Source organism: Lepidochelys olivacea (genome assembly GCF_965140295.1).
Source record: "Lepidochelys olivacea isolate rLepOli2 genome assembly, chromosome: 6".
Lineage (NCBI taxonomy): Eukaryota > Metazoa > Chordata > Testudines > Cheloniidae > Lepidochelys > Lepidochelys olivacea.
The window spans coordinates 101,331,793-101,576,522 of NC_140416.1; the positions used below are offsets into that span (position 1 = coordinate 101,331,793).

Sequence of the window (244,730 nt, forward strand, 5' to 3'; positions counted from 1 at the left end):
ACACACATAAACTCACTCTCCTGCTGGCAATAGCTCCTCCAAACTGACCACTCTCCAAGTTTAAATCCAAGTTTAACCAGAATGTCTGGGGGGGGGTAGGAAAAAGCAAGGGGAAATAGGCTACCTTGCATAATGACTTAGCCACTCCCAGTCTCTATTTAAGCCTAAATTAATAGTATCCAATTTGCAAATGAATTCCAATTCAGCAGTTTCTCACTGGAGTCTGGATTTGAAGTTTTTTTGTTGTAAGATAGTGACCTTCATGTCGGTGATTGCGTGACCAGAGAGATTGAAGTGTTCTCCGACTGGTTTATGAATGTTATAATTCTTGACATCTGATTTGTGTCCATTTATTCTTTTACGTAGAGACTGTCCAGTTTGACCAATGTAAATGGCAGAGGGGCATTGCTGGCACGATGGCATATATCACATTGGTGGATGTGCAGGTGAACGAGCCTCTGATAGTGTGGCTGATGTGATTAGGCCCTGTGATGGTGTCCCCTGAATAGATATGTGGGCACAGTTGGCAACGGGCTTTGTTGCAAGGATAGGTTCCTGGGCTAGTGGTTCTGTTGTGTGGTATGTGGTTGTTGGTGAGTATTTGCTTCAGGTTGCGGGGCTGTCTGTAGGCAAGGACTGGCCTGTCTCCCAAGATTTGTGAGAGTGTTGGGTCATCCTTCAGGATAGGTTGTAGATCCTTAATAATGCATTGGAGGGGTTTTTAGTGAGCTGTAGCTCACGAAAGCTCATGCTCAAATAAATTGGTTAGTCTCTAAGGTGCCACAAGTACTCCTTTTCTTTTTGCAAAGACAGACTAACACGGCTGTTACTCTGAAATCTGAAAATAAGAGACACTGACATTTTTGCCTCCAAAAGGAGATAGGCTTTAAAGGGTCTATCATAGGTGCCAACTCCGGGGCTGGAGCACCCAAGGGAAAAAAATAGTGGGTGTTCTGCACCCACTGGAAGCCCTGCTGATTAGCTCCTCCCCCTCCTCCCTCCCAACACCTCCCACCCGCCACGATCAGCTGTTCAGCGGTGTGCAGGAGGCACTGGGGGGGAAGAGGCGGAGCTAGAGTGGGAAGAGGCAGGGTGGGAATAAAGCAGGGGTGGGAAAAGGCAGGGTGGGGTGGGGCCTTGGGGGAAGCGGTGGAGTTGGGGCGGGACCTGGAGCAGAGCAGGCGTTGAGCACCCTGGGGAGAAGTTAGAAAGTCGGCGCCTTTAATTGAGTTTGTTTTGCATAATCACCCAACCACAGTTTTGATATAAATGCCTGTTTTGATTTCTTGTTCTTTCTTGTGTTTTATCAATAAACTTTTAATTTGAATGAATGCTTTTGGGTGTTTGCCAAGTAACTGAGTAAAACCAAGGCCGCTGTTTAAAATAACCTTGGATCTACCTATCACTGTTTAATGTTGAACAGTGAGAGAGTTTGTAAACACTTTTAACTCTTTAGGCCTTTGAGATCAATATCAATACAACATGTGAAGGACTTCAGACAGCTATTATAGATTATATAGGGGTGATGAAATGCAAAACTTGGAAGACTAGAGAAAGGTCCCACACGGTTCCAGACCCTGCTTTGAGAGACTGGATGGGACATTTCTGGAAGCCTGTGTATTAAGGCTGACAGCATGTCATTCTTATCTTCCTGAGAAGACCTGCCTTATTTGTGAATCCATCACGTCTCAAACCAGATCAGCAGATACTGAAGTTTCCTTTATCTCTCAGATTCCATCTCTCTTCCTTTGAGGAATGAGAAAAGTCTAAGGTGACAGATTTTCAAAATTTAAAAAAACCTGGGATACGTTCTTGGCAATATTTTTTAGGGTCATGAAAAGACAAAAATACCCGTAGTGTGGGCTAGTTCCATGACTGCCAGCTTCTTATCCTACAACAACACATACACATTTCTGGGTGCAGAGGATTTTTCCCAGTAACCCATCCTTGATTGTGCAATGAGAAGGGGTTGAAAAAGCAGCTTCCAACTCAAAACCTCCTGAGGCCTCCCCCACAGTAGTGAAATTGCTAGAGAGGTAAGCTCAGAATCCATCTCTTTTGTGCCACAAAAGCTGACAGAGCAAGGCAGAGAATCTGGCATCATTTCTTCACCACTTTACCTGGTAAAGCATTTGCTCTATTTCCAGAGGGCTAGCGATCCTAGTATTAAACTGATCTTAGCACATTTATGTCGTACCATGGCATTAACAGTGGCTATAATTTTCCTTTAAAACTTCTGAGCAGCAGGAAGGTGGATTTTAGAAAAAGAAATAATTAGAAATTGTACAATAGTCTATGAGACTGCAATTATTTTAAGTATGATTTTGAGCCCCCTTAACTACTTTAAAACAACAGAGAAAGGGTTCATTTACACTTTGATTTGCAGCTGAAGAGTGGAGTCCAGTAGGACTATTTGTCTTTGGATGTGCTAGTAAGATAACAAACCTATATTAATCCAGCGTTTAACATCACTGCCAACGTTTCAACTGTATCTGTCTGGTAACAGTACAGCAAAGCACTCAAAACAGAGCTTGTTTGAAAAAGGAATAAAAAGATGAAGCCACCATAAAGACAGGAGTCAGTTACTCATTTTAATGCTTTTTGCAGCCGTGCTTAGAGTCAGGAGCTGTGGAAGTGGTTGCTTTGCTTTGTCATCGACTGGGTGGACATGCAGTTGATATAGGAGCAGCTATGCCAAAGACTGAATTAATAACTCTTTGTACCTTTGGGAAGAAGAGCAAGGTGTAGATGTATGGTAAAGATGTACAGTAAGTCATTTTTCATTCTTGTTTCCTAGACACGCTGGTACAATGAAGTCACCTACCACATTTTACATTTGACTAATTGGTCATTATACTCCATTACACATTAACAAGTTTTCAATAGGAAAGCAGCTGACCTAAAAGCTGTTCAATGTTTTAATAGTGTCTACATTTAAATTTTACATGGTGGGGAGCCCTCATCATTAGGATGGAAGAGGTTGCGAAAGAAGAATTAACCAATGACAACTTCAGAAATAGAAGATTAGAAGAGAGAGAAGGCAGAATTAACCAACATCAGCAACTTCAGAATTCAACTATATTATATGCAACATATATATTAGGGATGCCAGTTTTGGTTGGACATATTCCTGGAGGTTTCATCACATGACATAATCTTTAATTAAAGATTAATCTTAATTTATGGAGACTCCCGGACAATCCTGGAGGGTTGGCAACCCTATTATGTAGGCATTCCCACAAATGACAGAATTTCTCAGATGGAGTTTCTCTATGAAACTACACCAAATCAGATTACAATGCCAGCAGGCTGAAACAATACTGGTATATTCACACTGCCCAGCACATTACAGAGGCCGATCAGCTGTGCCTGCTACCGAGACGGCTGTAAAACAAACACCCGGGGCCAGATCCTCAGCTGGTGTAAATGAGCATAGCTCCCTGGAGGTCAGTGGCAGTAAACTGATTGACACCAGCAGAAGATCTGACCCTGCCTTGTTCGAGTACTCTCAGAACTTTCCAAAATATTCAGTTTTAATGTTGAAATCCTCCAATTTCGGTCTCTGCACCAAAGTGAAGTGGGTTTTTTTCTTTTTTCAGTTTAAGCAAAATCCTTTGAGCTGAGCTGAGCCTGGGTGAAACAAACAAATAAATGTTACTTCATTTGAAATTGGAACCCATATTTTCCTTTTTTTAGCCAGGGTTACACAAAGCCAAGAATCCGATTTCCTTCCTTTTTCAATATCATGCTCATTCAGCGTTTGCTTGTTTGAAGTGTGATCAGAGATTGCAGGGCTAAGTGCCAGGCCTATCCCAGCTGAATTACACAAAAGTTTATTCTGCAGTGCTGGGGAGACCTGCTCTGTGGCATGCAGGTCCGCAATGCCCCTGCGGATCCACTCCCCCTATAACTTCCATCAGAGTTATTAAATAATAATAGGTATCAGAGTCATGCCCAAAGACCTCAGTCAGTGTTGTGGCCTTGATGTGCTTGGAGCTGCAACACACACGGATGAAAAGACTGTCCCTGCCCTGGAGAACTTACAATACACAAAGCACAAGAACACAGGGCTCAAACATGAGCTGGCCTATGCACTGGTATATCAAAAATTGTGTTAAAATAGCAAGCTATCATTTTAAATTATAAGGGGTTTCCTAGCCCTGCTTGCAGGCTCTGGGGTTCTGAGAGAAGTCATGTGATCTGGGTCCTCTTTGGACACTCTCTAAAGACAAGCCAGCCTAGAGTAAGGTGGGTTGAACTGTGCCTTTGTGCCTTAGGGAGCAGCCTGCTTTGTCTGTCTCTGTTTTTAGTTCTTGCATATTAGGATTCTGGATTCTAAAAAAGAAAGTAGCGTTATGTTGCAACCTTACAGAATATTTTTACCTTACAGTATTTTTGTGTTTTTTCTAACTTGTCTGTTTGCATACCATGAACATAACACCTTCCCAGCCACAATTCAACCCCTGCACTACCCCTTACTTAGGTCAGATTGCAAGGTGCCATGTACCCTATCATGGTTAGTGCATCTTATGCCAGCTGTCTGCACCAGGAATGTTGAGTGATTTTTTTCCCTCAACTTGTTCTGGTTTTTAATGCTCTGTTCAGATTACCAGGTGTCTCAATAGCTGCCTTTACAAAGTCTTCACTGTTTCCTTCACTGTTTCCATTGTTTCCATACAGTATGCAGTATGAGCAAGGGGTTCACAACCTGGCCCTGAAATTACAAACTTCTACATCCTTTGGAAAAACAGGTTTGAGGCCTCAGTTCAGCAAAACACTTAAGCAAGTACTTAACTTTAAGCATATGCTTAAGTTCTGTTGTAGTTAATGAGTCATCGCCATGCACTTAAGTGCTTTGCTGAATGGGGATGGATTTAAGTAAGTGCATAAGTATTTTGCTGAATCAGGGTCTATAAGAGCTCCAGATTTCTGTCATTTTGGTCATTAATTTCCTTGTCAATCCCATGTATTAATAAGCCCACTTTCTCTTTAATACTTGAAGCTTTGAGGAGCACTCAAGGACAATAAGGCCATTGCGAAGAAACTAAATGAATTCTTTGCATCGGTCTTCATGGCTGATGATGTGAGGGAGATTCCCAAACCTGAGCCATTCTTGTTAGGTGACAGATCTGAGGAACTGTCCCAAATGGAGGTATCATTAGAGGAGGTTTTGGAACAAATTGATAAATTAAACAGCAATAAGTCACCAGGACCAGATGGTATTCACCCAAGAGTTCTGAAGGAACTCAAATGTGAAATTACAGAACTACTAACTGTAGTCTGTAACCTATCATTTAAATCAGCTTTTGTACCAGATGACTAGAGGATAGCTAATGTGAAGCCAATTTTTAAAAAGGGCTCCAGAGGTGATCCCGGCAATTACAGGCCTGTAAGCCTGGACTTCAGTACCGGGCAAACTGGTTGAAATGACAATAAAAAACAATATTGTCAGACATATAGAGGAACATAATTTGTTGAGGAAGAGCCAACATGGTTTTAATAAAGGGAAATCATGCCTCACCAATCTACTAGAATTCTTTGAGGGGGTGGACCAAGGAGATCCAGTGGATATAGTGTACTTAGATTTTCAGAAAGCCTTTGACAAGGTCCCTCACCAAAGGCTCTTATACAAAGTAAGCTGCCACGGGATAAGAGGGAAGGTGCTCTCATGGATTGGTAACTGGTTAAAAGATAGGAAACAAAGGGTAAATAGTGGTGTCCCCCAGGGGTCTGTTCTGGGACCAGTCCTATTCAACGTATTCATAAATGATCTGGAAAAAGGGGTAAACATTGAGATGGCAACATTTGCAGATGATACAAAATTACTAAAGATAGTTAAGACCCAGGCAAACTGCGGAGAGCTACAAAAGGATCTCTCAAAACTGGGTGATTGGGCAACAAAATGGCAGATGAAATTTAATGTTGATAAATGAAAAGTAGTACACATTGGAAATTATAATCCCAACTATACATATAAAATGATGGGGACTAAATTAGCTTTACCACTCAAGAAAGAGATCTTGGAGTCATTGTGGATAGTTCTCTGAAAATATCCACTCAATGTGCAGCAGCAGTCAAAAAAGCAAACAGAATGCTGGGAATAATTAAGAAAGGGATAGATAATAGGACAGAAAATATCATGTTGCCTCTCTATAAATCCATGGTATGCCCACATCTTGAATACTGTGTGCAGATGTGGTCACCCCATCTCAAAAAAGATATATTGGACTTGGAAAAGGTTCAGAAAAGGGCAACAAAAATGATTAGGGGTATGGAACGGCTTCCATATGAAGAGAGATTAATAAGACTGGGACTTTTCAGCTTGGAAAAGAGATGGTTAAGGGGAGATATGATTGAGTTCTATAAAATCATGACTGGTGTAGAGAAAGTAGATAAGGAAGTGTTGTTTACTACTTCTCATAACACAAGAACTAGGGATCACCAAATGAAATTAATAGGCAGCAGGTTTAAAACAAATAAAAGGAAGTATTTCTTCACAGAACACACAGTCAACCTGTGGAACTCCTTGCCAGAGGATGTTGTGAAGGCCAAGACCAAAACAGGGTTCAAAAAAGAACTAGATAAATTCATCAAGGATAGGTCCATTAATGGCTATTAGCCAGAATGGGCAGGAATAGTGTCCCTAGCCGCTGTTTGCCAGAAGCTGGGAATGAGCGACAGCGAATGGATCACTTGATGATTACCTGTTCTGTTCATTCCCTCTGGGGCATCTGGCACTGGTCACTGTCGGAAGACAGGATACTGGGCTCAATGAACCTTTGGTCTGACCCAGTAGGGCCATTCTTATGTTCTTATGTATTGATGCCTAAAATAAGAATTTCAATAACAATTGATTACCAGGTAAATTTAATGTCTTGGTTGGTGGCTGCTTATTCTAATGAGTAGAGTATGTGTCTGTATAATACCTAGCACACAGGGATCGTGGCTGGGGCTCCTACGTGCTAGCACAACACAAATAATAAACAAATGAGCCAGAAATTCTTGGGTAAAATCCTGGCTCCATTGAAGTAAATGGGAATTTTGCTATATACATCAATGCAGCCAGGATTTCTCATTTGTATTCCTGGCTTTGCCACTCACTTGCTATGTGACCATGGCAAGTCACTTAATTCTTCCATGCCTCAGTTTCCCCACTGATTACAGGAATAATAATAATACTCAGCAAAGTGTTATGAACTTTAATTAATACTTGCTTGAAAAGTATTTTGAGATTCTCAGACAAAAGAGCACTGTAGGCACAAAGTATGTTTTTTTCAATGCTTTACTAGTTTGCTGAGAGGCTCTTTAATATTATACTTATGCTACTTTTTCTTTCCAAAACTGCTAAAAGGCTTGCTCCACAATGTTAAATGCATCTCTATAAAATGTAGCAACTTGAAAAATAAAACACTGAAGGCTGCTTTTGGTTTGCAGCATTACAAAAAACATCTAAAACTCAAGAACTCGATTCATTCTGAAGCCCTCCAAAACACAAACTTTTTGCACTTTTGCCAATGACTTCGCAATCAGATTTCATCTCAATATGTTTTTAAGAGACTGAGGCAACCCCCCTGAAAATGACTGGAAAAGCTAACAGACCCTTAACAACATTTGTCATAGGTACACAATACAAATATTTTAAAACAAACAAACAAACAGGATGGGAAATACTGTGAATATCAGGCAGGATACAAGCTTTAGAACACATAAAACTTTCCTAAAAGGGCTCGTGTAGAAGTCTCTCTCCTGGACTTTAAAAAAAGTTAAAATGATTTTTCATGGTGTCACATATAATCCAAATGATCTATCTGTAGCCTTTTAAATCTTTATTTTATTCCGAGTAACTGACCATTATTTTCAACTTTTATTAAGTGTAGTAGTTCTTCCCAGCCATTTGAATCTTTACGCTACGATGTATATTTAATTTTTCAGGAGCGTTACATGCTCTGAAAAATGTTTTTTGTAGGGCAGTAAAAAAAATGTTTTAAAGTTTTTTCCTCCAAAAAAAGTTTGCATTTGTCAAATATAATTTATGCCTACACATAATTCATTCCTTAAAATAAATACTGAATCCCAGGAGAAAAGCCTTGTGCAGGATTTGTAAAGAAAAAAGTGCCAAGTAAATGGAAGCGGTGGTTAACTTCAGTTACAGTCCTATTAGTATTCTCTGTGAGTGGTGTAACAGACTGGTTTTTTACTGGCCTCTATTGTGTCTGTTGAACTGTTGCTCTGTCTTTAGTAAAATCTCTAGCAACAGCAATCTTCTATTAAAACCACCTGCAAGCCTTTGTCAGCTGAGCTCCATGCTGTCAAATAACTTAGCTTCTTAAGCCAATACAAGTCATTAAGAAGAAGGTGAATTAGAGATTTAGACATTGCCGATAGTAACTATCTATGATCAATTGATATCTTCCTCTGATAAAGTGGAGTTCCACAGTCAGCCCCCTCCTTTGCATCATCCATATAGGCCTCAACCACTGGATCTAATTATGACTGAAGAATACCAGGCCCAAGTCAGCGCTGAAAGGCCATCAGTAGGCCTATCCATTAATAACTCTCTAGTGCGCTGTACATTGTAATTGTCAGACTGCAATTTACAGTAATCCTCCAATGCAAAAACTTAAATAGCTGCAGCTGATTTGAAATTCATACAACCAGTTGAAAGAGAGAAAAACAAGATGCATGGGTTAAAAGGCCAAACTGTGCAAGTGTGTGCACTGAGTGACAGACATTTTAGTACTAGCCTGGGACCATATTTTAAAAGGTCACTGAAAACTTTTGGCTTGGGCCCTCTGACAAACAATGAACTTTCCATATATTTATTTGCCATCTCTTTGTTTTTACAGCAAGCAGAATAAATGAGTTAAATGACGTTGTGCGGGTCTGCACATTGTCAGCACAGGTTATAAGTCATTATTAAACTCCATCAAATCAGCCCAAACCCGGTCTAGGCAATGAGACTAAAAGTTATTTGCATTCCTTCTGTCATAAAAAATCATATCCCCTTACCCAAGACTTTCGTTTCTTTATTAAATGCAGCCACAAGAGTATTTCAGGTCTGGCAATGTGAGCTCAGGAAAACCTACTCTGTATAACTCAGTGTAACGGCTTAGAACCGATTCCACTAAAATGTCCCAGTTGAGTGTATCTGGGCACTCAATCAAGACACACATATTACTTTTAAATAAGATTAGCCTTTATATTTTGCTGCTTAAGTTAAAACTTTTCATGTCATTCTCTCATTTTATGTAAACTCCAGCATAATTCTGTTTCAGAGAATACTTCAGACAAATTAAAAACCTCAAGCTGTATGTGTCTAACAAAACTTGCCTAATGGCCAAGCAAGCTGTTTAGTGACACTAAAACACATTTAAATAAGATGAATTTTCCCTGCAATGCCCTGGCTTTGTAATTACTGCTGCTGAACAGCATACGCCTTTGGCTACAATGGCAAAAGCAGCGGCTTGTGTTCCGAAACCTATTTGACAAATAACTTACAAGTGACCTGCAACATCTGTTTAAAAAATTGTCCTTTGGTATCTGCCCCAAGTCAAGTTCAGCATTAATTATAAAATGCAAACATATCATCTGAGGGCTAAGGGCACATTTTACACATACACAGGCTATTGCGGGATGGAAGGAGAAGAGAACTGCAAACAAGTTTCTCTTGCATGTTAAGTGGAAACAAAATGTTTAAATAAACCTCCATTTGAGCTACCAGGTTGTAATGCTGTACGTTGATGCTGTCTAGGCCTAACTAAGGGCCCTGATCCTGGGAGGTACTAGCGTCCTCAGTCCCCCTCCCCACTGACTTCAGTGGCAGAGGAATGTGCTTAGCACCTTGATGCTTTGAGCCTAAGCTCTGCAGGACAAGGAAAGTTGGGCGATTTTTGTCGAACTCCTAAGCGCTCTCTGGGGCTATTGACTTCAGCTAGAGTTCTGAGTGCTCAGCACCTCTAAAAAAGTCAGGCAATTAGCCTTATTTTGTTGGAAAGTGCCATGGACAGCTATGGTGTGGCGTACAGAACAACACATACCCGGAGCCACCCACTCGCCCTCGCAAGGAGAATAAACAAAGGGCTATGAACCCAAAAGAATTGTAGTAATTGTACATTAATGAAACTAACAAGCGCTGAATTTACCATTCACAGAATCCTAGAATCATTTGGGCTGGAAGAACCCTTCTTGAATAAACAATAAAAATTGTTTATAAACAGTGTATTGCTACCTCATTGCATCTCATTCCAGCTCATGAGAAAATGTGACTAGTGATATAAAATCAGACAGACTACTAAATGTGTCACCTCTTCGTCAGAGATAACGAAGAGTTTTTGTGGTGGAACAAAAACAAAGAATTATGATCCTAGGTTCTGGATTAAACCAATTTGGTATCTTATTTTAAATCAAATTTAAGTCAAATTCTCTGAACTGTAATCAATATCTGCAGTACATTATTTTTATTATTAATAATATTGCCATTGAACACAAACTTTCACAGAACTATTTGATCACTGTAACCTAAATACACTCCTTCTAGTCTGTGTAAAGAAATGTATTAAAATACAGTTTGAAAATACTAAGCTCCTGAGTTCTGCTTCTTTAAAATGTAGGCTTTAAAGAATAAATCTGAAATCCACTACCGCAGACCCCTTCACCCTACACTGCTGTTTCATGACCTCCTGAGGTCCCTTCCAACCCTGATATTCTATGATTCATCTTGTTATATATGAACTTGACCAGCAAACAATTCAGCCATTGACTGAGATTTCAAAAGCTAATTATAGTGCATAGGAGTCCAATATGAAATATTACTAAGCGATCATATAATTCACATTTTGTGTGAAAAATCAAGATACGCTCCATAGCAAATGCCTACAGTAATTCACTGGATTTACACCCACCATACTGTATTAAACATACAGTATCAACATTTATCACCCATTGCATTGATTCCTGCTTCAACATTATCTTGTACAATAGCACCTTCTACCCCAAAGCACTTTAAAAATCATACATGTGGGGATGAGTTCATTCACCACGGAAATACAGTCACCTGGGGGGTGGAATGTGCTTTAACGGCACCTCACCCACCTTGTTGCTCTAGTATCCCAGGACCAACACCGCTGCAACAACACTGCATTAACAGAGCCTAGTCACAGTACACAACAGGTGCACGTGCTGGCAGATTAGACGGATGGTTTAGGACGGGAAGTGAAGAAAATTATGTCCAAGTATCGAGAGCATAACATGACATAAGTAGGCACATGGCAGGCAAGGGAGGCTTGTTGCCAAGTTAGCTGGGACATATGCCAATTCAGTGCCTGGAAAGCCACCATCAGCAAGGTTTCTATAAAGCCCCAACCACGCACCAAAGCTGGGCTCCTGTGGTGTAAACCCTGAGGGAAGGTGGCAGTGCAAACACACATGCCTTACAGCAAAGATGAATCCTGCCAGGAGCACGGCAGTCCCTGCTAGCTCAGGGAGTCGGGGCTGCTGACTACAGATCAGATCCTGTAGTTAGTTAGCTCTGGCTCTCTAGCTCCCAGACAAATCAACAGAGCCTGCAATGCCTACTGTCACCACACGGGGTCTCCCAAAACCCTAAAATGTACTGCTAATTGTAGGGCTGGCGTAGCCGCAGAGACATACTGAACAGAAATCTGGGGAATGGATAGCCGAGTACACAGTTAAATTGTTCAAAATAATCAATGACAGTTTGGTAGGAATTTATGATTTATGATCCGGCCACTGATCCAATCAGAAGTTGGCTATCAAAGGCTGCTGTTCCATACCTTGCTGAAAAGCTTTCACGTTGTCGATTTTGATTTCAGTCACTGTTGCCTCCTTCCAGCTTCTCCATACTTACATTTATGGAACCCAAAATAAGCTCCAATGGCTCCAAGTCAACATGGAATCCTTCAGTCTGGCCTCTCTTCCAGGGTTGCCAACTTTCTACTTGCATAAAACCAAACACCCTCTGCCCCGCCCCTCTTCCGAGGCCCCACCTTTGCCCCACCCCTTCTCTGAGCCTCCCCCCCTGCTCACTCCATCCCCCCTCCCTCTGTCACTTGCTCTCCCCACCCTCACTTGCTCATTTTCACCGGACTGGCTCAGGGGACTGGGATGTAGACTCCGGGGTGGGGCCAGAAATGAGGAGATCAGCATATGGGAGGAGGCTCCAGGCCGAAGCAGGGGGTTGGGATGTGAGAAGGAATGAGGGCTCATCTGGGGTACGGGCTCTGATGTGGGGCCGGAGATGAGGATTTGGGGCATGGCAGGAGCTCCGGGCTGGGACTGAGGGGTTTGGAGGATGGAAGGGGGATCAGGGCTGGGACAGGGGGTTGGGGCACCGGGGGGGTGAGGGCCCTGGCTGGGGGTGCAGGCTCTGGGGTGGGGCTGGGGATGAGGAGCTTGGGGTGCAGTAGGATGCTCTGGGCTGGGATCAAGGGGTTTGGAGGGTGGGAGGGGGATCAGGCCTGGGGCAGGAGGTTGGGGCACAGGTGGGAGGTTCAGGAGTGCAGGCTCCAGGCAGTGCTTACCTCAATCAGCTCCCAGAAGCAGAGGCATCTCCCCCCTGGTTCCTACACGGAGGTGCGGCCAGGTGGCTTTGCGCATTGGCCCATCTGCAGGCGCCTCCCCCGCAGCTCCCATTGGCTGCAGTTCCTGGCCAAGAGGAGCTGCAGGGGCGGTGCTTGGGGCGAGGGCAGCATGCTGAGCCCCCTGGTTGCCCCTACACATGGGAACCGGAGGGAGGACATGCCGCCTGTTTCTTTGCCAGCCCCGTTGCATAGTGCCGCCAACTGGACAGTCAACGGCCCGGTCAGCAGTGCTGACCAGAGCCACCAGGATCCCTTTTCGATCTCGTGTTTTGGTCAAAAACTGGGCACCTGGGCACCCTACTCTCTTCAGAGCTGCTCAGAATCTCTCTGATTTCTGGGAGAAGTCAAGTTCTTCTTTAAGTTAGGATATCCGATTTAGCTCAGCAAGAAGATCGACCACCTGATAGGGAGCCACTCTGTCCAAGAGTTAAATCTCAAATAGATTTGGATCAGCCTATCTTACCTCACCCAGGCAGCTGAAATGACAAGCAGCAGTCGCTTCTCTTTTTTGAGCCAAATAATTTGGCTGGGCCGCAGGTCAGATAGGTTGCTGCAGAGCATGATTTAGGACCCTGCTCACGTGGTAAAGGTGCTGAATCCATGTGCCACTAAACATTAACACTCACAATGAGCATAGTCATCATCTGGGGATTTTAAACTGATTGACGGCAAAAGACCACTGATGCAGTCAGCTGCTGCTGTAAGGTCTGAGCCCTTTCACTTTTTTAAGCAGCAGCAGCCATAAGCTAAGAAGTAGAGAGTCACATCCCCACAATCCATCTAAATTACATCAGAACGATACAATATCAGCCTGTTAAGAAGGCGCTCCTGTCCTAACAGATAAAGAAATAGATCTTAAGATGCTGAAAGAAAATGTTATTTGATGGCATCACTTATCAACAGCTGTGGTTGTGAAATCTATACTTATTATTGTTTTGCCTTTACGGTCCCTAGTTCTCTATTGTTTATCTGTATGGGTTCTGTCTGATTCTTTGACTGTTTCTGTCTGTTACATAACTAACTTTGCAAGATTTAAATCAACTAAGGTTGTGGGGTCTGATTGGTTACAGAATTGTTTCATAACGGGCTGGGATTGGTGAAAAATGCTGTTTTGTAGGACTTTAGTTTAGAATGATTGGTTAAGGTCTAGCTAAGCAGGACTCAAATTTAACTATATAAACTGGGGTCCAAAGGGAAATTCTTTGGACCCTGACTCCAGGACACAGCCCAAAATCAGAACTGCCAGACCTCAGCACCCTACCAACCATATTGTGCTTCAAGAAGCTGGAGGAGCCCCAGACAACCTGATCCTGACTTGCCACCAGGAAAAGTTTGTCTGCCTTATTGGAAGTGGCGAGTATTGTATGCTTAGCATATGCATTCTGTTTTGGTAACTGTTAATAAATAGAGGTTAAGGATATTACTGTGTAAGACTCTTTCACTGGTAAAAGGCCCCACAAACTCACAGAAGATTATGCCCAGAGCCTTAGGAACTGAGTAAGGGTAGGTGCCTTTCACCCAGAGCCCTAGTAACTGTGAAAGTGTGGGGTGCCTAAATTAATTGGGTTATTCCTTGACCTCACGGAGGGGTAAAGGTGGGGTGCTCAAGAGCAGTGGTTCTCAAAGCTGGTCTGCCGCTTGTTCAGGGAAAGCCCCTGGCAGGCTGGACCAGTTTGTTTACCTGCCACGTCCGCAGGTTCAGCTGATCGCAGCTCCCACTGGCCGCGGTTCGCCGCTCCAGGCCAATGGGGGCTGTGGGAAGCAGCGTGGGCCAAGGGACATGCTGGCTGCCCTTCCCGCAGCCCCCATTGGCCTGGAGCGGCGAACCGCGGCCAGTGGGAGCCACGATCGGCCGAACCTGCGGATGCGGCAGGTAAACAAACTGGTCCAGCCCTCCAGGGGCTTTCCCTGAACAAGCAGCGGACCGGTTTTGAGAACCACTGCTCTAGAGCACGTGGCAGTAACACCTGCCTCTCAGACAAGATCCTCACCCCCTCTTACTGTCTCTTCTGCAGTTGGCACCTATCTGATAAGACCCAATTCCTTCTGTGGATTTCAAAACCAAGAGAGAGGTCAGGAACCAGCAGCAGAAGGAAGATGGTCACACCAGGAGTGCAGGCAGGGGGAGTTCCTATCCGGTAGGAGGCAGGGACAGTCAGAACTCACTTCAAGCAAGAGTCCTAGCATGGTGTAAGGAGCATCCTTGAATCCTATCCTGGCTTCATTACACAGAATAAGTATGGGGTGGAGATGAATACCATAAACTTCTAACCCCTAAAGCAGCTGAACTGTGACCTCATTTACCCCTTTAAGCACTAGCATTTTTCTGCAAACTTTCCCACCATTCCACCCCCCTGGTGAGAGCCCTGCTGGAGATGGGTAGCCCGAGTTTTGAATATTATACATATCTGATCTCCTCAAGCCACTGTCCACATGGGTGTGAGCTTGTGCAAACAATCTCACCACAAAATCATGATGGATGGAGACGATGATCAGGCCAACATGTGAGTGGTAAGATTTGCTTCATAAAGGATTCTAGACGCCATAGGCTACACCAAAGCTTCTGGGAATTTTGATATTTACAAAGCGATGGGAGGAGCAAAGACCATCACGTTACTACACTGATAGTTCACTACTACATCTGGCCCCGCTACACAGTCCTGCATCTCAGCTTACCATATCTCCCTGTCTTTTTAAAACTTAAAGATCGAAAGTTCACTTTTGCTGAGTTGTGCCAAAACCTTCTCTACTTCCCCCATTGTCACTCTTGGCAACACCTTCACCCCTTTCTGGGTGTCAGGTTTATGATCTGGGAGACAATTGTGACTCCTCCATCTCACCCCTCCAGGCTGTCTCCAAATCTTCGCGTCTTCCTCCGTAAGATCTCTAAAACCTGACCCTTTGTTTTGGTGCACACAGCTAAAACTTTTATCCAGCACCCCTTCCCCCCTCCTCTACCCATCATCTTCTGTCTTGATTATTGCAATCTCTACCTCTCTGGTCTCCCTGACACAGACATCTCCCCCCCTTCCAATCCATACAAAAGGAAACGTATATTTGATACCTATCCCCGTGCATGCTGCTCATCACCTTAAATTGTAAACACTTCTGGATAGGGACTCTATTTAAACAGCACCTGGCACAACAGGACCAAGTCCTGATCAGGTCCCCTCGGCATTGCCATAATAGAAATCTTAAACAACAATAATTGATTTTAGCTCCTCCTGTTGAAGTGACATAAGCTTAGTTGAGAGAAAGTGTAGTATCCGTTAGCTACACTAAGTAGCTCTGCACCTTAACTACGTTAACACACTGATCCTGGTTCAGAATGTGCCTCCTACCCAGGTCACTGTGCTGCTATTTTCCATTAACATGGTAGCCTGTACCCAACACCCATGCACAATGAGGTATATCATTGCAATGCACATGCATGAAGACTGTGGGCTTGATTCAGCCCCCACAGGTTTCCCCTTCCCCTTCCCCGAAGGGGTCAACTGTGCCCCACTTGGGATTCACACCGAGGAAAGCCAGCAGCAGCACAGCCCCTCTGCCTAATGGGTTCCACTGAGGGAGGGCAGCTTTGAAATCTTGCTGAGGCTCTTACCTGGGACTCACCAACACTCCCCGGGGCTGATTTCAGGGTGCGTGGTGGAGACAAGGTTGTGGGTGATTTTTGCCACCGTCTTTGCTCCAGGCAAACCTTCTGTTGACAGGTATGCTAGATTGTGTGTTAGATTGATCCCATACATCTGTCAGTACATTAACACGAGGTCTCTTTTGCCTGGAGCACATGCAAATGTGTGATACTATGGGTGATGAGTCATAGAATCATGGGACTGGAAGGGACCTTGAGAGGTCATCTAGTCCAGTCCCCTGCACTCATGGCAGGACTAAGTATTAAGACCATCCCTGACAGATGTTTGTCTAACCTGTCCTTAAGAATCTCCAATGATGGAGATTCCGCAATCTCCCTAGGCAATTTATCCCAGTGCTCAACTACCCTGACAGGATGTATTTCCTAATGTCCATTCTAAACCTCCCTTGCTGCAATTTAAGCCCATTGCTTCTTGTCCTATACTCAGTGGTTAAGAAGAACAATTTTTCTTTGTCCTTGTAACAACCTTTTATGTAGTTGAAGTGTTGAGTGTTGCTGGCTGGAACATTATTCCGTACTATTCAAATCATCCTAAAACTAATAGGAATTAAGGCTGTCGATTAATCGCAGTTAACTCACACAATTAACTCAAAAAATTATTTGTGATTAACAAAATTAATCGTGATTAATTATAATTTTAATCACACTGTTAAACAGTTACTAAATATTTTTGGATGTTTTTCTACATTTTCAAATATATTGATTTCAATTACAACATAGAATACAAAGTGTACAGTGCTCACTTTATATTATTATTTTTATTACAAATATTTGCACTGTAATGCAAAATGATAAACAAAAGAAATAGTATTTTTTGATTCACATCATACAAGTACCGTAGTGCAATCTCTTTATCCTGAAAGTGCAACTTACAAATGTAGATTTTTTGTTGTTGCATAACTGCACTCAAAAACAAAACAATGTAGAACTTTAGAGCATACAGGTCCACTCAGTCCTACTTCTTGTTCAGCCATGCTAAGAGAAACAAGTTTGTTTATGTTTATGGGAGATAATGCTGCTTGCTTATTTACAATATTACCTGAAAGTGAGAACAGGCATTCACATGGCACGTTTGTAGCCAGCATTGCAAAGTATTTACGTGCCAGATATGCTAAACATTCAGATGCCCCTTCATGCTCTGGCCACCATTCCAGAGGACATGCTTCCATGCTGATGATGCTCATTAAAAAAATAATGCGTTAATTAAATTAGTGACTGAACTCCTTGGGGGAGAATTGTGTGGCTCCTGTATTGTATTGTTTACCCACATTCTACCATATATTTCATGTTATAGCAGTCTTGGATGATGACCCAGCACATGTTCGTTTTAAGAAAACTTTCACTGCAGATTTCATAAAACGCAAAGAAGGTACCAATGTGAGATTTCTAAAGATAGCTACAGCACTCAAACCAAGTTTTAAGAATCTGAAGTGCCTTCCAAAATCTGAGAGGGATGAGGTGTGGAGCATGCTTTCAGAAGTCTTAAAAGAGCAACGCTCTGATGCAGAAACTACAGAACCCAAACCACCAAAAAAGAAAACCAATCTTCCGCTGGTGGCATTTGACTCAGATGATGAAAATGAACATGTGTAGGTCCGCACTGCTTTGGATTGTTATCAAGCAGAACCCGTCATCAGCTTGGATGCATGTCCTCTGGAATGGTGGTTGAAGCATGAAGGGACATATGAATTTTTAGTGCATCTGGCAATGTAAATACCTTACAACGCTGGCTACAACAGTAGCATGTGAATGCATGTTCTTACTGTCAGTTGACACTGTAAACAAGAAGAGGGCAGCATTATCTCCTGCAAATGTAAACAAACTTGTTTGTCCAAGTGATTGGCTGAACAAGAAGTAGGACTAAGTGGACTTGTAGGCTCTAAAGTTTTAAATTGTTTGGTTTTTGAGTGCAGTTATTTTTTGTACATTATTCTATGTTTGTAAGTTCAACTTTCATGATAAGAGATTGTACTACAGTACTTCTGTTAGGTGAATTGAAAAATACTATTTCTTTTGTTTTTACAGTGCAAATATTTGTAACCAAAAATAAAGTGATCACTGTGCACTTTGTATTCTGTATTGTCACTGAAATCAATATATTTGAAAATGTAGAATACAACCAAAAATATTTAAATAAATGGTATTCTATTATTGTTTAACAGTGCGATTCATTGTGATTAATTTTTTAAATTGCTTGACAGCCATAATAGCAATTTAATTTCTTAATTGAAATTTATTGCAAAATCATTATTAATTTCTAGGGACAGGTGTGAATATTGCTGATTTTAGCAATCAAGGCAGATGGTGAAATTCTTGCTGACGGTGAGTTTTGCAACTGACTGCAATGCAACCAGGATTTCACCCATATAATTTAAGTTACTTAATAATAAATTATATAAGCAAATGGAAGGGTATGATTTTAGGGGGATGCCAAGGGTATAAGAGAATCAAAGCTTGCAGGTTGCTGACTATTGTAATCAGGAGACAGGTGGCCAACTGATCAACCTTTCCCGCTACCTGTCTAACACAGATACGAATTTGTGAACCGAGTGAAATCCTGGCACTACCCAAGTTTTGGCAAAACTCTTATTTGACTTCAATGGGCCTAGGATTTCACTCCTAGAGTATAAGCACTTGTATGAAAGTCATTTTCTTTAAGGAATGCACACAAGCCACTTTGATAATTTTACTTAAATGTTAAGAAACATGGCAGTCTGTGGTGCTCTTGCCTCTTCTTCATATAACTCAGTACTTTAGACTCAGTTAAATGGAATCCAAGAGATTATTACCCAATTAGCTACAAACATGAAGAGCATTTGAAATGGCTTGATGCAAAATGAACCAGGTCAAGTGGAAGTGAACCAAAAGAAGGAATTCTTCTTACCTGGTAATGGATAGCTGTGACCTTGAATTATCTGGTGTCTGAATGGCAGAGTAAGCATTATACAGACCCCATTTCCCTGCTGGAAAGCCTTCTTTCTCCACCCCGCAGTGACTTTCAATCTTTAGCAACAAGCCAGTCTGCTAGGCGTTTAACAAAACCCCAAGGAGTTCTAGGCCAGCAATTCTCAACCAGGGATCTGGGGGCCCCCAGGGGGATGGCGGGGGCACAAGCAGGTTTCAGGGGATCCGCCAAGCAGGGCCAGCATTAGACTCACTGGGGCCCAGGGCAGAAAGCCAAAGCTGCATTGCATGGGACTGAAGCCTGGGGCCCTGAGCCTCGCCGCCCAGGGCTGAAGCCAAAGCCAGAGCAATGTAGCTTCATGGGGGCCCCAGGCAATTGCCCTGCTTGCTAACTGCTAGCTCCGGCCTTGGCTTTTATATGCAGAAAACCAGTTGTCGTGGCACGGGGGGGCCGTGGAGTTTTTATAGCATACTGGGGAGGGCCTTAGCAAGAAAAAGGTTGAGAACCCCTGTTCTAGGCTGTCCCCCCAATGCCCTCCTCACCCAAAAAATCAAAATGGCCCAGGGCACAGATAGTTGTTTACTTAACTATGCTGGTTATTGTCTGGATGGCTAACTTTATACCCATTAATCCACATACCAGGCTAGAGAAGGAAAAGAAAAATAGGAAACTTATACAGCCACAGTTCCAGGGTAACTGCACCCCTGACCCCTTTGTGGCCTCCTGGAGGTCTGTCAAGGTTCCTTTCCCACTCTGAACTCTAGGGTACAGATGTGGGGACCTGCATGAAAAACCTCCTAAGCTTATCTTTACCAGCTTAGGTCAAAACTTCCCCAAGGTACAAAATATTCCACCCGTCGTCCTTGGATTGGCCGCTACCACCACCAAACTAATACTGGTTACTGGGGAAGAGCTGTTTGGACACGTATTTCCCCCCAAAATACTTCCCAAAACCTTGTACCCCACTTCCTGGACAAGGTTTGGTAAAAAGCCTCACCAATTTGCCTAGGTGACTACAGACCCAGACCCTTGGATCTTAAGAACAATGAACAATCCTCCCAACACTTGCACCCCCCCTTTCCTGGGAAATGTTGGATAAAAAGCCTCACCAATTTGCATAGGTGACCACAGACCCAAACCCTTGGATCTGAGAACAATGAAAAAAGCATTCAGTTTCTTACAAGAAGACTTTTAATAAAAAATAGAAGTAAATAGAAATAAAGAAATCCCCCCTGTAAAATCAGGATGGTAGATATCTTATAGGGTAATTAGATTCAAAAACATAGAGAACCCCTCTAGGCAAAACCTTAAGTTACAAAAAAGACAGACATAGTTATTCTATTCAGCACAATTCTTTTCTCAGCCGTTTAGAGAAATCATAATCTAACACATACCTCGCTAGATTACTTACTAAAAGTTCTAAGACTCCATTCCTGGTCTATCCCCTGCAGAAACCAGCATACAGACAGACACACAGACCCTTTGTTTCTCTCCCTCCTCCCAGCTTTTGAAAGTATCTTGTCTCCTCATTGGTCATTTTGGTCAGGTGCCAGCGAGGTTACCTTTAGCTTCTTAACCCTTTACAGGTGAGAGGAGCTTTCCCCTGGCCAGGAGGGATTTCAAAGGGGTTTACCCTTCCCTTTATATTTATGACAGCCTGCTTGGAAACATCTTTCTCCCCAGAATCCTCCCAAACCCTCCACCCCCTTTCCTGGGGAAGGCTTGATAAAAATCCTCACCGATTCGCATAGGTGAACACAGACGCAAACCCTTGGATCTTAAGAACAAGGAAAAAGCAATCAGGTTCTTAAAAGAAGAATTTTAATTGAAGAAAAAGTAAAAGAATCACCTCTGTAAAATCAGGATGGTAAATACCTTACAGGGTAATCAGATTCAAAATATAGAGAATCCCTCTAGGCAAAACCTTAAGTTACAAAGACACAAAAACAGGAATATACATTTCATTCAGCACAGCTTATTTTGTCAGCCATTTAAACAAAACAGAATCTAACGCATATCTAACCAGATTGCTTATTAGCCCTTTACAGGAGTTCTGACCTACATTCCTGCTCTGGTCCCGGCAAAAGCAACACACAGACCGAGAGAACCTTTGTTTCTCCCCCACCCTCCAGCTTTGAAAGTATCTTGTCTCCTCATTGGTCATTTTGGTCAGATGCCAGCACGGTTGTCTTAGCTTCTTAACCTTTTACAGGTGAAAGGGTTTTTCCTCTGGCCAGGAGGGATTTAAAGGTGTTTACCCTTCCCTTTATTTTTATGACAAGGTCCTACTCAGGTCTCAGGCCTCTTGCCATCACCTTTCCCAGGGCAGGAACTTGCTCCTGTTCCTCTCCTTCAGACCAGAGGTCTAGGCTGCAATTCCCTTTTTAATTCATGGTGCTTATCCCAGCCCATCAGACTTTAGTCTGGTGCCTGCCATTCTGCACTCTCCCAGGACCTAGGGCACTGACCAGCCAGCTTTCACAGTACATGTATTCAGGACTAAAGCATTATGGGGAAAGCATATAACAAAACAACAAACATGCTAAGTTTACCAGGTAGCACCCATCTTTCATATGGAGGGAGATCCTGGGTCAGCTTTGAAGTCCTTCAAACCCTTCCAGCAGGACTTTGCCCTCTTGGTTAAACTCTGCTTGCCACTCTGCTGAAATGTGTGCTATTTTAAACAGCAGTGAATTGCCAATAAGTACCCTCAAGGAGGCCACAAAGGGGTCAGAGGTGCACTTACCCCAGAACTCTGACAGAGACCATTTGTCATGTTGTTGAAATGCCCCTCCCGCCCCCCCCAACCCTTTTTTAAAATTTTCAATCTGGAATCTACCTTACTTTTATATGAAGGATTTTTTTAAAAAATTGCATGCAAGTCAAGGGCCCAACTGGGAGTCTCTCCAGTGACTTCAGTGGGAACTGGATTGGGCCCCAAAGCCTCAGGGAGGTACTTTTCGAGTTATCAGAAGGTAATTATCTCAACTGCAGCATTAGTAAAATAGCACAAAGCAAGGTTAAGGGGAAGACAGTAATACTGAGAAGTAAATGATAACCATTTTCAGAATATATGAAGGGTCCTTGGATTTTCTCTCACCAAGATCTCAGTATTGTTTGAATTTCACAGTAAGCAGGGACCCATTTAGCTATGGGTCCATTAAAAATAAATCACATATAGGAATGTTTTGTATCATAAATGACTTCATTTAAAAGGATGAGCGACTTCTATAATGCTTCTGGTGAAGATGCTCTATGTTGATGGGAGAGCACTCTCTCGTTGGCATAATTACTCTGTCTCCACGAGAAGCGGAAACTGTGTCAGCAGGAGAGTGTCTCCCACTGACATAGTGCCTGTGTGGACAGTGCTTAGGTTGCTGTAATTTGCGTCGCATGGGGTGTGTGTGTGTCTTTTTCACAACCTATGAGCGATGTAAGTTAGATTGACTTAAGCGGTATTGTAGACCTGACTTGAGAAGGGTCTTGGCCCTCAATTGCCCAATTCCTCTTCCATTAGGGCTCTTCTGTACTTGACCTTGGCTTTTTTTCCTGACGGCCCTTGAACAGAAGGATCAAGAAGGATGCCCCTGACACAGCTCTAGTGGTGGGCCTCTGCAGCCTGACCACTCGGGCTGGGAGGTACTATTGGAATGGGTCAACAAGTGGGGGACCCTACTTGAGCGAGTGAGAGCAGTTGGAAAGGCTGATGCAAGATGTGCACCATTACCCTACTAAAAGCCGTCCAGAAGACAAGTGAGGAAGATGTGGGAACACGTATGAAAGGCCTATAAACACCATTAAAGAAAAGCACTTACACCCAATTTAGAAGGACTGTTGGCAGCTGACAAAGGCACCCCACAGTCAGCAGCAGAGAGATCTGCACTGGAGGCAGAAGGGCCAATCATTCAAGATTCTGCAAGGGAAGCCCTGCTGGTGTGTCTGTTACAAGAGGAGGCTCGAGCTAGATTACCGAGTCCGTCCACCAATCTAGCACCAGCATTCCCCACTTGCTTCTAATGCTGCTAAAGCAGCCACATTGGGAGGAGGGGCCAAAAGCAGCCTTTTTGTCCTCTAAACGCAATCTGTCCCCCTAGACAAAGGTATCAAAGCTTAGGGAACTTTGCCTACCAGTCAGCGGTGGCAGTTGCTCAGATGGGAAGCTAGAGCAATAAGGCAGAGGCTGCTCCTGAGACCAGAGTGCCAAAACCTTGCTTGGAAGGCTGTAGGGGGGAAGAGCACAGCGAGAACCTCTTAGCTGATGCATCCACTATGCTGAACTTGAGTTGGAGTAGAGGAGAGGCTGCTGCATACTGTGGTGCAAGCCACAGAACAAATCACAGGCAGTTAGGTTTTCTCAGAGGAGGAAGGGGAAAAAATGGTGGTGCCACACTGGCATTTGAGTAGGAGTTTCTTTATGCTTTCTAGTTTAGGGAGGAGGATGAGGGCTGTAAATTGCCTGTTGCTGACGCCAAGAAGCGGATCAAACTGGGGAGTTTTCTAGAAGGGAGAGCAAATCCTTGATTGGTGACTGACAGGTCTATCTTGCCTCCTTAAACTTTGCAGCATGGGACTAGTGCACAAGCTGGACTAGTCTGTTTTCTGTATCCCAGATGAGTGAGATGCCAAAAGAAAAACACCATAAATGGGGACAGGGGGAGAAATTGTTTTACCCTCAATGTATTTTTATTTGCATAGGTTATCACATTTGTTTCTTAAAAATATTGGCCCAAGTTGTGCAATCCCATCTGTGCAGACAGACCTTGATTCATACACGTTCCACTGACTGCAAGGGGATGTTGTGCAAGTGTAAGGGCACACCTACACAGATCCAGTTGGGGCTTCAGGGCCATTATTTCTCACCTGGGTTAAGAGGTGTATATGGGGGGTTTTAAAATAATTCTGAAGAAACCTTGAGAATTTTTTTCTGACTGTCCATCAGTGGAACGGGATGAGCGGAACTGTACACAAACATTATTTCCTAGTCTTGTTTAAATACGTTTTATATTTAAAGACTGTTATTTAGAGTCAAACTGAAAAGTAAGAATTGTGAGCAATAAAAGATTAATATTTCTTGAAAATCTCTAACAGTCTAATTAAACTAAAGAAAGACAACACAAAGTGAACAGACCATAACTTTATTGGAGATATACTCAGCTACAATTGTTACAAAAAACTATTAAAGGTAATTGTGATCCATAAGGTGCAGGCTGCAAATTTCTGCAGCAGGATTACAGTATGAATGAATTACATTTTATGTCCCTTAAAGACAGCTGCAGCATGTGATGGTAAATATTTTATTGTTCATCAAATTTTATTTGTTATTCATTCTACTTGATTTTAACCATCTTTTATGTCAAACTATATACAATAAAAACACCTGCAATTCCCAGTTCTTGTTCACAAACATTTGTTGTTTTTCTACCTAACTTGCGGCTGCAGTGCATTTTGAGTACATCTACAAAGCAATTTAAGTAGTCTGTGGTTGCTATCAAATTAGAAGGGGGAAGAGATCTAAAGGATTTATTGGGTAAAGTGTATATATATTTATAAAGTTACTTTTGAAAGAAGTTAATTTTAACTGCTAGTGGAGTATACAACAATGACCTCTACTAATATTTGCCAACATAATTCTAATGGAGCTACAGTTGATATTTAGATTATATTTCAGGGTTGTAAATTATAGTTTTATGTTCTTAAACTTAATGTGTAAAATAAAGATCAATCCATTTTAACTTCTTGAAAATTTAAGTGGTTGAAAAATACAAATGTGCCAATAATCAAGTACCACAGGTCAAAATCCTTCTCATTGGACTCACAATAGATCCACTGGTTTCAGAGTAACAGCCGTGTTAGTCTGTATTCGCAAAAAGAAAAGGAGTACTTGTGGCACCTTAGAGACAAACCAATTTATTTGAGCATAAGCTTTCGTGAGCGATGAAGTGAGCTGTAGCTCACGAAAGCTTATGCTCAAATAAATTGGTTCGTCTCTAAGGTGCCACAAGTACTCCTTTTCTTTTTGCGAATACAGACTAACACGGCTGTTACTCAGAAAACTCAGAAAACAACAATTAATGGCATATCCTCAGCTGATGTAAACTGAAATTACTCTAAACCTCAATGGTGCCATGCCAATTTACGCCAATTAAGGATCTGTCCATGTGTCTACTAGACTTTGCATTATACTCTGAACTGGTACTCAGATTGGCTTGAATTCTTGTTAAATTCGGTACTCTGTGGTCACAGCACAGCTTCATGTAATGAGACTGAAAAATAGTAGGCCTTTTGATATCAATGTTACCAGCATTAAGCTGAACAAACACTTCAGAAGTCACTACAGATCCCTCCATATCCAGAAAAAGGGGAGATTTAGTTGACCAAATTGCTATGGGCTCTCTTCTTGTAAAAACTACACTATACACACTGCATGTTGGTTTGTTCAGAGATAAATACTGGAGTGTCAGAGGTCATTCTAATTTTAATTACTTCACATAACAGTAAAAATGATGTAATAAAAAACAATAGCTTTAAAATACAATCAAGATTTTCATAACATGTCTTTGTTGTATTTTCATACCCAGTAAAAATGCCACAGACATTAAAAATGACCTATATAAGTTGTACAAGTAAATGACACATTGCAGGCATTATAATTATCTTTTTCAAATTCAGTAAATCAAAACAGCAGCAAGGCCAAACCACATTTTTCCTCTGTTAAGCATATTTTTTCCCTTGAAATGAGGTAAAGCATGGTACCAAGTGCAATGCTTATTTGTGCTACATGAATAGAACAGCGCAAAAAAAAAAGCAATAAAAATAAAAACGCAGCATAGTTAGGAGGACTGTTTAAAGTACAGTATAATAGAACTAAGAAGAACAAAACCAAGGTTCATGCCAACTAACCCCCACACTATTTCTTAGGAGTCTGTGTGGTTGCTTTTGAAGATGGGTTGCAACAGTCCACTTACACTTGTGCTTACACCATTGCCAAGTGATTTCTATCCCAACCTTCAAATTATCAGATTTAGGTCATTAATAGCATACACTATCCAATATCAGAATCATATCAACTGAAGAGTGAAACACATAGTTGTACAGCATGGAAACTAAGATGATTTTTCTATCCCAAAGGATATGAAACATTTCAGTGAGGTCACACTGGAAAAGAGTTACGGCATTTAAAAAACAGCAGCAGCAGAAACTATAGTCAGCCACTGCACATTTCTTTCAGAGTAGCAGCCGTGTTAGTCTGTATTCGCAAAAAGAAAAGGAGGACTTGTGGCACCTTAGAGACTAACCAATTTATTTGAGCATGAGCTTTCGTGAGCTACAACATCCGATGAAGTGAGCTGTAGCTCACGAAAGCTTATGCTCAAATAAATTGGTTAGTCTCTAAGGTGCCACAAGTACTCCTTTTCTTTTTACACATTTCTTATTTCCAATTCATAGGCTTTATCTAGTAACAAGGGGATCATTGACCACTGCTGAAATACAGAGCATAATACCACATTCGGTTTGTTTGTTTTCTTTACATCAAACACTTGGTAGCAAAAGTTTGATTTTTCCATATCATTTTTTTACTGCTAACAGATTTACCTCAAAACTGTAAGAAACGATGACCTTCAGATGTCCAAGAAAGAAACCTATTTCTTAAAGTGTTCGCAGATGACCCCACCATTTTTACTTTATACTATTCATTGTAATATAATTAACTTTTATTCTTTTTAAGCCTTAGGGATGTTATGACTTATCTTAAAAATTGACCCTTGGGCCAGGTGCCATGGAATTTTCACATTAGTGATAATGCACTTTCCGTTGGTGTGCTGTAAAATCCTGACTCCTGGCTGAAAGAAATGGTTATCAATAAATTTTTAATTGTGTGGCGGTTCATACCAATTTACTCATACAAAGTTTTTTTTTTTCTTTTGTATAAAACAAGTTTAATTTAAATATATTTTAAGACTTGCAGGTTTTAAACGTCCCATGATACTCTTTTGCTCTCATAATGATTGAAGAACAAAAATAGTAATGTTATTTTGTTTTAAAAACATAGCACTTGTATTATTATACTATCGATACCAGGAATTTGTTTCCAGATTTTTGTAAGAATTATTATAATTAATATTAAAAAAACTTTAGATAGAAAATCTAATTACAAAATTCTGTATTTCAGAGAAGCTTAATGTCCATCCCCTGCACTAAGACTTTTGTTTTCTATTTTCTAGAAAGCTAGAGCTGACAGGGTATGGTTTTTTGTTGTTGTTTGTTTAGTGAAAGTGTATGGAAGGGAGTGGGGTTTTCAAAGCAGGAAATACAGTATTTATTTGTAATTTTAACACATAAAACAGCACCAAGTTCAGACCAATGTGCTGGAAATCATTAAAACGCCTTGCTCAGCTTTCTCAAACTTCAAGCATAATTAACAGGGCAAAATTGCAGCAAATCTCTGCTGATATTGGTGGGAGTGCAAGACTGACCCACAGCTTTTAAAAAAAAAGTAAATTAAGAGGTATTATAGTTACAGTGCAAAAAATTAAAATTTCAAGCATAATATATAAACATAGCACCAAAACAAAAACAAAACAAAAAAACAATGCATGCAAAAAAGAAAAGAACAGAACAGAACTGAGGTATTTAAGTGAAGAGTGCCTACAAAAATCTAATTAAAGAAACATGTATGATTTAGGCAAAGCCTAAAAATGTATGATTTTTTTCCAATAAACAAACTACAATGAACTAGTTTCTCCAAATTAAGGACCTAAATCACAGATTTATCAAAAGTACGGCAGTTTATCTCAAACATCAGCTTTCATGGCATTTAACAGCACAGCTTTGGTAAGTGAAATATGCATGCAACTCTGTGAAAAGCACAGTAAGAAATTTATGTGGAAATATTTCTAAGTGTAAAGGTGCTCCATTTGTTAAATAAGTAACCAACTGATTATAAAATCTGCAGCATATTTTAGGTGTGATATGTCTAAGGTTATTTTGTTAGCGCAACAGCCTGAACTGTGCAATTCTTCATTACTATTTGTTTCCAAGTCTTGGAACTATCTAGTTTGCAGGTTTGTGTAAAATTGGAATTTTAGCCAAAGACCATTTTTTATTTGTAGTATTTAAAAAAAAAAAAAAAAATCTGTAGACGAACCACCTCCTCTGAATTGTTAAAAATAACCTCATTACACATATATGAATACAATTTCTATTATAATCCTAATAAGTTAAGTCACAGCTACACTAATGTGTTGTACTGTAAATAGAGTTGTATCATCATAAAATGCATAATAAAAATGAAGGGAATGTAAAACAAGTTTGTTCCAAAAAGATCAGAAATTAAAGATTATTAATGAGGGTTTATTTACTTTTAAGGCAAGAACCTTTTTATGCAAGACTATGTGGCATCAGGAAGTTGAAATTTATTTCTGCCAGTATGCCAGCCATTTCAAAGAAAAACCTGTCCCTAACAAATAAGTGCAATAATGACTGAGAATGCCATCTTGATGCAAAGATGACATGGGAGGTGGGGATGGGGGTAGGTGAAGGGACAACAATACTGGCACACCTATTCTCTTATACCAAATCGTCCTCTACAGTTTATAAACTGCTTTATGACTGGCACTAGTGCACAGATTGAGGAGTTTCAAGATTACTATGTATAAATCAAGCATCTGCATTAGGCATAAGATCCCTGTCCTTCTAACACTAAGCAAAGCTGTACTGACAATAAAAATAAACCAAAAAAACCTGACAACAATTCTTTGAACACTAACTTAATGTCATCATTAAAGCACTCTTGTGATTAAACAAAGCGGAAGTGAGGAAAGAAGACAAGATTGTGTTTGCGCAAAAACCTATACCTACAATTAGTTCCAAAATTTTACATGTTAAATGTTTTGTTAGCTATTCTGTTATCAAACAAACGTTAAATTCTGTCTTCAATTTGTTCCTCTCAACATTAACTTTAAAAAAAAAAAATGTGGGATTTTTAATTTTTTTTTTTAATGTTTTTTTTTTTTTTTTTAAGAGGCGTCTCAGCTGTTTGGGACCTGAGGTTGGTTTGCTTTGAGGCTTCGTAGTGCTCTTCTTGCAGCTGCAGATTTGGCAATCCTATAGCTTCTGCCAACACCTTTAAACTTTCCTTTCCCTACAACTTCCACAGTTACTCTGACCTTTCCGTCGTAAGTTCTTTCTGCAGGACTGCAAAAAACAAACACACACATTACCACCAAGATAAGCAAAGGTGAAAAAAGACTCTTCACATGGTCTTCCTATGGGTAACATATGTAATGTGTATAAAATATATAATTAAATAGGCTTTATTTTTATCTTTTACTTAGACAGTTTTCTGAGGGAAAACGTCCTAAAAAAGTAATCAGTAAGTACAAAGACAATCTTTCTTGCTCAGTATAAGACAGATTAAACACAATCAATATCCATTAAAATTTCTCAATATTCTGTGAAGCATGGTTTAAAAAATATTTTACGGCAATGCTTACCAAGCAAATATACTCTTACCTAAACTTGGCTGTCTCTGGTTCCATCTCCAGCAGCTCCCGCACTGGGGAACGAGGCACATTTGCAGAAAACTTTTCTATGGTGTTAAAAAAAAAAGTTAACTTGATTTTTTCCCCCGTTACAAGACAATTAATTACTAAAACTTTCTTCTCTATGAAAGCTAACATTACCTATTAATGGCCTCATCATAGGATAGTACACATGCCAAACCATTTCCAAAGACATCCCACTATCCATATAAATGGCACCAGCCAATGACTCAAATATATCTCCCATGGCCTTTGGTACTTCAATATCTTCTTCCTTCTCTTCATCCTCTTCAGATCTTCTGAGCTGTTTGAAATTATAAGAGACCATTGTTACACTGAACATTTTTTATTTAAAGAATAAATCTTCAGATATGGAAGTACTCTCTTATGCCCTGTCCTATGTGCCTTGTTTGAGTTTTTCAATGACACCTTTCCACAGCTAAATCATTGCTGTATTCCCAAATGAAACCAAGCAGCTGGATTTACTTTTTTCGAACGTGTGAGTGTAAAAAATAAAATAAAGCCACCGCATACACATACCATATATGCTTTTTGAATTCCAATTGTACTAATTCTGCAGAATTTCATCATGGGTCTGTTTTTCCCCAATAAGAAACAGACTTGTCTCTGACAGTTAATGCTAGTAAACCATGCATAACCAAGAGAGTTCATATTTTAAACATCTTCTAGATGCAGGCTTTCAAAGCCTAAGTCTAATTTTTGGTTGCATAGACCACGTTTAAATGGTATGTTTCAGAGTAACAGCCGTGTTAGTCTGTATTCGCAAAAAGAAAAGGAGGACTTGTGGCACCTTAGAGACTAACCAATTTATCTGAGCATAAGCTTTCGTGAGCTACAGCTCACTTCATCGGATGCAGTGAGCTGTAGCTCACGAAAGCTTATGCTCAAATCAATTGGTTCGTCTCTAAGGTGCCACAAGTCCTCCTTTTGTTTAAATGGTATGTAACTCACATACACTCTTGCCATAGGTTCTTAGTTACGGAAGGCAGGTGAAGCATAAGTGTAACTGAAATGAGCCATTAACAACAACAACTCAGTAGTGTCAGACTGAGTTTACACTATTTGTACTATTAGCTACTTGATGCCAGAGAGGCTGCTTTTAACATATATGCAGTGTTTTCTTCTATGGTTTACTATTGCTTTTATGCAGTGCTGTTATTTTTGCACTGTAAAAAGGTGTGCGTATTGTGTTATGTATACATCTTGATTTTAATATAGTCCTTTATAATAATATTTTTTTCAATCATCTGCAGTTTTGTCCATATTTTGCCTTAGTGCAAATAACACAGGAAGCTGAACTGAAAAAAGAAAAACTGTTTTTGACCATCACATCCCCAAATAAATGGAAATGAACATTTTCCTATCTTTTCTCTTCCCCTTCTGGCCGCCTCTTACTCATTTGGTCGTGGTTCAGGAATTTAAAATTCTAAGGCCAATACTCGGTCCACACTCTTAAAAGGTACAGTATTACTCCATATATTAGTCCCACCCAACATTTCTTCCGAAAATAGGTCTAACAGGGAACTAGACTGAATGTGCAAACTCTCCAAACAGCAAACTTATTGTTAAACAAATATGCAACTGTATTTGCACAGTGTATTTCACACCAAATGTACCGCAAAACACTTTAGGAAGTCCTATTCCCCTTATAAATAATAAAAGTAAGGTACAAAGCAAGGGACAAAAGATATTTTAGGAGTGAGATTTGAAAAAATAAGAGATGGTGACATGGAGAGATGCGTGGAAACTAGTCCAACTGGCAGGATCTGGTGAAGCAAAGGTTCTTGCATTAACTGTGATGAAATTAAAGGAAGAGACACAGTAACCCAGTGCCAGACTAGCACAGGGATCAGGTAGAGTAGTAGATAGAAACAAGAACTAAAGAACTTGAGGTATTTTATAACCTGCTGGTGTTTCTGAGGTACCACCTCAACCATATTAAATGATTGGGTCACTTTCACAAAGGCAAAAACCACTGTTGTAAAACTTTAAGGCTAGATTTTACACCACTTACTCACACTGGGTAAACCCACTGTAAAGAATACTATACAATATAGCAGTGGCAGAGTCTGATCCTTTGTGATTAAATCATTTGACACTTGTCCCCTCAGTTGTTTTCCCATCTTGCAATGAAAAATTTAAAGATTTTGGTTTGTAGTAAATGCAAGGGTGATAAAAATGTATATATACCTACATAGATTCAAGTCCTTTGTCTCCTTTAAACTGAGTAATGGAGTGAGCAAACTACTGAAGACATAGATGGCAAGTATTTAGTCACAGATTTAATCAACACTATTCTTTGAAGGTAGGTTCTTGCTCTAAAAGCAATTAAATCACACTTTTTAAGACTTACTATAGAGGACACTTATCAGACAAAGATCAAACCAAAATGTTAAGGAAGACTGGATGGCTCGGGGGCTTGATAATAGAAAGAAGAGTCTCATCTTTCTGTTCTAGGTAATTGGTTTGAATCTGACCCAGATCACCAGAGACAGAAAGCCATTGCCATGATATGGTTGTTTAGTAGCTTATCTGAAATGATTTGGTTTTAGTTCCTTTCCCAGCAAATAAGTGTCCATCAACATGTAATGTACTTAGTTTTCTTGGCTAGTCCAAAGCCTGTGTTTACAAATTTTCAACCAAATTGCTCTTAAAACAGTTCACTTGAAAGATACTAACAGTGTTTCCCTGGCCAGGGCCTCTCAGTCAGTGATGAAGAACACTGTTGAAGTGGTGTGGGGAAAAATTATGGTGTAAGCATGAAGGTGTGATATCACCTACATTGGATATCATAGGAGATCCTGGGGTAAAATCTGGTATCAATCCAATTAAGAAGTTATTTTCTGAGCACTTTCATTTAGTAAAAACTGCTTAATGAATGCATGCAGTTATGCTAAGTAAGTTACTACATTATTGGCATCCATATGCTTCTTTGGCTGCTATACATTCAAAACTAACACATTATATAAATCTGTATTGTGCTAAGAATTCTGATGGCATGCTAAAATCAAACATTGAATGCAAATACTTTCAAATACTACTAACCTCAGAATCCATTCCTTGCATTTCATTCTTTTCCATCTGAAACTGTACAAAGTCATCAATAACATGGAACAGCTCAGGAGAGACAGCTTTGAAGTACTTGTGGTAGTCATACTTTACAGCTAATGATGCAAAGATGGTATTATTGACTAGAGCGGATCGTAGGTCAGTTAGAACTCCTGGAGAGTGCTGCCGTGGGTCTTCATAAAGGTGCTTGGTTATGAGGTAGTCCAAAATTGCATCTCCCAGGAATTCCAAGCGCTGGTAACAATCTTAAAGCATTGGAAATAAAAAAAATGTACAGCAATACAATTAAGTTTAGTTAACTAACACATTCTTGTCTGGCCTTTCTGGATAGAAGATGTGGCTTATTACTATGTAAATACCACAAGTTAAACAATGCTCAAAAAAAAATAAACATCTACCCATGTTTAAACATCGATCTCTTTTTACTGGATTTTGTTTTCAGTGTCATCTTAAAAGGCTGTTCTGCCTGTTTTAATGTATTCCAAAAATAAGAAAAAGCTTCACAAATTATATGTAATAATGAAGCTTCTTCTGAACCAAATACTCACTTAGAGCATGGTGGCAAAAATATGGGCTTATAATGAAGGCTCAAATGCCTTAAATAGAACTGATTAAAAATAACACCAAGTAATAGTACAACTGTGTTCATCTGAATAGACAATGATAATCAAACTTTCAAAAATTCAATAAAGAAATCAATCAATACACTAAAAAAAAAGTGGGGCACTTTCGTATTTAATATTTCTGAGCTAACTTTTTATTCCTTCAGACTTTTTTCAGTTTAAATGTTCAATGGTGTTTCACTTGCAGATGTGCTGTTTTTAATTTTGAATTAGGGTTTTTGTTGTTAATGTATACATAAAACCCAGCACAAATCTAGAAAGGCATGAGAGATGGGTTAAGAAAAAACAAACAAACAGAAAGCTTAAAAATGACTAGAATGAAGCAAAAAGAAAAGGAGTGCTCCTTTTCTTTTTACGGATACAGACTGACACGGCTGCTACTCTGAAACCTAGAATGAAGCAGTTTTCAGTAGATATCATATGGATCCCAACACATTTTAACTTTTACTTTTCATGAAAACATTTAACACTAACATTAATAGTTTCCCCAAAATAGTCTTCCCTGTCAACTAAAGTAGGAGACTGGGAATATAAATTCCTAGATTCCATTCAAGTTTCTGCTACTGACTGTGTAACTTTGGTCAAGATATTATGCTTCAATTTTCTCATTTGTGTAATAGGAATAACTACCTACCACTTACCTCATATGAGTATTGCGAAGCTCAATGTTTGTAGACAAACAGCTCTTTCTCCAGATAAAGCACTTTACAATACTATGTTAATTTTTAATACTATGTATATTCTTGTTAGATCTCTATTGTAGCATATTAACATTTCAATAGGATTTGTGTTAAAAGCTCAGAGTTTTTTGAGAGGATTTTCTCCTGGAAAATCATCACTCCCACTTTCGGAGGCCCCATGATGTTTGTTCAAGACATCACTAGAATGAAAGTGATCCTTTTCTAAGATCTAGATCCCATTAGGTACAACACCCCTCAGCCCCCACTGACCTCAGCGTGAGCTGAGGACACTCAATACATGCACCCCACAGGACTGGGCTCTCTAAAGGTACTCCTGAGCATTTCCAAACTTGGCCACTCCAATGAACAACAGATTAATTCAGCCTACAGAGGAAATCTTGGCTCCAGTGAAGTCAAGGTGATGCTCTTGGGATGAAAATCAGTGAAATAGCTACCGATTTGTTTTGAAACACCGTTTTTTGAAAAAACATTTATTTTTGAAAACCATGGTGGCTAATTCTAGACAGGCACTGCAGTTTTGGAGGTTCTTTGCTAAGTCACCCTGATGAGTGTAGGATTAGTACTGAGCACATAACAGCTGATGAGAGAAGGGACAGAAGTAAAATATGAAAAAACTGCCGTCTAGAACAGGGATTGGCAACCTTTGGCCCGTGGCCGCCCTTCCTGCAGCCCCCATTGGCCTGGAGCGGCGAACCGCGGCCAGTGGGAGCTGCGATCGGCCAAACCTGCGGATGTAGCAGGTAAACAAACCAGCCTGGCCCGCCAGGGCTTTCCCTGATGGGCTGCATGCCAAAAGCTGCCGATCTCTAGTCTAGAAAAAAAAACTGTGTTATGGTGCCCTATACCACGCACTTGGTCTAGGGAATTGAGAGTCACCCACGTGCCCTGGTAGTATTTTAGGGAGGGAGAGGTCACACACAGTTAACTGGAAGACCCCTTAAAAACAGCAGAAAGAAGATCCTTCTTGGTATTCATTTTTGTATTAAGAGATTATTATCATTTTGTATTTTGACATATAAAAAAAGTCAAGATCTGTGCACAAAAAATAACCTGCACTGTACATCCTTTATTTATATCAATCGAATACTGAAATGAAGTAATTTCTTTCAGGCAACTTACCAGTAATGGTATTGTAATGGTAGGAGGCATGAGTAAATGCCTGAAGAAGATAAGCCTTATTCTTAAAACTGTAGTTAATTTTCTTCTCAAAATTTTCAAAACCAGATATCAGGTGATTCAGGGTTTTTTCAGCATCTGGGTGATCAAACATACACCTTGGTGGAATCTTCAAACAGCCATACTCCATTTCTTTACACAGAGAACACTCTGAATTGGCTACAGAGGCAGAAGCACAGTTTGGTGAAAGATTTTTCTGTTGACTGTTAAAATTCTCTCTGCTAGAACACGAAGTGCTGTTCCACTCAGTTTTTTTCATTACTGGGAGCACCTTCAGCCCTAATGAACACAGGAAAAGCTGAGCAGCTCTTTCACCACAGCTGGTCAGATAGCAACCCAGCAAGGCTTCCACACAATCTGCAATGCTTTTGTCGGCAATACACTGCTCCGTATGCAAGTCATACGAGATTGACTGTTTCCCTGTGTCAACACCACAGTTTTCTTCTGACGGATTCCAGAAGCCTACTACAAAATCATCTTCTTCGACAGCCTTGCTAGGATCCAGATAGCACATAGCATCCCAAGAACTGTAGTCAAAATCATCAAAATCTGAAGAAAATTGAATGTTACCCAGGGATGATTTTTTGGGTGCTTTCCATTCATAGCTGGAATCAGTGGTTGAAAAGGGTGAGAGAGAAATTTTCTTCACAAAAGCCCCAGATCCCATTAACATATTATCAATGAATTTGATATGTTCCTGATCATATTCCAAAAAATCATCTTCAAGGTCAGCTTCTTCCTTGGGTAACCTCCACATTAGGTCTTCATCCTCCTCATCATCATAATCGTCATCAAGTTTACCATTAGCTAACAAGCTTTCTTTTGTCTGAAAGAAGAAATAAAATGAGGTACGGGGAAAAAAAGGTATAATTACTTCTTACACAAGTTTCATAACTCTGCCAGCAAGAAATAATCGTTTTCAATTATAACCACTGTCAGCTAGCTTTAACGGTATGACCATTTGTTTTTTGTTAATTGATATCAATTAACTTGTTTAATCAGATGCAAAGAGCAATACCACTTAATATTCTCATTCTAAGACCAAAATAATTGCCTTGGTGTACAATGAAATTTTCTATAAGCAACCTTTATTGCTACAATATATATTAAATATAATTTCTTACAATGAACATCTAAGTTTCATGGGAATACAAAAAAAGCAGAGGATTTTTTTTTGTTTTTACTTGCGTCTAGTACACAAGTGGCTTAAAAAAAATAAAAACCATCCATAACCCACTTATGCTCATAGAAACAGGAGTGAGTGAGTGAGTGAGTGGGGAGAGGGCGTGGGGGGAACCAATTTTAAAATAGTGACATTAGATGCACCAAAATTTGTTTCTCTCTCTCTTGCTGCTAAGTAATACTACTATACGCAATCAAGGAAGATAATAATAAATAGCATTTCTACACAACATAAATTTTATCATAGGGTTTTTGCAAACCTTATTTGAGGTAAATCATAGGTATGATGCCCTGTATTTATGCTTTTGAGATATTCACATCAACATACATGAAAAAAGGTTTTAATATGTTGGCAGAAAAGACAAAAAAAACAGGAGCTCTAATGCCAGTTTGGCAAAAGTTTGACATTTATGTGGGTGATGGCCTGGATAGATTGCATTGGGGATTCAGTAACTTGGTAAGAGATCTAACTTAAAAAAAAATAAAAATAAAAAAAAAGCACAGGCCAATTTTTGATTCTGCAATATGAGCTGTATTTGAAAAAAGTCAGAAAAAAATTAAGACAATGTAAGTTCTAACACACAACCTTCCACACTCTGTTTTGCCAAAAAGATTTTTCCAATTTGTCATGCATTTTTGTAATGTTGCAAATATTTCATAAGATCAGGCCTAAGAATGGGGAAAATACAAACTTAGACAGCATGTTTCTTAAATATTGCATTTTTGGACAAAATATTAATGTGCACATTGAGTGAAACAATACCGTAACTCAAAAATTACTCCAAAGGGGATACATTAAGAGACTTAATTCTCTTAAGAGGTATTCAGTTAAGCAAAATCTCCTGGGTTACATTTTAGTTTAATTAGAAGTGGATATAGTTGTTGTTGTATATTGTTGCTCGATTTTTTTTCTAATCTGTGCATTTGTCATTGAAAGGAGGAAAAATTAGTGATACATATGATTAATGAAAAATAACAGGTATTCAATTTGTATGGCTTGGAGTAAATCATCAAAAACAGGTATGTCAAAATGTTACCTAACTAAGGATTGCACTGGAAGCTTGTTAAGGCCCTGACCCAAGAAAGCACTTAAGCTCAGTGCAGTTGCTTGCGTGCTTGATCCTGCACCACTGAAGTCAACAGAAGTTTTGTCATTTCATGGGAGCAGGATCAGACCCAAAGCACTTTCCTGGATTGGGGCCTACAAGCGTAAGGACCATTCCACTTTGAATAAAATGGAATCATTTATATTTGCCCTCATTTTTAAGTACGGATTTATGGCTTGCAGATACTATGGCCCTAGCATGCAGTGCTCCAAATGATCTGATCAGAAGGGAGTATGTAGTATTTTGGAAAATGAAGTATTAGGAGGCCACATTTCCATATTAGAAAGGAAAATGAACTGTAAAAACTCCATACTCCATATCTAGCCTGAAAGCAGAATTTTGACTACTCCAGTTAAGAATGAGAGCTGCCCAAACAGCAGTTTCAAAATAGACTTAAATGATTATGAATGAGATCAATTTTAAATTTTCTCAAAAGGAAAAAAAAAAAAAACAAAACCCTGAACTCTGAGCAAAAAAAGAGTTTTGATACAGATAAGTGAACTCTGTGAGAAAGAACAAACTAGACCTAATATTTCATTATTTATTGGGTGATTTAAAAAAAATAATTAACACTAAACTATATAGTCATTTGGAAGCCAAAAGGTAATTCTGATCATTTTGTTTTGTGCTAGATAGCACTTTTTCAGAAACTACTGCCCCAGACTTCAAAACCCACACATCTCAAAAAACTTCAATTTATTTTAAATAAATTATAAACATAATTTTTTCCAGTCGCGATTTGTATTTCAAACCAAAGATCAAATATGCTTAAATGTTCCTTTTATGCTTTTTCAAATTTAGTTATTTAATCAGACAACTAAAGTACTTGCATTTTTCTTATATGGTTCGGCCAGGCCAAGAATCCCAGCATTTGTCTACAATGTTTTACAACAGTAATTCAAAGTGTTATCAGAGCTATAGTTAACCCTCTCCCCAAAAAGAATGGAATTTATTCCCTGACAGTGAAATGACTATTTTACCACTTGGCAGCAGTAAACATATCTTGTGAGATCACTGTCCAATATGAGTACTGGACTGAAATATATATATAAAATTTGTGACTGGCAAAGGCATAAGCAGTAAAACGGGTACGAAGAATCATTTTTTGCCCCCTTAGTAATTTATCAGTTGCAGCCTCAAATATGCCGTTTTATTTTTAGAATGGTATAATGATAAATCCTTTTGAAATGAAACTTTGGCAGAATACAGAACTACAATAATCAGGTTTGATTTTTCAATAAAGATTTAGTCATACAGTAAATCTGTTTAACAGTCCTCTTGTGTGCCCTCTGGTGGTTCTATAGTCAGAGTATTGTATTGAGTCAAAACATAACATTCTGAGTATTTACAGATTAAGTCATTAATGCCATATAATTAGTGATTTTTTCTCTCTTTTTTTTTTTTTAAAAGCAAGAGTACCCATTTTTACCCTAACTTTTTGAGTTCATAGGGTGAAACATACAAGTATTACAATTCAATTACAAGATGAAATCTGCGAAGTTTTAAAATTGAGATTTGCCATTCTGAGCCTGCTGGTGGGCACAATCTCACGGAAAAGTGAAATCCATCACCTTGGCAGTATTGGGCCCTAACATTAGGGACCAAAGATCAGTTTACAGTCAGCTGTAATCCTGGTTTAGGATCAGCAGATGAACTGCACAACATGAGTTTAGAACTGCACTGTATGAGAGACAAACAAAACATCTAAAAGTAGTCAAGATCTTTTTGTGTTCACTCTGGATAGGAGCTAAACAGATTCTTCAGCCCTCACCTATTTAGAGTTTAAATTTCAGAAAAGAAAAATGGTTCTGTTTGATTATTCCTTTTCTACTCTGGTCTCAATCTTCAACCATTAAAGATAAAATGCCATCTGGCAATGGTCAGTTACTATTGAGAAACTTCTCAAATCAGCCATCACCTCCACTCAATCACACAACTAAGAAATACTAGTTGTACTAGGTAGCAGTTAGGGGGCACCTGGTAAAGCAGGACAAAAGCTAGCTCACAGAATCTGATGTTGTGCTGCCCATGTTGCCAAAGATGGGCTCATTTTTCAGCAAAATGATGTTTAGCCACCAATAGTGTGCAGAACAGAAATGTTAGTCAAAAACATCATTTATACATATATTTCACAGTTCACACGAAGGGAGAAACACTTCAAATTAGGTGAGCTTCCACAAAAGAGTGCTGAGAATAATGGATGGAAGCTTTATTTTAAAATATTTAAGCTCTTATACCATTAAGATATACACTCATTTCTGAACTATGGTCAGCAATCTGTTCCACAAATTGCCCTTCCTAAGTTCTCCATCAGCATCTCTTTCTCCCACATTTTTCATAAATTAGAGATATTTTAAAGAAAAGTAGGAAATGAAGATGTAGGAAGCTATATTTTGCTGAACCATGATAAAATGAAAGCTCGTTTTCTTGTCCCTCCACCTTGTGATATAATAATATATACAAAAAGTTATTTAAGTCTTAACATATTTCAATGACAGCTTACCATTTCATCTTTCTCCCATTTGTCTGTGTTACTCTTGTCTTGGTTTACTATGTAACCAGGAGGGAGCCAATTGACGGGTGGATCAAAAATAGATACCACCATACGACTAGGCAGCCCTTTCTTCTTCCCAAGACGATACAAGTTACAATTGCTGACCTTTAAGAAAAAAACACTATAAACATCTACGTATACATTCATACAAAAGTATATGAGAATACAAATATAAACAATTTTATGTGCCTAAACAATAAAATAAAATGATAGCATGTTTGTAAAACAGTCATGCATTTCTTATTTAAAATAAAACATGCATATGATAATTTATATACAGATATATTTTCCAGTTCTCAGAGGTTATTATGCAAACTTCCTAACACAGTAACTGTGACTGGCCAAATCCTGGCCTACAAACAGAAGTAACTTTTTAACATTTATGTCTATAGTTTCTTGAAAAGTTAAAGCCTTATTTATAAATAAAAGTATAACTTTCTGAATAATAGTAAAAATTTACACAATAAATATCCCATTATATAGTAGCATTCTTGATTGCCACCTTAACAAGATGTATCACAAGCCCCTTGTTTAAATTAAACCTTGGCATAAAAAAAATCAACAGTTCTGAGGAGAAGTTTGTCCATAAATGTAGCTTTAATTATGATATAATTAATTTATTTTGATGGTATCTCAAATGAATTATTTTAGTCATTTTAAAGGAGAGAGGATTGTATTGTACAATTGTATTCCTAACATGCATGCTAGCAAATTTATAACACAGGTTGTAATTTTATTTTAGACATGAAAATATCTGGTAAATATAAATATGTATTAACATATTACTTATTCAGTGTTCAAATATTTTATCTATAAATCATAGATTGTAGCCATTATTTAACAGAATAGTGATAGATCATTAGCTACTCACTTTTTTACTTCTCATATATGACAGGCGTCCCTCATGAGCATCTGGGTAAGTGCAAAACAAATATGTAGTGATGGCATGCTTTAAAAATGAATCACCAAGCATTTCGAGCCGCTCTAGATTAAATCCATCACTAGCATTTGAAAGCGTCAAAGCCTGAAGAATGAGACCAGGGTTTGGGCCAAGAGTTTTTGAGGAGTATCCACTAGAACAGTTCTTTTCAGAATCCATTCTGTCTTTTGAAAAATTAAGAGCTTCTGAAGTACTGGTGGTCACTGCCATTTTGGGGCTTCCATCTGAGGTAGATCTGTTAACATTTCCATCACGGTATTTATTACTCAGTAGAGTACATTCATTGCTGGGCTTGGGCTGGTTCTCACTGTTGTATAAATTCTGAATGGGATATGAGGTAGTTGGTTGTACAGGTATTTCCTGCCTGCAGTAATTCAGTTGATTTCCTTGGCAAAAGTCTCTGTTAACTAAATCACAATTGCCATTGGCAAGATTTTTATTATAAGAAACACCATTAATTGCTGCAAGTTCTACCGATACATCAATTTGGAGTTTACTGGGTGACTCATTGAGCAATGTTATGTAGTTCACAGACATTTGGTCATGATTTTCTGCAGAGGAGGCTCTTGTAGCACCTTGATGTGCAGCATTTTCAGGGACTACAATTGTGCTGTGCTTACAGTAATTTTCATTCTCTGCTAAAGTGGAGCTAGGAATAGAGATGAAGGATTTGCTGTCAATGGACTTTTTCCACCCGAAGTCCAGGTTAGGATATCTGCAAAATAAATGTTGATTTTTTAATTTAAAAATATCTCAAAGTGAAGGCATAAGAGAACTCCATATGTATGTTCATTTTTACATATTAAGAAAGTAGGGCATTTTTTAAAACAAAGATCATTGTAGTATCCAACTCCACTATTTACAATCAAGTATTTTCTAGCTATATGGCCAACTGAAAAAATTATATGAACCATATAGAGCAGATCAATTTTGCACTGTTCCAGCATTTGCAAATGTTCACTTAGTTGTTCAAGAAGATTTAGAATACATATATGTGTGGCATAGTAAATACCTGAAGTCTGCAGGAAGTGATTTAACCCCTACACCAGCATCAGTGGCTGTTTGGGCTCTCAGTTCCTCAGCTGTCAACAGGCAGTGCAGACGATAAAGTATGCTAGGGAGACAAACTGCTTTTCTCCACAGCGATGCTGGAATAGGATGTATAGCACAGAGTTCCGGAACCAATATCTTTGAAGAAGGGAAAGAGTTTTACTTTTAAAAAGAATCTCAAAAACTCTTAAGTGTGGTTAATGATTTAAGCTGAATTAAACAATTTAGAATGGAAAGCAGTTCATTACCTGCTTATTTTGCAGACTTTCCCACTTAGCTTTCCTCTTCTCAGCACTGCTTAGTGGAAGAGCTTTCCCCTTCTGATTCAAATGGCGAGGAGTCAAAAGATTAAGTCTAAAAATATATTGTGAAAATATTTCCTTTAATGTAAATATACAAAAAAATCTAATTAAACCATGCTGAACTAAGTTTTCAAATGATTTTGACCATCAACACTTTTAAACAAACCTGATTTTCAGAAAGCATTTGCCCTCTGAAAATCAGGCCCTTTAATGATGGCTCAAGTTGACTGCCCAAAAAATTACACCCAAAATTTTGAAAATAAGATTGCCAACTTTATTACACACAGTTTACAAAACGTTTCATTATACATGTTGCAAGACCATAAAATATAAAACCCAAAGAAGAATTAAACTAAGTTTATACTATTCAGAATCTCCTCACCTTGAAGATGTGTGGTCCACATCCAGCAGTGGCTGGTTGAGATTGGTCAGGTCAAGATTATACTTTGTTTTATAATATTCAGCAAAAGTTTCATATTCAGGGGAAGGAAATTTACTCAGTGGAGTAAGATCAGTGTATACATCAGCTACATAGAATCGATGAGGCTGATCAAAATTTCGATACCTAAATAAAATCAGATAGTTTGGAATGAAAAGCATTCTTTGAGCAAATTTTCTACCTAAGGCTCTGATTCTGCATTGGGATCAGATGCTAAGTTAAATAACTCAAGTATTTAGTTCTTTGTGCAGAAACTGAATAGATGTGACAAATCAAAGATTATGGTGATGAGTGCAGTATAAGAACTAATATACAACAGAGTAGAAAAAAATCAATTACCCTTTACAATTACTTTCTGTGAAGAAATAGGAACCCAGAACACCTAATTTTAATAAAATTAAGTATCAATTTTAAAAGGGTTATGTATAATGCAATAAATATATACTTTAGACTATCTGCTTCAATCTGAGCACTTATTTTACAAATGATAAATATTTCTGTTAACCAATATAGAAATTTAGTCCCAACAGTTTTAAATTTTTCAGAAGCTCTTAAATATGTTTAAACTTTTCTATAAAAAGACATTGGTCCTATCACACAATTTTAGAATGCTTAAACAAACAGATTTTTTGTTGTTGTTATTTCAACAAGAATATGTTATTTCAAATAAATAAAAAAATCCCCAAGACAAACCAAAAACACCACAAGGCAAATGCAAAATTAAAAAATCCCTTGAAGAAAGATGGGAGGATGTTTGTCCCATAGAGTAGGTGAATGTTCCACAGAAGCTGGAATGATACAAACTTATACCAATAGTACATTTGGCATTTGATTCTGGTTCTCAACCTATTTATGGCCTCTTCCTTCTTAAAAAGTAGAAAAAGTTTCAAATATTCATTTTCTAGCACTGGAATACTCAAGACGTTTAGTCCTGCCCTTTAAAGCTAGTGTAAATGTGATGTTCACACACCATTTTGCACAAATTGTGATAGCTAGCAAGATATATTCTTAACTATGAAGAGATTTGCATATTTTTTTTTTGGCACTTTGGTCTTAGTTTCTGTTGTGTCTGTCATTTTCAATTCCTATCTAAATATTTACGCATCTGAGTAGACGTCTCTAAATGAGGTAAAATCTCTAATAATTTATTTAATCTTTTCAACCTCATTCTAAAGCGGCAAACAAGGCTGTTACTTTCCAGGACCATCTGATTTTTTTATTTTTTTCAAAATTCTGGAAAAAAGTGGATGCTTAAGTTAAAGCAGCCTTCAGAAAACTCATTTATCTTATCAGCCCTTGCATACTTATTATGTGTACTCTAATGATTCTGGGCATTGTACAAACACATAGTTAAGAGACAATCCCTTGCAGTCAAACAAACAGGGGTATAACAAGGGTGATAAACACATATTTCTATCACAGTTTTATGTAGACTGAATACATGCACTATTTTCAGGTTTTAAGAGGTTTTCTCTTTTAAGATACAAACAAATGAGACAGAATATTCAATTATGTCAGTAGTCCACGTTGTCCACCCCACCTTGCCTAGCTATTATTAGTTGGCAACAAATAATTCTCGCTAGGAGTGTAATTCAAGTCTCCCCCTCCTGAACTTCTAAGTCTCCAATTGTTACTACCACCAATGCAGTTCCACTGGGGGTAGCAACAGAGGGGGTGCTAGTGAAGACCATCCACTGTGTTTTATTGGGCAAATCCCTAGCTGGGATCAAATGTCTTAGTTTCACTGAAGTCAATACAACTATGACATTTATGCCAGTTTAGGATCTACCCCCATGTCATTAAGCCATGCTTAGATGACACGGTGGTTAAAACACTGGTGGCCACAGCTTGTCTCCGCTATCACTCCTATCATTGCTACTGCTGATGGAGCTGCACTGAGGGGGTCATTCTTTTCGGTCTTTGGGACTGCTCTGGCAAGACTTCAGTATCAAGGAGATGTAACTAGAGACAGGATCACCACCAGCCTCCCCAATTTAAAACAGTTCCAGTAAACTAACTGCTGATAGAGTCATAGCTTTTGGCAGAATACTATGAAAGCTGTGTGGTGACTTGCACTGTTCCTTATGGGGATGTAACAGATTTTTTAGTGACAATACATTAAAATCCCAGTATTATATTTCTATATGAATCATACCACAAACTTGTCATCGACTCTATATTATTAAATAATGTAATTTATCATCAAATGTCATCAGGTTTATGGTGTATGCTAAATATGCTTTGATCCAATACATTAGTTACATAACTTATATGGCAAATACTTATACCGATACATTTTCTACACTCCGAATGTCACAGATGATACAATCCTCACCTTGGAATGATAACTGCATCCTGGTAATCTTCTAATTTGAAAATAAATGGAGTTTCTTTTGTGTACTTTGTACTGGGAATGCCTGTACGTGCTTCAGATTTTTCAATATCTTCCATAAACTTAAAGTCAATGTCCAAAGTGCTGGAGTCATCAACTTAAAAAGAAAAGACATATTTAATTTATTTTGTTGGGTTTCCCAAACTGGAAGCAGTATTATTTTTAACTTGTAAAGTCTTACTTTTCGGGTAGACTATTTGCTGTCAACCCACTCTTTGCCTCCCCTCTTCCCTAAAATCTTGAGGTAAACCTTCCACTTATAACAGCACACCTAGATACTTTTAGATCCTTCCTCGTTCACATGAAAACATACTGCTAAGAGATGATTTGTACTCATTTCAAGCACACTTAGAATTGAAAAAGGTGAGGAATGGTAACAGAATCAAACCCGCATATTATTATATTTCTGCTGTTGTTACTATATTAAATTATATATGAAATATGATAACTCTGAAGGATGACAAAATACTAAAGTAACTACTTTGTTGTTATAAAGCAAACTAAAGGGAATATTTAAAGAAACTCAATCCTTACCAACATTAAGAGGTAGAACACAATAGGCTGAATCAGCTTCTGTAGGTCTGAACTCTAGTGCAGGTTTCTCAAGCCGAAGAATGTGTGAGAAAATGTACTGGTGAAGTCTTGTGATCAGCTCAAGCATTTGTAAAGACAACATAAAACCAGACTTCTTTAGCTCAATAGATATAGTAACCTCTCCAGAACGTGTGTACACAGGAAAGTGAGGAATCTAAGTACATAAAGAGAAACCAAAAGAGAACAAAAATTAGATACTGAAACATGTCTTAGAAAATACCATATATACTTCTTCCAGAATAGAATTGTCCCAATAGAACAGTGATTAATGTTTAGTCAGGATTTAGGTATTAATGAACATTAATTTACACATACAGAAACACAAGTGGAAGCCATCATTTTGATACAGGGACAGTTTCACTGTTCAGAAAAGTTTACGTTCTCTCTAACCTAGAAAATGACCCTTTTTTAGAGAGCAGGGGCTACCTGATAAAGTTCCCTTTTAAAATTTTGGCTTCTCTCTAGAGTTTCTTAATTTCCCTGCATTTTCTTATCAATAAGAAGGGTAGTGCTATCCTCATGTTTTCACTGTGGATTTCATTCTCTCCTGTGAAGAGAGACTAGGTGAAGGACATTTTCTTCTGGACTTGATCCTGAACTATTTCTTTCAGAATTGATCGGAATCTGAATCAGAAACAATGCAATCATCTCTTTTCTTGTGCTAATGAGAACTAGCATGAAAGATTTTACTCTTGTTTCTCAACTTGTCAACAAGTTTTATAAGAGGCAGGCATGGAGAGCCATTGCCAGAAATGGGCTCAGTGGTGATGCTGTGCACGAGCTGATGCACAAAGAGCAGACACTAGTGAAACTGGAGTTACGGTTTCCTAGAGTCAGACTGATAAGATTCTGTGCCCAGAAAGGCACAGAATTATAAATGAGTGGCCCAAAGGGTCTGAACGGCAGCGGGGGAGGAGTTTGCTGAGAAAGTGGGTGTGTAATGGGGCTTGTGACCCTATAAAACATAACATCCATGGGATGATTTGTGGGGAGGGAGACGTTATTACCTTTACCAATAGTCAGATGAAGACTTCTGGGAGCGAGGGAGTTGATGAATGTGGGACAGGTACCCCAGGAATACTAGGTGGACATTATAGTGAGGGAGTGGCAGAGCTCTAAAAGTGTCCATAACCCCTGCACTGTGATGTTACAGAGTCCTGCTGCTACAGAGATGCTGAAGGAGCTGCGGAGTGCTGGTGATATTGCTGAGTGCAGGGCCATGGTTGGAATTGCGAGGACAAACCCTCTGAGCAGGTAACAGAACATGATTTGTTCTGAGCACAACAAAAGCACAGATCCCCTCTCAATGGATGGTTGGGAAAAAGCACAGAAAGAGGTGTATTTCCTCAGCCTGTGCTTAGCCTTGTCTCCCATTTTCAGCTCAGACGAGGCTAGTCAGAAATGTCCTACCTCAGAAGAAGAATTTGGTATTCTTAATCAGAGAATATAAAATGACAATGAGGAAAGTTTGATAGGAAGAAGTTAAACTGTGGAAATAACTGTACACAATACTCTATGATAATTGGAGATCCAGTTTTCAAGATTTCTCCAGGAAGGCAGAGTTGACATGTGGTCTGGTCTCTGGCCTGCCTCAGTGCTTTGAGTCATGAACAGTAGAAGAACTGTCAGGCACAGAAGGGGTAAGAGAAAGTCAGATTCATTACCTGAGGTATAGGTTTGGCTGTCAGTATTCCAAAGCATCTTGTTGTATCCTCAGGAGGATACAGCTTTCGCCTCCTAAAGTTGAGCTCGTCAGGCAAAGGGGTAGTTAACACCATTCCTATTACATACAGATAACAGGGATGATCAGGTTTGGGGTAACTATCTCTCAAACATTCTGGAATCTACAATCAAAGAGAGGAAAATACATTAATATGACTATTTCAACAAACTTCACTTAAATTTTCATTCCTAGAACAAATATTTCATAAGATCTGTTGAGACTGGTATGAAACAAAATTATTATACTTTATTAAAACCTTTGGAAATATGTTTCTAAAAGGTAGAACAGGAAAATTCACCCAAACTAACCTGAATCCCCCCCCCCCCCTTTTTTTTTTTTTTTTTTTGAACAGCAAGACCCATTAATACTGGTCTTCAGCCTACTTGTAGGCTGGGGGCAAAACCAGACCTCAGTCATTAGTCAGCAGCAGAATGCCTCATGCCCAGAACTTCCTGCTAGCTGAGACAACTATTACTTTCCTAAATTAAACAATTGTGTTAATTCTACATTGAAAACAAAAGTCTCTCCTACTGCAGAGCACCAGAATAATCTTCCCTATGAATAAAATGAAAGCTTTGAATACCATTTTACATCTCTATCCATCTCTGGATAAGCCCTTGTGTCCAGACTCTATGGTCCTTATTTCTCAAATAAAGGCAGTTTTTATATAAAGGTTGGATAAGTCTTCCCATTCTTAATCTGCTAAGATTCAAAGACCCACTGCACTAGGATTTTCTCAGTAGTATGTCTCCAGAATGAAAAGCAAGTTCAATCTTTACTTTTGTACACCAAAAAATGAGGCAAAACTATATCTACCCCCCATCTTTCCTTGGCTGTGGCATTAGGCCACAGAATTCCTCTGCCTAAAATGACACTGGCTGAAGTTTGGATGACCAATTTGTGGATTTCTGTGAATGTATGTATTTATGGTGATCAGGTGACTGACTTCCAGCTCTCCTTGTAGGAACCATATAACTTCTCTGCTCATGTGCTCATCGTTGCTCTTAAGAAATAGGATTTGATATTTGATAGAAGAGTAAGATCTACTATTTTGCAGGGGTGAAAAATACTCCATCTCGATTAATCAAAAAACTAGATGTTTTAGATATCCCCTGGCTTTTACATAAAAAACCCTGAGTACTTCTTGTAAATCTGAAATGTGCTAAAGCTTCTTTTCCAGATGCAGAGTTGGGACAAAAACACGGGAAAAATTCTTGATTTCTATGAAAAAAACAGTTTTCTTTGTGCCAGTTTGAAAAATCATCTTCTCAGAATGATAGGTATTTTACTGAGCCTTTTGAGCACACTCCATATTGCAAAAGGTCACCTTACTGAGGTAACAGATATTGGGAAGGGCACTCTGATGGAAAGGAAATATGACAATACCTCTTCCAGTGGTTCAAACTGATGAACAGGTTCTTAGTGCTGTAGGAAATAGATTTTCCCCATTTACACTGGACTGTTCAATCTACTGCTTCTGAAGAGGTCCTCTCTTTTGTTGTACTTCTGGGACTTAAAATTTCATGTTATCTATATTTCTTTCTATAATATCTGACTAGGGTCAAGTTTTCCCTAGACTTTTCCGATGACTGTCACTACCTTATCCATTGATTTCCAAAAAGCTTCCCACTGGAGTGTGTGGGAATTGCCAGAAGCTGATTTACCTGACAAATATTCTCTACGATTGAGGATATGTATGCCTACATGATACTATATTGTATCTCACTGCTCTGGATGAGAGCAAGAGAATATCCCTAGATATGACTGAAGGCTGCTGATAAAGAATTTTTCCAGAAAGATGACTCAAAACTTCTCTTGTGGAGTACACAGAGGTTGTGGATGTCCACAGTCACCTTGCAATTCCTTCTGATTAAGGAGTCCACTCTCCCATCCATGGTGTCTTTTTGGTGGAAGAATCTCCCTCAGCTGGGATCACCAAGTCCTTGATGGAGAAGAGTGAGATATGTGTGTGCACCAAGTCTATTTTTGGGACAGACACCAGGTTGGATCTGAGCTGGTGCATATGGTAGAACCTTTGGGTTGCTTTTCCAGTCTCTTGGCTCTGTTTTTAATTGAGGTTGCCATGGCCCTCCTGAGCAGCTACAAAATTCACTGGTTGAAAGGATATACCCTGTACTACTAATTATCAATCCTCTGGAAGGAATTTCAGGGAATGGGGCTTTCTTCTGCTACCAGTGACTGACAGGTCTGTTTCTACATCCATGGAAGCAGGTTGAAGACCCATCATAATGGATCTGTGGAACTTTCCATGATGAAGAATGCAGCTTATAACAAACCTGTTCTGTTAAAGTGAAAGTTCAACTCTGCACTAGTTATCCTATTATATATTATGTTAAATAAATCTAATAAAAGAATATTCCTGTAAAGTGATAAACATGTTTATGAAATAACATGACTTATAACAACACTGTGCCTTAATAAATCTCTATTTGAAAAAAGTGATCTTTACCAACCTACGGTTCAAACCGAAAGAATTTGATGTTCCATGCTCAAATGGTAAACCTTTAAATCAAAATTAAATATCTGAAATTAATAAAAAAGCAGCGAGTTCTGCCTCTGGAAATGTCCAAAAGTCAAAATTACTAACACCACAACAACAGTCTTTGAGTCACATGACTTCATTTCACAGACTTTAGAAAAAGAAATTCTTTACTTTCTATACTTTGACATATTGAACTGGATGCTGAAGTTTTGTTTTGTTTTGTTTTTTTTACACAAACTTCTTCTGACACTTGTTAGTTTCTTTGGGACAAGTTTTCCACTCAATTACATTAGTGAAACTTCACTGACTTCAACAGAATTGCACTGGTATAACAGAGAATTTGGTCCATGATTTTCAAGACTCCATCAGGGACAGAGAGCTATCTTTGTGATGTACAGAAGAAAAACTGTCTGGATATTACAGCTAGACAATTTTTTTTCAAAAGAAAAAAAAAAAACAGGGAAAAGACTTCATCCAAAATGTCACAATTTCTTTTTGTTTCTTTCAACCAGCTTTGAAAGCTATAATATAATAGTAATTATACATGGGATAAAATGCAACTAGGTAATTAAAAAAAAGAGAGTGCTAGCTAGCATGCAAAACATTTTTCATTCCTCTGAACAGATTCACCTTGACAGCTAGTACCTACCCTCTTTTTCTCTAAAAGGGAGACAAACATGCAGCTAGAAGTCTGTACTATATATTTTGTAATGTAAAGACCATCCTGCTAAAAAGTTTGAAACACACCTTGCCATAAATATAAAGGGAAGGGTAAACACCTTTAAAATCCCTCCTGGCCAGAGGAAAAACCCTTTCACCTGTAAAGGGTTAAAAAGCTAGGATATCTTCGCTGGCACCTGACCAAATGACCAATGAGGAGACAAGATACTTTCAAAGCTGGGGGGGGGAGGGGGGAGATAAACAAAGGCTCTCTCTGTCTGTGTGATGCTTTTGCTGGGAGCAGAACATGAATGGAGTCTTAGAACTTAGTAAGTAATCTAGCTAGATATGCGTTAGATTCTGTTTTGTTTAAATGGCTGATAAAATAAGTTGTGATGAACGGAATGTATGTTCAGGTTTTTGTGTCTTTTTGTAACTTAAGGTTTTGCGTAGAGGGATTCTCTATGTTTTGAATCTGATTACCCTGTAAGGTATTTACCATCCTGATTTTACTGAGGTGATTCTTTTACTTTTTTTCTAAGAATTAAAATTTTTCTTTTAAGAACCTGATTGCTTTTTCCTTGTTCTTAAGATCCAAGGGTTTGAGTCTGTGTTCACCTATGCAAATTGGTGAGGATTTTTATCAAGCCTTCCCCAGGAAAGGGGGTGTAGGATTTGGGGAGGATTTTGAGGGGAAAGACATTTCCAAGCGGGCTCTTTCCCTGTTATATATCTGTTAGACGCTCGGTGGTGGCAGCAATAAAGTCCAAGGACAAAAGGCAAAATAGTTTGTACCTTGGGGAAGTTTTAACCTAAGCTGGTAAAAATAAGCTTAGGGGGTTTTCATGCAGGTCCCCACATCTGTACCCTAGAGTTCAGAGTGGGGAAGGAACCTGGACACACCTTAAAATAAAACCTTCATTTGAAAAACACCCCTTTGTCAGTCAAGTTAGAGACTTAAACTTAGAAAGCTTGTCTTATTTCCAGACTATAACAGAATATATTAAATCTTAGATGTGGACAGCAATGAATGATACTAACAGCTTTAGGGTAGCACTGCCTTCGTTTTGTAGATCCTGGTCTTCCTGGAACATTGGTTTCTTCTTCATCATGTAAATCAAGCTCCTCCTCATACTTAACCGTTTCTTTTCCAACCGGCATCAAGTGGTCATCCAGTTCACCTAATTTTATTAATGAGTACAGGTGAGTAGTAGTATTAATAATCACATTTCAATTCTTCAGATATTATGGATTAGCTGTGTTTATTCAATGGAATAACTACCATATAACCTGCAAGATGAATTTGAGGGTATGTCTACACTGCAATTAAAAATCTGCAGCTGGCCCATGCCGGCTCAGGGCTTGGGCTAAGGGCCGTTTAACTGGTGTAGACGTTAGGGTTAGGACTAGAGCCCAGGCTGTAATACCCAGTGAGGTAGGAGGGTCCCAGAGCTCAGGCTGCAGCTCAAGCCTGAACATCTGTACTGCCATTAAACAGCCCAAGCCCCTGAGTCCGAGCCAGCTGGCACGGGCCAGCCATGGGTTTCCAATTGCAGTGTAAACACACCCTTAGAGGCTACACAATATTTAGGTGACCTCACTAAATAGTAGTGAGAACTTGCTAATCGTGATACCATGCACACATTAACCTCTTACCAGTTAAAGCTGCTAATTTGTTCTGAGTAAAAATAATACTGATGGCAGAATTCTAAGATTTCCGAAGTACATTTAAAATAAAAATTTTAAATAAATATTCTCCCTATGCTGAAGTTGTCACGGAAAAATCAACTTCCCACACCAATTAAAGGCAGCCTGGGACTGAATTACTTGATTGGACTAATTTGCACACAGTAATGTCTACCACCCAGGATTTCTTACTCCCTTTTCTTTGGGTATGTACAGACTTTCTGTACTGGTTTAGAGCACATCTAGCAATATTCTATGGGATGTTGGTTTAAAAAACACACTGTAATAAAGAAATGTACTTATGACATATTTACAAGCAGCACTACAGCTAAAGTCAGCATGACATTTTCGTTTTTTTGACTATGTTCTATGGCTCAGAGAAAACCTGCTTTGCCCTCTTTAGAAATGGAGATTACTGACTTTTAACTGGAAGTTCTTCGAGATGTGTGGTCCCTGACTACATTCCAGATGTGGGTACGCATGCACATCATGAGCTTGAGACCAGAAAAATATTGCAAATAGTGTCTATTGTTCCGTGCCTGCGCCCTGGCTCCCCTAGTGCTCTGCACTGGGGATATAAGTGGAAGTGCAAACCAATGCCTCTCCAGTTCTTTCTCTACCACAAATCCAGTTGTAATTCAAAGCTGGGACGGCAGGGAAGGAGGGTATGTAGTGGAATACAGATAGGAACACGTCTTGAAGAACTTCCAGTTACAGGTAATTAATCTCCATTTCTTTTTTGTGCACTAGTCCCTATTGTATTCCACATGATTGCTGACAAATAGTATTCAAAGAGGAGGGGGATACGAGGATTCAGGTGGTCTATATGCTTGCAACACTGCAGCTCCGAAGGCTTTGTCAGCAGAAGAGTCTTGGGCCAATACATAATGCTTTCCGAAAGTGTTGCTGGAACTCCAGGTTGCCACTTTAAATGTCCAGTAGAGGGTTTTCTCTGAGAGAAGCTACTTAGGCTTTCTGTGCTCTCGTGGAATAGATGTGCTAACTGATTAAAAAAATCCATGCAAGGTATGGCTGCACTGCACTTACCCATGGCTGGCCCATGCCAGCTGACTAAGGCTCACAGGGCTGTTTGTGGAATAGACATTTGGGCTCAGGCTGCAGCCCGAACTCTGGGACCCTCCCATCTCAGAGGGTTCTGTAGACCAGGCTCTAGTCTGAGCCTAGAAGTCTACCCCGCAATTAAACAGCCCCTTACCTCGAGGCCCATGAGCCCGAGTCAGCTAGCATGGGCCAGTCACAGGTTTTTAATTTGCAGTGTAGACATTCCATTATAGTCTCTGAGAAGATATAGCAGAACAAGCATGAGGTCAAGCAAAAACAACAAACGGTCCAGGTGATTTCCTAAAAGATTTCATTCTTTGCACGTAGAACACAGTGCTCATCTGAGCTCAAGACAAAGAAGTCTCCTGTCTTTGCTGGAGGCGTGAGGCTTTGGGAAGAATACTGGTAAGTGAATTGATTAGTTTATGTAGAATTTGGAAACTAATTTGAGATGAATTTCAGATGAAGGAGAAAGGATACTATATCTTTGTGAAATGTAGTATAGGGTGGGTCAGCCATAAGAGTCCCCAGCTCACTCACCCTCCTGGCCAGCAGAATGGCAACCAGGAAGGCGACCTTCCTTGATAAGTAGGACATTAAGCACATGGCCAATGGTTCTACAGGTGGCCTGGTAAGTGCTGAAAGTACAAAACTGAGGTCTTGTTGTGGCATTGGCTTCATTACTGGTGGATAGGTCCTGGTCAAACCCCTTAGTAATCTGGTTGATACCGAATGAGTAAAGATAGAGTAGCTATCAATCAGAGGATGGCATGCACTGATGCTGCTAGGTGAGGCCACAGCAAGCTAATATAGAGACTCGATGTCTTAAAATAGCAGGAATATCTGCTGACTCTGACCATACTGAATCTGTTGTGACCAGATATACAAATTCCTCCCTGTGGCTAGGTAACATCTTCTGGTAGAATCTTTCCTGCTATTATTCAGAATAGTTCAACTGCCAAACATGAATGCTTTGGGTTTGAAAACTATCCAAATATCAAGCTGTGAGGTGAAGAGAATCTGGGTTGGGATGCCTGACCCTGCTGCTTTCTTGAGTTAGTAGGTCCTTCCTTATCCAGAAATGTTGGGATTATATAAATGGAAGGAATGCATTGCAGGCCCACCTGACTGCTCTTAGTTCTGGAGGTTGATATGCATACTGGCTTTCCGAGGTGTCCATCCACATGGGATCCCCAGCCCGCAAGGGATGTGACTAAGATTATTCTCATGTTGGGTATGGGAGCTAAGAAAAAGGACTCTAACGTATACATGCCCCAGGTTCGTCCACCAGATGAGTGAAGCTCTGACCATGACAGCAATTGTCACTACAGAGTTCATGGTGTGCCTGACTGATGTATACACTGAGAGGAGCCAGACTTGTAGACAATGGAGATGTAACCTGGTGAAAGGCATTACATAGGTATAATAGCCTACATGGCCTAACACAGAAAGACAGAACCGGACCATTCGACATCTGAGTGTGACTTGGTTTATTAGACTGCTCATGGCATGGAATCTGTCCATGGGAAAGTAGGCCCTTGCTGTAGCTGAGTCCAGGGTCACCCCTATAGAGTTTCTGATTTGCATGGGAATCAGGACAGATTTTTTTTTTATGCAGATCACCAAGGATGCCAAAACCCAGTAATGACGAGGTTGCCATCAGAGCTCCTAGGCATTATCTACTTGTTTAAAGCCAGTCATTCAAGTACAGGAAGATAGTGTAGCTGTTTCATCTCATCTTTGCTCCCACCACTGGAAAGACCTTTGCAAAGACTCGGGGTGCTGTTGCCAAATTGTGCAGGAGTTCCCTGTATTCACAGTGTTCCTGACCTACCAGAAAACTGAGGAACCTTCTGCGGGACAGGTGGATGATCACATGAAAGCAAACATCTTTTATGTGGAGAGCTGTGAACCATGTGTCTTTTTCCAAGGAAGTAGTTATTGATGCCAATGTAACCATGCAGAATTTTAATTCGTAAATGAAGGTATTTAGCTGATGCAGGTCAATAATCCCTCCAGCCTCCCTTTTTATTGGGAAATATGAAACAGTTGGAATAGAACCCTTTCCCTTGATGCTGAGGTGGCACTCACTCTATAGTTTAGCTGGTGGCTGAGGTTGGGTAGCTGTCACTGATATGGATGAGACTGCATATCTTGATTTCTGCACCTTTTGTTGCTTGTCGCGCAGTTTTGTAAGGTCATCGGTGATAGAAAGGCTAAGGAAAGAGGTGTTGGCTTATATGGTCATTTATGGTGCTTCCTCTTCAGGCCCAGAGAATAAATGCCTAGCGGGCAGTGGGCTGACCTGCAGTTTTTTAAGAAGTGCAAAGACTTGTCTGTCTTCTCATTAAAGAGACTAGTTTCATTACAAGGAAACTCCTCAATGGTGTTCTGAATCTCTCTTGGGAACCCTGAAGAGTGGAGCCATGACTCCTGGCACATTACTATTGTGGTTGCCATAGATCTTGATACAGTATCAGCTGCTTCCACTGCAGCTTACAGTGAGGTTTTGCCACAAGTCCACCTTCCTCAAAAAGGGCCTGGAATTGAGCCCTGTCCTCCTTGAGGAGTTTTATCTTTGAACTCCAGTAACATTGCATAGTTCATAAAAGGGCCTGGTAGTTAGAAATTTTCAACTGGAGACTGATGGATGTGAATACCTTCCTCCTCAGGTCAAGGCGTTGAACTACCTTGTACGTATGGGTAGTTCCTGGGTGTCGCTTCCTGGATCTTTTCATGGCTGCTTGCACTATTAGGGAGTTAGGGGTAGGGCCAATGAACAAGAGTTCTTCCCCTTAGGAGTAGGGATACAAGTTGCTGGTGTACGCCATACCACTTTAGCTGGCCTCCATAATGGCCTCATTCACAGGGATGCTACCCAATTGGGTCCGGCGGGCTGTCACATGTTCAAGAGTTTGTGCTGCATATCTTGAACATCCTCTAATGGAATTTGAAGCTCTGCTGCCAATGTCTCCAGTAGTGCTTGGTATTACCTAGGGTCACTGGGTGAGAGCAAAGACAGGGTAACTACCTCATCAGGTGAGGAAGACGATATGCCTGTTGGCACTGCTAGTACCAGAGGATCCAGTTCATCATCTTCCTCTTCCATATACTTCTGCAGAGCTGGCTGCTGTTGTCTAGTAGGAGAAGGATGGGGAGACTCTGGTTGAGTGCATGGATTTGGTAAGGGTCCCATGGATGCCAAGGGGCCAGTATGAAGGGTTGAAGACTGGTTGGGATGGACCTCAGGACAGTGGGTACCAGTGCTCTCTTGGAGGGGAACCATGTTTGTGCAGAGAACAGGTCCAAGACACTCTCAAAGTCCTGTCTGCGATAACCTCCATAGGTTGAGAAGATGATGGTTTGCCTTGGGCATCGCATTTAGTCTATGGCAAATGCAGATCCAGTTCCATCAGCAGTACTGTCAGTACCAGTGGAAGAAAAGACTGGCTTATGGATGGAATAGGGGAGTGACTCCTCCTTCTTGAAGTGGTGTCCCCTTCTGGGGTCAATATGGTCCTCAGAAAGACTAGGCTAAAAAGTAGAGGAAATTGCGAATCCAGGAGGATGAAGATATCCTCTGGTGTAGTGTATGTCTCAGTCCATTCTAGAGTACAAACAGTCCTGGTTGTCAGTTCTGCTGGATCCAATGCCATGACAGACTTAGTTGTTGGTGGGTGCTTTCAGAACCGGGTTGGTACAGCTGGGCAGAGAGGATCCCATCTGGCGCTCCTCAGTACTGGCAGCTGATGGTACTTTGACTCTTTAAGGTTGTGGTCAGCACCGATGTTGGTACCGGTATCATGGAAGCTTTCATTTTGTACGCTTTCCCTTTGTGGTCAAAAGGCTTCGGCAGACTGACAGGCAAAGACTCACCTGATTTGGAAGGACACTGGGAGGATCCCTTCTCTGAGAAGGCTACTTAGACGGGTGATGGTCTGTTCTTATGCTTGAAAGAGTTCCCCTCACTCTTATGAGAGGTCCAAGGCAACAGGTCTTTAGATTTAACTGACCCAGCCTCTGCTCCAGAGCTCATACTCCTAGAAGAACTGCTCAAAGCCTCCAGTCAATGTACTAAGGTGTCTCCCCAGCCTGGATCTAACAGGGCTTTCTCCATGAGATACTTCCTCTCGTCTATCTTTGGTCTGGGGTGGGAAGAAGCAACAAATATTGCACTTGGAGGAGACGTGAACTTCCCCAAGGCAGTAAAGACAGCATGGGTGGTCATCAGTGTTCCCTCTAATTTTTCCTCACCTCCATATTGGTGTACATAGAGTTCACGTGGCAGGGTGGGACTGAGGGGTTTGGTACGTGGGAAGGGGTTCAGAACGTGGGAAGGGGTTCAGGGAGGGGTAGAGGGTTGGGGTGCAGGGGGGAGGACTCTGGCTGGGGGTGCAGGCTCTGGGGTCCAGAAGGGGGCTGGGACAGGGGGTTTGGGTGCAAGAAGGGTGAGGGCTCTAGGATGGGACCCAGGGATGAGGTTTTGGAGTGCAGGCTGCTCTGGAGCTACAGCAGGGAGAGGACTCCTCCCCCCGTCCCCTCTCTCTCCTCACAGCAGCACCTGGGCTGAGGTGCTTTCTCCGCCGCAGCCCTGCGCTGCTCTTAATAAGCTGCTGTGCGGCCACGCAGCCAAGAGGGATCTTAGGTGGTCGTCACTGACCAAGAAAGAGCAAGGGCAGGATAGAGAGTTTTTGAATCCCGAAATTCTGACATAGCCCTACTCCCAAAAGGGGAGACAGAGAGGGTTCCCCACCAGATGAGGAACTAAGCTACACTACCTATACAGAAAACTATAAAAGCACTTAAAATATATACAATTATATTTACAAGATGAAGACAAACTCGATGTGAGGATAGCTCCAGACACTGGAGGATTCTGACTGAGGCCATGTGGTGGTACGAAGGAACTGGAGGAGTCAGTCCACACCTCCCCTTATATCCTTGGTGCAGAGCCCAAAGGGAACCTGGGCTCAGAGGCAGACCAATGGTCACTATTTGCAAGATTTTTCTGGATTCAGGTGTATCGTGCACATGCACACTCACATATCGAACACACATAGGGACCAGCACTTGAAGAATTTAGAGTTCTGATAAATATTTTGTAGTTAACTAGAGAAGCCTCCTCTTAAAGCATTGAATTTTGGATTGTACATAACAAATGCTGTTACAATGAACTTTTAGAAAAATCATATTCTATGGTTATCTCATGGCTGAGAAATATAGCTCTCAAATTACACTAGAACTCTGAAATGTGATTTGCTAGCTGACATTGAAATTTTTTTCCTGTATAAAAACCATATTCCATGTCAAAAGTTATGTTACCGCAACTGATATTGAATTTACCATTTTAAAAACCACAGAAATTCAGTGGTGAGATTCCCTTGACAACTTTAACTCTACACCTCTACATGGATGCATGTTAAATTATTTCATTATATGATCACATCACAGAACATTGTGCAATGGGGGTTAAACCATGAATTCCTCTACCATATTATAGATGACAGAAGTCTTTACCTACAACTTTCCAAATGCCTCAATATAAAGATTTTTTCCCTTAACCAAAGAGATCCTTGTTTTCAAAGACACTTACCAATTTTGTGAAGCTTTTCACAGCAAATAAGAGCTACCACTCTCTCAGCCAGTCTTGCACAACTCATTGGAGGACCCTACAAAATATTTCACAAAATATCTTAAATCTATCTTTAACAGTACATAGTTTACCAATATATTTAAATGGTGAGAACTTAAACATTATAATGGTTTCATAAACTCAGAAAGAACAGACATTAAAACTCATCACAAAGGAGTTACTGTTTTAAAAAACAGTATCAACTCTTATACTGCCTATGCAAAGTGCAGAAATAAATAAATAAATAAATCTGGAGCACATCCCACAACTCAAATAAGCAAATGTGTGGCTTATTTGCTCATGAGGCTGAGGGAAAAGCAGCAAAAGTCTTTGGGATGTACAATGAAAGGAAGTTGCTGAGAAAACAGACTACAAACAAAAGAAGCAGAAGTGGTCTGCAGGTAGTTACAGTGTGTGTTACAGCAAAAGAAAAGAACATATATGCTGGCTACTAATTAATACCAATGGAAAATTCATTCAGGTATATATACATACATAATTCACTTATTTCCATCCCCATACCAAGTACTTACAACAATAGAGGCTCGAAGAGGTGAGTTGATTGGCAGGTAGAGAGTTGAATAAAATGTAGTATCAGGCAGTTCTCGGGTTTTACACTTAGGAGCCAGATGAGTAAATGGATCGCTTGGTAATCTTGCGCAGTACCTAATTTGACAATAGATTTTAAAAAGCCTATCTTTCTAAATCCAAAAGCAAGATCCTATTTACAGCTTACAGGGACTCTCAAATTACTAATGCAGGAAGTATGGAAGATTTTAGTCCTGCCTATCTCTTGAATTTCCCAAAATTAATATTTAGTAAAGTAAAATGATTTAATGTTGTCATCCAATACCCTTTTTAAAATAATACAGCAGATCATAAACACCAGAAATGTGAGTGAGAGGATTTTATGTGGCCCCCCTCAACTATAGCACTTCTTTAAAATTTGGCACTGTCAAAAGCAACTACATCTCTTCCCATTTGATGGCTGAATGGTGAACTTTATTAAATGTGTTGGTGGTCTCTATTTTATAAAAGTTTTTATACAGCCCATATCACCATAGTAACTCAGTACATTCCAGCAGTGCATTAAGCAATGGGAGTACACATCAGTCATGTTATGTTCATATCCCTGGGTAGTTCTTAGTAGAAAGGGAATCCACATCACTAATACCAATCATCAGAACTGGTATCCTTGTTGGCAGTCTCAGACAAGGACTGAATGGATCTGACAACAGGCCTGCCCTCTCTAACTCAGAGGTGATCTCATTCAGAATAGAGTTGAAGCATGTTGGTGAGTGTTATGGGGAAGTTTTCAGTGCCATCCCTTACGCTGCCCTGTTTTGTGAGTCAATGGAGAACTTCAGTATCTGAAGATGTCAAAGTGCAAGGAAAAAAGTGAATTTGCCTCATACCTATTGATGTGTCCAATCGCAGTGTTAATTGTAACTCTTGGACTGCTATCATCTGGCCTCAACACATAGGGTGGAAAGATATCATCATCATCCACGATGGATTCAGTTTCAGTTTCACTAGTATCAACGGACTTTGAGCATTTGTTTCTGAGGATCTTAACATTTTAAGAACAGAATGTGAGAAACAGGCTATTTTTTTTTTTTACTACTATGCTAACCAAGAAGTATGTTCCTTTGGATACATACCTTCTCAATTGCTTTGTAGGTTTTAAGATCTTCTTCAAAACTTTTGATTTTGTCTGTGTCTGCTAACATGATGTAATTTGAGATTGGTGCCCTGGCTCTTCCTTTGGACTGCACATAGGAACGGTATTCTGTGGGCAAATCAAAACGAACCACCAAATTGCATTTTGGTATGTCAACACCCTCTTCAACAATACTAGTAGCAATAAGTAAGTTGGTCTCATGTGCTCGAAATTTTCTAAGTACCTATAAAAGTAATCAAGAAAAAAATGTCTAAGAAATTATTTCTCTACACAACTGTTTGAATTACTTCTAATGTATTTTGAAATGCTATGTAAAAAACACAAAAAAACCCCCCCAAAAGGACGGAATTGGAATTCTAAAAACATGTTTAAAAAGAATCAGAAGGATTACAGTGTTCAGCCAAAACAAACAACAATAATAAAAAAAATTTCAGAGACTCTTAGAGCAACAACATTTAATCAGAAAGACAATATGGCTTCCCAGGAATTACATCTTAAATATCAAATTATGAGGGAAATTAAAAAAATGTGGGAACCTCTAATCATGCGGGTGGGGAAAACCTGCTTAATTTACAATATTACATATCTTTTGGCTATGCTCCAGCAATGTTTGTTCAGAAAAGCATTTCTGAAATCAATAATTTGGGAATAACCAATCAGCATTTCTGATGTTGAAGCATCATTTTTGGAAATGACAATTTCCACAGTTGATGTTTCTGCTAATAACAATTTAAATTCACTAGGATCAAGGAACAATTATGGTAAACCTGCTAAAAGAAAAGTCACAACAGTTATATAAAAACAAACTGAAATAAGAAATCCTGACAAAAATACTTGCAAAAAGAAAAATGTCAAACTATTCTGTAAAATCCAGAAAAGGAATAAAAAGGAAGTAAAAATTAGGTTCACTTAAAAGGAAAAAAAAATAAGAATTTATAGCTCATTATACTATGTGTGGAAGAAACAGCCTCCCTCCCCCCCACAATAAACTACAGTAAACTACTTGTTGCAGTTCATGTGGTTTTAGGCTACTTTTTAAATCAAGTTTCAGAGTAGCAGCTGTGTTAGTCTGTATTCACAAAAAGAAAAGGAGTACTTGTGGCACCTTCTCTAAGGTTCCACAAGTACTCCTTTTTTAAATCAAGTTTGTTACTGAACAATTGCCAACAGTATTTACTAATTTGAAATGTCAATGTAGATAAGATCATAAGAACGGCCATACTGGGTCAGACCAAAGTCCATCTAGCCCAGTATTCTGTCTCCCAGCAGTAGCCAATGCCAGGTGCTTCACAGGAAATGAACACAACAGGTAATCAAGTGATCCATCCCCTATCGCCCATTCCCAGCTTCTGGCAATGTTGGGCATACTAATTTTCAAAAGAGATTCAGTTTTGAAAAAGGATTAACAAAGATTAGCTTTTCAACTGTTTTTAAATTGAAAGTATTTTAAATGATAGATATAGGGTTCTTTCTAAATATTTTCCCTTCAGCTAAAACACTAATACACTCCCTAATTTTGGTCCTCTTTAACTTTTGTTTTAGGATCTTATTAAAATAACCATTGGCTTTTTTAATGAATTGGTTGCTAAATCATTAATGGACTCTACTTAATATCTGTTACACCACGTCACCATTTAACAACAGCCTTAAAAAAGACAGAGCAATATTATAAGTCTTTCATTTGTGAATGCTCCCCCACTCCTTATCATGCATACAGGCCAAACAAACATTCCACACAACGTTTATTGTTAAAAGGATCCTGGCCAATAATACGTTATAACAAACCTTGTAATGCAAAATTACTCAGTCACCCAGCCCAATTAATCAAATACAGATTTCAGAGTGCTAGGACGTTCCATTTTCATAGATTTTATCATCAAGTTGGAAGCTATGTTTGTATTTTTAAAAGTGTTAAATTTTATTTCTTTGAATTTAATAAGCTACTGGTATCAAAGTACGTCAAGCTGTAACAGGGTAGGTGATTTAAATATTTTTAATAAGGCAATTATGGGGGTTCAGGTTATAAATATGGCTTTTATCAAGTTCAAATACAAAACACAGTTAAAGCTAATTTTTTTTTTTAAAAACGTTCCAACATGAAATTCAAGACCATGGGTTTTTATTCGACACTAGACTCAATGTAAATCTGAGCTTTTAATGATCAGCAATTTACTGTTATTACAAAAGGGCTTAATATTCTACACTGCAGTCAGGAAATTCCAAAACACTTTATTTTCTGTGAAACAGTAATGTAGCACTGTTAACCCATTAGAGGAGAAACACATTTTTTGTAAAAACATCTGCACCACAAACAAATGTGCAGATCTGTCAAGTCAGAATACTTCCTGAGATTCCAGAAGTTACTGCACACAGATTTTGCCTGCAAATGAAATGATTCTGAACATAGTAGTATCGTAGAATTCTTTTCAATTAAGTTACCTCTTCTTGTTTTCTGAATTCCACTTCCATCTGTTTGTTACGAGGCTGATTCTTTCCAATGCCATGTCCAGTTATAAAATTGCTACTGATGTAAGCCAGTTCTGGATCCTGTTTTCCAGCTTCCTTTATCAACCTAAGAATATTACACACATTTTGGAGTCAGGCATAGCTGAGAAAATGAAAGTTAATCTTTCGTTTGTAAGACCTATATTAAAAATTGAAGTTTGGTAATCGGGTATTTTGCCAACATATACACAGATGGCCTTAGCATGTTTTTTTTCTGAAACTGAAAGTTTATGGTGAAAACTTCTGTAGGGATAATCAAAGATGGACTGCATACGTACGCACATGCTTTGGGTCTAGTATGGAAAAGTCTATACTTGAAGGCCAAGATTTTCAGAAGGGACCAGTGATTTTGGGATTCCACAGTTTCTGGGTGCCCAAACTGAGACACCTTTAAAGGGACTTACTTTTCAGGAAGTGCCAAGTATCCCCAACAGAACAAAAAGGCCCCTCTTAGAGTATGTCTACATAGGGGTAAAAGACCTGCAACACAGCCCGCATCATCTGACTTGAGCTAGGGCTGTGGGTCTAAAAATCACAGTGTAGACATTCAAGTTTGGACTCCAGCAGGTTTTTTATCCCTGTATAGACATACCCAAAGGGCCTCATGTTGGACACCCTAGAACTCAGGGTCCCACGTCACTAGTCATTTGGTCAAAATCTACAAAGGACAGAACCTAAGAAACCAGCACCAAGTGTTCACATCTCTTCTAAATGTTACAAACCTCTGTACTCAAACATTTGACACCTTTATCTGTTGTGGCATTGTCAACTACACTGAATGTGTATTCTGTATAGGTGTACATATGCAAACATTTATAAACAGAAAAGCAAACTGAAAAGCGCATGTGTGTATATCACACACACATACACACAAATAAAAACATCTTGAACATGAAATGTAAGGTCCCGTATCCTGCAACTATCTCTGTGTGGGTGGATCCCGTGCAGCAAGGGGCTAGCTGTATGATCAAGGCTTAGTTCTGTAAATTAACAAAGCTTCCGAAAGGACACTGACTTCACAATCACAGCACAAAACAGTTCAAGACCCTCTTGATTCTTTGCAGGTTAAGTAAGGTAGTATTAAAAGGTGAGATATACAGAAATTGTTTTACTGTTATGGATAATTCTGTTGGAATGTAAGATTATTAGGTTAATATTAAGGATAAACATCTGCATAATTTAAATTATATTTTCTGTTCATATATGCTAATGACAAAAAGTTTTAAGACTTTGCTGTAATGTTTTGAGAAACTAGATATGTTTAGCACTCTGATTAAAAATATAGACATGTATCTTTCTTATTTAACCTAAATATGTTTGCAATTAATTGGTGAAATTATAAATTCCTCAATAATACTGAGCATGGATTATATGATTATACATATTTATTCATCCTTTTGCATTCATTTTTAAATAGGTCTCTTCTTTTGTATTTCCCCTTCTTCTTATAGGCCTAATAAGCTAAAAGTCTGTCTGTACAACACTGATTTCATGAGTAAGTTAAGCAACTAGCCATCTGTCTGTATAAATACACGTGTGTGTATAATCACAGTAATTGCTTTTGAAATGCAATGCCCAATGGGGAGTCCTCTGCAGGGGGGGATGAACCTGGAATCTCTGGGTCTAAAAATGTTTCTTTACTACCTGTGTTAAAAGACCCAGAGTCTGTTAGTCAAAGGCTGTATGAACATCTCAATCCCACCCTGGTCCAACCATTAGAAAGGGATATTGCAGAAAATTGGGAGGGCAGTTATGTATCTGATTTTTTTTATTTTTATTTTTTTGGAAAGTCAGACCCTGAAAATCTTTACCTTTGTTTCTTCTTCTAGATGACATTCCTATTCTAAAGCTCTTTTATCCCATCAAAGATGATCAAAAGAAATAAATCTCAAATTTGGATTTCTATTAAAGATTGCATTAGGTCTTAATGCACTTCAGTTGTAGAGAAATATACAATTAATGACATCGAGATATAACATTTCATAGTGCACAACTTCACAGGCAATTACTTACAGGAAAATGTATTAAGTTCTTTTCTTCTATTTTTGACCATAAACTAGTAATATACTGTGACAGAATGTATCCATGTATTCACAACCTACACAGTATTGTAATTATCTTTGTACAAATATGCCTTGTAAAGTATCATTTGAAAATCTCAATTTGCTGGTCAGTATCCTCCTGATAAAATGCATGTGATAACACTGTATGTGAAGTTATAAGATTCTACTATACGGTGTTAACTCCATGTGTTCCAAACTGAGGTTGGCAAACAGGTCTCTCTCAAACAAAGGAACGTGTGATCTGCTTAATTTGCATTTAAACAGTAAACAGAGTCATCAAGCAGGAAGGGAAACAACAAAGGAAGCTCAAACTGGTGAGGAACAAGCAGCAGGAATCATCCTTCCCCATAGACTTTTGGTTCCCTGGTACCCAGTTGGAAATGTTTTCAAAGGGGGGGGGACTGAAACTATAAAAAGGAAGGATAAACACCCCAAGGCACCTCCCTTTCTCTCCCTATCTATCCGCACTGATGGTACCTGAAGCAACAAAAAGAAAAGGAGTACTTGTGGCACCTTAGAGACTAACCAATTTATTTGAGCATGAGCTTTCGTGAGCTACAGCTCACTTCATCGATGCATCCGATGAAGTGAGCTGTAGCTCACGAAAGCTCATGCTCAAATAAATTGGTTAGTCTCTAAGGTGCCACAAGTACTCCTTTTCTTTTTGCGAATACAGACTAACACGCCTGTTACTCTGAAACCTGAAGCAACAAAGAAAGCATTCATTGGATTCTGGGAGAAGGGGTCCTGACCTGATCCTAAGAAGGATGTGGAGAGAAAGCTCTGCTTTGAATGTAACCGTGTTAAGTTAAAATGCTACTGGAGTGCTTAACTTATCTTTGTTTTTCTTGTAACCATTTCAGACTTTTATGCCCCATTACTTGTACTCACTTAAAATCTCTCCCTTTTTAGTTAACAAACTTGTTTTATTGTTTTAGCTAAGCAAGTGTGTTTAAATTGAAGTGTCTGGAAAAATCCAGTTGGGATGGCAAGTTGCATGTATATTATTTTTATTAAAGTAATAATGGACTTTATATAAAACTTGTATTATTCAGGAGAGGGCTGGGCAGATTTCTGGGGGGAAATCTAAGACTGAGGGTGTGTTGGGGGCACCCTGCAGTATAATCCAGGCTGGGGAGAGCCAGAGTGTAACCCAAGTGTGGCTGGCAGGCTGTAGTTACACACACACAGGGTGTGGCTTGCATGCTGGAAGGCTGTTTGTGAGTGGCAGAGGTGGGAGCCCCTTCAGCAAGGCATTGTAAGGCACCCAATGGTGCAAGGCAGGGTGACAGAACTTTTCATTAGTCTGGATTGTTCCCAGGAATGTCACACATATACTGTGTTTTTTTAATATGGACAAACAAAAAACAGTAAAAAGTATAACAAAAACCTTCTTAAATAGAATTTCCCCCCCACATTTCCCGAGGTATACAACTGAAATATAAGTTAAAAAATACCTATGGCAATTAATGAACAAATGCTTTTAACACACATCTAATAATTTATGACAACTGATTTTGTTGTGCATTTGTAACTAGTGGGTGAAAATGATACGTGATCATAACTATACACAGATTAGACCAATTTTTGGTTTGACCAGTAATATTTACAATTTAGGCAATAATCCTGTTTCTGAAGAAAGGGCTTAGTAGTTAAGTATCATTTCATATTAAATTCTTACCTGTTTCTGCCACAGGGTATGTGTACACTGTAGTTAGACTCCCAAGGCTGCTCTGTGCTGGCTGACTCAGGCTCGGAGGCCTGGAGCTAACAGGTTGTTTAACTGCAGTATAGACATTCAGGCTCAGGCTGCAGCCTGAGCTCTGGGACTCTCCCACCAGCCCGAGCATCTACACCACAATTAAACATGGTCCAAGTCAGCTGGCACAAGGCAACCGAGGATTTTCAATTGCAGTGTAGACATATCCATGCACCCCTTTTTACCACCAGTATCAGACTCCATTACATAATTCCAGGAGCTGTAGACCAAGTGTAATTATTACTATAACAGCAGCAAAACATGTCAACAGTGCCTGTATATTGATCTGGCCCCACTTCATGATGTGCAGGGCTTGGTTATTGGCTTCTAGGTGAAATTTAAGGTGTTGGTTATGACTTATAAAACCCTAAATGTTTTGGGATCTTCTGATTTGGGAAGAATGCCTCTCTCTGTGTGCCCTATTGCTGCAACTGCAATCAGCGGATGCCTTTGAGCTGAATCCCTCTCAACTGAAAGGGCAAGGAACTGGCAGTAGTGAGGGGTCTTCAGCCTTTGGTCTGAAACACCTTGGATCTGCTGACCTTCCAAGTAATCTGTAAACCCAATCTATTCACAAATGTTTTTGGAACAGCAGGACAATGGAACAGACTGCCTAGGGAGGTTGTGGAAGCTCTTTCACTGGAGGTTTTCAAAAGGAGGCTGGATAGCCATCTGTCTTGGATGGTTTAGAAACAACAAATCCTGCACCTTGGCAGGGGGTTAGACTCGATAACCCTTATGGTACCTTTTAACCATATGATTCTACGCAGAGGGAAGAGTTTGATGCAGGTTAAGTTTGGAACTCGCGTGAGTGTGGGGAGACTTTTTTTGAGAATCTTTGTTCAGTGGTTGACTTTTGGAGTGGGAGTTAGATGCTCAATGCTCATTTTATACTTTGGTCACCATAACTCATGTGAAGGTTGTCCGGAGTCTTAAGGTAAGTGCCTTTTTGTTAATTCTTTATAAATTTAAATAAATAAAATGTACTGTAAGTTTGAAGTGTTGTGGCAGCCAGGGTGTAGTTTGATTTATATATCATGTAAAGTATGCAGATATGTACAGTGCAATGGAAAAAGTACAATAGCATTTGAATCAAATTTATCATTTAGTAGTCTATATGAACTGTGACTTCATAATCTTTTACTCCCTGAAGTATAATGTAATATTTATTTCAGGTTGCCAGGCATATTTATCAGATTTCATTAAATGTAAAGACCTTTTAAAAAGTTATTAAAAACATGTATTCATTTCACTGGAAGACTTGACTTGTATCACATAATACACTTCCATGAACATTTATGGGTGCAAAAAGGCAAAGAAAAAGGATAAAATACACTGAAAGTGTGCATGTGGGGAAATGCACAGTTCAAAGGATAGGTCAAGTGATCAAATAATTAAAGTGTACATTCAATTAAAACACACTTCATAAATGTTCTGATCCAAAACTCGGAAATCAATGGAAGTCTTTCCATTGACTTTAGTGGATTTTGGATCAGGCCCAAATTCCAAATAAATATTAAGTACTGGCAGGTGCAGAACATTACGTTTCTTTCCAAAATAAAATTATTTAGCTATGCAGTTTTTTTAAAAAAAGTATAGCAAGCATTTACTGAAAACTCCACTGAACAAAAATCAATAAGCTCTTGTAACTGCTGCAGGCTTTTCAATAAAATGTGGGCCAAATCTTCAAACAGACATGGCTTAATTCATGCCTCTTCAGAATTCATATGTGCATCCATGGCAGACATTTTCATTTGTGTGTCTATGGATGTAAACAGGTAATTAGATATGAAAACATTTTATGAGTGCAACAAAGTTTTACCAAATCTCGACTTTAGCCAATGTGTCTTACAGTTGGGAAAACTGACCCCACAAAAAGTTATGGAGGTGCCTAGTAGTGACTCCACAGTTGTGTTCCAAAATGGGCTTAACAGTCAGCATAAAATCCTGTTTCTCTCTAAATGGAGGAGACCAGTTGGTGTGAAGTTTCAAACATGGTTAGTTTTTATGTCCTCTGAATTTTCTACAGAATTTATGTAAAAAAAATTGTGAAGAGAAACTAAACAGGAAGTCTTTAAATTTGGGCTCTGAAACTTTTCCTTGTTGACTGATACCTATTAAAAATATTGTCTATCTACACAAAAATTAGTAGAGAGGTGGATCCTGAGTAGCCCCAAAGCAACAGAGTGTGCTTTTGTTTGTTTTTGTTTTTAAAGACAGTTTTGGATTTAGGGTCATTTTTAGCAATTATCCACTATTTTTATAACGGAAAATGTATTTGGAGTGAACACAAACCTGATTGATGGGGCATATAACCTTGCTTGCTGTATGGGTATACAGAAGACTGATTGGAATGGGAGAGAGTGGTTGAAAGATGAGTGCAAGGTGCAGGCTCATACAAATTCCACTGATTGATCTGGTGGGGTGAGGAGAGGGAAAAGAGAATGAGGAGAGGGGGGGTACATGTAAGCCTGATTGATAGGGACTGCTGAATGCAAACTTGATTGATAGGGGTTGGTTGCACATAAGGGTTGCTCCCCCATGGAGGTTTTTCTGCAGATTTTATCCTATAACAAAGAGTTCATGCACAACTATCGAAGGATAACATTCTCTTGGTGTCCTTGCATCCCCACAGGTCTGTTACCCACCCTAATTAAGCTGTAGAAACAACCCAGGAAATTACCACAGGAAAAAAAAAATAATTTGGAAGCAGTTGGGGTTGCTATAGACACTTCCTGACAAATCCACAAAAGCAAGGAAATGTAAAATTGAGCTAAGAATACAGGCCTTCTACTTCACCCACAACCACTGTACACCACAAACCATGAACTGCACTCTTAACTCACCTCCCAGATCACACCGTTGAACCATCCTTCTGCATAAAACCCTTTAGTATCTTCCTACACAACCAACTGCTATTGTTGGGGAAAAAATATTCTGGTAAAATGATGTGAACAGAAGGGTGAAAACAGAACAGTGCTAAGGCTGTGGAGCAAGATCTGTGGTGTATGACAGCTGTGGAAATGGCAAGGTGTATGTTTGTGCATGGAGAAGTAGAGGACATGTACCGTTAGGTGGAATAACTTTTCATTTCCTTCCATGAGAGATCTTGTTTAAACTTCAGAGAGGTAGCCATGTTAGTCTGGATCTGTAAAAGTGGCAAAGAGCATCTGACGAAGTGGGTATTCACCCACGAAAGCTTATGCTCCAATACGTTTGTTAGTCTATAAGGTGCCACAGGATTCTTTGCCGCCTGTTTAAACTTGTAACGTAAGTAAAAATATTTAATGTTAATACATGAACGCACAAAATAAATTGTATGGGGGTATTTTTTCAGCATATTAGCAGTTTAAAAACAGAAAAACGAATTTATTTGCTGAATTACCTCTTTCATTGTTTACTTGGGGCAATCAGCACTTACTAGTAAAGTGGTGTAACTTATGGCTAATGCAGATCACCTTTTCAGGAAAAAAGAAACATACCTTATGCAACTAGAGTATGCACACATCTTCAATATTTTTTGGCAGATGCCCCAGTGGCCACCTTTTTTTGTTGCTGATAAGCAAAAACAAGGGCTTGACATTTTCTGAATAAAGAGTTCTGTAAACTCCAAATGTTCCAATATTGCATGTATAAACTTTTTTTTTTTTTTTTTGAACTTACAATTATCAGCTTGGGCTCCACTAAACTGGAATCAAATTGATATATGGTCACAGGATAAAATTCACAGTGTAAATTTTTAGAAGTGCCTCAGTGATTTTGCAGCCTAAGTCCTATTTTCAAAAGTGACTGAGGTACTTTTGAAAATTTTACTCAAAAGCTCATATCGGTTCTTGGACAAATGTTCTAGGTCTCTTGTTTGACTCTTAAACACAAAATGGAGTGGCTTTTCTGAAATACAACACTTAATTTCCTAGATAACGCTAAAACACCTTTCCTTTTGTCAGTGTTACATTCTTTAAGATTTTCATTTTTAAAAGCTTTACCTGTTTAGGACGACTGCTGTGTATCTCCTTTCCACAAAAATAATTCCACATAAAATATTAGTAAAGGGAGAAGGGAAATTTGTCTCTGGCTTCTCTTTCTCCTCAATTTCTTCATCCTCATCATCATCTTCAGAATCACTCCAAGACACATAATTATCCTGATTCCTATTATTATACCACTCAACACTTTCAAACTGCTGCCGCTCATATGGTTTATATTTGCGCAAGATTTCAAGCAGTTTTATTACTTTCGGGGTTACAAATTTCAGATCAAGTGAGGCAGGTGAGAAGTGCTCTTCACACAGTGCATGTATTTTCCTTAGGAAAGTGTCTGTAAACAATAAAAATTTCCTGTGCAGCTCCTCTTGCTCATGTTTGATGTACTTCTGTAGCTCTCTCACCATCATTCCAGCTACCTTATCTGCACACCAGGGTCCCAGAACAACCAACACAGCTCGACAGTCTGACAGTATCTACAACAAATGAATTCAAACCCCAGTTCAACAGGATATATTAATAATTTACTCATTTTATATTGGGCTTTCATTTCTAATATGAGGATAATCCTCATTGTAGGCACAATAGTGGTTGGTTTCTTTGTAAAATATATTTACAAGTTATTTCATTTAGAAGTCCCCCACAAACTTGATAGGAGAAAACGTAAAAATACTTCACCAGAAACACCAGCCGCTAGAGCTACACTCTATATTTTATCATTTTTGTCCTTGGACAAGAAGGATTTAATTACTATTTTGTAGTCTGATGCCATTGCAATCTGGAAATTTGCCTCAAAATAATTATGCTAAAAAATAATTCATAATGCAGTTATGAGCAACTGGACAGTATTATCCCCACAGTCTAATGGGGAAACAGGTTTATAAACAAGGCAATATTTTCCATAGGCACTTTTGCATCATTATCTGAGACTGATAATTTGCCAAGAAATTCCACAAACAAGGCTCTCAATTCATTATATATTATTCAATGTATTTAACTAGAGCTCATTAAGTCTGTTCTATCAAAGGAAACCATTTTAATTAAACTCAGGAAATGAAAACTACACTTTAAACAGAGAAAAGAGCAGTTTAAAGAAAAAATAAATTTCATTTCAATTAATTTAAATAGGGTTAGTGTAGCAGTACTCAACCTGATGGAAAGGCATCTTTGTCATTGAGTTAAATGGCCAAATGCCACATAAACACTATAGCGTGACATCCTAACATTGTGTTGTGATGTTGCTATATCACTAAAACAATTTCATGACCCATCACATCCTGATATAATATTACAATAGAAGCATCACAATACAGTTAAAATGTTGGACCATGAGGTTTTTTATGGCTCTACAAAACTCCACTTGAAAAAACTATCCTTCTCTCTTCTCCGCCTCTCCATTCCTGGCTGCTCAGAGATATCGGGAAGACTCTTTGCAATCCCTGTGCAATTCTGCACTCCTTTCTCTACAGCTTGTTTGGCAGGTAATGTAGGCAATGCTCCTGTAACTCAAGAGACTCAAAGAACATGGGAACTGAAAGAAGCAGAGAGTTTGAAACAGGGTATCTGGCTGAGAGTTTATTTCGTCTTATGACACCAACTGGGGATACTTTTTCAGAATACTTCCTGAAGCACCATTTTCTTGTTGTTGTTGCACTATTAAAATCTTATTTGGAAAAGTAACTGGGTCTTAACAATAATGGCCAATGTATAAGCAATAAAATAATTATGCAAAATGAAAAAGAAAATATATCTGATCCACAAATCTGACAAAGTTCTAAAGTAACAGAGTTCGGGGGCGAAATCCTGGACTCGTTCACATCAGGGGGAGTTTTGCTATTGACTTCAATAGATTTCACCCACGGTTCAAAGGAAAACAGGAAAAGGAAATCAGTCACAGGAAATTAAGATTAATTTTGTTAATATATTTTAGGTTGGCTGAACTAAAATAAAAGTTTCTGTAATTAACTTGGAAAGCAATGAACAAGCAGCAATAAAAATCTAAGTATGTGTTTTATATCTGACATAACGTCCTTACCTGTTTAGAAATTAACGTAGAGTCTCTTTCTTTTGAATGTACAGATATGTTGCAGTCATTTAAAAAGTTAAGTGCTTCATCCAATTCTTTTAACAATCTTTCATACAGCCCGCTTTTGTCGGTATATGGTCCACAATCTACCACAATCTCACATGGCTGAGAAGTATATCTTCATTGAGAGAAGCAAAAGATTTGGTCAACCACAGCTGTTGAAAGTCAGAGTTGTTTTTAGCTACTAAGGCTATACATTAAACAGGAAGGACAGCCATAACCAATTTGAGAGTTTTTAAAATTTTTTTGGTAGTAAACAGAAAAACAGAAAACAAATGAATACACAATATTATATAGGACATCAAAAACAGCGTACTTATTTTTTAATGCCTTAGTGTTAGTATCTCTCAAAAAAGACTACATAAATATAATTCACACACTATGCAGGAGCCAAACGCATATATTTGAATTTTTCAGGAGTGAGTGTCAAAGTCACGTATGAAATGGATGTTACTTATCTGTAACTGAAGTTCTTTGAAATGTGTGATTCCGATCTATATTCCACACATGGGTACACATGCCTGCCACGTACCTGCATCCGGAGATTCTCAACAAGCAGTGCCCAATTGCTCTCCTCGTGCTCCAGATTGAGGGTATAAGAGGAAGAAGCGGAGAGGCACTGGCCCTCACTGCTTCTTAACTGCAAATCCAATGAGATCCAAAGCAGAGAGGATGGAGAGTGGGTAGTGGACTAAAGCTAGACACCACACATCTTGAAGAACTTCCAGTTACAGGTAAGTAAACCTTCATTTCTTCTTCAAGTGTTAGTACCTATGTGTATTCCACATGTGGGTGACTGACAAGCAGTATTGAGACTGGAGACGGGGTTCGAGAAGGCTGGCAGTAAAGATGCTTGAAGGACTAAAGTCCCCACCGCTGCCACTGAAGCTGAGGTCTGAAGTAGCATGTAATGTTTTGTGAATGTGTGACTGGAACTCCAGATAGCCATTCTGCATACATCCAGTATCAGTACTCCCCACAGAAATGCTACAGAATCAGCTTGCTCTCTCGTTGAGCATTCCCGTACTCCATCCAGGGGATGGATACACTAGTAGTATGTGGTGATGTGACCAGAAATACATTTAGAGCTTCTCTGAGAAGATATTGCTTGTCCTTGCAACCTTTCTGCTATAGAGAGAAACAGTCAGTGATTTTCTCATCGGTTTGGTCCTTTGGAAATAGAATGTCAGGACACATCTGACATCCAGGGAATGAAGGTTTTCTCTTCAATGGAAAAGAAAAAGGTTTTGGGAAGAAAACAGATAAGTGGATTGGTTGGCTGACAAAAAAATTCAGAAATTACCTTAGGGAGGAATTTAGAATGAAGGTGAAGGGAAACCGTCTCCTCGCGAAAAACTGTATATGGTGGGTCTGCCATGAGTGCCCCCATCTTGCTTACTCTTCTGGCTGAAGTAAAAACTAAAAATGCATCTTTCACAGAAAGGTGAGAACATAGAACATATAGCTAAAAGTTCAGATGGTGGTTTGGTGAGTACTGAAAGGACAAGCTTGAGGTCCCATTGAGGTAAGGCTTGACCACTGGCGGAAAGGTCACTTATGAATCTCACTATTGTTGGGTGAGTAAAAATGGAACATCCATTTACTGGAGGAAGGAAAGTACTGATTGCTATGAGATGGACTTTCAGTGAGCTAAGAGAGAGACCCGAGTTCTTCTATGACAGGAGGTAATTTAACATGACTGGAATATTTGCAGAGTCTGAAGAAGGCTGACTGACCTGCACCCAGGTAGAGAAGCATCTCCATTTAGCTAGGTAACAGGTCCTATTTGACTCTTCCATATTTTAAAGAACATAAGAATATAAAAATGGCCATACTGGATCAGACCAATGGTCCATTTAGCCCAGGATCCTGTCTTTCAACAGTGGCCGGTGCTAGATGCTTCAGAGAAAATGAACAGAACAGGGAAATTGAGTGATCCCATCACACAGTCCCAGCTTCCGGCAGTCAAGAGGTTTGAGGACACCTGGAGCATAAGGTGTACCTGACCATCTTGGCTAATGGCATTGATGGCCCTATCCTCCATGAACTTATCTAATTCTTTTTTGAACCTACTACCCCTTTGGCCTTCACAACATCTCCTAGCAATGAGTTCTACAGGCTGACTATGTGCTTCATACGTTTGTTTCAAACATGCTACTTATTAATTTTATTGGGTGACCCCTGTTTCTTGTGTTATGTGAAGGGGTATATAAAACTTTCTTATTCATTTTCTCCACATCATTTATCATAAAGCCCCTTATAGCTGCCTCTTTTCCCAGCTAAACAGTCCCAGTCTTTTTATCTATACTTATACTGAAGCTGTTCCATACCCCTAACAGTTTTTGTTGCACTGCTCTATACTTTTTCCAATTCTAATATATCTCTTCTGAGACGGGGTCATCATACCTGCACACAGTATTCAAGATGCAAGAGTATCATGAATTTATATAGTGCCATTATATTTTCTGTATTATTTTCTAACCCTTTGCTAATGGTTCCTAACATTGTTAGATTTTTTGACTGCTACTGCACGCTTAGCAGATAATTTCAGAGAACTGTCCACGATGATTCCAAAATCCATTTCTTGAGTAATAATAGCTAATTTACAACCCATCACTTTGGAAAACCATCATCTCAGCTAAACATACAATGTGCATTACTTTGCACTTAACAACACTGAATTTCATCTGCCATTTTCTTGCTCAGACACCCAGTTTCGTGAGATACATTTGTAACTCTTCGAAGTCAACTTTGGAAGTGATTGTCTGCAAACTTTGCCACCCCTTTTCCAGATCATTTAGGAATATGATAGAAAGCATTGGCCCCAATACAGTTCCTTGGGGGACCCCACTATTTACCTCTCTCCACTGTGAAAATGGACGAGTTATTCCTACCCTTTGCTTCCTATCTTTTAACTAGTTACCGATCCACGAAAGGACAGTCCCTCTTATCCCATGACTCCCTATTTTGCTTAAGAATCTTTGGTGTGGGACCCTATCAAAGTCTTTCTGAAAATCCAAGTGCACTATATCAACTGAATCACCCTTGTCCACACACTTAACGACATTCTCAAAAAATTATAATACATTGGTGAGGCATGATTTCCCTTTACAAAAGCTGTGTTAACTCTCCCCCAACATATTGTATTAATCTGTGTGTTCTTTACTATAGTTTCAAACAATATGCCTGGTACTGAAGTTATTCTCAGGATTGTCTCTCGAGCCTTTTTATTTTTTTTAAATTGGTGTTGACTGGAGTTTAGCTAATATATCTTGTACAGAGGCTGATTTAAGCAATAGGTTACTTATCACAGTTAGCAGTTCTGCAGTCTTGAATTTGAGTTCCTTCAGTTTTGTCACCTAAAAAGAATGACTCAAGTGTGGGAATCTCCCTCACATCGTTTCCAGTGAAGACCAATGCAAAAAAATCATTTAGCTTCTCAGCAATGGCCTTGTCTTCCTTGAGTGCTCCTTTACCACCTTGATCATCCGGTGGCTACACTGATTGTTTGGTCTGCTTCCTACTTCTGATGTACTTTTAAAAAAAATGTTGCTGTTAGTTGTGTCGTTTGCTAGTTGCTCTTTAAAGTCTTTTTTGTCCTGAAGCAAGAGAGGGACTGCAGACCAAGAGAGCAAGCTGATGGGCTGAGGTAGACTGTTCTCTTTTCTAGCAGGTTAATGTGCAGTCTGGCCTCCTGTGGGGTCCAAGTGTACGGTCTGGTTATTCAGGTGAGCATACCAACCCAGAAGGGATGAGTCTGTTATGATGGTGGCACAAAGAGTGGGAGTGTTGATGTGGACTCTCACTTGCAGTGGTTCCAGATTCGACTATCAGGTAACAGAGGTGATGATCCTTGTGAGAACAGTCACTCTGGTGTTGATGTGGTTCTGGTCTGGTGAGTAGATGGACCAGAGCCAAGCCAGTAGTCAGCATAGCTGAAGTCTGGTGAATCACGTCACATAAATGTAAGAGGCCAAATAGTCTAGTAAAGTTAGGCATACTTTAACCGTAGTATTTGGTCTGCAAGTAATCTGTGATATCAGATTGCTCACTGACTGGAATCTTTCTGTGGGGAGGAAAGCTCTTGCTGAAATTAAGTCATGTCACTCCAATAAACTTTACTGTCTGTGTGGGGATCAAGATGGACTTTTATTTATTCATGCAGACATCCAGCACTGCTAGAAGATAAAGCAGTAACATAGTCACCAACCTGACCTTATTGTTGGAGCAACTTATTGGGAGCCAATCATCCAAATATGGGAAACCTAAGTAACTGTGACGTCTCATTTGGGCTGCCACCCCAGAGAAAATCTTTATGACTATCCTGGGCACTGTTGCTAGTCCAAAGGGAAGGACTCTGAACTACTGATGCGCTTGACCTACCAGGATCTGAAGAAACTTTCTGTGGGATGGACGAATATCTATATGAAAAATAAGCATCCTTCGTGTCAAGGAGTCATGAACCACTCTCCCCACATAGAGGAGGGAGATTATTGATGCTAGTGTAGCCATCCTGCATTTTGACTTTTGAAAAAAGATATTTAATTGTTGAAGGACCAGAATGGGTATCCACTCTCCATCTTTCTGGAGGACTTTAAAAAAAAAAAAAAAAAAAAAAAGTATGTGGAACAGAACCCTCTCTTGATACTGAGATGACAGTCATTCTGTCGCCCCTTGTTGGAGAAGAGAACCCACCTTCTGGAGAAGAATCTGCTTGTGAAAGTGATCTCTGAAGAGGAACCAGGAAGTGGATTTGTGGGAAGAATAGGAGAGAAGTCTGATGGATTAACCATAGTGGATAATTTCTAGACTCCAAATATCTGTTGTGATAGCATTCCAATTGTGGGCAAAAAGTGAGAGCTGGCCCCCAAAGACATAGGGCTAGAAGTTGTTGGCATCAATAACGACAGGAGGTTCTCAACTGAAGAATCAAACGCAGCCCCTTGCAAGTGGGTGGAATGGGTAGAGGCCTCGATTTTCAGCCCATGAGTCCTCTGCTGCTTGCGCAGAGGCTTGGCTGGACACTGGTGATAAAAAGATTGTGGAGGGGGTGGATCTTGGTCTATACACCTGCCTGCAGTGTTTTCTCTTCAGGGCCGGGAGGTAAATTCCCAGAGTGTGGATGGCTGATCTAGACTAGAGTCTTTCAACAAGCATAGAGAATCATCAGTTTTCTCATTAAACTGAATCTGATTTGTTGAATGGTGAGTCCTCTATATGTTCTGATCCTCCCTGGGGAACCCTCAAGAGTGAAGCTAAGACTTACACCTCATAACTATACCAGTGGCTACCACTCTGGCTGCCATGTCAGCTCCATCCACTGCAGCTTGTAGGGATGTTTTTGCCACTAGCCTGCCTTCCTCTATGAAGGACTGAAATTGGACTGTGTCCTCGAGGGGAAGTTTGTCCTTAAAGTCTGCAAGTCTAAAGTAGAAGTTAAAATCTTTTTACAGTAACAAAGCCTCAAATAGTAATATAGAATTGTAGGGTCACAGGAGAATACCTATCTTCCCAAAAGTTCCAACCTCAGAATCCTCCTCATCCAGGGTCGTTTTAGGATGTTGTGACCTTGCTCTCTCTGTGGCTGACTGCACCACCACGAGTTGGGCACTGGATGGATGAAAAGGAATTCATCTCCTTTGCCCAAGACCAAATAAGCATCTTAGTTCTTTTAGGTGTGGGGGTATAGGAGTCTGGGGTATGCCAGACCACTCTGGCGGGCTCCATGATAACTAAGTGGTGCCACCTTGCTTGGACCTGTAGGTTGCAGAACATCAAGCAGTCAGTGCTGGGAATCCTGGATCTCCTCCAGTGGTTCTGAAGGTCATTCACTATTCTCTGTAGTAGCTCCTGGTTTTGCTTCTGGTCGTCCAGTGAAGATAGTGTGATTCCTTCATCCAGAAATGAGGATGTTGCTATAATTGATACCTGGGGATCCAGATCAATTTCCTCCACCTCCTAATTTGACAGATCCAGCAGATGCCAAGTGGGAGAAGTGCCGCAGGACTCATGGATGGATCCTATGAAATACACATAGGAACCAGCACTCAAAGAAGAAAGTGAGTTTTGCAAGAGAATTGTTCAAGTAAGTTAAGATAAGGGCCCCTTTATAAGTGTATGCTAGTGGATAAAGTGATTATACCATCTTTTACTTTGTCTTAACTAAAGCAACTACTTAAGTTTATACCAACCAAACACGGTGGGGGGGCAATTACGATTAACTCACTGACTATGGATGCAGAAGTTGATGAACGTACATATTTTTCTTCTGCTACGTGACAAGCAAGAGCCATAGTATTATTACTATTTATTTGCATGTAGGTAGCACCCACAATGTTCTTGACTCTATACCAGCATACGGAAAACGGTCCTTATCTGCGATAGTATTTCTGAATTGCTTTTGTCATTTTTTCTAACCATAGTAACATTTTAAAATCTGCAAGACTTTGTAGTGGGAGTTGTAAAATCCTGCCAAAACCAGCTCACAGGTTATGACAGCTCCGATAATATGCTAGTTACTTTCCAAAACATAATAAACCGTAGTCCCTGCCCCCAAAAGCTCTCAATCTAAGGAACAGCTGCTTTTCAGAAATCTCTTCTTAGGTAATTCTTCACAGCACCTTTTAAAAATATTTAAAAGCTCTCACTACTCAGAAAGAAACTTAGCATCAATTTTTTTTTATAAAGTGATGGCACTGTATGTATAATTTTATAGATACACACACACACACACATATATATACACACATGAACATTAAAACACATAGCTACTAACAGTGTTCTTTCCTCAGTCTTATTGATATGAAAACACAGATATAAATTTAACACTGACAATCGTGTGTTAAAATGTACCTATCTAAGACCACCAAATCAGTTGCAGTTTCAGCATTGCTCTTTAGGATTTTCTCCAGTTTCTGAATCTTCTCCTCTAACTCAGCAGGATCACATTTCCCATTTAAAATGGAAGCTGTTAATCCCAGGATTCGAGGACAGGATGGACAGTTCTCACAGATCTGTGAAGTAAACCAGAACAGCAGGGTAATAAAACTGTCAATTCCTCCACCAACGCATCCTGAGTGCATCTTTACAGATGTCTGTTAGTCTATAAGGTGCCACAGGACTCTTTGCCGCTTTTACAGATCCAGACTACCACGGCTACCCCTCTGATTCTTTACAGATAGATATCTAGATCGCAGGTTCAACTAGTATTTCAGCACCAGGTGTCAGAAAAAGAACAATGGATATTTTCAATCTAATATAACTAACCAACTAAAGTTAAATTAGAAAATTAAAACATGTTAAATATAAAATTAACTTTTATTGTTTTAGTAAAAGTATATAAAGGCAGAAATTTGCTAAACATTCTATTAAGTAGAGATATTCAAAGCACATAAAAGCAGTGTGAGGTACCTTGTCAACATTTATACCATAAAAATGACCACATTTTAAGTGTTTACATCATGTCAAAGGATTAAAATACCACTATAAAAAAATTAAACCTACTACATGATCCCTGGTTAAGCCTGTCATTCATTGGGGAAGGAGGGGAGGAAGAAGGAAGGATGAAGGCAAAAAAAAAAAAATACAGAAAGAGATGCTCTTTGAGTTGCTTGGTTCACCTCAATTAGGGCAAATAATGCACAGGGCCAAAAATGCCCTCACAACAAAAGAAAGCTTAAAGCTTTAGAAATCAGTACCCACGTATTTTAAAAAATACAAAAACATCCACACTCTCTCAAATGGATATTTTATCAATGGCTTTTTAAAGGTTCAGTAATTTCATTTACTCAGAAAAAGATTCAATTTTAAATTCACAATAAAACTAGCTGCACTACTACATCAATTCCTGACCAATCACCAATGTACGTTATGGTAAATTTACTGGCTTCACCATTCTATGTCATCACTGGTGTCCATTTAATCCAATAACTCTTCAGTAAATTCAGCATCCCAAAATACACTGTACACTTCCCATTGTTTCTCATCCTCAGTTTTGTACTGAAGAGGAGTGACACTTAAACATTTTATTTTAAAAACACGAAACACCTTTTAAGGTACAAATCCATATTTAAGCTGCCGTGCAAAAGTTAGAAATATTTCATGTTGCTAGTCTGAAATTTTACCACAAACAAGTGTTAAGTTCTTGTTTCCAAGCAATTTGCTTAATGAAGGAAGCCCATGTCATCTACACGAAATAAAATAAAGTGCGATTGTCCTTACTGCCCCAATTGTAAGTAAACATATTTTAAATTGGAACACTGTAATAAGAATATAAAATTACTTGAGATAAATACACTAGAATAAATTATCTAATCAAGAAACTCTACAGTATATTTACAATTTGTCTTATCAAAAACCTACACTGCACCAAATAAAACAATTTTATGAAGAGTTATATTTTTGAATAGCGTTAAAGCATTGACTACCAGTCGCTACATCACTCTGTCATAAAATGGTAGCCACAATTCAAATATTTTCCTTCTTGAGAGCAATATACACCAAAATGATTTTAAGTACTAATCTTTACACTAAGTCAAATTAGCCAGTGAGCTTTCACTAACAGATTTGTTATCTGAATCTCAGTGAAATTAGAGACGCTGAAGATAAAAAGGTTAAATAATGGTGACCTACCTTCATAATTTCTTGATACGGATGGTCCTGGATTGCAAGATGGCACTCATCAAACACCAGAAGATTAATGTTTGACAGGGATAAGTATTCATTTTTTAAAACATTCAAAATGACATGACATGTCATAACCAGAACCTAAAAATACAAAGAGAAATGCAACAAATACTAGCTATTAGCATGTTACCACAAACATTACTAGCTTTTTTGACTGCCACTACACACTGAACAGACGTTTTCAGAGAACTATCCAGGATGACTCCAGGATCTCGCTCTTGAGTGATAACAGCTAATTTACAACCCATCATTTTGTATGTTTATCTTGGATTATGTTTTCCTATGTGAATTACTTTGCACTTAACACTGAATTTCTTCTGCCATTTTCTTGCCCAATCATCCAGTTGAGAGAGATCCCTCTGTAACGCTTCACAGTCAGCTTTGGATTTAACTGTCCTGGGTAATTTTGTATCATCTGCAAACTTTGCCACCTCACTATTTACCCCTTTCTCCAGATCATTTATGAATATATTGAGCGATACTGGTCCTAGTGCAGATCCTTGGGGAACCCCCACTGTTTACATCTCTCTATTGTGAAAACGGACCAGTATTCCTACCCTTTGTTTCCTGTCTTTTAACACATTGCTAATTAACTAAAGGACCTTCTCTCTTATCCCATGACTGCTTACTTTGCTTAAGAGCCTTTGGTAAGGGACCTTGTCAAAGGCTTTCTGAAAGTGCAAGTACTGTACTCTATATTGACTGATCACCCTTGCCCATATGCTTGTTGACACCCTCAAAGAATTCTAGTAGATTGGTGAGGCATCATTTCCTTATAAAAAAGCCGTGATGACTCTTCCTCAACCTATTGAGCTAATCTAGGTGTCTGATAATTCTGTTCTTTATTATCGTTTCAACCGATTTGCCTGGTACTGAAGCTAGGCTTACCAGCCTGTAATTATCAGAATTGCTTCACGAGCCTTTAGAAAGAAAAATAAATCAAATGTCACATCAGCTATCTGCCAGTCATCTGGTACAGAGGCTGATTTAAGCAATCAGTGACACATCAGTTAGTAGTTCTGCTAATTTATATTTGAGTTCCTTCAGAACTCTTGGGTGAAGACCATGTGCTCATGGTGATTTATTACTGTTTAATTTAATCAATTTGTTCGAAAAACCTTCTCTATTGACACCTCATTCTGGGACAGTTCCTCAAAAATGTCACCTCAAAAAATGGCTCAGTTATGGGAATCTTACTCACATCTTCTGCAGTGAAGACCAATGCAAAGAATTCATTTAGTTTCTCCCAACAATCTTTTCCCCCTTGAGTGCTCCTTTAACACCTTGATTGCCCAGCAGTCCCACTGATTGTTTGGCAAGCTTCCTGATTTCGATGTATTTTAACTTTTGCTGTTAGTTTGTGTCTTTTGCTAGCTGCTCTGCTAAGTCTTTTTTGGCTTGCCTAATTATACTTTCACATTTGACTTGCTAGTTTATGCTCCTTTCTATTTTCCAGAGTAGAACGTTAGATTTCCAATTTTAAAAGGATTTCTTTTGGTTTCTCACTGCCTCTTGTACTCTGTTTAGCAATACTGGCATTTTTCTGGTCCTCTGTTTTTGTTATTATTTGGGGAATACATATAGTTTGAGCCCCTATTACTGTACCAATGTTAACCAATGGGATAACCAATGGGACACAGTATTATGAAGGTTCAAACTATACAGAAATGACATAGTAGGTTGTGCTGGTGAGGGAGTAGCACTATATGTGAAAGAAACCATAGAGTCAAATATAGTACAAATATTAGAGTAACACTGAATCTCTATGGATAGAAATTCCATGCTTGAATAATAAGAGTATAGCAGTACGAATATAATGCCAACCACCTGACTAGTGTGGTAATGGTGACTGTGAAATGCTCAGGGAGATTAGAGGAGATTACAAAAACAGAAAACGCAATAATAATGGGGGATTTCAACAATACCAATATTGATTGTCATGGAAGATAGGGTGATTGAAAAAAGGAATATTGGAAGCCCAGCTTCTCAAAGACACACAGTGGATACTCTTAGGAATATTGCATCTCTATGTTTGCCTCTAAATACCCCAAGTATGTTGAACTTTGCACTGAGCATGAGAAGGACTTGGTCACATAGCATTTAGTTTGGGTAAAAATTAGTTTCTTCCCCAGATCACCTGAACTGTAAACTTTTCACTTTTTTGGCAGTTTATATTACATATCTTACCTCATGTTTAGCAAATTCTTGATTCCACTTCTCCTTTGTCCATGATTCAATTATTTCTAAAACTGAATACTCCCCCACCTTCAGATCTGAATGGGTCCTGACAGCTGACACTTGCTGAGCAACTTGATTTGCTTTAAAAAAAAAAAAAGTTTTCAGTTACAAAATGGCAAAGAATTTTTAAATACTTTAGTTTTAAGTGTACATGCCATTGTATCCATGAGTTTTATAACACCTTTAAAATTAGTATAAAACTAGATATACACAATTATAAGACAAAAATCAAGCACCATGCGGAGAAGCATAGCGGCTCACAATATACCATTCCATATTTGTCTCTCATCCCCCACCAAGAAAGATCAGAAATTAAACAACATCTCAAAGTAAACTGGCCCTCACCTCACTTCTTGGTCTGGTCTTGGGAACTAGCAAAACAGCAGAAAAAAAAAAAAGTGGAGTTTCTAGTGGACAAAAGTCATGGGGGTAAAGGACATGAAGAAACTTCAAACTATGTCTAACTGAATAAATGTAATTCTATCCTGCAATTTTGTGCAGAATGTCAGAAACAAAACTGGTCACTTTTATCTTACTTTTATTAAGGATTATTCCCGTAATAAACACACACACATACACCAAACAAATAAACCCCATTTTTTTCTTACCTGAGTTGACCAAGAAAACTGTTCTCTTTCCATTTTTGTTGAAGTCTCCCCTGATCTGATAGGACAGCTCTTTAGCAAGTAGTACTGCAATAAAAGTCTTCCCTGAGCCAGTGTTTAAACAGACTATCGTATTATGATCCAAAGCTGCTTCAAGCAGTTCAACCTAGATTTGCAAATGATAAAAGTCACTATTTGCACACGTGGAGTAATTAAAAACAACGAACAAAAGCAAACACTGTCCACAGAAGTTGTACCTGCATGAACTGTGGATGAGCCAATGGGTATTTTTAAAGCTAACTTAGTCCCCAATAACTACCACTGACTTTATAGGACAAGAAATTTATTTACCACAAAGTACATTGTCAGGTTTCACTCAAAACATGGAAACAAGTTATCAGCTCTAGCTTTTAAAATACAACCTGGTTTATACAGTACCTCACTTTGCTAGTGCTGTAAATATCTGATTAAATAAATCTTTACTACATTTAATGATGTCCCTAGTTCGGTGTCCTTGGTTTAATTCCTGCAGATGACTTCTGGATCTAAAAATATGAGTCTCACCAGCTGAGCAAAAGGACCAGATCCATTAGATCAAAGGCAGCAGCAGTCTCTAATCTCTATGGCCACGTCTACACTACCCGCCGGATCGACAGGTAGTGATCCATCTATCGGGGCTTGATTTATCGCGTCTAGTGTAGACAAGACAAGTAGTTTTGTATCATCTGCAAATTTTTCCACCTCACTGTTTACCCCTTTTTCCAGATCATTTATGTATATGTTGAATAGGACTGGTCCCGGTACAGACCCTTGGGGGACACCACTATTTACTTCTCTCCATTCCGAAAACTGACCAGTTATTCCTACCCTTTGTTTCCGATCTTTTAACCAGTTACCAGTCCATGAGAGGACCTTCCCTCTTATCCCATGACAGCTTACTTTGCTTAAGAGCCCTTGGTGAGGGACCTTGTCAAAGGCTTTCTGAAAATCTAAATACACTATATCCATTGGATCCCCCTTGTCCACATGCTTGTTAACCCCCTCAAAGAATTCTAGCAGACTGGTGAGGCATGATTTTCTTTTACAAAAACCACGTTGACTCTTCCCCAGAAAATCATGTTCATCTGTGTGTCTGACAATTCTGTTCTTTCCTATAGTTTCAACCAGTTTGCCTGGTCCTGAAGTCAGTCTTACCGGCCTCTAATTGCCAGGATCACCTCTGGAGCCCTTTTTAAAAAGTGGCGCCACATTAGCTATCCTCCAGTCATTTGGTACAGAAATTGATTTTAATGATAGTTACAAACCACAGCTAGTAGTTCTGCAATTTCACATTGGAATTCCTTCAGAACTCTTGGGTGAATATCATCTGGTCCTGGTGACTTATTACTATTTAATTTATCAATTTGTTTCAAAACCTCCTCTAATGACACCTCAATCTGGGACAGTTCCTCAGATAAGTCACCTAAAAAGAATAGCTCAGGTCTGGGAATTTTCCTCACATTCTCAGCCATGAAGACCGATGCAAAGAATTCATTTAGTTTCTCCGCAATGGCCTTATCGTCCTTGAGTGCTCCTTTACCATCTCGATCCAGTGGTCCCACTGCAGTGGAAAGCTCTTAACACAAATGCACATAAAACAAGAAAACCAGTCTCATGAAGGTAATCTCGAATAACAGATAGAATGAAAATGAAATATTTTTCATATACAATGAAAAATAATATTGTCATTAGTACCTGATATTTTCTTGGCGTGTAAATGTTATCATGAATTGCTTCTTGTTGCCATGGCAGTCCAAAAAAAGGACCCATTGGTGAGGAAGCAGGGGTCATAAGCTGCAGTCCTGCCATACTGAGGGATTGCAAAGCAGGGCTTTTCATTCATTCATTCATCCAGTGTTTCTTTCATTGCATTTTTGTTCCAGCACAGCTTACTATGAAAAAATAAGGCATTAAAATCATGCATTATTAAAAGCACAAAGCAAAAGACAGGCTTTCGGTATGAGTTTATCTGGAAACACCTTTTCTGGAATTTTATTTCTTGGAAGTTCTAGCCTTTTGTTTACTCATATCTATGGAACAACAATAAGAAAGAGGTAAATTAAGAGCTCTAAATAAACAGACATTTTTCAATTTCATATTTATACTGAGGACAGCATATTATTAACCAATGTCACAAACTCAGAGAATCCACATTTTTAAAGGGGCAACCCAGAGTAACGTCAGGTTCACACTCTTGAATTTGCCTTAATTCTGTTAATACAGTCTCTATTGACAAGATCCAGAAATATATTCAATTACAAGAGATGAGAAATAACAGATTTGTGCAATTTCCACTTTAAGTGAAACAGAGTAAGATGATAAAATTCTGAAAAGTTGGTCCAATAAAAGATATTGCCTCACCCACTTGGTCTCTCTAAAATTCTGAAAAGAACAGAGATAAGTGTCTCTCTTTCGCTGGAAAAATTCTGATAAGGAAATAATGTGACACAGGTTTCCCTCTGAATATTCCCCAGGAGAAAAAACAATGCAGAGTATCAGTCAGATTAGGGAAACTAGAAACTCATTGGGTACAATGTTTTTGACAGCAAAAAATGTATTAATTTTTAAGCCAGACACATGTAGAGGTCAAATCAATATTTTAATTTTGTAATGGTGTAATAGATTAAAATTTTAATAATTTAATTTAAATTTTAAAAGTGTGTATCAAGGACCTCAAAAATGTATAGCAAATGATTAAAAAACCATAGCAATCCTGTTTCACCACCTTGTAGAAAATGGTATGTGATAACATAGCTCAACAGGATCATTCATTTGTGCGCCTCACAGTGCTTTGTGGAGTAGCCCCATTTCACAGACAGCACAGGCAAGCATGAAGCTTTGGCCTAATTATTCTGAGAGGCAGTCTGGTTTACTTGATGAGATTTGGCTCTGTAAAAGAGGTTCTACTCTCAGCAGTGTCTCAGGGTCTTCACTTCAGGGGTATGACACCCAAGACCTTTCTCAATAAGTAGTGCTATGAATCACTCATAATTAATACCAGTCAGCGAAAGAGGGAGGACTCTGACTCCTAGCCCAATGCATTTTTCCCTAGGCCAAAATGTATTTTGATGAAGAAGACACATACACTTCATTAGCCAAGGAACTGTATGACAATATTGCTGACATTTGGCAGACTGGATCCAATATTTTAGTTTCAACTAAGTAGAAATTGTCAAGTTCGGAAGAGAACAGCTACAGAATTCCAAAGAAGAAAGTGCAGTTCAAAACAAAGGAGAAGTTGAGAATACTGTGAATTTTGTAGCTGGGGACGCTATGGGTTTTGCTCATACAAGTATAAAATTTGGTGAGACACATCGAAACTAATTTCAGAAAACTTGCATGAACGTTTATTTCTTTTTCCAAGAACATGTTCCAGTGACCAAAATACTTTAAAAATTTTTCAATTTTTGACATAAAGCCAGAAATGGAGCATGTCTTCCTTCTTTCATACCCCTCCATGATAACAGTGACTAACTTCCTGCAATTCCATTTAAGTCAGACATTAAACTCCCATGACATTATGCTATATCAGATGTCATATATCTGATGAGACATCATTTATGGATAAAGTTCATATTCATAAGCAGTTTTGGCTGTGTTTGTAAAAGACTGTGAGCATCACATTTGTTCTAAAACCATAATTTTAATTTTTGCCTATCATCAGGAAAAGTTGCCATTTCTAGGGTTAAAGTACAGCAATCTCTCTCTGCCAGAGCAGTAGTCTTTTTGGAGGCAAATGAAGAATTGTGTGTCCAATTTAAACTCAGGAAAAACCGAAGAAGATAGAATGTAACTACCATAGTTGGATTTTTTTTGGTCATACTACTGAAGCCATCCTACAGTGAAACAAATAGTACCATGGGACCTTTAATGAGCACAAATGGCATGAGTATTACCATACAATGACATACATTGTCTCATCAGGTAAACGGCATCTGAAACAGCATAATGTCATGGGAATTCGGGTTAAGTACCAGTATTGACTTGAGGAAAAAAGGCCTCCTTCTGAACCACCACCATTACCTTCCACAGCAGCAGGCTTTTCCTAATATATCTCACATCCGAGTAAAGGGCAGGGACATGTTTGCTTAGCTTTGAGATTTGACAAGATCACAGTCTAAAATGGGTATGGCTGTAAGCCGGAAAAAATGGTTACAAACCTTCCGTAACTGTTGTTCTTCAAGATGTGTTGCTCACATTCCATGTTAGGGGTGTGCACCGTTGCCGGAGATTTTTTCCCTCAGTGGTATCCGTCAGGCTGGCTCTAGTGCCCTCTGGAGCCGCGTACTCATGTGCTGGTACATGGGGTGCTGCCTGCCACACACCCTCTCCGTTCCTTCTTCTCAGTCAACTGCAACAGAGGAGTAGGAGGTGGGTTGTGGAATGGACAGGAGCAACACATCTCGAAGAACAGCAGCTATGGAAGGTTAGTAACCATTTTTTCTTCGAGTGCTTGCTTCCACATTAGGGGACTCACAACCAGTACCCTCAGTAGGTGGGCTCGGAGTTCATGGACATGCTGACTGTAACACTGGTCTTCCAAACTTGGCGTCATCTCGAGCCTGTCGAGTGATGGCATAATGGGATGCAAAAGTATGCACTGATTAAGTTGCTGCCCTGCAGATGTCTTGGATTGGGACTTGTGCAAGGAACACAGATGAAGAGGCCTGATCTCTCGTGGAGTAAGTGGTTAGGACAGGCTGGACGTGTGACATTCGCCTGCTCATAACAAGCCCGAATACAGGCAGTTATCCAGGAGGAGATCCTCTGGGCTGATACTGGAAGGCCTTTCCTCTTTTCTGCTATTGCTACAAAGAGTTGTGTGGATTTGAAAAAGGATTTAATACACTCAATATAGAAGGCGAGGGCACGTCTAACATCTAACGAATGACGCTGCTGCTCCTCAGAGTTCTTGTGAGGCTTCGGGAAGAAGACTGGCAGGAAGATAGCCTGGTTGCTATGGAACTGAGAGACCACCTTTGGCAGGAAAGACGGGTGGAGGTGCAGTTGGAAGTTGTCCTTGAAGAACACTGTGTATGGTGCTTCTGACATAAGGCCCTGATTTCAGAGACCCTTCTGGATGAGGTGATCACCACCAGAAAGGCGACCTTCCAAGAGAGAAGTAGTAGCGGGCACGATGCTAAAGGGTTGAAAGGAGGGCCCATGAGCCCCAACAGAACCAGGTTTAAATTCCATGGAGGGATTGGTTCACAGACCTGAGAGTAGTGTCTCTCCAATCCCTTGAGAAACTGAACCATCATCTAATTAGAGAACACTGACCTGCCGTTCACCGGCTGGTGGAAGGCCAAGATTGCGGCTAAGTGCACTTTGAGATACACTCGGGCCAGATCTTGCTGTTTTAGATAGAGCAAGTAGTCCAAGATAGCCTGGAGGGAAGAACAAACCTGAGAGAGATCTCACAGAGATGCCCATAGGGAGAAGTGCTTCCATTTGGCAGGTAGGTAGCCCAAGTGGAAGGCTTCCTACTACCTAATAAGACCTTTCAAACTTGCTCTGAACAGGCCTGCTCCTCCGGGTTCAGTCATGTAACATTCATGCAATTAGGTGAAGGGAGGCAAGGTTGGGGAGGAGCAACCAGCGGTGGTCTTCTGAGATGAGGTCCGGACAGAGCAGAAGTGGAAGAGCAGATGCTATTGATAGATCCAGCAATGTGCCAATCCAGATGTGACGTGGCCATGCCAGGGCTATAAGAATAACCATCACCTTGTCCCGCTTGATTTTCAGGAGGACCCTGGGAACCAGAAGGACAGGGGGAAAAGTGTACAGCAGGAGCCCTATCCATGGGAACACAAAGGCGTCAGAGAGGGAGTCTGGACTGTGCCTGCGCAGTGAGCAAAACTGATGGCACTTCCTGTTTTGCTTGGTCGTGAACCCGTCTACCTGGGGAGAACCCCACCTTTGGAAGAAGAACCTGGCAATCTCCGAGTGAAGGGACCACTTGTGGTCAGAGAAAAAGGATCTGCTGAGCTGATCCACCAGTGCATTCTGGGATCCTGGAAAGCGTGACGCCACGATGTGGATGAAGTGCCACACTCAGAAGTCCCACAGATGAATGGCCTCCTGACGGGGCAAAGAATCAAGCACCTCCCTGTTTGCTGATACAGAACATGGCCATGGTATTGTCTGTCAGAACTTGCACCACCTTGCCTGAGATCTGGGGGAAGAACACTTTATAGGCTAAGCATACAGCCCTGAGTTCCCCCCGAAGTTTATGTGCAGGGACAGTTCTTCCTGGGACCATAGGCCCCAAGTCCTGAGGAGGTGGAAGTGGGCTCCCCAACCTAGGTCTGATGTGTCCGACACTAGGGACACTGATGGCTGAAGGGGTTACAAAGGGTACTCCCATCATCACTGACCTTGGGTCTTTCCACCAGTCCAGGGAGGTGAGGATGAGGGGTGGAACAGTGAGCACTGAATCTAAGTGGTGTCTGTTGGGGGAGTAAATTGACACTAACCATGTCTGTAGGGGCCTAGGTCTTGCATGACAAACCACATAAGTGCATGGAGCCATATGCCCCAGTAGCTTGGGGCAAACTTGGGATGTCATAACTGTGTGAACCATGACCTTGGATATCAGGTCTGACAGTTTGGAATCGGGCCTCGGGAAGGAAGGCACTGGCTTGGGTCAAGTCAAGCACTGCCCCCAATAAATTCTAGTCTCTGAACTGGAGCAAGAGTGGACGTTTATCAACAGGTCCAGCACTCAGAAGGTAGCTTGGACCATGCTGATGCTGTTCGCACATAAGCCTCCGACTGACCCTTGATCAACCAGTCATCAAGGTACAGTAGACCTGGACACCTCACCATCTGAGAAAGGCCTCTACTATTGCCATACACTTTGTGAAAACCTGAGAAACTACAGACAGGCCGAAAGGAAGAGTGGTGAATTGGTAGTGGCACTGGTTCACAATAAATCTGAGAAATCTTCTGTGGCCACAGAAGATAAAAATGTGAAAGTATGCATCCTTTAAGTCCAGGGTGGCATACCAATCCCCTAGATACAGGGAGGGAATGATGGAGATCAGGGAGATCAAGAGGAATCTCAATTTCTTGAGATATCTGTTGAGGTGATGCAGGTCCAGAATGATCTGGAGGCCCACCCTGGCCTTTGGGATTAGGAAATATTGGGCGTAACACCCCTCCCCTCTCAAGTCTTTAAAAACTTCCATAATGGCCCCCCATTCACAGGATGGGCTGCACCTCCTAGGTAAGGGCTGCTCATGAGCAGGGTCCCCGAAGAAGGACGTGGGTGGGAGGGAGCAGGGGATGAAAACTGAAAGATAAAGCCAATTGTCTCTGTACTTAGCACCCAGCAGTCTGACATTACGCAGGACCACACTGGGCTGAAGTGCGACAAACGGTCCAAAAATAAAGGGGAAGCAGGATCTGACGAGTGAGATGGTATAGCGTGCTCAGGCACACCTTCTAAAGGCCTGCTTGGGCCCATTGGAGTACCTATGAGACCCTGGCTGGGAGGTTGAGGTGGACAGGAGAGGCTGATGCCTCTTGTAAACGTTCCCTTTCATTTTATAGGGCTCCTGTCTCAGAGATGGCACCAAAAAATGAGGTGGCTGTTGGGGCCTGAAGTGCTTCCTGGAAGCAGCTGGAGCTTAGAGGCCCAAGTACTGGAGGGTGGCCCTTGAGTCCAACCCTTGAGTTGTCTGCTCCGAGAACAGCGAGGAGCCTTCAAAAGAGAGGTCCTGGATAGACTGCTGGGCCTCATGAGGAAGTCCCAAGGACCGGAGCCAAGAGCAACGCCTCATGGTGAAAGCTGAGGCCTTTGTCTTGACTATTGTGTCAGCTATGTCCAGAGCTGCCCGGAGAGAGGTCCTGGCCACGTTCTTACCCTCCTTCAAGAGGGTAGAGAATTCCTGCCTTGAATCTTGAGGCAGAGAGCCTTTAAACTCGGCCAGGGAGTCCCAAAGATTGCAAGTGTATCTCCCTGTGACGGGGTTAGGAATCACCACCGCTGGCGCCTCCCACTGGTTGCTCTGGGAATTAGCTCTGTCCAGTTATGGAGTACCTTTTTCACGTGGTGCCTTGCCCTTCGTCTGCTCTGCTGCTTGGGGACCCTCGTTGCTCCCCGCTAGGCAGCATTCTCTTCGGGGCACTGCCCTCTGGCAGTGCCCACTGCTCCGGTCTCACCCCCTTCCGGGGGTTTGGTGTTATCAGCCGTCCACGAGCTACACCTGTTGTAGTGGCCGGCTGCAGCCTCTAAGTCTAGCCCCTTATCGCAGGGACCAGCCGCAGCCTGGATCAGGCCACGCTCCTCTTCAGCCAGGTGTAGCACAAGGGGAAGAGGGGGACCCAGGCCCACCCGCTACTCTGGGTCCCGACCCAGGGACCCTCTAGCAGCAGCCTCTCTGCCCTCCTTCTCTTCCATTGCCCTGCTATTGTCCCTGGGCCACTTCCCCTTCGGCCCTACGCACCTACCAGGCCTACGCCAGCAGCCTAGGGTTTTCCCTAGCCGGTGCTCCCCAACTCCTTCTGGCCTTCCCCAGCACTGCTCTATCTAGGGTGCTACCTTCCAGCTCAGGAGTCAGTCCTCCTCCCTTAACCCCCAAGGAGAGACTGCCCACTCCCTTCCTGGGGCAGCCTTTATATATGGCTGAGTCTGGCTCTGATTGGCTGTCTCTAACTCAGTCTCTGACTGGCTCACTAGCACGCCTTCTCTGATTGGCTGCCCACGTGCACCGCCTCCCTGGCCTGCTGAAGCCCCATTTAGTAAAGGAGTGGGGCAGCCACCCCGCTACACTCCCTAACAAACCTTGCTGGTTAGAGATATGCAGTTGAAGGCTACCCATCGAATAAACGTCTCTCCCAAACAGGTCCAGTTTGTGTGCGTCTTTTTGTCTGGGGGTAGCGCTCAAATGGGCCTGCCTGTCCCTTTTGTTGGCTGCCGACACAATCAGGGAACCTGGGGGTGGGAGGTGTGTGCGAGTACAGGTACTCAAACCCACTTGCTGGCACGTAGTATTTCTCCTCTGCCCTCCCTGAGGTGAAGGGCAGAGAAGGAGTTTTCCACAGGGCCTTGACCGCACCCATTACAGCCTCATTAATGGGGAAGGCCACTTTGGAGGGAGCTACTGCAGCCAGAATGTCAATAAGGCTGTGGGATTTTTCCTTAAGCTCCTCAGTTTCCGCCCCCAGAAGATCCTGATAGGCCTTGAAGATGTCCTGTGGAAGCGAGCTACTGGGCCCCTATGCAGCCTCGTCTGGGAGGACAAGGAGGCAGCTTGCACCGGAGGAGGGACTCCTTCCTCTTCCTCAGCCTCAACAATGCCCACAGAAGCCAACTCCTGGATGTCTGTACCGGAGTCTAGGTCTGGTGCCAAGCAGGAAGGTGCAGTAGCCCACCTCTATGAAACCACAGAGTATGATTGATGGGAGGGAGGACAAAGTACCAGAGTAATTCCCCAATGGTTCCAGTACGGCCACTGCACAGGCCACAGACCCATGGGCCAGGTGACAGCGAGGGGACCCACACCGCGGTCCGGTGGCGCATAGGCTGAGTAATGGTAGTGATTCTTAGGCTGCACATAGGTTTCCCCTTCAGACTCTGATGAAGAATTCTCCCTTGGTGACCATGGTGGAACAATACCCCTCTCTGCCTCCATATGGTGCCAAGAGTATGGGGACTGGCAGCAGAATGGAGATGGCTGCAACAACTGGATCAGGGCCAGTTTGCCCCTAAAGGGTGCCACAGGGCCCAGTGCCAGGAAGGAGCTTGACACTCCCTGCTCTTTCCTGCTCTCAGTAATCATCGGAGACAGCACTGGAGCCGGGGTGACCAGGAGTGAAAGTAAATCTCTGGCCACTGCAAAAGCCTCCAGGGCTGTTGGGACAGTGAGACCACTAGTGGCGCAGTAGCTTCTGAGTGTCAGCAGAAGGTCCTGCACCAGACTCAATGGTGCCACCATGGGACCGGGGGTGAAGGAGTAGCCTGGTGCAGGTTGTACTGAGCTTCCTTCCCCCATGCTTTTCTTTTTTCTGCACTGGTGAGCACCCTCTGTCGGTGTGCTGCTTTTTGTGTTTCTTTGTAGTTCTGGAGATGGTGAACGGTGCCACGAAGAGCATGGTGCCAGAGGAGGGCTTCATGCTGAAGCCAAAGTGCTTGGTGCAGAATTGGAATAACTTAGCTCTGAGGCTGGTCTGAGATTAGGATAGCCTTCAGTCTTATCATTCTGTCCTTTTTGGTGTGGGGTCTAAAGTCCTGACAAATCTGGCACTTATGCAAGGTTTGAAGCCCGGGACATGCCCAGCCCCTGGGGTGAAGGGAGTCCCTCAATGATAGCGACTATATAGCTACAAGAAAAGGAGTACTTGTGGCACCTTAGAGACTAACCAATTTATTTGAGCATGAGCTTTCGTGAGCTACAGCTCACTTCATCGGATGCATCGAAAGCTCATGCTCAAATAAATTGGTTAGTCTCTAAGGTGCCACAAGTACTCCTTTTCTTTTTGCGAATACAGACTAACACGGCTGTTACTCTGAAACCTGTTATATAGCTACACTAATTATTTACTCTAACTACAAAATCTATGAACATTGAAAACTAGATTTAATTAACAAACTAGGGATTAGAGCCCAAATCCCACTGGGAAGAAGCCTTGCCAAAGAAAGAGGGGTCGTTCCAGCAACTGTCATGAGTGATAAGATGGAACAGAGGGTGTGTGGCCAGCAGCACCCCTTATACAGGCGCATGAGCCTGTAGCTCCAGAGAGTACTAGAGTCAGCCCGATGGACACTGCTGAGGGAAAAATCTCTGGCAACAGTGCATGCTGAGTGCACACACCTAACATGGAATAGACATGAGCAAGCCCTGGAAGAAGAAGAAGAAGAATGAAAGATTTGTACCCTTCAAAGTTTCTATTTCAAAAGCAAGAAAAACAACAAATTCTTTAATAAACCAAAATTGTACAGAAGTATCTAGAAACCAAGAAAAAAATTAATCAGTTTATCTGAAAAAAAATGTAAGGTTTTAATTGGAAACAGTCAACAACTAAGTACTTGTGTTCAGAATCTACTGAGAGGAATTAACTGGATCCTAAAACTAACCAAGAAGAGAAGCAGACAACAGCTGAACAAAGTCAAAATAGTTGTGTAGCAGGGCAGTCACCCCACTTTGGCTCAGAAAGGGTTAAAAGCCAGCCTTTGGGGAGGGATGGGGCTGAGAGCCAATAAGAAAAGGCTGGGAGGCAGCCAATCAGGGCCAGGCTAGGCCCTATAAAAGGGCTGTGAGCCAGTAGGTGAGTCAGTCTCTCTCTAGCTTTGGAGAGAGATAGACCTAGCTACCTGAAGGAGCAAAGGGTACCATGGACAGAGCAGTGCTGGGGAAGGGGCAGGCTGAGCTGGGGAGCTCAGCCTGCTGGGGACCTCCCAGGCTGCAGCCTGACAGGAAGGCTTAGAGAGGTACTGGGCTGCAGGGAAAGGCAGCAGGTCCAAACCCCCCCTGCCAATGATGAGTGGCCATTACACTGAAGTCCGCCCCAGTGAACAGGGGCTAGATGATGACTGGCAGTAACCACTGACGCAAGGTGGGCTCAGAGGGTTGAGGGTTCCCCTGGAAGGGGACACACAGAGAGTGGGGGTCCTGTTGAGGAAGAACGGCAGGGTAAGGGGCACCGGGGTTCAGGAGGGACACAGGGTCTGAGGCAGGTGAGCCGCTGGCCAGCAGTGGGCACTCTGAGCTGGAAGCAAGCTAATCCCCAGGGCAACCAGCAGGAGGCGCCAAACCGGTAAGTCTCACTTCGCTACAAGCTGGCCTGCCAGGTCAGTGTGGGCAATGAACATATTTGCTAATCTTGATCTTCTACATTAACTTTGTAAATTAGTGAATGTGAAAACTCCGATGAAGTGAGCTGTAGGTAACGAAAGCTTATGCTCCAATAAATTTGTTAGTCTCCAAGGTGCCACAAGTCCTCCTCTTCTTTTTGCGGATACAGACTAACACAGCTGCTACTCTGAAACCTGTCAAACTGTTGAACCCAAACTTGGGGAGGGAAAAATACTTCCGAATTATTGTATAAGTTATCTGCTGGCTCATCAGAGCAGAGCAGAGGCAGCACAACATGCTGCGTCAAAACAAAACTGACAGGACCAATTTTAGGCCTACTAGCCTTTATAAGGTAACAGCCATACCACTTTGGGCTGTGACTGTTACGTGAGTGTTTAAATGGGAGACCTCCAAGAAAAACTCAGATGCGGCAAAGAGTGGTAGTGATTCAGTAGGTGCTACTTCCATTCACAGCAATATTGATATTATACCCTTTCTGAGTCTCATGGGGAGAAAACGTGCTGTTGGAGCTGAAATCTTTCAGGTCAAATGTAAAACCAAGGTCCTAACTAGCCCATTCATTAAACTGATTCCAGAATAGATTTGAAAGAGCAAAAGGTATTCACTCCAGAATGCTGCTCACATTACTACTTCAGTAATACTCTGCCTAGTAAATATTTTCTTTGTAATTTCAGTTTGAGTAACTAGTCTCATTAAAAATGACTACATTCTACTCTTGAGGTGGCTGCACTTCAGCAGCGGGTGAGTGTTTTATTTTCTGTATAGATTTTACACAGTGTGCACATGTATGTATAAACATATTACAAACAAACTACGTTAAGAACATATTAAAGTTGCAAAGTAAATCACTTGATTTAGGAAATGTCAAGTTAGAAAGACTGGGAACTGTGCTTTGAACATGTGAAAGTGTTACAAAATGCAAGTACTCTGGAAAAAAATCAGGTCCCAGTCATCTCAAATTAGGCACCCAAAGTTAGTGGAAACTTTTGAGTTTAATCTCTGGGCCTCTGCTCCTCATCTGTAAAATGGGGATACCATCCCCTCACTTCAAAGAAGTATTGTGAAGATAAATTTGTTGATGTTTGTGAAGCCTCTGGATACTATAGTGTTGAGTGCCATAGAAAAACCCAAAGAAAATTAATAATTCTGTGTTCAGAGCAGGATTTGAATAGTATGTAGTAAATAAGGCATCGGATCACAAACAATGAGGAAAACAAAATATTGAGTAGGTGCTCAGTAAATAAGCACCATCTCTCTTGTGAACTAAATGAAGACAGGAGTCCTGTGGAAAAACTAGTATGTGACCATGTAAGCACAAAGGGGCTGAATTAAGGTGGCATATGCAAACATAATCATGGCATTTCCTAACTTTTCAGTGCTTGACTTTGCAACTTAATGATTTTAACATAGTTCTTGTGTGTGTAATATATCATACATGAATCTGTGAAACATTTTAGGATTTTTCTGTTTCATCAACAGACAATAATTGTTTTCACATCCAATAGTTAAGTAATCTGTTCTTTCAGCAGTCACTAACCTTGATCTATGAATTTCTATCTGACATAATCCTAGTGATGCGAAAGTTCAGTACCTAGCTTTTAACTCTACCAACAAACTTCTAGTTTCCCCTCTAAATAACACTCTCAGATGTTGAAGAAAAGTGTTTCCAGGACTGAATCCACAGGACAGGTAGCAAATTTAAAAGAAAGTCACTCATCAACTATAAAAAATTGCATTAAAGTTTCTCTGCTTAACTGCTATCTCTCGCTACAGCACTCAAACACCATGTTATTTTTAGAAAAAAAAGTTCTATATATCAGCCAAATACGTCATTTTAAATAAAACCCAGAAAGATCCAAAAATAATATCCTGTTCCATCTCTTGGGTATCAAAGAAGAAAATGTAATGGAACTTGAGCATCAACAGATGAAAGTAAACATTAAACCATGAAATGGAAAATACTCACTGGAAGCATTCCATGCCCGTTCCTGCAAAATTTGGAGAGATTCTATTCCAATTTTTGTACACTTAATGACTTATTTGCTTTGAAATTTGCTGCTCTCCTGGTGGATAAAGTCTTTGAGGCAGAAATTGTCCTCTTTGCCAAACTTGGGGCACACACACAATACACCTTTCACAATACTAATATTTAACAAAGGTAGCATACGTTTGTAGCTAATTTAAAAAATGGCATTAAAAATTTATTCACTTCCATTTGCTTTATCAAAGATATATTTGACCATAAGAACTGAAAATTAAAACAGAATTGTGATTATTTATCCTTACTAAGATTTCAGCCTACTTTGGCAGTTCAAACTTAGTTTTTCACTTAAGTAGAAGTCTTGCATGAAAGACCCTCTAACCTTGGAGAAAAACCTCAACAATAACCAGATGGAGTGGGAAAAGTTTCACTTTCATTGAAATAGGACTCTCTCCCTTTCCCCAGTAACTAATTTCTTGGATATTTCCAAAATGAAGAGTTCAGAATTCTGGATTGCACTTCAGAGTCCTGTGTAAAGTCAGTTTCTTTCATCTGTAACTGTAATAACCACACTTAGGAACTAGTCAAACAAGTTGACCTTGGGAGATGGACTAGATGACCTAATGGGTCCTTCCCATTTCTATAATCTCTGTAATATGATTGTATGAAACTCTTTTTCTCTGTGTTGGCATTCACTTGAAGCATTCTAGAAAGAGAGCCTGAGTTTTTGTTTTGTCTTCCCAAATTTTTCTAAGAGACTATTGGATCTCAGGTTTGTTTTCTTTAAACTCAAGAAAAGTGCAGAGAGAATGTATTGTAGCTGAAATACTCAAAAGCCCTCTAGGAACAAGTTTCCCTGAGGTATCTTTCAGTGGAAATATGGTGCAATTATTTAACCTCATTTTTAGTTCCCTTCTTGAACCAAAAAACCCTAGAGTTTTTAAGGCCATGTATAATAAGATGTGAACCAAAAAGATCACCTTTATACACACTCTATACAACATGTAAGCAGAATATTGCTTTCTCAACTGAGAGAATAAAAGGCTTTTTTTTGTTGTTACTCAGCAAAGCATATTTAATAATTTTAATAAGACCAGGACTATGACGAGGCTCATGTTAGACTGACCTGCCTCTGAAGAGCTTCCTCTATAACCCATGTAGTATTGTCAACAGCTGGAGTTCCTGACGGATTCTTCCTGACCTGCTGAAATGGTGGACAATTTAGAACTTAAGTCTCAGCAAATTAAGGACCTTTGAAGTCCCTCATCCTAGGTCAGGGGTGGGCAAACTTTTTGGCCTGAGGGCCACATCAGGGAATAGGAAATTGTGTGCCGGGCCATGAATGCTCACAAAATTGGGGTTGGGGTGTGGGAGGGGGAAAGGGCTCTGGGGATGAGGAGTTTGGGGTGTAGGAGGGTACTCTGGGCTGGGACTGAAGGGTTCAGCGGGGGATCAGAGCTGGGGCACGGGTGCAGGAAAGAGTGCAGGTTCTGGCTCGGGGTGCAGGCTCTGGGGTGGGGCTAGGGCTGAGGTTTGGGGTGCAGGAGGGTGCTCTGTGCTAGGATCGAGGAGTTTGGGGAGGGGGATCAGGGCTGAGGCAGGGGGTTGGGGCATGGGGAGAGGCTCAGGGGTGCAGGCTCAGAGCAGTGCTTACCTCAAGTGGCTCCCAGAAGCCGTGGCATGTCCCTTCTCCAGCTCCTAGGCATGGAGCAGCCCCCGACCTTCAGAGCGGGGCCACGGCGCAGCTTCCGGGAGCCGCATGGTGCGGCCCCGTCCCGGCACCCCAGCTGGAGTGCCGAAGCGGGGCTGAGCCGCATATTGTGGCCCCAATCCAGTTCCCTAGCAGGAGCTCGCAGGCTGGCTTGAAACAGGCCTGTGGACCATAGTTTGCCCACCCCTGTCCTAGGTTAAAACTGTGGTATCTCTAATGAGAAAGGAGATTAAAGTACTGACACTACAGTCAGGTCTATACTAAAAAAAGTTTGTTGGTATAGCTATGCCAGCCAAACCTCCACTGTAGATGCAGTTTACACCAGCAAAAAAGTGATTTTGCCAGCATAATTTATACCAATTCTCAGAGTAAAATAAGTGATACCAGCAAAAGGGCTTTTATGCTGGGACAACTGCGTATACTGTGTATACTTTTGCCAGTGCACAAATTGGCACACTCCTAATTGATACTGATATGCCAGCAAACATTTCCAATGCAGACCAGGTCTCAGAAACAACAACACAGTGTCCGTAAGTTTTACAAAGGAAAGTTCCCACTTTAACAGAACAAAAATACATAGAGCCAGATTCTGGTCCCCACTAGCCCTTTTGTACCACTTGGCAAGGGGCGAAGGAGAGGGGCTCTAAAACTGCCCTAAACATACAGCTAAGGATTCTCCTGGAACATGCAGAGCTGGCACTACATAAATTCCCCTTCTATGGCCTCCTTGACACAGAGGACCTACTGGGAGTGCTCAGAGGGTAGGAGGCTGTGATAAATGAAAGGGGGAGGGAAAGTAGCTCCCTTTTATGGACACCCTGCCAGCCAGTAGCTATAAAATCCCTCTTAGTAGCTGTTCTTTAATTGCTCTACCTGTAATGGGTTAAAAAGTCTCACTGCTATGCATCGGTAAAAGGAAGCGAGTGGGCACCTGGCCAAAAGAACCAATGGGAAGACCAGAAATTGTTAAAATTTAGAAAAAACTCCCCTTTTGTCTCTCTGGCTGTTCTCCCGGGGAGAGGCAGACAGGGCAGCAACTATGCTGTAAGAAGCTTGGGCCAGGTATGAAAAAATCATCCGTATCATACTTAGAAACTACTCTTTTAAAGCCCCAGATACGTAAGTAGATCAGGAAATGTCACGGAAGACGCGATTAGGTTTATCCCTTTTATTTCTTTATGGCTTGTGGATTCCTCTGTGCTAACCGCAAGTGCTTTTGTTTTGCTTGTAACCTTTAAGCTGGACCTCAAGAAAGCTATTCTTGGTGCTTAATTCTGGTAGTTGCTCTTTTAAAAATCTAGCAATAGCCTGAGTTCCTAGATGCTTTTTCTTTTCTTTTTTCCAATAAAATTTACCTTTTTTTAAAAAACAGAATTGGATTTTTGTGTCTTAAGAGGTTTGTGCGCATTGTTTAATTAGCTGGTGGCAACAGCTGATTTCCCCCCCTCCCTTTTTTTTCCTCCTCTCTTCTTTCTCAGCCCTTCCCGGGAGGGGTAAAAGGGCTTGAGGGTACCCCAGAGGAAGAAATTCCCAAGTGCACCTTCCTGAGCTCTCAAACGGGTTCTGCACTTGGAGCGGCCAGTATTAATTTTTAGAATCCTTGCGGGCCCCCACCTTCCCCACTCAAAGTGCCAGAGTGGGGAATTAGCCTTGACAGAGACAGTGTAGCCAAAGCACCCAGCTCCAGCGGTCCCAGCCTGGTGTGATTGCTCACTGGGGCCATTTCAAGCTTATGTCAGAGCAGCCCTGGCCCCCAGCAGTCACAAGAACAGAACAGGATACATTCACCCCACCAGCTAAGTGAGCAGAGTTCTAGGTTAGCTAAAAATGTAGCACAGATAGAAGCACACTACTGAAAATTTAAAAAAAAAAAAAATTCTGCATCACTCTTCATTGTGAAACCTCCTAGAGAGCTTTAAAAACAAAAACTCTTCCCCGCTATGAAGATTTACTTGGACAGTGTTTTCTTCTCCTGAAGTTATATATGGAGCTAAAATTAAGAGTCAAGTGCAAATCTTTACCTTTTTTTTTGCCTTATCATTAAAACAATACTTTTTAATCCAATCTGATTTATTTTGTGCTGTTTACTTCCTGCATTTCTTTCAGGTTAGATAAGCACACTGGCTACATGCCACCCCTCCATCCTTTTTTAATAAGCATATATTCATTCTGGGTCTAATTCACTTGCATAATAATGCTTATGTTCACAACACTGTAAATGTTTAAATCCAAAAAATCATTGAAATTTAAAAATAAGTTAAACATTTTTAATCATACTACATTTCATAAAATTTTGAAGGTCTGTAGTTTGACTAATCTAATGGTAAGTATTTATAATTTGTTAGCTACCTACCTCTTACATAGTCAGCACCTATGGAGAAAATAAAGCTACTACTTCGTAAGAAGTGTGTGTGTATAAAATTAAACTACAGATTATTCAATTTTATATTATCCTAGATTGTGAACCTAAAGCCTTTACAGTATTGTTCTAAAGGTTTAGCCATTTAACAAAATTCAATAAAACATGTTAATGCCTAATTTGATGCATATAAATGTTTGTAATCTGTTTCTCTCATATTATAAAGCACAGACTTACCGTTTTAATTTCTGAGATCTGTGTTTGTGTTCTTTGAACTGCATTTTGACATCATGATATCAGTTTGTACATTAATTGCATCATTTGCAAGCTTCTGCTCTAAAATGAAATAAAAACCAACATAAGCGTGGAATTAAAGGATAGCTCAAATTCTGTAAACAGTCCAAAATACAAGGAATTTGTAAAAGAAAGGACAATAATATTTGGGTCATAAATAATAACGTAAAGGTCCCTTATGTAATTTCTCAAAACCATCCAGAGATATCTATATCAGTACACAAGAAAGGTAAGCTCGTGTGTTAAAGGTCTATCGTGAAAGTGACAACATTCTCCAGTATTTTAGTTTAATAGTGAGAATCAGATGTAAAAATTTCGGAATTTGTATTTTTTTAAAATGATTAAAAACTATTTCAAGAAATGAATGTTCAAAAAAGGAAAAGACTCAGCAAGAAATGAAAAGATAAATTACAAGATTTATTTTACCAGGACATTTTAAAATATGATTTTTGTAGTAGTTTTAAATTCAGCAATTGCTGGAAACCAATAGGCTGCCATTAGTCAACAAGAATGAAAATTAGCAGAGAAATGCAGTAGTTCTGTATCCTGTTTAATTATGCTAAATTTTTCACACACATAATAAAGAATTCTAAGTTATAAACAAAAAAGGCAAGAAAGTTCAAATTATGTTTTGTGCAAATTTTAATTTGAGCCTCAACAAACGTCCTCAACGCATGAAAAAGCACTGAGTGTAGTTTACTACCTCCTGAACATGTCAATACATTCAATATCTTATTGATTAGTTAATATCTAGTAAGACGGTGCAATGTACAAAATCAAAGTTCAATTTAAAAAGTGTATATATATATATTTAACTGTCATTTGTATAAATGCAACTAGCGGGATTTAACAAAGAATTTAGTTAAATACAAACATTGTAATTGCTGCTCCACAGACTTGCATCTGAAACACAGAAGTATAGTCTCTAAGCAGCAATTCTACTTTGTGTATCCACAACTATATACATCCCCATAGAGAAAAGGGAGCAACAGAAGTTACTCAATTTATTCATCCAATGTGTAAGCATTCCCAGAATGACTGAACCATTCACTGAAAAGAAAAAAGCTCTACCAAGTCCATTTTTCTAAACACTGTTACTGAAAAGTTAAAATACAAAATGAACCTTGATAAGAATTTCTATCCTAATCAGTTTTAATAAAAAAGGACATTCCTAAAGATTACTTCAGTGTGTTCATTTTTACCTCTAATGCTGCTACAGAGCTTTTCCAGAGTTTCCAAGCCTGTAATTTTGTTTCACCCTAGGTAACCTAAAAGGTAATATAAAAAGAGAACACTTTAACATGAACTCTCATAAAAATCAATCATGCCATGTGGTAGTCTGTTTTCTTGCATTTTAAGATTTAGCTCTGTGGCAAACGCACATGGTCCTTCAAAATCTAATCATCACACATCCTTTCTTGGCTGGGGATACAGACAATGAGTGTCTGAAATATTGGTTCTAAGTGCTCAGGAGATATTTGCATATTTTCTGTTTTATTTGCTAAAGTAATTGCTAGAGACCAATTAGATTTACAGCCCTTAAAAACAAAAAAACTTCAGTGTGTGTTTCATTTATGATCAAAATGGAGTTTTAAAGAAACTTAATATTCACCATACTTTAAAAGGCTTATAGCATGCATTAGTTTTATGGTGAAATAAATGCAAACACAATTATTACTTCATTTTATAAAAGGGTCGTCCATTACATTCAGGAAAATACAGAGTACAGTATGTAAAATCAGATATTTTGCGCTCTTGTGCAAAAGAGAACTGCTTGAACTTTATATCCCAAGATATCATATTAAGCCATGTCTTTCTCATGTAAAGACCCTTTTCTCCAGGATAAATTTATTTTTTCCTTTCTTTTCTCCAGAAAGTACAGACAATCACTTGGTACATTTAGCGATCAGAGCTGAAGTTTAAGGAGTTCCTGTTGTGTCTAATTTGTTAGTTACCATCAAATTACATTCACACTGTCTAAAATGTGCATGATTTCTATTGAACCAGTATATGGTCTAACTGTAAAATCATTTCAGTTGCTGTTAGTATGTTATTAAAGAAATCATTGTTTTCTCTCTAGTAAAATTGCTAAATCTGGTCTAAAAAAAACTTGTTAAAGATAGAAATGGTTCTCTCTACAAGGGGGAGCAGAATGTTTTCTCCGATCCACAGAGGTAGTCAAAATATATTATAATAAACTGAACAGAAAAAAAAATGCCACAATCCTTTGGCATAATATCTAACTTCATACACTACATAGTATTAGTTTTTGATAATTAATGTAGGAGGCAAACATATTAAGGTGACAAAATGGAGACGGACTAAGTATCACTGATTCATTAAAAGTCACTGACAACTTCTGTTAACACTACATAGCCGTAAAACAGGGGATTCAAATTTTAATTGATGGGCATGACACTGACTGCCCTTCAGCATGGTAGGCCCTTTTAAGGCCAAAACTAACATGTATCCCAGATAGGCCACACACCAGAAACTCAGTCAAGTTATAGTACAAAACAGCAAGCTTACAAAACATTAGCATCTAAATGATGTTGGTTGAAACCTTGGACAAAAACCTGTTGCAGCAGACAGCCAACCCTTCCTGTCTGAAGGCCAAGGGAAACAACAACTTGCAAGTGAGCACTGCTGAACGATGGCAATAGCGAGTGGTTACCAAAACAGACTACAAAACCTACTCCCTTTCTTCACTGCAATGTGTTGCAGATACCAGTCAAATTTTACAGTCAAAGGTCTCTTTTACCATACACTGAACAAGCAACCCACCCAATCTACAGTAAGTGGAAAGCATATTAAAAGAACACAGAAGAAAAAGGGGAAACCATGACACTGCTAAATGATAAAACTGGAAAGAGAAGATATTTAATGTACGGTGGCATTACTATGGAGAAACTGTATAGCAGAGGTAGGTTTTTCATTTTTGTAGGATAATAGGACTCTCGTCATTTCTGATTAATAAAGATAAAATGAATGACAAACATTTATTAAGAACACTATAACATGGCAACTTACTATGATTGGTTCATAAGTTTTACAAGCTTAGTTTAGCAGTATGATTAACTAGAATTTTGTTTGAGTTGTTTATGCAATATAAAAAATTCACTTATAATTAAAGCTAAAAGCTGAGATTTCCAAAAGTAAACTATTGATTTGGGAGGCCTAACTATACTAATTTTAAAGGGTGCTTATTTTCAGAAAGTGTTGAGGACCCTCCCTTTAAAAATCAGGCCTCTTTAAGGTGGCTCAAGTTAAGCACTCAAAAATATCATTTCCAAACTCAACAGTCACTTCTGAAAACCTTGGCAAGAATCTTCCAGGCATTTTGGCTAATTGCTACTCAACGGTCAGCCAAATGTCAGTAAACTTAGCCAACACACACCAGGCCAGTAGGAAGGGCAGACACGGATTCATAAGCATTATGGTACCTAAAAAATAATTCAAAGAGCCATGCTGCAAAACGCAAAAAACTTAAGTTTATTTTATCTATAGTTAGCAATTCAAAGATTGCAAGAAAAAAAGCCAAAATAGATTTTCAGAATTAAAAAACTTCCAGAAGTGTGGTAATGACAGTGTTTTCCAACACAAGTTATCAAAGCTGCTGCTTGATTTAAAAATCTTCTATAGTTTGATAGAAAAATTTTCCCCCTCAAATTGCTACACTAATTTTCTAATAAAACCATAGCGAATCATGGAAATGCTAAAAATAATGCACAAAATTCACTCATTAGGCCCCTATCCTGCTGCTGGATCTGCACAACTGATCTGATGACAATGGGTCTCCATGCAGGAGTAAGGGTTGCCAGCATGAGTCCAATTGCAGGATCAGTATTTATATCAACAGTCACCAAGCCATTTCTAAGATTGCCAAAGACCTCATGCAAAAGTTCTGGGATTAAAAAAAAAAAACCTCCATTCTTCCCATTCAATACCAAACAAAGCATTCAGAATGAATAAAACAGCAGTTTGACAACTCAGGGTGATTGGCAGCCCATAGTAATATCAAGTAGCAAATAAACCTTTTCCTAAGGTAAGCAGTGTTTAAATGTGAATTATTCTTTAGAAAACAAAATCCAACAAAACAAAGCCATGACACTGTATTACAGTAACCAAAAAACATCAGTTTTAGACTGGATGCAATTATTAGCATTATAAATAGACATTTTGTACACAAAAAGATATACAGTAAAATAAAATACCATCCTAATTATAAGAGTAGGGCTAAAATTCTGTCAGCAATTACCCGTACTGTCTGGCAGTAACTCCACAGTAAAGACTTAATACCATGGGCCCAAACCTTCTGCCATTGAAGTCAGTAGCAAAACTCATATCAGGCCCCAAGTAGCCTCCTAAGCAAATAGCTTAAGGGCAAACATTGAGAAAAATCTTTCCTCATCACTACTGTGAACCGAACTACTGATCACATAGGAACATTCCTCCCACTAGGATAATACAGAAGAGTGTCGTATATTTTCAGAAGTGACCAGTGATTTGGGGAATTTCATTTCTGGAGTGCCCCCACCTAAGAATTTTTTTCTGATTTTCAGAAATGCTGAGCTTCTACTCTGAAAAGTCAGGTCTCTTTGAGATGTCTATAGTGGGGCACTTAAATTGCACTATCATGACAACTTTGGTAAACTGTTCCAGCAGTTAATTGCTCTCGCTGTTAAAAGTTTATGCTTTATTTTCAGTCTGACTTTGTCTAGCTTCAACTTCCAGCCATTGGATCATGTGATGCTTTTCTCTGTTAGATTAAAAAGCCCATTATTAACTATGTGTTCTGTATATACTGTAATCAAGTCACCCCTTAACCTTCTGTTTGTTAAACCAAACAGATTGAGCTCCTTGAGTCTGTCACGAATAGGCAGATTTTCTAATCCTCATCATTCTCACTGCTCTTCTATGAGCCCTCTCCAATTTATTAACATCCTTCTTGAATTGAGAACACCAGAACTAGACACAGTATTCCAGCAGCAGTTGCACCAGTGCCAAACAGAGGTAGAATAACCTCTCTACTCCTACTTGAGTTTTGAATAGGGCTAGAAAACCCATTAGAGGCAGAGAGTCATAGCAATGTAGGACTGGAAGGGACCTCGGGAAGCCATCAAGTCCAGCCCCCTGTGCTGTGGTAGGACCAAATAAACAGACAGCATTGACATGTATTTGTCCAATGTGTTCTTAAAAACCTTCCATTGATGGGGATTCCACAGTTGCAGAGCTCTGGAAGCGAAGATAGTACAAAATTTTCTAACTAGCCCTAACTTTCTCTATATTCTTACAAACTGCTTTGAGGCTAAGTACACGTAGGGCTGGGAGAGACAGTCAGTTAAAAGGGAACCACAGAGTACTAACCAACACACAACCACGGGCACAGGAAATTACTCCCTTCCCCTTAATTGACTGTATTATAGACAGTTTTTGAGTTGTAAATCCAGCATAGGGAGCATGTGTACACAGCTCTGAAGTACACTGCAGGGAGCATTTCTGAGAATTACAAGACTTACGGGTTTAGCAGAAAGAGTATGTGCGGGGGGGGGGGGGGGATGGGGGGACGGGACAAGGTACTAGTGCTAAGACTCAGGACATGCGGAAGTAGTTATGGTGGGTATCTGTGTGAAGTGCCACTGAAGGTGTTTTTCCTCCTTGTATCTGAATATGGTTGTAGTCTTTCCAGTATGAGCAGGTTCTGGAACAGGAGCAGATAGGCAGACTTCAAGACTGTTCTGCAGCTCTCCTGGTATGATCCCAGCAAAGTGGAGGTTCCACTGGAAGTAAAATGGTAATCCTGAAAGGGAGGGGCAAGACTAATGTTCAGGTTTTCTGGACCTTCTCAATTAGCCCCACTTTATTGTGAAGCTATTCCAAAGGCACCCAAAGAACTTTGGCTGCAGGAGCACATCTGGTGCTCAGGGAGTGAATCCATTCCAGCTACTACACTCTATTACAAGACAGAAAATTCCTTTAGCTGGCCAAAGGAGTTGAGATGGAAAAGAGGAGCAGGAGTAAGACCTTGATAGAGAGGTTACTATTAGAGCTCCTCAAGGATTAGTCCTGGGACCACTTTACTTAACATTTTCATTAATGACCTTGGTACAAAAAGTGAGACTCCAGTAATAAAATTTACAGATGACACAAAGTTGGGAGGTACTGCCAATATGGAGAACAACCAGAATCATACAAGAAGATATCGTCAACCTTGAAAACTGGAGTAACAGAAATGGGATGAAATTTAATAATTCAAGGTTTAATTTAATAGCACTTGGGGATTAACAACAAGAATTTTTGCTATAAACTGGGTATATATTAGTTAGAAGCAACAGAGCAGGAGAATGACTATGAGCCACCAATGCGATGCAGCTGTGAAAAAGGCTAATGCAATCATACGATGCATCAGGTGAGGTACTTCCAGTATAGATAGGAAAATGTTATTACCATTATACAAGGCACTGGTGAAACCTCTTCTGGAATGCCGTCTGAAGTTCTGGTCTCCCATGTTTAAGAAAGATTAATTCAAAAGGGAATAAATGCAGAGAAGAGCTACTAAGATGATCAGTGGAATAGAGAACCTGCCTTACAAGATGAGACTTGGGGAGCTTGGCTTGTTTATCCTAGTAAAATTAAGGCTATGGGGAGATATGATTGTTTAAATACATCAGAGGAATATAAATCAGGGAGGGAGAGAGAGGAGTTATTTATGTTGAGGGCCAAATTCTGGCACAAGAACAAATGGATACAAACTGGCCATCAGTAAGTTTAGGCTTGAAAGTAGACAAAGGTTTCTAACCATCAGAGGAGTACACTTCTGGAACAGCCTTCCAAAGGGAGTAGTGGGGGCAAAATAACCTAACTTCTTTCATGACGCAGCTCGATAAGTTTATGGAGGGGATGGTATGGCGAGATTGCCTACAATGGCATGTGACCCATCTGTGACCGCTATCAGCAAGTATCTCCAATGCCAGAGATGGGGAGGGCTCTGAGTGATTACAGAGAACTCTTTCCCAGGTGTCTGGCTGGTGGGTCTTGCCCACATGCTAGGTTGTACCCGATTGTCACATTTTGGGTTGAGAAGGAATTTTCCCCCAGATTAAAGTGGCAGAAACCCCGGGTTGTTTTGGGGGTGTTTTCTGCCTTTCTCTGCAGCATGGGGCATGGGTCACTTGCTGCTTTGAACTAGAGTAAATGGTAGATTTTCTGTAACCTGAAGTCTTTAAGATTGGAGGACTTCAGTAACTCAGCCCGAGGTTATGGGCCTACTATCGAAGTGGTGGGTGAGGTTCTGTGGCCTACAATGTGCAGGAAATCACTAGATCGGGGTTCTCAAACTTCATTGCACTGCAATCCCCTTCTGAGAACAAAACTTACTATATGACCCCCAGGATGGGGTGGGGGGACACCAAAGCCTGAACCTGCCCAAACCCCACTGTCCTGGGGGCGTGGGGGGGGGAGGTGCCCAAACCCCACCACTTTAGGTGCGGGAGGTCAAAGTACAAGGGCTTCAGCCCCAGGCAGTGGGGCTCCGGCTTCGGCTCTGGCCCCGGGCTCCAGCAAGTCTAATACCAGCCCCAGCGACCCCATTAAAAGAGGGTCCTGACCAACTCTGGGGTCACAACCCACAATTTGAAAACCACTGGACTAGAGGATAGTGGTCCTTTCTGGCCTTAAAGTCTTTGAGTCTGTTACTTTTAGTTAATGTTATAAAGCACATGCTGAAGATGAAAATTTGTATTAACTACTCTATTATAAAATGAGATCAAAAAGTGTTTAAACACAACTTCCTTTGTACTTTATTTTTTTCTTGTTCCTTTAGAGTCAAGCTATATTTGCTGTTCAAATACTTTAAATTATAAATTTAAATATTCAAAGTTGTTTAGCAACATAGCAATCCCTTTTCTTCTTTTTAATCCCATGGCACTAAGAGTCAGGAATTTTCAATGTAAACAGTAAGAGGAGACTTCCAGTCCAACTGCATATGTTTTTAGAGGTGTAAAAGCCCTACTTCTTACAACAAAGTGTTCACATTATAAATATTTCACACAAAAAAAGTGTTCAATAGAATTGTGAAATATTACAGATAACTCCCAAACTGTTCCTTGTGAAACTAGCTCCAATGTCAGTAACTGCTAGTAACAGAACTCCTTGACAGAACAAGGAGTAATGGCCTCAAGTTGCAGTGGGGGAGGTTTTGGTTGGTTATTAGGAAAAACTTTTTCACTAGGAGGGTGGTGAAGCTCTGGAATGGGTTACCTAGGGAGGTGGTGGACTCTCCTTCCGGAGAGGTTTTTAAGGTCAGGCTTGACAAAACCCTGGCTGGGATGATTTAGTTGGGGATTGGTCCTGCTTTGAGCAGGGGGTTGGACTAGATGACCTCCTAAGGTCCCTTCCATTCCTGATATTCTATGATTCTAAGGCTGACATCAATTTAGCCTGTAAATACAAACTGATAAACTACAATCTACACAAACCCTGCAAGCTTTAACCCCAATAATGACTTCCAAATAACCAACATTAGAAGCAACTCAATGTAGTTTTTGAGGGAATTCTGGAAAAGTGTTCCTATCCCACCCATGCTATCCCGAGTAACCCATTTGATCTCCTTTTCATATATTATAAAGATTGTAGCCTCTCCTAAGTTAAAAATTGCAACCAACTTTCATTATGAAGCCTTAGTAAGGCTTAAGACAACAAAAATATTTCAGCAATATTCGGGGGGAAGGGAGGAAGAAGAGACCTGTTTTTCTCTGTAAGTCACTAAAAAGTTACCAGGTTTCAGAGTAACAGCCGTGTTAGTCTGTATTTGCAAAAAGAAAAGGAGTACTTGTGGCACCTTAGAGACGAACCAATTTATTTGAGCATGAGCTTTCGTGAGCTACAGCTCACTTCATTGGATGCAAAAAGCTCATGCTCAGATAAATTGGTTAGTCTAAGGTCCCACAAGTACTCCTTTTCTTTTTTTAAAAAGTTACCCTGATTTGTGATTTTCACTTTTATTTATTTCAATCTAGCTCACCTTGTTGCTACTGCTTACAATTTCCCATACAGTTAATGACTTGTTGTGGATAGTTTGGGATCAAAGATGATTAATTTCAAGCAGGAGTTAAGGGCCCATTTGTTCACAGTTATTTCAAGGGGGTATGGTCTGGGTCTCACACCCAGGCATTACCCTAGCCTTCACCGGAGCCCACCCCATGGGAGCAGGAAAAAATAGGATAAAGAAGGAAGACGCACAACTTTTATGTTAGCATATTTAATGTATGTTCCTTTATGTACTCATTCTCTCTAAGTTTGGGAGAAAAGGAGTGGAATGGATGTGTTAAGCACTTATATTAAAGTTTAAAGTACCCTCCTATAGGGATCCTTAACTATGATGTCATGACTGCATAATATTGCTGGATAATTTGGATTCTAGAGTTACGTAATTAGGAAAAAAAGAACCTAAAATTCACCAAAAGTCTGCAAAATTCTTGGACAAAGGATGACCTTGCACCTTCAAATCCCCACCTTATTTGGAGAACGGTCCCAAAAAATGTAAATGTATACAGTCATTAACAGATACCATATAAGCAACTGGATTTCGTCTTCCGCAGAGAAAGAGGTTATTGGCAGTGCAAAATTCTCCCCCTTCAATTCCTTTATACAGAAGGTACTCATTATGGCAAGAAGGAGGGGGGGGGGTAAGAAAGGCCCCAAATAATTTTGGCACTCTCCAAAATCTTATGGTCCTGCGGACAGGAGCTTAAGGCAAATGTGGGGACAAGAACTGTTTAGCAAGCAAATCACAAAATACTAAAACCTTCTCTGTTTCTGTGTGGAGCAAATAAAACCTAATTGATTTAAACCATTTTATATGACGACGAACTAAATTATAAATGCTGTATTTTGATAGAGGGAGGGGGACAGGTGTTAAATACCACTACTAGTAGGTCTTTTGGAGTTTTACAAAACTGCTACAAGCAAAAAAAAAAAGAAAGAAAATTAAGGCCTTGACCTGCAAAGACAGAGGCCATATTTATATTACAAAGTTAAGTCGACTTTCCGTAAACTGACATCGAGCCTCCAATTTAAGCAAGCAGATCTTGCGTCCACACTATGCTCACTGTGTCAGCAGGATGTAAGTCCTGCTAGGGAGGATGCATTGACACACTGAGCACTGCACTATGGGTAGCTATCCCACAGTGCACGTAGCTGAGTGGAATTTTGGGTTGGGCTTGCAATGCCTTATGGGACCAAAACATTGGCACGGGTGTTTATGGAAACATGGTGTTAGCCTACCATGATGGCACTTACCTCCCCCTCCTTCCTTCTCTGAAATCAACAGCAAACAAGCCAAGCCTTTTTCATAAGCCTGGATTACCTACGCGGATAGCATAGCACGAGAAACATGGACCCCATTCAGCTTTACACTGTTGTTATGAACATTACAAACATCTTGCGCCTTATCCTGCAGTATTTACACAGCCTATACAGGAGCCACCGTGTGGAACAATGCGATGCCACGCAAGCAGCCCTGCTGGAAGACAGAGCGGAGCAATTGACAGTTGCTGGTGACAGTCACACATCACCTTGACGCTGTTGAGTGCCATTTCTGGGCCCAGGAAACAAGTACTGACAGGTGGGACCGCATCATTATGCGGCCATGGGACGATAGCCGTGGCTGCAGAACTTTCGAATGCATAAGGCCACTTTCCAGGAACTGTGTGAAGAGCTTTCCCCAGCCCTGAAGCGCAGCAATACTGAAATAAGAGCTGCTCTGACAGTGGAGAAGCGAGTGGGGATAGCTCTGTGGAAGCTTGCCCCACTGTTCGCTAGCAGTTTGGCATTGCATCAATTTGGAGTGGGTAAATCTACCATGGGATCTGTTCTGATCCAAGTTTGCAGAGGCATTAACAGACTTCTGCTAAGAAGGGCAGTGACTCTGGGCAACGTGCAGGACATAGTGGATGGGTTTGCCGCAGTAGGGTGTAACAACACTGGTTCTGGTGGGACCCAACTGAGAGTGCCAGTTCAGGACAAATTGCTTAAAGCAGGGCAGTTACAGCCCAAGGCTGGGGTTTTTCCACCTCTAAGGCAAACCAAATCAGCCAGACAGAGAGGACTTTGGTTTTACCCCACTGGCTAACCACAAGTCACACAAGCAATTCCCTTAGACACCCCAGTTTCCCAGTATCACCACCAGTGCCACTTGTTATGGGGACGAATGGTTATGAAAATCAATACCCCAGTAAAAGAAAAAAGGTTTGCCCGATACCAAAGGACCAAGCCCCAGGCCCAGGTCAATATACAAATCAGATCTTACCCACAAATCACGCTGTTCCCAATCCTTTAGAGTCTAAAATCTAAAGGTTTATTCATAAAAGGAAAAAGATATAGATGAGAGCTAGAACTGGTTAAACGGAATCAATTACATACAGTAATGGCAAAGTTCTTGGTTCAGGCTTGTAGCAGTGATAGAATAAACTGCAGGCTTAAATCAAGTCTCTGGAGTACATCCACTGCTGGGATGGGTCATCAGTCCTTTGTTCAAAGCTTCAGTGTAGTAAAGTTCCTCCAGAGGTAAGAAGCAGTATTGAAGACAAGATGGAGATGAGGCATCAGCCTTTTATAGTCTCTTGCCATATGGTCTTTCTTTCTTTGTCCCAAAGACAAGCTGTCCATCACATGGCATGGAAAAACCTCAGAGATCTGTCCATACGCAGGTCCCTGCATACCTTGCTGAGTCATAAGGTATATCTGCCTTCACTCAATGAGTCAGTTGTATAGCTGATGGTCCTTAATGGGCCATCATGCAGGCTAGGCAGAGCTGACACCAACTTGTCTGGGGTGTCACCCAGAAGCATAGCACAAGTTTGAACTACAGACAATATAGAGCCAATACTTATAATTTTAAATACAAAAATGATACATGCATACAGATAGTATAATCATAACCAGCAAACCATAATCTTGTCTTAGACACCTTATTTGACCCCCTTTATACAAGATTTGGTGCCACTACAGGACCTTGGTTGCAACAATGTTCTATATGGTCCCAGATTATGTCAATAACGTCACACAGAGTTCCCTAACTGCAGTGAGGCGATAAACGGAACAACCTATCTTGGTACCAGACCACCTTGTAAAAGAGTACATAAACCGAAAGGGGCACTTCTCAATGGTGTTGCAAGAGCTGATGGATCACAGGGGCTGTTTCACTGACATTGGAAAGGTGCATGATGCGCGCATCTTTAGGAACACAGGTCTGTTCAGAAACCTGCAAGCAGGGACTTCCTTTCCAGACTGCAAAATAACCAGTGGTGATGTTGAAATGCCAATCATGATCCTGGGAGACCCAGCCTACTCCTTGCTCCCATAGCTCATGAAGCTGTACACTGGCAGTCCGGACAGCAGTAAGGATTGGTTCAACCATCGGCTGAGGAAGTGCAGAATGGTGGTGGAATGTACCTTTGGACATTTAAAAGCTCGCTGGTGCTGTTTGCTTACTAGGTTAGACCTCAGTGAAAACAATATTCCCTTTGTAATTGCTGCCTGCTGTGTGCTCCACAATATCTGTGAAACCAAGGGAGAAAAGTGTACACTGGGATGAGGGGCTGAGGCAGATCACCTGGCAGCAAAACACCAGGGCAATACAAGAGCACATCCAGGGTCTCTGCATCTCTGTGAGGCTTTGAATACAAGTTTCAGCAATGAGCCAGAGTAATATGACACTTATCTGTGTTGTTCCTTACCAAACGGTCCCCTCTGTTGTATTTTTTTCCCTCTAAACTCCACCCCCACCAACCACCATATGTTGATTGAAAAAAGAGCCTTTTCTCCTCAATCCATTAAGTTTTATTATGCACACAACCACAGAGACAGCAAAGAAAAGTGATATAACCCGGGGCAAAATGGCTAATAACACTGTGGGAGGAGAAAAAAAAATTTGCTTACAGATGCACTGCAACAACAATCAAAGGTGTGGGAATGGGTGTCTTCTGGTCCTTGTACCCGCCCCTGGTGTTGAGTGCAAGGGATACTTAACCACTTCTCCCCTGCCACATAGGACAGTTGGGCAGGAGGATGTAGAACTGGGTGATGATGGCGACAGGTTCAGCATAGGCTGCAGAGGGACTCTAGTATCCAGCTTCCTTTCTTAAACCTCAACCAGATGCCTCAACATGTCTGATTGCTCCTTCATAATCCACAGCATCTCTTCAAGCATGGCACACACTTGTTCCCTGCATGCTTTCCTGTCCTCCATGTCCAGGTTCTCGGACAGTATAATCCTCCATGCTCTGAGCTCCATCATGTCAGTCTCAGAGGCACACATTAACTCACTGAACATGTCCTCCTGAGTCTTCTTTTTCCACCTTCTAATCCGGGAAAGTCTCTGTCCCGGTGTGGAAGATGCACCGACGGACCAGATTTCAGCTGCAAGGAATGCAAAGCACAAGGGTAGCACTGACAGTGCATACATTGTTTCTGGTGTAAGGTTAACTTTTTTTTAAATAAAAAAACCACCCCTCAATACACTTCACTGCAAGCCACAACATAATCACAACTGCTGGCTATTGCAAGAGTTGGTTTGCTGCTTCAGCCATGGTGAGTAAGGCCACGAGCCATGGGTGAGAGGTCTTATGCTGCTACTTTTGTGAAGACATCCTTGGGATCACAGGTTGGAACTTGAAGAAAGCCCCTGTTCCCCTAGCAATCTGGATGGTGCTTGAGGACCGGCACCAGAGTAACCGCCCCGCCCCAGTTTTTTGTGTTTGTTTTTTTTTTTTTTACAAAAGCAGCACCAGGTCAGGGGAGGGGGGGGGAGAACAGAAACCCCACCCCCTTTCCTCCAACCCCAATGCTGCTTGCAATATACTTTGATCCCTTCCAACCACAACCACGGCATGTTTGGGAAAGCATGATTGTGTGATCCAGGTTCTCGGACAGCACAATCCTCCATGTGCTGAGCTCCATCTTGTCACTCTCAGAGGCACACATTAACTCACTGAACATGTCCTCTTGAGTCTTCTTTTTACCAAACGGGGGTGGGGGGACAGATTACTTGTTGAATTGTTTGCGGTTTAAGGGCTAGCATTGAAAACTTCCCATTTCCCCTAGGTGACCATATGCGATATTACTCTGGGTACAGAGACCTGGTCCTTATGCTGCAATGCTGTGTGCTGCAATGATGCCAGCAGAGTTCCCAGGGCTGGCCTGTGCCAGCTGACTTAGGCTTGGCCTGTGGGGCTGTTCCATCTCTGTGTACATTTCCAGTCTTGGGCTGGAGCCTGGCCTGGCCTTGCCTTGGGCTGTTTCGTTTCTGGGTAGACTTCCGGGCTTGTGCTGGAACCTGGTCTCTGGGACCCTGCAAGGTGAGAGGGTCCCAGAGCTCAGGCTACAGCCCTAGCCCAGAAGTCTAGACAACAATGGAACAGCCCCACAGCGAAGCCCAAGTCAGTTGGCACAGGGATCTAGTTGCTGTGTAGACATACCCTCAATTACCATTTGTCTAACAAGTTATCTTTGTTATAGTTGAGCAAACTGCACTGTATTTTAATTTTGCAGATACCCATTACACCTACTTTTTTGTACAGATTAAACCACCAAAAAATTAGTGTGTGTAACCCCTAGTTTGATTGGAAATGTGTACTCACAAGAAGTGCCTTCCCCAGCATCACACTCTGCTGCCAACTGGTCCTGTGAAGGGATATACTCCAGAGTTAAAAACAGTCCTTGGCTGTTGGGGAGAATGAATCCTCTGCTTGCCTGCCTCACACTTCTCCTCCTACTACTCAACAATGTCCTCCTCGTTGTTGCTCAAAGTCCCCTGAAAGCACTCTCGGGTAATGGAGGGGTCACCGCTGAGAATCGCATGTAGCTCCTCATAAAAGCAGCATGTCTGCGGGGCAGAACCAGAACGACTGTTTGCCTCCTTTGTCTTTTGGTATGCTTGCCGAAGCTCCTTTATTTTCACATGGCACTGCTGCATGTCCCTGGTGTTGCCCTTCTCCCCATGCAATCTTGGCATAGATATCAGCATTTCTTCTTCTGTATCAGCGCTCTGCCTGCACAGACTCTTCTCCCCACACAGCAATAAGATCCTCCACCTCCTGTGTACTCAATGCTGGAGCGCATCTGCAGCCTTGAGTCTCCATGATCAGCTGTGCTGGCGAGCTCTCCATGCTGATCAAACAGGAAATGAAAATTCAAAAGTTCCCAGGGCTTTAACAGGAGCAACTGTTTCCTGTGTACCTGGCTAGCGTGCAGTAGAGTTGAAAGTGCTCTCCAGAGCAGTCACAGCAGAGCACTGTGGGACACCTCCTGGAGGCCAATTCCTTCGAATTACACAACACAGTGTCTACACTATCCTTATGTCGACTCAACTGATATGCCTCTCTCAGAGGTAGAGTACAGAAGTTGACTTTACAGGCCACTTAGATTGGCAGAAAGGACTCGGTAGTGTAGACACAGATTTAATGTGGCTTATGTCAACCTAAGTTTGTAGTGTAGACCAGGCCAGAAGCAAGTATATAGCTTAACTCACATGACTAGTGCCATTGACTTCAATGGGACTACTCATATGCTTAAAGATAAGCATGCTATGTGCATCAGGCACTAAACCTGTATTTTTGTTAAAAATTTCTTTGTGACATAAAATCTTTGCCATTTCAAAACAAAACTGCTGCAACATTAACAATGAAAAGTTATTTAGACTTTCAGTACACTAACAAAGTTACTGTAAACTTTTTTGTACACAGGCAAAAATTTTCAAACACTGAAGTCTAAAATTAGGTTCTAAAGCCCATACTTAGGCTCCTAAGGCTGACACTGTCAAAAACACCTAAATGACTTTGGAGCGTAAATCCCATTAATTTCAAATGATAAAGCCTGGTAGAAGCTGTTCAGCTTTCTTGATTTATGGAAATTCAGTGAATCAGAAGATGGTGCTACTGGTAAATATAGTGCAGGCTATTTGCTAATCAATTTTGTGTTGTTCTCATGGTCAGGATATTAATGAGATCTTAGTCTTTCCATAGATCATGTTAAATGAGAAACTTCTTAGAAAAAAAGTAGTATGTAAAATCTAAAATTACACTAACAATTAGGAAACTAGAGAAATAAGTACAAAATGTCCACTTTAACAATTTAAGACTTTGAAGTGGAAAGTAGACACTAGCAACATGTACATTTTAAAATGTTTTTTTTAAATCATGATTTTTATCCACCCTGCTCTGTTCCTACTCCTTTCCAGACTTGCTTTGAATAAGCAAAAGCTTAGATGCGGGAGTTTAGTTTCTTTCCAAATTTAACCTTTGTTATTAGATTTTACAGTAGCTAGCTCTGTGCTTATGAACCTACTGAAATCTTTCATTAGATATCCAAACACACAAGTTTGTTCAATCTAGTTTCTTCTTCCCAGATGTCATATTAGACAGAAAGTCTTCAGAACACTTACTTTGGTCCAAATCATGGCTTTACTTAGCCAATTTTAGTGACATAAGCAGCTCAAGATGACTGCACCAGCGATCCTAATCAAGCATCTCTCGTTACAAAAAACAAAGTATCTAAATGGAAAGTGAGAGAAAGGGAGGAGTGTGGGATATAGAATTAGCTGAATAAAGGAAAGAGTATTTTATATATCATGGAACATGAAATTATTTAGCACGAGTGAAAGATCTGGATAACAGGCTTTTGACTGTTGCTGAGAAACACACACTAACTTATCTTCTTTCCTGCAGTCTTGTGTTAATGGTCTTGCTCTAATAGCAATAAACGTAGAGTTCCAGAAGCAAGCCCCTTATTGATTATTCAGGGAAAGAAGTGATTGAGTTTAGTAGGAGAGAAGATCAGTGGTGGTGAGCACCAGGGATAGAATGGACTGATCGAAATTTTTAGAAATTATAAATATTCTTGACAATCAACTTCCATTTTTAAAAAAGTTACAGGCATATTGCTTGAAACCCTGCCAGAAAAGAACACCTGCTCCTCATCCCAGTCACAACATACCGGATAACATTTAGTGTAATTCCTTGTAGGCCCTTATTCACTGAGATAAAGGCAATCAGGCTGTCTGTCTGTAAACAGTATTGCTGAAACCATGACTTTCCTTACTGGAACTCCCCTTCCATTCTGCATATATAAAATGCAGCTCTGAACAGACTGAAGTTTTGCCAGAGCACTCACTATTAGCCAAGACACAGGTTTCACGTATCAGGCCCTATACAAGTAAAGCACTAACTACGTTAAGAAAGCACAGAAAAAAAATTACTTGTCTCTTCAGACTTGATCACGTCTTTCCAAAACCCATGAAGCTCATAAACCTTTTTGGCATTCTCCCAGTTCCTTTCAACCAAGTACTTCAAGGTAAAGTGCAGGCCTAGAGCGCCTATAATCTTAAAAAAAAATACCACACACACACAAAAAACAAAAAAACACCCCACCTGCTCCTCCAAAATTTTGTCATCTGTTAAAGCTCAAGCTTTTTCCTCAAAAGATCCCAGTAGGAAAATTCCTGATTAAATGCTCTAGTTACCATTGTTGAAGAGAAATTCCACCATACTGAGCATCTTCTGATGGTTTTTCAACTACTTTCAATTCTAATAAGATCTATTTATCTATTCAAAACATAATCCTAGGATTTAAAATACCCTTGATCCAGCCTTGTGAATTGATTTGATCCAAATTTAAGATATATTAACAGCAAGTCGTAATTTTAACTTTCAAAGGGTGAATTGCCCTTGATGCCTTACTCCTGTGAGGAGTGGATTAGGGGGATTTACATCAACTAAAATTTAAGCGCTTTGAAGGTAGCCTGCAAAGTTCATTGTGCTTTTTTTGCTTCTCTACAATTTATAAAATATGAAAGATATTTTTGTCTTAAACAGAAAATTCAGGTTGCCCTATTTGGAAGCCTATGGTGACTGGAGAATGAATGACATTATACAATATGAATTAGGAAAGTGAAAGCTGAGCAACTGAGAAGGGAAGGAATTTTTAGAAAGCCTGTTAAAAATAATTTGGTTTTGTTAACACCTGTTTAGCTCCAATCAATAATGAACATTCTGAAGAAAGGAAGTCCTAGCCAAAAAACTGTACACCCCTGCCACTTCAATTAAGGTGCAAGACAGCTCACAATACACCTGCTCTGAGACAACCAAGAAGTACTCCAGCAACAGTGGCAAGACCAATTTTAGTAATCCAGATACTTCTATTTTTTTTCCTTTTTAGAAAGAACTTTTCAGGCCCTCATAAAGGAGTAAAAATGGTATAAGCCACTTTTTAAAAAAATCCTCTGTAGGGAACCTTCGCATCTCTCTCTTGCATCCATGTGCGCAACTCAGATAGCGCCACTGTTTTTAAGATCTTGGAGATTATCCAGACAACACGGTAGTAGACTGCATAAACAGCAACTAAAAGATAGACTTCTACTTATTGATCAAGGATATTTTCCAAAGACTTTTTCACAAAGATCACATCATTTCTGATTCATGTATTAGATTTGTGCCAGACCTATTATTCAAGTTTACTTATTAAAAAGGTAACTCAAATTCAACTACCTGTAAAACACTTTTTTTCTTAATTGTTCTAACAGGGAAAAAAAGAAAATCAACGATACCTAGTGAGGTCAGCTATAGACTCATCAACTTACATCTGTGCAACCTGGCTGCGTGGTGGACCAGCACAATGGATACACAATCTCAAATCAAAACAAAGCTAAAGGGCCTAACCACACTTGTTGCTATCCCCATAAATTAAAAAAACCCACACCAAGCATCCTCTATTAGTGATCATACTTTTAACTACATGTCATACACAAATTTCAAACTAACATTTTTAAGGGCCTGTTGCCTAAGAAAATTCCCAGGTAACATGTTTTACTACTAATTTATATTACATTTATATCTACAGGCATCATCATCTAGACAACATACAATCACAGGAAAAGACAATCCCTGCTCCAAAGAGCTAACAATATAAATCAAAAGGATATACAAAGAAAAGAAGGAAAAACAGGTGCACAGATGCTAAGTAACTTGCCCAAGGTCACAGCAGTTCAGTAACAGAGCTAGGGATAGTCCCAGGTCCGCAGCCTAGCCACTAAACCATAATGGCTCTGAACTTAGTTTTTAAAATAGCTATCAATTACTAAGGATGTTAACCCTTAAGCAAATGTTATAGTTTTCTCAAAATAAACCCAAGCCCAGAAAGAAAAAAAAAAAAACCACACACCACACGAGAATATGTTATGGTCACATTTTTAACAATGCTCCTCTATCCCTATATTGTGAGGTAACAATTATGAAGCGCAGAGAAGTTAAGTAAATTGGCCAAGGACACACTGAGTCAGTATGAGCTGGAAGAAAGCAACACATAATCTAGTCTTCAGACAACAAGATTGTTGCAGACAACCTAAGAAGAGATATTACTATTTTTCTGCCTCTTTCCTGCCCACTAGCAAAAAGACAAGTTTGTTGTCGCTGCTGTTCCTACGCATAAGCAGGTGCATCAATGAAAGCGATCTTCTTGAGGCTTATGTTACAGCTCCTCTACCCCAAGAGTATCAGCAATATGAAATTTAGCAGCTTACGTCGATCTAACTCGGAAAGCATCTACGCTAAAATGTTGCTCCTGCCAATGTAACTTTCCCACTATGCCAACTTAATAACTCCACCTCTGTGAGAGGTGTAGTGCTTAGGTCATCATAGTTAGGTCGATACAGAATCAGTACAGACACTGCAGTGCTTACATCGAATGTTGCAGCCTTTCATAAGCCATTCCACTATGCCCCACACTGACCGTTAAATCAGTGCAAGCACTCCTGGTAAGGATGTGCACTGCCAGAACAAGGAGTGTAGTGTGGACATGCAAAAAAGATTTAATTACTGCAGTGGCTGTATGTCGACATAACTTAAGTGGACATAATTCTGTAGCGTAGACATACTGAAATTGATCTGATTTCATAAGGGTAAGCTGATGCAGTATGTAGTAAAGAACAAAAGCAGCAAGAGATGATCCTGGGCATACTGCTAACCCTTCAAACCTGAAAATCTGTGACAACTGACCAAACTGTGGAATACCTGAGTTTTCTAGTGTGCTGCTCTTTAAATGATTAATAAAAAACAGTTTTACATTGTGTAAACTAACTATCTTTTAAACAGAAAACTGAAACTAGAAATATCATCATGTGCAACCTATAAGGCTCTCCCCACATGGGCCATCAGCACCGTTTGAATACTAGACCTTCAGATTCCCACCACAAACCTCTATTGTTTGAGCTAAAGTAGTAACTCTCCCTCTATGTCAGCATTTCTCATCCAGTTTGTTGTGTCTCCTAGGGTAGTTACAAAGCGTTAGAAATTTTATTACAATCTATACCAAAGAAAATCTCATTTTCCCACTCCCACATATCCTTACCGTTCAAGTGTTCTCTTTCATCCTCTTGAAAAACAAAAATTAAATAGGCTTGTTAAAATTGATGCACTTACATTTTTTACTCTTATTTTATGTAAGAGGATTGTGAATGTTTTTGACTTCAAAAAAGTGGTGGCAATCTGAAAAGGTTGAGCGACTTTGCTCTATATGAGCGAAGCACCAGAAGGAGATGGGACATGCTATCAGTAGGTCACACACTATTTGCTAGATAGCAGCAGAATTTTGGAGATCATGAATCTCTGGTTCTGGGAGTGGAATAAAGGAACCATCATACTAGATCAGACCAGTGGTCCATCTATTCTAGTATTCTGTCACTAGCAGTGGCCAGTACCAGATGCTTCAGATGAAGGTACAAAAAGAAAAAGACCAAGAAAACAACCTTGCAATAGATAGCTATTGAGATTAGATTATACATGAGCATTTATATCCCTCCCAAAACTCTTGCCTATACTCTTCATATTTACAGTAACTAGTTATCCATATAGCTGTATAATTTTTTTTTTTAAATCCTCTTAAGCTCTTGCTCTCAACCATATCATGCAGTTAGCTCTACAGGCTAATCGCACATTGTGTGAAAAAGTATTTCCATCTATCAGTTTTAATTTTCCATCTCTCAGTGTCTCTCAGTACCCTATTGTTCTTATACTAAGAAAAAGAATAGACAAACATTCCTGATTTCGCATGAGAGATAGGAACAGTGATCTGATAAACACATAATGAAAGACAGTGTAGATGAATTGGTAAGGCCTGTGTTCTACCCCCAGCTCTGCCAGAAATGACTGCAAGTTAGCTATCTGTAAAATGGGAAAAATTATATTTTACAGACCTCTTGAGCAGCTTATAAGGCCTGGCTCAATAATAAAGGTTATGAAGCGAGCAGAAATATGGATACAAAAATTTGAACTCAGTGCCTGAAATGCATCGTCACTGGACTTTTTCCTAGGCTACAGAATATTTGAATGAGGAATCTTTCAGTAGTGCAATCTAGCAGTTTTGAGCACCATCATCTCTATGAATTAAAAGTGAAGGAATAGGAGAAAAATCACAACTATTTACTGGGTGAGCTGCTTAGGCCTAAATAGGAGCATTTTCATATTTTTATTAAGTACTACAGATTGTGACCCCACAAGCTGTGATCCAGTGTAGAAGGTCCCTCCCTTTAGAAAAGTATTTTAAGATATAATCAATCCCCATATATCAAACCACCAAAAAAGACCAGTTATTAAAAATATGTATGTAACTCTGCTTCTGTACATAGCACTTCACAAATATAAAAGACATGTTCATTGTCCCAATGAATTTACAATCTAAAGCAGAAAGACAAGACACCGGACAACAGTTCAAGAGATGGAGGATGAGCATTACTAAACATATACTGACTAGTTGACTAAAGATATAGGTCAAGTTTTTTTCACTTTTGTGGGGTGGGCGGAGGGGAGGGAAAAGATGTGTCTAGATTTGTAAACTAAATTGGCAGAATATCTCTCACCCACTAGTGGAATGCATCCTCCCTGGGCTTAAACAGTCAATTGATGTTTAAAAAAAAAAAAAATGAACACCCACAACTGATAATATTAAGCGCAAAAGATCTTCTAAGTAAGTTTTTAGTGATCAAAGTTAACCTAATCAATAAGATATTTTCTATCAAAGAATGCCTGTTACCTCTGGAAGAAAACAAATACACAAGTGTCCAAGTTTGTTTCAGGTTATATCAATACATGACCCACTTTTTTTATTTTTTTCTATTGTAGAGCTTTCTATAGCATGTGGCACTAGAATAGCTAAATGCTTTAATGGCACTACTTAGACTTTGTAATATTTTGCATACAAGTTTTGGAAAAGGACCTTTTAATTTTATCACTGTATATTTGCAGAATGCAGGACGCCCCTCGTTTCAACTGGGGGAGATGGTGAAGAAAGAGAGGGATAATAAAAAACCTTAAAATATTACTCCAGGGGAGCTTTAAGTTAGAACTCCTCTCCTCCGCCCGCAACTCATACCCAGAACAAGGGCCCCTTTAGCAGATGGTCCATGAGTAGGCGTGAGGAAGCAGCTCCCGGGTGCCACAGGCCTGTCGTCTGAAGGGGCAGCGGTGTCCGGGACGGGGCCCAGGAGCCTAGCGCACACGCCTCAGCAGGCCCCAAGCGCTGCTGGCCTTGGGGCGAGAGAAGACAAAGCCAGCGAGAAGGACTGGGAGACCCTTCGCCCTGGGCTCCACCGAGCCGGGGCCACAGCGGCAAGGGGAGTGGCGGGGCCCGCGGTAGGCAGAGCCCGGGGGGTGGCTGCGCCGGGGGCCCTGCGCGGCTCCGGCAGGTGGACATGCCTTGCAGCCAGCGGGAGAGAAGGGAGGCTCAGCCGGGCGCCAAGGGCTGGGGAAGGGGGCTGAGCCGCGCACATGCTCGGAGCGGGCGGTGACCACTCGCCCGGCAGAAGCTGCCCATCCCCGGCGTTGGGTCCCCGAGCCCGCCATGAAGCCTTCGGCGAGGGCACATGCCAGAGCCGCCGCCTCCTACCTGCCGGACTGGACCCAGCCCAGAGCTTCCAGACTACAGGCCGCGTCTCATTGTGCTGCTCCCGCCGCCATTTCCCCGCCGCCGCCGCCTCACTCCCCCCAGCTGTCAGGTTCCTCCATTCACCTGGGCCCGGGACAGCCTCCTGCCCTCCCTTCCCCCTGCGAGGCTGGTCCTACGCAAATAGAGCACCGCCCGAGCTCTCCGCCCACAACAATAGGCCCGCCCAACGCAGGCAGCGTACTCGTGCTCTGAGAATTCCACCCCCCATAGCTCACACCCTCCACCTCCCCAGCCCATGAGAGCAGTGAGGCGATTGGACTAAAAATGGGGGTGAGAGGTCAAAGGTTGAGAGGAAGACCAATTAGGTGACAGGAGACAGCAAACGCTTAGGCCGACTGGAGTCTTCCGCGGACTCACGTGTGTTCCTTCTCACACAGTCAATTCCCTGCTGAACTCTGCGTGGCGCGAGATGGCAGCACACGCAGATGCCCTCTCCCTGCACGGGGGGTGGGGGGGTAGAACGCGCAGATGCCTCCTCCATCTCCCTGCATAAGCGGTCGGGGTGCTTACCTCGCATAGCTGCCCCCTCCCACTAGAATTGCCAAGCCTCCAGGATTGTCCTGGAGTCTTCAAGAATTGAAAGATTAATTTTTAATTAAAGATTAGAATCATAAAATATCAGGGTTAACAGGAACCTCAGGAGGTCATCTAGTCCTACCCACTGCTCAAAGCAGGGCCAGTCCCCAAGTAAATCATCCCAGACTTCAATCTCTCTGGTCACGCAATCACAGACATGAAGGTCGCTATCTTAAAACAAAAAAACTTCAAATCCAGACTCCAGCGAGAAACTGCTGAATTGGAATTCATTTGCAAATTGGATACTATTAATTTAGGCTTAAATAGAGACTGGGAGTGGCTAAGTCATTATGCAAGGTAGCCTGTTTCCTCTTGTTTTTTCCTACCCCCCCCCCCAGATGTTCTGGTTTAACTTGGATTTAAACTTGAAGAGTGGTCAGTTTGGATGAGCTATTACCAGCAGGAGAGTGAGTTTGTGTGTGTATGGGGGTGGGGGGGATGTGAGAAAACCTGGATTTGTGCAGGAAATAGCCCAAGTTGATTGTCATGCACATTGTGTAAAGAGTTGTCACTTTGGATGGGCTATCACCAGCAGGAGAGTGAATTTGTGTGGGGGGTGGAGGGTGAGAAAACCTGGATTTGTGCTGGAAATGGCCCACCTGATGATCACTTTAGATAAGCTATTACCAGCAGGACAGTGGGGTGGGAGGAGGTATTGTTTCATATTCTCTGTGTATATATAAAGTCTGCTGCAGTTTCCACGATATGCATCTGAGGAAGTGAGCTGTAGCTCACGAAAGCTTATGCTCTAATAAATTGGTTAGTCTCTAAGGTGCCACAAGTACTCCTTTTCTTTTATTAAGCCTGACCTTAGAAACCTCAAGGAAGGAGATTCCACCGCCTCCTTAGGGAACGCATTCCAGTGCTTCACCACCCTCCTAGTGAAAAAGTTTTTCCTAATATCCAACCTAAAGCTCCCCCACTGCAACTTGAGACCCTTACTCCTTGTTCTGTCATCTGATACCACTGAGAACAGTCTAGATCCATCCTCTCTGGAACCCCCTTTTAGGTAGTTGAAAGCAGCTATCAAATCCCCTCTCATTCTTCTCTTCCGCAGACTAAATAATCCCAGTTTCCTCACCCTCTCCTCATAAATCGTGCTCCTGCCCCCCAATCAGTTTTGTTGCCCTTCTCTGGATGCTTTTCAATTTTTCCACATCCTTCCTGTAGTGTTTCAGAGTAACAGCTGTGTTAGTCTGTATCCGCAAAAAGAAAAGGAGTACTTGTGGCATCTTAGAGACTAACCAATTTATCTGAGCATAGCTTGAGTGTAGCTCACGAAAGCTTATGCTCAAATAAATTGGTTAGTCTCTAAGGTGCCACAAGTACTCCTTTTCTTCCTGTAGTGTGGGGCCCAAAACTGGACACAGTACTCCAGATGAGGCTTCACCAATGCCGAATAGAGGGGAATGATCACATTCCCTCGATCTGCTGGCAATGCCCCTACTTATACAGCCCCAAATGCCATTAGCCTTCTTGGCAACAAGGGCACACTGTTGACTCATATCCCGCTTCTCATCCACTGTAACCCCTAGGTCCTTTTCTGCAGAACTGCTGCCTAGCTGCTCGGGCCTTAGTCTGTAGCAGTGCATGGGATTCTTCCGTCCTAAGTGCAGGACTCTGCACTTGTCCTTGTTGAACCTCATCAGATTTCTTTTGGCCCAATCCTCTAATTTGTCTCGGTCCATCTGTATCCTATCCCTACCTTCCAGCATATTTACCACTCCTCCCAGTTTAGTATCATCCGCAAACCTCCTGAGGGTGCAATCCATGCCATCCTCCAGATCGTTAATGAAGATATTGAACAAAACCAGCCCTAGGAGCAACCCTTAGGGCACTCCGGTAAGTCCTTTAAGTTACTTTCACCCCTGTATAATGGGGATGCAGAGAGCCACTGAACCAAACTGTAAATCCTGTATGTGGTGGAAACCACTTCAAGCCAGGGGGTGCTGCAGCACCCCCCACACCTCTAGTTCCAGCACTTCTGGTGGGGGAGGTCATCACACTGACACAATTGTGTCCTAGTGCAGGGGTAGTCGATTTTTTTTTTTGTCAAGATCTAAATTTCTTGGTCAAGGTCCAGACTCCGGAGAAAATAATAAGAAAGTAAAAAGATTGAGTTCTGTTCAAAAGCATCTCCTGGCCCATAGGCCCCCTATTGATGACCCCTGTCCTAGCGATAGTCCCAGAAAAGATTTACCTGGGCTTGGTCAGCATTTGGATAACAGCGGCCCCCTTCCTACGGCCTCTTGTAGTCTTGGTGAGCTGCATGAGTTGCTGCTGTGCAGCAGCATCCAATTGAAGAATCGCAACTTTGGGATGGTCCATTGTATGTGCAACACAGTTGGAGCCTGAAGAGTTGGCCTTCATCACAGCTGTACTCTCACCGCTGGGGGTGGTGAGTGCAGACAAACTGCATGTGTAATGCAGTGCATACATGGGGCCATGTGCTTTTCACCTGTACTGCCATTCCAATAGCAAGCATCATCCTTCAACAGACAGGGTGGAATACTGGAACCCAAAGATTCCATGGCAGTTGGTGGCCCAGTAAATGGAACTAGAGGTAGAAAGAATTTTGGAAGCCTGAGGTTCCATGCCATTACCCCCTTCCCTCCCATGCACACACTGGGGCGGATAGGCAGGAAACAGGGTGGATTGTTGGAACCAGGATATACTGTGTCAGTTGGGAACAGCTGATAGATCTCACCCCATTACAAGTCCTTCTTTCTGGTCCAATTTCCATCGTAGATGCTAGCAGCAAAATTTTCCTACAAGCCCGGTGTGAGGTATTTTACAGACTTGCCAGCTCTTGCATGCACTAAATTTTGTATCTCAGGAACTCTACTAAAGTCAGAAATCTTACAGGTATCACTGACCTCAATCATTCTACTTCTGCCAGCTGATTTGTAAATTTGCACCTTCCCCACATCCTGAGCATTGCCAGAGTTCATTCTTACCTTAACCCTGGGTCCACTGAAATAATTATTCATTCCTTAATTCACTTCTCATCTACTGTAATTCACTTTCAGTGGCATAATGTGCATGCTGCTGTATATTGTGTCCTCTGAATATATCTTTGCAATGTAAAATTCAGGAGGTTCAACAAGCTATAGCCAAAAAATATTATTTTTCTCTCTGCAGGAATGGGGCAATATCAATTGTATTCATTATTAATATTATTAATTTGCATATCTTGGCAGTAACAGGATGTCCAGAAGGATATCATGTCACAAACTGGCAAGGTTTACATAAGTTTTGGTCATCAAAAATCTACAACTTAAAGGCCAAATCTTCAACTCAAATGTTATTTCGAACTCACATGGATATGAAAGCTGGAAATCCACCAAAGGTACAGATGGATGTCTAAATGCCTTTGAAAGCAAATGCCTTAGAAAACTATTACATGGAATTAATTTGTGACAAATGCTGAGATTCTTCAAAGAGTTCAACAACCCCTTATCTCTAAAAGTTATCCAGAAAAGAAAATGAAAATATTTGAGATATGTAAAGAATGAATCCAGAGCAACTGCCACAGCTGGCATGCCTTTGGGCAGCTGGACAATAATGCAGAAGGCTCTGACCAAAAGAATCCCTCCTTTCAACATACTCAGAGAGGGAAAACATATGGGACTTAACAACACAAAGGACATGCAAAGAGCAGTCTAGGATAGACAGAAATGACTGAGTCTTGTTTGTGCCCGATGTGACATTCAACGACATGGGAAAGATTCAGAATAATTATAATAATTTGTACTGTTGTCACACTCAAAGGTCCCACTTAAGATGAAGGCCACAATCAGGATCAGGCCTATGGTGCTAGGCACTGTGCAAACACACTAGATGATATGTCCCTGCTTCAAAGTGCTTACAATTTGATTTAAGACCAGACACAGCAAGTGAGTGTGACAAACAGGAGGAGAAAGTTGGGGAGGGAAAGAAAGGGAAGGTTACTCACCCTTGTGCAGTAACTGAGGTTCTTTGAGATGTGTGCCCCTATGGGTGCTCCACTGTAACAACACAGGTATTCTTAAGTTAACAATACATAGAACTTGATGGGTTCAAATTAACAACATACTACAGTAGCATCTATAGGCCACAATCAGGATAGAGGCTTCATTGCGCTACGCACTATCCAAAGAAATAGGAAAAAACGGTTACCTACCTTTCGTAACTGTTGTTCTTCGAGATGCGTTGCTCATCTCAATTCCATTCTACGTGTGTGCACGCCTATGTGCAGAGTTGTCAGAGATTTTTGCCATAGCAGTATCCATTAGGCCAGCTGTGGCACCCTCTAGAGTGCCACGCTCATGCTGAGGTATATCAGGTGCTGACATCCCTGTGCCCTTTCAGTTCCTTCTTGCCAACAACTCTGACAGAGGGGCAGGCGGGCGGGTAATGGAATGGACATGAGTAACATCTCAAAGAACAACAGTTACGAAAGGTAAGTAACCATTTTTTTCTTCGAGTGCTTGCTCATGTCGATTTCATTCTAGGTGACTCACAAGCAGTATCTATGGAGGTGGAGTCAGAGTTCACTGCTTGGCGGCTTGCTGTACTGCTCTATCGAAGCCAGCATCGTCCCAAGCCTGCTGGGGAAGTGCATAGTGGGACGTGAAGGTATGGACCGATGACTAGGTGGCCACCCTACAGATGTGGAACTGGATAGGCACTTGGGCCAAAAAGGCTGCCAAAGGGTCCTGCGCCCTGGTAGAGTGGGCGGTGACAATCGCTAGGGGTGGCACCTTTGCTTGATCATAGCAAAAGCGAATACAGGCAGTGATCCAGGAGGAAATCCTCTGAGTGGAAACAGGTTGACTTTTCATCCTGTTGGCCGCAGCAACGAATAATTGCATTGACTTGCAGAATGGCTTGGTCCTTTCAATGTAGAAGGCCAGAGCCCTCCTGACATCCAGGGCATGTAGTCTGTACTCCTCCTCCTCCGACTTTCGCAGCTTTGGAAAGACCAGTAAGTAAATGTCTTGGCTTGAATGAAACTGAGAGACCACCTTAGGAAGGAAGGCCAGGTATGGTCTGAGCTGGACCTTGTCCTTGTAGAAGACCATATAAGGTGAGCGCCCAGATCTCAGATACCCGGTGTGCCAACGTGACCGTGACCAGAAATGCGACCTTCTAGGAGAGGAGAAGGAGAGAGCAGGAAGCCAAAGGCTTGAAGAGGGGGCCTGTGAGCCGTGACAGCACCAGATTCAAGTCCCATGGAGGAACAGAATCCCTCATGTGCGAGTAGAGGTGCTCCAGGCCCTTGAGGAATCTGGCTGTGATATCCTGAGAGAAAACCAACCCGTCTTCAAGCAGTGGGTGGAAGGCCGAGATGGCCATTACATGGACCTTGATAGATGATAGCGACAAGCCCTGATGCTTGAGGTGCAGGAGGTAGTCTAGAATGATCTGCAATGCGGCTCGCTCAGGACAAACCCCCTTATTTGCCATCCAGCAGGTGAATCGCTTCCATTTGGCCAAGTAGGTGGCCCTGGTGGAGGGCTTTCTACTGCCCAACTAGGGCATTTTGAGGCTTATTTAATATATATAAAGAGCTATGAGAACCTGACATGAAATGTGCTATAGAGGTGCAAAATATTTCATCACGTGTGTCACATGGGTGAACCCCTGACTGACATTGAGCACACTGTCCCCATTATTAAACACAATAAAATGACTAGGTATTTTTAGTGCATACAAGGGGCATCCTTCTGCTTCTCATGGTTAGAAGAATAATTATATCCTCTGAAAGAAAAGGAGTGCTTGTTGTACCTTAGAGACTAACCAATTTATTTGAGCATAAGCTTTCGTGAGCTACAGCTCACATCGGATCCGATGAAGTGAGCTGTAGCTCACGAAAGCTTATGCTCAAATAAAACTGGTTAGTCTCTAAGGTGCCACAAGTACTCCTTTTCTTTTTGCGAATACAGACTAACATGGCTGCTACTCTGAAATATATCCTCTGACAGAACCTAGGAAAGAAGAACAGCTGTTCGGTACTATGCAGTGGGAGTTGTCACAACGCATGGGTCTATTTCTCCACTTATGGCTGGAGCACTGGCAGAAATTCGCACTCTTAATAATTTCTGAAGTAAAATGTAGCAGAAAAAAAACAGCCCTTAAAAATCCTTTGCAGGCCACCATTAAGAAACAATTTGTTTCTGATTAGGGGAAGTTCAACTAAAGGGCAAGTTGGGAGAATTACAGTTCTAAACTGAAAGCTTATTCATGGAAAATAAGCACAAGGGACCAGATGCTCAAGGGTATTTAGGCACCTAACGCTCATTGATTTCACTGGGAGTTCAGCACCTAAATAACTTTGAAGGTCTGAGCCAAGGACTCAGAGAAAGAATTGTGGGCAATTACCTTCATTTCCACACCTCTTCTCCCTCCATCAGCCACAGGAACATTTGATGTAATGATTCAGTAAGGATCACACTTGTGCTGTATTTTATCCTCTTTTATCATTCTGATTGTTTTTTTGTTTTGCAAACACTGATTATTTTAGGTCATCTGCTTTCGTAAGTAATGTTTATCCCCAGACTGTAAATTCAGATAATTTCTTCACAAATTTCTTGCAAAGATTTTCACACCAGGCTATGTAATGTAGCCTGTGCAATACAGAACGCTAAACAAGTACAGCATGCAGGGCATTTCAACTTCATGGACATCCTGTAACTTGTTTTTGTTATTTATTATTGCTGTTATTATCACTATTATTATTAAAACAGGTTGATTGGATTGAGCAAGAGAAATAGGCATTGCCAACTAATTAAAATCTCTAACAAAAAAATGGTAGGACACTAAATTATGGCTTTTGCCATGTCCTGGCTATTAGAAGTGTTGATGTCTTATTCTGTGTGACAGAGTTTGTAAGGCAAAGAGAAATTTCTTTTTTTCCATTTCAAAATTCATACTGTTGTTTAGTTGTGTTTTGTTTTTATTCTGTCTGGGGAAAAAATCTCTCATATTTGTGCTAGAATACTCAAAATTGCAAATTATTTTACTGAGTCTGTTCCAGTACTTGGCTTTGTTCATGCTATTGAATTTTGAAATCATGCCAGGAGAAAATAGGTCGTGCTTTTTGGCTCTGTGCATCTGCTCAGTGTTCTAAAATGGATCCTGAAGTGATTTCTTACTATACGTCAATGGTGACCTCTATTGTTCTCTGCTGTTGAGACCAGCTACAATGTTGTCTTGTTACTTTACTACACACACTACATACAGTTTCACTGACATGCTTTGATATAAACTAACAATTATCTGGGAGGGAGTATGGTCGCATGCTTGAACCAAATTACTGGACAGCAGCAGACTTCGATTCTATTCTCAGTTCTGCCATTGGACTTGCTGTGACTCTTTGGTCAAGTCACGAAGATCTTATTTTCAGCTGGACTGCAACCTGGCTGCCATTTTCTAATTCATGACTTTCTACTAGCATGTCTGCAGCTGCAATAAATGACAAGCACAAATCCTTACGACTATGTACCGATATTTGCACCTCAAATTTACCATTGATGCAAAAATACAAATACAGGGCAAAACAATACCCAAACAGAGTCCATTCTAAAAACCTAGACTGGGACTTTCAAAGGAGCCTAGGGGAGTTTCAGTTAGATTTGGTCATCTAACTCCTTAAGGCTCCTTTGCAGATCTTATTAGCCCTGGGCTTTTGTGGTCTGTGCCTCATGCTACCCATCTGTAAATGAGGACTAATGCTTCAATGACATGGTGTTCAAACCCCACATGAGTCCGGAACAGTTTAATGGGCTGCTAGCAGCCCAGTCACCCCCATGACACCTGGAACCAGGTGCCAGGCTTCAAGGGAGAAGCTAAAAGGTGAGAGCCCAGATCTATTGGCAGCTAGCAAGGAGGGAGAGCAGACTCTCACTGCAGGAGAGAAGGCTGGCAGGGGCCAGAAATTGAGGAAAATGCTGTCTATAAGAGCATCCCTGAGAGAAGTTAGGCCTGGCCCAGGACAATTGCCTTGTTTAGCTGCCAGTGACCAACTTAGGCTTGCATGAGGTGAGGCAGGGCAGAGGCGTTTGTTTCTTGGTGTGCTGCAGAGCCCTGGAGGGCTGAAGATTCTTCTGAGGACTGAGCGCAGGAAGGGGGAGGAATGTGTTTCTGTGTGTGTATGTTGCACTTTGGGGACCCAGGAAAGGTTTGTGACCTAGCTAGAAGGCTAAGTCACCTCAGCCTGAAAGGTGTTGGAAGCTGGGTAGATCAGCAGATGACCAGGAAGGAGGCAGAGCCAGTCATGCCATAGGGGGTATGTCTACAAAGCAGCTGAAAGAGTGCTTCCCAGCATGGGTGACAGACATATATTAGCCCCACTCAACCTAGTGTACTAAAAATAGTAGTGTGGCCACAGTGATGATGGGCTGCAGCTCAGGCTAGCTGCCTGACCCCAAGGATCTAGGGGGCATTCAGCTATAGCATCTGAAGTGCTAGTGAAATATGTATATTCCTAATTTCTTTGGCTTTTTTTATACTTCTGTAAAGGTCCCTCGCGCTCCCGCTCAGAGGAAGGCCACTCAGGCTGGCCCTGTCTGGCCAGGACCAGAGTCTGCAAGACAGCAGAGAGCCCACAGTAGGGCTGGGTGATTAATAGTCACTATCAGGCTTTAGCCTGGGGTTGGGTAGCTCAAGTAGTCAGCCCTTGAACACAGTCTCTCAGGGCTGGCTTTGGCCTGGGCGGGGCTCACACAGCCAGCGAACAAAACAGTCTACAGGTGAGCTGGGGCCTGTGCTTAAGTAGGCTCAGGGACTAGCAGGCAAAACAGTCTTTCAGGGCTGGCTTTGGCCTGGGCAGAGTTCAGGCAGCCAGCAAACAAACAGTCCCTAAGGGTGACTGGTAAGGGAAGCTCCTCTTCAGAGCTATAGTCTCTTTGCACAGTGTAGGGGGGTCAGCCACCCTGGGGTGGGTTGGCAGGGGTACACGGGCCCACCCTACTCCACTGCGTCCCAGCCCAGGGCCCTGGCAGGGACAAGATTGGCTGCCTCTGCGTAGGCGGGGATCCAGCTGCAACACGCCGATGGCGCCATACCTGGTTCTGCAGCCGGGCCACTTCCTGCCTCCCCGGGATTTGGCACCTGCGGCCTCCAGGCCTCTTCCAGCTCCTCGGGATATACAGCAGCAGGTACTCTGGGCCAATCCTCGTCAGCGTCTGGGAATCAGGAACAGCCAGGCACAGGTTCCTCTCAGGGACATGGGAGAACAGGCAGAGCGTCCTTCTCCTCCACAGGTGCTCCCCCAACTGTGCAGCAGGGCAGGCCTTTTATACTTCCGGCCATGCCCTAGTACTTCTGGTGAGGGGGGCGGGGCAATCTAGGCTCTGCCCTCCAAGGAGCGAGTAAAGGTCCCTCGCTCTCCCACTCGGAGGGAGGCCACTCAGCTTCACTACAACTTCTTTAAATTATGATCCTGCCTTTCAAAACAGTACACCCTGAATCAACACATCTGCTCCATGTGTCTATTCAGAATCAATAAATTTTGTTCTGAGTGACTAAAATACACTTTTGCTGCTTTTTACACCTGTTAAGCAATGGGTTTGCCCAAGAGAAACAGAGGTTATAACTTGACATTCAGCATCTTTACTTGTGATGATTTCAAAAGGAAAGAGCCCAGCTTGACTTTACAGATCCCTGGTTACGCTCACAGGCTGGCAGTTATAAAACGCATCATTTTGACTCAACAGAGCAAGAAACAAATCTGGAACCCCACGTTGCCATTTTTATCAAAATTGTGTATGTGCTATAAAATGGTATTTGGGTATTAATGACTCTTGCACCAATGACTTAAACACGAAAAAAAAATCTTATTATTGAATTAATCTGTATCTCTGGTAACCAAAGCGTACTCATTGCTGCTATAGACTTTTCGGTATTTGTTGATCTGAAACTTGCTTGTTCATTTTGTCAGGAAAGAAAACACAAACAATAGCGATCTAGACACTCCTGCTTTTGCATATCAAATATAATATTTATTTGTGTCATTGACTGTCCTACAGTACAATACTGGCAAAGGAAATGTAAGTACACAATTATTCTTAGGAAGAAATTTTTTCATGAGAGCTGTATAGTTTTTGATGATTAATCAGAGCAATGGTTTTAACCTGAAATGAAAACATCTCTTGAGATAAAGAAACTAGAGCAAAAATGTTTATGCTGACAGCTTTGGGAAGTGACTTGGATCACAACTAATAACAATACAAATCATCACTATGCCCATTCCCCTCCTTCCAAGTCTATAACATTTATTAACGAAGAGATCTGATTTACATGGGAACACTTACAAAAATATGTCAGTTTCAAGGGAAATGCAGTTAACTTTGGTACATGGTATATAAGGGAAAGGTTTTATTCTCCAGTGATTAAAACCAGAAAACTGGTGGCCAGAACTTTGGGGGCCAGATCCTCAACTGATATAAACTGTCAGTCAATGGAGCTCTGGTATTTATGCCATCTGAGGATTGGGCCCTGGGAGTCTACTTCCAGCTCTGTCACTGATTCTTGGTACAACCTTGGGCAAGTCATTTAACCTCTCTTGCCTCATTTTAGCCATCTGTAACACAAGTATAAAAATATATATGTCCTGGAGGTATTAGGGGAATTTTATTAACTAGCAATTGTAATACACTTAAGATTCTTAGACCATGAGAGGTATATAAGAATTATTACTCTGCAAAGTGAAAGATTTAGCTGCAATATATAGCGATGGATGACAGACAAATAATGTAGCTAGATTATCATTTTCTTATTAAACGTACACATGGCAAAGTAAATTCCACAAGTGCACAGACCAGCCATAAACATTAATGCAAAGATATTGAATTCAAAGGATTTACAACAGATGGAGCTATATATTTCACTTTGATCAACTTTCACATTGCGTTTAAAGGTAGCATGTATATCGAGGCAGGGAAAAATAATCGGTGGATAACAGCACTACCCACTCACGGATTGCATATAGTCACTAGGAAGGCATTTTAGAAATGATTGTAATAAGCTCTCTTGAAGATTATCTTTGCAAGTTAATACCCGTAGCAATGCTACAGGAAGAAAGGTTTGATAATCTGTAAATTACCTACATACATGTTAATAATATCTAAGGACAGAGGCGTTGGTCAAGTCTGAGACTGTTGCAAATGTACAAGCAATTACATGTGGCATTACTTTCAGCTCCTAGTAGTCCAAGTCCACCCACTCATACATTCACAGTGCTCAAATCCTGCACTTCATACTCGCATGACTCCTAAGGCCTGTAGAACTTTGGACCTACATTTTTGGGCCTCAATTCCACAGTTAGATTCACCTGATGTCAGGACCCTGCCAAGTCTGCTAAGTACTTAGGCAGTATCCTTATCCACTGCACCACAACAGTGTACTGAAATGCTACCTCAACCTTAGTGCTAAAGGCCTACAGACCCACAGCAGCCATACCGCAGGCCCCTCATTGGATGGACTGGCAGCACGCTCATTAGGTACCAGGACTATTTAAAGACCCCAACAGGAAGAGGATGGAAGCTATCTGAGCAACAGACCATTGCCTGCTGGTTGCTGCCTAGATCGCCTTGCCTGACTCTGCCTTGCCAAACCTCACCTCCCCAGCCAGCTGATCTAGCCCCTTGGATTGGATCTTCTGGGTACAGACTCTTGTGAGAATGCCAACCATTGCCCCAGACTGCCTCTGATACCGATTGACCTACTGGCAACCTGACCACCCCCACACACTTGACTGGTGCTTTGGACTGACCCTAGTCCACCTTGGCCACCAGGCATTACACCTGAACAGTCCTAAATGCAGGATCAGGGCCACATACTGCAATAAATGTTGCAATTTTTTTTTTTGTTCCTAACTCTATCCTTATCTACTGTACTATTAAAAACCACAGGCTGAGTTCCATTGCTGCCAGCATTATATCATATCTAGGGACCAGATCCTGCACTGTTGAAGTCAGTGGAAGTTTTGCACTTACACCACTGGAAGCAGGATTGGGCCAGTATTAGTGACAGATCCCTAGAGATACTTACTACCTGCAGGATTTAGGTGGAAAAGGATGGTCCAATGGTTAAGTACTTCCCTACCTCAGTGGGGTATTGTGGAGGATAACTACATTAAAGAGTGTGAGTTGTGCAGATTCTGCTGTAAGGGGGGCCATTTAAAAGTACCCAAGATAGATAGCCCATTAAACTTTCTGCTCTGATTCCATCTATCACACATTTATTGAAAGATAACCCACAGTTCTCTCTTCCCTATCACCTTCCTTTGTTTATGTGCATGTCTAAGTTTGTCCATTTTAGATTGTAAACTCTTGGGGACAGAGATCCAGGCCCTGGTTCTCTGTGTTTCATTGTGCTTCTGCTACTTCCCCATCGCTGATGTTCTGCAAGAGAAGTGACTGGGGAACACTGTAAAATGGATCCATGCATCAGCTATTCACCTGTTGAGCCACCAGTTCAAATGCTTAAAATCATAAGTGAAAAGGAGCTCGATAAGTCTTATTGTAAAACTGACATTTATCCACCTCTGCAAATGCATGATTCAGCAAAATTATTTCTGGAAGCTTACATAAGGCTTGTTGCCCCAATATACCTGATTCTACATGCTGGTAAACCTTCACCTTCCTAAACTCAACATCTACTCCTTTTTAAAAGTGACTGGGAGAGAAAAGTAGGCTCCTGTTTTCTAACAATCACTGTCTGTATGTTTTCGGCTTGTCAAACTGTCTCTTAAGATTTCTTTATAACAAGCAAATACAGTCTCTTAGCATGAAAATAACATTATTCGAAACAGAATGGTTTCTCCTGAAAAAGTAAATGTAGCACAGAAATTTCTCAGCATGGGAAAATATGCAGACAACAGATACGTACAGAAATTTTGTCAGTTTATTTCAAAATTGGAGGTTTTATAAAATAAAATTTTAAACTATTCACTCTTGCATCCTAGTCTGATTACAGAGCAAATTTCCAAAAGTAATCTCTTTTTGCTATTTGTAGCAACTATACACAAAACATTTTAATTTCTCTTAATTTTTCCTTCACAAAAATCAGCTTTGAACGATAATTGCAAACATTCAGGGTGGAGCACTGACCAAGAAAATATTCAGAAGTATTTATATATAAACTTCATTGTCTTTTAAATACATATGTCCTTTTTAATACCATTTATAGTTTCAAATTCTCCTCGCTATTCAATAAAATGCAAGTGTGTGTGTGTCTGTAAAACAAACAGGGCCAAGTTGTGCACTCAGTTATCTCCCTGGAACAAGTCAATGGGGGTCTAGCAATCAGATCAGTGGAGTTGCATTAATGTAACCAAATTAAAGAATTTGACACAGTGATGCTGCATAAGCTTTGTTATTAGGGGATATAGTTAAGACTTCTCCACAAATACAAACTGGATAATTTATTTATGAGAATCTCCAGCAAAGTATGATAGGGCCATATATTTGAACAACTTACACAGAGTTGGTTTGATGGTGAGGCAGCAAACACATTTAAATAACCAGCATCCTTGACAATTAGCCAAAGAAAGGGAGCTAATTAAAAATAAATGTACATTCATTTAAGTTTGCTGATGCATGTTTACTTCTGGCACAAAAGTCCCTCTAACTCCTTCAGCAACCTAGCACTTTACATATTAAAATTTAAACTGGAAAACAGTAACAAAGGTAAGTTAAGTAAGTTCATCCTCATTTTACAGGTAAGAGTAAGATAGCTGAAAGTGTTGGCATATCTGAAGCACCAGTTAAGTTATGGCCCGTCAATTATAATGAGATCACAAAAGAAAGAAGATGGTCTGATTCTTATAATTAAAAACAGAAGGGTTTGACTAAACAAAAATACATTATTCCATGTTCAAAAAAAAAAAAAAAGTGAAGAGACTGGATCACTGATTTCTAAGGATGGATTTAGTCATCGGGATGAGATTCTCCACCCGTCATCGTTTTGAGGGCACCTAACCAGACATCATTATTATTTATTTGTTACCATAGCACCAAGGAGTCCCAGTCATGGACTAGAACCTCATTGGGCTAGGCCCTGTACAAACACAAAACAATGAGTTGGGCCCCTCCCCAAAGAATTTACAAGAAGTCCCACTAAAACTAATGAGGCTACTTGTGGAGTAAGGTACCACAGAACATGAGCAAGGTTATCAGAATCTGGTCCTTGTTCAATGGGCATGTTTTTGTATTCTCGTGAGGTGAAATTGTTTCCCATTCCCCGGCAGTAAAACCACAAATCAGGCTCTTAGTGCCATTTTATTTCCTTCTCATATAGAAGTTAAAAATATAGTAACCACCACTTAAAGGGTGATTTCATGTCCCTTAAGCAGAGATAGCTATTGCTAACGTAAGCCTAATGTTTCCTTCAGAGTGTGAAAATAAAGTGTAATTCTCATTTTCTTTTACCAGCAATAACCATTGGCTGGAAAGGGGACAGCAGAAATTCTACAGAAGAAGAAGGACGCTTTTTCTGACAAAGAGTTCAGAGTGAAAGAACAATGCTTTGATGGTCACTCAAGAAATGAACATGGCTTTAGCTCTTGAGAGTAAAGGGATCATCCAAGGTTCCTAAAAATAAGAAGCATGATTCCATTTCCCTCCCATGCCTTATTGTTGGGTTCTGTTTAAAATATGTGGGAAAGTATCATCAGAATGCCTAATTCATTTATATCAAATTAATACCTAAAGATCCACCCCTTCACTATACAGCTTTGGCAGTTTTGCGCTGTTAAAAAAAAGAAAAGAAAACAAAACAAAAGTGCAACTCGTATTCTTATTGAAGAGAGGATTATAACAATTAAAAATTAGATGTCATTGAAGTAGCATTATCACTGACACACAGTATTGCTTCTTGAAAAAAAATCGTTTTTACTGCAGTGTTAAGGTGGCAAAGTAAATAAATAAGGACATTAGGAAATGGAAAATGTAAGGTTCCTACAGCAATGCTAACCTGTCCCACCTTCACTCCTGCATTTTGTGGGCTTTCAGATACCCACATAAACTGTGCAATCTTAATATTGCATTTGCACATTTTTGCATTTAATTTCCCTGTTTTTCTTCTCTTGTGGCTGGGGGGCGGAGGGGAGAGAAGAGGTAAAAAGTCTCCATTAACTTGCTTGAAAGACTAAGGTTCTGATCCTGCAACTCTTATTCATGCAAACAAATCATCTTGTTCACACCAGGAGACTCACTGAACTGAGTGAGACTATTAAGTGAATAAGGACCTCAGTGAACTGGCTCTTAAAGTGGCAGGTGCTCTTATTCTGCATTATGGTATATGTACTTAAAATTGATTTAAAGCCACCATAAAGTTCTGATCTTGCAAGCTGCTGAATGCCAACATGTCCTATTGACTTCAATGGAAGTTGAGGACACTTAGATCTCATAGGACACACTCAGTGCCTTGGCAGGATTTAGCCCTAAATCCTTAAAGCTGTCACAGATTAATCGACTATTAGATTACATTGCTAAGTGCTCACTTATAAAAGACCCCCATTTCTTTAAGGTCCTGGTCCTGCAATTGGATCAGTGGAGGTGAACTCCTGCACCTGCGTGAAGTCCCACTGAAATCAATGGGGCACTGTACATCTGTATAAAATCAGAATAAATTCATTGACATCAATAGAGTTATTCCGGATTTACATTTCTTTAGATGAGAGCAGTGTTTTGAGCAATGCATGGAAAATTTCAGCCCCAAAAATGATTATTTTAAAAAGCTAAGGATGCAGTGAAGAAAAGTGGGTCATCACTTAGCCTATTTTGCAACCTTAACAACAAGTTTTACCACAAAACAAAAACTGTAAAGCATCTGTTTTAAAGATTGTATTGTATACAGTTTTATATGCTCATTCACCATATTTTTCAAGACTACTATTCATTGACTCACCTGACTCATATTTGCAGTTATTTTGTCATGTCTGTAAATTATGCATGAAATTGCATTACTTTTTTAATATTAATTTTCATGATTTACAATGATTAATAAGTATAACATTCATACAATTATACAGATACTCAAAATGTTTTTACAGCTTTCAAATATAGATAAAATAAATCACTGTGATACAAAATAATATTTCATCTTTAAAACAGTTTTTCTTAGCTGAACTTTTAAGCTTTCAATAAGATTCTGTAGACACTTCAATTACACTGTAGAAATTCCACTAAAATAAGTTTTAGAGCTCAATCCATCAAAAATATTGATGGTATTTAAAATGGGACTGTATTTTTTAAGGCTACACAAATGAAACTATTATGCATCACACCCATGTTGCTGACCCATTATTATCTATTTGGTGAGGGGTGAATTAATTTTCAGTTTGATAATGTGTATGCCTAATTTTGCAGCTGAAAATGGAGTAAGAATCTGCCAGATAATTTGTATGAAATTTCCTCCTTAAATATCAAAACCTTTTTTATATAGGCCCAGATTATTAAAGGTAATTAGGCATTGCTGCACTCAGCGTCACAATGCCTAATTGATTTAGAGCCTACATATCATTTTCAAAAAGGATTTAGGCATACATGAATCAAAATCTGAGACCCCAATTCAGGAACACATCCCTGTTCAGGAAGGGCACTTAAGTAAGTACATGCCTAGGTTTAAGCGTATGCTTAAATGGTTCCCTGAATCAGGGCTTAGTTAAGTGCCTAAATATGGATGTGTGTGTCTAACTTTAGACACTCAGATTGATAACTTTGGCATCAGTGACTAGATCAATGTTACACACCTAGGAACAGAATTGAAGAATCCTAGTCCTCTGCTTTAATCACCCACTTTTAATCTCTCCTCATTTCTGCCAACCTACATTCTTACTGCTGCTGACATTGCCCACCAGGTATTAAAACATCATATACCCCTGGCTAGTCCTGCATTCTTCAGGCAAAACTCTCATGAACTTAAATGGGAGTTTTTCCAAAGTAAAGACTTCAAGATCAGCCTCCCAGGTTGCAACATACCAATAGAGTACACAACATCTAATTACAGGTAAAATGCCTTGGTACATTTTAAGTATGCTGCATGTGGAATGATCGGTCAGATAAGGAGTTCCTTAAGGAGTTCATCAGAGGTTAATCACACCAGTAAGAATCACCTTTTGTTCTTTACTCTTGGTCCCCTTATTTAACAGCTGAATAATTTTGTAGCAGTGAAAACAGCTCAATAAATCCTGGGTCCATCTAGAACTGTACACATCCTATTAACACAAAGGGACATAACCCAAGCCCCACCTCTGTTCATGGGATAGCTTTGATAGCATTGTTTAATCTGAATGATCTGTTATTAACTGTATGATGTTTAAGACAACAGCTGCAGACTATATGAGGTTTAATCTGCATGATCTGTTGCTTGAGTAGATATCAATCAGTAGGGTGGAATGGAAAATAATATAGCTGTCCTTGTGGCCATGTATTTCCTGGCAAGGATGAAAGCTTATGTCCAAATAAATTTGTTAGTCTCTAAGGTGCCACAAGAACTCCTTGTTGTTTTTGCTTATACCGACTAACACGGCTACCACTACGAAAACAGACACTACTGGCATTAAGCTGTGTTACATAGTTTCTGAGTTATCATAATGATCTTTATGGATGACATTGTTTATTTCCTTGAGACATCCAATGAGCTCCTCAAGGTGAGATGAGGTTTTTGGGGAGGGATGTTTGGTTTCTTTGTTATAACAATGCCAGCTTTCTGAATATTTGGGAAACAGGAGATTATATCCAAGTTCCAAGCGATTTCTCTTGACGCTCAAGAGTCTTGGAAGAACCAGAAAGAGCATGATAAAATAACCTATTCAAGAATTTGTCATGAAGAGAAGGAGTCTCCCTGTAGCATTAACCAAATGTTACAGAGAAGTGAAGTCTTTTGCCCTAAATTACTGTATAGTGTTACTGTGTGTGTTAAACAGCTGCTATACTCTACCTCAGAGTTGACTGCACTTCAGAAGTGGGTGCAGTGATTCTCATTGTGCAAAGGGATCCTCTGGGAGAAAATGTACTAGTTCAACACAAGATATTTATCTAAATATGAAGATTCCAGAATTGTAATTGTGTGGGTCACTGAAACCTAAAATGTTTGAGTCAGTGCGAAGTGATGGAAACATATGCAAGCATGGCTATGAGTTTTTCTTCTTCAGACTATCACCAGGTTCAACCATCACTGGAATTCGTGGCCTCTTACTGTCTATTTTTTAAGTATTCAGCCATTTTGACTTCACAAATTACATCTGTTCAGCATACAACTATAGTAAGGCATGTACCTATGCCATGCCCAGAGTCCTAGTCCATTGTGATATCAGAGGTGACAACCAATCACTGCCCTTACACTACTGCTAACTTGCATCCAACAATTTGATTGGTTGTATAGGGAGACTGCACAGATGATGGATTACTTGGCCCAGCTGCCATACCCGTGCAACAGCACAGGCTTTTGGCCACCAGTTATTAAATAACCCATCAGACTTCAGGGATAGCTGCATGAAGTAAATGTCACAATACAAAAATCAGTTATTGTCCAATTGTTCAATCAACAAAAAGCGTACTCAGCTCACTGTCTGGTTTGTGGTACTTTTTTTTTTCTTTTTTAACAAAGGCAGTGAGACTTTATCCATGATCCCCAGAGTTCCTCCAGAGAAGTGCCAGTTATGCGGGGACTTTTCTCAATTCTGTCATCTCTCTTCTAGAAATAGGCCTGAACCAAAAACTTTGGACCTACTTCCCCTCAAACTTTGGGTGAAGTCCAGATCTCAATCTGCTTCTCAAATTTATGGCTTGGACCCATCTCTACTCTCGTCTGATGTTGGCAAAGGACTAGAAGATCCTTATAATGGACAGACGGGAAGAGCCCAAGGGTGAAATCCTGGCTTCAGTGATATCAGTGGCAATATTCTTATTGACTTAAATGGGCCAGGATTTCACCCCAAGTGTTTAAACTATCATCCTATGCAGCATTATCCTCTAATCCCAATTGCACCTCCAAGATGAGGTGTTACTGAAAGAGGTAACAACAAGCTAATATCAAGAACCTATACAATAGTTTAGTGCAATATGCAACTAAGGAAATACTCAGCAGACAGCAAGCCTTTAACAACTTCAAAGCATATGCAAATGAAGTGCTTAACATTCAAGTACATATATATGCCCTGTCCCCAAAGAGCTTTTATTTAAAATGAGCACTAAAAATAGCATACTGAAAGGGAATCTTAAACATACAGCCTCTAATTATAAATACCTTTTATTCTAACAAAGTTGACTGCATGCCCATGAAACACCTTTTTTTTTTTTTTTATGAGGCACTCTGTGGTCTGTTGTATGGATGTTCAAACTGAACCAGCAGCATTACACATCCTCATCAGGGCATCGTGAAGTCAAAATGTGCCTGTGGTGGCAGATGACTACACCAGAAATACCATGGGTAGAAGTTATTGCTACTGCCAAGTAGGCGACCCCAAGCTTATACCTGATTCCCATTCTGGCTAAAAAGCTCAGTATAAGCTATAAAGGAATCACTGATGTCTTCACACGTTTACTGTCCCATTTCTATGCTGTTTTTGATCAAAAGAATAAGACCAAATGCAAGCCAGGATTTTTGCTTTTTGTCTGGCGATAGGAGTCCCTTCATATGTACTCGAGATTTTCAGAGAGAAGAAATATAGACTGCTGACATTTTTCTGGATCTATTTCTCGAGTAGTCATTTCCCCCATTGATCTCAGTGCTTATAATCCTCATGAGTTGCACTTTCACCTCAGAAGGTGACAAGCTGGGGGTTTTTTTTTTATTATTTTTGGTGTCTTCACAGGCAGGGTCTTCACATGATCTGATAAGTGCAATTCATTGATGCAGCTGATCCAGAGGCTGAATGTAAAGGACAAGGAAGTAGATAAATCAGCAGACGAGGCAAGAGATCCAAACTGATGTTTTCCTTCTGCTTTGGAGTGAATGATGAATCCTTTATTTTAGAGAGATGCTCCTTGAAAGATATTTTAGAGGGTGGCCTCTTTGTCCGTAGTGTATAAAAAGAAGAAATGTCAATAATCAAATATCCTCTATCAAAGTCTCTCCTTTCCTCCCTTTAAATCTCTTCTGGTAAGCAGCTACCTTGATCGTTCTTTTTTCACAGCCAATTTGCTAATATAGAGGGTACAATATCAAAAGATGAGAAGACAGCAATAAATCTGAATTCAAAAGAAAACTTGCAGAAAAGACAAACTTCATAATCATCACTTCATCTGTACCAAGGCTCAGAATAATGTTTCCTTGTACTTCGTTAATGGAAATGTATTAGCTCTCCTTCACCTTCATTCCAGACTTGGGGCAAGTTTTTCTGTTGTATATAGATTCTTATTCCTTGCTCATCACCACAGATTCTGAGTGCCTTCCAGTAATGCATGACTATACACCTATCATGTACTGTTTGTTCTCTCATATTATTCCCAGGAGAAGTGTGTGCAACAGAGTATCTTGTTTTGGTAGCATTTTAGGTTTTTAATAAATATAGCAAGATTTATATTTGCAATTCCTCTACCCAGACACAGTAACAATATGGGCCAAATTCTGATCTCAGTTACGCTGGTGTAATTCTGATGCAATTTCACTGAAGTCAATGAAGTTATAGGTGCAACTGAGATCAGCATCTGCTCCCATGTGTTTGAAAAGTCCTTTCAATTGAAAACAAAACACATGATGGAAGAATAATTGATGGAGGAAGGTTAAGCTTCTTCTACCAAAGTATTTCCACTGGAAATACAGAAAAGATCTTATTTCAAGCCCTGCCCATGTGGATGACCAAGCTTTGACACGAAGTCACACATTACCCTTCTTTCACAGCTACATGGCCCTAGGTAAATAAGTGTAGCCAGAGGAACAATTTTTGAAGAACCATTTTTGAAGAGTGGAGCTCTAAATCATCTGTGTCTCTAATAATAATTATCCATTTTATTTAGCATTTTATAAAGCAAGGCACAAATGTACAAAATTTTCATATATATCTATATCTATATATATATCTACACAATGTCACAATATAAAATGTGCTACAACGTTATAAATAGCACAATAGTAAGTTAAGACTAATCTTTGTATCAGCTTTAAAATCAGGCCCTATATTTGTCTGTGCTTCACCTGAAGGAACCGATTTATATGCATACACATGAAAAAATCAAGCCACTGTCTTTTATTATTCCCACACTCACAGAGATCAAAGTTTGTTGCTAACAAGATGCGGAAGGAGCAACAGGCAGTAGACCAGCACCCAGAGGAAAACAATGAAGTAAAATAACTCGGGTTGCTCTACACATGGAGGTTCAGAAGGTGGAATAGCATTCTCTGGAGCCTCTAAGTCTTTTTTCTTCCTACAAAAATGGAAGAGAGAGAGGTTGGGTTGGGGGAGGAAAACAACTGTAAATGTGCAGTGGATTGACTGCAGTTGTTGATGGAAAGATGGGCAGAACTGTAAGGCAGTAGTTCAATTAATCTTACAGTCCAGCCAGCTAAAGAGTGAATCAGAACTGTGAGGCACACAAGGGGGTTGTGCAGTATCACTTCTTAGGAGCCAATGCACACTACTGTTTTAAGCCTCTGACAACTTCGGGCTGATTCTCAGGTAGCATCAATCAGTGCAACTCCCACTGAAGTCACTGGAGTTATGCCAATTTATGTCAGTTGAGGTTCCACCCCTAATTGTAAACACCTATGAATATTGGGCAGTGTTCAAATACGGATTTTTAATTGAAACAAAGCTAAGATTTTCAGAAATTGTGAATGACATTGGGTGTCCAACTTGAGACATCTTAAAGGGACTTCATTTTCACAGGGTAGAACCACAACTGATTTTGAAAATCAGATCCCGTTCCGGTTTCTGAAGAAGGGCACTCACAAATCACTAGTCACTTCTGAAAATGCCCTCTGAAAAGGGTCTCAAACACTTGAGTAATGAAGCCATTTATTTTGAAAGTTCTTGCCCACGTAGGTTTTGAAGAATTTAAATATACATTGATAACATACATTGGAAATCTTTTCTTGAGGGCGGGTGGATTCTCTGATGCTATTTGGTCAAAGTTCTCAAAAGTCTGAAATGAAATTTAAAGACTAACAAGAGAAACTCCAACACAGGAGCCAGCAAACAGAGCTGTAAACACGGGAGTTTGAGTGGGAGTTTGCAAGGAAGAATAAGAGAGGCAGACAGAGGAACAGACAGGCTACTGAAGGGTGTGTGGTGTTCTGGCACTCGTTGGGGGTTTGTTTTTGCTCTGGGTGGTGGTGGTTTGGTTTGGTCTGTGTTCCTTGGACTAACAGGACTTAGATGGGAAGGCTATGACAGATACAGAGGCAGCAGTGGTAGTGACCCAAGCAGTGGAAGACACAATGAAGATGACTAGATGTAGAAGCTGCGGCATATACATGATCCTGGAGGGGGTACCTGAAAAGAGTTTCGTCTGCATGAAGTGCTGCCTGGTAGAGCTGATGGAGGAAGAGATCCGAGGATTGGAGATGCAGGTGGAAACTCTGATTGAGTTTAGAAGGAGGTTCGAACAGATATTGGAGCAAAGACATGAGGAGGCTGAAGGGAAAAGCTCAGACTTGCAGATGGAAGCAGGACCAAAGAACTCTGAGGGGAGACTGCTGGGTGAGGAAAGTGGACAGTGGAAGCGTGTGACTAAGAGAAGCAGGCAGAGGAAAAGATGGGCTAGTGAAGGAGAAATAAAGCTCAGGAACAGGTTTGCAGAGTTGGAAAATGAATAAGGGGCACAGCAGGTGCTCACTGAAGGTGAGAGGGCAAGGAAGAAGAGAAGAGCAGATAGTCTTATAGGAAGAGGGGAAGAGTCAATGGAGAAAACACCACCAAATATGAGCCCGAGGAGGATACGGGATGGGTTGCAGAGGATTGCAAGGGAGAATAGAAATCGAGAGGACTTGCAGCCAGAGAGAACAGGGGATAGACCAGAGAATCGCAGCATCACCAGGAAAAGGCAGATCTACATGACTGGGGACTCCTTACTGAGAAGGACAGGCCTGTAACCAGAGCTGATCCAGAGAACAGAAGGGTGTGCTGTCTGCCGGGTGCTAAGATACAGGATGTGGACCTGAGGCTGAAGAGGATTCTAATGGGAGTAGGAAAGAATCCACTGATTGTCCTTCATGTGGGAACAAATGATACGGGTAGATTCTCGCTGGAACGTATCAAGGGAGACTATGCCCAGGCTGGGGAAGACTCTTAAGGAAATGGAGGCTCAAGTGATCTTCAGTGGGATTCTGCCTGTTTCTAGAGAAGGGCAACAAAGGTGTGACAAGATTATGATGATCAACAGATGGCTCAGGCAGTGGTGCTATAAGGAGGGCTTTGGGATGTATGGCCACTGGGAGGCATTCATGGACAGAGGACTGTTCTCTCGGGATGGACTTCACCTGAATAGGAAGGGAAATAGACTTCTAGGATGGAGACTGGCACAACTGATTAAGAGAGCATTAAACTAGGAATTTGGGGGAAATGGTTGGGAGATGTTCAGGTAATCTCCATGCTGGATTTTAACATTGAGAGGGAAGAAAATGAAGTAAGAAAGGATACAGCCGTGGGTAGGAGAATGGACATAAGGAGGAAGGGTAGTGTAGTGTAGTTACCAGTCTAATAGGTGATACTGGCGGTAGAATGTCTGTGCCTAATTGGGTAAAGAATGTGAGTGAAGCCAAATAGCAAAAATTAAGATGTTTGTACACCAATGCGAGGAGCCTAGGTAACAAAATGGAGGAACTAGAGCTACTGGTGCAGGAAGTGAAACCAGATATTATAGGGATAACAGAAACATGGTGGAATAGTCGTCATGACTGGAGTACAGGTATTGAGGGGTATGTACTGTTTAGGAAAGACAGAAATAAAGGCAAAGATGGTAGAGTAGCATTGTATATCAATGATGAGGTAGACTGTAAAGAAATAAGAAGTCATGAAATGGATAAGACAGAGTCTGTCTAGGCAAAAATCACATTGAAGAAGAAAGCTACTAGAGCCTCCCCTGGGATAGTGCTTGGGGTGTGCTATAGACCACTGGGATCTGATTTGGATATTGATAGAGACCTCTTTAATGTTTGTAATGAAGTAAATACTAATGGGAATTGTGTGATCATGGGAGACCTTAACTTCCCAGATATAGACTGGAGGACAAGTACTAGTAATAATAATAGGGCTCAGATTTCCCTAGATGCGATAGCTGATGGATTCCTTCGTCCAGTAGTTGTTGAACCAATGAGAGGAGATGCAATTTTAGATTTGGTTTTGGTGAGTAGTGAGGACCTCATAGAAAAAATGGTTGTAGGGGACAACCTTGGTTCAAGCGATCCTGAGCTAATTCAGTTCAAACTAAATGGAAGGATAAACAAAAAGAGATCTTCGACTAGGATTTTTGATTTCAAAAGGGCTAACTTTAAAAAATTAAGGAAATTAGTTGGGGAAGTGGATTGGACTAAAGAACTTGTGGATCTAAAGGCAGGAGGAGGCCTGGAATTACTTCAAGTCAAAGTTGCAGAAACTATCAGAAGCCTGCATCCCAAGAAAGGGGGAAAAATTCATAGGCAGGAGTTGTAGACCAACCTGGATGAGCAGGCATCTCAGAGAGGTGATTAAGAAAAAGCAGAAAGCCTACAAGGAGTGGAAGATGGGAGGGATCAGCAAGGAAAGCTACCTTATTGAGGTCAGAATATGTAGGAATAAAGTGAGAAAGGTCAAAAGCCATGTAGAGTTGGACCTTGCAAAAGAAATTAAAACCAATAGTAAAAGGTTCTATAGCCATATAAATAAGAAGAAAACAAAGAAAGAAGAAGTGGGACCACTAAACACTGAGGATGGAGTTGAGGTTAAGGCTAATCTATGCATGGCCCAATATCTAAACAAATACTTTACCTCAGTCTTTAATGAGGCTAATGAGGAGCTTAGGGATAATGGTAGGATGACAAATGGGAATGAGGATATGGAGGTAGATATTACCACATCCGAGGTAGAAGCCAAACTCAAATAGCTTAATGGGACTAAATCGGGGGGCCCAGATAATCTTCATCCAAGAATATTAAAGAAACTGGCACATGAAATTGCAAGCCCATTAGCAAGAATTTTTAATGAATCTGTAAACTCAGGGGTTGTACTGTATGACTGGAGAATTGCTAACATAGTTCCTATTTTTAAGAAAGGGAAAAAAAGTAATCCAGGTAACTTCCTCTGCAGCATGGGACTCGGGTCACTTGCTGGAGGATTTTCTGCACCTTGAAGGCTTTAAACCACGATTTGAGGACTTCAATAGCTCAGACATAGATTAGGGGTTTGTTACAGGAGTGGGTGGGTGTGATTCTGTGGCCTGCGATCATAATGGTCCCTTCTGACCTTAAAGTCTATGATTTGCAAACTGGGAGATTTCACTGGGTCCTGTAATTCAAAACACCACCACTTGCAACTTAGATGGAGCTTTTCATCTTCAAAGTGCCATAATTAAATCAGCAGAGACAGCAAACCATCCACATTTTACTAATGTGAACACAGCATCTTCTTCAGTGTGGTTCTTTTTAAATTTTAACTTTGAATAAATTTGCCAGTTTTTCAATGAAATATATCCCTATGTTCTCTTTTGTTTTTGAAGTAATTCTGCAGATTGGCTTTCATTCTTCTTACTGAAAATCTGACTGGATATCAAAGGCAGTAAGTTTCATGCTAGTTTTGCAAACAGTCATAATGTGGTATGTTGTTTACACCATTTTCAGAAGGTCTGGCGCTATCAATCATGTAAGTGAGAACTGGACACTTCTGTTTCCAATAGCATTTTTGCGTGTCTTCCGTAATTAACTCCTGTAACCACTAATTATGAGCCAAATTCTGGCTCCACTCAAGTCAATGCAAAACCCCCTTTGGCCTCAAGTAGAGGCCTTATCTACACTGTAGCTGCACTCCTGCAAAGTCGTCCCAGGACAGACAAGGCCATGCACTGGCTGTAACAGTCTCCTAGGGACCACTGGCCCAGGATCATTGGAGCACATCACATTTTAACTCTACCCTCTCCCATTCTTTCCTTGCCCTGGAATGTCCCCTCCACCAAATGTGGTATTCTGTTGGCTCATGGGGGAATCCTCAGCTGCCCAATTAACACAGCTCTAAGTCTCCCTTGCTATGTGTAAAGATCTAGCCAAGGCTGACAATCTGCTACCATATATCTATCCTGACCAAAGTTTGTACTTCAGACCTGTGAGGAGTTGTGTTGAATCCTATTCCCTGCCAGTGCCTATAATTTTCTAAAGTGTACATCAGTCTCAACCACTGCAGAATAGTTCTGAATCTCACTTTAGAACGCATGTACAAGATTCTAGAAGTCTTGGATGCCATGAAAAAGACACTACCCACCTGATAATTAACAGATTTGTGCTTTCATTCACATCTGTGTTCTTCTGTTTGTTTTCACTAATGTATTCCTAAAATTACATATTTATAAACAAAAATACAATGAAAAAAGTCAAATGGCTCTTAAACAAACATCAAAGACAGCGACAAAGACAGCAGCTGATTTTAAGTTATGTACAAAAATCTTTCTAAATTTTACTCCAACAAAATGAGATTTGGCTTCTAATACATTCCCGTTGCAAAATATTGGAAGCAACAATGCCTGTGATATCAACAATAGTGAAACACAAACAGTCACAGACATTGCTGTTTCCAATATTTTGTATTCACAGTGGGTGAAATCCTCTTTGCTTGCACACACTTTGAGTCGCTGAGTTTTATGGATGAAGTGTGTGCATTAAATCCTGGCTCCACTGAAATCAATGACAAAATTCCTATTGACTTCAGGAAGTTCTGGATTTCACCTTGTGTTTGGGAGAGCCACAGTCCCAGCCCAAAAACGTGAAATGCAGCTACAACACCACCTATTGCCTCTCTGTGCCACAGACATCAATCTAGGGCCCAGTGAGGTAATGAACATCTCTTGAGAGAACAAGACAAACCATGTCTACCACTGTGTTCTACTGTGCTATTAATTTCAGTGGCGTAGGACTGAGCCATCAGTCAAGTGGCATGATGCAACAAGCAATGCAGGTTTGAACCAATAAACCCAATCCTGTGAGGTACTTATGAAATGCTCAGCAATTTGCAGGATGGGTCATAAATGAGGTATTGGGAGGCTACTGCACATAAGATACAGAGCATACATCATGTTCCTTGCTATTTACTGAAAGCAGAAAGTGTCACTGCAGAATTAAAGAAAACTCACTATGCAAAGAATTGCAACCTCAGTGAAGTGTCGAGTCACTGACTGCTTCAGAAATATTGAAATTACAATGTAGTCCCCAAATTATAATTTGTATAATTGCATGATTAGACATTCCTTTGTGGATATTCTTAATGACACACGGTTTGATTAAAAACAACGAGGAGTACTTGTGGCACCTTAGAGACTTAAATTTATTTGGGCATAAGCTTTCGTGGGCTAAAACCCACTTCATCAGATGCATGGAGTGGAAAATACAGTAGGCAGGTATATATACACAGTACATGAAAAGATGGGATAGGTTCCTGGGTAGTGTTTTTGTTGTGTGGTGTGTAGTTGCTGGTAACAAACCCCTGCAACAAACCCAGTTGCCAACTCTGTCCAAATACTATTCAAGGGACACCATCATAGGACCTAACCACATCAGCCACACCATCAGGGGCTCGTTCACCTGCACATCTACCAATGTGATATATGCCATCATGTGCCAGCAATGCCCCTCTGCCATGTACATTGGCCAAACTGGACAGTCTCTATGCAAAAGAATAAATGGACACAAATCAGATGTCACAAATTATAACATTCAAAAAACAGTTGGAGAACACTTCAATCTCCCTGGACTTCAAAGACAGACAGATTCCAATGAGAAACTGCAGAACTGGAATTAATTTGCAAACTGGACACCATCAAATTAGGCCTGAATAAAGACTGGGAGTAGGTGAGTCACTACAAAAAATAATTTCCCCATACTAATTTCCCCCTACTGTTACTCACACCTTCTTGTCAACTGTTTGAAACAGGCCATCCTGATTACATTGCCCTCATTACCACTACAAAAGTGATTTTTCCTCCCTTGGTATTCTACAGTTGAGAATAGCCCACTTCCACTTTAATTGAATTGTCTCGTTAGCACTGAACCCCCGCTTGGTAAGGCAACTCCCATCTTTTCATGTACTGTGTATATATACCTGCCTACTGTATTTTCCACTCCATGCATCTGATGAAAGCCATGAAAGCTTATGCCCAAATACATTTGTTAGTCTCTAAGGTGCCACAAAGTACTCCTACTTGTTTTTGCTGATACAGACTAACACGGCTACCACTCTGAAAGGTTTGATTAAAAATTGTTTGTGTTTTCCTTTAAAGCTTTTATTTATTCCTAATGTCTTAGTTCTTAAACCAGAAATTCTATGACTTTCATTTAATCAACAGGTTTATATTTGGTTGTGTTTGAGCAATCACATATAATTACTTTTTATAATTAGCAGTCTACCATTTACGAGGCCTGTGATTTTAGGAGATAATTAGAAGTAGTGAATGGGAGACACTACATTTTTCCTCATACTAACCTTTTCAGTGGGATTAGGAATCCTTTTTCGGAGGTAAACATTGGAGTCGCTGTAGCTAACCCTGCAAAGTAAATAAAAATAAACTTTAATTTCACAGAGCCAAATTTTCACAGGGGCTTTTACCTCAACAGATGCTCCTGCAATTTTATGTACGTCATCTTCAGGATATGCAAAACTTCAAATACACATTCAAATCCATGTTTTTATGCGCACAAAATGTTCAGGTGCAATTTCAGAGGCTGCTTTGGAAAATCTGGCCATGATATGAAAAACTAGCGACATTCCCACTTTGAATTATTTCTGAAAAGCAATATCTTGATAGATGTTGAAGGTGCACAAACCCCATTAGCTTGAAGTGAGACTATATCCCTAAACTGTTACCATTTGTGCTCTGTTTTCTTTTTTGAACTTATTTTATCATGAAAGGTACTAGAATGGTGGTTAAAAAGCTTGGAGAAACTGAGTTAATGGGATTCTGGAAGTGGATTTCTATTGAGTTTGTTGCAGCTCTGATTAAACTGTTCACCAAAACGAGCACAAATCCATTTTTGTTCAAATATATTCCCTTGCACCTAAACTAATACTCAAAAGAAACAGGAGTGAGAGTTAGCTGAATGTTTCAATCATATATGTATAGATATAATTTGGGACATCAACCATTAAAGTAGTACAGTGGTCACAGTGTCAGTGGTTTTCTCTCCACTGTAAGTACAGCACAGTTGTGTGTTAAACATGTTTAGGAATCTCTTTGCATGTGTAGACAAATCCAGTTGTGTAATGACAACGTCACATTGTTACTGGTTCCCCCAACACATTTGTGACTGTAACATAGACAAGCCCAGTGGGGATAACATGTACTAGCTAAATGAGATTTGTTCAGAAACATACTACCGAAAAACAATTTCACATCAAGGCATATTGAAGACTCTATAAAAGTTAATTAGTTACCTGGAAAACTCCTGATAACCAGTCATTTCTTCTTTTTGTTTATCAGGTAACTGTGGAGTCCCCGTTTCTAAAGTCTGAAAGTTTTCTGCTTGGATCACATTTTTCTTTTTTTCCTTCCTTTTACTGCTTATTTCTGATCTCAACATTGCTGACGATGTATCCTCCAACTGGTTTACCGTGACCTGTTTTAAAAGAGAGAGATTTTCCATTAGACAATGACAAAAATAAATACAGCTCTGCTATGATCCAGCTTTCAGATGTCTAATGTCTAGTCTGCTCTCCATAGCAATGAATTGCATTTAATGCATAAAGATCTCACTCAACAGGATAAAAAATATAGTGCTTCTTAGTAAGCAAGTTGTTGCTTAAATGTTGAATGGGGCACATAGGGCTACATCATGCTACCAGTTCTTAAATAAAACTCCTCATTTCTTTCAAAGTGGAATTTTGTATAAGAAATCATGGCACAACATGGCCCCTGGAAAGGATCACTTCAGAATAAGTGTGTCCACATCGTGAATTAGATTGGTGTATCACTTTAACTATACCAGTGTAATTATAACAGTATAGCTGGTACAAGCCTTAACTTTACTCATGTGATTAGTCCCACTCAAGTTAATATGACTACTTGTGTGAGTAAAGTTACTCAAGTGTGAGAGTGTTTGCAGGTGCAGGCCCTTAGATTTATGCGTTTTAGGGCAGGAATTGTCTTCACTTGTATGTTGTATATAGCAAGCATGCCGTTGCCCCTCAACAGCAACAGCTGTAATACCTAGGAGCCATCCCAATGACAGAAGGTTTATAAGCCAATATGATCACAATGTCAGCTAGACAGACACATTAGACAGTTATTTTAAATGCTGGCGGTATCCCATGAAAAATTCTCAATTCGCTAGTAGTATTAGGGCTCATATTATATGGCCTGCAGCTGTTACGAGAACATCACACATGAGCCAATCTGACATTCCATCCAGCAGAGGGCAGTGGTAAACAATGTTTTGGGAGAACAGACATAGCATATTTACTACAATTATTCCAAAGTCTTGTAGTAAAATTAAGGTGTTGGGGCCAACTTATACAAGCAAGTAGATGGCTGAAATTTAAAAATCAAGATGAGTACCTCAGGATTTTCTGGATTTGTAGAATCTTGAGAGTTTGTGGATATACTGGTGTCTTCCTTGAGTTCCACATTCGTTCCTGTTAGGGCAGCCTGTACTTTTTCAGAGAAGGACTTAGTGGGACTCTCAGGATCCGCTTTCTCCTCTTCCGTGTCCTCAGCATCCATTTCTGCTGGAGAGACACTCAGGTTGGTTTGCAGACGTGGCTCCAGAATGCCTCCTTCATTGTTTAGTACCAATGGCTCCCCTTCATGCAAATAATTCATTGATAGCTCACCACAGATTTTGCTGTTTTCAGAAACATAAGAGGCAGGACTAGGCTTAGCAAAAGCTTCCAAAACTGCTGATATGGGAACATTGTAATGTGGATAGTAGAAAAGATCGTGTGGAATTACAGAAACTTTCAAAGAATTTGGTGACATTTTAGCTGAAGATCCACCTTCACTATGAATATCAAGATTCTCAGGAATTTTTGTAACTGGTGGGGTTGAATTTTCAGATTTGCAGGACAAAGATATTTCCATTTGACCTTTGAGATCAGAATCCTTGGGTAAACAACTGGTATCTTGTACTGTCTGAAAAACAGGTGATTGTTTTAGATGTTCATACCCATCTGGAAGTTTAGATATTTCTTCATCTAGTAGACACAAAACATATTTACGTATATCCTCTTCTTTGGAAGCATTTTCCTGTAGAAAAGTTGAAGTTATGGGTTCAGTGTTTTCTACTAGATTTGTTGGTTCATTTGTATGTGCATCTGAAGTGTGAGATAATGGGCTCAAAGAACAACTATCCCATGTTTCGTTGACTAGTGAGTCCTTAATTTCATTGTTGCATTCAGGAGACATCTTTATGGTAAATTCTTTTTTAGAAAATGATTCTGAATCAACGGTGTCAGCAGCATTTTTCTGATCAGTCAAAACAGTTGCTGAAAGGTCATCATTCTGTTTCAGTTGATCATCAGATATGCTCCCTTCATTCTGAATCAGTTTATCACTAAGAACTTCCCAAGAGGAACTGGAGTCAAAACTGACAGATCCTGTAATCTGCAAAGAGGTAGGCCTCTGAAGTTCTTCTGCAGACAACAAAACCAATGACTCCTCTGAGACTCCCTGTGAATGACCTGGTAATGGTTGATTCAATTGGTCATTAACTTCTTCATGTGCAATTTCTGACTGGAGTTCCTCGGGCAAATCGTGGACACAAACCTTTGTAGGAGGAGAGTGGCTCCTTTCATGGTTAACAGTGTACGTACATTCTCCATTTTCATTCAATATCAAGATCTTGCCCTCTTGTTCTGAAGGTGTGTCTTTGATATGGACATATGTGGCTTCAACTGGGATTTTCTTATCAGGATCCGAAAAATCCTCCTGTAAAGGATGATATAGCATTAAACAGTAATTTACATATCACTTTACATTTTCAAATTGCTATAGAATGAGTCATTAATCAACCCTTGTATCATCCTTTGAACTAGTCAAGTAATGATTGTCCCATTTTGTAAGTCAGGAAACTGAATTAACAAAGTTAAAGTGTACAAGGCCACAGAGCAAGTCCCTGGCACAGCCAGATTAGAATTCGGAGATCCCAGTTCTCAATCATTATTTCAATTCACCTCTCCATGCGGCCTCTATGGGGATAGCTGCTTTAAATATATATTAAATACAGAAACTGGAGTAAAATAAACCCAAGAGTCCACTAAATCTATTGTAGACCATATTGATCTGCTAGTCTGATTTTTTTTATTTACCGTCTGAGCTGGGCAGTTTATCTGAAAAGTAGGAAGAAATTTGAGTTTTTTTTCCCCTCACGCATAAAATACAATTAACGAACCTTAAAAATTGATGGTGTAAAACATAAGTAGCATGAATAATGCAACTGGAGACTTTATTAAACATAAATCTGAAGAAAACTAGTAGCAAAGTAACTTGAATGTGTAAGAGCTGCATTTTTATCTGTATGCTACTCGAGGAAAAACAAGACAACTATCACCCTGCTTCTCGTGGGGAACAAACGTCCTTGGAATCTCCTTTTCATACCAAAAAGGTGTAATTTAAATTAGTGATGACCAACCTCAAGAGGTCTGAGGTTCGGATAAGCCCTGAAATGTCTGGCTGCTTATACAGATCTAAATGTGATCTCCCCAGTTCCTACTTCGCTCTCATTCTTTTCAGCTCTTTGAATGACTCCCATCCTTTAATTTCCTTTCCTCTGTTCCACTACAAACTCCTCTACCAGAGCCCCAGAAGGCCCTCTCCATCCCACACATGAAATGTGCTTATCTACCAGCTCTGTCCCATAAATTCCAAACGGGCCCCTTTATCAAAGGTAAGGTCTGTAGTGAAATCATGGTCCCACTGAAGTCAATTGAAGTTTTTTCCACTGACTTCAGTGGGACCATTATTTCACCTCTGCGGTCTTGAATCTGGTACTATGTCTTTTGAGCAAGATCACCAATCTGAGCTCAGATCTCATGAGATTTGAAGACAGAAACCAGTCCAACAAAGTCTGCCAAATTGTCTAAAATCCGGGGGTAGATTTTAGCACAAGGATAAAGCCTATTAAGGTTCAGGGATGAGAAAGGAGTGGGGTAGTACTTATTTGAATTGATCCTAACTTTTGTAAAACAGCTTTGGGTTTAATGTTTGGATTGAGTCTTATTTTCTCCAAAGCAGTTTAATGGCCCCAACTTAAAACCTAAGGTATCGGATCAGACAAACAGAACAGGAATCATTAAAATATGATATGGCTTTTAAACCACTTGAAATAAATTGTTTGTAATAGTTCTGAAGGTAAAAATGAGAACATATATCTGACTTCAAGGATGCCATGACAAATTATGAAAATGTACTTTATGAAAGAAAAGCGTACCCCTTCTGTCTCTTGGAAATGCTCCAGAAATTGTGCCACATACGTCATAATTGATTGTTCATCAGGTGACTCAACCATTATATCTGTGGAGAAAAAACACAAAGCACTGGACTCTTAAATACTGAAAGAGGACTTGCACAGAAATGGGCCTTCAGAGGCATATCCTACTTTTAGGATTCAAGGTAGAAACATTCTTATGAAAACCCAGACTTATTATTTTATTTTTGAGGAGAGAAGGCAGAATCCTCTTAATTGTTGATGGAACCCAGAGGATGCCTCAGTGTCCTCCACTTTAATACCCTTCCCCCGCTCCCCAAACTCAAACGAGTCCTAGGTCAGGGTCACCCTTCTTAGGATATTCCCATCGTAGCCTGAAAGTGCTGCTCTTTCACCAGCAAGAGGTTTTGTTGAGTGACAGGCAGTGATTTGTTTCCAGTGAGAAAGCCAGGGATATTCTATTCCTCTAAATGGGTACCACTTGCACGCAGGCATCTGTCCACTTGCCATCAATTGCAGGATCGAGGTCCAGCTTCAATTTAGGCTTGAATCAGACAGAATAGGGACAGGTATTACAGTAGAAGTTTCATTTACTCAAGTAGAAAAAAAAATGGAAGAGGCAAGGAAAATTTAAAACTAAATTTAAGACCATTCAAAATAGGCAAAAAGGAAAAAAGGGAATTTTAGAATAAGCAAGGACAATTTAAAAGAAGGAACAGAGAGAAAATAACTGGAGCTAGCAAGACGTATGCCTACCATCCTCCTGATCATTTTGCTCATGTACTGGATCCCTTTATCCCGCCCTTTGCTCATTTTGTCTTTTTAGATTGTAAGTACTTTGGGAAAAGGACTGCTTTTGTACAGTACCCAGCAAAATGGGGAACCAATACTGACTAAAGCTAATGGGAACTATTGCAATAAAAATAAAGAGTCATAAGTTTTTAATTATTTGACAGATGCACCAAGGAAGGCAGCTGCGAATGTGTTACCTTCTGGCTCCAGAAGTCTAGGAACACCAAGTTTATCTTGTGCTATGCTGAAAGCATCCTCTAAGTTTTCCCGGGCTGATTTCTCCAAAGCTCGCTTCATGTCTACCAAGTTGGAATTGATTGCTTTTATTATAGCTAAGAAAGCAAGGCCACTCCGCCAACTGCTGGCAAAATCTTGAACTGCAACACCATATCTACATTTTAAAAAAACGAAACAAATACATATTGTAGAAATATATATTAAAAACAACAACCACCACCACCACCACCCCACAACAAAAGCAGTGCCACCTTCTAAAACTCCTGAATTATAAATAAAGTTGTCTGGCTGTAGTCATTACAGGAGAGAGTTTCTTAGCTTTAGGACAGTAGGAAACGCTTTCATACAATATAAAGATTCACTGTAAGTTGAGCCAACAGTTTGGCTACCAACTTAGATCAACCTGCTTATAGGAAGTAGTTAACAAAAACAAAACCCACAAGTACTTAGCAACCGTATTTAACATTTACAAAACCAAATGTCTGAGTAATTACTGATTTTACTTTGCGATAGTGTTTTAATGCCATAGTATGGGAAAGGGGCCAACACATAAGCATGTTAAAACCTATCATAAATGAGTCACATTTTGTGTATACTTGGCCTTAAGTATAGAAATTTATGCCATGCAGGATAAAAAAAAAAATCCAGACTTGACAACTTTTGCATTTTCACAAGAACAAAAATGAAATACCACAAAGACAGAGAGTTCTGAAAGATTCACTGTTTAAAATGCTACAACCAAGTTTTCACTATCATTGTACTTTGCTGTTTCTTTCTATGGAAGCTATAAATGATTCATTTCCCAACCACTGATTTCTTTCCAAACTGTATTTCTGAGGGGGCACTGAAAACACTATAGCCTTTGATTGCCTTGTTTATCGTTTCCTCATTGGTACTCCACAGTTATCAATGGTATTGGTCAGCGTCTTAGTTCTAGAAATAGGATTTATTCATTAACTTGTTCTTTCTCTGCTGTCTGGATTGGCAGCAGCTGATCACGAAACAACAGGCCAAATTCATCCCTGGTTCAATTCCACTGACTTCACTGGTCCAAGGGAGAAGATTTTTAGAACTGACCTTTTAATTTTGCATTTGCAATGTGGGCCCAAGTGTTCCCTTGTGTACAGCAAAGATTTGTACATGTTAGTCCCTAATACCCAAATTAATGTAAGTGAATTTTGACCCATATGCCTTATATAAACTCTGGCTTTTTCTTTACCATTTCTTTATGACTCAGTGGGACTATATGAAAAATCCAGAAGAGACCTCTGTACTATAACAATTTTACACTAATTAATATTTTTGGCCTAAACTACTTGACATTGTCCCTGTCAGTAATATTTCATTTTAAATCATGACCTAGTTTTATTACAGAGTATCTTGAGATGCTAAAGTCAGATTAAGATGCAAATGTCACCAAAGTTCAAGGGAGTTTTTAATCCTTCATTTATATCTAATCTTTTGATTTACACAAAACACTCAATAGATTGCAAGCACCTCAGGACAGGGAATGAGTCTGCATCTGTGTCTTGCATACTGCCAAGCATACTGATTGCAGTTGACATATAATGCACAATATCGTGAAATCAGTGGTGGATTAGCTACTGGGCCAACGGGGCCCATGCCCAGGGGCCCGGCCAATTCGGGGGGCCCTGAAAAATGGGAGCCCCTGAGCTCTGCCCCCTCCAACGCTCCAGCCGGGGAGCGGATACAGGACTTGGGGGCTTGCCCCGCTTTACCCCTCCCTGCTGCTCCAGCCAGGGAGCAGGGTTGGGACACGGGCTTGCCCCACTCCATCCCCCCACCCGGTGCTTCGGAGGGAGTGCAGGGTCAGGACGCAGAGGCTTGCCCTGCTCCGCCCACCTGGAGCTCCTGCCAGGGAGTGGCAGGAGCGTTGGGCAGGCAGAGCGGGGCAAGTCCCCGCACCCCAACCCCACTTCCTGGCTGGAGGGTGGGAGAGATGCGGGAGGACTGCAGGTAGAAGGGGTAGGGAGGGGCCCCCACTTGCTCTGGTTCGGGGCCCCATAACATCCTAATCCGTCCCTGCGTGAAATAAGGAAGATACAGGGCCTGATATTCTGCCAGTTTAAGTCAGTCAGTCAGTCAATTTAAACCAGTCAGTCAGTCAATTTAAACCACTGAAGATCTCACCCAAAATATAAAGTGCTCACTCTAAACCTGAACACACTAAAACAAGGAAGATCCTACAGCATGTGTTATTGTCATAGATTCCTCCCATGGACTAGAGGGAAATTAGTTTCAACCTCAGAAACAAACCCATTTGCAGCTGGTAAAACGGAGACTCTTCTAAGCTACCAAAAGGAGGTTGGCTTACTTTCTGGTTTTCCTTTGAACCCAGGTTAAAAGGGCTCTGATTGCTTTTCGCTGATCCTTCACTGAAACAGACATGCTTCTCTCTATATTAGGAGTGCTCGGGTGAGATGTGTCTGAGTCAGCCCCACTGGGCCCAGATGACAGGCTGGACGAGGAGGAGTTCCTATTGAGGTTGCCTGTCAGTTCTTTAATCTGCATTGAAAAAGGTAAACCACAAGGTATTTCAATTCGATACAGACATTCAATCATCCATAAATCCTGCTTTCAGGAAAAGTAACTCTTTTGTTTCCTCTGAAATTCAGTTAACAGTCTAATTATAGGTCTGTGCATTAAAGAATTCAGCAACAACTACACCGACCAGAATAGACCTAACTAGCAGCACCCTTGTTGGCAGTCTCAACAGAGATGTTAAGACTAATGGGCAAGGATTCATGCAGTGTTGTTGTAGCCATGTCGGTATTAGAGAGAAAGTGGGTGAGGTAATATCTTTTATTTGACCAACTTCTGTTGGTCCAAGAAACAAGCTTTCAAGGTTACACAGAGCTCAGGTCTGGCAAGGATACAGATATTAGTTTACAGGCCTGGTTGAAAATTTTAAAACAAAAAAATTGTCCTGTGGGAAAATGCGTTTTCATTGAAATAAAAGATTTCTGTTGGAAAAGATAGATTTTGGTAGAATTTCCTGTTGAGAAAATCTAAATGAAATGCTAACCAGAGGGGATGGGTTACTTTGCTTTTTAATAATGAGTTCTTCAAGATGTGCTGTCCATATGCATAATAGTGCACTTCAGGTTGTGCATGTGCTCCATGCATCCAGAGCCAGAAATTTTTCTCTAGCAGTGTTCATCTGGGCCATGCATGGTCTCCCCACACTCCACACCATGGAGATAAAGGAGGCAGCCAGACCACTGCCATCTTAGTTCCCTCTCTGCCACCAGTTCCAGTAGAGGGTGAACAGGCAGTGGGGAAAGAGGGTGGGTAGTACACTGCAAATGCCAAAGAACTCAAGTGGCAACAAGGTGAGTAACTGGTCCTTCAAGTGATTGTTCCTATGTGCAGTGCACAAAGAATGTCTCGTTCACGGAGATGGGTGCCTGAAATCCTATGACACAACAGATTGCAGACTGAACTGCCCTGCCCAAAGTAGTATCAGAAACAGCTGCTTCCACCAGTGCATATTGTCTAGCAAAGGTGTGAATAGAACTCCAGGCTGCTGCTCTTTAGATGTCAGTAGTAGGGACAACTTTAAGGGAAACTACTCATGCTGCCTGAGCTCTTGTCAAATGTGTTCTCACATTGCCTTTGAGAGGGATATTGTTCATCTCATAGCAGAGTAGGATGCATCCGGAGATCCATTATGCCAGCCTCAGGGAGAAAATGGCCTCTCTTTTCATTTGTTCCACCAATGATACAGAGAGCCTAGGAGACTTTTGAAATGATTTTGTCCTTTGGGAGGTAAAAGGCAAGAATTCTAGGCATATCCATTGAGAGTCACACCACTTCTTCCCTGTTACAGTGAGTTTTAGGATAAAGCACCAGTAGCTGGATACTTTGGTTAAGATGAAAGTCCAACACCACCTTCAGAAAGAACTTTGGATGCAGTCTCATGGATACTTCACCCTTGAGAAAAACTGTATTGAGAGGGGGGTCTGCCAGGAGCCCCTGATATTCCCTAACTCTCCTGGCCAAAGTGATAGCAACTGAAAATTCTACCTTCATAGAGAGAAGTAGCAGACAGGAATCTAGAGGCTTGAATGGCAACTTAGTCAGGGATGATAAAAAAAGTTAAAGTCCCAGGCTGGTACAGGTTTAGCCACTCTTGAAGAAATGAAAAAATTACGGGGTGAGAAAAAACAGAATAGGTAACTACCAGTGGATGAAAGGTGCTGAGGGCTGGCAGGTGTAATCTCAGGGGAACTTATAGTCATCAGCCAAATAGGCTTTTCGAACTACAACTTCCATCCAAACACCATGCCCTCAGATGAAGCATGAGTGGGTTGGTGTGGTAAATCCTTCCCTAATTCTCAGTTAAAAGGTGAAATATGCTGAAGATTCCTGACATATTGTTTAATGATTTCTAGGAACCCTTCAGGGCATATTCTGGAGATGGGCATCAGTCATAGTCATTTCCAACTCGAGGATTTGGATTGCAGATCCAGTGGAGGAGCTCTGGATACTGGAGGAGATGGCCACAACCTGCCTCTGCTAGTTGATGGTACCGGTGCAAGTCTGGCTTAACTGCTACTCAAGGTTGGGGGTGAAGAGAGATACCATAGGGAGCTCAGTACTAGCTGAGGTCTCAGTACTTGGTGCTGGGCTCTGGAAAGCTGAGGGGATTCTGGTTCCAGGAACAGCAAGAGATCATCTGGAGCCAAGAAACAAGCCAAAGTTGATTAAGTCATTTCTGTAACCCAAGTCACTGCGGCAGATGGCACCAGCAGCACTGATTTTGTAGATTTTGGTGCCCAAGTTCCAACCCTGGTACTGGAAGGTGCTGCAGTCTTGCCCTTCAAAGAAATCCCAGTATGATCCTTCCCAGTACCAGACCATCCCGCTGTGGAGCATGAAGCTCCAATGACTTGGTTTGGAATGTGGACTTCTGCCTCTTCTCAGAGGGCTTGGAAGGAGAACCTTCCCTCTCGCTGTTGGGGAAGCCCCTGTTTTCCTTCCCACTTGTCTATCCTGACTCTGCTCTCCAGAGTCTCTCTGAGCCAAAAGAGGGGTGGAAGTCTCGGAACCACCCTGGACTGAAGAAGTGGGGCCTCTCCTGCCTTCTTCAGGCCAATACACAGGCAATCTATATGTTCAGAGGGAACCAAACTCCTAAAACTATCCTAAATAAGTATATTAAAAAACAAAACTAAACATAGACATTTTTTAAAAGAAACTATTTGCAGAGAGAACCTGAAGAAATCAGCATGGGCATGGATGCTCCATCTCAAATCACAAGAGGTGAGAAGGAACTAAGATGGCAGTACTCCGGCAGCCCCCGTTGTCCCTACATTGTAGAGGAGGAGGAAAGTGGGGGTGCATGTGTGGACCAGATGAATACTGCTAGGGAAAAATGTCCAGTTCTGGGTGCTCGGAGCACATGCATGACCTGAAGTGCACTACACAGAGAAAAATCATTCAAGCAGAACAAAGTGTTTCATTTTGGGTCAACATTAACTTTACCATCTGCCTTAGGCCTGGTCTACACTAAAAATTTAGATCAATAAAGCTACGTCACTCAGGGCCGTGAATCACAATGCTGAGTACTGCAGCTGTGTTGATCTAATCCCTGGTATAGGCAAGGCTAGGTTGATGGAAGAATGTTGGCATTGACCTAGTTACTGTCACTCAGAGAGGTGCAGTTCCTACAGTGACGGAGTATGCCATTGTAGCCCCCGTCATGTAGACAAGTCCTTAGCAACTGTGTTGCTTCACTGTACTTGTAGTTCTAGGTCCCTCAACCCCCATTCTCCCCTCTGGGCCCTGCCCCCTGGTTAGGCTACACCTTCTGTGATGCACCAGTTCCCCTCTGTAGCGGAGCTGCTGCAATGCATCCCACAATGCTCAGCCTCAGGGAGAGACCATGGTGCATCTTGGAAGATGAAGTCGGGCTTCTAGACTTGTAGATCACTACTACAGGGGATACCTCTCGATCAGGGTTGTGATACTAGGTATAAAACTGATGTAAGTTAGAGGAGAATCAATCCCCCTGTGCTTTATTTCTGGTCTGTATGGATATAGGTCAGTATTCTGCTGGAACTGAATGATTTTATAGTTGTAGTTTTCTTGTCATTACAGCATATAAATGGTTTTACCTGAAAAAACAGGATTATATTCCATATTAGTCCAAGTACCAGAGAAGAGTTTCCATCCGCTATTTCTGCTGCATCAATGCTAACCAGTTTTACCTACAGAAAAATAGGTTATAAGCTTAAGGGGATGTGTATATACGGATTACATAAGAAACACACTTTAAATGTAGAAAATGCATCAGCTCAAAACCCAAGACAGTCACAGAACCCTTCTACATCCCAAGAAAGAGTCAGTTCTTGGAATGTGCTAACAAAAAATTGTTCTTGACTCAGTAACGTTTTTTTAAAACCAGTCCATAAAGGCATCAAAAACTGCACACAGTCTCCAGAGCTGTTTTGGACACTCTTCGGAGGTGTCTGCCCTAAAGTCATTACAAGGAAAATTACTGCAAAAGTTAGACATCATAAGGAATTTATATTTACTGGCCTACTCCTTTCTTTAAAGGCCAGCTGGGCTGCCAGATTTCTCTCATCTGCAGGGAAGATGCTGTTTTTATACACTCCCTATTTCCCAGCAAGCTATACCAGGAATTAGGGTTATAAATATGGCTGCTGTGAGGGACTACAGGTCCCAGCCCCACCCTGTTTTCATGGAGCTCAGAGAGGAGAGGAGAGCTTGGAACTACCAAGAGCCAACCTTGTCTCTTACCATGAAGGAGATGGGTAAGCCCTAGTCCACACTGCTCATTTCCAGCCTCAGTCCCTATAGCCAGGGTCAGCAGAGCAAGTGTAAACCCAGTACCACTTCCCTGAGACTTTACTTCCTCCCCACCAGTGCCAGCATCTCCTTCCCTCTCATACTGGTATTTCTTCCATACAAACTTGCAACAGGCTTGTTCTGGCTCAGAAGGATTCTATTTATAAGCCTCAAATGATTTGCATATCTCATTAGGCTTTCTACACTTACAGTGAGGAATGAGACCACTTCAAAATTCAGACAGTTTGGATTAAATACAGTATAAACTTGAGGGGAGGGTAATGTGAACTGAAATCACTTTCTGTGCAAAGGAAAATAAAGCTTCCCAAGACTTCACTTTTCTTTTTAACATGCATCTCCCTTCCTCACACTTTACCATATGGCTTCTTAGAGTTTAATCACTGATCTCCGACAAGATCAAATAGAATAATTGCTGGGTTTGCCTTATCCTAGGAGATCCCAAAGTTCCCACATTGTGGTTACTTTCACATGATAACACCAGGATATTATTCATTTAGACAACACTGCCTTGTTGTAGGCAAAGTAGCATAGCAGGAAGCAAGGAAGTTGTCAATATTGCAAATGACCCTCCGACTGAGTTAAAGCCGAATATATAGTCTGTATTTATCACTCAGAAATGTCATTCATATGAATCACTTTATCCCACTATCCTACAGAATTGCAGACTGTGACAGGTTCCACCCCATTTGTGGTTTAATAAATAAACTTCTAGTTCCATATAGCCAAGACATTTTGCCAACATTTTCATCACCACCCTTCACTCCCAGTTTGGTTTAAGCTGAAATAAGATTAAAATAGCATTTTAACCTGTGGTATACAGAATAGTTTGCTATCCCAGTAAGAGGACTCCTCTAGCTGTCATACTTCAAGATTCAGATTTGCTTGCAAGCCACAAAATAGATGGTATGGGACAATTTTTTAGACCTATTGCATTTTTTAAATGTCAGTTTGTCTCAGCTGGGATCTCTCAACTGGCGTTTACTGTTGGACTGCTTCCAGTATCAGCTGCTGTCTATCACTGCTGCTTACCTTTGCCAACCCATCCCTATACAGATGGCATTCAGTTGTAAAGTTTTAGCCACCTACGCTCTTATGGAAACAATCAACATAGATTGGACTGTCAAATTGGTACTCAGTTAAAAAGGCAAATTGTGCCTCAGGAAAGCTCTCCCCACTCTGCTCTGCCTTTAGATTCTGTACGTGGGTTACAGACTATGACATAGAATGACCCTTAGCAACAGGGAGAGTGTAGAATGTGATGACAGCAGCACACGTAGAATTTAGTGCTATCAATGGGTGGAGCAACATGGGAAGAGGGGTGTTTTCAGTCCGCCCCTGGCTGCTGACTGGGTTTGTGACTGAATTGTAGGGCTTGTGGGGGTGGACATTAGAAAATGTGTGTCTGAAACTGCTGCCCAAGAGTGTACAGTTTCATAGAAATCCCAACATTTCTCAGTGTTTCAACATCTGAGATGTGGAGCAGTATATTTATTTTAGGGCCAGACCACCCCCTGATGCAGGGTTTTCCTCTGTAGGGGACTGGAACACCAGTGAATTCAGACACAGTTTCTGCCTGACAGTCCCCCCTCACATCCTATGGAGTAAGATGGAGGTTTGCCCACCAAACCCACAGATCTTGGGAAATCCACTGAAAGCTATGTGCCTCCACCCCCAACCCAGGTCTCCACTGTAGCTCCTCTCCCCCGCCCATTTCTCCATCTGGAGCGGTTTTGGAGCACAGAGGAGAAAGCAAGCAAGATACTGTTGTTAGCCAGGATGGGCTTACTTGTGTATTTATTGCAAAGCTGGAGAGGGATGACTTCACAAAGATGGGTAATCTCACCAGCCACCCCTCTTTGTATCCGCAAAGCTTAAAACCCTGAAGAGACATCACCGAGGAGCTGCCATGGGGTCAGTGGCAAAGGAGTATACTGCAGAAACAATGTTTTCTCCCACAGCCCAGATCCTCTCTGTTCATGGAAGTGGAGGTGACGGTCTGCAGATCTAGCAGTCCTTACTGAGGCAAAATACTCATGGGCAACAAATCCCACTAAAGGCAATAGGATTTTGCCTTAATAAGAACTAAGGACTGCATGATTTGGCCTTTCACTTTCTCAATCTAATCACATTCTGTGGTCTGAATAACGTACATTAAACACAGAAGAATTAGGGCACTGAATTTACTGTTTAAAAACGGTGTTTGTTTTAAGAAACCTGTTGTACAGGCTTCTATTATCTCACTCTTCTTGTATACACACTGATTGTCAAGAGCTCTTTCCTTTCACCCAATGGCCTGTGATGGGATGTTAGATGGGGTGGGATCTGAGTTACTACAGAAAATTCTTTCCTGGGTATCCGGCTGGTGAATTTTGCCCATATGCTCAGGGTTTAGCTGATTGCCATATTTGGGGTTGAGAAGGAATTTTCCTCCAGGGCAGATTGGAAGAGGCCCTAGAGTTTTTTCGCCTTCCTCTGTAGCATGGGACACGGGTCACTTGCTGGAGGATTCTCTGCTCCTTGAAGTCTTTAAACCATGATTTGTGGACTTCAATAGCTCAGACAGAGGTGAGAGGTTTTTCGCAGGAGTGGGTGGGTGAGATTCTGTGGCCTGTGTTGTGCAGGAGGTCAGACTAGATGATCCTAATGGTCCCTTCTGGCGTTAATATGTATGAATCTATAATCCTCTGAGTTCCATCACTTAATAGGAGGCCACATAACTCCATATTAATTTGTCTCATCTCATGCCTACTACTCTGTGCATATAGCCACTGGAAGAGAGTAACATGGGGCTCAGGGTGACAAGGTGATTCCTGTTTAATTTCTTTTTTTTTTTAATGAAACCTATTGCGCATGCTACTAATGTGTTGTCTTTAAATATACAGAGCCTGATCCTGGTCTCAGTTACACTGCTCTAAATCTGGAGTAGAATATATTTTTCAAACCAATCGGGTTACACTAGCATAAATGACAGCAAAATTTGGCCCAATATTCAGGAGTGGGAGATTTAGGGAAATGGCTCCTGGGCAGCAGTGGAGTGGAACAGAAGAGACACAGTGTCTGGGAGAGCAGAGGCACAGAACAGCAAGGTGAATTAGGATGGTGGTTGTCATAAATATAAAGGGAAGGGTAAACCCCTTTGAAATCCTTCCTGGCCAGGGGAAAGCTCCTCTCACCTGTAAAGGGTTAAGAAGCTAAAGGTAACCTCGCTGGCACCTGACCAAAATGACCAATGAGGAGACAAGATACTTTCAAAAGCTGGGAGGAGGGAGAGAAACAAAGGGTCTGTGTGTCTGTCTATATGCTGGTCTTTACCAGGGATAGACCAGGAATGGAGCCTTAGAACTTTTAGTAAGTAATCTAGCTAGGTATGTGTTAGATTATGATTTCTTTAAATGGCTGAGAAAAGAATTGTGCTGAATAGAATAACTATTTCTGTCTGTGTATCTTTTTTGTAACTTAAGGTTTTGCCTAGAGGGGTTCTCTATGTTTTTGAATCTAATTACCCTGTACGGTATCTACCATCCTGATTTTACAGGGGGGATTTCTTTATTTCTATTTACTTCTATTTTTATTACAACTCTTCTTGTAAGAAAACTGAATGCTTTTTCATTGTTCTCAGATCCAAGGATTTGGGTCTGTGGTCACCTATGCAAATTGGTGAGGCTTTTTATCCAACATTTCCCAGGAAAGGGGGGGTGCAAGTGTTGGGAGGATTGTTCATTGTTCTTAAGATCCAAGGGTCTGGGTCTGTAGTCACCTAGGCAAATTGGTGAGGCTTTTTACCAAACCTTGTCCAGGAAGTGGGGTGCAAGGTTTTGGGAAGTATTTTGGGGGGAAGGACGCGTCCAAACAGCTCTTCCCCAGTAACCAGTATTAGTTTGGTGGTGGTAGCGACCAGTCCAAGGACAACGGGTGGAATATTTTGTACCTTGGGGAAGTTTTGACCTAAGCTGGTAAAGATAAGCTTAGGAGGTTTTTCATGCAGGTCCCCACATCTGTACCCTAGAGTTCAGAGTGGGGGAGGAACCTTGACAGTGGTAGACCAGTAGCAGCTGGCTTCTAGCATAAAGTTAGCAGCTGTAAATTAGTAGCTCCACTTAAATTAGTGACATTGCACTAGTGTACGAGTGGCATGAGAAGAAAGTCTGCTCTTATACTGTTTTGATTGCAAAAGTTATGTATTTATTATCTAATTTTTCCAGATTTAATTTTCTCCTGCCTTGGACTCATGATCAGCTGCGGCTGCAATTTAGTAGAGAAAGGCAGAACTTGTGATACTTAAATACTTTTAATCAAAGAAAAAAAGAAAGAAGTCAATTATTACCTTCAAAGTAACTGAAATCAAGGCACTTAGAATCAATTCAGTAAAGCTTACTTGAATTTCTAGTTATTTTCTTTTAATATTGGTCTCCTGATCCTTTAATCCTATTGAACTTTTACGTTATAAAATGAAAACATAATCCTTGTTTTTTAGACTCTGTAGGTGTTCTTCTGCATTTTTGTGTGGTATTTTAGCCTCGCTGTTGAAAAAAGCCACAACTTTTTTCAGTCAGTGCACTCCTCTTATGGACATGCTGCATAGAAAATTAGGTGCAATTATATTTACAACAGATACTGAGGAAAGTACGAAATTGAGACCAAGCTTTGGAAATACTTACATTACTATCCTCCAAAAACTTCAGTGCTTTAGCTATGTTGTTCAACCGAAAAATACGATGGGTTGAGGACTTATATTCATGAAGCTAGAAAACAGAAATACACTTTGTTTTAAAATGCAGACTAGTGATGAACACTTCGGATTATTTAAGTGATTTGTTTAACATGGAGAAACAAAGCACAGAGCCGATCACAATGGTCCCTTCTGGTCTCAGAATCTAAGAATCTCTAAGACATTGTGCATGTATAAAAACCAACCACCGCTGCCACTTTCCCCCACCCCACTGTCTTCACTTCAGTGGCTGGCAAAGTGATAGAATCAGTCATGAAAAAAGGCCAGTGCATAGCTTAGTGGGTTAATCATTTAGGCTTTGTCTGCACCAGTGTTTCTCCATGACTGGTTAGTGGACTAGCGCCAGACCCTGCAATCTCCCTGACACAGTTTAGGAACGCAGTGAGTCAGTCCCCGGTATCAAAAACGTTGAGAAAAACTGGTCTACACTATATCTTTTAACCAAGTTTATAATTAGTTAGTGGCATGACTGGTTCTAAACAGGTTTTGTCTGAACATGACATGGTTAAGACTTAGTTAATAATCATCGCAACTAACAGCATTTCACCCTTGCCCGAGACCTATGGCTTGTTTTCACTGCTAAAAAAATCCCTAACTTTTACCTTGAGGTAACTAATGAGCAGGAGCTATCCCAAGGTAAAACACATGAAGCCCAGGCACGGTAGTTTTACCATGAGGTAAACAGCCAGGGGTTGACCTTGGCACGTTTATCTCATGACAAAACTAAATGCCTTGTCTTCACTGTATTTTTACCACACACACATCAGTTACCTCAAGGTAAAAAACCCACCTTTGATAGCAGCGAAGCATGAAGGCAAGTCACTACCTGCCCCATGGCCTTGTAACTCCAGTCTGGTGCACTGTTTTTTGTTATGTGGATAGACTTCTGCCTGTGTAACCAGTTTGGCCAATTCTCTTTTCTCCAGGCTATCTGTGCAGTAGGACATCCTGCCACACAGGTTGCTCACGCCATTCTGTGTGCATGCCCTGAGGACCCCTATCCCCTGCTGAGTCAGTGTGAGAGAGCAGCACACATTTCCCCAGGCTGCACTAATACATACTCAGTTAGACAGGCTGGTAGGTGTGGACACACAAAACTGGTGATGCACAAACTTCAGTGTGCAGACAACTCTCATGCTTCTGTACCCAATTCAGATGGAAGTTTCACCAGCTGATTATGAGAACACAATTACACCTGTAATGTGGAGTGGATCATGGGGCCAATTTCTACTCTCACTTACGAAGCAGGGTTTTATCCACATAAGAGGGGCAAATCTGGTACTTAGCAAGTATGAACAAAAAGACCTACCAAGCAGTTAAAATGGGCAGAGGATTATCATCTGTTATTGAATAGAGACTGGGAGTAGATGGGTCATTACACAAAGTAAAACTATTTCTGCATGAAGAAAAGGAGGACTTGTGGCACCTTAGAGACTAACCAATTTATTTCTGCATGTTTATTCCCCCCCTCCACCCCCCACTGTTCCTCAGATGTTCTTGTCAACTGCTGGAAATGGCCCATCTTGATTATCACTACAAAAGGCTCCCCCTCCCCCACCCCGCAGTTTTCCTGCTGGTAATAGCTCACCTTAAGTGATCACTCTCTTGTTACAGTGTGTATGGTAACACCCATTGTTTCATGTTCTCTATGTATATGAATCTCCCCACTGTATTTTCCACTGAATGCATCTGATGAAGTGAGCTGTAGCTCACGAAAGCTTATGCTCAAAGAAATTTGTTAGTCTCTAAGGTGCCACAAGTCCTCCTTTTCCTTTTGCGAATACAGACTAACACGGCTGCTACTCTGAAACCATCTGTTATTGATTGCTCATGTCTATAGCAGATGTTTCTATTTTCCAGGCACTGGGAACTTTGTACACAGTTTTTCAAGGGAATAAATGCCAGCAAGGTCAAAATCTGGAAACACATAGCTCCACATACCAGATGGATTGAACTAATCTGAACCAAGGTATCAGGGCTGAAACCAAGGGCTACTTCAGAAAATAAATCACATGCATTAAGCCACAGATCTTTTGGTTTAGTGAAATCTACAAAAAAATAAAACCGTAATTTATAAATTAAAAAATACAGCTCTACCAAAAATACTTTGCCCCTTCCACAGTACCCTCCATTTGAAGATGATCTCAAGGCACTTTACAAACATTAATAAAAGCTTCACAAAACTCCCGTGAGGTAAAGGAGTTTATGCTGGTCCCTTAGCAGTGGGGGTAAGTTAGACCACAGGAGGCCAACGCACAGATAAGGGAACTGTATTGGGTTCACTGATGTGACCCTCTCCCCCACTCTGTTGTGCGAGGAAGAATCTGGCCTATTATACGTTCACACATGTACCCACACAAGGATAATTCCATACTATGAACAGGTTTTTCACCCTTGTATACATACCAGATTTTGCCCTGACAGGACCTCCAGCAAAGCCATCAAGATTTTCCCATCTTGAATATCAACAAACAAATCTTTCACTTCCAGAGGAGGATTGCACTGTGAGGAAAGGAAGCAGTGTTACCTGGACAGTGCTGGATAATCTTTTAAGAACAGCACTTGGTAAATCATCATTATTTTTGAAGGAAATATGTGGCACTTTACAAAACAGGATGGTTCTTCTTCTTTACTATTTGTATTACTGTAGCACAAGGAGGCTTCTTATAGAATCACAGAATCGTAGGACTGGAAGGGACCTCAAGAGGTCATCTAGTCCAGTCCCCTGCACTCAAGGCAGGACTAAGTATTATCCATCCCTGACAAGTGTTTGTCTAACCTGCCCTTAAAAATCTCCAATGATGGAGATCCCACAACCTCTCTAGGTAATTTATTCCAGTGCTTAACTTCCCTCGCAGTTAGGAAGTTTTTCCTAATGCCCAATCTAAACAGCCCTGCAATTTAAGCCCATTGCTTCTTGTCCTATCCTGAGAGCTTAACGAGAACAATTTTTCTCCCTCCTTGTAAGAACCTTTTATGTACTTAAAACTGTTACCATGTCTCAGTCTTCTCTTCTCCAGTCAAAACAAACCCAATTTTTTTAATCTTCCCTCATAGGTCATGTTTTCTAGACCTTTAATCATTTTTGTTGCTCTTCTCTGGACTTTCTCCAATTTCTCCACATCTTTCCTGAAATGTGGCACCCAGACCTGAACACAATATTCCAGCTGAGTCCTAATCAGCGCAGAGTACAGCGGAAGAATTACTTCTTGTGTCTTACTTACAACGCTCTTGCTGATACGTCCCAGAATGATGTCTGCTTTTTCTGCAAAGTGTTACACTGCTGACTCATATTTAGCTTGTGATCCACTATGACTCCCAGATCCCTTTCTGCAGTACTCCTACCTAGCCAGTCATTTCCCATTTTGTATGTGTGCAACTGCTTGTTCCTTCCTAAGTGGAGTGCTTTACATTTGCCCTTATTGAATTCATCCTATTTACTTCAGACCATTTCTCCAGTTTGTCCAGATCATTTTGAATTTTAATCCTGTCCTTCGAAGCACCTGCAACCACTCCCAGCTTGATATCGTCTGCAAACTTATAAATAGGATATATTTCTACCCACTGTGGGCTCTGCTCTGAAGTTCTTCCTACACTTCAGTCAAAACTCTTATTAGCATCTATGGAAGTTTTACCCAAGTAAGGACTGAGCTAAAACTGAGGGCCAGATTCTGATCTCATTACACCAGTATGTTGGAGTCAATAGAGTTATTCCAGATTTACATCAGTGTAACAGAGACCAGACTCTAGCCATATAGACTTCTGGGCTCGGCCCTACATAAGTACTGGATAGGCCAAGGGCCAGATTCTGATCTCTTATGCTTGTGTCACTCTAATAGTCATCAGTGCTGTTACTCCTGCTTTACTTGGGATAAGGAAGATTACAGTCCAGGCCAATGACAGTATTAGGTTGCTTATGCTGTAAAGTTTCCCTCGGTGCCATTATATTTCCCAGTATACGGAATATATTTAAAATGACATGGCAACTTCATATATAGCAGCTCTCCTTTTCCTGTAAAGCCCTCCAAAGGGAACCAGCTATTCCACCCTCAGAGGTGTCTCATGATGTGTGCACTGTGAGGCACACAGCCAAATCTGCTCACTCCTTCAGAGTCAGTCCCAGCTGCAGAAATTACCCTCTGTTTGGGCGTCACTTTCTCATTCATCCCTAAGGAGCCACTTCTTTGGTTGGCCTGCATACTACTGTTTGATTAAGCATGGCTTCTGGCAATTTGGAACTGGGTCTTTTTGTGAATAGTCTTCCTCCCATGCAGCCAAAAAATACTATTCAACTCTACCCATGGGTCAGAGAAAGATATTAGTTTTTAAAGCAATAACCCACTTTGAACCAAAACCTTCTTTTATAACTTCCAACACAAGAAGGATCAAAACCTGCAATGTGCGGAGCATCCACAACTCCTCCACTACGGGGGTTGTGAGTAACCAGCTGCTCCCAAAACTGGGCACATACCAAGGGGAGCAGTGGGGGGAAAAATGTTTAACTGGCTTCAAGACTGAGCTTGCTAAGTTTATGGAGGGGATGGTACGATGAGACGGATTACAATGGCATATAGCTGATCTGCAACTGATAGCAGTGAATATCTCCAACGGCCAGTGATGGGACACTAGATGGGAAGGGCTCTGAGTTACTACAGAGAATTATTTCCCAGGTGACTAGCTGGTGGGTCTTGCCCACATGTGCAGGGTCTAACTGATTGCCATAGTTGGGGCTGGGAAGGAATTTTTCCCTGAGTCAGATTTTTCAGAGACCTTGTTTTTTTTTTTGCCTTCCTCTGCAACATTGCTCATGGGTCACTTGCAGGTTTAAACTAGTGTAAATGGTGGGTTCTCTGTAACAAAGTCTTTAAACCATGATTTCAAGACTTCAGTAACTCAGCCAGAGGTTAGGTGTCTGGAGTGGTAGGGTGAGGTTCTGTGGCCTGCAATGTGCAGGAGGTCAGACAAGATGATCATGATGGTCCCTTCTGACCTTAAAGTCTATGAATCTGCACAGTGGAAAATAAGGACACAACAAGTCACAGAAGACACTTGAAAGAAGTTTTTTGTATCTGTAAATGCAAAGCAACAAAATATCCATCCTTTAGTGATAATCCCAGTTTCAGGAAATCTCACCATCATCATGAAGTGTTCTGGCAATGCTATCATTCAGTTAAATATGTTTACTTTGACAGTTTCAGCAAACCTAGCATCATCAACAGCAGACATTGGCTGTTGTCAAAGAGCATTTTGCTCTGTTGCAGCAGGGGAGAAAAAAATTGTAAGTAATCCAGAGAAAACACTCCACGTGCCTGTAACGTTCCTAAGACTTCATGTGCTTGGTATGGCAGAATTAACAGCACCCCGCAGCCTTTTCATGATCTAATTCCTTTTGTAAATTAAAGAACTTTTTCAGAAGCCAGATGCTCAGCAAGCGATTCTGACAGCCTTCAAATTGCAGTTAGTTTAAACTCCTAAAGTCTAATTCACAAAGGAATTACACATTTTCTATTTATAATGTGGATTGTTCCCAAAGATCTTTCGGTCAAAACATCACTGCTAATCTTATTCTGTATTTCCAATGAGATTTAAGAAGATCCTTTCATTTCTTCAGTAACATACACTGCAAAACTCTTAAAAAATAATATATTTAGTGACTTATCTGAAAACTCTTTACATATCACATACCTACACCACCATTGAAATGCAGCCACCTCTGTCAGGAATTGTGGCAGCTGGACCAAAAACTGCACAAAAATACAGCACAATCCCGCACTTCCTGAAGTTTGGCCATTGACTCCAATGGGGGTAGGATTAGCCCCCTCAGATAGACTCTTCAGGGCAAAGACTTAGTTGTGTGTCTTGTGCTGCACTGAGCACACTGTTGCCACATCAGTAATAATAAATTCCTTTTCTGCAACCTTCCCACATTGAGTAGCGCTTACTCCTGAGAGTAGTCTGACTCTCAATGAGACTACTCAAGTAAGAAACTACTATTTAAATGTGAGTAGGAATTGCAGAATCAGATCCAAAGCACAGTGTGCGTGTCGGGGGGGGGGGGGGGCGTGAAGAGACACAGAGGAGATTGAGACAAAGGGCTTAATTATGAAAAATACCATGGGGTCTTTAATATCTACAGAGCACAGAAAAGACTTCATTTTAAGGTCTCATCTTACCAACCCTCAAATAATAAAATATGAGGAACTTAAATTATCAACCTGAGATGAAGGGTTAAGCCATGTTCCAAGGAACGAATGTATCTTAAACCTGGCATTTAGAACTCTGATTTGCTAATCCAATTTGAAAAGGACACTGTCAAATTCCTATTTTGTATTTCCCAATGTGATGCCCAGAGCAACCAAACCACACACATTTATTTCTCCGTTATTTCTTTAGATTTAAAAAGACAATAAAAATCTCCCACAAAGAAATTTCCGTGTGCCCGAACGCTAACAATTAATTACATTTAATCACATAATGACCACCCTGCAGCATTAAATAATCATACACATGTAACAAATAAACTCAGTCAGCCAATGAATCAAAGCACCAGAAAAGCGCCTTTTACCCACACAGGAACATGCCCTCAACTTTCCCCACAAAATAAAGAAAAATTTCAACTTTGCTATTTATTTTCTTTTAAAATCAGAATAATCCTGAATTTCCAGAGTCTTTAATCTGACACCTTTTAAACTCTTTTTGCACTGTGTTGTTCTTACATATCAGTATACAGCCAGTTTCCACTTTTCCTTCGCACCACAGATGTGTAATTTTAGCTTTAACTCTTCTTTTGTTGACAACCATTTTCTTTTCCGGAGAATCATTCTTTTCAGGGCTCCAATAAAGTATAACCTAAGGAACCAGTCCCGCAAAAGGAATGTAGTAGGATCAGGCCTATATTTTATAGAGGTACACGCTATCCTAAAGCTCTTTACAGTAACAGCATATATAAATAACACCAGGAGGTACATGAAATCAAGAAATATGCCTGGGTAAGGCAGAAGTTACGTTTTCAGCAAACGGGTGTGTATATATCTTAGCATGGAGATATTTATGGAAGATATATGAACAGTTTTTATTTTTACAAATGGACAAAAGTATTTGTTGGCCTTACCTTCTCCAAATGTAGATTTATCCACCTGGTAAAGGTTCTCTTCTGCACGTTTTCCCTCTCCACTACAAATAAGAAAGTAGGCGATTTATTTTTCAGAAGAGGAAAAATTCACAGCAGTTTCTAATTCATTAAAAAATAATAATCAAACCCCATATAATAAAGAAGTTGTGTGGCCAGTGGATCACACACAGTACTGTGAGTCAGGAAACCTTAGTTTGATTCCTGGCTCTGACATGGGGTATGTCTACACTTTTAGTTGGGGGTGTAATTCCCAGCTCAAGGAGGCATACCTGTGCTAGCTCTGATCCAAATAGTGTGCTAAAAATAGTGTCACTACAGTAGCATGAGGGGCCAGCCGCTGTGAATACAAAGCCATTTGAGACAGTAGGCACGTACATAGGAAAGCTACAGCTCTTAGGGTGACTAGACAGCAAATGTGAAAAATCGGGACGGGGGTGAGGATTAATAGGAGCCTATATAAGAAAAAGACCCAAAAATCAGGACTGTCCCTATAAAAATCAGGACATCTGGTCACCCTAACCCCTTTTGCCACTCAGAATGAATCCCATGGACTCGGCATGTGACCCTGGGCAAACCACTTACGCCTACATTTCGAAGCATATGGGTGCAAAACCACATAGACCCAGATTCTAGCAGCTGATTCATAAAGGTAAACCCTTCTGTGTGCACAGAGCTCCATTTCAGTTAATGGGGCTCTGCACAAGCACAGTTCCACTCACACAGATCAACTTGTAGGATAATCAGGACCCAGACACACTCAGGGTGGCATATGCTCCAAGGTGTTTGCATGCGCAATTTGAAAATAGCAGCATAAAAACCTCTCTCTGTCTTCCCATCAATAAAAAGTGTAAGGATAATTATATTTAGATCTATGGATGAAAAACACTACAGCCTATGATGACGATGATATTTTTTTCTATTATTGCCATGATGAGATGTTGCCTGCTGCTGGAAGTACAATGTCAGCCTAAAATGGGTGCAGTGAATATAGGCTGTCTAGACACTTTATATGAGTGACAAATGGGAGTTGTTGACATGGTTCCAAGATGGGGAATATTGCAGTTTCTCTCCATTTTAAGCTTTCATGCCTGGGGTTAAGTGAAAGACTAGCCATTGCTACTTCAGTTATGAGCTAAACGGCTTTAAAAATAAGAATACATGCAACTGCTATGAAGAGGGAATTTTTGGTTTTGGTGAATGAAAGAATTAGAATGAAGCCTTTTCCCCTTTAAATATACTTTAGAGACAGGCTTTTGGCTAAGATCTACTGTAGTATGAGTTTATTATCTGACATTGGGATACTAAATCCTGCATGCAGTGAGAGATATTCTTGATTACCTAACAAGTGTTTTCCATTTCTAAATACTAGAAGACTAAGTAGTCTGAAGGTTATTAACTTTAAATATTTAAAACCTAAATTAACAACATGAACTAAATCTATTTCCATTAGGATAAAAGCAAATTTTAGTGGCTAAATTTAGCAGGAATAAAGATAAAGAGCCAGCTGGTGTGAATCAGCATAGCACCACTGGCTTCAACTGAGCTATACTAATTGACATCAGCCCTGGGTTTGGCCAAAAACTAACAGTAGTAGTAGAACCTAGCAGCCCGAGCCATGGACCAGGACTCCATTGTGCTCAGCAATGTAGAAACAGAACAAAATGATGGTCCTCGCCCCATCTCATAATTTAAAGTATAAAACCAGAGACAACAGATGGGGGAGTATAAAGAAACAATGAGACAATATCGGTCACCATGATAGGCTATGGTAGGAGTCTCATTATAAAAAGTTTGATTTACACATCTTTTAGGGAAATGTTCACATCTTGATTTATGCCATTGGATAAGACTCCTCTTCCTAACCTCTGAACTATTGTATTTTGCATCGAAATGCCAACTTCCCTCAAAGAATTAATTACTATTTGTATTGTACTAGCACCGACAGGCTCCAATTAGGATTAGTGTCCCATTATGTTAGGCGCTGTATAAGTACTTAGGAAGACACAGTCCTCGCCACAAAAAGAATTTACAACCTAATGTAAAAGGACTCAGCAAATAGTACATTTCCATATTGAACTAAAGGGACAGCATAAAAAAAAAAGTTATACTTTTGCCTGATTTCTATTTACCTACATTTCATTTAACTGAAAGAGATGAAAGAAAATATTTTCATTTCAGACATACCGTTATTCTCAAGTGGTTCTCAGCTTTCACTTAAATTAAGGAAATTTGACAACTTGATAACAAAAATGCCATATTAAAACTAGTTATGCTGTGTTTCAACTTACTTGAAGAGCATATCACAAATGTATTTAAATTATTTTATTTCTTTATGAATAAGAAAATAATAGCTAACCTACCTCCTGGGTAATCATGTCCTGTAGAAGTCTGAATTGTTTTTATTGGTCAGCCTAATTATGGGTTAAGAAATAGCTTCCATAAATCACATTTAAATATTGACCTTTTTGATCATTATAATTCAAGGGTCAGCAACCTCTAATGATACATACATTTGTTTTATTTTGATGTATAGGAATTGAGCTTTCAGTGAATTGTTTCTGTCACTGCCAGCCATTCAAGCCTTTTAAATCAGCTTATTTCTGTAAAAACTGATTTTATGAAGGACTGAATAAAAGAAATTCATTACCCTTTAAAGTGCTTTAGAAATCACAAAAAATGCCAAACCAATTATTGTTATTGGCTTTTTTTCCCAAAAAAATATTTCACAAAGTATGTGCACAGATTTTAAACAGCTCCTTACACATGAAACTGAAGGGTCACATTTATGGATTTAGAATATCAAAATACCATTTACTACCTGCAGGTCTCAATATAAAGTAGGGACAATGGCACATGCTTCCAGTGCCTTCCCCGCCTTTTGACAGCTAGTCAAGCACCAGAAATGGCATTATATATGGTCAGGAAAATTAGTCAACCCAGGCTATGTGCTGTCTGTCCTACATAGCGAGGGATGTGTATCTTTTTGGTTTAGAAAAGGACTGGAGATATCAGGAGACTAGATTAGTATTTTTCAATTCTAGTTAGGAAGACAACACTGTCAGAACAGTATTCCAGAATTTCTGCCCCAGGTAGTCCAGAAGCATACAAAAAGTCAGAGATGGGAAAAGGGCAGTTAACATTTTCTAACTCAGAAGAGGTTTCATTTAGGTCAGTTTCTATTTTATCCCAATCAGTTTGGGAGTCACTATTTCTAGGGTAAATAAAAGGTATTCTGCAGGCTGTATGTTACAAATGGGTACCTGCAAAAGTGAGCGTACAGTATGGTATACACCTAATTTAGCTATATAAATCCTGCGATGCATGCAAGTCTGGGTTACACATATACATGCAGGTGTGTGCACACAAATCCAGCTCATACATCAGATGATTTACATACTTAGGCATGCTCATGCTTTTGCCCACAACCATATGAAAATTCAGGACATAATTTCTACAGAGAATAATCAATGGGCACAGAACTGCTACGAGGAAGAACAGTGACCCTGACAGAGACACACTAATCGCCTATGTGATATTCCAGTGCTACAGCGTAGCAGTAATTGGACTGGGAAAAGAATATAACAGCTTATGCAGTCCATATGCTGATCTGGAGAATTAATGGGGGAAAGTTCCATGCAGGTATTTACGGACATGTGCCTTAGCTGTTTTTCTCCTTTAGTTTTGTGGACCTCCCAGTTTTGGTGCAACCTCCCCTCTATGAGCCTTCTTCATTTGTGAGGGTTGTAGAGACTCTATAAACTTTATACAGTTTCCATAAATCAAATGGAATCTTTTTTCTTTGCACCTACCATTGCGTAAAGGTGCAGAAAATCAGCCAAGTCTAAGATTTCTGCCCTGATGTATACAGTTTACTGAAATTGTGCTGGGTTTACTGGGCAACTAGAGAGCAATAACAGCATTATAAAAGAATAATTACACACACCATATGGCCAGCCTGCACACAAATCGAGTGCAAGTGCTGGAAAGGAAGAATGCCTGCTGTGAGGGCTGAATTTAGGGATATAATGTTAGATGGTAGTAAAGCTATAACATTCTGGTTTTGGTTTAACATTTGAGTTTCAGGGGTCAAGCTCAGCTTTGACCTTATCATAAAAGACAAACAAAAACTCAAGATGTGAAACTTTGACCCGCACAAGGCAGTGCTTGTGTTTTCAGAGAGCCAAATCTTGAGTCCTTTCTCAGGCAAGACCTCTATTCACCTCAGTGGGAAATGTGCCCAAATGAGTACTGACAGACAAATGCTGTACTCTAATACCATGTCCCAGTACACAGACTCAGTGCAAATATTATGTGCAATAACTGAAAGGGTAGGAAAGTCCCTAGAGGCTACAGAGAAACAGTGGTGTTATTGTAACCTTGGGAATTCCTCCCTGGCCTACAGCTACATCCTAGAGGATGGCAGGAATTTGATCAGAGATATTAAGTGTATGTTAATTATTTAAAACGTGTTGTATCTCCTGCTACTATGAGCCAGAAAACACATGCTACTATGGTGATATCTGTCAGATTGCCATCTTCCTTTTGCTAAACTGCATTCTGGGGTTTAAATCTTGATTCCAGTAGGAATCAATCAATGCAATTTTTCTGGTTCCCCTTGTCTATTAATGGCAGCGCCCCCATCCCCATCTTCTCCATCTAGGATTCCAGCCTTGAATCTATTCCTGTACTAATGTTTAAGGCCACTACTTTCTCCTCCTTCAAATCCCTCTTCAGAATCCACCTGTGCTGTGATGCCTACAAGAAATTCGCCCACTAATGGTGGCAACTGGAGATAGCTGTTTTGATTTGTTTTAAGTCCTCTTCTGTGTGGTAAAGCCAGCTATAAAACAGTCCTCTGATATATGGTATCAATGAGTTGGGCACATTGATGAGTTGTGAAACATAGAGAAATACCAGACCCTCTGATTTGAGAGCTAAATGCTTTTAGGTGTAATTAAAAATCATATTCTTCTATAAGACTAATTACATGTCCAATTGTAAATTAGGAAGCCCATAGGACCAAGTGAGAAAGTCACTAAGAACAGGACTGATGGCACCAATCAGCCATCAGGTGACAACTACCGATCTGAGCTGTAGCTGAATCAGCAAACTAGAGGTGAAAGGATCCCACTATCAGTCTCCTGCACCACCCACTCCCCCAAGCTCCGCTGAGGTATACTTTCATTTTGTGGATTTTATACTGTTTCACGTGAGAAATAAAATTAAAAATGCAAATGGCTGTGCTAATGAAAGAGGCTTTGCTTTTTTTGGTATAAACAGAGAATACCCTACACAAGGAGGTCTGGTTAAGGGGACTGTGGGAGCTTTAACCTTTAATGGATTTAAGGTAGAGTTGTAACATGTTTTTAATACACTCTAGTTGCATGTATTTAATTTCCTTTGTTTTGTTTTTTTGAATGGCAGCATGACGACCACGGATTGACATCATGTCATGACCTGGCCTTGATTATTTTCACCCTAATGACATATTTTAATATCATATGAACTCTCCATTCAGGTGAGGTAGTCAGGGATGGGGTGATGGCTGTATAAGCATTAAACACAAAGCAACAACACTGAATCCTACTCACCCTCAGTAGCTATTTCTGTTTCTTTGAAACTCTTTTCTTTCCTGTGTTTTGTAATGTCTGTGAGTGACCTTCCAACTAAGACCTGGCTTCAGTAAACTTCCCCTGTGCAGAGCACTCAGCACACCTGACTCCTAACTTGTTACACCCCTTGCAGTTCTAATCTAGGGCTTCTTTCCATGTTTTGTCATCTGGGCAAATGAGGACTAGAAGCAATACTTAAAGTGGTCTGCAAAAAGCATATGTATGGGCGGAATTGATCTTGATCTGGGAGCAGCAGCCTAGGTAAGGCCGTGCTTAAAATCTCAGAGACATGGCTCAATTTTTTAAAAATTTTGTGTCGTGTCTGCAACCCCTTCCCGCACATGTACACACCCCCACACACTTGTGTGTGTGTTGACTCGGATTATTGTTTGTTTAGGTGGTGGTGTCTTACAATGATGCTTTACGGAACTAAAATGCATGTGCAAGAACTATAAGATCGGTGTGGGAAGGATCCATGAAAAAGTAGCTTTTCAGAAAGGATTTAAAGGAAAAGAGAAGGCGGGAACATGGAGAGTGGAAGATTGATAAAAGCTGTACAAGACACCGTGAAAGAAGTTACAAAGGCAAGTGTGGGAGGAGCTGATGGAGAGCGATGAAGAAAGATTGGATGGGGGAGGGTAAAGCAGCGACTAGGCCTAGGATTATTACATTTGTTTTCCCTTGTGATCCAATCACATTTGAACTCCATGCTCTTGATCTACAGATTATTGCACTAACACACTGGCACTCTCCACCCCTGGATTGCAGCTCTTATATATAGTCTTTAAAATCGCTGTCAACAACTAACTCACATGACAATATATAGGTAAAGTTCTCCTCTCCAATCTGCTTGGTGGAGTCCAACCCTAATATTCTGCCCTCCTTCAATTTGTAGCTCTCTCATGGAGATGAACAGCAGCTCCATATACAGTACGTAGGAGTGCAGATTTGAGCAGCGGAGCCAAAACCCCAGGGAAGAGTTTTATTCAAACTGCCCACAGAATTCATTTTTATAGGCTTCAGAATTCCTGAGAATTGTATTTTTTGTGTGCGTGTTTGAGAACTCACAACCGCTTAAAGCATTAATATCAATTTTCTTTTTGAAATACATCTGGGCTAGAAACTTTCAGCTTGATGAGATTTGGAGCACATGAAATATTAAATCCTTAAAATACAGGTTTATAAAGGAAACATTAACTTCAGCATATAAATGTAGAAACCAATCTCAAATTACCTACTCTGAAATAGTGCCACTGAACTTCCAGATGAAGTCGTTAATTTAATTGTTTGTTGAAAATGACCCACTTACAGGGCTACTTATTAAACTTCTATGGCAGGTGTTGAACATTTGAGGCTCTTTTGTTTCAAGGAAAGTTGCAGAGTTAAAACCTTACTGCAGAAATTCTTAATGCTCAGGCTGGTATTACTGTTGTACAGAGTACAGACACCCAGAGGTCTCACACAACACCAGATTTTCATTATATGACAGGACATTTTTTAGACAGAGTGCAGATTTTGGTTAGGACCGAATTTGCAAATCAGTAATCAAACATTCTTTTTAGCTGCTGAAGGATGAATCTGAGATTCCCAGACAATTTTACTTCACATTTTTGGGAGTCCTCAGTACATCCGAGGCTCATATCTTCTCACCAGCTCCCATGAAATAGCGCTGCATGCGCCTTTGGAGGACAAAGCTAAACTCTTCTACTCCAGGACTCCCCCTGAACTTTTTCTACCTATTCAAAGATATGGGGCCTGATTCTCCTCTCACTTACTCCAGGGTAGATCAGGAGTCATTCAGCTGAAGGCAATGGAATTATGTCAGTCTATATGAATGTTCCATCAGGCCCATGCTGTACAGTCACCAGGGAGAAACTTATTACCCCCAACTTCTGATAGTTAAAACAATGGCACTGGACCCACCTCAGCCTAAACACTTCTATTCTATTGTCCCATGAGGCAATAGGCTTCATTTCACTTTCCCTCCTGTTCACACCTCTATGCCTCCTTGCATGGACATACATTCCAACACCTCTATACCAAACCACCACCTGCTCTTCATTCAGAGCTCACCTAAACTCACTTTCAGTGCCATGAGTTTAAAAAGATTACAAAAACTTCAAGATGTTCACTGTAAACTCTTCAGAGCAGGGACTTGTCTTTAATTTGTTCTGCAAAGCGCAGACCATATTTATGGACTCTGAAAAATATATACAATACCACCATCCCATGGGGGGGGGGGAAATCTTTTCGCTGACCAAGGTTGTAGACACACACTAAAACCTGAAAAGTAATAAGATACTCTCCTGAATATTGTGCATCAGCTCTCTGAGAAGGAACGCAGTGACAACCATGTTAAAAACTGAACAATTGGAGACAAAGAAGCAAAATCAGAGAGGCTAACAGAAGGATAACAAAGACAAAAAGCTGAATATTGAAGTTGCTTGGATTAAATAAAGCATTTTAAAAGAAACTCTGCTCTCTCAATCAAGCATGATATTGCTGGGCTTTCAAATCCCAGACCTTAATAAAAGCAAGCCACAAATTTAAGAAGGAAAAAAGAACTGCTGATTAAAAAAAAATAGGGACATTTCTCTTGACATTAAAAGACAGTTGAGAATTATTCTGCGTGCTTATGTTTGCTACAGCTCTTATCTTAGCAAAACTGATGAAATCGTGACTAGATGCATTTTTATATATAAATACGCACTATAAATGATACAGTTCAATAACATGAGCGAGAGTGTGCGTGTGCCCAGCACATATCTGATATGATTAAAAAAATAAAACTACATTACAGCTTTCTGAGGTGAATTTCAGATGTTAGTACAAAGCCCAGATTTAAACAAATTCTGCTTTTGACCTCTTTTGCCTAGAGCAGTAGCTTCAAGAGACAATGCAAGGTTTATGGGACGCTTGCCAAAGAGGCATAAAATATAGCTAGGTCTTTGCCTTTTGTGTATAGGAATCCTGTGCTCAAGAAACTGCAGTTCTGACTTACTGTGTAGTCAGAAAACAGGTAAAGTACCCACAGGATGGGAGTGATACGGAGTTACTTTTCTGAGCCTGTCAAACAAGCTAAGGTTTCCCTGCCAGAACTATTTTTCACTATGAAAGACAGCAGAAACAAAAAGCATCACCCAGCTTATATATAAGGCAGATAAAAGATTTATGCTACAACTTTGAACCACAACATCCCAACACCAGAGGAAATGTACAGAAATGAAAGGAGCAAGCTAAAGCCAAGTCATAGATGTACACTATTGTAGGCCCAGTATTAAAAGCTGGCTGTCTAAACTCATTAATTGCCTAGGTCCCCGACGTGGAGCTGCCACTGCTAATGTGCTCGGCCAATAAACTTAAGGAAGAGGCTTCAAAGCTATGACTGCACTCCATGATGGCTGAGTCACAAGTCACAGTGGGTTCCAATTTTTTTCTCCTGCCTCTTGAACTGAGTTTAATGGCCTCTCTAAACTACTAAACAGTTCAGAGGAAGGAGAAAAAAGCGTGAAGACAAATGAACATTAAAAGCATGTAAAAAGTACATGCAATTCTAAAATAAAAGCTTGAGAGATTTACTGAGATTAGTATTAACTGGAACAAAATCCTGCAGCTTTAGAGAATAAGCAGATGTTTTGTGCATCATGGGTTAAACATGTGATATGAGATAATGGGTTGCAGATCATTACAGAAAGAGAAAAATCAAGTGCTCTAAGACTTGAGCTACAGTCTGATCTGCAATGGGAGAAAGGGCAGGCCAACAGAATCAACAACAATTGCAAGTACCATTTTAAAACTTATGAAACTGTACTGTACACTGGAGTGATATCACTGCAATTACCACCACAAGCTGAACTATAACAGTGGCCCATCATCAGATGTATTCATGCACAGGCTAAAATCTAATGGAACCCAGTGGTTATTCTTTAAAAATCTGCCAGTTTCCTTAAATGACGTGATCTGATTTTTTGCAGTATTCCCAAGCATACATTCAGAGAATACTGCAAATACTAGGATTAGTAGACACTGTAGAAGAAGCTGCATACAATAGAAAAAAGAACAGTTAGTGGACAGAGCATGGAACTGGGGAGTCAGTAATCCCGACTATTATTCTCAGCTGAGCGACTGATTTGTCAGAGGTGACACAGCAAATCATTTATATTCTCTGGACCTCAACTTATTTTTCTGCAAAATAGATACACTTGTTAGGATATAGATATTCAGGCCGGTCTGTAAAGGCCTGTTCTCTAAGAATTTAGGTGTATTCTTATCACTTAGCTAGTTATAGAGGTATAAAAGAAAGAATCAAAATCACTGTCTGCCGGTGTAAGGGCCTTTTCTTACTGTGACAGTCTGAGGCCCTGTTCTTTGGCTAAGGCCTTTGGCTAGGCAGCAGAGGCAGCCATAAGCTGGGAAGCGACCGGTCACATCCTCACCTTCCAAACTAGTCACACTGAAATAAGGTTTGTGAGAGTACAGAGCAGATGAGCAAATTGATTAACAAATATTGCATTACAAAACGTGAGGCCATTGGCAGAATAAAGGATCATCAAATCACTATTATATGCTATGGAAAATGCAATTTTTGTTTAAATCAAAACATTCTGAAAAAAAGTGTGTCAATTTCAATAACCATTCCCACAGGAAAAATATATTTCTGAAAAAAAAAATCAGAGTAAAACTATATTTATTCCATGTGCAGGCTTAGGCACAAAGTACTGCATAAGCAAAGAGGAACAGAGGTAACTGTTGGGAACAAATTATAATTATTTAGGGTTAGGTTTAATTTAAAGAGACGTGTGTCTCAGTCCACAGGCCACTTCAGTTCTTTGGCTGACATGCTAATGCAGGGGTGGCCAACCTGTGGCTCTGGAACCACATGCGGCTCTTCAGAAGTTAGTAAGTGGCTCCTTGTGTAGGCACCGACCCTGGGGCTGGAGCTACCGGTGCCAACTTTCCAGTGTGCTGGGGGGTGCTCACTGCTCAACCCCTGGGTCTGCCACAGGCCCTGCCCCCACTCCACCCCTCCCCTGAGCCTGCCATGCCCTTGCTCCTCCCCGACCCCCATCACCTCCTGCACGCCATGAAACAGCTGATCAGGAGGTGTGGGGAGGGAGGGCGAGGCGCTGATCAGTGGGGCTACCAGTGGGCAGGGGGGAGCTGATGCAGGGCTACTGATGTATTAGTGGTTTCAGAGTAGCAGCCGTGTTAGTCTGTATTCGCAAAAAGAAAATGAATACTTGTGGCACCTTAGAGGCTAACAAATTTATTTGAGCATAAGCTTTCGTGAGCTACAGCTCACTTCATCGGATGCATTCCTGTGGCAATGTACATTGGTAAATTCTGGCTCCTTCTCAGGCTCAGGTCAGCCACCCCTGTGCTAATGAATGAAGAGAAGTTGAAGAAAACTACTACCAAGGAGACTTTATGCAGAAGTAGGAAAATCAGTGAATTCACAGACAACATTGTGTAGCAGTCTAGAAACAGACATTGTTAGAGAGAGGGGGCAAGGGTTCAGATCTCAGAATACAGCAAAACTCCAAAAGCATGTCATCTGCTGCAAGAAAGGTATATAATCAGTCCCCAGCTGGGCAGAAAGGGAAAGCATGAAAGTATTTAGGGGGAAAACAAATTTAATTTAGGAGTAGATTTAGAATAAATCTATGCTAGTGATAACAGAGGGCGTGACTGTACGAACTTGTAGATCTACCAGTTAAAATATTATTATCAGGCCCCATGAGCCTTCCCCTATGGAAAATAAATACTAGTATCATGATCAGTGCAGACAGCACCTCTACTAATAGGTAGTTCTAGGTCTTTATCTGAGTGTTAAGTTGTCTCGTTTTGCTATGTTGTAGACTTGGTTCAGGGGTAGAAGGCTAGGAAGAAGTTCACTCCTTCCTTTGGGTGCTGGACTTATTTCTTGCAGTGTTCCATAAATCTCTGTGGTTCTATAATGACTTATTACAACTGGTGGCAGCAGCTTCAAGATGTAAAAAGCCCTTTTTCCTGAGAAGTTTACTGGTCACGCTGATGAGACTGAAATCAGCGTGTACTTGGCAGACTTTGAGCTGTTGCTCTCTGTGACCGAGTTGTCTGGAGAGAAAGCAGCACAGTACCGAATAGTGTTTTTGGAGTATAATGCCAAAGCCTTTTTCCAGTAGCTTCCCAACCCAATGTGGACCATGGATTTTACAAAGAGGGGCCCATGCTCAGTGTCAAACCATGAGAGAATCCTTTGTAAAAAGTAAGTTTATCAACAATTTAACAGAGGAACTTTGAGTATTATTATAATAATCTGAGAGCATTAGGATACAAGGGGCCATGCTACCAGTTAAACCGTATACCCAACTGAATGCAGAAGTTACATGGGTAAAATGTGAACAGAATATAGTTCATAAAAAATAGTTACATTTTAGTGCAGTGCTAAAGACTAAAAAGAGATCTAATTAAGTCTCTCTCAATGCAAATGCGACCTACAGAAGAGGTAGCTGATCTTTGCCAAAAGCCAAAACCAAACCCAAAGCACGCTCATTCAGATTTTGGACAAGAACAGTTAAGGCTTCAGACTCAGCAGCAAGCTGTACCTAAAAATCTGAGGCATGGTCCCTGGAAATTCAGAAACATCTTATTTAAGTTAAAACAGAGGTTTTTTAATGAGTTAAATATGAAAATGAATAATCCAGATATTACTGGTATTGTGTTGATGTTAAACTGCATTTGCATCATGATGTCATAGACTAAGGTCAGAAGAGATTATTGTGATCTAGTCTGACCTTCTGTATAACCAGTATCCAGAGACCTTATCCAAAAAGATTCCTAGAGTGGATCTTTTAGAAAAAGATCGCTTGATTTAAAAATTGTCAGTGATGGAGAATCCACCATGATAACTTGCTCTAATGGTTAATTACTCAGTGTTAAAAATTTATGCCTTATTTGCAGTCTGAATTTGTCTAGTTTCAACTTCTAGCCACTGGATTGTGTTAAACCTTTCTCTGCCAGACTAATGAGCCCATTAGTAAATATTTGTTGCCCCATATAGTTACTTACTGACTGTAATCAAGTCACCCATTAACCTTCTCTTTCAAAGAGCTCAATATATTGAGCGCTTTGAGTCTATCCTTTAATCATTCTTGTGGCTCCTCTCTGAACCCTCTCCAATTTAATCAGCATCCTTCTTGAATTGTGCACATCAATACCAACATGGTATTCCAGCAGCAGTCTCACCAATGCCATATACAGTTGTAAAAGAATTTCTCTATCCCTATTCAAGATTCCCCTGTTTATGCATCCTAGAATGGCATTGGCTCTTTGGCCACAGAGTCACATTGGGAGCTCATGTCATCTGAGTATCCACCACAACTCCCAAACCTTTTTCAGAGTCTTCCATCCTGTAAGTATAGCCTACATTCTTTGTTCCCAGATGTATAGATGTACGTTTAGCCATATTAAAATGTATATTGTTTGCTTATGCCCACTTTACAAATCTATCCTCTTAATTATTTACAAATCCCACAAATTGTGTCATCTGCAAACTTTATCAGTGATGATTTTAGGTTTTCTTCCAGATCATTGATAAAAATATTAAATACCATAGGGCCAAGAACCAATCCTTGTGAGACCCCACTTGATGACAATTCCCCATTTACAGTTACATTTGGAGACCTATTAGTTAACCAGTTTAATCCATTTAATGTGTATCATGTTGGTTTTACATCATTGAAGTTTTTTTTTTAAATCAGATCATGCTGTATAAATCGAATACGTTACAGAAATCCAAGTATGTTACATCAACACTATCTTTATCAACTAAACTTGTAATCTTATAAAAATATATATCAAGTTAATTTGACAGGATCAATTTTCAATAAACCCATATTGATTTGCATTAATTACACTACCCCCTTTTGTTCTTTATTACTAGAGTCCTGTAACATCTGCTCCATTATCTCGCCTAGGATTAATGTCAGGCTGACAGGCCTACAATTACCTGTGTCATCCCATTTCCCTTTTTAAAAATTGGAAAAGCATTAGCTTTCTTCCAGTCTTCAGGAACTGCCCCAGTTTTCCAAGACTTACTGAAAAAATCAACATTAAATAGGCTAGTGACCTCCTCAGCCAGCTCTTTTAAAACTTTTGGATGCAAGTTATGTGGACCTGCTGATTTTAAAAATGTCTAGTGTTAGCAGCTTCTGTTTAACATCCTCCTGAGATACTAACGGAATGGAAAGAGTGTTATCAGATAATGAGACTTCATCCCAAATATTGGACAGAAATATTTATTGACTATTGCTGCCTTTTCTGCATTATTATTGATAATTCTAACATTTCCATATAGTAATGGATCAATACCACTGTATGGAGTATTTTTGTTCGTAATGTACCAAAAAAAAACCCAACACCCCTTCCCCCCCCCCCCAACCTTCTTATTGTCCTTAATGCTACTGGCCATAGATTATGCCTTGTGCCCCTTGGTTTCCCTTATCAATTTTCTACAATTCTTAACTTCTGATTTAAATTCATTAGTCTCAACTTCACCTTTCTTACATTTGTTTATTTATTTTTGACACCTGCCTTCACTTCCTCTCTAAACCAGACTGTGCTGGTTTAAATGACTGACATATATACATATATTAAAAAAAAAAAAAAAGTCAGTCTTCTTCCTCAGTTGTGGGAGTGTGGCAACTAGTAAGGTACTCTTAAATGATTCCCAATCATCATTCATATTTTTCTGATTAAATTTTTCCTCCAAGCTGATGTGTCATAATTGTTTTCATCTTTGTGAAACTGGCCCTTTTAAAGCACTAAGTTTTTATTTTATTAAATGTCTGGACCTTATTCTGATCACACATTGTAAACGTGATCAAGTCATGATCACTTATTCCTGAGCTAACATTAACTTTTATTTCTGTTATCAGTTCCTCTGTTAGGACAAGGCCATATACAAAATTCTCTCATATTGGCTGCAACTCTTTTTGTGTTAAAAAATTGTTATCTATAATGTTTAGAAATTCCAAGGATGTTTTAGTACTGGCAGCATTAGATCTCCAGCATGTGTCACTCAAATTGACCTCACCCACGATCACACAGTATTTTCCCCCTACACATTAGAGACAGGTCTGTAAGGAGGTGGTCATCCTATTACATAGTGTGATTTGGTGGTCTGTAGCAGACACCAACTAATACCCCATCTTGCGCTTTGTTTGTTAGGACATTGATCCATAAGCATTCAGGATTATTTTCTTCCAAGTTATCAGTGACTTGGAAACAGGTAATGCCATTTTTTAACATGGCGCACCACTCCCTCTCTCCTTTCACTCACACAGACCTTCCTAAATAGTTTATAAACATTGACTTTAACATTCCCGTTGAGTGAATCATCTCATCAGGTTTCAGTAATACTAACTAGATCAAATGTATGCTCATAAATGAGCAATTCTCTTGTTTGTTAACCAGGCTCCTAGAATGCCCCAAGGGTCGAGTGCCCCAAGGGTCGGTCCTGGGGCCGGTTTTGTTCAATATCTTCATAAATGATCTGGAGGATGGTGTGGATTGCACTCTCAGCAAATTTGCGGATGATACTAAACTGGGAGGAGTGGTAGATACACTGGAGGGGAGGGATAGGATACAGAAGGACCTAGACAAATTGGAGGATTGGGCCAAAAGAAATCTGATGAGGTTCAATAAGGATAAGTGCAGGGTCCTGCACTTAGGACGGAAGAATCCAATGCACCGCTACAGACTAGGGGCCGAATGGCTAGGCAGCAGTTCTGCGGAAAAGGACCTAGGGGTGACAGTGGATGAGAAGCTGGATATGAGTCAGCAGTGTGCCCTTGTTGCCAAGAAGGCCAATGGCATTTTGGGATGTATAAGTAGGGGCATAGCGAGCAGATCGAGGGACGTGATCGTTCCCCTCTATTCGACATTGGTGAGGCCTCATCTGGAGTACTGTGTCCAGTTTTGGGCCCCACACTTCAAGAAGGATGTGGATAAATTGGAGAGAGTCCAGCAAAGGGCAACAAAAATGATTAGGGGTCTGGAACACATGACTTATGAGGAGAGGCTGAGGGAGCTGGGATTGTTTAGCCTGCAGAAGAGAAGAATGAGGGGGGATTTGATAGCTGCTTTCAACTACCTGAAAGGGGGTTCCAAAGAGGATGGCTCTAGACTGTTCTCAATGGTAGCAGATGACAGAACGAGGAGTAATGGTCTCAAGTTGCAGTGGGGGAGGTTTAGATTGGATATTCGGAAAAACTTTTTCACTAAGAGGGTGGTGAAACACTGGAATGCGTTACCTAGGGAGGTGGTAGAATCTCCTTCCTTAGAGGTTTTTAAGGTCAGGCTTGACAAAGCCCTGGCTGGGATGATTTAACTGGGAATTGGTCCTGCTTCGAGCAGGGGGTTGGACTAGATGACCTTCTGGGGTCCCTTCCAACCCTAATATTCTATGATTCTAATTAGTATATAGGAAATTCAAGCATTTCATGCCCTTTGGTTCCTTGATTGATTTTGTTCTCAACATCTCGATTTTGTGGTAAATGAGTACTCATATTGTCCCCCCTTTTAACCCTCCCCTTTTGCTATTAGTTTAATCCCCGACTGACTACTCTAGTCAGTCTGTCCACAAGGAAATTGGTCCCTCTTCTACTGAGGTGGAGGCCATCCAAACTATACAGCTCCCTCTCCCCATAGGAGAGGTGGGCCAATGTTCCACAAAACCAAAGCCCTACATCCTATGCCACTTACCTACTCAGTGACTCACTTCCAGAATCTTCTGCATTCCTTTGGTCATGGGATGGGATAGATCTCAGAGAAGATCACTTGGACATTATTCTTCTTCTCCATGATTCCGAGTTCCCTGAATTCATCTAGTATCTGAGATAGCACTAATGACACTGTGTTATGGGATGATATGAACCATCACCAATGGATCCTGGCCTGTAGACTTCAGAAGTCTATCCAATCCTAGACAGACATCTGGAGTTTTGGCTCCAGAACGGCAGCACACTGTCCTGTTGTCCACCTTTCCCTGGCAGGATGTTCTTTTGGTTCTTCCGAGTACTGAATCTCCCACAAGGGTTTGACTTCCTTGGATAGTTAGAGAACTCTTTTCAAAGGTAAGCTTGATTTTCTTACACGTTAGACCAAGCTGCCATCCATGTGTGTGTCCTGTACATCTCTCCATTCCCTTGGACCTGGTGGATCTTGAAAGGCCTCTTCCATAGTTTCCACATTGAGGACCTGGTATTGATTTGAAAGGTCTAGAGCTGTGTGGAATTCCTCCTGTTTCTCTTCTTTCTGGTGGCCATAGTCTACCTATCCTCATCTGTCTCCAACCATGAAGAATGTTGCCATGACCTCTTTCCTCTAGTGGTTATAAACTGCTAGGCCTTCTCTTTGACTCCCCCTCTCTCCCCAGTTCCCTTGTGGCCAGCTCCATTCTTCCTGAGACCTGGGGTACTGGTGTTTCCTGAATCTGGTTGTCTAAGAACTCCTCCAGTTCTCTTATTAGAGTCTTAACTTGCCCCTCTAATCCAAGAATCTTTTCCTCCAACAGTCACCAACTTGCACTTCATGCACAGAAAATCCTTTCTGTCCTCATGCAGGAAAGAAAGCATAGCACATCCATTGCAGGTCACCACCACTGTTCTGTCACAGGCCATCTTATCACATATAGTGCTGAACCAGGAAGGAAAGCTTCTCATACTCCTTCTGTTAACTCCCTCTGTTCACAGCTCTCAAGTTCACCTAGCAAGTGATTTTTTATATCAAGTCTTCCTTGCTTAGCTCAGTTCTGCTCTGCCCCTCACCACCAGAGAGGTGATTAATCACTCAGAAACTTCAAACAGCTGATCAAAGCTCTAAGAGCTAGAGCCTCATAGTCTTTAGAAAAGTACTAATCAAAGTTCTAAGAGCTTACTTAGGGGCCCATGACCTGGCTACATAGTCTGTACCCAGAGAACAAACAAACAACCCACAGATGGGCCAAACACACCACTCACCAAGTCCTGCTACCTCAAAACACAGTCTGTAGCTGGAGCTACTCCCTCCTGTTCACTACCTTTGTTCACTACTCTTGAGTTCATCTAGCAAGTGACTTTTTATACCACGTCTTCCCTGCTTTGCTTAGCTCAGCTCTGCCTCTTAACACCAGGGAGTGATTAACCACTCAGAGACTTCAAACAGCTGGGCTGACGAAAGCTCCAGGGCATAGAATCTCGTGACCTTTAGCCAGGCACTGATCAAAGCTCTAATGTCCCCACATTCAATGCAAAACTGCATTGCACAAGTCATAGATTCATAGATATTTAGGTTAGAAGGGACCATTATGATCATCTAGTCTGACCTCCTGCACAACGCAGGCCACAGAATTTCACCCACCACTCCTACAAAAAAAACCTCACACCTATATCTGTGCTATTGAAGTCCTCAAATCGAAGTTTAAAGACTTCAAGGAGCAGAGAATCCTCCAGCAAGTGACCCAGGCCCCATGCTACAGAGGAAGGCGAAAAACCTCCAGGGCCTCTTCCAATCTGCTGTGGAGGAAAATTCCTTCCCGACCCCAAATATGGCGATCAGCTAAACCCTGAGCATATGGGCAAGATTCATCAGCCAGATACTACAGAAAATTCTTTCCTGGGTAACTCGGATCTCACCCCATCTAATAGCCCATCACAGGCCATTGGGCCTATTTATGAATATTTAATTACCATTTAATTAAGTCATCAAGCAACTGAAGGTTTTGGCAGCTGCAGTGTTGTCTACTCAGGATTTTACAGCAAGTCTTATAATATTTAATGTTTTTCTTAAAATCCCAGCTCCTGAAATCATATAATTGCATGAGAATCTCAGTTTTCCTTTGTGCGTGGGGGGCTGGGGGTTGTTTGTTCAAAGTAATGATTGCAGAGAAAAGATTGAAACTGTGATGCAAATGCACCATAAAATATTCAAAAACCAGAAAGCCAATTTAAAAATGAATTATGGGGGTTTAAAAAAATCACGATGATGTTTAATCCAATCTCAGGATGTTTGGGTCCCATCTCATGATTTTTAAATGCTTTGTGTTGAAAATAGTGCAGCTCGGAGGGGCTTTTGATAGGGATTGTCTGACAGCCCATTTTCTAGATGTTTCTATTAAACTGCTCACCAGCGAAGTATTAACAAGTAAATTACCTTCCAGCTTTCTCAGTTAGTGACCCAGTTAGATTAATGTGGGTGTGGGGGTAGGGTTTGCACCTTTTTACAGCGACTGTTTCAGACCATGTCTGTAGCAGACAAGCGTAGGATCAGAAGATCACTGTCTACAGCTGACTCAATACAGCATCAGTTAACCTTGAAAACATCAACCCAGTGTAATCTTCACAATAATGTAGGCATTTTTTTATTTTTAAATAAAGGTTTAGGGTTTGTTGTGAGAGTTAATCCAGAATAACACATGAGAGTTAATCCAGAATAAAGTAGGATGCAAATTTAAAGCAGACTAACTATTCCTGATTAATTACATGTGTGGATGCTCTTATTCTGGAATTATTATTAGTTGTATTATCACAGGCCTAGGAGCCTTAGTCCTGGGCTCTATTGTGCTAGGTGCTGTACAAACAGAACTAAAAGACTGTTTTTGTCCCAAAGTGTTTACAGTCTGGCCTCAGTATAACACAAGACAACAGATAGGCAAAGACAGAGCGGGGAATACAGGAAACACTGAGACAGTGTTGATCAGCAGATAAACAATGGCCTCAGCACACCAGGAGCCTAACTATGGAGAGTTTTTTGTCTCTGAAGTTTGCAGTGGAACATCCTCTTCTCTTTTAGTTAAAGGTAATGGTCTTGGGGTTAAAGCACTGGACTGGGGCTCAGAATATCTAGTTTTGATTCATAGCTGTGCTACAGATTCCCTGGGTGACCTCAGGCAAGTCACATGGTCTCTCTGTGCTTCTGTTGCCCCATCTTTACCAGGGGGATAATTCGTGTCACTCATGCATGTCGTGAGATTAAATCCACAAATACTTGGAAGGCACTCAATCAGACCTTGCAGTGACAACTCTGGCTTGATTCTGATGCCAGCAAAATTGATAGAAGCCAGGCTATAATCCATATGATGGTTGTTTCTGTGATATATCTGGTGTTGCTTCTGTGATAATCATCACTACTTCTCCACATTATTGCAACGTCTCTCAAAACCTTGACCTAGTAAGACTTGGGGAATGCACTCTGCATTCCTTGACTATCTTTTAAAAAAATAATTACATACAATTTTGGCTGCCCTACCACTGCACAGTGCTTTAGCAGTAAATGGCTGCAATACCCTTTCCCCCTGTATATACTGCAAGAAATAGATCAAGCTTAAATATTAGACAGACAAAAATTCTTAAAATGAACTCTAAAAACAGACCATTCTTCCCTTTCACATGAGTAAATATTTGCAGACAGATCATCACAGAAGCTGGGTGGGAATTTTTGTTCCCATATAGGATTGTGCAACTTTGGAAAAATGCGAAACTTCTCACATTTGTACATTTCGGTGGTGTTTTTCTTTTTAGTTAATTTCTCCATTAATAAGAATGACTGCAATTTAGCTGCAATAATGACTTTGAAAATATGCCCCATTTGCTTCAATTTATTTCCACAGCTGCATAGTCACTTTATTTTAACTTTTTTTGTTTTTTAAGTGGATTTGCTTTGTCTTTGCCTCCCATTTAATGAAGAGATGAGTTTACTGAAAACTGCCTTTCCAGTTTCACTGGATTAGTAAAATAAAGCCTAATTTGATTGAAAAATAACTTCACCCCATGTTGCTTTACTGCCAATCAAATCACACCATTGCCTACAGCTGTGCTTGGCCACAAGACCCATTGGTTTCACTCATTTGTTTGTTTTCAAATGGTCAGCAATAGCAATCCAGTCATATCCACACACACGCAATTCAGTGCTGAGCAGAGTGTTCAATTCAAGGTAAGTAAGAACTATCAAACTGGAGACTAAGCCTTCAGAGAGAGATTCTTGCTAGCCTTGGTTTACTGTGGGTCAGTGACTGTAGCTTAGAAAATTCTGGACCAATAAAAAATAATGCAATCATTCACTAAGCGATATACACAGATGCCAGATCATTTTTATCCATGCTTTATAATGTGGCAACAGCCTGCCAGAAAATCCCAGGAAACAGGATTTGATGCTATGATACTACAAGGTGTTGAATATCCTCAGCTTCTACTGATATCCCAGACTGCACTCAGCTGCTTGGAGAGTTTGGCCGAGAGAGAGCATACATGTGCACAAGGGCAGGCCTTTTTCTTTGATAAGTCCCACAAGTAGAGGTAGGGCCAAATCCTGTTCCACTCCCTCACTTGAGTGGTTAAAGCAAACAGTTATGGCCCATAGTCATTTCCCTTGCAGACAGGACCACAGTGCCGAATCAATTTGTTTGACATCTAACTACAAGGTTTAAAAGATGGTTTTGGATGCTTGTGGGGTTTTTTTGTTTTTTGTTTTGGTCAAGTCCAAAGAGTACCTTTTAAAAAAACACCATCTGTGCACACAGACTGTCACATTAAACCAGTAACATATAAAAGGTTTTCAGCTCTCCTTTAAAAATGTAGTTTAATTCAAACAAAACAAATATAGACCCTCCCTACCTCTTCCTACTTGAACTGATGTCCTAAAAATGGAGAGCCTAGGTGCAGACTTTAATAGATACAGGATCTACCTAGCACAATTGTTTGTGTGAGAAAGCCACAGCTCCATTGATTTCTGCTGCTGTTGGCAACTGCCATCACACTGCATAATTTATTTAAAGTCTAGTAAATCGTGGCATTTATATCACTTCAAAACCATCAAAAAAATACAATCCCACACCCTTATATGAGTGTTTGTAAATGTCTTTTTCTTATCAATGACTGAAAAGAAGAACCTGGAATTAGTGAATAAGAACATTACAACTGACTAGATAATTATAGTATTCCTTACAAATGCACAGTATTAGCAATTTTAACAAATATTTATTGCTGAAGACCATCATCTCTACTCACTTAGATATAAATAGGGCCCTACCAAATTCACGGCCATGAAAAAATATGTCATGTACAGTGAAATCTGGTCTTTTGTGTGCCTTTACCCTATACTGTACAGATTTCACGGAGGAGACCAGTGTTTCTCAAATTGGGGGTCCTGACCCAAAAGGGAGTTGCAGGGGGGTCTCAAGGTCATTTTAGGGGTATTGCCACCCTTACGTCTGCACTGTACTGTGCAGCTGTTGGCTGGGTGCCCAGCTCTGAAGACAGCCCAGAAGTAAGGGGGGGCAATAGCATACCGTGCCATCCTGCCTTCAGTACAGAAGTAAAGGCAGTAGTACTGCAATCCCCCTACAATAACCTACCATTACAACACCGTGAAATTTCAGATTGAAATAGCTGAAATCATGAAATTTACGATTTTTAAAATCCTGTGACCATGAAATTGACCAAAATGGACTGTGAATATTTATATAATATTCCAAAATACCTTATATTTAAGTAAGGTCCTAAATATAAACAAACATTCTGTGGGTAAGTTCTTATTGTGAGAGACTCATACCAAGTGTCTAACTAACAAGAAAATTTTGTCTCCGATTTCAGTCAGAAATCAAGTCAAAGAGAAAACTTTTACACTGATTTCTCATAGGATCTTTTATCTTAGAATCTCAACACACTTTACATATATTAATGAATTACTCCTCAATTCAGGGAGGTAGGTAAATATCACCATATTCATTTTACAGAGGAGTAGCATGAGGTAGAGAGAGGTTAACTGACTTGCCTAAGGTCACACAACAAACTGAGCACAAAGCTAGGAATGGAATTAGGAGTCCTAACTCTTTAGTCCATAAATCACACTGTCTGTATCTTGTATACTATATGGAGGAAGATAACAAATGAATCAAACAAGTATCTTCCAAACTTATATAAAGGGACAAAGACTCTGAATTCCAAATACTTTAAGCCTTTTTCTTAGTGGCGCCCCATATTTGTTTATTTGCTTCAAAATTTACAGTAAAAACCAAACCAAACCAGACCCCCAGAAGAATGTTCTTTCTATAAAAAGGAAAGAAAATCTTCAAACCTCCCAAGAGCCACATAAAAATCATGTCCCATGGTTAACTTCCAAAGCAACTAATGTTTCCCTGGAAACATGTTTCTAAATCAAGTTGCTTTATTCATATCTTGTACTAACAATTTGTTCAGAAAATGCAAAGACAGACTATGCAAGTACTGAGGTTAAATCCCTAGACTTGCCTTCTGTAACCAAATCGCACTGTCCCTAGAACACAGAATACTCTGGGTCTGTTTATTTTAATTGCTAGATGTAAAAAAAACCAGAAGGTAAAGAAGTATGACCTAAGCCACATCTGAACACACTAAAGTTTAACTCTAGCTTCTAAAGTTTAACTCTAGCTTAGGCCACAAGTGAACTGAATTTGTTTTCATCTTAGTAGGTTTCAGAATTCTCATCCTGAATGTATATTTTTTTCATTTGACAAAACCATTCTACATTATGATGATATGCAATTCAACTGGCATTCTTCTCAGAAAAGGCTCAAAGGTGCTGCCTGACAGAACTGAGATGCACTGGCCAAGTTGTGTGGGAGTCCAGGACAGAAATAGCTGGGGTACGGCCAATCAGGATTGAAATTCATTACAAGAGCTGTGTGGGGGTACAGGATGGAAATAGCAGAGGTGATGTAGGTTAGATTTCATAGATTGCAAAGACAGAAGGGACTATTATGATCATCTATTCTAATCTGACCTCCTGTATAACACAGGCCAGAGACCTTCCCCAAAATAATTCCTGGAGCATCTCTTTTAGAAAAAGACCTCATCTGGATTTAAAAATGGTCAGTGATGGAGAATCCACCACAACCCTTGGTAAGTTATTCCCGCCCTCACTGTTAAAAATGTATACCTCATTTCCAGTCTGAATTTGTCTAGCTTCAACTTCCAGCCATTAGATTGTGTTACAACTTTGTCTGCTAGACTGAAGAGCCCATTATTAAATATTTGTTCCCTATGTAAATACTTTAAGACTGCAGTCAAGTCACCTGTGACAAAGTTCTTCCTCTGTCTCAGTGGGTCCTGCGCTTATTGGCGGATTTGCTTGCCTCAGAGATTCATGGCAACCCTCAGTTTGGCCACTTTTGCAAGTGGTCAAACCTGCCGTTCACTCAGCTAACCTCATCATGGGCCAGCATGGGGAAAAGGAAGGAGAACAATCCCCACAGTCTCTGCTGGTCCACCTAGTGGATCAGGGGACAGGCCACGGACCTTCCCCTCTCGTTGGACCCACAGTCCAGGTCATAGAATCATAGAATATCAGAGTTGGAAGGGACCTCAGGATGTCATCTAGCCCAACCCCCTGCTCAAAGCAGGACCAATCCCCAACTAAATCATCCCAGCCAGGGCTTTGTCAAGCCTGACCTTAAAAACTTCTAAGGAAGGAGATTCCACCATCTCCCTAGGTAATGCATTCCAGTGCTTCACCACCCTCCTAGTGAAGAAGTTTTTCCTAATATCCAACCTAAACCTCCCGCACTGCAACTTGAGACCATTACTCCTCGTTCTGCCATCTGCTACCACTGAGAACAGTCTAGATCCATCCTCTTTGGAACCCCCTTTCAGGTAGTTGAAAGCAGCTATCAAATCCCCCCTCATTCTTCTCTTCCACAGACTAAACAGTCCCAGTTCCCTCAGCCTCTCCTCATAAGTCATGTGTTCCAGTCCCCTAATCATTTCTGTCAACTCCTCCTGTATCCAACAGGGAGTTGGGGGGAGGCGGGGAACCCGGGCCCGCCCTCTACTCTGGGTTCCAGCCCAGGGCCCTGTGGATCACAGCTGTCTGCAGTGTTTCGTGTAACACCTGTGTGACAGCTACAACTCCCTAAGCTACTTCCCCATAGCCTCCTCCCAATGATCCAGTGATATCTGCCTGAGTCTGCAGACAGCTTGAAACAATAGCTCTGAGAAAGTTGGGAATTGTCCCATCCATCTCAATGGGGTGATCTGGTTCAGATAGAAAAGCAATAGGAATATGGAAGCCAGGATGCCACAAAGTTTGTAGGAGCTCAAGGAATAGCACAGCTATTGAGTCTTTGTGTGAATGTACTGCACTTCCATCTGTGAATGGCAATGGGAATTACCCATGGATTTCAGGTTTTCTGTAAATTAGAAGGCTATGCCATTTGCCTGTGTTGTGAGCAGTAAATCCCAAACTGATGGAATCATAGAATAATAGAAGATTAGGGTTCGAAGAGATCTCCGGAGGTCATCTAGTCCAATGCCCTGCTCAAATGACTTACTGGAAACTCTTTTCCAGCAAAAAGAAAAGGAGTACTTGTGGCACCTTAGAGACTAACCAATTTATTTGAGCATGAGCTTTCGTGAGCTACAGCTCACTTCATCGGATGCATACCGTGATGAAGTGAGCTGTAGCTCACGAAAGCTCATGCTCAAATAAATTGGTTAGTCTCTAAGGTGCCACAAGTACTCCTTTTCTTTTTGCGAAGACAGACTAACACGGCTGTTACTCTGAAACCTATCTTTTCCAGCAATCTGCTGGCATTTCCGGGGGGGCAGGAGGAAGATGGTAGGATTGGTATGACAAACCTTTACCCTTACTTTGCATTACTCCAGTTACTCCCTATGCTAGATTTCAACAACAGCCAGAGTATTTGCAGAACTTTCTTTAAAATATATCCCTGCCCTTATCACACACACATCATTTACACTTCTTATCTCCCAGACCTTTCCTAGCTCTACAGCACAAGAAAAGACAAACAATTAGAAACAGCATAAAATTGAGTCCTTATAAAAAAAAATTGTACCTATGTGATTAGAGAGAAAATATCTAGTTAATTTTGGTCCAAAAATGTAGGTTTTGTAAAATAAGACTTTTCATACATTAAAACAATTACAAATATTTTCATGAATGTTTGTTCCTTGGTTAGAAAAACTGCCTCAGCTGAAATCAATCTCCTAAAGAGTTTACAAAGTGAAATTAATTAAAGGATGAAACTGACTAGTTCAGCAGTTCTCAAACTGTGGGTCAGGACCCCAAAGTGGGTTGCAACCCCATTTTAAGGGGATCACCAGGGCCAGCATTAGACTTGCTGGGACCCAGGGCTGAAGCCCGAACTCCATCCCCAGCCAGGGTGATGGGGCTCAGGCTGCAGCCCCCTCGCCCCCAACCCGAGGCAGCAGGGCTCAGTCTCTGCCCCCCCCACCCCCCAGGGTTATGTAGTAACTTTGTTGTCAGAAGGGGGTTGTAGTGCAGTGAAGTTTGAGACCCCCTGGACTAGTCCATTTTCATGATCCAACTGGGAAAAAAATGCCAAAAGTAATTTAAACGGCAAAAAGTAAATTCAAAGTTTTAAAATTCTTTCAATGTCAATAAACTAAGACATTAGTGTGGTTACCCAGGAAATTAAGATTCTTTTAAATATAGCAGCCATTATTGTCAGTTACCCCATTACTGCATCAGTGCAGGGCCCAAAGGGAGGAACAAAGTTAGCTTAAGTCACCTTTGCACTTCCTGTGTTCTGGGGCAACTGAGGCTTGCCCAGCCCCCAGGGTAAGTTAGAGCTTCTCTTACAGTGTTCCCCGTGGTGCCTGGGAGGGCCTAGAAGCAAAAAATAGTCTTAGTACAGCAGGCTCCGGCCATAATCCTGGCTTCTACCTTCAACTCCTTGCCCCTGATGCACCCCCTGTGCCAGGCGCTGGAAGAAGGCTACAGTCCATACATGAGTTGTATGCTGGCTGGGGAGGGTCCCTGAGCAGGGAGTATTCTTAGGGGTCTAATTCCAGGAATTCCACCCTCTTTGTTGCTAAATATGTCTTTATACTGCTCTAGCAACACAGAGAATCAGGACTCTTGTTTTTAACCAGGTAGTGCCCTTTTCATAGTTTTATGCCTCATTTGTACTTTTTTTCTTACAGTGATCTGGTCTTTGATGCAGTGGCCTCTTAGTTACTACTAGTCAGCACATTACATCCCTTTTTATAGGTTCCTTTGTTAATGTAAATGGACTTCAAAATCTTCACTCCTGAGGTAAGCCCTGAAGCAGGCACATGCTATAAACTAAAAATATTAACCACCTGTAACATGCTTCACCATCAACATAATATGTTCATTTCACGACTGCAAAAAGCTAACCAGAATACCAATCAATACCTTATGGAGAGAGGGGTAAAAAAACGCTACAAGATGGACTGCTAGAATGAGAACTTAGACACATGCTTTGTATTAAGCCTTTCAGCACCATATGACTAGCCTGAATCTACAATGCCATATGTTCTTTTCTAGTTCTATCACTATATCACTGCAATTTACATACCATCAGAGGGCATGCAGATATCCTTTGTGCAGAGATTTGCTTAACATTCAAGAGCAGTGAAAGGACTAAAGTGGTCCAAACTTCCAGGAACAGAAAGATTTGGAATCCTTGATTTACTCTATAATTCAGTCTCAAAAGTCCAAGGAGAAAACCATCTGATATTTTATTTAACAACCAACTACTCAAAAGTATCTAAAATATAAAATGCAGTTGTAACCCAAAATAAAAATTTAGCAAAGCATAGTGGCATAAGGATAGATTCTCCCCTGGGTATACACATTTAGCTGCTAATTAGGACTATGCATAAGTACAAAAGGATAAATGACCCCTATTCTATTTTACATTACTCATTCTTTCCCATTTCAACTTTTTCCTTTCCCGGATTTTTTTTTCTTTCATTTTATTAACATGTTAAAATACAATACAGAAAAGGAACAATGACTGAAACAAGCATGTTATGTCTTTCATTTTTAAAAAATGAATAATTGTTTTGTTTCCTTAGATTCTGGGCCCAATCCTACTTTCCCAGAATCAATGGCACTTTCTCTAATGACTTTACTCGGAAAAGGATCAAGATCTTTCACTGTTATTCCTTCTCTTTCCATTTACTATGTCCATTTTTCTGTGTACTGGTGCTAATTAGTTTCTGCCTCAGTCTTTGGTCTCTTCTTCCCCCCGCACAGAGCCTTGTTTGTTTCTATTTCTGTCTCTGTACCCATTTTTCTTCCCATTGCTTAGATCCCTTTGCCCAGAAGCTGCAGAGTTCGGTGTCATGCTAAGCAGTCCTCACAAGACCCTAGCAGACAATCAGCTGGTATTGATAATTATTCATAGTTCTAAGGCTGCTCTGAGACCCAGATGCAGTGGAAGGGGGGTTATCTATTTCAAATCACTTCAGCTGTGACACTTCAATCAGGACAAAGACTGTTATGTTGCCCAGCAGCAGCTGATGCAGTGTCCCAGGCTGCTTGGTAACAGGATTTGGTCCCTGCACACACATTAAAAAGCAGCATCACAAGGGACCAAGATCTTTGAATATAATGTATCCTGTCAGTTGCTCAGGCATCAAAGGATCCTGTATAGTGATTATTGGAAGGTCTGAAGGCATGAAAGGATGAATCATTTAATGAACCAGGTAGAATGTACAAATACAAAAAATAAATTGAAATCCATTAGATATGGTAATTGAGACTTCTTTTTTCAAGCTTAAAATCCTTCAGACTATTAGAAGCTGAAACACAGAGTTTTCAATGCTCTGCAAACCAGCGTCAAAGCCTGAGGTCTCTAGTCTAAGCTCCTATGGATTTCAATGAGAGCCTTGCCTTGGTAAGGATTAATAAAAGGCAGAATAAGGAGTTCAAGACTAGGCCCATAACAAACAGGTAAGATTTCTACTTCAATCAGACCTTCAAACAGGAGCAGAATTGAGAATAACAGAACAAGCCTTCTGTATACAAGTTTGACTGGCCCTTGACTTCTAACCCAATTGTAAACTAAACATACTTTAGAGAGAAAAAATATTCAGACCTATACACAAAACACTGTCTAGGAGTATCCTGAGAGAAGGAGAACTACTAATCTGGTGGTATGAGGTCCCATGTCCCAACCACATGTTGGATAGTCCTGAATTACTACTGCTCAGGGACTATGAATTAGATGAGATGCTCTTCATCCACGGTCCAATGCTGTTATGCAGCGTTGTTATGAAACAGTAGCAGCGTTTCATCTAAGATGGTTGTGTTTCATTGGTGGTTGAAGATTCTATTGCAGTTGAACATTAAGAAGAGTTCCAAGATCCTCCAGAATCAAATGCACGACATAAAGTTAGAGGCAGCTCAAAGTGCTATTTTTTAAAATTACTGTCTCAGCTGTAAGATGTGTTTTACTAACTGAGATGGAATAAATGGGCCAAAGGTGTTAACATAACCCAGTCACTGTCCAATATTAAACAATGTTGGACAAGGTTTGGGACTGGGTATACAGAGACCTCAGCCTGCTTAGTACCATGGTAAACACACCATTAAAAATCCTTTTAATATTTTATTAAAGATAAAGAAAAGATGGAAAAACAGTTAAAGCATTTGAAATGTAGAGTATTAAGTCAGGCTTTTCATTTTAACAACACCCCTTGTTCCCTCTCCCTTTAGCTGGAGACTGTTTTTGAAAGGAAAAACACATTATTTGATAGTCTCTTAGATGGTATCAAAGATGGTAATAAGTATCCTTATGGGGAAAAGAGAAGGTGTGGTGGTTAAAGTTCAATCCTGTTTCATCCCAGGTGGTTTTTGGGATTCAGCTGGAGCTGGTAGAGGTAGCAATGTCATCGTGGTCCCTCTCTGTGGCTTGGTCTGGTCAGGACATCTCTCAGGCTCAGGATGACGAAGGGCCCAAGTCCCAGGGGATAGTGGGGTGCTAGCCATGATTATGAAGCTTGCTCAATTAGCAAATTTTTCTCCCAAAGTCTCTTTCTTTAAGGATCCCAAAAGGGAATAGGTGGAATAGCCCATTCCCTCATTATTTTGTCCACCAATTAGGCCTAGTTTCCAACACACCAGTTTTGGTATACTGATTTCTGGTTCAACACTCTTCTTGTTTACCAAGCATGATCTTAACACAGTCCTGGATTTATATTAGTAGACCTTTTGTTTGTACTAATTCATCCTGTTTCCCTGATCTGCTTCTCCTCTGGCTATTGGGTGAACCTAGCCCATTTCCTTTGCTTTTATTTTTGTAAACGATTTGCTTCAGGGAAAACTAAACATTTTGTTTGACCAGAAACAAATTTGTGTCGACTTCTTTGATTCACCAAATTTTACTGGAATTTTTAGTTTCCATTCAAACCTTCAATTTTTTAAAAATGTTTTAGAACTGCTAGTGATCTGAAAAAATCAGTTATTCACCCAGTTCTGTTTGCAACATGTTCTCATTCCATTTATTAAATTGTCCCTGTGACTGCTCAAGGCTTCCTTTCAGAAGGTCAAAATCACCTTTAGAGTTACCCATCTACTGAACATCAGGCTAGTCATGAAGCAATATTGAGACAATGAAGGCAGGTGGCCAGAAGGTCACTTCTGTTTACTCCTCTAGTTCTTTTGAAGGGTTAAGATGGCTATCTACCAACACTGCGCTCACTGTTATATAGAAAGAAAAGCCATTGTTTGAACGATCAATAACTACACATTAAGCTTTTTCTGTCTTGGAATATTAATATTCATTCACACACCCCTTGGAAGCATAAACAGGCAGAATTAAAACAGAACTATTAGAGAATAATAGGAACTTGCCAAGTGGGTGGGGGGAGTTGTCATTCCTCAGGTCATGCAAATATATGGTGTGTTGTCACCCACCCTGAGTGTCTCTAGACTTATGCTTTACAGAGGGTGCAGCAGCACCATACAGCAGACTGAGACCATCAGAATTCCTCCAAGAGACTCCCAGACAGAACTGCAGTAGCTACATCATCCTTGCCCTTGCAAGCACCTCCTTATTGCCCTACAGGACTTTAGTGATCCACTAGGGGATAGTAGAGACTACACCCCACCCACTCCCAATGGCCAGATCTTGAGCAATGGTGCAAGAGAGAGAGGCAAGTCTCTTGTGCTTTCTACCATCCTTTACCAGGGCCAGATTTACACCTTACATGCCCCTAAACACAGCATCTTCAGCACCCCCTACCCCCCCACCTACAGCTGACCTTCATGTTTCCCATAAAAATTAAATGATAAGAAATATAAACACAGCCTCCCCGGGAAAGCTCAAGACCCTCCATCACACCCGGCACTCCCAGCCTGAGACGGGGCACAGCCCACCCGCCCCAGGCGAGGTGCAAGTGTGGGAATGCATCTCTCTCCATGGCAAGCGGTTCCCGGGTGTCTTCTGTCCCTCCTGCAGCCCAGTGCGGCACTCGTGCTCCAGCTCTGCCCATGCAAGTGAATGGGGTGCTGGCCATGCCCCTCCCTCTCCGACACGGGGTGGAGGCAGCGGGGTGACCAAGACTGGGAAGGGTCTCCCAATACCGTTAGCAGCCGCCCTGCCCGGCCATGCCTCACAGCACCCCCAGGTGGGCTGACTCAGACGCTCACCCTGCTCCAGCCCCAGACTCTGGGTGGCCTGGGTGACCAACCCGCACCAGGAGACCGCCCGCCCACAGGGGAACTGTATGTATTAACTTTTTAACTTTTCACCCACTTTTAACTTTTAGGTGCCCCTAGAACAACGGCACCCCTATGCACGTGCCTAATGTGCCTAATTGAAAATCCGGCCCTCTCCTTCATAGCCCGTCAGGAACTAGCCAGAAGCTAGCCCTTGGTATTTGCATGTAGCCCTGTGTAATTGCACAGCACCCAAAGCACAACATTAAATTCCCAATCAAGTTTTAAGTTAGAAGTATGTGAAATATACTGTGCATAAGATCTTTGCATTTCACAATAATATAAACAGATAAACTAAACATATCCAGACCCAGACCTTTCCCTGGAAAACTTCCTGTTGATTTCGAGTAATCTACCCTGACAGTGTTTCCTGACTTAAAATTAGAACTGCCCAGTTCAATCTAGTCCTGGTTTCTGTTCTCTCTTACACACTTATGAAAATTCCAAGGCAAGCTTATTGTTGCTGCCCATAGCAAACCAAATGCCCTTTCTGAACAGTGCTCTCTGTGACAAACTGGATGGAAAAGCATGGTGCAGTTTGCCTAGCTCAGTCTTGTAATCTATTGAAATATGAGTGACAGACAACAGAAATCAAGCTTATAAGAACCCAATTACTTCCCTCAGGAAAGTTTCAGCCTAGTACAATTCTAAGGTGATTCTGTAACAGAGACCATTTGTCTGTTTGTTATGCAAGGGCCTGATCCTGTGAGTCAGCCTTCCATTCTGCAGGATCAGACCCCCCAGTTTGGGCAGCAAGATTTTGACTATGGATTTTATCCAAATGTAATCCAATCAGAGGAAAGCAAGGGTTTTTTTTTTATATTCGCTCTTTGTTTTCTGGGAAGTGATGTCATCAAAAGCTTATCAATTCTAATTCCTCAAGAAAAGATATTGCTCTTGTCACAGGCCCAAGTGTACCCACTGCTTCCTGGCTAGGCACCCTCCTGTGGCCAGACATACTCTGTGAAAATATTTGTTGCCCACAAATAACACTTAGATAGTAACAAATGAGGGACACATCTGGTTAGCCAACCAAGTTGTGAAAATCTCATTCAGTGTTGTGGATTATATTAAGACTGTAAACTGTTCAGGGCAGGGACTGGCTACCACTCTGTGTCTGTACAGGGCCTAGCACAATGGGGCCACATTTTTGGTTAGGCTCCAGTCACTACCATAATAAATGCAAGGAATAAATAATAGTATTTTGATGGGAACTTTAGTTAATGTTTATGGAAGACTGACCTGTTTCTAGGTTCTACACACGTTGCCTTTATTAGTCAATGTGAGCAGGCATAAGCCCTAACACAGTAAATGATCTACATGACAGGATCACCTGGATTCCTTAAAATGGGGCCTTTATAGCTCCAGTTCCAAAATAGTTGCCCTGGGCTTCCAACCATGCACCCTGGTTCTTACGATGAAGGACAGAAGCTCTGTGATCTACTTGGAAATCTGTTGTTGTCTCTTTCCTGTTCTCCCTCACCTGAAGTTTGACACTCCAGTGAATGGAGTTCCAAGACCCAGCTCCTTCCTGAAGAGCCCATTCTAAGAATCCCCTTGAACCATAAAGTCTTGCAGCTATCTCTAGTAATGAAGTCCTTTGCCATCCCTGATCAAACAAATTCACTCTAGACAGAGAGAATCGCCGTAACTGGAATTTGTACTTTGCAGTGCAAAGAAACAATTCAGGGCATTTACACTTTTGGAAGCCAAGCACTCTTGGGTTCTAATCCCAGCTCTGCCTCTGATTTACAATGTAGCCTTGGGCAAATCATTTAACCCCTTTCTCTCAACCTCCCCATTGTACAGTTATGGAAGCTAATACCTATTTACTTGTTTCACAGTAGTGTTCTGAAGATTACTTAGTGTTTTTGTTATTCCCCATCTCTCTCCCACAGCACTTGGAATAATAAAAAACATTTTACAGTATAAGTATTATCTCAGAATTCATTATAACCAGATTCCACTGCACTGGGAGTTGGAAAAGCCAGAATGGAAGAACAGGTCCTTCAGAGCAACTGACACCAAGGTGCATGAAACAGAAAGGAATTTCCCTCTAGGGATGGGGTGCAGAGAACTACCTGGTTGCCTGGAAACAAGAGACTAACTGCAGCTCAATTTCCCCCTCCCTCTGCACTCAGGGGAAGGTCTTGCTGCTCGGGAGACAGAGAGGAGAGACTGTCTGTGAAGAAAGACCTAGGGTTATAGCACTGGGTCAAATTCCAAGGTGGGGGAGTTTTCTCTTACTACTTTTTATCCCTTATGCTGTCTTGCTTTAATTTCTGAATATAAACATTATCTTGTAAAGAAAACCATTGCCAACTACCTCTGTGTTTTGTCCACCAGATAGAGACACTAATTGGAGAGCTCAATCACACAGTCACCGGTGAAAAGTCAGCAGTGGCATTGCTGCCTGCTGCTCCCAACGTGTGTCATTGCAGACAAAACTTTGCCAATTCAGTGAGGGAACATAATTAGGGGAAAGAAAATAACCATTCAATAAGAAATGTAATTTTGTTGTAAATCATCATCTGTTCTTACATTAATTTCTAACATGTGTTTGTTAGTCATATTTTCTGTGTATGCTGCCAAAGTGTTAGTAGAAATAACTGTGTGCCTGTTGCTAAAAATGTTATAAATCTGATCTGAGTTTGAAAAGTAATAATGATGAGAAAGAGAACCTAACAACTGCTCTGCTTATCCAGCTTCATGTAACAGAGCAAAAGACAGAAGACTTAAGCATTTATTTTGGAAAACTGTATTGTTAGAGACCGAATATGATGAAGTGATCTATTTTTATAAATATTTTAGTAGCCACCAACAAACTCCTGAGGGCTCCACGCTTCTTGTGGAGTGGTCCTGACATATGTTTAGAGCTATTTTTAGCAATTTTTGAGTTTGAGGTAGATGTCCAAAAAATGGGGGTTTTCAGGCTCTCCTTATATATATTGCAGTGAATAATGTCTAATATACACATTACTCATTACAGTAAAATATACTGTAATGAGGAATCTCTTTATAATGTTCCCCAGTGCCCTTCACATACTACTGTTCCAAACAGCACTACATTAAAGAGCAACTTAGTGTGCACCAGCAGGGTCTACATGGATCAATTAATATGCACCACGTTAGTGCACTTTAGAAATCATACTTACTGCTCAATGTAGACAAGCCATTGTGTTTATCCAGTAAACAGTATAAATAGATACTTTTATCTATTTCCTTTTTTTTAAATCGAGCATGTTTTATCTGTGTTTATTGGTTGAAATATAAAATCAGAAGCCCTATTTATGTTATATGCCTAACCCCTTGCAACTGAAACAGTGGAAATCCTGGGGTGCACCATGGAACTCTGTTGTACTCAAAGGGTACTGCAATCTAAGGCAGGGGATGGCAACCTTTGGCACGCAGCCCATCAGGGTAATCCGCAGCTACCAGTGGGATGTGCTGGCCGCCGCTTCTTACAGCTCCCATTGGCTGGGAACCGCGAACCGCAGCCACCGGGAGCTGCAGGGGGCCGTGCCTGTGGACGGTCAACATAAACAAAATGTCTCGCGGCCCGCCAGCGGATTACCCTGATCTAAGGGTTAATAATAATTGACTTTTAGGGCCTATACTGAGTTTAACATATACAAGTCAATGTACAAAGTCTCTGCCCCAGGCAGCTTACAATCTAGTTCAGGTCCAGACAAAGCAGTTCAGATATGTACTACACAGCACGTCAGGTCAAGATCCAATCTTAAGTGATGCAGAAACCTTGCCTCAGTCATGGCTGAAATGAGTTGGAATGGAAATGTTTTAGGATCTCCTTAACTATTCACGTCCTTGTGATCGAATGCTTGAGTACAAGATGTGACAGGTAAACATATCGTTGTCTCTGTAGCAATCGTAACTAATTTTTGTAACACAGTGTTTGTTTTGGGAATTACCTAAGTTTTGTCTAAAGGCAGGTCTACACTTAAAATGCTGCAGAGGCACTTCAGTAAAGATGCTACTATGTCAGTGGGAGAGCTTCTGCTGTTGGCGTAATTAATCCACCTCCCCAAGAGGCGGTAGCTATGGCGACGGCAGAAGCTCTCCTGTCCACATAGCGCTGTCTACCCCAGGGGTTAGGTCGGTGTAACTGCGTTGCTCAGGAGTGTGGATTTTTCACACCTCTGAGCGACGTAGTTATACCAGTGTACGTTTATAGCGTAGACCTGGGCTAAGAGAATTGTCTTTATCTCAGATGGTAGAGGCCTGTGTCATTAGTGCAGCCCAACTCTCCTCTTGTATGTTTTACTATGTAGTAAAGTTAGTTTATCCAAGGTGAAGGTTGCAAACAAAGTCCCTTGGTAAGGCTGATTTTGATAGCTTTGGTAATTTTTTTTTTAAATACAAATTTATGCTTTCAAATTGGAAGGGAAACCAGCATCAGAGAATAGATTCAGACGACATTCAAATTGGCTACTTGTCACAAATGAGAGGAAACTCCAACATTTGGAAACTCCCCCTCCTCCATTCCCTATAGCAGAATGCTCCCTTGACCTACCGGCAATGTGCACAGGTACTTTACCAAATGGAGTAAATGAGAAACAGAGAGTTTAAGTCATTCGGTGACTGTTCCCTAAGAAGTCTGTGGCAGAGGTGGGAAGAGAGTGTTGATGTCTGAGAAGGCAGAGCCACTTCTTGTTCAGTAGAAGACACTGTCCCACATGCAAAACAGCTCAAATCTCTGGATTAGGTACACTGTAAAATTGGGATGATGATGTGCACTCACCTTTATAATGTGTTTTGAGATCTACAAGTGAAAAAAGCGGTAGGAAAGTTAACCCATCTGAATAAATGTGGCTTCTAATAATTATACAGCTAGTACTTCCAACTGGTTTCCCTTCTACTGGATGGAGAATACATAGGATACTGGTTGTCAAACACATTTAACCCCTAGTAATAGGGTGACCAGATAGCAACTGTGAAAAAACGGGATAGGGGGTGGGGGGTAATAGCCGCCTATATAAGGAAAAAGTCCCCAAAAATGGGACTGTCCCTTTAAAAACGGGACATCTTGTCACCCTAAGGATGGGTGTAATAGATTGGAAGCCACTCCCTGCAAATGAAAATATAGTTTTAAAGTCCATTTAGGCAGCTTGCAAAGGAATCAGCCCCAAAAGTAAACAAGGCTGATGCATAAAGCCAGCTGACCTGATTCTAATAAGCACAGTTTTAAAAGTTTATAGACATTTGGTACTGAAACAAAGATTTGGCAAGAAGTTAAGGAACTAAAATGCACTGAAAACAAACAGAGATCACAGAACTTCAGAAAAAATGTTGGAATGTTTGAAAAAAGGGTATGTCTCTGTTTCAGTCACATGTACATGTCACAAACCTCCCAAAACCATGCACACAGGAAGCTTCCAGTCCAGACATAGTGAGCTTGAACCCCATATGATTAATACATGGACTATATCATCTTCTATAAATGCCACAGAAGAGTCAGGAATTTAGGCAGCTAAAATGAAACAAAAATAAATAGCAAAACTGCCTAAACAAGGCTGCATTTGTATATAGTGGGGTTAGATCCAGCCCAAAACATTCTACTCTTTATTTGTTTGCACACTGCATACTGTACATAAACACAGGCTGACTAAGTGCTCCCCACAGAAGGAAAGCAGCTTTCGTTTGACAGAAAGGGATTAGTGTCTGCCAACTTTGTCACCAGCAAAAGAAAATCAAAGTGACCTTTGCCTTCCCACCCCAGAAGCAGCAGGGCTTAAGCCTTAGCTATAAGCGTTTAAGTCAATGGGTCTGATTTTCCTCTCTGTTACACTGGTATAAATCTGGAAAAATCCCACTCAAATCAGTGGAGTTACACTGCTGTAAATGAGAGAATTCGGTCCCATTTCTAAATCAGTCTTCTCACCCTTCACTCCTTTCCATTTGTCTGCCTTAGTCTTTTGCTTTCCTCACTCACTCAAGACACCAAAGGCCAGCTCCTGCACCCATGAAGTTAATAGCAAAAAACTTCCATCAGTTTCAACTGGAGGAAGATCAGACTGAGAATTAGTTTTACAAAAATGCATTCTTCCATTTCTAAACTTTATACCCCTCTGATAAACTGATTAAAATTTAAAGAGTGTTTCCTTATACGTTCCCCCTTCCACCGACAACTACGTCGAGGATTTGGGCTGGATTCTTAGCTCAGTTACACTGGTGTGAATCCAAGCTAACTCCATTGTCTTCCCCTGAGTTACACCAAATTTATACTGGCATAACTGATATCAGCATTTGACCCCATCGTTAGCCACAGATCCTGCTGGAACAGAAAATGTATACACTTTATTCTGTTCTTTTCCACAGTTACTTTGAATATATACCAGAATTTGACCCATATCCATGCACTTGTATCACCATTTATCAACAATGCAAAATATTATGTAGCTGAAGTACACTGTATTACAGGACAGTATTGCAATGTATTACAGGAACAACTTGTAGCATTGCCTATCATTAAGTTTGTCCAACACTTTCCATTATAAGACCCTGTTTTCAGTTGCTTATACACTTTGCTAAACTTAAACCATTCAGGCTGAAACTTTCCATGCTGAGTGTCTGCCTCAGACTTTTTTTGATATTTTTAGGGCTGTCAATTAATCACAGTTAACTCACACAATTAACTTAAAAATTATTCATGATTAATCGCACTTATAATAATAGAATACCAATTGAAATTTATTAAATATTTTTGGATGTTTTTCTACATCGAAATCAATATTGACAATTACAACACACAATACAAAGTGCACAGTGCTCACTTCATCTTTTTTATTACAAATATAAGCACTGTACAAATAGTGTTATCAATTCACCTCAGACAAGTACTGAAGTGCAATCTCTGCATTGTGAAAGTGTAACTTACAAATGCAGAATTTTGTTGGTTACATAACTGCACTCAAAAACAAAACAGTGTAAAACTTTAGAGCTTACAAGTCCACTCAGTCCTACTTCTTATTCTGCCAATCGCTAAGACAAACAAGTTTGTTTACATTGACAGGAGATAATGCTGCCTGCATCTTATTTACACTGTCACCTGAAAGTGAGAACAGGCATTCGCATGGCACTTTTGTAGCCGTGCATTGCAAGGTATTTACATGCCAGATATGCTAAACATTCATATGCCCCTTCCATGCTTTGGCCACCATTCCAGAGGACATGCTTCCATACTGATGATGCTCGTTAAAAAAATAATGCGTCAATTAAATTTGTGACAGTACTCCTTGCGGGGAGAATTGTATGTCTCTTGCTCTGTTTTACCTGCATTCTGCATATATTTCATGTTACAGCAATCTCGGATGATGACCCAGCACATATTCATGTGCAGCAGATTTGACAAAACAGAAAGAAGGTACTGATGTGAGATTTCTAAAAATAGCTACAGCACTCGACCCAAGGTTTAAGAATCTGAAGTACTACCCAAAATCTGAGAGGGACAAGGGGGGGAGCAGGCTTTTAGAAGTCTTAAAAGAGCAATACTCTGATGCAAAAACTACAGAACCCAAACCACCAAAAAAGAAAATGAACCTTCTGCTGGTGGCATCTGACTCAGATAATGAAAATGAACATGCGTCTGTCCTCACTGCTTTGGATCTTTATCAAGCAGAACCCATCATCAGCATGGAAGCATGTCCTCTGGAATGGTGGATGAAGCAGGAAGGGACATATGAATCTGAAGCGCATCTGGCACGTAAATATCTTGCAACGCCAGCTACAACAGTGCCATGCAAACACCTGTTCTCATTTTCAGGTGACATTGTAAACAAGAAGCAGGCAGCATTACCTCCTACAAATTGTAACCAACCTTGTTTGTCTGAGTGATTGGCTGACCAAGAAGTAGGACTGGGTGTACTTGTAGGCTCTAAAGTTTTACACTGTTTTATTTTTGAATGCAGGTTTTTTTTAACATAATTCTATATTCGTAAGTTCAACTTTCATTATAAAGAAATTGCACTACAGTACTTGTATGAGGTGAATAGAAAAATACATTTTTTTGTTTTCTTACGTGCAAATATTTGTAACCAAAAATAAATATAAAGTGAGGACTGTACACTTTGTATTCTGAGTTGTAATTGAAATTAATACATTTGAAAATGTAGTAAGCATCCAAAAATATTTAAAATAAATGGTATTCTCTTGTTAACAGCACGATTAATCACGATTAATTTTTTTAATCAGGTGATTAATCGCACTTAATTTTTTTAACCGCTTGGCAGCCCTAGATATTTTGTTTCATTTTCGTTTCAGACAAAATGGGTCAGTCATTTCTGAGAATGAGGCTAGGGAAAAATATGTATCGCCCCTGCTGAAAAGCTCTAGTTCCCACATCCTTTGGAGTGGGGATTTGAAATTTAGCACGGGGTTCCTTTTGTGTTGGGGAATGCGTGTTTTGACAGGCCCATGAAAATCTGCCCAAATTATAAGCCTTATAAGGGGTCATATGGAAAAAATAGTATGTGATCATGTAATTAAAGACAGACAATGCTAATTCAGGCAATCCCTAACTTGCGAGTGCTTGACTTTGCATCCTTAATAGCATTCTTTTAATGTCGTTTTTATGTGTAATATTGATATGCAGTAATACTCTGCACTTCTAAACATCTTTTAGTCTAAGACCTCAGACCATTTCACAAACATCAAATTAATTCTCACACAAGTGCTGTGCAGAATAAATTTACACTTTACAAATACTGTAAAATGTTATGGATATGGAAGACACAGATATGTTTCGAGCAAAATTTTCCACATTGTGTGGCTAAAGGCAGGAACCTAAATCCTCAAGTTGCAAAATGTTGGTCTTAGATACGTGTCTAAAATATCGCAGAGAGACAGTGGCAGATCTGGGAAAAGAACTCAGTCGGCCTGACACCACATTCTCTGCTCTAACCAGTAGCTTAACACTACTCCAAAGTAATTGATGTATCATGGGTAAGGCTGTTCATTTGTCACTGCAAAACATTTTAAAGAGGCATAGGCTCATATTACTGTAAGCAAAATATCCTTTATTTTCCAATAAGCCATTTTACACTGCTTAATTAACTAACAGATTTAAATGACTTAAAAATTGGAAGACTCTCTCCCAAATCCATAACATTGATCATTTATAGAACCAAACTGTAAAAGTTCAGGGGAGTCCTGAGAGATAGAGTGGCTGTGATATGTTAGGAAAAAGCCCTAAAAGTCAAGGTCTGTCATTAAAGTGATGGCCATGGCAAACATATAGCTTTAACGAGAACTAAGCTAATGCTGGATCTTGTAAGCCCCTACTCATGTGAGCAGTCCCAGTGACTAGTTGCATAATGTAAGGACTACTTTGAGTAAAGAATTGCAGGAACATATCTCTAGTCAGTAGCCCAAACAACTTCCCACCATTCACAATGAATGTCTCCCAAGTGGAGCTGGCCTGTGAATTTAGAAAAGGAAGATCCAAGTTCCATTATTCTTCTTAAGAACACACAAAAAGTAAATGTAACACTGCACAATGCAACTGCTTCTGAGGATATACAATCCCACTATGATAAAGTTAACACTGCGACTAGTGATAGGGAAGCAGAAGTCTCAAAAATGTCTCTGTCTTCACTGCTATTTGGAATGCCTTTCTGAGATTTTCATGCATAAATAAATTAAGCTACAAAGGACTTCAAATAACAAACACCCTACATAGTCAGATAAGCCAGAGGAGATATTTGGATAGTTTGTCTAGTTTACACTAAAGCAATGACACTGATTTTGGCATATTACACATATTTGTATAAACTGTGCATACAAATTCTGCAGCCTTATTGAGAATAAATTGCTGTGCTTCATGTAAATTATCTCTGTAACTTCTTTACCTAGAAATCAGACAGACTGCCCAAGATCCAAAATACGGTGGCATTTCTAGCTAAAAATGTCCTGCCTATGACCTCTTAGACAAATCTATTCAGTTTTATCATTCTAACCACTATTAAGACCCAGCTGTCTGGTTAAAAATGGCGCATGTAGTTTCTTTACATGTTATCTTCAGTGATATAGTATATTTGATTTCATGATGTTGAAGCTTCATTAAGAGATTAAACACACAAAATATTCTCAGGAAAATATATAAAGCTGAACATGCTCCAACTATATTAGGATAGTTGACCAGAAAACAAAAGCAGGTTCAATACTGAGCTACTAGTTTAAGAGAGTACATAATCTTGATCTTTAAAAATGATCCTGAAATTTGTTAGCTTCACAGTTTATAGCTTCTGGAAATGTGACCATTCACACTATATTTCCTGAGCCAAATTCACTAATTTCTATAGATGCGTTTGTTCAAAGAAAGGCATACTATAGAACACGTGTTTACCATCTCTTCTCTCCAGAAATCTCCATAAGTAACAAAGCCCATTAAATCACAACCATTATAAAAAGAAAAAAATCCTACAGTATTTCCAAACCCTCTAGTAACCATGGGCTAGCTACATTGTTTTACAGTAACAGTCCAATGCAGTCTCGTGATTTTTAGAACGGATGGACAAAAAAGAAAAAGAAAAGAAAACCCCAGTGCTGGACTAATGGCATTGAAGCTCTGCCTTGCAGCGTAAGCAACAATTCTGCAAACCTCCCCCCCACACACACTACTGTACCAGCAGTATGCCTTAGCACTGTTATCTACAGAGAGTCTCTACAGGATGAACACCATCTCCACGACCCATTAGATTACTTGCCTCCCTACTGAGACTGAACTCCAACCCCCGAATGATGGTAGCTTCTGCCACCCTCACTGCATCTACATTGGGGGTTAGGTCGGCAGAGCTACAGCACTCCCAGGTCTGGATTTTTTCACGCTCCAGAGTGAAGCAGCTATGTTGCCCTAAGTTTTAATGTAGACTAGGCCTCTCGGTCTTAATTAGTTCTGCAGACCCCTTCTGTGGCTGTGGGCCCGCTCCGTCCACTGCGGGGGCAGACAGAGATAAGGGGGATGCAACCCTGAAAAGTTTGGGGACTGCTGCTTTACGTTATATTACCTCATATAAGGAGCACGACGTTAGTAAAGCAGGCAAGACAGAATGATTATATTGCTTATTCAGTTAGGTTACATTTTGACCACACTATTTACAAAGCAGACAGGAGACAAATACCAAAAGCAGGCAGACTGTTCATTTCCCAGGGTCAAAAAGAAGAAAAACTGGAAAGACACAGGACACTGCGGGACAGGTGAACAAGAGAACTTCTGAGAATTAAAGACAACCAGCTCTGGTGGAATCCAAATGGCACATAATTCTGGAAGGTGTAAATAGAGCTATCAAATGCGAGGGGAGAAGTTATTCCAGGACACAAAGAAAAGTAAAGCCACACCCTGAACGCTTTGTGGAGTTATGGTCACAGTACAGGAAAGAGACAGAAAATAAACTAATAATGCTTTGCACTATTGTGTCCTATCCAAAAAATCTTCATGCATTTCACAAACAATTAGTTTAAGTCTCACCACCACCCCTTTGTTTTACTTACATTTGATAAATTGAGGTAGAGGATTCAGTGACTAACCCAAGGTCACACAGTGAGACAGCAGGAGGAGGAAGAGAAGCGGAGAGACCTTAGTTATTCAGTAAGGTTAGAATTAATCTATTTCCTGGAGAGGAGGAGACCGGTTTTTATGCTTTGAAAACAGATGTTATAAGGCTATTTGAGCTAATGTGTAATACTGGAGCAACATGGCCTAAAATAAGTTACAATCTATTTATTCGGCTTTCTCAGAGTTTTGTTACCTCACCATAGTATCTGAATATCTCCCACTTTAATTAAATTGGCAAGGCACTTATTTGCATAGGACCAAAATTATGTTTTTCACTTTATAGATGTGCAAGATAACAGTTCACGGCCATGAGGGGCATTCAATCAAAGTAGGCAAGGTCCAGACAATGCCTGGAAGAGATGAGAGCAACATAAAATTAAGAAATTATGTTTGGCATATATCTTGTTAGTTCCACCATTTATTCTTTTCACGGATGGAATTTCTTTGTAGAGAGAGGACTAACCTACAAACGACCTAAGGCTACAGTAAGTACTACTGGGACACATAAATAAAGCGTTAGACAAGCAGTTGGGGTGCAACTGCACATTCCAAGAAGAAAATGCACTAGCTAGCAATTCTAGATTCCTATCTTATGTTTTACTCAATTGATCTGGGGCAGATGAGTCATTTCATAAAGTATAGTTTGCTGGTCCACTGCAACTGCAGCACAAAATGCAGTTATAACATTAGGCATGATCTTGTTGTACAAATAATACATATCCAGATGGCAAATCAAGCCTCTATGCGGAAATTCTATGTTAATGAGAAATGGTCGAGGGGAAGATAGTATTATATCCTGTAGTCATTACATTAGTGGTGATTTGTTGCACAAATGTATGTGTCCAGATGGTACCAAAAAATACCCCAAACTTTCTACACAAAAAAATCTGAGCTTTTTCTTATTAATAATGAGAAATGGCTTGAGTTAGAAGACTTTAACATATTTGTTTCCCCACTAACTGCCTAATTCTTATCTCTACCGACTGAGCTTCACTCTATATTTGTACAGTATGTCCACACTACTGCATGGGAGTAAATCTATTGGAAGAGTCACAGGTGAGCCATGCAGAGGGACGAAGTGGTCCTGCAGGATACTTATGTGCAGTCACCTTTCCAGCACTACATAACATTCCACACTCAAAGTGTGTAAAATGTCACAAGCACCTAACTCAGTCCCATAAGAAACACCTTAGCCTCCTGGTTCCCATTTGTGCATTACTAAGCAGAGACAGGCACTTCCCTGCAACCCAGACTTCGGTGCCAAGCCCTGAGAAAGGGCCGACGCTTAGCACACACCCCTCTCATCAGCATCTCCCATTGGCTAGCTTAGGAGCCTCCCCACCTAGCATTCTGCTTTTGTGTATTGCATTCTCAGGTTCCTGTTTCTCCCCATTCATTGTATAGGGAGCCTCGGTGCCTAACTTGGCCTTGTGGATTGCAATTAGGGTGACCAGATGTCCTGATGGATAAAAATCAATTACTTAAAACACAAAGAAAAGAAAAATCATATTCTTGTTTAAATCAGGTTTTCCTTTTTTTTTTTAACAAAACTATTTAAAATTAAACTTGAAACTATGTTAATTCTTAAACTTAGTATAATCTATTAAAATCAATTAATTTTTTAAAAAAATTAAAGTAAATGTTTGCTGCTGAAGTTTTATAGAAAGTAAAAACCACTGACCCAGTGGAAATGACTGGCTAAGTGCTAAAACTGCTCTTAACAGTGGTAGCCTCTTCTGCAGATACAGAGAGAATATTTTCTTAATTTGTTTATTCAAATAGTTTATCTCAATAACTAGTTCATTCAAAGTTAAGAAACTGATGGAGAGTTGAAAAAGCAGGAAAGTTTGATTTCCTCTTCCAGTATATGAATAAAAATGAGGTGTGAGGGGATAAGATCTACTAGTTCTAAAGTCTTGAAGGACATGGTGACCAGAAACTGTTCATTTCATGAACAGTTCATATCATGTAATAATAGATAATACTTCCTTTGTTTCATAAATCAGTTTTAAATGCAAAACAGATTTTGATAAACATTTCCTTTTTTTATGTATCCAGCACATTTAAGGATACAAATTGCTCTGTAGACGATCAGGCTCGGGCTGGAGCCTGGGCTCTGGGACCCTCCCCCTCACAGGGTCCCAAAGCATGGGCTCTGGTCCGAGTCTAAATGTCTACACAGCAATTTACAGTCCTGCAGCCCAAGCCCCACAAACCTGAGTCAGTTGACCTGGGCCAGCCATGGGTGTTTAATTGCTGTCTAGACAAACCCTTGGAGGCCATGGGCCTGCCTCTGTAGAACTGTGTGGGTCCTTGGGGCCTACCACAAGAAAATGGTCACTCCCAACGAACTGGTTATAAGCTGAGGCACAGACCAGACTCTGTGGATCTGTGATAGTCAGCTAACATCTTCTAACGTTTAAACCACAGTTGGCTCTTGCAGCTCAGGTGGGATGGAGAGCCTACCACCTGTTGATAATTTTATCTGACTACCAAATTCAGGTCTGGGCCCTGACATAAGTCCACAACTATTTAAGGCTACCTCCAGATCCACATAGATTTGTTCTCTCTCTCTCTCTCTCTCTCTCCAGGAAGCTGACGTGCAGTACATGGCCCGCCATATGCACAATGCAACCTGCAAGCCAAAGTTCCTGTGGGTGGCCCACATGAGTATTTTTGTCATGTGTAAATCATGTTTACACCCAGAGTGTAATGTTTTCAGGCAGCTCTTGAGATGAGGTCTATGGTTGGGATCCAAAGCAGATAATTATTCTACAGAGCAAGGTGAAGGCAAACTTGTTTCCTTTGACTCTGCCTGGATAAAGTGGAGCAGATCTGGAGGAACTTTAGTTTGTTATTATGCTAAGTTTTGGTAAGGAAATGAGAATGTAATAGAACCATCTGAGAGCTGTATTTATAACTATCTTAACCAAGCACCCATCTCTCCAGGTTGCCTGGTGGCTGGAGTGATAAGATGTAATGGTCCCAGCCCAGTTCCTTGTAAACAGGTGCCTACACCACAGTAATGACCTCTGCAATAGGCACTAATTGGCAATTTCAGCATAAAGACCAAGGATTGAATATGCATGGAAAACAACCCACTCCACAGCCAGCTGTAGGACAGCCAGCAAGATATTCTTTGGGCTCACAGAAAAATCAGAGGATGGTCAAGGACTTCACAGGCCTCAAAGCATAGCAGCTGACACAGCCAGAGCGGCTGAAGCAAAGTCTTTGAATGAACTCAGAATGATATTATTATTTCCATTGCTGCATTTGAGGGAGGAATGGACATAATAAATTCCACAAGTTTTAAGAAATTGCGAGAAGTGTTGGATCATATTAAAGAAGTTCTGTATTAAAATCACAAATGAGTTTGATTCCCCATAGTTTAAATTCCAGGGTATTACTAATTAAGAGGTCTCTTGGTTTTTGGTACTGTTTCTCTCCCTCTATGTGTGAAACTTGCAAGCTGCTAATTGTGTTAGTACATTCTTCTAAGGCAGAGTTTGTTCTCAAAACAATTCTTTGTAACAACAACTACTCACACAGAGAAAGACTCAAAGCAATACTCTGTAACAATAGAAACAGCACCCAGAGACTCCCTGCCCTTTTGTTGTATTCATCTCGCTTTGTTAACAATTGTGATTAAAATAGAGATAGAGGATGTATGTGGATGGTTGCTTGGTGTGGATAATAACTGAATGATCAGGGAGGTGCCAGCCTAAGAATCCACTGTCCATCGGCTGAAGAAGGCGTCAAGTGGAAATAACCAGAGAACCCCCAGAGGCCAGACTGGAATCCACCCAACAGCCTCAAGAATGGGAGAACCAAAGAACAAGATAACATCTGGCAGCACGGAGCAGTCAGGAGTGTGACATCTGCTGATTGATTCAGCAACAGCATGATGAAGCAATTCCCATAGACTGGCATAGGAAGAAATTCCTATAAAAATGGACTCTAGAAAGTGAGAACTTTGGGGTCTGATTCTGCAAACCAACTTCCAGGAGCATCAGATGTGCATCTGACGAGGCCCTGCTCCCTCCTCATGTCCAGGCCACCTGGCCAGTGGCTTGGCATGAGCAACTCTAAGGCTGGTAACTATGATAACAATCTTGCAGAACCTCTGTGTGTGTGTGTATGAATGAATGTGTGAATAAATATGAGATTGAATGGAATGTTATAGCTATAACTAACTGCTTACTATGATTCTGTCTGTATTCACAATAAATGTGGTATTTTGCCTTTTCGCCTTTAATAAGATCCTGCTGGTTTTTAATTTTATTGGTATAACAGAAGAAGGAGTTGGCTACCATGTTTCAAAGCCCCACTCCTTCCCCCGTACACAGAACTCACTGACCCTTCTTTGCAATACAGCATATTAATGCCCATATGTGGCAAATATTTGCTGTTTACTTAGCCATTAGTGAACCTTTCCCTTTCCAGAAGTTTTCTAAATTCCTCCTAGCAGTTCCTTACCTGTGTTACAATTGCAAAAACAGAGGCTTGGGGTGGAGAAACTTCATGACGTTTTAACAAGCAAAGTCTCAAACAAGCAGCCACATCCATGATTTTTATTTCGAGTGTGCAATTCAGTGCTGTCTTAGGACAACGCAGCAGGAGAGCTCTTTTAAATTCTTTTAGTTTTGTGGTTAGTTTTTGTCAAACAAAAACTGAATTCTACACTGAAAACAAGTTTTAATCAACATTTACATTGCATAGTGCAGCTCTGCACGGGTTAGATTCAACCTTCCCTCACATATGCGACAAATCAATGAAATAAGTGAGTCAAGGGACATCCCTCAAAATAAGTGATGGTTGGCCCTAGGTGTCATGGTCACAACATTTATTTTCCTTGTGTAAACAGACCTTGGACAGATTGCAGAACCCAGCTAATTATTGATTCTGTTAAGGCAGAGCTTCAAATTAAAGTCAATTTCAATTGCACATGTAAAAAGAGTTTTATTAATTGATTTTACAAAACAAAGATGGAATGAAATGTACTAAAGTTGATAATAAGTATCATTTTAAACATTAAGTTGAAGCTTATGATAATTGCATTGTATACCTGAGTGGAGTAGAAATGTACACTTGAGAGAAAAATACATGGTATGTTAAGGGAAATGGTGTTTCCCTAAAATATCCCTTAAAATAAGGCACTGTTCTTTGTTTTTCATGTGGTTTTTCCAAAGGCTGTCACCCTAATGCCACCACATATGCAAGGGTCTCAAAAGTCAGGAGACACATGGACACTGGCTTTGAAGGTCTCGAGAGCTGGTCCCTCCTGGTCAAGTTGCCAAGTATAGAGGATGTATGCAGTGCTATCCTTTCTCTTTAAATATAGGATATCATCCCCAGGGCGTGATTATTTCCTGACTTACAGTAATGGAACTGATGCAACCTTGAGATTCTGAAACTACAATATATTTATGATAATCGACATTTCTACCATCAAGTGAAGCATTACACAGTAGACATTTAACACTGCTGCCTAGTTATATTAGCAACCAAAACATGGCGCCTCCTTTTGATATACATTTTTTGAAGACAATTAGATCTCCCCTTCCTTTTGATCCTTCTGATAAATGCATAGTATTTGCAAGTTTTGAAAGGCCAGAATTAAATACTTCAAAGCACTGTCATAGGAAGAAGAAATTCAGCCTACCAAGCAAAAATTCATACTCAATCCTGTCTCAGCCAAGGTCAATAACTATCAACTCCTATAAGGGAACAGAACAAAAACTCTTTTTAACCTTCCAACTTTATGTCCTTCTAAACAAATGTGTTTCAAAAACTGAGAAAAAAGGAAGAGCTCTTGCAAGAATCCCAGTGTTTCAAAATGATGCCTTGTCCTGCCATAAGGAAGGGTCTTTTTTAAAGAAAAAAGCAGGAATTAAATATTATTCAATGGAATTCACCATCAAGGACAGGAAATCCCCTGCTGACAGATGGCATTTTAAGGGCAGAGGCCAGATTCTGCTCCTAGTTACACTGCTGTAAATTCCAACTTACTCCACTGAAGCCTCTCAGGATATACAGTAGAATCAGGCCTGGTAAATCCCTGGCCAAACAGGTGGAAATTTAAGGGCACGAAATGCCCTGCTGGATGGGTGGAATTTTAAGTCTCCAGGAGTTATACTTCAGTTATCAGATAATGTTCTACTAGAAAATAAGAATCGACATTTTGCACCACTCACCAAAATCTCTTAGGAATAACGTTTAGTGCAGTGCCTTACATCTTCAACACGTTTACAGATATTAACTAACTAATCCTTACAAAACCTCTATGAGGCAGGAAATAATAATAATCATATTACAGATGGGGAAACTGAGCCAGATAAGTACCCAAGGCCACACAGCAAGTCACAGCAGAGCCTGGACAAGACCCCAAGAAGGCTTCCTGACTCCCTTGCTTGTGCTTAATCCACTCGACTCTACACCATCTCAGAAAGCCAGAGATATTTTGGATATTATTTCAATAGCCTAAGCCAGAGGTACTTAAGTGTTCACTTCCAAAATCTCCTTTTCTCCCTAAAAGCCACCACAGGTCAGTGGGTTATCCATCCTTACTGTCCCAGTATTCTATCTGAAGTGGGCAGGGTCTTTTTCATTCAGAGACCTTGTCTATAGAACTGAAGGTGTTGAGCTTTCTTCAAGCCTGTGACTAAGGAGGCCAGAATTAAATACTGTGACTCCTGTTGGAGTCAGCAGAAGCATTTTGGTGAGCCTCATCTTTGTAGTGGCTCTTCTCTTTAAGAACATTTTTTTCCTGTTTGCCCACTTTGTCTTGCTACTGTCTCTGGGCACTCAGCCCAATTACATTTAATTTTTGCTCCTTACATTCAGAGTCCCAGATACTATTTCTGAAGTGGCGACTTTATAAATTAATAAATATATAACTTTTATAAATAAAATATTATAACCACAGTTCATGTCTAAAAGAAGGCATTTATAATGAATGCCAATAAAAGCTAGAAAGTGCTGTATATTAAGCACCATTCTAATGGGGAATCAGTTTTTTAACAGAATTAACCATGCACCAATGGATATTTCTATTTTTAAAAGACTTTGAACAGTGGGGACCTGGTTCTCCTTTCACTCACACTGATTTTCCATTGGTGTAACCCAACTGATAGTGGAATTACTCCATCTTTACACCAGTGTGAGAGAAGAATTGGGCCCTAAGCATATTCTACCCTCACTCCATATGCAGAATACCCACTGATATCAATAGGGGGTTTCTTTACAATGATAAAGACAGAAATGACATAGGGTTATAAGTACCCTTCACTGCAGAAAATGAATAGAATCCATGCACAAGAGCAGTACGTACACTTTGGTTGCACACACAAAGCTTAATCAAAAGCTCCTTGAAATCAATGGAAGTAGCAGCTGTGACTGAATTGGAGCTGCTCTGTAGTAATTGATTAATACTTTATGTTGGGATTGGGCCATTGGGATGTTTACTGAATGAATATGTGGTTTTTCTTAATACAGGACCTAAGGGGGAAAACAGGCATGAAGGAAAAGGAATGGCTCAAACTAAGCCATCACTCAGCAACACGAGAGGGTTGTTAAGAGACAGCACCAGGATAGGAAAAGGCCTGCATACACATAAAGATATTAAAATAACAGGCAAGTTTTAAAAAAAGAACATTTTCTCAAGAGGGTGGGGAAGTTGTTCAGGGGAACCAGCTGAAGACACTCGACACCCGTTTGAAGGAGCTAGGTTACCACCAGGAGGAAATGGTAAGCCTTTGGGGAAGATAGAAAACCCATGTCAACCATTGGTTGTTTTCAAATACTTTGTTCCGACTACGAAATAAACCATACTTTGTTTTAAGAAGGCTGTCTGATCACCGTATTCACCGCTAGTCACAGACTCCTGCAAGGAAGAACCACAGGTGCTACAACTCAGTAAGCATTGTCAGTACAAAGGGTACTGTGACCCAGGGCCTGGTCTAAGAGTGAGAGAACTATGGAATTCTACCACAGGATAATAAAGGCACAAGGCCCGACCCCAGAGGGGGTACACTCAGACAGACCAGAAAGAGAAAGAAGTGCAGCTAGCCTGCAACTGCAACAAGGACATTGAACCAGGCCCACAGTGTCCAAAGTGTCAAAAGTTGAAGAATTTTACTGCCTGGCACAACCACAGGCCTGGTACGGATAAGGGAAATATAATAACTTGGGGCTGAATGCTCATACAGAGTTAGACTCCTAACTGCCCACCAGACAAGGTATTGACCTTGTATTGATCCTGTGCATATTGAGGCCTCAGTGCTACAATCTACCTCAGCAGGGCCCTATGCCTGTGAAGAATTCTATTGACTTTAACAGAACTCAGAAAGGGTTGATATGTGTGGAGCCCCATTGAAATCAGTGAGGCTCCCCACATGTACCAGAGTCCACGCGCCTGGATCAAACTGCAGGACTGCGGCCTGACTAACCAGGAAATTCACCAGAGGCTCAATGAAAAACAGGTGTTCCACCTTACTTTCTTTGTAAATGATACTGAAGAGCAGAAGCGAAGGATTTGCCTGCTCAACCTGCTAGTTTGCAAAGCTCCTCCTCCACTCACATGGTTAATTATGTCAAGGATAAAAAATTGGGACAACTATATATATTTTTTTTTGGCAGCTGACCAAATCTGAGATCCAGGCTATCCACAAACAAGCCACCTTAAAAAGAAAAATACCTACCCTGAAATACAAATATTTCAGTTTGATCATAATCTTGTGGGGGAGAGGTTATGCAGATATTTTATAAACAAATAGATCTGCAAGACTGCAATATGAAAGGCACAGAAATGAATTCAACATTCTTCAGATCTTATAGAGTCACTCGGTCTTATTATGCTCTGAGCTATACTAATGTAAATCAGGAGGAACTCCAGAGTTATGCCAGTGTAAAAGCCCTGTGAAGCCAAAATCAGGCCCTTAATATTTTTTGTGTATGTCAATATTAGTTTAGCCCAGCTAGCAGCATCCCCTAAGCACTATACTATTTTAATGATTACATCTTGAGTCCTACCATCAAACAAAGTATTGTGTGCAGAGATCGCAATCCCCTTTCAAGTATTATTGATCACATCTTTTCAGGTTCAGCAGGATCTCTGATGGGATTTCTGACTGTGGAATTAGAAATCCCGTCTACTTCCAGAATTACACCCTCATAAGCTCTCATTCTGCAGAAACCCTGGCTTTTGCTGTTATGAGCTGCATTGGAAGAGGATGATTAAAGTTGTGACTGTTACTTTAAATCCTCAAACAGAGCTCTAAAATGTAGCTCAGCTGTTTGTATAGAAAAATGCAACAAACTGATGAGTCAAATCCATCCTACAATTCCAGTGATCATTATAGTAACCTGCATTCACTGTATTTAACTGGAGATAGATAAAAATAGAACAACAGATAAGCAACCATATATAATAAGTCTGTTCCTTATCTAAATGTTCCAGTGATGTCATTTACCCCACCATCCTTGATACATACGTTACAGCTCATCTCAGAGATGGGCAAACTACAGCCCGCGGGCCACCATCCTGCTCGGCCCCTGAGCTCCGGACCGGGGAGGCTAGCCCCTGGCCCCTCCCCTGCTGTCCCTCCGCCCCCGCAGCCTCAGCGCACTGTGCCACCAGCGCTCTGGCCCACCGCTCCTGCCGGGCAGTGCGGCTGGCTCCGGCATGGTAAGGGGGCGGGGAGTGGGAGGTCCTGGGGGGCAGTCAGGGGACAGGGGGCAGTTGGATGGGGCAGAGGTTCTGGGGGGGGTCAGGGAACGAGGAACATGGGGGGCTGGATAGGCATGGGAGTCCCGAGGGGCTTGTTAGGGTGCGGGGGTGTGGACAGGGGTCGGGGCAGTCAGGGGACAGGGAGCGGGGGAGAGGGTTGGATAGGTGTGGGAGTCCCAGGGGGCCTGTCAGGGGGTGGGGGTTGTGGGTAGGGGTCAGGCAGTCAGGAGACAGGGAGAACGGGCAGTTGGATAGGCATAGGAGTCCCAGGCGCTCTGTCAGGGGGCAGGGGTGTGGATAGGGATCGGGGCAGACAGAGGACAGGGAGAAGGGGCAGTTGGATAGGGGGTGGGGTCGCAGGGAGTTGTTGGGGCGGGGGTCCCTGGAGGGGACGGTCAGGGGACAAGGAGCAGGGGGGGTTGGATGGGTCGGAGTTTCTGAGGGGGGCAGTCAGGGATCAGGAAGTGGGTGGGGGCCAGTCTGTTTGGGGAGACACAACCATCCCGACCCGGCCCTCCATATAGTTTTGCAACCCGATGTGGTGTTCAGGCCAAAAAGTTTGCCCACCCCTGACTTATCTGGTATTTTTTTCTCCATAATATGTGAATTCTGAAAATCCATTTGACTTATAAACGAAGCAAAAGATAATATTCTGTGGCTTTTTTTTCCCTCCCATTTCTTCTATTGATCTGTCCTTAACATCTGCCCTATAATAGTATCAGGGGGGTAGTCGTGTTAGTCTGTATCCACAAAAACAAGGAGGAGTCCAGTGGCACCTTAAAGACTAACAAATGTATTTGGGCATAAGCTTTTGTGGGTAAAAAACCTACTTCTGCATCTGAGGAAGTGGGTTTTTTACACATGAAAGCTTATGCCCAAATAAATGTTAGTCTTTAAGGTGCCACCGGACTCCTCTTTGTTTCTATGATAGTAGTAACTTTGATCATCATTGCACATAATCACACTAGTATTTGAAAGGACAATGTTAGGTCAAATAAAGCACCAAATTTAGGGGCTTTCCCTTAATTCCAACTGAAAGGATTTTTTAAACGTTCCTTTTTAGTTTGCAAATACAAATACTGTAGAGCTTCTGAATACTTGCGAACATGAAAGCAAAATAACCTTGCAGTTATCTTTAAATGTAATTGAAATTCACTAGTCTGTATTTTTGTCCAAGCTAACTAAAAATGCAAAAAAAAAAAAAAAATAGCAGAAAGAGTGACATGTAAATTAGCTTTCTAAATCTGTTTCAGTTTTAATATGGTGCTTTGAGTTTTGTAACTACATTTGTTGTTAAAAAATGTGACTTTTAAACTGACACTGTCCTTTCAACTACAACCAAACTACCTAGGTGTGTGACCTCACCAGGTCTCATAAGACAAGTGAGTGGGGTTGGGCCTTGTCAAAATTTGTATGGAAAATCTACATGGAAAGAAACAGGACATGGTGTTGGTGACCGTCATCAGCAGAATATCCTCATGCTTAAAGTTAGGCACATCCTTAAGTACCTTGTGGAACTGGTGCATAAGCAGGTGACATTTCTCTTTGTGAATAAATACTGAATCCATGGCCCAGCACAGAAGACACTACACCAGTTTTACATGTAACTGAATGGAGAATCAGGCCCTCTGTCTTTTGGATTACTTGGAACAAAGAGGTCTTGACTTTGTCAATTCCTGGCTAATGAGTAATTAAACATGCAATCTTACCGTTCTCTTAACTCACACTGCTTACATGTCTCTCATTTTGAGAGACTTCACTCTTTTTAATGCCATAGTTTCCTACATTCCATACAGATGTGGTCTTCCTTCATGTTTACTGCTGAAACTATGAAATTGAGGATACAGAGATATTTACATTAGAGGAATTAATCTGCTAAACTTTATGTTTCCTGCCTTAACTTTTTTTTAAAAAATCTCTCAATTTGGGTCTTTGTCATACACTGTGTTCCACATTTAGGCCTTCACAGGTTGAGAGGTGCATCTTAACATTATTATTCTGTACAAAAAACTAAGTTAATTCGCAGTTCTACACTTTTCATCCAAGGTTTCCCATGCACTTTACAAACATTAAGTCCCAGATTTCTCGCTCATGCTGCATACTTTACTCTGCAAGCAGTTACTCTGAAATCAGGTTTATTCAATCTGGAAAAGTTCTATCCGTTTGAGATATATTCCCTATACCTGAAATGCACACTGCTATATCTAGTAATAACTACAAAAAGGCAACTATTTCTTAAGTGTGACCATTGTAGGTATTATTATACCCAATATACATATTGGTAAACAAAGAGACAGAGAGGTCAACATTTTCAAAAACAATCCACTAATTCTGAAAATCTGTTGTTTTTAGGTGTCTGACTTGGGACACGTATGGCCTCATTATTTAGAAGAGCTGGGGATTTGAAGCTCATATTGGCTACAACTGGGGTTGTGGGTGTCCAACACCTCTGAAAAGCAGGTCCTTGGTCTTAAGTTGAGTACCCAAAACATGAGACACCCAAAATTAGTGGACACTTGAAAATGTGGCTCTAAATGACTTGCCCAAAATTAGACATTGAGGCCCTGACCCAAAGCCTACTGAAATCAACAGAAAGATTCCCCTGGATTTCAATTGAATCAGAACCTGAATCAGTGGCACAGTGAGGAAAAGGACCTATGCATTCAGATTCTGGTCCACTCACCTCACAGCTTAACAACAACAGAACCATACTTCCCAGGTTTTGAACAGAGTGTTAAAATCATAAGAAATGAACAGCACAGTTTTCAATAACTGCTATAGTACTAACTTCCTAAAGGTGTATAAAACCTCTGACTACAGAAGTGTCCTTCTCTACATATCTCATTCTAACTAACGTAGGGAAAGACATGTACAGTATAATATACATTACTCAGACTATTACAAAGGACTGGATCCCAGTCAAAAATATTCTTTCGGGAATTATTTTCTTTCACAGATGTTGCTTCATGCTAGTGAATAAAGCTAGGCAAATAAGCACACTCACTCATATGGCCATTTTTGAATATGCCTAAACTAACCTTCCTGTTGGGAAGATGTTAAAATATTCATACGTTGTAACAAAATGTTCTTGCTGTTATTGTGATAAAAATAATCTTCTTCTCTTGGCTGAAAATTAATTGTTGAGCGTTCCACCACTTTATGATGTACTCAGATATTCAGTGCATTTTTTCTTTTCTTTTTGGTGTTTAGAGGAATATGCTACAGAGAATTTATTAACCGAGCAAGTAGCACAAGAATATAAATATATCAAAGGCACCTAGCTGTATTATAAAAAAAAAAAAAAAAAGGAGAGAGACGCTTCAGTGGTTTCTATGTCAACAAGCCTGGTACTTATTCCCCTTTTCTTTCCCTTAGATTGTCACTCTTCTGAATCTATGCCCTGAAATCACTCTTGGTTCTCTTATCTAAAATGGAAAATGTCCTTGTAGCTTTTAGCAGCATTTACCTGAGATGGCCTTTTACTATCACTTCCTATTTTAAAACATTGAAAATAGGACTTTTTAATAAAAAGGGAAAGTAAAAACCCATCCGCATATGGCCATGTCTAAACATCCAGCTGGCAGTTCCATTTTTAAAACTGGCATTTATTTTCTTATATACCATGTTTCAGTAGTCGCAGTAGTTAGCAGCTTTCACCAATGGCTATGCGAGTTTTAATCTTTTAGTAAAAAGGTGAGAATGTTAGCACACTATAATCTACCCGAATCCATTTTTTAATAAAAGTGTAAAGTTATCAGGCCTAATTCTGCTCTCATACCAATATATAAATCGAGAGTAATTATTGGAACCACATCACTGTAGAAAGTTGTGTAAAAGGAGAGCAGATCAATTCCAGTAACTGGCAAGACCTCAGTGCTTAATTTATGCCAGGGCTAAGCCCCAGCATCTCTAGGCTTGGCAGTTCATAGCCCCGGCACCTCTGGGCCTGCCGCGTCAGTTATGAAAGTAAAAAAATTGCTTGAGCCCCATCACCCTTTTCATTACAAATTAAGCACTGCATGGCCTACGAGCAATTTTAACTTACACAGGGATTTTTAACATGTAAATTACATTACAGTTAATTATAAAACCAGAGAGAGATAGAGATTCTGATGAAATCATAAACTAAAAGTGCAGAGTTTAGATAGTTTGTGGGATCAAAATTTCACCGTTTAGTTACAACAGAACTACAAAGGTTCAAAATAAAGTTAAATTGCAAGAATTACAGTATCTATTTCAAAAAAGAAAATAACTCTTCAGCAGCGAAACAGCAGGAGAGGGCATTTCAAGTTAAGGGCAAAACTCCCACTGACTTCAATGAAGCCAAGATTGGGCACAAAATATTTCAAATCATTTTTAAGCCTTGTTACAATAAAAGCATGCATCCCAATGTGAAAAAAAGATAGGGCCTACTGAAATAGACAATAGGTGTATCAATACAGTTTGAAACAGTGTATCTACTCCACAAATATTTATAAATATTCATAAACTCTTTAAAATACTGACAGGAGTCTTTATAGATTCTGTAACTGATATAGTACTGGTGCTTTAAAAAAATTTTAGATTTGGATAGAACTAAGGAGATTTATAAACGGAGAGCCAAATTCTGTTCTCAGACACGTGTAACTGAAATTAACATCTTGGCCTTTTAAAAAAAATGTATTCTCAGCTAGAGGCAGCATGTTGCAGTGGATATGTTACTAGACTGAAAGGCTGGAGGCTCAGGTTCTGATCCTCAAAAGTATTTATGCACCTAACTCCCATTGAAATCAATGGAATGTAGGCACCTAAGTATCTTTGAGAGTCCAGGCCTTGGGCTTTATTCCTGGATCTGCCACTGAGTTCCTGGGTGATGCTGAGCAAGTCTCTTAAACTCTCCGAGTGCCACGTGCCCCCACATCTGTAAAATGTAGATAATAATTCTTATTCACTTTTATAAAGTTATATGAGATCTATGATTTAAAAGCGATATATAAGTGCTAGGTATTATTACTTATTCTAGAACTACACCATTGTATATATTCACATCTGATGCTTTTTCCCCCTTTAATAGCTCAGGTAAGACATGACACCTTATACTTATGTTTTCAAACACCTTATAGTGGTACATGCAGTGAGATGACAATTAATATTCAGAATTCCTCTTATATTGTAAGAAGGGAATGTGGTTTTTCATGAACTCAGTGTTATCCAACGGAATTTGCCCTGCAGGATAGGCTATTCCTCTGCAGGACTGGAGGAATTTTAAGAGAGAGGGCTCTCTAGAACAGTGTGTCTCTGTATCTTTAAGTTTCACAGAGGGTAATGAAGTTCAATTCATTCTTAAACAAATGATTAGGAGGTAAAGAAAAGAAGGAGTGATACATTTTTAATTCATTCTTCTTTTATGGAATCTTTTCCTCAAAAATATACCAGTGAATTATAGGGTAAAATCTTATTGTATATAATCAGTGGATAGTTATAAAATTGGGTAATTTGGGGGACTTTTGAGGAATGGGTTCAGACAGTCCATGTTAATCATCACTGAAAGAGAAATAACCAAGAGTAGGTGAAATACTGCAATTATGTCATAATGAAGAATTGCTAAAACTAGAGACTTTCTCAACCACAACCCTTCAAAATTTGAATATGTTCAAAGTCTGAATATTAGGGTGTTCAAGATGCAGATCAACATTTTGCGAAATGAGCCCATCTCTAATTAACATACACCTGCACTTCCACAAATGGACAGCTAACAGAAAAGCTGATTTTGGTCTCCTCCCAGGTAAATTAAATATATTATGTAATAAAACCATCTTCCAGCAAATGCAATGTCTCTTCCAACATGTATTACTTTCATATCATTAGGCATCAATAGCATGAAATAACGGCCTATAATCCAAGCCTTTTATTTTAATAGGAGATAGAGTTTATATCTCAGTTTAAAGCAAACTGTTGATTAAGATGATCGATAGGTTACATTAAACAAATTGTTTTCCTATCCCTGCACACCAGAGCTGCTCTTTATTGTTACATCAGTTCACATTATCTCTGCCAACCATGAGTAACTGGAGAGGGGCAAACATGACTTTGGAGAAAACATTTTATCGGGGCTGTACTATTTAATGGTAATAGTTATATCTTGGTGTAGCAAGTATGTCCTACAGAAAGATAGCAAAAGTACCTGATAGTGTATCAGCTCTGCTTATGCTCATTCAACAGTAGCTCACAAGGGGATATGTCGCCTATTTTAATCAGATGGTGGGCTAAATTCTGTACCGTTACACTAGTGTAAATCTGAAGTGACAGTACTGACTTCAGCTGAGTTACTCCAAATTTTACACAGGGGCAACCGAGCAGAATTTGCCCCAAAGTGGGTAAAGCACTTTGAATACACTCCAACTGAAGTCAAAGGCAAAGCTCACACATACCCCAACAATGCAGCATCAGATTTTGTGTTATGATCTCTGGCCTCCCAAAACACAGTGTTGGCTCACTGTTTATTAATAATTATCTAAATGAATGACTTTACATTAAGGTTAGGGCTATCTTTATCCAGAATTAAAACAAAAGAGCCCCAGAATTCTGTCAGGGTGATTCCCTATGTTATCTTTCTGCAGCTCAGAATGTGGGCCTCTCCTTTTGGGTCTTCACGCCCTGTTTGAAACCTTGGCAGGCTGAGACTTCTAGCCCTTCTCAAAGGAAGAGGACATTAGCCAGCTGTTACTCCTTCAGGAATGTGACTGGGCAGCGAAGGAGGCATGGCCTGAAAGTAATCACCTACTGTAACACCTCAGCAACTTTCCCAGCCCCCTTCCTACCTCTTACACACACACTGCCCTCCCTTTCACACTTGGTTCCTTCCTCTAGTGAAAAGCCTGATCGTTTCTTGCTGTGGGTTTTCTCCAGGCTGTCTTTCGTTTAAGGAGACCCCTGAATCACAGCACCAGGCTGAGTGCCCACTGCATCCTGCTGCACAGACTTCTCCACCGCCCGCCTTGAGACCTCACCCCTGCCAGGAGTGCCATAACACTGCCCCCATTGGTACCGCGCCATTGAGCTAACCTGTCTGAACGTGAAAGTCCAGCACGAACACATCGTTGCCCTCCCCTTCCCCCCTCCAATACAGAGGCTCCTCTGCAGGTCCCAAGCAAAACAGGAAAGAGAAGAAAATACAAACCTGACCCCCCCCCCGCCCCCGCCCCGCAAGCAATCACCCCTCCCCTCCCTGCCCAGCCTGCGAGGGAGCCCAGTGCGCGCCCCGATCCCACGCCCAAATGCCACACACACGTTTGTCTCCCAAGCCAGATCAAAGGAAGCGGTGAGGGCAGCGCACAGCCGGGACGGAGCAGGCAGGAGGGAGGGGGGACGGAACCGGGGTTTTCAAAGCCCCCAGTCGAATCCAGCTGGGAGCACAAGACTCGGGGGAGAGGGGGGCGCAATATAGGGATATTTACCTTGGAGGTTTTGCACTCGGATGTCGCTAATCTGCCCGATCAGCTCCTCCCGCTGAAACCAGTCCCACTCGTGCCCTGCCATGGAGGAGCAGGCGGGGTGGGGGCGGACACGGCGCTGCTTGGAAAACGGGGATCCCCCCCCCCCTCCCAGGCACACGCACCACAACCGGGGTCTGGAGCCGGGAGAGAGGAGCGAGCCGGAGGAGAGGCTGGGGGCGGGGGAGCAGCCGCCGGCTAGGGGGGCAGGGAGACAGGCAAGGGGATCAACAAGGCGCTGCGCGCACACGGCAGCGGGGGACCAGCCGAGCCCCCAGCGCACGGGGGAGGGGTCCGCGGAGCCCAGCAGAGCCCCCCCGCGCGGGACAGGGCGCAGGGAAAGGGGAGCCCGGCGCAAGCCCACAGCGAGGGGGGAAGCAGGCGACGGGGGTGGCAGGGAGCCCAGCCGAGGCGCCCTCTCCGCCAGGGGCCGGCGGGCGGCTCTGAGCAGCTCGGGGGCCGGATCAAGTTTTTATGGCTGGCGCTGAAGTCGGAGGTCTCTAAGTTGCATATTGTGATGCCGCCTTGTGTCGCTGAGCTGACGCAGCCGCAGGTTGGGCAGCGGCGGCGGTGGGAAGCAGACACCCGCCCGGAGAGAGGCACCTGGTTAGGATCTGCTGGAAAGCAAAGCAGGCGCGGGAGCCGGATTTCACAGAAACACCTTCCAGCCCCCCACCCCCACGGGGCTCCCCCCGCCTCGCCGGGCGGCCAGCCCCTACTTGGTAATGGGCACTGGGACTGAAAAAGGAAGTGAAAGCCCGGGCTCGAGGAGCTGATATGAACACACACCCCTGCAAACACACCCACGATAAATAAACCCCCGCGGGGCATCGCCGACCCGTGGCGGAAAACCCGCACCGACGGGAAGGATCGGGGAGGAGCGAACGCAGGTAACCCTCCAGCCTGCAGATACTGCGCTTCCAGGGCTGCATCGGACACAGCAGTTACCCAACTGGTCTGGGCCAAAAGGGCTTCTGCGGACATCTTTGGGAATAGCCATCAGGAAAATCCCTTTGCACTGGTCACATGCTGTCTCCTCTCTCCTAAAAAACTCTCTTGATCTGTGCCATTTACTGTAAGAACAACGCCGAGTCTCCACTACATCCCCCCTCCCCCCCACACACACTCAGACACTCCACCCTCAGATACACAGAAATCAGATGGAAAAGACCTTGGACGATCATTAGTGGTCCCGCTCCCCCGCTAGACACTGGACAGTTTACAAAAGTCAGTTTTCTTGCACTGGCAGCGGGGACCTGGATAAAACGTAAAAGGTCTTTTCTTTTTCTGATAGTGGGGAGGATAATCCTCTAAAGTAAATTGCACAAATCAAGAGAGATCTGCACCAGAAAAGGAAGAGAGAGGGAGTGACAGGCAAAAGAATTCCCCCACCCATCAGTATTAAATAAATAATCACCACTAGTAATTAAAATAAATAATTGTTATTACAATTTATGTTTTGTGTTCTGTCATCTAATCTGGTGAGCTTTATTTGTGGTCTGGTGTGACATGTATGGCCTTTTCCGTGTCATGCCATGTGGCCCCATATTTGAATCATTATTGGACAAGGAGACATTAGGATTATTGAGGTGTTTAATTACTACATTGATGGCTGTGGCATAAAAACCTAAATAGATAGTAAAAGCATGTACATTTTCTTTATTTACAGTTATTTAATCCGTACATTGCATTGTTTTTATTATTATGCTTTCCTTGCAAATCCACAAGATTAAATCATAAAAAAAGAAGAAGAAATTACTAATATAACCAAGTACTGTATGATTAGTTGGACTAATAAATGAATTGGGATCTGCAAATTTTAATATCAGGGCATTGGAACTTGCATATAACTGAACTAAGGTCTGCAGGTTGTATCATTTAATACTTTAAAGTGCTTGTGAGAGGCCGGATAGAAACTGATGCCATGCTCTCAAGCTGTTTCACCCAGTTCTGGAATGGACTCAGACTGTTCCCAGAACTGGTCTAACAACTTTTCTGCTCCTGAGTCAGAATCAGATGGGGAAAGAGGGGAAGCTAGATTATGAGCACAGCAACCAGTAAGCAAGCTATTTATCACAAGAATAAGCAGTACCAAGAAATTGCTCCACACTTGGGCCTAGAATCAGCTCTGACTACTAGCATAATTATTATTTAGATTAGAGTAGGTAAAGACACTGAAGAGTTTACAAATGAAAAGGACGAAGAACAGAAGTAGTGTAATAGGGAAAAGGATACATACCTTATGTTAGTTCCATTTTTAATTAATTAAACATCTGACTCATTTCTTGTAGGCATCCAGGAAGAAGGGGCTCTTCGGGAAGGATCATGATAGTGGCCTGGCATAACAGCTCTGGCAAAATACACAGTGTTTAGGGATGCAACTGCAAAGAGAGTAGAGATGGTTGTGAGAGCAGTAGATTGTACGGGGCATCAAGGCTGACATAAGTGACTTTGTGGAGAGGGTAGAGAGTGACATATAGGAGACATGGTCAGATAAATTGGGAGCGGCAGAGCTAAGTGGGGTCTTCAAGGATAAGATATTTACTACTGATATGGCAGCTCAGGGGAGCAGGATTCAGAACAACATGGTTACTAAAGACCCTGATATTTAGCACCAGAAAGTATGTTCTATTTACATGGGAGAAAAAAAAAAAGTATTGCCAACCCCAAGTATTGAAAAATCGTGAGTCAGGTCCCAAAAAATTGTGAGAGGGGCTTAAAAATAATGAGTTTTTTAAAATAAAATAATAATAATAATAATAAATGTTGGCTTGTTATTTGCCTTTTGCTCTTCATCCTTTAAGGGTCATATTTTCACATTTTCCCCCACAACCATGAGAGCTAGAAACTTATGTAATCACTGCTTGCTCAACGTGGCATTCTGTCCCCCTCTAGTGGTGGCTAGGCTCTCTAGAGCAGTGTTTCTCAAACTTTTATATTGGTGACCCCTTTCACACATTGCAACCCCCCTTACAAATGAAAAACACATTTTTTTATATTTAGCACTATTATAAATGCTGGAGGTGAAGCAGGGTTTGGGGTGGAGGCTGACAGCTCGCGAACCCCCCATGTAATGACCTTGTGACCCTGCGGGGTCACCACCCCCAGTTTAAGAACCTCTGCTCTAGAGATTGATGAGCCTGCTATAGCTTTGGCCAAGAAACACCCATTTTTTAGCTCATGCATCTTTCAGCGCATGCAGTAGAGGCTTGTGCATTAAACTCCAGAGATCCCAGGTTTGATCCCCACCTTTGACTCCCCTGCGTGGGTCGGTGTCACACTTATTTTTTTAAAAATATAAAAGCAGAGAGTCTTCCATAATCACCACTCCAAATATTGTGAGACTCACGCTCAAAATCACTGAGAACTTGAGGAAGAGAAAGTCTATGAATGCGCTACATGCTTACTAAACAAGTAAATGATAACATGGAATGAGGACTGGAATATTTCTTTTGGGCAAATAACTGATGAAGTTTTTGATTAATAAGCTTGAGTGCTTATTTGATTTTTAAAGCACCAGTTTACTGGTGCTTAATTAAATCCCTTGGCTTTTGCTGATTGCCCAGGGCAACACTGTAAACACCCAGGGAAGAATCTGAAGTATAATGTCAGGTTTATTTTAAAAAAAGATGGCACATTGGAAGGTGGGGAGTCTATCAGTTTGTACCGCACCTTGCACAGTGGGGTACTGATCCATGACTGGGGCTCCTAGAACTATGATCAATAATATTAACAACAACAACAACGTGTTCTTGGTGAATTGATGTTACTGAACATCATTTCAATTTATTCTGCAGTCTGTTTATGCATAATTCAGATATCTGTAAAGTTAATTGATTAATATTGGTTACCTATGGATGAGTTGATGGATTATATTCTGCGTTAAAGATAATTGTCGATATTTAAAGGTGGCCTGACAAGGAAAAAGAAGCAGAGAACTTGCAGCCCAGAGTATCGAGGGTGGGGGGGTAAGTCTAAGGTGGTTTAAACCCCCTTTGTGCCTTCCCAGTTCTAGGCTGCTCTATGGCTTCTGCTGTAATATAGTCATCCCTGGGGTAGCGGTGTCTAAGGGCTTGTTTACTTGGAAAGTTATATCAATATAATGATATCGGTATAGTTAAACCACTGTATTTATATTTGTACAACTTTCCTTGTTGACATGCAGACTGTATCCCTGATAGCTAGGTTGGAGGTGGCTTGTCTGCAGACTGCTGATGGAGCTTTTAGTGGCTTCTGCATGTTCTATGAGTTCCTGTTGTATGTAATATGGATGGGTGACCAGGTCCACTGATGCAGGAACCTAGAAGCTTGTGGGCAGCAGTGGGTGGAAGCCATAATTGGGCAGAATGGGCTCTGCCAAATGGAGGCATGGATCACATTGTCGTAAGTGAATTTGGCAGATGGGAGCAGGGAGACCGAGTCATCCTGGTGGCAATTCAGGAAGCATGGGATGTACTGTTTGAGAATCCACCTGCTTATTGGTCTGAGGATGATATGGAGAGAAGGTGAGGCGTTCTACCTCCAAGAGTTTGAAGAGCTCTTGCCAGAAAGGGGAGATAAACATTAGGCCTCAATCCAACAATATGCTGGTCAGTAGTCTGTGGAGCTGCAAGATGTGTTCAAGAAACAGGCAGTTTCCAGGGCAGTGGGAACTGTGCAAGAGGGGATAAAGTGTGCCATCTTGATCAGAAATTGATGGCGACCAAAACAACTGTACATCCATGGGAGTGGGGTAGTTTTACTATGAAATCCAGTGTTATAGTAGACCAGGGGTGAGACGGGGTGCATAGGAGCTGAAGGTTACCTGGTTTTAGTTTGGTCCAAATTGACATTATTCGAGAACTGTGAGTCTGGGATGGCCATCTGGAACATAAATGCACTCTTGCAGTGGAAAATTCCATCCCGTACTTGAAACTCCGAAGTGGACTGCATCACCCAAGGTCTGGCAGGTTTTAGTGGTGAGGGTTGCAAGGCAACAGGAATTGAATGAGTTAAGTCCATATCCACTGTTCAAGTTGGATGGCTTAAAGATGGTTGAACACGGTGTCATGCAGGACTCAGCAAGTTTATCCTTGTGTGACAG

The 244,730-nt window shown here is 40.8% G+C and overlaps 2 protein-coding genes and 3 long non-coding RNA genes across 11 annotated transcripts; 3 read left to right on the forward strand and 2 right to left on the reverse strand.

Moving 5' to 3' along the window:
* Positions 1 to 28,308: 28,308 nt before the first annotated feature.
* On the reverse strand, positions 28,309 to 126,016 carry DICER1 (dicer 1, ribonuclease III; the record flags this gene model as incomplete). Of its 5 annotated transcripts, none has more annotated exons than XM_084629952.1 (30): positions 125,856 to 126,016; positions 104,126 to 104,191; positions 102,867 to 102,965; positions 99,686 to 99,760; positions 86,455 to 86,651; positions 84,724 to 84,886; positions 84,065 to 84,195; positions 81,824 to 81,958; positions 80,045 to 80,205; positions 73,142 to 73,310; positions 71,110 to 71,582; positions 63,236 to 63,368; positions 60,777 to 61,019; positions 60,531 to 60,685; positions 59,649 to 59,781; positions 59,077 to 59,152; positions 51,777 to 51,916; positions 47,514 to 47,693; positions 45,790 to 46,003; positions 45,199 to 45,352; positions 42,807 to 42,989; positions 42,371 to 42,476; positions 42,085 to 42,260; positions 41,004 to 41,787; positions 40,082 to 40,237; positions 35,234 to 36,116; positions 32,767 to 33,035; positions 29,842 to 30,004; positions 29,672 to 29,747; positions 28,309 to 29,353 (listed from the first exon to the last, which is right to left on the reverse strand). In XM_084629952.1, exons 5-30 carry the CDS (start codon positions 86,596 to 86,598, stop codon positions 29,188 to 29,190), a joined length of 5,766 nt encoding a protein of 1,921 aa, XP_084486078.1. In that variant the 5' UTR covers positions 86,599 to 86,651; positions 99,686 to 99,760; positions 102,867 to 102,965; positions 104,126 to 104,191; positions 125,856 to 126,016. The 5 variants fall into 5 exon arrangements, with proteins under 5 accessions (XP_084486078.1, XP_084486076.1, XP_084486079.1 ...); XM_084629950.1 differs by having other exon boundaries at positions 99,686 to 99,763; XM_084629953.1 differs by lacking the exon at positions 104,126 to 104,191 and having other exon boundaries at positions 99,686 to 99,763; positions 102,867 to 102,960.
* Positions 51,847 to 55,745, forward strand: LOC311521582. Its single transcript, XR_014711923.1, has 3 exons — positions 51,847 to 51,938; positions 53,811 to 53,888; positions 55,102 to 55,745. It is a non-coding gene; the product is annotated as an uncharacterized lncRNA (long non-coding RNA).
* A 16,586-nt stretch (positions 126,017 to 142,602) lies between the features above and the next one.
* Positions 142,603 to 242,291, reverse strand: CLMN (calmin). Of its 3 annotated transcripts, XM_084632435.1 has the most exons (14): positions 239,612 to 241,260; positions 179,738 to 179,799; positions 175,033 to 175,128; positions 172,556 to 172,639; positions 167,183 to 167,275; positions 163,378 to 163,568; positions 161,003 to 161,196; positions 160,017 to 160,099; positions 157,148 to 158,515; positions 156,028 to 156,209; positions 155,080 to 155,140; positions 152,869 to 152,936; positions 147,689 to 147,847; positions 142,603 to 146,624 (listed from the first exon to the last, which is right to left on the reverse strand). In XM_084632435.1, exons 1-13 carry the CDS (start codon positions 239,691 to 239,693, stop codon positions 147,694 to 147,696), a joined length of 2,718 nt encoding a protein of 905 aa, XP_084488561.1. In that variant the 5' UTR covers positions 239,694 to 241,260; the 3' UTR covers positions 142,603 to 146,624; positions 147,689 to 147,693. The 3 variants fall into 3 exon arrangements, with proteins under 3 accessions (XP_084488561.1, XP_084488562.1, XP_084488560.1); XM_084632436.1 differs by lacking the exons at positions 142,603 to 146,624; positions 239,612 to 241,260 and adding an exon at positions 241,887 to 242,291 and having other exon boundaries at positions 147,655 to 147,847; XM_084632434.1 differs by lacking the exon at positions 142,603 to 146,624 and having other exon boundaries at positions 147,655 to 147,847; positions 239,612 to 241,082.
* LOC311522878 lies at positions 171,189 to 185,259 on the forward strand. The gene is made up of 3 exons (XR_014712201.1): positions 171,189 to 171,245; positions 184,765 to 184,931; positions 185,183 to 185,259. It is a non-coding gene; the product is annotated as an uncharacterized lncRNA (long non-coding RNA).
* On the forward strand, positions 185,534 to 222,837 carry LOC311522876. The gene is made up of 6 exons (XR_014712200.1): positions 185,534 to 185,631; positions 185,768 to 185,954; positions 203,165 to 203,267; positions 206,331 to 206,442; positions 212,840 to 213,106; positions 222,732 to 222,837. It is a non-coding gene; the product is annotated as an uncharacterized lncRNA (long non-coding RNA).
* Positions 242,292 to 244,730: the final 2,439 nt, after the last annotated feature.

Excerpts from the sequence above, each read along its gene's own strand:
- CLMN (XM_084632435.1), bottom strand. The coding sequence starts at position 239,693 with ATGGCAGGGCACGAGTGGGACTGGTTTCAGCGGGAGGAGCTGATCGGG. Across the intron at positions 179,800-239,611 it reads CCGAGTGCAAAACCTCCAAG|TGGAGAGGGAAAACGTGCAG; the intron begins GTAAATATCCCT and ends TCTTATTTGTAG. Across the intron at positions 172,640-175,032 it reads TCCTGTCAGGGCAAAATCTG|CTTCATGAATATAAGTCCTC; the intron begins GTATGTATACAA and ends TCTGTTTTCTAG.